This window comes from Topomyia yanbarensis, chromosome 2 (genome assembly GCF_030247195.1).
Source record: "Topomyia yanbarensis strain Yona2022 chromosome 2, ASM3024719v1, whole genome shotgun sequence".
Taxonomy (NCBI): domain Eukaryota; kingdom Metazoa; phylum Arthropoda; class Insecta; order Diptera; family Culicidae; genus Topomyia; species Topomyia yanbarensis.
Window position 1 is genome coordinate 377,544,040 of NC_080671.1, and position 288,358 is coordinate 377,832,397.

The following is a 288,358-nucleotide window of genomic DNA, read 5'->3' on the forward strand; positions in this document are numbered from 1 at the left end:
GCTAAAGTGAACATAATGAAGGCAACTACAAAGGTGGACAGGTCACTTATTGGCTATGCCAGCAAACTACCGATGAAAATTTGCGGAACCTTCAGTGCAGAGATAGAGGCAGGAGAAAATAAAACGGTTGCAAAATTCTATGTAGTCGAAAATGGACAACGTTGTTTACTCGGCGATCATACAGCGAAAAATCTCAAGGTACTAAAAGTTGGGTTTGATGTGGATGCAGTTGAAGTAAAACCAAAGAAACCATTTCCAAAAATTCGAGGCGTGGTGATCGAGATACCAATCGACCACGACGTTCAGCCGGTGCAACAGTCTTACAGAAGGCCTCCGATTGCTTGGGAATCCAAAATAGAAGAAAAATTGAAATCTTTAATGGAAATGGACATCATTGAACCGGTCCCAGGTCCCTCCCCATGGGTATCACCAGTCGTTCCAGTGATGAAAGACTCAGGAGAGATTCGTTTATGCATAGACATGCGTAGGGCCAATCAAGCGGTGCTGCGCGAATCACATCCATTGCCTCTAGTAGACGAGCTGCTTGGATCTGTCTGCGGGGCCGTGAGATTCTCTAAAATCGACATCAAAGACGCGTACCATCAGGTTGAGATATCGGAACGATCGAGACCAATAACCACTTTCATAACCAAACAGGGTCTTTACAGGTAGACATATTAATTAAATAAAAGTGATGCTCATAACTATGGATCTTTGTAAATCAGAAAACTATATTAAATGTTCTTTTTTTTTGCTTTTTAAATATTTATCACTTAGGTACAAACGGCTCATGTTCGGAGTGAGTTGTGCACCCGAACTTTTCCAGAAGGTAATGGAGTCTATTGTTGTGGGGTTGGACGGTGTCATTGTGTATTTGGATGACGTAGTCGTCCACGGTACTACCATTGAAGAACATGATCGTCGACTGGCTGAAACTCTTAAGAGATTTTCCGAATATGATATTTTACTAAATGAAAAGAAGTGTGTGTACAGTACTGATAGTTTAGAATTCCTAGGTCATCAATTATCCACCCACGGTGTTAAACCAACCGAGAGTAGAATTTCGGCTATTCAAAATTTCCGAGAACCACAAAATCTCTCCGAACTCAGGAGTTTTCTTGGTTTGGTTTGCTATGTTGGAAGATTTGTTCCAAACCTAGCATCATTAACAGACCCTCTGAGAGAGTCTCTTCGTGGACAAGGACAGTTTGAATGGACAGCAGAACAAGTATCTGCCTTCCATCGGATTAAAGATGAAATCGGCAAAATTCATCATCTGGGTTTTTTCAACCCAAAAGATCAAACGAAATTAGTGACCGATGCCAGTCCAACTGGACTTGGAGCAGTTCTTTTGCAAGAAGATCCCCAAAAGAAATGCAGGGTAATCGCATATGCTAGTAAAGCGCTGACGGAACTAGAAAAAAAATATTTTCAAACAGAGCGAGAAGCTTTATCGCTGGTGTGGGGAGTGGAGAAATTCCGACTGTACCTCCTTGGCATAAAGTTTACGTTGATAACCGACTGTAAAGCGCTGAAATTTCTTTTCAATCCTAGATCTAAACCCTGTGCTCGGATTGAACGCTGGGTTCTCAGATTTCAAGGATATACATTCAAAGTAGAACACGTTCCGGGATCCGACAACATTGCTGATGCACTATCGAGATTAAGTGTGCCAGACAGTGAAACGTTTGATGAACCGACCGAAAGATACATCCGAAGCGTTATTGCAGATACAGTACCAATTGCGGTTACAGTTGACAAAGTAGCCGAAGACTCTAAGAATGACGAAATAATTCAAAAAGTTTGTAAAGCATTAGAAGAGGGAGCTGGAGCAAATATTCCGAAAGAATTCAAACCCTATATGAATGAACTATGTTCAGTCGATGGGGTACTCTTGAGAGGTAATCGGTTGGTCATCCCTACACAGCTGCAAGAACGTGTAATCACTTTAGCGCATGAAGCTCACCCAGGGATGGCAGCGATGAAACGACGGTTGCGACAGAAAGTTTGGTGGCCGCAAATGGACAAACAGGTAGAGTCTTATGTTAAGCGATGTAAAGAGTGTACATTGGTTTCCTGTCTTGGAGCACCCGAACCTCTGAAGCGAACGAAAATGTCAGAGAAGCCCTGGACGGACATAGCTGTCGACTTCATGGGTCCTCTACCCTCAGGTCATTCACTGTTTGTGATTGTTGACTATTTTAGTAGATTTACCGAAGCAATTGTAATGAGAACAATTACAGCCAGGCGTACCATTCAGGCTTTACATGAGACCTTCAGTAGATTTGGTGTCCCTGAAAGCATCAGATCGGACAACGGGCCACAATTCATCAGCGATGAGTTCAAATCATACTGTGAGGAATATGGAATCACATTGCTAAGGACGACACCGTATTGGCCACAAGCTAATGGTGAAGTGGAACGGGCAAACAAAACAATCTTGAAGCATCTCAAGATAAGCCAAGAATCAGACAGCCGAGACTGGATGTGGGATCTAAGATCATTTTTATTGATGTATAATTCGACACCTCACTCGTCAACTGGGGTTGCACCGTCAACTCTCATGTTTAGGCGCGTATTGCGTGACAAGCTTCCAGCTTTCGGCGAGGTAACTCCACAAACAGAGCAAGAAGCGATACGTGATAGAGACTGGGAGGAAAAGCTAAAGGATGCGGATTACACCAATGCACGGCGTCGAGCAAAGCCATCTGAAATAAGGGAGGGAGATGTAGTAGTATGCAAGCGGATGATTAAGGAAAATAAACTGTCAACCACATTTGCTCCTGAAGAATATAAAATCGTGAATTTAAACGGCTCAGATGCTACATTACGGTCAGTCGAGTCAAACCGTGAAGTCCACCGAAATGTTGCACATTTAAGGCGTTTGCCTAGAAACAAACCGGTGCATCATCAATCATCGAAAGAATTGACACCAGTTAATAAGGAAAATAATTTATTCGCACAAGATGGCATCGTTGATGTTGAACCCAGCAGTAAGATCATAAGACCCTACAGGACACAGCGTAGGCCAACGTATCTTAATGAATATACGAATGCAGTTGCGGCTATAAAGAATAGGAGGGATGTCAGGGCCAACTAGACCCTTTATAAAAGAGCAGTGACAAATAGGTAGGCCTGGCAACACTCGTTGATAGGAGAGTTTAGTTGAGTTTAAGAGTTGGTGATGACGACTTCGTGTACGCGTGTATCGGAATAAAGCGAAGCATTTGAAAACTAATATTTCGGTGTTGTTATTCCGCGATCCGACAGTTGGTTGTACCACAGCTCTGGTAGAAGGTAGCCGCTCGATGCCCGCTTTTCCACACCTTCTGTCCCATCCAGCAGAGTTCCTGCAGCGCCACAATATCGAAGTTGCGGGGGTGTAGCTCGTCGTAGATTATCCTGTCACATCCTGCGAAGCCGAGCGATCTGCAGTTCCATGTTCCGAGTTTCCAATCGTGATCCTTTATGCAGGCTGTTAGGCCCGTTGCCGATTGTTCTGGGTCGTATTCTCTTCTGTATTGTTCGTTATGTGGGTTTTTTAAGGGGTGGCTTATAGGGCCTACGCCAACCACCTGTCTCGCCGGTGGGCCGTCGTGCCAGGACTGCTTAAGGTCCCACCTGGACACCAGGACAGGTTTGCACCTTCCGAAGAAGGGTAACCCCTCTTCCATGCAAGCATACGACCAAAGTTCCCACCGGGGTTGGTTACCCGATCTTCACTAAGGTTACTCGTATCCCAGTCGACGCCACGAGGAGGCCAGGGCTAGGAGTTACTGGGCAGGAAGCTAAGGACCGCAAGTGGGGTCTATTTTATGCCTTCAGGTACAAGAGGCTTACGCACTGCCCAGTCATTGTCGAAGCGAATCGTACTACGATTAAAACGGATTTAGAATCGCCGATTCTATAATTTAACGGGGGAAACCATTAATGGTCCAAAATATCGAAAAGTCACAATTGAAAGACGATGACTAATAATTTTTGACTAATAATTTTTTTCACGGATAGCGAAAATTACTTGCGTCTGCAGTCGACGATTGCTGCGATCCGTCCGCTGCCATAATTGCATTGCTAACGTTTACCGCAAACCTTGCCGCATTATATACAGTACCGATCAAAAGATTTTAGTAATATTTTACAAAAATTTCAAGATTATGCCTTGAAATTTTGTACATTGGAAGGGTCCATTTCTTTACCTTATACCGATTTACCGGTGCGTTAAACTTGGGCCTAAACATTGACGGGGGGTTAAGAAATTGACCCTAAGACCATTTAATTTGAAAGGACATACGAGTGAAATTTTTCAAAGAGTGTAATGGATTTTTTTGTCATCGTAAAAATAAAATATAACTACCGATTTCAGGACAATGTTTTATATTGTTTTACATAATTTGTAAAAAACCATAAACTAATGCAGTACACGGCCAATGAAAAGATATTCAATTGATCTCTTGGATCCATTTTAATGTACTCGTGTTCCACCTTCCTTCATTGCCCATTCATTTTAATTTACTTTGAGTACAACTAATACCTTCTGTGGTATAGCATAAGTATCATAATTTATTATACACATTAACTTAACGGTGAAAAGTATGATCAACGCAACATTTACAAAACAAAGTGTGATAAACACAGCGTAGGCTAAACTTGTAGCATAGCAGAAGCTCGTTCTTATTTTCCCCTTGATTAGTTACACCAATTTATGCGCTATATATACATAAACATGAACGCTTATTAAAAATATAATGATATAATTTTGCCACTGGGTTTCATTTGTCGCTTTTTTATGTTTGACCTTGGTATTCTAATTGCATAGTAACAGTTTGAAGACAGTTGCTTGAATATAGCAGTTCAATTAATGTATTGATTTCTCGTGGTGCACTATTGCTCACTAGACACCCTTCTAAGGGTATTCAGAAGTTTCAATTACTGCAATTTTAATAAATTAGTCCTTCCTATTGTTAGTATACACTGAGTCTAAAATCTAATTCAACGTTTTATGTCATAATTTGAAACAGATTTCATTGTACCAATTAAATGTAAAGAGATCAAGTTGAAAATTTGTTTGCATGTGAAGTGAAAACTTCCAAGAAAAACTACACCAACTGTCTGGCTGGTGTTAAATTTTGTCGTTCACCCCTGCTGTACATTAAAGGAACAATTCGCCCGAATAGATTCTCTGATTAGGAAAAAGGTTTTAAATTTTCGTTTGATTAGTGCGCATCTTGCGCTTAATATCACTCCAAAATATTTTTTTTCTTCTTTTCGTTACAATTTTTGTCCTTTGATCGATTAGAATATAATGTATAGCAGAGGTATTATGAATTTCGTTCCAAAAGCTCTTTGACTGATGTGGTATTTTTGTCTTTTCTTCGTTAGGCGTTAAAATCTCAACAGGTAGAAAAATATATTACCACTATTTATTTGCTTGATATTGTATCATTAGATAACTATAAGTTTTTTTGACATTGATAAGGTTTGCAAATATGTACAACTATTATACACGTTATTGATCATCGTCTACTGCGTATTTTAAATTATTATTTACAGAAGCTGAGGATATCTTATTAGAATAGTAATCTACACTTTCTTAAAGTGCAACCGTATGCTTTAAACGACATGATTTATAAAAACAAACAATTCTTTTCAAGAACTGCTTGGACCTACTTCTACGATAGTGTGAAGTTTTGCTATTGTTTTGAACAACTTATTCCCCCACTATCGACGGATTTTTCTTGCAAACGCTGTTGTTGATGTTAGAATATTGCGGAAATATTCACCAAAAAATTGCACATCCTAAAATTGCATCACAATGAAATCACTAACAGTCTGCTTTACACGTACGCGGCAGGGGCGATTTCCTAGTTGGACTTGACCCACTTCGCATCCCCCGGCAGTATCTCGATGTCCGGTTGCATCTTGATCGTCATCACTGTCGGATCGTAGTAACCGGCCAGGTAGTACGTATCGTTGTTATCATAGATGGCACTGTACTGCTTGGGATCTGCGCCGAACTTGGCGGTATACTCGCTCAGTGAGAGCACCTCACACTTGTGCGAAATGGTTTGAACGTCGTTCTCGTCCTCGTGCGGCGACTGGAAGAGGGCACCCTGGGAGAGAATGGACAGAAAAATGATGTTTATAACACTGTCATTCAAATGCCGGAGTTCTTTCTCTCTAACTTACCGGATACTTGAGGTTAGGACATCCCTCGGTTTCCTCCGGGTGGTAGAACCATTTGACACGTACCACCATGTTGTTGGTGGACGTTTCCCACATGGACTCGATGTGTCCGATGTATGGCCTGTCCGGCCTTCCCGTGGAGAGAAAAACGGCACTGTCACCGACCTAGAACGAAAGGATGTATCAATAAGGGCATGAAGGAAAGTCGCGTTGGCGCAAACTATTGATTTTATTTTGGAGTAACCAGCTCGTGTTGTATGGTTTGAAAAAGATATGATGATTGAGACTTGCTTGTAACGTTCATCTGCGCTTAACTTTTAAACCAGACTTAATGGTGCGTTGAATGTTGGTGCAGAAATCGGTTTGTAGTGGCAATGAGGAAAATTAAAAATGGTTCTCTTATTACACTTGTTTTAATTAACCAGTATATAACATATAACGTACATATAACTGAAAATTAAAACAAATCTTTCACTTTCACATCTTTCGTCACATATTGACGGGTATTACAGATTACTCGTCAGAAATAATTGTGTTCTTAAAGCGACAAAACTTTGAAAAATCCATTTTTTGTGTTTTACATTTTTGAATTGATATAAAAATTAAAACATTTTCAAATTTCATCAAGCGTGAAATATTTCAAAACATCTTTCAAAAACGCCGCAAGCTTTATTTCATTCTATGTTTTTTCGATTTTTTCCCAGTGCACTTAGGTACATTTTAAAAACTTCCTAAAGGCTAGTTCATAGTTTGGAAAATAGGTCAATGCCCGGATAGAATTTTACAATAGCATTTACCCTACAAACAATCATAAAATAATAAATATTATAGTTATTACTGTTTCAACATTGTTCGATACCAAGTTCTCACAGTAGATTTACAATAAAATTTCATGTAACAATAAATTTCACTGTTCAGCAAAAAACTGATACAATGCATTCACATTAAATTTTACTGTTTTCGAGAAAAAAATGTATGGAGAAAAACTGATTTTTTTAATGTTAAGATACATAACCACCCCCCTTTTTCACTGTAAAAGTCTATTTTACATTGAAATTTACTATAAAAACGTTAAAGTTTATTGTTTTTGTATTGTAGCATAACACTAAAACTTACTGTAAATTATTGTAAAAATACTGTACTGTCACAGTGAAAATCAAGGTTTTATTACTGTATATTTCTATTCGGGTGGGATTTCGCACGGGATTTGTGGCGGATTTGGTTTCAGAGAAAATTTTCCGCCGAAATCTCTCCAAACTGTCAAAACAAAAGTTCTGCTGGTTCTAAAAATACCAGTTCCATACTTTTAAAATCCCGTGACTTTTCCCGCGGTTCGGTTTACACTAGCAGGGTGGCCAGATAGAATTCCTTAATATCGGTAGGGTTACTAAAAGTTTATCGGTAGGCCGGGTTCAGTCCCAAAAACGTAGTGTTGACATAGAATTGTAAAATACTGAAAACACAGATCTCAGACCAAATCCAACCCAAAAATGAATGTTGAGTAGGATGTGTCCAAAATCAATAAAAATCGGTAGTAGGGATAACAAAATGTCGGTAGTTTTCTCTTGGTCATCTGGGAATCGGTAGGGAAGACCAAAATCGGTAGGACTACCGATAAATCGGTAGGTCTGGCCACTCTGTACACTAGAAAAACCCTACACGCCACCTACACACAGAAAGAAAAATGTTGGTAAAAATAAGAGTTTTTCACTCTTAGCAAAAAACAACCAACGCATACTCTTAGTTTAAAAATAAAACTTTTGTTTTGAGTACTATTCTTCATTTGCTTAAAAGGAAAACTTTTACTTTGATTATTATTCTTGATTAATTTAAAAGTTTTACCACAGATAACAGACGTTTAGGCTAGAACAAAATTTCTTCAAAAACCTGTGTAAACTTTCAAATTGATAAACGTTGGAAATCCGTGTTTCACTATTGCCATCTGCGCAACTGTTTGCTTCACATGTTTGACAGCTGCACTCTAACTGCATTGTACCGATCACTGCGCCATCTGCAAACGTTTGCCAAACGTGTTTCAGACGTCTGATTTATTCGGAATTTCAGTAGCGGGTATTTATACACGATTCAAATCGAGCCTAAACGTCTGTTATCTGTGGTTTTACTTTCAACCTAATAGTTGGCGTTGGTTGTTTTTTGCTAAGAGCGGAACACTCTTACTTTTACCAATATTTTTTTTCTGTGTGTAAAAACGACCTAAAATCACAAACTAACAGACATAACACTCAAAAACAAAGCTTCGCCCGCTTTAACGGTCATGTTCACGCACTTCACAACTCTTCTTACTTACTGGATCTTTAGAAAGTTTTGCCGTTGTTTTCACCTGCTTGACCAGGACTTTCTTCTGCTTCCACTGCACCTTCCGCTGGAGATCGCGCGCGAGTTAAACGGGTTGGTAAGGAACTTTGGATATCGCGAAATGAATAGAACTCGAAAACTATTTTTCTGCGACCGACACCACTGATTGCTTTTAACTATCTGTTTTATTGTATGCTTTTTGTGTACATTTGTCTATGTGTGTTTTATGCTGCGGCTGTTTGACAGCTATGTTATTGTTTGCAGAATCCATTTCTGCTTAGGGTTTGCACAGTGGGCTGACTGTGCGAATCGTACGGTAAGTATTTTACATTGCATTTTGTTTCTAAAATTCTATGATTAGTTCACTTTTTCTTAGGGCTAGGTGAGTATTTACAGGTATGTACAATGCATAAAATTTCATTTTCTTTCAGGTTCGTATTGAAGAATTAGAGGTGAGTATTGAACATTCCGGCCGCCAATGAAATTTTAAGGAATTCAACGGGCATTAGCGGCGGAAGTTCGAGCTTCTTGCGATGACTGACGTTCAACGGGATATGAAGATCTGGATTCGTCTTGTCGGTACAGGCCTCCTTACAGCTTCCAGGATGATTTTTCGAGGTGCGTCGGGTCCGACTGCAGGATACTGTCCGGGAGTGGTGTGCTGTAAAGGAGGAACATCTGTGCGCGAACTGTTGGTTTGTCAAATTAGGATGGGGTACTTAACTTGAGTCAAGTCCCAGCCGGGGGTTCTAGGAACCCACACGGCGAGGCTTGGTTCTTTACAGGTGAACCACGAACCGCTCGATACCCCCGAGCTTGGGCCAGGATCTCGTCTGGCGACTCATTTCCCCGAGTAGGGGCCGGGAGCTCGTCCGGCGGCTCTGTACCCTGAGCAAGGGCCGGGATCTCGTCCGGCGGCTCTGTTCCCTGAGCAAGGGCCTTCATTTGGCGTTGTTGACGTAGGGCTGCTAGTTGGTGCGGGACTCTGTGCTACGATGGGTGGCGCCACTTCAACTGGAAGTAAGCAGAGCTTTGGGATGGCGCGTTGAACGATGCCGAAGGTCGACTTCACGGTGGCGACACGAACAAGGCCGTCAGGGCCGGGATGAACGCTGAGCACGCGTCCCAGGGGCCATTTCAACGGCGGTGCTCTCTCATCTTTGAGAGCGACGATGGAACCAACGGCTAGATTGTCCATGGCTTCTGTCCAGCGGTAGCGATTTTGCAGGGTGGTGAGATACTCCTTGTGCCAACGACTCCAGAAGTGCTGAGTTAGCTGTTGTACTCGTTCCCATCGAGACAACCTGGATTCAGGAACTTCACGGCAATCTGGATCAGGTACCGCATTCAACGGACGACCAATCAGGAAATGTCCTGGAGTCAGAGCCAGCTCATCGGATGGATTGTCCGGCAACGGCGTGATTGGGCGAGAGTTTAGCATTGACTCGACCTGAATCAATGCGGTTTGCAGCTCGGATTCGGTTAGGTGAGCATTTCCGAGGATTTTGCGAAGCAGGGTCTTCACGGATTTCACGCAGGCTTCCCAGATTCCACCGAATGTGGGAGAGCGAGGTGGGATGAAGTGGAACTGTATTCCGTTGTCTGCGCATTCGTTTGCTACGGCATCTTGGTGAACTTGAGTTCGGAAAAGCTTCCGCAGTTCTTCCAGTTCTCGATGTGCTCCAACAAAGTTCGTGGCGTTATCGCAGTAGATATGCGCAGGCTTTCCTCTACGGCCGACGAATCTTCGCAGGCTCGCAATGAATGTGCCAGTGGTCAGATCCGACACAAGGTCCAAGTGCACGGCTTTGGTAGCCATACATACGTATACGGTGATGTAGGCTTTGAAGAATGGCGATCTCTTATTTCGGAGTGACGTTCTCACGTACATTGGCCCAGCCAAGTCAACACCAACATTCTGAAACGGGTACGCCTGGTTGACCCGAACAGATGGCAGATCCCCCATCAGCTGCTGCAACGGCTTGGGTTTGGCACGTGCACATACCATGCAGCCGTGAACAATGTTGCGAACCAAGTTCCGTCCGCCGAGGGGCCAAAATCTTTGGCGCAACGAGGATAGTAGTAAGCTGGGACCAGCATGGAGCGTCTTATGGTGTTCTCTCGTGGCGATCATGTCGGTGAGACGATGTTTGGGGAGGACGATCGGGTGTCTTCCGTCGACAGGTATTGCAGCATTGTGAAGCCGGCCGCCGACACGAATAATGCCGTCTACGAGTGTCGGGTGCAGATACCGTAGCTTGGATTTACGGTTTACTTTTCCGACGGTTTCAAGTTGGCGTATCTCGTAGGCAAAGTACTGCTGTTGTATGCGACGCACCAGATTGAGCAGAGTGCGATCAATGTCAAGAGCCGTCAACGGGCCGACAAGAATTGGTTGGTGATTCTTCCGGTGAAGGCAGTTAGCGGCGAAACGCCGAAGAAGTGTGCCGATCCGAAGTAGCTGACGAAGATTGGAATAGCGATCGACGATATCTGACGGTTCTACGCTCACGACCGGAAGGGCAATAGTCTGTCGGACCTCCGGTTGGTCTGAGTTTGAGGTCGCTACGACGACGTACTTCGCTGGCCAAGGAGCGAATATTGGTTTTAGCCACTGCGGTCCGTTCCACCACAGTGCACTAGCAAGGAGTTCATCGAGGTCCATTCCTCGAGAAACGAGATCGGCGGGATTGTCTTCGGATGGGACGTGATTCCAAACGGCGTGAGACGTCAGCTCTTGGATTTCAGCCACTCGGTTGGCTACGAACGTCTTCCATGTCGATGGAGTTGCGGATATCCAGTTCAAGACGATGGAAGAATCGGTCCATAGATATGTGGTGGCGGTTATGTCGATGCTGTCCTGAACTTGTTTAAGAAGTCTGGACAGGAGTTGAGCTGCGCATAGCTCGAGGCGTGGAATGGTTTGAGTCCCCATCGGAGCGACCTTGGACTTAGAAATCACCAGGCGAACTGTACAAGGGCCCTCGGCAGGTATTGACCGGAGATAGATGCATGCGCCATATGCAGACTCTGAAGCGTCGCTGAACCCGTGAATCTCCAAGCGGTCGTAACCCGGACGTAACACATGGCGAAAAACTCGAAGGTGGGCAAGTGCTGAAAGCTTCTGGTGAAATTCCTGCCATTCGTGAGCGAATCCGTTAGCCACGGGTGTGTCCCAGTCGAGATGGAGTTTCCAAAGACTCTGCAGCATGATTTTCGCCTTTGCAATGGTCGGTCCAATCAAACCTAAGGGGTCGAAAAGACTGCTGATCTGAGAGAGGATCGTTCGTTTGTTCAGAACCGTACATTCCTTCCAATTCGGCGTCTTGAACGAAAGAAAATCGGTCGACGGTTCCCAGCGGAGGCCAAGTGCAGTCACGGAGGACTCGTGGTCCAAATCGAGTAGTGTTTTCGTCTCTCGGAGCTCCAACGGAATGGTATCAAGAATAGCTTGACAATTCGAAGACCATTGTCGGAGAGGAAGTCCTGCGCCTGCGAGCATTGCAATGAGCTGGTTGCAGGTAACAGCGAGAGATTCAGCATCGTCAGAACCGGACAGCAAATTGTCGACGTAGAAGTCGTGGCGGACAGCGGGTTCCGCCAGCGGAAAATGTTGCCCTTCATCATCGGTGAGCTTCTGCAGCACCCTAGTTGCCAAAAATGGAGCACTGCTTGTGCCGTATGTGACGGTGCGGAGCTGGTAGCTCTTCAGTGGAGCCTCGGGATCGTCGCGCCAGAGAATTCGCTGCAGCGGTTGGTCGGTGGGATGGACCAAAATCTGCCGGTACATTTTTTCAATGTCCGCAGATATCACGAACTGGTGGATTCGAAAACGGAGGACAATCGTCACGAGAGTGTCCTGGATTGTGGGACCAGGAAGCAGGACATCGTTCAGCGAGATACCGGACTTCGAGCGGCATGATGCGTCGAATACGGTACGAAGCTTTGTAGTGGTGCTGTCGAGTTTCATCACAGCGTGGTGTGGAAGGTAGTATTGCGGTTGCGCGTCGATTTCATCGGGGCCAATCTCCCGCATATGTCCCAATCTCACGTACTCGTGGATGAACTGCTGATACATCGCCTTCTTATCGGGTCTCGCACCGAGTGAGCGTTCTAGAGAGAAGAAGCGGCGGGTGGCGTTGTATTTGTTGTCCTTTAACTGCCAAAGCAGCTCGTCACGCTTGGGCAGCTTGACGACGTAGCGGCCTTCGGAGTTGCGGGTGGTGTTCTTCAAGAAATGTTCCTCACAGTATCGTTCCGACGGAGACCATCCCTTTGCATCGTGGACTTCTTCGAGCTGCCAGAATCGGTTGACCAATTCATCGATTGTGCAGGGATTACTGAACTGGCACTTGCGTGGATCGCTGTGATCGTGGTTTTCCAATAAACACTCTCCGGAGACGACCCAACCGAACTCTGTATTCTGCAGAATCGGTAACTCTTCCCCGAGCGATATCCTGCCGTATCGAAAAATTTGGAAGAAATGGGCGGCACCCAGAATCATGTCGATGTCGCCAGTAACAGCGAATGTTGGATCTGCAAGCTCCACGTGCTTTGGAATCGGCCAGTGGCGGGCTTCTACCGTCGACTGGGGCAGCTTGACGGTAATGGAAGGCAGAACGAGCATGGAGCATTGTACGGAGAAGGGAGTGACTCGAGAGGAGATGGTTATCGTGGCCTGGTATTCAACCAGCGTTGTAGTGTTTCCGATTCCGCTTATCGGGATAGCATGCGGCAATCGGATGCGAGGAAGCTGCAGTCGTTCGCAAAGAGCCCCAGAAACAAAGTTGCGTTGGGAAGCACAGTCCAGCAAGCAACGAGCAGTGACGATGCGACCTCTACCGTTACGGATATTCACTAGCGCAGTCGGAAGGAAAACGGTTCCAGGAATCACTTCACCAGTATGTGATACGAGGGCAGTCTGAGAACTCATGGAAGGCGCATGAATGTGGGATAAGTTTGCGATTGAGGTAGAGGTAGACGGTTGCTGGATGGGAGCTTGCGAAACAGACTGGGGTGACAGTGAGTTTGGAGCATGCAGCGCAGATGCTGCGGTGAGAGTCGGCTGGAGGGCAACACAGCAAGTTGATCCGGTGGCTTGACCAGAAGCGGGATTGTCGTCAGAGGGCTCAGTATGAAGAAGCGTGTGGTGCTTCTTGGTACATGTACGGCATCTTGACCCAGAACAGTTCCGGGCATAATGGGAACTCGATCTCAAACAGTTAATGCAAAGGTTTTTCTGTCTTACCAGATCGATCCGTTGGCGAAGGTTGAGTTTCCGAAATTCCGGACAGCTGTACAGGTAGTGACTCTCACCGCACTTGTCGCACGGCTTCGGCTTGCTGGCGCTGGAAGAGGGTGTACTGGATACTGCAGTTTGCTGTGTAGCTGCGACTGGAAAGGCTGCTAGCTTGGATGTCGGATTTGGCTTGCTGCGAGGAGGAGCGGTGTTCGAAGTGGCTGAAGAAACTGCTTGCAAAACTCGAGCGTAGTTCTGGAGGAAGTTTACCATCGTCACGTATGATGGCATTGAAGTTGACGCACCAGTGCTTGTGTCCTCTGATGTGCCGGCGGTTCCTCCCAGAACCGAAGCGATGTTGTCAGCATCGAGTTTGCTACAGTGGTTCTCCCATTCCCGGAGCGTACAAGGATCGAGGCGTATGGATAGCTGGTAAACCAGGATAGAGCTCCATCGGTCTGCTGGTTCACCCAAGCTCTTCAGAACGGAGATCTGCTGCTCGAAGCGATCGATCAGCGCAAGCAGATCTTCAGCTGATTCCTTGCGCATCGCTGGAGTGTCGAAAAGCGTCCGAATGTGACACTTGATTAACTGCCGGTTGTTCTCAAAACGCAGCCGCAACGTTCGCCAAGCGTCCTTGTAGCCCTGCTCGCTTATTTTGATAGGGTCGAGAATGCGAGCTGCCTCTCCTTGAACGAGGCCCTTCAGATAGTGCATCTTCTCGACCGCACTGATGTCGCTCCGGGAACCTACTGCGGATTCAAATGAATCGCGAAAAACACACCAGTCTTCCAACTTACCGCTAAACTTGGGTAGGTTAAGCTCCGGAAGCCTGATGTTCATTGGTCTCGATGGTGCGGGGTTGGCAGAAGGGGGAGAACGTATTTTCTTCGCCAGTTTGGCCAAGTAGAAGGACCGAAGAGCATAATAGCGACCGTCGAACAACTGCCGTTCCTTTTTCAGGTCGATTGGCTCCTTATCGGTGGAAAACATCTCCAATTTCACCACCGTCCGGTGAAACTCGTCGTAAAATTTCTCCAACTTTTCCGCCCACGCTTCTACTTGGCCCGCAAACTTACTGTCCTTGTCGAACTCCTTCGCATAATATTCCAACAAAGCCATTGAATCGACAATATTCTGCTTCGTCAGCTCCAACTCACTGAATTTCCTCTCGTCGGCCATTTTCTTCTTCGGTAGCGCCGTATTCCCGTTCACTCACGCACTTTTCAACCTCCAAGAATCCAAAATGCACCCGAACAGTCAATTTGCAAAATAAAAATTTCACCGCGAAACTTAAAAACTTTTTTGAAAATATTCCTTCAGAAATCTTTATGTTCCAGCACGGCGCGCACCGTTCAGGCAATAGGTAAACAATGCACACTACCTACGCTATCGTCAGCTGGCTGTGTCTCGCACGCACTACTCGTTGTAACGATGTAAATATTCTGCGATGGTGGATTCTTGGAGGGAACACTATGCGGTTTTGTTTGCACTACCGCGTAAAATGGCTAGTTTGCCGCTTGGGGACGCTACCGAAAATCACCTTTCGCGCACTTTTTCTGGCTCTACCCGTCTTCAGCGGGGCCGTTCTTTGCGATTTTTTCGCCTATTCTGGGCAATTTACAATCACTTTTTGCCTCTTCTGGGCACCTTTCGTTCACTTTTTGCCTATTCTGGGCAGTTTTCTGTTCACTCGCGGGCACTTTTTCTTCAAGATCCGGCTCGAAGGACCAAATTTATGTTCACGCACTTCACAACTCTTCTTACTTACTGGATCTTTAGAAAGTTTTGCCGTTGTTTTCACCTGCTTGACCAGGACTTTCTTCTGCTTCCACTGCACCTTCCGCTGGAGATCGCGCGCGAGTTAAACGGGTTGGTAAGGAACTTTGGATATCGCGAAATGAATAGAACTCGAAAACTATTTTTCTGCGACCGACACCACTGATTGCTTTTAACTATCTGTTTTATTGTATGCTTTTTGTGTACATTTGTCTATGTGTGTTTTATGCTGCGGCTGTTTGACAGCTATGTTATTGTTTGCAGAATCCATTTCTGCTTAGGGTTTGCACAGTGGGCTGACTGTGCGAATCGTACGGTAAGTATTTTACATTGCATTTTGTTTCTAAAATTCTATGATTAGTTCACTTTTTCTTAGGGCTAGGTGAGTATTTACAGGTATGTACAATGCATAAAATTTCATTTTCTTTCAGGTTCGTATTGAAGAATTAGAGGTGAGTATTGAACAGGTCATTTTAAATATATTTGTAGTTGGGACTGTGGCCACATTTGAAATTATGGCGCCACTGACATATGAGCAAGTATATGGGGGATAAACCAATAGTGAAAAATTGTTCCCAAACCTGAGGGGTAACCCACCAGTAAATGAGTGATTGGGACTGTGAATAAAAGGTGGAGCTAGTGTTCTGGGAAAATTGTCGGATCGATGTTTTTTGAGGGAATTCCCTCATAGTGTTATGTCTGTTAGTCTGTGCTAAAATTGAGCACTTTCGACTCAATCTTGTGGTATCGTGCAGAAAGGTAAAATTAGGTAAACTGCGATTAAGGTAGTTTCCATTTAACTACGGCAAAAATCATAACTCAACCTTGAGTTTAAATTACTTCAATTTTAGTTGAATTTACCTAATTTTGAGTATACCCCAAATCACTCAAAAGTACCTGCACACACTGCACGGAAGACCTCGACTGAGTCGAATCTCTCATTTTGTTTTTGACAACACTAATAAGTGCGAAAGCGACGCAGAACTCAAAAGTACCTAAATTTAAGTTAAAATAACTTATTATGTAGGTTTTTTATGGTTCCGTGTAGAAAGATAACTGCAGAGACTCCATTTTGGATCGCTTGGATTCGCGTTTAGCTGTCAAAAAACGAATCCAATCAAACATTGCCAATCCTTATTATAGTTATACTATATTCATAGTTAGGCGGAGACACTGAGTGGAGCCAATAGGGATCTTTAATTTGGAAAAATTGTGCCAGTTTTTCATATTTATTGGTAGCGGGTGTCCTTACGAGTACACTCATATCATTCTTAAACCTTAATTATTCTTTTATGATTTTTAAATTTAAAAAAACCAAATTGAATTCAACCAGCAAACTGACAGTTGTCCTACTAAATGACGTATCTGTAAATATCTCGTTCGCCTCATTGTTAACCGGGACAGAACCCCACACAGCATGATCTGGTACTTTGTCAATCCGCTAGCAGTCTGCCATCCCAAGTTTCATCTGCAAACTATGGTAGATCTGATAAGACAACCCAGAGTGTATGTAAGGAGAGTGAAGACAACTGTCATGATTATCCGTCAGTGATATTCCAAACGAACAAACGACCTGTCAAAATACATGAATTTGACTCGTTTGGAATGACACTGACAAATAATAATTGTTCCAATTTTGACAGTGTCGTCACTCTCCTTATATGCACTCAGAGACAACCTATAGAGTCGTGCAAGTCGCATGGGTTTGGATGTGTTATTGTCCTAAAAGGAAACAATCTAAAAAATGTTTTTTTCAATAGTTTCGGGCCAAAAAATTTAAAAAGACCTGAGATATTAACTCACGGTACTAATCTGCATCAGAATATGCATTAACCCGCACACCCCTAAAGATCCCTATTGACCATGTCAAATACCGGAGCCAATCGAGCATGACGTCACACAACATGTTCTCTTTAGATGTATATGGGAAAGCTATTATGATTATGGTCATAACTATTTAACTCTTATCTTGTGTTATCACGTGTAGAAAAGAACAATTTTATTCTGTAACATGAAGAGGTATTCGCACAAGTATGAAATCATATCATCCGATCTTCGAATTGTTTATTCTATTCGTGCATGTAAAGTTCTTACTTACGACGACAATGAAATTATTAAGCTAGAGCTTGAACATTTGCATGGGATGCCAGTGTTTTTTCCTGAAATAAGAGCTGTCAGTTTTCCAGCTTTTGTGTCCGCCTAACCCTTAATATAGTAACTCTAATCCTTATTAGGCACACGGAAACGAAAAACTACCTAAAATTGAGTTCCTTTGACTCAATCTCGTGGTATCGTGGGGGAACTTAAAATTAGGTAAACCGTGTTGAAGGTAGTTTCCATTTAACCACGGCAAAAATTACAACTCATTGATAGGTTTTTTATACTCAAATTTAAGTTGAATTTACCTAATTTTGAGTTCACCCCAAACAACTCAAAAGTACCTTCCTCCACGGAAGACCTCGACTGAGTCGAATCTCTCGTTTTGTTTTTGACAACACTAATAAGTGCGAAAGCGACGCACAACTCAAAAGTAAGTTAAAAGAACTTTTCTGCAGGTTGTTTTATTTAACCGTGCAATCCATGAGACGTTTCTGATCAGCTGATTATTTCTTGTTTACTTACTCTGAAGTTATTCCGAGGGGTGCGACGTCCGACAATATCGTTGATTCGATCCAACATCAAACGAATCGGACTAACAAAGTTGTTTGTCGGACGCAAACAAACGTCTAATGGATTGCCTAATACCATTGGACGTGTTGCCATACAATGCCGGGGCAAACGTTGCCAAAAATGCTGTTTTTCTCCCTGCATTTTTCTAACTATGAGTTTTTCTAGTTTACACTTCCTGAAAACTGTCATTTTTATGTAGACTCCTTTTTTGCCATGATATTTCAATCGGCTTTACAGTTTCGGACAGAATTAGGGCGAATGGCTATCATGTTCAAAATTTTCGGGTAAATGGCGGTTGTATTATATAAATGATAAATAATATCTAAAGAGCTACATGCGTCCTTTCATTTGCAATGGGTATCTTTGCGCCCATTTGCTGAGCCCTATTAAAAATATCATGTAGAGCTCGCCCACTTACCCGGCCCTACTAGTTATCCTCATAGTCAGAGATGCGCGGAGAAAAAAAAACAGACAAATCGGGAACCTTTTCTTCCATTGTTAAAATCCAGCAGTGGCTGGTTTGTATCGGCTGGCTCAGTGTCCTTGACTTTGAATTTTGTTCTATTCGACGGAGTTTTCGTGAAGTGGAATACCTCCGGTATCACAATCTGCGCAACGGAGTACTGATATCATTCAACACGTTAAGCCAAGCAGAAATATTCGTTGTTGTAGAAAATGAAAGCGTGGGAATTAAGGTTCTCGTGTACATGAGATATGACAATAGGCTACATGACCTAGCACCGCGTGTCCCTACTAAGATAATTACAAAATGCATGTCGGAATACGAAGAAAAAGAATCCGTTGCACCTTGTAGAAGACCTATTCTCTCCTACTTGAGTACAATTCAAAACTAACGAAACTATTTTTAAATAAACCACGCTATGCCCCCATGCAGGGCAAACTTCTACGTGAGCTGGACTAGTTCATTCAATGACAGTTACTTTAGTTGAAAAAAAGTATTATTTACCTAGAGAGCATAGTCCTTAGACTATTTTTGCAAAATTGTTTCATCAAAACATATAATTTTTGTTCTTAAATAGGGATTTGTTATTGGTCCATGAAACTTTTGCATTGTTTTTCACAGTTTGAGGTGAATGTCATTTAGTACCTTTTGAATAAGTACTCTTGATATTATTCAAAAAAATTAATTCGATCTAGTGTTCATAGTTGCAACTTTGGTAGATTAATAAAATTTTGTTCGTTAGCAGTCATGTAAGTAAAAGGCTGCGTGTGAAAAAGTGCATGTGATGTGGGTGAAAAAGTGCGGGTGTAAAAGTGCAAATTGAAAGATAAAATTTTTGATTTTCATGTGCACCGAGCAACGTGAGGTGGAAATTCAAAATCTGTACCGCTGATGGTAAGTGTTTTTAATTGTAATAACCTACCGAAATAGTCTCCTTGCCTCGCTGGATTGATTTGTAGAACTGCTTCTTGACCCGTCCGGTCGAGCGACGGTATCCCTTACCACACCATGCCCAGAGCTGCCGCGCTGGGAGAAAGGCTGCAATTTTGCTGTTGTTTTCCGTAGATTGCCTTTTCTCCTGTTTTTCCAGCGATTTTTTCGGTTGCTGCCGAGGAGAAAAAAACGGGTTACTTTGATGAAAACTTGGCCATGGCAATGAAAAAAAAAATGGAAAGCACTTTCATTCCTAAAAGTAACAATAATTATCTTAAAATTCGATCAAATCGTATTTTTAATAACAAGATTGTCAGCAAGTTCGATCATCTAGAGATTGAATTTCATTCTGGACTATTCCAGATAGGGAGGGATAATACAGAACTAATCCAAAACGTATTTTCTCCATTTATCTATAGTAAGTGGTCTGAATTGAGTATTCGGCGAATACGTTTACACAGACTAGCTTTTACCAAAATATTATTTTATTGGGATATGCACGAATCTACGAAGATAAGTCAAACAAAATGCTCCGTCATTGACGGAGCATCAAAACTCCGAATGAAGTCCACCCAAGAGTCTACCAACTCACGGATTCTGTAGCAAGCGAGGTAATGTCATGAAAACTATAAATCTTTTCAAATCGGGCCTGACGCTACGGCAATGAGGGAGGAGCCTATACCACAGACTAACAGACATAACACTCGAAAACAATGCTTCGCCCGCTTTAACGGTCATTTTAAATATATTTGTAGTTGGGACTGTGACCATATTTGAAATTATGGCGCCACTTACATACGAACAAGCATATGGGGGATAGACCACTAGCCAAAATTGTTCCCAAACCTGAGGGGTAAGCCATCAGCAAATGAGTGTTTGGGATTGTCAATAAAAGGTGGAGCTAGTGTTCTGGGAAAATTGCCGGATCGATGTTTTTGTGGGAATTCCCTCATAGTGTTATGTCTGTTAGTCTGTGCCTATACTTTGATCAATAATACTCGATTTTCCAGAATATTGATTATGCTGTCACTTTATTGGCTGGACACTCCAGCGGATCTTGTATTCTCACTTTTACAGCATTAGCATAAACTAACAGTCATAACACTCGAAAATAATGCTTCGCCCACTTTAACGGTCATTTTAAATATATGTGTAGTTGGAACTGTGGCCACATTTGCAATTATGGCGCCACTGACACATAAACAAGCATACGAGGGATAGACCACTAGTGAAAAATTGTTCCCAAGCCTGAGGGGTAACCCACCAGCTAATGAGTGTTTGGGATCGTGAAGAAAAGGTCGAGCTAGTGTTCTGAAAAAATTGCCGGATCGATATTTTTTAAGGAATTCCCTCATAGTGTTATGTCTGTTAGTCTGTGGTATTAGTATCAAATAAACGGGCCCTAATGGCCAGTCTATATTCTCCTAAAGGGTTCAATAGAGGTGCTTCTTCATTGACACAGCATCAAAACTCGGCGTGAAAAATTAGCCAAACTAATAATTATTTTATACAGCGAGCGAAAAGATGTTGAAACAATTTTGAAACTTAAATTTGACCACAAGCTGCGTCATTCACGCAGCATTCTATTTAACTTTTTAAATTAACAGACCATCGATATAGTAACAACTTACGTAGTAAGATCCCGAGCTTTCAGTTATCGAAGAACTCGCCTCCTCTTCCGTCATGGTATCTTCCTTGAGGTTCGGATTAAACACCTCCAGCTCATCAACCTTTTCCTCCGGCTGGGAGGTCTCCACCGAGGCCGGACTAAACGGTTCTGCTACCTGGGACGCACTGTCCCCTTGCGAGATGTCATCATCCATCGATCCAGCTGCGGCGGCATCCGGCGACGACGACATATGGTTCTCTCGATGATGTTTCTTGTGCTTTCTTCGCTTCTTGTGTTTTCGGTGCTTGCAGTACTCATCGTTGCACTTGGACTTTTTCTTGTGCTTGTGGGAGGACATTTCCGCATTATTCGCCGCTAATCTTCGTAGCTTATCCTTGCGAATCTTCTTCAGTCTCCTGCGTTCCTCTCGATAGGCGTCGCTGTGAACGCGTTTATCCGTACGTTCGCTAACTATTGCGAAACAGTTGGCCGTTATCGTTGTACTCGTAGCAGTCATCGGAGCAATTGTTACCCCGATGGTAGTGGTACTGCCAGCAGTACCCACTTCGGACACGCTTGGCTGGCGTTTTCTTTTGCCTAACGATAGAAGAGGATTTGGATCGTATTCTGGTTTAGCGTCGATTCGTGTAAATCAAGTCGGAGCGAGAATAAAAAAGAAGAAAATTTGTTCCACAAATCAACCAAAAAAGGTTTCGAAAAACTTAGGAATAAATCAACTGTTAGGCTTACGAACTAAATTTTGACTTGGCGAATTAGTTAGTGTGTTCTAGTCAGCCGAAAAGTTTTCCAATTCCGGACTTACCGACTATTGGATAGTCACTCAGTAGAAAGCGGATGTCCTCCAAAGCAATCCTTCCATTATCTCCATCGTCAAACTCCACGTTAATATATCGTTTCTCGGGGTCCGGTGAAGTAGGTTCGGCTGCAACTCCCGGATAGAGACAGCGGTACTGTTGACTCCAGTAGGCACATACTCGCGTTCCTGGAATAATCTCATCAACCGATTTTGGGGCTACTTCAAGAATCTGGAATGAAATAGAACGGAATTATGAACGTCGCACTAGAACAAATAAAAATTTCAATTGCTTACCGCATCACGCAGTACCTCCTCTCGGGACATGATATGAGGTCGGTTACCCCGTTCACCATCCAACGTTACCGCATAGATATCCGGTGGCTGAACTGCACTCAAGCATCCAGCGTAGAATAGCCCACCCATGGCGGTCAGTACTCGAGTTTTCTCTTTCCCAAGGTGCTCACTACTCAGCAAACACTTTTGGTCGATTCGCTTCTTTTCGGAGTTGCGACGCTTGCGTTCCTTACTGCGGGACTTCTTATGTTTTGTGTGATGCTTCAGTGGTGCAATCACAGCTTGAACCGGTGACATTTTCAGCGAACTTGAGACCGGTGATGTTTTTATTTTGTCGAAAATGGACGGTTTACCACCGAAAATTGAAAATGCTGCGTCCGATGGTTTGCTGTTTTCATCGTCGAAACTGAAAGCTGGCGATTTTATTTTGATCTGAGGCTTGTTGGAACTGTCTGAAAGGTTACTGGCGTCGTCACTTGTTGTGCTCTCGAACTTGGACGCGTGAATCGGCGATTTCTTCGGTTTCGATTCGTCCGGTTTGGTGGCACTATTTGCACCACCCGCTGCGTGATGATGGTGCCGGTGGTGGTGATGTGAGGATGGTTTGCTATGACCGGTCTCTTTAACGACGGTGTCACCTTGTCGGTTTTTCGATGCTAGGATGTAGCCGACTAAACTTTTAGGCTTCTTTGCCACAATCGTTTCTGTCAGGGCAAGCTCGTCGTGCTTCTTGGGCACTCCACCCTTTCTTTTGGAAGCAGACAAACGTTCAATCGATCCGGAATCTACATCGTCTAACTTACCGGAATCGGTATCGGAACTGAGTTTTGGAAGTTCAACAAATGTTGAATTCGAGGACGACGAGAAACTGGGTGATAACGCCGGTATTGTGCTTAGTTTGGGGGATGACATCGTCGGAGTTTGACCGCCAACACAGCTGCTGTTACTTGCCGCAGTTGTACCATTCAGCAGGCCGCTTGTGCCGCTAAATCCACCGAAGAAAGATTTACCAATGTCCGGTATTCGCACCATCGCCGTGAGTGGTTTGACTTTCGCCACAGAGCTCGTACCCATCTGTTCCAGTTCACGCTTTTTCTCCTCGCATTGTCTCGTAATGTTAACTAGCCTCTCCTTCATGTCGGATTCAATCACACTGAACAACTCGTTCGCCGATGGCCAGCTCGTCCGGCAACAGCGATGATCCTTCTCGTGGGCATCTTTACAGTTGCACGTTTCCAGCTTTGCTCTCACCCGCGAAAAGCTCTCTTTCAACACTCCATCAACGTCATCTTCTTCGCGTGCGTCAGAGCTGTGCTTTCGCTTGCGTTCCCGCCGCAGTTCTCGTTCGTGTTTTGATTTCTTGCTTGACTTTTTGGAGTCTTTGGAATGTTTATGTTTACGTTTGCGCGACGGAGGAGGATCCAGGACGGTCGTTGGCTGAGACGGCGAAGAACTGACAGGATCGACTTTGTCGCACGCGGGGGATATCGATGGGGAGAAGTTTGCGACGGTGGGTGAATCTTTTTTGAACATTCCTTCCTCCTGGAAGCGTTGCTCGGCCAGAGCACAGAGGAGATTTAGTCCCACCATCGGTTCGTCACCGCCAATAAAGGCACTCGCTACCGATTCTGGTGGTTGCACAGTTACACTTTGTGCTGGTGGTGGTTGGGAAGTTGGCTGGTCGTATTCCTGAATGTTTGGTAGTCGATCAGGTTCGCAAGGAACGGGCGATGGAAGCTGCAGAGGCTCTGGCGGATGCTGCGGGGATATGGGTTCTTTTTTAATCATTGAAGCTTTCTTCTGGAAGACTTCTATACTACGGGACAGCAGTTCAAGACCGCTGAGATCTACTGGATGTTCCTGTTGCGGTTGGATAGAGGAGTGCTCCGGTGGATGAGTTTCTTCCTCTTCCTGGGAGACTGGAGTTTCAACTGGTGAGAGCATTTCTTGCTTCGGTATCCGTAAGCCACTGAATGTTGCGTTTACCGTAAGGTTTTGTGGTTGGAGTTCGGCTGGAATGGGAACAGCTGGCGCTGCGTTGGTTGCTCCATTTTCTCCATCCATATCAGCTTGCTCACAATTCGTACTGCTAGTATTGCTGAAGTTTAGACTGGTGACCGATGAGGAATGCGCCGACATGTCCGGTTCGATAGCTGAGTCGCCGCTGCTGTTGATAATACTTTGACACAACAGTTCCGATGTGGATGTTGACAGCGCTGTGCTTACAATGGGCGGAGCGGTTGTTGGTGATAAGAATAGTTCCTGGAAGTGTGGCCCATCTGTAGTGTTTGCTGACATGGTTGACACATCTTCATGATGCGGTACATCGTCATCTCCGACGGTATTGTCATCTTCGCTCATCACAGGAGTATCGGTTTGAATGTTGGCGTCTTGTACCTCGGGAGCGGCGCAGCATGATGAAGCGTCAGGATCTTCGCCGTGAGACATGGACTGATCCGGTGGAGGCGTTAGACAAGTGGTCATCGGAAGTTCCGGCTGGTGGGGGCTTGGTGCTATCGCTGCTGATACCGTTGACGGTGGAGGGGTGATAGGAGTTGCCGTTGTCATGGCCGGCAGCAACGCTGGGTGTTCTATTATTGTCGTACCGGTCTTGGTGGAGGGAGTTATCTGGATGAGATTGCCTTGCTGGAATAGCAGTTGGGGTGCAATATCTGGAGAAGTGGCAATCGTGGCCGTTTGAATTGTTTTTTCCGGTTCGTGGAAAATTTGAGCGGTATTATTGCAATTGGCCGCTGTTGTGTTACCACAGTCTTCGATTTTGATGAAGGTATGCGACGGGATTGGCATCGGGATGGGTGGATGGCATGATGTTTGAAGGTTGCTGATCGAATGCTTGTTATTCCCGGTGGACCTTTTATTGCCATCGGACGTCAGTGCAACGTATCTTGTACTGTGGTGTGTTTGGGTATGCTGTTGCTGAATGATAGGAAAGAAAGGGTTGAGTACGGGATGATTGTTGCAGGTGCCACAGCCACTAACCTGATGCAGCGTTGTGCTACTGGCAGTTGCCAGATAATCGGAGCTAAGCATCTGCAGTGGTGCCAACGGTGGTGGCTGAAGCTGCTGCTGCGTAATCTGCGGCAGCAGCAGATGCGGCGGCTGTATTGCGGCCGTCGTTTGTGGATACGATGGCCACACGACCGTCTGTTGGAATGGTTCTACACAAGAAATATAGATTTTATCTAGAAAGTTGGATGGATTGGCTAAAATAGGGACACACGAGCAATCGCGCGAGTGTGTAGTTTAATTTTGTTTTTGTTTTGTTTTCAGTGGCGTACGGTTAAACCAAACAAATGCATTAGAAAAGGTTGGGAAGAAATAAAGATGAAAGAAAAAAGAGAACAAGAAAACAAATGGTTAAATGTGAAGCCATACAAGCACGCAACTAAAACTAAATTGCTTCAACTAATGGTAAACTGAACCCAAGCACCAAAATCTAAACTAAATTGTGTATGAAATCAAACTACTAACTAAATATAATTTCTGACAGAATTTGAAAAGGTACTAATACTGAAGCTTTTGGTTTTATTTTTATTGTTTAACTACTACTATAGCTGCTAGTCAAAACTGCATTTGGTAATGGTAGTATTTTCACATCTCATAGCAAATAAGTGGTAAATAGGAATCTATAGCGAAACTATAAAAACATTTTCAGCAGATAGTTTAATGAAGTCTCTGCAACTTTACGAGGAAATTTCCTGTATGGACCTAGGAAAAGTCATGTAGTCCTATATTGAGTTCCACAAGATGATGAACACGAATGAACTCATGATGAATGAAGTTCATGTTTACAAATTCTCGGTGGTTTGTTTACTTCGTAAGTAAAGATGCCGAATCTCTCTGGACAAAGACTTGCCATAAGACCTAGCACGAGAACTGTCAAAAGCACTCAATCCGAAAAAATCGCTTCGAATCCTTCTGGAACGAGGATCATTGACAGGTCTCGTGCTTTGTTGGAATGACAGATAGATAAATGGTAAACAAGCGATGTACGTTCGAGTCTTTATCTAGAGGGATTCAACGTCGTTATTCGTCTGTTGCGCGAGTTTGAATGCAACGGATGTTCATCTAATGCATTCGAACTCGCTTAAACAATCTACCGAGAATTGTCAAACGAAGCTCATCCGGCTCATTTAGTGGGATTAGGTCGGTTGGTGTAAAACCTAACTGACCTAGGGAAAGTCATGTGGTCACGGGAGCAGGTGAAGCACCTCTGGGAACAAAAAGTATTGAATTGAAACTTACTGCTATGCAAGAATGACTACGAATGCTGACTGATAACCAGCAATATCTTAACCTAAAAAATACTACGCAATAGACCCAAAAGCTTGCTCGGCTGGTATTCTTTCTACATCTAGCAACTAGCTACGTAGCTCTATTAAGATCACTAAACTTACCGATTGCCGTCGTTGTTGGAAGGAACAAAATTTGCCCGGTGCTGGGATCCCGCACCAGTTGAAATCCTACGGGAGGAATGGGTGGCATGGAAAGCATCGAATCCATCGGCAGCGGAGCTGAAACAAATCCGGAAAAGTAATACATCAGTCATCGTACTCAAGCCATACAACATCGAATCATTGTAAACAATCGGGAGACATGATTTTTCACACTTCCAACTCTTAGAAATGGGAGGGAGCTAACATGCAAGAACGTTCGGCACGAGGAGTTGATGTGAACCATGCGGTTACTCGTTTCAGTGGAAGAGAAGAAGACGCCATTAACAAGAAAAAACGCCATACCCATAGTCATGTGAAATCCATCGGCAAATGAAGTAGTAGTTTCGTATGCAAGGATAGTGGAACGGAGGACGTACGCGGAACATGTATGTACTGCTTGTCAAAAAAAAACTAATGCAAAGGTCCCCTGTGCGACGGAAATTTCCTCCGAGCAACTACGGCACCAAGCAAGTACAAGAGGAGAATCCATTAATGAGAAAACGGCAAGGGCAATAAATTATTTGAAGTCATTTCAAAACAATCTACCACCACCACCACCACCAGCGCGGAAACCAGATGCGAACACCCAGCGAGTACGTGTTGGTGGCAACAAGTGCCCGCACCAAAACCAGTTCAGCGAAAATCGTAAACAAAACAACGTGCTCGACACGAAGTGTGGCTGCGGAGCGCGCGATGGCGTGCGGAGGTAAGTGCCTGCCGAAGCGAGCACGATGAAAGCTCACATTGCGGCACGAAGTGGCGAACCAATGGCGCCCATTGGCTGTCGGGCAGAACGAGGAAAGCTCCCGCTCGCATTGGACGGCGATTGGCTGGAAGGCGTGGCCTGTGGTCGGTATGAACTTCCATTGCGGCCGAAAGATGGCTGCGGGAAAGAGAGAGGGCTAACAGGACGGGAAGGTTAACACCTCCTGCCGTGACTAATACCATTAGAGCCGGTCGTGAGCGGGAAATTAACTAGCGTGTTCCGCTGGCCGGAGGCTATGAATTTTGATAATGCAATTTTTTATTATTGTAATTTGAGCTTACAGTACGGCTGTTAAGTGCTGGTTGCATATTTAGTAATTTTGTTAGCATTAATTTATAGTTGTTTATCGCCGTCAGTTGCTGGCGTTGGTTTTGAAATTGTCGATAGTTTGTTTAAGTCTAGTTTGTTATTCGAAGCGCTCACCTTGAGCTTGTAGGCGAATAGCCTGGGTAGGGCCAGAAAGTGCCTATTTTAAAAAAATGGCACTGTTTACGTATTCATGGCAATAGTGCACGAAGGGGGAAATTGATCAACCGCGAGAACGAGTAAGTCAATTAATTAATTTTATTCCTGTCTCATTTGCCATTAATCAAATGGTTGGCTAATGAACATGCAAGTTTCGACGTGTCAAATAATGATTTGCAAGAATTGTATAATAAATTGTATAAATCGAATAGATTACTTAAAATGTAAATCATGCCGCGATAAAATCCAGTTGCACATCAATTATTAATTGAAATATGAACTACACGTACATGTAGCTACATATGATTTTAATTTTGTGATATATATGTAAATAAATCTATTATGGAGTTTGGTAGCCAATATTAAAGCGATTCAGTCTAGAGTTCAGTGGTACTTTAATCTCTGAACCTGAATTTTGTTGACTTACTGCAACAATTTGGGGACCACTTCCGTGGAATCAATAACCGGGACCAGCCGCTATTAAAATCCATCGATGACCACTCCAATATTTATCGGGTAACTCGATCCGCATTGACCTGCCCTTCCGGTAAGTGCTCGAATGTTGTGCGTCGATATCGGTTCCCATCGATATTGGAAAAATCCATAACTGGTTAATTGGTTGGTCCCGTAGCAGCAGCTGCAATATTGTCAGTATGGCCAGCTTTTGCGCTCGTGAGTGTGTGTGCGCGTCAAGTACAAAGAGGAGCGGCATAATGCCCGTCACGTGTCGCTGATGTCGTTTCGATTTCCGCCTTGACACACAATCGAACCGGAAAGCGGATGGACATTGAAAGGGAATTCGATGAAGCTTTGAATTTAAGCAATCATCTCCTCCGTGTTTTTTGGGTATTCCTTTGATCCCCGCTGTGGCTACATGCTTGCGTGCATGTGTAACTGTATCGGAAACTGCTCTTCATCGAACACTGACTGCTGACAGGAGGTTCCTATCGCCACAATTGCGATTGATTGTGCCGATAGCATAGATTATGCGTCGTGCCGCCAAAAGAAGTGCTAACAATGGCAATTATTTTATGACTGCAAAAACCCCCTAGCTTGATTAGTTAGGTTAGGAGCGGTTGTCTGTTCCCCTATTTGCGTTCAATCAAGGCACAATCCCTACCACTCTGGAGCGGAATTTATTACTGCGATCAAATATTCAATCTACATTTATAATAACCTAAACAAAATGCAATTGCTGCTTCTTTAAACATTGTTGTTGGCGTAGGTTTGACGAGGGCCGGGATTAATCGCGTTTTACAACGCGGCTGCTAGGTTTTAGCAGCCTGGCAAGAGCATACACGTGGCTGTCGTCCAGTTAAAATAGCAATGAAATGTACAGTCAAATTAAATTTTTGATCGACCCGTTCGGTAACAGTTGAGGGGAGATTATTTCCATTTCTATCGAATACAGGATGCTGGCATAAAATAATACTCTATATATTTCTATTGTTTATCTTGTCAGTAGCGTGTGAGAAACATCAGCAGTCTTTGACGTTGTTTGACGAGAATACAAGCCAGTTTTCGTGGAAGCTGATGTACAACGAAAACAATGCCATTGGAATGATTGATACCATTGTATCTACCACATTCGAGTCTGTGACAAGTGAGATATGTTGTATAGAAAAGGACGCCATGGTGGAACGCGGCGTCAGAGATACTCGTCAGCCGTCAATCTAATATTGATAAAACTTGACGTTCGGAAGTTAGGAAAATGAACAAAAGAGGAATACAACGGGAGTTGAGAATAAAAGTTAATACTTATTACCCGGCCATTGTTACTGATTTGTGTCTAGCCAAAAATTGAAGATAAACCAAAAACATGAAATGCATGACTGTTATGTTGGATTTCAACGATCCGTCAGTCTTCTGTCATCGGAAAAGCACGTCAATGGAGCGTCAAAACTAGTTGAAATCTATTCCCATAGAGACGTTCTCACGCAACATCGGGGACACGGACAGTCTTTGCGTGCGAATGTATATCCTGACGGAATGGTAACGTGGCGTTGACGTACATTTCCGGTGATTGTTTTTGCTAAAACTGATAGCTTTTCCGTAATAATGTTGGTTATGCATTATTTGCTAAAACTTATTTTGCTAACGTCAAACAAAAACAACTTCGAAATAACTCACAAATCATTGAAGTCGATCTGAAAAACACTAAGCGCGAACAATAGCTAATGAAATGATGTAGGTATCATCGATCCATGGGTATAACTTTTTTACTTCTATTCAGTCTTCCCGTGAACATCGACAAGTTTGCACCCGTGTACAGAATTTCGTGCACTCGTTCAACCTCACGCATGCTTTGCCTTTGTGTACAGGTTTGCATCGAACACCGAACCCAAGCGAACGATGTGCAAACTCATGTAAGATTCATCTTATGAATACCAAAGTGCCCTCTTCGCCATACCTGTATATAATACATTGGGTTTAAACACCGTGTGCGTACACAAGAAAGGCAAGCACAAAACAGAATGCGTCAACGCTAGTGATGATGAGTGAGAGAAAGAGAAAACTAGTATCAAGATCCTGTGTGTACGAACACCGCGTACGTACATGGGGTTCGGATGTGCAGACGAACACGTGCACGTGTTTTGGTACGCATTAGCGCGTTCGAGTTTGCACACAATATGTGGGTATAAGATGAGCACAGACCTAGAGCGAACATGGTGTTCAAAATTCATTTGGGAAGACCGCTTCTATTGGGAATTTGGTACTTTCGAGCATACACACAAGTGATTATTCAACATGTAAGATTATAAAAACATTCATCCATGGCCATGGAGCTCAGAATGCATAGAAAGCCTTGTAGCCATACATGCCAGTCCAAATTAAATACATTTACGCTCTGATGCATTCAGGAATTGAATGTAAATGTGTACTGGGTACCAGAGCAACTTTAGGGTAAGAGGAAATGATATATAACTAAAATAATGAAACTTGCAAAGAGGATTTTCAAAACACTATGCAGTATTAGTACTACCTCTTGGGTGTTGCTAATTTTATACCTTTCATCTAAGAGTGTAAACTGTTACGGCATTGCGCATCTTATAAAAGAGATTGCAACACCCTGCAAAACAAATAATGCACAATATCGCTCCTCATCGACATGCAGGAAGCCTTCGAATCGATTCGGCATGCTGCTGTATCGAAAGTAATAAAGCATGTTCACTTTCCGAAATATTGTGTTGTAATGTGACTGCGTTATAGGAAATCGAGACCATAACCACGAGAATCACTAGGGGCTGTCTTCAAGGAGGAGTGCTGTCACTACTTATGTGGTCCCTGGTAGTAGACAAACTCTTGAATGGACTGGAAGGTCTGAAATTCGAAGTAACGGATTACGTCATTATTTTTCGATCGCATCAGATTTCGGAGCATTTGAAACTGCTCTAAACGTTCCATGACAATGGTATAACAGGGAGCATCTTAGCACAAATGCCTACGAATAACTATAATTCGATTTACAAGGAAACGGAAAGTCAAACTGAAACCACTTATCATTACTGGAAACACAATTGAATGTACTGCTTATTTTAGAGAGATTTGTTTGAACTTAAAGGGCATATCAAACCGCAGTTGTTAAATGCGCCATTCATTCAAACAGCTTAGCTGCTCGATCATTTTCTAATAATATACAATTTCATTGTATCTGTGAATATCTCTCTACTGGCATACTGACTAGACTTTTCAAGCAAAACTACTATGAACATACTTCATATTGTCCATGCATGCTGAATAATGTCAAACATGTCAACACTTAAGGGGAGGTTCTCATTCAAATGACCAAAAAGTAAGCAAAATTTGGAGCTTATTTTTTCAACTTCATTTAGCATTTTTTTTCAAGACGAAAAAGCAAAATGGCGTCCGTGATGACGTTCTGTCTAATGTTAAGTGCGCGTGGAATTCCAAAACGGCGTACAGTCTGCTGCCTCAAAAAGGTTTTTAGAAAGGTCGAAAGGTAAAGTCTTAAATTGAAAAGTTTTCAAATGAGACGCCGTTTTTAAAATTTATGTTTTGAGATAAATGCGTTAAAAGTTTTGATAACACTTTAGAGAAATTATAAGTGGTAGAATGTCAATATGTTGTAATAATTACATGGAATGGTAGCAAATCAAAATGGCCGATCCAATATGGCGGACCCCACTAAAAATAAGTGCTATTTTAGCTAAAATGGAGAAAAATAGGTTTTGTGATTTATAAACACGAATTTGAGTTGATATGTATCAAAATAACTTATAACTATTAAAAATGTAAAGAAAAAAATAAAACTTGAAAATTTTGAATGAGAATCTCCCCTTAAGCTAAACTGGTCATTAAAGAGCAGATGAATGGTTGGTGAATGAAAAGGCGGTTTTGTCATGAAAATCCTCACAATTTAAAAGTTGCCTCGGCATGATGATGTACCATGATGTGGTCCGGGGGCTTTTCCACCAAAGCAGCATTACAGTGATTATATCACATAAACTTGGGATACGATTATTTTCTTTTTAGTTAAGCTATATTGTGATCAATTTTAGTATTTTACTTGGCGACCTTTATTATCCACTGTAATGGTCAAATAATATACAATGTGGCTTTAGGGTAAAGTCCTCTCTGGAGGCACCCTTCTTTTATTACTATAATTTAAATTAGATCCATGCTAACACTCAGTAACACAAATTACTTATTCTCTCTCATACACTCACAATCTCTCACTCCAAACATACAAACGTGCCCTTCACGATAACACAAGCCTGGCCACAAATGCGAACGCCCGCGATCTCGCCAACATTCAAACACCCCGGTAATTAAGTGAACATTTGCGCCCAAAAATTTACTAACCCGGTCTCAAGCATCAACCCACCGCTCATGCAATCATGAATCGGTCACGTCCGGAAGTCTCTACCCTTAATCATAGCAGCCCAAACTCATGCCTTCAGTTGGACCAATAGAAATAATAACTAGACAAGATGTTCACGCGCGATCATTGAAGAACACGCGAACATGCGAATGGCCACACGCATATAACAATAATGTATCCACGCGAAATTACATACACACTAGCACACGCGACAAAAATGTTAACATACAAACGCTCGAGTCCTTCGCGATCATCCACGCACAACCACGCTCCATCGCGGTGATAATATGAGCGGCTCAGCATTCATATACATTCAAACGCGATCTCAAGCGTGAATACCTACAACCTACACTGCCCATGATCGCAAGTCAGTCCCGTAGAGATAGAAAATCCCATAAAAAATGGGACAAATATGCGATCATGGGCAGTACAGTCCCCCGACCTCGCGCGGTCATGAATCGATCACGTCCGGAAGTATCTATTCTCAATTTCAGAAGTCTAGGTACACGCCTTTAATCGCATCAATTAAAAAGTAAGCTCTCATATCCACTGGACAACACGTTCCATGGCGACATTACCGGGAACCGTGAGGACCGTGATATGGAGTAACTGACTCCCTGTCAGAATGTGATCCGTGCATCGAAAACTAAATATCAGAATAACGGTCCGCGTGGCCATCCAAGAACATATACACGCGACAAACACGTCAACATACGAAGGCTTAAGCTCTTCGTGATCATCTACATACACCTACGTTCGCGATCGCGCAAACTTTATAACACTCCAGTAACAATTTGAACGTTTTAGCACTTTCGATGTTACAAACGCGGTGTCAAAAGCGCGCGATCATGAATCGGTCACGTCCGTAAATCTTTACCCTCCATTCTAGCAACTCAGGTCTATACATTCAGTTATACCAATCAAAAAATAAAGCTCATATCCACTAGACAACACGTTTCATAGCGACACGACTGGAAACTCTAGTGATATGGAAGAACTCACTTTCTTCTAGAATCTGAACCGTATACGAAAAATAAAGTATCAGAGTCACAGTTTGCGCGTGATCATTCTAGAACACACGCGAATATGCGAAAGGCAAACTGTTTTGATATAGAATTTATACACGCGAAGTTACACGTTAGCACACGCGATATACAAACGCATACGCGATCGAACACGTTAACGTACAAATGGTCGAGCCCTTCGCAATGATACACGCGATCGCGAAGTCTCTACGCCCGCACATATCGGAACCGTACAATAAATATCACATTCAGAATCACGGCCCGCTACAATTGGCCTAAAGTAGTGTTTTAGTTGGCGCTATTGCCTGTCTCGCCTGCTATTGTAGTGTGGGATTCTGGCGGGGAGCCCTTCTTAGATCCTAGCTCTACAGCTCCAGTAGGACAACTGTTAAAAAAAAGAAGAAAAAAAGAAAATCCCCTCAATTTGAACGTTAATGATTGAGGGTGGCTTTGAATCTGAGTCTTGGTTGCGGTGGATTGAACTGAAAGTTGGCATTTGGACATGAAAAATCGCTTCACTGTCTTGGAGTAATTACAAATAGTAAGCTGCTTAGAATCAGCCTATCAAAAAACCACGGAAAAGCCTAAAAATGCATGATGGCTTGCTGAAGTCTCTATGGGAAAAATAGGCTTGAAACTAAAAATGACGTATTTACTTTACACTTCTCTTATCAGACCAACGGTAGTATATACCATTAATGCCCATGTTGTTTGTGGACAACAACGTTTTTAAACAGCTATAATTTTTGATTAAGGCAAAATTTGCTCATAAAAACAAGTAAGACTAATAAATGTGACTATTGCCTTTCATTTGAGTATTAATAGTTTCAAGGACCAGCTCTAGAACTGAACTTATTGCAATTAGTCTGATTGGATTCCGATGGAGCAGTGCTGCCAGGAACAGTTTACGTTGACGACGGAAAATGAATTTTTCATATATCTTCATTATGTTGCAATATTATTGAAAATTGATAAAACTTATCAATTTAGACTGTCTTTGGCTACATTCTCCACGCAATTGGACTATTGTAAAAATTCTAGGAGAATTGATTTAGCATTGGAAGATAAAAATTGAGCAGCTTCTAGCACTGCGAGGGAAACACCTATCCTAATGAAAAATGCTTTTCGTGTTCCTTGAACCCACCGTTTTCAAGGAAAAATAGTTTTGAAACCCTGCATGCACTAGAAAAAAGTTGGGCATGAATGGTTGTTGTGGTAGCTCAAAGTGGAAAGCAAAAAGGTATACCTGGAGCTATCGAAGGTTCAAGGAGTGGTTTGTTTGGCAATTACAGGGACAATAAAATCGTTTCCAACTATTACCTTGGGGGCAATGTTAGGCCTAGCTACATCTCGTGTTAATAATAAAAAGAAGGCAGCATGTAGTGATTTACGAATATATAATCGGTATTTGACTGGGGATTTTGCGGGACACAACATGTTCATGTTGTTAATAAACAACAGTACAGTAGTTTTTTGAACAGTTATAAGTTATGTTTTAAGTGAGATTTTCTCACGAAAATAAATAATTCCTTTCATTTGAGCGTTTACAGATATAAGTAATATCCGTAGAACTGAAGTTTTGGCTGTCAGTCTAATTGAAGCAGTGCTGCCAGGAACACTCAGTTAGCGGAGCAAATTGAATTGTTGATATATTTTCGTCGTCTGGCGATATGTTTCAAATCTGATAAAACCTATCAAACTAGACTGTCTTCAACTATCTTTTTTATGCATTCAGTCTATTGAGAATATTCTGACGAATTGTATTATGTGTCGATAGATAAAAATTGAACAACTTCTAGTACTGCGAGGGAAGCATAACAGATTTTTCATTTTCAAAGTCATAAACAAAAATTGTTTTGGAATCTTATATGCACCGCAAAAAAGATGGACAAGATAAGGTTAAAATCCTGAACCTGGAACTGTGTCACGGTGTTTACGCCTACTCACTGATAGAGCGCTGATTAGGGAAGTTTTTTTACATTCTGTTAACATTGTCATACCTGACCGAACTGAATAAAGAAATGGGCGTCATCCGGTTCCGGAATGCGCCATAGTATAATTTATTGATGATTTGCAATCAGATTGTGGTGTGGGAACAGGTGGCTGTGATTCTTACTATAAGTTCTACAAGATTCTATGTTCAGCATCGTCAGTCTTTCAAAGCGGAGGTATACGCAATTAAGACCTGCACCAGAAAGTGTAGGCTTAGAAGATCAAAAGAGACAGGAGTTGGTAATTTTGTTGGGTAGTGAGCCGGTTTAAGAGATTAGGATTCGGGTCAAAACTCGTCTATGCAACTCGACAAATTGTGATGGACCTGGTAAGCAAATGCAAGCTAACTTTGACGAGGGTAATGAGCTAGCTAATAGGGAAGCTGTCTCTTATTTCATAGGTCCTCAGCTATGCTTCAGATTCGGACCTAGTAAACTTAAGGAAAAGCTTGATGACTGGGAGCAAGGGATGAAGGGCAAACATTTCGATGCCCTACTACCTCTACAATCAAGACGGTTTATTCAATACTCAAAGCATATTGTCAGGTCACTACTTTTTTGGTTAAGTTAGGAAAGGCTCAAGATAGTGCCTGCAGGAAATGCCATCAAACGGAGTAAACATCTAGACACATACTATGCGACTCCTCAGTTCTCGCTAGAACCAGAATAAGCTCAATGATCTTTGGCATAGGACTCCCAGCCAAATCCAAAATTTACTCTTTTCAATGCCACCAATTGATGTTTCACAACCATTTGATTCGTCTTCGTAGGCATTCATTAAATTAGAACCGGATCGAGCGTTGATCTACTTCTATTTTAGTGGATGCCTAAGAACACTCAAAAATAATAAATGTCATTAAAAATAGTACATTTTGGATTTTGTAATCGTTTGCCAGGGTGTGGTCGGCTTCCGCAAGTTTATCGCGTTTAATAGTGATTTTTTCCTTTACTTATTTTGTCGATGACTCTGACCGGGTTAGTCTACCTTATCATCTCTAAAAGTTGTCCCTCAATATAGTGCCTGTAGGAAATTTCGTCACTGAATCAAGCCATCAATTATACCTACCGCTTTGCTGTTTATCCACTGCTTAAACAGTACACTATCGTTGCCCCTGACAGTGTAGTGAAATCAGTGAGTCACGGAAGATAAAAGTGCCCTTACTACGGGCTAATACCACTGTAATTGACTTTAAACAAAGACGTATTAGACCAAAAGTACACGAAGTTGAACAGTTCCTAAAATGACCTCACAGAAGTGACCTTTATATAACTACATCTTATACGGATCTCTGGTTGTGTAACATCCACTATTTTTGACAAGTGCGTTTTTTAGCGCTGTGAAACTTTGCATAGCGTCACATCTAAACATAAGCTAGTTTACGAGTGCACTATCTGTACTGAGCAGAGTGTTAAAAAATCAAACGGAAATAGATTTTCCAAATTTTAAAGACTGATATTTTTCCCGTTAAAACATGAAACATGGAATAATGACACTTTGCAAATGACACTTTATACATTTTCTAACCGTGTTTCGGTTAGAAAAATGCATAAAGTGTCATTTGCAAAGTGTCATTATTCCCGATTGTGGGTATTTTTGTACTCTGTTGTGGGCCACATTTAAAAAAAACATTACATATGACGTTTGTATCACTGAATATGGTCATATTTGTTGCATTCGAGAATTTTAAATCGGTTTGAAACTATTTTTTGGTTTTCTCGTTGGTTTCAGACATTTTAATTTTTAACATGTCTAGCAGCGAAAAACGTTCGAAAAATAGGTCAGCCTCAAAGTCTTTATTCAAGCCATCGTGTCTGAGAGAGTCGTGAAAGTATTTTGAATTCAACCTGGAACAATGCGTTTATCTAATAGCGATTTTGTTTTTTTACCTGGTGATGTACGGGTGTAGTGCAAAAAGAGATAGACTTATTAAATCCATGTTTGAATAATGTACCATCGACTACAATGGCATAGTACAACACAAAATATAACTTATCGTAATTTCTTTCAATTCAGCATTAGTGAATACCAGCCTCAAATTTGCTTTGCTGCGTATAATATTCCATCCAATATTTTTATTTATTACCATTTTAAGGATTTATTGGTTCAAGATACGACACGTTACCTTACCAGAATTGGGGCAGCTAGACTCGTAATGAGTCCGCTATCTGACGAGGCACCGCACAGAGGAGCAACCGGGGTCGGCTATTGCTGTTATTTACCTTAATATGAACTAAAATAGACAATAACTAGTTTTTGGGAGAATTTAGCATCTATCCACCTACCAGTGCAGGGGTCAATTTTCTATATCCTTCCGAATACTAGTATTTTTGAGGTGATCCTTGTGAATACATTTGTTTTTCCCGTTGCATGAGCAGTTGGTCAGTGGAAAAGCAAGAAGTAAAGTGATGCCTGTGCACTAGACTGCCCAGAAAAATAATGAATTTTTGAAAACTCAATCGGCCCACCCCTGAGTCAATTCTTAGTCCCACCAGGAGTACTTGCTCCAAATTTGAGGCAAATCGGACAAGTCTAGCTACCGGACCAACGTGCTTGAAGTTTGTATGGGATTTTTCGACAATTTACATGGAGAAAACCCTCTTGCTCACATTTTCGCCGCTAGGTTGCACTGTATGCATCAGATTATCACCAAAAGTGAAACTTAAAAAGATAATTTTATTATCTACAACTTTGTTGAAGACTGCAAAGCGATCCAACTCCAATAGGAAAAGTTATTAAACTTTTAACGAAGTGATGGCTGAGTCAGTTTTGCATGGGGCCTAGCAGTGCATGATAGTGTATCAGTACTAGGTTCCAACAAACTAAACATTTTTGTGGATTAATGGTTAGATTTAGCTGAATAGTATGTTCGGAAGAATTGCAGTACATACTACGAGTTATGTTTTGGTTAGAAAATTTTAGTTCAATCTGTGACCGCATAGATGGCGCCAACACTAACTTTTCAACGGAGAGAGATAGAATATCGAGATGTTTGGAAGAATTACTGCAATATTCTTGTTCTACAACTTTGTAGAAGACACCTAATTTCTATCTCTCTTCGTTGAAAAGTTAGTGTTGGCGCCATCTATGCGGTCAGATCTGGAACTGCAATTTTCTAACCAAAACATAACTCGTATTATATACTACAATTCTTCCGAACATACTATTCAGCTAAATCTAACCATTATTCTACAAAAATGTTTAGTTTGTTAGACCCTAGTACTGATACACTACCATGCACTGCTAGGCCCCATGCAAAACTGACTCAGACATCACTTCGTTAAAAGTTTAATAACTTTTCCTATTGGAGTCGGATCGCTTTGCAGTCTTCAACAAAGTTGTAGATAATAAAATTATCTTCTTAAGTTTCACTTTTGGTGATAATCTGATGTATACAGTGCTACCTAGCGGCGAAAATGTGAGCAAGTAGGATTTCTCCATGTAAATTATCGAAAAATTCCATACAAACTTCAAGCACGTTGGTCCGGTAGCTAGACTTGTTCGATTTGGCTCAAATTTGGAGCAGACACTCCTGGTAGGACTAGGAATCGACTCAAGGGTGGACCGATGGGGGTCATTTTTTTTCTGTCACTCTACTGTGCACATATTCATAGAGATACATTTTGCCAAACATAGTATTTGGCCCTACAGCATTTCGGCGTACCTCAAATTAGTATAAATATCAATATTTTCAAATTGCTTGGAATTTGTAGATCGGACAAGATCGGAAGAGATTTAATGTTTTTTAGATAGCCAGAATCTTGTTTTGTAATGTTTTTTCAGCAGCATTGCCGGATCGTGCCGTATCATGTAACTTTTTTCACATTCAAATTTGGAATAAAATGTCAAAAAAAGGTTTTTTTAAGGCTGGTCCAATATACAGCAACACTGTTTTTTTCAGTTATTTTTAAGCTGAGGTTTTACAAATAGTTATGTTCAACTACGTTTGTTATAATATTGTCTTATTTAACACAGTCATCATCATATGAAAGCGATTTTGCTGGATACATAACAAAAAATGATTAAAAACCCCTTAAAATATCACTATTTTGCATCCATGCAAAAATTCTTTAGCAATTTTTGACATACTCTTTATTTTGCCACATTATGCAGTATGCTTTTAGGTATGTAAAAAAAAATATAACTAATTTAAAAACCAAAAAAAATTTTTTTTGGTTATTGGCCAAGAATTTGTTCTAGTTACTCCTCTGTGCACCGGCTTGATGACTGGGAGGCTCCGGTCGTTCGCCTCGAGACAGACGCTGTTTCAAGTCGCTCCTAATATAGAGGACAGGTACTCTATAGTTTTACCCTTTCCTACCGGTATACGATCAAAGATCGGCGCCCTATGGGGCTAAGGGATAGGTGCTATATACCAGAGATGCATGACCACGTAGTAGGGTCTTTGACAGAATGTCTCAGAAAGGATGTACGCAGTGAGAAACCGATGCAATTTCGCAATAAATGATAAATAAATTTTTATGGCTGCATCCTGTTGTTTACCTTTATCTCTTAGTACTACTGTAGCGGTTTAATCTTTTCCAACAGTTTGTTTTAAAATGCATCTTTCAGCAGATCAACGTCAAAATGATGTGCTCAAATCGTGTACAGAATCTAAAATATAACTGAGAAAGTTGGCAAAAATGGAAGGAGGGATGGAAGCTTCTGTTTACCCTCGTTTGGATCAATATATACTGACGGTGTAAAAGAAGGAGGTTTGAAACTCGTGAAATTCGACTACGAATCCTTGTTGGGGTCACAATGTTATACGATACCAGAAGGGCAAGTATTGAATCAGTCTGAGACATCTTTTTAAGTTGAAACATTTGCTAAGAAATCCATGGTGTAGCAAGCTATTTGTGGCTGCGGTAAGATTTTAGAACTTTTTATTACAACTGCTTCGATGAAGAGCGAAATATGTATACAGGGATGTTTACAAAAACGACTACTACCCATGACTCGAAGCCACAATGAACGACTACTAGCCATGACTCGAAGCCACAATGATCCTAGTCTTCTTGCATCTTCTCATTACGCGAAATCAACGGTAAAATGGTAACTTTCGTTACAAAAGATATACCCTCCAAATTGCAGCAATACTTGCGTGTATTACTTTCACTGAAAACTGGATTCTGAGACAGTCTTTGTGTGGCACATGATACGGCTTTATTTTCTTTGATGTAAGAACCTGGGTACGACAAAAGGAGGCTATTCTATGTATAAGACGATTAGAAATATAAGGATAAAAAGCACCCCAGTGTCATGATCATCGACAGGGACGGAAATTTGTTGACAGATCATACCGATGTAGCTGCCAGGTGGAAGGAAGGGATACTTTGTTTTGCCATTAAACGGATAAATGAGTAAAAAAGGAAAACTGTTGATGCACCAAAGTTAAACGAAGTGTGAAATCCTTTTTGAGAGCAGGAAAAATGTAAGGCGAATGGGAAGGACGGTATTCCGGTTGAACATCTGCAAATCCGGTATGATCGGTTGTACAAAGCAATCCACAGTGTGATCGTGATGATCTGGTTGGATTAGGAAATCTTTCCTTCGGATTGGGAGGATGGCTTCATATGTCCTATCTACAATAATGGTTAGGGTTTAATAACTATAGAGGCAATACCGCCTATCAGGTACGCTCCCATGTTTTGATTAACAAACTGAACTCGTTGGCTGAATTCTTTGTCGACGAATATTAAAGCGGATTTGGAGCAAGACATACAACGATGGACCAGATGCTTACCTGCGACAAATTCTAAAAAAAAATTGAAATACAATTGACGAATTGGATTATAAGATAGCGTACGATTCAGGAAAATGAAACGAATTGAGGCAAAGGATGCTTGAACTTGGCTTTTCGACAAAACTAATTAAGCTGATTCGTATGATGCTAGATGGATCAAACTCAAACGTCAGAATCATCGGAGAGATACCTGCCTTGTTTGTGACGTTCAATGGATTGAAGCAGGGCAATGTACTTCCTAATTTATGATTTAAATATAGCGCTCAAACGTGTGATACAAATATCTAGAGTACAAAGTCTTACATGATTTTTGGCTTCCCGAACGAAATCGACATAATTGAAGTCGATCGCAGAGCAGTGGAAGAGCCATTTTTGACTTTTATTTGAAATTGAGCTTGTGCAATCGTATTCGGTGCATTTTTCTCATTTCATTCACTTTTTGTACATGCCATTTGCATCCTTCTCATTTTTCTTAGTCGTTCTGAGCTCCGGCTTCATCATAATCCAATCGATTGGACGTTGTACTGGGCAGTTTTGTGGATTCATCTCATTAGAATCAAAATGAACCGAATTTGTCTCATTCCATTCTAGTACGGTCTGAGAATTGTGGTATGGGGCTAATTTTATTAGGTTAAAACAAATTAATTAATGAACCTATTTTGGCCCTATTCGGGAGTGTGCAGAACTGTTTCGTTAACTATTTGGGTTTCAATCAATGGAATGCCTATAAATTGGTATCAATATCTTTCGTTCGCTTCCAAGAACTAGTATAGCTACATAAATGGCCTGAAAATTATGCTATTCACGTTTTGGAACGCAATAGAAACTCGAATCGAAACCCCTAATTTTCCCCCTACCATTTGAGTTCATGCACGTCGAACAAAGATGGCAGACACTGCCCCTAACCAACGGGTTTAAATAACAAGGATAATAATATGAATAGGGTTAAAATGGGCTCATTGCCCTAGATTCCGTGTTTAATAGTGCGCTCTAGCGTAAATTGTTGGCACGTTGTAAAATGATTCGGTTACGTAGGGATAATCAGGTAGGGGAAAAGAGATTATAACTACTACAGGGAATTGGGTGCAACGGTCTCCATGCATTCATTGATCGAACCATGCAGTCTCGTTCTAACATACTTGTTTGATATGCATTACCAGGGGTAAATAAACTGTTAAACTAAGGCGCCTATCATATGTAAGAGCGAGATAATATCCCGCTAGTGCTAACAGTTTCAAGCGCTCCCTAGTAATTATAATCACTTTTAGTTGAAGTTCTTCAAATAGCGAAATTACCAGGTTTGGTTTTCGAGACAACCGCATTTTCGATTTAGATTTGGGTTTTTTTTCGAAGCATCAACCGAACGGAACACAAGTTATCTAATTTCATAATTATTTAAAGCGAGTTTCACATCAATCAAATTGAGGTTTAATTAAATTTAAAAACTAAGTGCGAAGCAATACAAGTTACTGCTTAACTGCTTGATGTAGTTAGATAATAATGTATTAATCTTACTTAAAGTTAATTTTGCAGTGAGTTTTCGCTTATATGGGTAACATTAATGAAGGAATAAATATTCTAGCTTCTATAGAGTTATCTTTGGATGTTTTATCTCGTCTCCAATAGTTTTGCTATAAGCAGAAGTAACGCAATAAAAGTTTCAACTTTATACAACACACCCAGAAGTGCCCAAAATTAAAACCAAAAACCCCAAACATGTAGACACGTCAACACATCGCACGAAGTTCATTTCAAGATTGTATTAGATATGCGTTTTATCCCTTCAGCAAAAAACATACAAAACCTAAACATCAAAAAACATCTACAACAACGAATGACGACACACACACACGTGCAGCAGACATCGACACGGCACCAGACGGCTAACCGAAGGAAGGGCCCTCACCACTATGGCCCCGTTATGTTACCTTTCAGCGGTGTGCAAACGTCCTCTTCGGCGGAGGAGGAAACGAACCGATCAAGCACCATATAGCCGAGCAGTTTTTTCTCCGAACCTGTCTGATCCATCAGAGCCAATTGTGGTAGCAGCGGTGGTTGTTCCAGGCGAAGGTGCTGTTGTTGATGGTGCTGCTGCTGCTGTTGCTGTGGCTGGCAGCCGCCTACCCAGCCGAGTAGATCGCGGGACCACCAACGTGCGCGCGAGAGAAGTAGGTACGCGGAAAAAAAAGTGCATGGAAGAAAAGGTACAGAATTTTAAAACCTCGTGGAAGTCATCACAGGCTAGCGGGGGTGATAATTATGCACTTTTCGTCGCTGGCTCGTGTAATTTAGCGTGGATAATTGAGGTGCATGTGGAGAGGGGGGAACCGACCGGCTATAGATATGCTACGGTGTTGCTGTGTCTGTTCCAAGCGAAGAAAGGCTTTGCTATGAACTGGAAAGGTCGACTCAAATCACCGATTGTAATTCCATGAATTTTAGGGTTTGAGCAAAGTATAATGGGAGATGTTTGAACGAAGATTTTTTTATTCAATTGTGGTTGAGCTGGTTTAGTAGGAAATTATCGCTATGCTAGTCATTTTAATTAAAAAATAGTAAGAAAAAAACTTTGCAGAATAATTTATTGCTCTGGGAGCATAGTTTCAGACTTTAGTAACGTAAAATTTCCTATTCTGTTTTTCTTCTGACGTTTCGGTCGAAGACATACAATAAATTAGTTTTGTATTTAGTTAGGTCAACTTTTATGCCATTGTCTTCATACCAATGGATCTGTTCATAATTGTCTACATTACCTTTTTCTTAATTTTAATAATAAGTATATCATTCATGATAAACATAATGATAAGTGGTTCCATGATAAACATAATGATAAGTGGTTCCATATGATATTTGCCACGTCGCTACAACACTACAACCCTGAAGCGGGCGGTAAACATGGAATTCACGTTTGTCTTGGTGCTCACCAGATCTTCGATGATATGAAGTTTTGAGTCAGTGTTATATGCAAGGTTAAGGGAGATAAACGCTTTATCTCACCTCCATTTTATTATATTTGTTCAATGTAAATTTAGTTTCGGAATAAATATTTAAGCTACGTATCTGTGTAAATGGGATGATCTCATTCAAAACATCTCGGAAATGGTTATAGCGGCATTCCAGGAATAATATTTACCTGACCATAAGACCCCCCCACACCCACACCACACTACCACTGGACTTGAACACGTTCTATGTTTAGGAGAACTAACGGTCCTCCCCAACACTAGTCACACATGGATACTTTTGAAAGTTGACAAATAGGGCAACAAAGAAATGTACAACTCTCTGTCTCTTTATGTGTATAAAATTCACTGCGTTAAAAATATTGTTTATATTATTTACAAAATTCAATTCAATTTTAGTCATTTTTTCCCGAACAAAATCACGAGTACCTTTCGACTTCTTCTCATCAGAAACCGACACTAACTTATTGTCGGAATACCTAAAATTTCACCCCTAGGGAGAAATTTTGATATTTACCCTTTTTTCCTCCTTAGGGAGGAATATAGCATAGTGCATTTTTTCCCTTCCAAACCGGGATGGACCGATTCCGTATCGGTAAATCAGCATTCCAATACAAATTGAAATGAGCGAAATAACCTAAATAAGAAATATCCTAAAGATGAAAAGAAAAGATTTTTGTATCACTTAAATGTGAAAATGTGATGCAAATTAAAATTTCGAAAAAGACAAATAAAAATCATTTGAAGAAGAATTGTTTTGGGCATTCAAGCAAGTTGTCTGACTGTTTGGATTTAGTGTCTAACTAGTGCAAATTTTCGTGCTAGCTTGTATGTATCGTCTAACTGGCCCCAAGTTTGTGGTAGTTACTAATGAGATGATTTTGAAACAAAAATTCAACTTTTTCTAATTTTAGGAAATTTTGAAAACATTAATTTGATTGACAGATTATTCATCGATTATAAAAATAAAACTTTTGAAAGAAATAAGGAATGTTGTTTCAAGTAATTTCATTTTAGCGCGTTTTTGGGAGGAGTCCATGACCGGAAATCTATTTCCCGTAATTTTTTACCTAAGGCCAAGAACTAAAGTTTTTCTGATTCCGTGTGACAATAGTCAGAGACGTATGTAGGATTTTTTTTTCGATATTTTCGATTGTTGGCGAGATGGTGCACTTTTGAGTGAAAAACTTTTTAAATGTCATAAAAATCGAAGTAACATTGTTCATTACAAAAAATCAATAAAAAACAAAATCCTACGTACGGTGCAGGAGAAACCTATTTTGAATGTACAGTGAACATTTTGGAATGATCAAAAATCATTTGTTCAAGTTACATTTACGGCTCAAAAAAGAGGTTTCGAGAACAACATTGTTAAAGCTTGCTAGCTGAGACTCAGAGGATCTTTTGCTAAGAATAAAAAAATAAATCTCATTTTGTGAGAAATCAGTTTTTAAATGTGCTGACCACATGCAAGATTTCGTGAACTAAGAAATTACGGAAATCGTGTTTTCATTTTATTTACTTTGTTCATTTAATTAATTTCTTTTTATTCAGTTTCTTCGTTTAATATTTTGTTGATTCTATTTAGATATTTTCATTATCCGATTTGCTAGTTTTAATCAATTTATTGTTTTCTGTTAATTTTGTAACATTTTTACATTTCTTACAAAAGAAATGTATAAGATTCGCTCAAACATTGAAAACTTTTTGAAATTTAAAATGTCTTATTGCACTATCTAGGGCTGCGTGTCATTTTAAAATGTATGATTTATCGTTGTAACGTTTTTGTGTCACTACTTTAAATGAAACAACTTAAATTTGGTTTTATTGCTACGTTGTTTTTATATTTCAATAGTGCACTATTGAAAAACAAGTAAATATGAATAGATCTCGGAAAATGTGGAAACTCCCTTACATGTGTCACTATTGCAGACAGAGCCGTCAAGGAAGCACCGAAAACATTCATTCAAATACAGGTAGGTAATACAGGGTCCGGCGCTCAAAGTGTAACCAATTTAAAAGGTCATACATTTGGTTTGGAATATTATTTAAATTTTCTTCAAGGTACAAAATGAGTAAAAATAATCAAAATCTCGGAATCAATTCACTTTTGCTCGATATGATCATCTTTTATCTTGACTATGGCACTGCGATGGTCAAACACGAATCGCAAGCTGCTCGAATGTGACTTGCTTGTGTTTTGGTCAGTCTCGGATAATGGCTTTCTTCAGCGTCTCGAGGCTGTCGTTTTTTTTTTATTGAGGACCTTGATCACCCAAATGGCCCAGAGAGAATAATTCATTGGATTCGCGTCTGGTGAATATGAGAGCCATTGTGTGGTCGAAATAAGGTTCGAAAGGGATCATCCATAAATGACGTAGCATTATATGGGGGAGGGGGGAGTTTTGTATTTTGTGATGATGTGTGACGACAGGGGGGGTAGGGGGTCATATCATGCTACGTAGCTTTTTTAAAGGGGAATAGAATAGAATTTTTAAAAAAATTTACGGGGAAAAGGGGGGGGGGGCCGAGTTACCGTCAAGCTACGTAATTACCAGGGGGTATTTAGAGGTTTGTGACGAAATTCTACGATGGGGGAGGGGGGGGGGGGTTTAAAAATCACTCAAAAAATGCTACGTCATTTATGGATCATCCCAAACGTTAGTTTTCTGCCATTCTTGATTCATTCGCGCTTTGTGAGATGGTGCCGAGTTATGTTACAACAAGCATGGTCTGCTACCGAAATTTTTTCAGCCCACGGCTTCAAAGCACTGCGGAACACTTTCCCGATAATATGTCGCATTTTCTTTGACAAAATACTCCATGAAAACGATTGGAGAGCGCCCATCTATTACTATTACTTGTGCCAGGTGCTGCCTCCTGGTGGCCAACTGATGACTCAAATTCTCATATGAATAATGTGCCAAGTAAAACCTATCGTTTTGAGAGTTTACGAATTTCAAAAATTATTTCGTCAAACAAGATGTTCGGAATTTGACCGCTTTCGGTCAAACGAGTGACTTCTTCGCTCTCTCAAGTCGAACTTGTTGCTGCTTCGATGTAAGATAACCGATCTTTTGGAACTTGTAAGGCTGGTCCTTGAGCTCTTTTTCCAATATGCATCGGATGCTGCAGTAGGATAGGGGAGCTCGGGGCTAGTTGGCGGTTGGGGTAAGTTGGCGGAATCCCCTTTTCTCCGTTTCTATTAGACATAAAGCGCTCTCTCTCTCTCTCTCTCTCTCTCTCTCTCTCTCTCTCTCTCGTTGTGAACCTCAAGTAATGTGAAACGCATTATCCAATGTGTTTTTGTTGTTAAACATTTTGTTTTGTAGAAGCTGTGGGTGATATTTTGTTTTTGAGCATACTTTGTAAATTTTCTTAATTTTAAACAATTTGTGTTATTTAACGTGGCTTTCGATATATTCCCCGAATGATTATATTTTTCAGTATCCGTATATATATTACACCTACCCATACACAAAAGTAATTTTTTAAATCCTTTTTTATGAAAAGTGCGGTTGGGGTAAGTTGGCGGTGACGCACGCGGGGCAAGTTGGCGGTACTATTTACAGTGCAAAAATAGTCATCAAATATTTTCATTTCTCGAATTCACTCCAAAGTAAGAGAAACTTTTTCTTGTGTCTCTCGTCAATGCAGGGGACAATTATTTCGACCAATCGCCTTAAGAATTTCGAAAATTTGCTTTTGAATATGGAGTACGCGTCGAAGTCAAAATGACGGGGTATTGAGACTGAAATATAACGAAAAGTGTCGAATAATATACAGTTTTATTGAAAATACAATCGGAACATTTCATAAGGACCACTGATGTAATCGAAATTCCATTTGATTGCTTATTTTTTGGCATTCCGCCATCTTACCCCACACATACCGCCATCTTACCCCGGGGCTGGGGTAAGTTGGCGGCTTTTCCGCGTCACATATTTTTGTCTCTAGAAATAAAGACAACGCATGAAAAATTTTCATAAAATTCAGAGATGTTGCCAACAGTCTGCCCTGTCATGTAACATTTTCTATTTTGCAAGATCTACCATATTTTCAGACGATGCAGTCTTTTGATCCCCATTTCCATGGAGTTGCTACCAGTATTATTATAACGAGTTATGGTGCGATAAACAAAAACTTTATTAACATTAAGGTGTTTGAGCTCACGAAGAATCGCCAATTGTGATTTTCCTACTAAATATAAAGCAATCACACTATTTCTTCTAAATTCCATCGTTAATCACTTTTTCACTTTTTACCTTTGGAAAAATGCTTTCGTACTCCAATCTGCCATTCAGCTAATTTATAGACAGCTGTTGCCAGTGCGACAGCTGCGCGAACGGTTTGAAATTGGTTACACTGCGTGTGACGCATCTTGTATATAGAAGTGCCACGTGCCAGTTAGAATCATTCGTTGCTAGCATTCCGAACGAGCAACACCATGACTATGACGTCCGGACGGTACAATAAGCGATAGATGTTATGGATTTTCGGCAGTGATGGTGTTAAACCGAGTTCGAATTTTTCGAGCCGATAATTGCACAAAACATAGCGAGATGCCGAATTGTTCCATTTCTCATTTAAAATGAGCTGCGAAAGGGTCAAGTTCGTCGATGCGGGTTGGAAGCATTTCGCTGTTCTTAGGCCCAAGCGGGAATTGCACAAGAGATAGCGAGATGCTGTATTGCTGGTTCATACGTGCAAATATATAATAGAAAAGAATTAATTTTGAAAAATCCTTCTATTAACTTGATTTTTCTTTGCGTTTGCGATTCTTTTCAAAAATTTCATACAATAAAATATAACCCATTAGTAAGCTTTTAGCATATTTATTTCACTCAACTTCAATACAACAACCGTACGCTCGCACCTTACGCTTAACTCCACTCATTAGGTTCTGTACAACATCTGGCTGCAGCTTATTCTGTACGGAAACCCACTTCGTCTTCCTCAGATTTGGCTTCCTTGGGATGTTTCCGTAGTGCCAGTTTCATAATTGCCCAGTATTTTTCGATGGGCCTTAGTTCCGGTGCGTTAAGGGGGGGTTCATGTCTTTGGGTATGAAAGTGACCCCGTTGGCTTTGTACCGCGCCAGGATAACATTTGAATAGTGGCACAAAGCTAGATTCGACCAGAAGATCGTAGGACCCTCGTGGTGCTTTAACAGAGGTAGCAGACGCTTCTGTAGACACTCCTTGAGGTAGATCTCGCCGTTTACAGTCCTAGTAGTCACGAACGGCGCACTCCGTTTGTCACAGATCGCTTGCCAAATCATGTGGTATTTGGCAAACTTTGAAAGTTTTTGCTTTCTTACTTTCTCCGGAACATCAAAATTGTGGACAGTGGAGAACAGTAGTCCCGGAAGTCCGCCTTGATGCAAGTCTCATCATACATGATGAGACAATGAGACTTCTGGGTGTACAGCTTTTGGGCCCGTGACTTTCTCACCGTATTTTGCCTTTCGTCACGATTTGGAGCCTTCTACAGATTGTACGTATGCAGTCCCTCCCGGTCCTTGGCTCTCTGAACGAAAGACTTGGACAGATTCAACTTTTTGGTCACATCCCTGACCAAAGCATTGGGATTCACTACACGCTTGTGATCCTGATCACTAATAGAATATGCCAGGCATATTTAAACGTAACGCTGCACTGCATGCTACATTTCAACATCACAATAGACAATGTTGGAAACAGCAGTTAGTGTCCGTGCCAGTTCAGAAGCATTCTGAACGATGAATGAAATGTCCGTAGTCGTACTACGCTTCATTTTCGACCTCAGAGTATTCAGACTTCGACAAACACTGGAGTCGACTGTATTCAAATTTGGAAAGCAACGGAACCGAGTGTTTTCAGCTTCGGGGAACACTTTAAAACTCTGCGTCTTTGCACCCGTATCCTAGCGACTGTTCTTACATCCGCTTGCCCATTTCTAAGCGTATGATTTGGACATAAGTTTGCGTTTGGTTTCTACGCAAGTTTGAATGTATTGAAAATGTTGTGCCCAAGTTGGCCCGATTTTTATCGTAACCCATTTAAAGTTGTTAAATCAACTGTGTGTACTATGTCAAACGCATTGACTAAATTGGTAATTGGTATAGCGGAATTGTCGGACTTTCTGTTTCGCCAGTCTTCGCAACCGATTTTTAATATACTGGACAATTCTTGGGCCAGTGCTACGATCCTGCCAACTACTGAGACCATTATATAGGATTGGAACGACGCTTGACTCCTGAAAAACACTTGCTTCAATGGGTAGCATATTAGATATACAGTGCTGATAAGATACCTGTAAGGTACGATGGGTAAGATGGAAAATTGAAATCCCACATTTTTGCGATTAATCCTTTGTGCCCAACACTGTCGAAAGCTTTTTCGATGTCTAGAAGAACAACTCCAGTGGAATTTCTTTTTGACGATCCGCATAGATAAATTTCATAGTAGGATCATGAGAACGTTGATATTGACGTCTTCGAACATTCACCAATCGAATCAGAACTTGAAGATTATTGTCAAAAATATGTGTTGTTGGTACTGATAAATTCCTAGTATCGACTATAGAATCACTTAAGTTTGGTAATGCTGCTTCTTGAGAAAGCGAAAAGTTACTGGTAGGTGATCAGAATCAAAGTCAGTATGTGTAATCAATTCACACAAATGTGACTTTGATCTGTCAAAAACAAATCAATTGTCGATGAATTTTTTACAAACGAATGCACGTAGGTCCATTTAGAAACAAAACTGAATAATAATCACCAGAACAATGATTAAAAAGTAGTTTATCGTAGGAATTGCTTTGAAAATTATCCCGAGATCAGAATTTCGACCGATTTATTGTAAGTTTTTGTAAGTCTCCTTTCATGTCAAAAGTCAAATACGCTGCAGCAATAAAAATAATACCAATATCGGTTTCAACTTCGATACCCAAACTCTCGATCACCTTGGTGTCGAAAGATTATTACGATTCCACCGCCGAATCCAACAATTCGATCAAATCGATGAATAACAAAATTAAAGTTGCTCTTTAATTTAACATTTGGTTTTACAAAAGGTTCGAACGCAACGGTTATATGTACATTATGTACCCTCAATAAATTGAAAAATTCGTCTTCGCATGTTTTTAATGAACGAGTATTTCAATTTAATAAATTTAAATGATTGTTTATAGTCATTATTAAACGCTGAATTCATTACAATTTCGATAGCGAATTTCCACCCAGTTTGAAAAGCTTCTAACATGGAGGTAGAATTTAGCATTGCAGTCATCAATTTAAACATTGATTGCTGCCAAAAACTATTTTTTGTCCGCAATGCTACCTAGATCCATTAGAACATAGGAAGCGTTGTGTGGAGATGAAATTGGAGGCGTGGTAGTCAACGCACGTTTTGCCGTGTGTGGTGTGACGGAGATAGAAGATCCTTGTATAGGTAGAGAATTTGTATTTCTATTTTGAAGCGGATTCACACGTTTAAACATATTTCTTTAAAGGTACCTGAGGGCAATTTTAATATTTGGCACACGGCTTTTCGGGGAGGACTTAGACATGTTGGGGGAATTAAATATTTCTTTAGACTGACTTATTTTAGAAAAACGTTTTGGTTTTGAAAATGACTGATTGAGTAGAAAATGTAGGTAGTCTTGAGAAAGACTGATTGAAAAAAATATTGGTTGTCTTGAAAAAGACAAATCGAGCAAAAAATATAGGCAGATTCTCGTTTAAATGAACAAAAAGTAAACAAAATTTGGATTTTGTATAGGCCATGAAAAAACATAGAAGGAAACAGTTTTGGGATTCAAAAAATATTATATTTTCGTCATCATTTACAAGTTTGTTCAAGACGAAAAAACAAAATGGTGACCATGGTGACGTTCTGCCTAATGTTAGATGAGCGTAGAAGTCTAAAACTGTGCAGCCTGCTGCCTCGGACTGATCCGATACACAAAGCTAATAATAAGGCTCTAAAGTAAACTAAATTTATTGGAGGAATGACATAACCTTGAGATCGACTTTTTAGCCCTTAAGCCTTAAAGCTTTACTAAAAATAGTGAATACAAAGAATTTATAATTTTTCTAGGTCAATAAAAAACAGGTTTTCTTTGAGAGGTCAAAAGATGAACTCTTTAAATTGAACCGTTTCCAGATGAGATTGTACTCAGTTTTGCAAAATGATGTCTTCCCGATCAGAAACACATAACAAGAATATTTCAAAACTATAGCTCCCGTTGTTACTTGTTATAATTTTCTGTTATTTTAACTACTAACGAGACCAAATTTATAACACAATATGTTACGAAAAATGCATTCTGTTATAATCTTGTTATTTCATTCTGATCGGGTTGAGATAAACGCGCTTAAAGTTTTGAGAACACTTTCGATGAATTATTTGTAGTAGAATGTCAATATTTTGTAACAATTAGATTGAAATTATGGGTTTTGGACATCGGTGATTACGAATCTGAAGTCAGTTTTTCGAAATTCAAAATGACCGATCTAATATGGCGGACCCTATAAAAATAAGTAGTATTTCAGCCAAAATCGAGAAAAATGGTTTTGTGATTTTTAAACACGAATTTGAGTTAATATGTATCAAAATCAAAAAAATAAAAATGGCGATTCCAATATTAAATGAGACCTAACAATCGCGATTAATTTTTTTTTTTAAATTGAATCGCGGCATCCTCTACGTTATAATTGGAACTTATTGTTTGCCATAATTCTTGTTCATGGTTACATATTTCAAATCTGTCAAAAGTAGAATGTAGCTGAAGAAATTCTTTATCCAGTGTTGTCATTATCTCATTTTTTATGTGTTGCGACTTAGTCCGGTCTGACTTAAAACCGACCAAATGTACAGTGCAACGCAAAGCATTCTGAGAACTTGCATAATGCAATGAAAAGGTTTCTACCTGACACGTGTATCTCGAGCCGAGAGCGTCCCATGGCGACAGGACGCCACTTCGAACAATGGCCCGTAGAAACTTTTTTGATGCGCGGATCGAAAAACCCGTTTAACGCAATATAGTAGACACTTTTGCAAAGTAAAAAAAAATCAAAATTTTTAAAATTTTGAATGAGAACCTCCTCCTAAGAAAGAATGTTGTTGTTGAAAAACTCTAGGCAAATCAGGAGCTATCAAAATTTGTGACCGAATCGAATGAAGTTTCAAGTCGGACTTATATAATGTACGCTGTTTTCTCCAAATAGTCAATCCCAAGTGTGGTTATGTTAGTGAAACAGTTGAGACTAAATTTTGTGGTGCCTTTTGAACTGAGTTTAATATTGCTGGGCGCACACATTCTAAATTCATCAAGGAAATTCCAAACACAAAAAATCTGCGTTTTTCAATGTCGTAAAATAATTCAATTAATGTTTGACAGCCCTGTTGACAACGTAGTAACAACGACTACTCAACCGAACGAATACTTTGATCGACTGTGTCCGTCAAGAGAGTAAATCAAATATTCTATATCTAGGTAGTGTAGTCCTACGTCAACAGCTCGGATCGTCCCTGTAGTTTTTATCAATGCAATAGGAGATGGAATTTTTTAAATTTTCTGTTGGCTTTTCATGTATCTCTTGCTAGACGATTTATAAATCAATGTTGGGGGTAGTAAAGCAACGCATCGTATTCGATCCAATATTTACTTGCCAACAATTGCTGAATTACGCAACAGTCGTTATCAGCGTTCGATCAAAGCTGTGAAACAGTATAATAGCATGTGTTATCCGTAATTCTCGAATAAACCGTGATTAAGTCCTTAAACACGGATAATGTTTTGTTTTCGTCTATTACTGTGATATATACTCAGCGAAAAATGGTTCTTCTGGAATTTTTCTTCAAAGAGTATTTCGACAGCTGGTTTTAACGCCCTAATCATATGTTACTCGAGAATTCAACCATATAATTTGCGCCAACGCGGTAAACAGAGGCAAAGCAGCCGTTGCCCTAACTTACAGCTTTGAATGGATTGCGTGACAAAGGGACCCGGTCAAAATGGGTTCAAAAGCATAGATACGGAAAATTAGTTTGCATTAATCGCGAAGATTTTGCATTTCGAAAGAATGAAACCTTTGTTGGAACTTTCTAAGATTTTGAAAAATCTTTTAATGTCACGTGCGGATTTTGTTCCTAACTTATCATTTCCCTTGTCAAAAACAAGCAAACGTAAAGTCTGAACTAAAAAGTTTCTGAAAGTTATCAGGAAACAGACAAATGCCGTGCTTTCTTCGAAAGGATTATTTTGTAGAGAAGTTTGTGCGAGATAAAATCTCTCAATAATTAACCCACCAAAGATTCTGAGTTCTGTGGACTTGTTTTGATATTTAAAGTTTCACTGAGCTTGGATCACTGGGTGAGGGGGATGATAGCAATTTTTTGTCGGCTCGGTATGTCATGAGTAAACAAGTAAAATCGTAATCATGACACCGGTCTATTTTTAGTTCAATGTCATGAAGGTTGTCCTTTACAGATGACATGGATTTGAACCGCTTGCTTAGATTTCGATGACAAAGGAAAACTTGATTTGTAATTTTAATTAAGTACAAAATTAGAGCTATCCTGAACTATGGGAGATATAACATTGATTGTTCTCATGAGGATTTCTTAGAAATAAAACCGCTGTTTACAAATAAAAAATCCCTCCTTCGAATATTTTTTCTCCTCGACCATTCGTACGAGTAGACATAATTTAGAATTTAAACAGAATAATAATACCGCCAGGACGGATGATTTTTATTAATTTATGACGCTGAGCGGACCACGATTATACCGGCGTTGATCTTTTCCTAGGCCCAACCGGCAGCTGAAGTCGCGAAGGAAGATACTGCGGGGTGGGCTTTTGCACACGGGACTATTTCGTTCGGGTCCACTCGACTGTACTCGACAGTCGACGTTAGAACGCGTTGTTAGGCGCGCGGGATGACGACGCCGACGATGATGATGATGATGCAATTAATTGCTGCCCTTAAATCAAATGTTGTGTTAAATAATATGTTAATGTCATGTCGGGGAAATATACTCGCGTAAAGCCCCCCGACCTCTACAGTACTGGCGACTGGCAGCACTCTCGTAACGTGACAGGCCTCGTCGATCCAATAACGAACGGTTGCGGAGGAGAAGGCATGACATACTGGTCCCCCAGGAAGTCGACAAGGCTGCTGCACACTGGAGTACTCTCGTTTCAATTGCTATCTCTTGAATTTACATATTCATAAGGTTCTTTGAACGTTTCTTAGCTTTAATTGCCGACTGGTAGCAAGCGTGCAAAGGCGGTTGGTTAACCACGGGTTTTTTTCCCTACTCGCTTTCGGCCATGGCCGCTTTGAGCAGTTGGGAAAATGAGTTCCCCGAACGTGTGGAGAAAATGTGTCCCGGTTTGAGGTTGTCGCTGGTCTGGAAGGGGAGTGGCTTGATCCTCATGAATGGGGCTTTCACAGGTTTACCGCACTACCAACCGTAAGTAGGAGGAGGAGAAACGAGGTTGTACCGGGAAAAGAGTGTACAAAACAAAATTAGGAACTTACCGGGATACTGCCACAGGGCGGGCGGTGTTCTAACGGCATTCTGGACGGCGGCTGCAGCGGCGTTAGTCACGCCCATCGTTACCGCCTCCGACGAGAGGGGTATCATGGTGGAGTTAGTGCCTGTGAAAAACATGTTCTGACTCAGACTCGGCGTGGTGCAGCCTGTTTTCGCGGTGCAGAGGGCGAGAAGCAGAAATGTTGATGGTAACGGTGGCGTTGCGATGGTGACGACCGGTGAGGATGAAGATGAAGAAGTGATGTGCGAGAGAGTGTCGAACAAATGGCAATATGTGGCGACGATGGTGGTGTTGGTGTGTTGTCCCGCGTGCGCGCGGTTGTTTGTAGATGAATCGAGTATGGTATGCACGTGAATGGAGAAGAGAAAAAGAAAGAAAAAAAACATATATGTGATAATTATGCATAAACAAGTTTAATAAATTAACGGAGCCGGCGAACGGGAGGGCTGGTGTGTGTGGTTTTAGCTGACGGGAAAGGGAACGTTTCCAGGGAATGAAATCATATTAAGATAAACGTGGCAATGGTTAAAAGGCGGAAAAGAGACGGCCAACTAACTATAGTGCCCGGTGAAAGGCTGGGGGAGGCACACGAAAAAAGAAAACAGGTCGATTCTTGGTAATCGAAAATAAATAAAAGCGAACATAAAATAAATTAACAAAAATTACCTAAATCAGCGGTGGATCCGGTAGCTGCTGCGGTGGCAGCGATTCCGATTCCAAACCGGTTCAGTTCTTTGGCTTGATGGAGCTGCGAAACTTGAGCAGCTGTGGAGTCTTGTAACCTCTGGCGGGCGACGGCGATGCCGACCGGAATCGTAGCGGAGGCCGCATTGTTCTGCGTGCTAGTGATTCCGATATGGTCCATCGTGTTCCCGCCAATGCCACAACTGGACGAACAGGCAACTGCCTTCGGTGATTGGGCTTCGATCTTCACAACGGCGGTCAGTGCCGTTGCGCTGGCCTCGAAATTGTTCGATGTGGTTACCTCGGACACTTGGCACGGTTCACGTTTAATCTGCGGATGGGAAAAAATATAAAAAATATAAAATCTGATTGCTGATAGGTTTCAGAGGATAATCCTTGAATGGCTCTAATTCATTCCTCCCAAACAACGGCGCAGCAAAGTAATCCCAAGCATCGGGTCATCGTCTTCAGCAGTGGCGTTCGATCCATCTGGGCTGTCCATAAAAGATGGCCATAAAAGTTTTACCCAAACGTTTAGGCTAATGAACTTGCCAGTTTATGGCCAGCTGTATCCCCTTCACTGACGTACCTCGCGAAAGGCATATAGAAATGGGTCTTATAAATAATTAATCAACGTGAATTGTAGATAGCCACGCAGTGACTGAAAAAAACAACGGACCCGCCGGAGCTGTCCAATTTCGTTGAAAAAAGAGTTGAAACTTTTTGCTCGTTAAATGCAATTATCATACGGCAACGACTAAGTACTTGATTCATCCATCCAGCGACTCCCGAGAGGTTCGAAGGATAGGAAGCAAACGACCCACCGAATAGGATCCCGGCTGAAGTGTGACGAGGGGAAATCTGGAACTAGATTCGTCGTCGACTACGGTACAAGAATAGCCCGAAGCACGAAATGACGGCAAAATTGAAAACAATGCACTTTTACGTGAATAGTAATGTTTATCATCATTATTATTATTATCGCGTGTGCAGTTGCCTCCCACCCGTGCACCGGTCCTATCGGGTACTCTCAAGGCACGGATTGCGGAGTTTTGATGACGACGAACTGCAGCGAAGCGCCTCTTCACAGGAAAGGCAACTGGTGGAACGCGCACCGGAAGACAATGGCCGTTGTCGTTGGCGTTTTTTTTACGTGTAACTCTGCGCTCGTCATTCGGGTAGGTAGGTAGCTCTGTTATATTATTATTTTACCGTAGATGAACCTACGCTCAACAGTTGCGCTTTCCAAATGGAAACAAAGAAATTAAAAGGCATGTACAGAGGCGAAATGCAACTAGAAATAAAAAAAAAAGAAGCTGAAGCTGATGCCACTGTGGAATGCAATCCGCGATGCCAATGATGGTAATTAAGGCTAATGATGAGGTGGACAAAGTGCGGAATATGGGTACAATTTGCAACTCAACACGCCAATCCTACACCGCTTATACGGTATGTACTGCAGGGACCGGACAGCGAAATGACCTGTTAGAGTGGACCGGTTGGTAAGGAAGGGCTTCGTGTTCTCAGAATATCACGTTTGAACAATCCTGGCAAAGAATGTCTTTGTGATTGATGTTAAACGCCCACTGGAACGGAGATACTGTGTAAAGTAGAATCTATTTTTCACAGGAACAGTGGAATTGATTTTGCCTGGAATTGTTTTAGAATGCAATTGCGTTTCTTCCAAGCTTCCTTTTTTAAATAATTCTCCTGCAAAGTACTGATGCAACATGATTGTTTCGCTCAACGCTTTTTTGATAGAATGTAATAGCATTTCGGCTACTGATACTACTGAAAATCCATGCGAAATACAGAAGAACAAATACAAATAGATTGAACATTTTTTTCAAATTAGTAAAAGAAATAGATAGCAAATGTAGCTGTCCTTTTAAACGCGGTTCACTAATCGTAATAATTTTAAATAATTATAATATGTATTCTAATCCTTTCCAAAGTAGGACTTCCATTTCTCGACGGTTTTAGCTTCCCCGGATTCGGAAAATAAAATGATTGGAAGAATGATTCAAAACATATAGTGAAATTCCAAATATGCGTATTTTTCTAAATCGATTGACTTTTTTGTAATCAGTATCAGTTAATGTATTTTTGTACACTGCAAATAAGAATACGGCACGTTAATAACTTGTTACTCAGTTCTTACAATCTTTTTTTGGACTATTTGATTAGATCTATCAAAATTGAGATTCGATTGAGATAATGCAAATCAAATCCTCAATGAAATGGTCCAACTGCACCAGAATGTTTGTTTGCACACAGATTCAGACAAATTAGGTCAGTACGAAGCAATTGGAAATGCCCCAGATAAAAGTATTTTTTGCGATTTAAAACACAAGACTATGTTCAATTCTCAAATTAGAAACATTTTCACTGTAATTGTGCAGCTATTGATATCATGCTTCTTTTTTTGAAATTATTTAAAGCATATTTAAAGCAGTTGAAAATATTTACTAATTCATCACAACTTGCGGTGGAATGAATTGTATGGTTTATATTTATATGTTCGAGTAATTTTGATGTTTCTAAAGTACTGACACCTCTCTGATAGAGTTCGAGTGTATTAATGTTTACCTATCTGTCTGAAGTTTAGCATCACAGACATAGAAAAGGTTTGACGTTAGGGACTCCGTTTTGGTATATGAAAACTGCACAGCTTGAAGTATTTACGAACTTATTTAAATAATATAAATCTATTGCAGTAAACGTAAATTCCAGGGATTTGCTAATCCCTGGAAATTGCAAAAATCCCGGGAAATGAGTTCCCGGGATGGAAGTTCTAGTTTCAAAGAAAATACTTTCCAAATAAAATCAAAATAATGACGCCTGCATACCAGAGTGACAGGAAAAAATTACCCCTATCGGCCCATGCCTGAGTCGATTCCTAGTCCCACCAGGAGTACTTGCTCCAAATTTGAAGCAAATCGGACAAGTCTAGCTACCGCACCAACGTGCCTGAAGTTTGTATGGGATTTTTCGACAATTTGCATAGAGAAAACCCACTAATTCGAATTTTCGCCGCTAGGTGGCACTGTATGCATCGTATTATCACTGTAAGTAAAAATGAGAAAGATAATTTTATTGCTTACAACTTTGTCTAAGACGGCTAGTGAATCCGGCTTTGTTAAAAGAAGTTATTAAACTTTTAACGAAGTGATGTCTGAGTCAGTTTTGCATGGAGCGTAGCAGTGCATGGTCGTGTATAAGTACTTGATTCGCACGAACTAAACATTTTTGTGAAATAATGGTTACATTTTACCGCATAGAGGGCGCCAACACTAACTTTTCACGGGAAAGAGATAGAGATTAGGTTTCTTCCACAAAGTTGTAGAACAAGCATTTCTAAATAATTCTTCCGAACATCTCGATATTCTAACTCACTTCTATAAAAAGTTAGTGTTGGCGCCCTCTATGCGGTCACAGGTGGAACTAAAATTTTCTTACCAAAACATAATTCGTATTATGTACTACACTTCTTCTGAACATACTATTCAGCTAAATCTAACCATTATCTCACAAAAATGTATAGTTGGTGGGCATCGACTATCGATACACAACCATGCACTGTTAGGCCCCATGCAAAACTGACTCAGACATCACTTCGTTAAAAGTTTAATAACTTCTTTTAACAAAGCCGAATTCACTAGCCGTCTTCGACAAAGTTGTAGGCAATAAAATTATCTTTCTTATTTTCACTTACCGTGATAATACGATGCATACAGTGCCAACTAGCGGCGAAAATGCGAGTTAGTGGGTTTTCTCCATGTAAATTGTCGAACAATCCCATACAAACTTCAGGCGCGTTGGTCCGTTAGCTAGACTTGTCCGATTTGCTTCAAATTTGGAGCAAGTACTCCTAGTGGGACTAGGAATCGACTCAGGGGTGGGCCTATAGAGTTTTCAAAAATTCATCATTTTTCTGGGCACTCTACTACATACACTCAAAACATTTCCCTAATGCAAATAATGCATAAAATCATTTCTTGAACATTCCGAATTAGAATCATGCCCTATTTGCATTGTAGATCAAATATACGTCGGCATTGCACCAACACAACATAATCCATTATGGAACAAATCGAATGAAAATACATGGTACAGTATAATAAATTCGCTTGTAAAAGTTTTAGTCAATTTTGCTTGCCTTGCTTCTGCCCGACTAGGTGCACTATGCCCTGGTACACATTCAACCTGCTCACGAATATATGTGTGGATAACGCGGCGAGTTTTTCTCACAGCGAGTGGTCTATGCAGCTACATTTTTGCTCTCTCAGTCGTCGATCCAGCAAAGAGTGTAAACAAATGGTTTGTGCTCCGGTGGTTAAACTGGTTTTCGATAGTCAATCACCAGGACGGTTAAGTGCACTCAAATAACAGCATAATGAGGGGGGTGGGCGTAGCGTATTGGTAAATCGATTGCCTTGTACGCAGCGCACCTGGGTTCGAGTCCCGACCCCGCACATAGGGTTAGGGTTTCATAACAGATTTTTCTAACCCGAAGAGGCGAATGACCTTAAGGTTAAAACCTCTATAATCGAAATAAAAAAACAGCATAATGCATAATAATAATCTCGAACCGCTTTATATACATTATAACAGTTATAATGCATATTTCGTATTAGAATCATGCTCATTTGCATGTAAATCATGCGGGTCATCTTTTGGGTGTACAAATGTGATTTTGATCTGTTAAAACGAAATTAATTATTGATGGATTCCTTATAGAAGAATAGCACGTAACTTCATTTGGAAACTAAACTGAGTAATCAGAGCAATCATAAAAAAGTAGTTTACCGTTGGAATTGTTTTGAGCAATATTCCAGGATCGACGTTTGGCGTTAAAATCGCCGATTGCGAGGAATTTCGACCGATTTCTTGTAAGTTTCCGTAAGTCTTCTTCCGAGAAATCGGTCTCCGCGACAATTGGTTTGCTCGCCAGTGCATTGAAAAGGCAAATACACTGCAGTAATAAAAATGATATCAAGATCGGTTTTAACTGCAGAACCCAAACTGTCCATCACCTTAGTGCCAAAAGAGGGTAAAACGCGATGTTTGATTGTGCGTTTAACCGCGGTTTCTCCGCCGAACCCAAGAATTTGACGAAACCGATGAATAACAAAATTAGGGTTACCCTTCAATTTAATATTTGGTTTAAAAAAGTTTCGGCCACAACGGCTATATGCACGTTATGTACCATGAAGAAGTTGAAAAATTCGTCTTGGGACATTTTTAATGAACGAGCATTCCAATTGAATGAAATGAAATGATTATTCAGTCATTATTAAACTTTAAATCTATAACAATTTTATTTGCAAACTGGATGGGAGTTTGAAAACCTGCAAACATGGAGGTAGAGTTTAGCATTGTAGTCACCGATTGAAACATTGATTGCTGCAAAAATTCATTTTCTTCCATTATGCTACTTAGATCCATTGGAGCAAAGGAAGCGTTGTGTGAAAATGAAATTGGAGGCGTGATAGTTATCGTTCTTTTAGCCGCGTTACCTGCCACCGTAGCATAAGATGTAGGATGGTGTGACTGAAATAGAAAACTCTTGAAGTTGTATTTCAATTTTGAAGCGGTTTAACACGTTTAAACGTGTTTTGTTGAAAGGTACCTGAAGAAGCAGGTTGTTTTTAATCTAAAAAGAAGTTTTTACGCCCGGAAGGAACGTCGAAAGCGCAGTTCGGCTCTGATGTCGTTATCGGCTAAGGAGATTGGTATTTCTTCTCATTGCACGGTGGTCCAGGAAAGTTGTACTTTACAAGGCCCTTCTTTTCATTTAAACAGAAGCTACGATGATTCTAATTCTAGCAAGATTTACAACTGAATTTTTCAGAGGTTCGGCATACAGCTTGACTGTCTTCGATGAAGTTGTACAGCAAAATTTTAGATAAATTTGCTGAAGTACGCAAAATCTAGCTTTTATACCTTCCATTGCACGAGAAATTCAAATAGGGTGATGAGCCTATTATCGCCATGTTTCTATTATCACTCTACCCATTTGAAGCCATTGGTTAGAGCAGCGTCTTAATAGCGCAAGAATAGGGGCACTCGATTCGAGTTTTCGTTGCGCTCAAACACGAGAATTTCACGGTTTTCAGCCCATTTTTGTTATTATCTTGGCTCTTAACAACGAAGCAAAGCTATTGATGCCAATTTGTACGCATTCCATTGTTTGTAGGCCGAGCAATTAATGAATCAGTAAGGCACTCTTTTTGGTATGGTGAAAATAGGCACATTACCCTATAAGTTTTAGGCCGTTCCTTGAAAAAAAGCGTTTTATTCTATAACTTTTATAGTTTCTATTTTACACTAAAGTACCCTTTAGACAAGTTGAAAATTATTTTAGGGCGCATAATTTGCTTTAAAGCACCAAATACTAAACTTTTTTGTTTCAAAGTTATGAGAACTTTTATATAAAAAAATATAACCTTTTCGATTAGGGCACTTAACATTAAATACCGTTGCTGTCATATGAAATACCATGCTTTGTAGCACAGATCACTAAAAAATGGCAAATGCAATATTTTTTATATCTTGCAAATATTTGTTTGTTTTTTCGTAAAAAGTACATAGGGTAAAGTGCCTATTTTCACCATACTAAGCAAGGTGCCTCACTAATTCGTTAATTTCTCGCCCTACAATCAATGGAATGCGTAAAAATTGACACCAGCAGCTTTGCTTCGTTGTTAAGAACCAATATAATGACACAAAGGTGCTGTAAACAGTAAAATTCTCATGTTTGAGCGCAACGAAAACTCGAATCGAATGCCCCTATTGTTGCGCTACCATTTGACTCAATGCATTGAACAAAGATGGCGAACACTGCTCTAACCAACGGCTTCAAATGGGTAAAGTGATAATAGAAACATGGCGCAAATGGGCTCATCACCCTATAACTTTACAACGAAAGAAGCTGGAGACAAATTGTTCTCCTTCAAAATATCTAAAAGAATTTCTAAAGTCATCTAAATTAAAGTTAAAACTGCAAAAGTTATATAAAGAAAAAAATGGAAAATTTCTTGTAAAATGGAAAGTACAAGACATAGAGTTCCAGTATCTCCGAGAAAGTTTTTTAATTTTTTATCTTCAATTTTCTGGAAGACCGTGAAACTTGATCTCAAACCATTAAAAGTTAATTTTCTGATTTTAATAAATTTGGAACCATCCTACCCTCTATTTAAAATAATAGAAAAGTCTCGTTAAGTGCAAAATTTTATCATGAAAACGAAACTATATCTTTTATATTGTCCACCAACAGACTACCAAGGGTCAACAAAATATTTTATATAACTTTTTCAGTTTTCATTTTTTCTAACCTATCCTTTAGATGTTTTGCAGAGTTTTTGAAGACGAGATTTTCTTCTAATACATCAAAGCTCTAGTTTCTATTGTTCAAAAGATATAAATAATTAATATATCAAAAATAGGTTTTTTGAAAACAATTTTGCGAAATTTAAAAAATGCCGATTTTGCCATTTTTTGTTCAAATATAACTCTAATCTTGGTCTTATATGTAGTTGAAAAAGAATAAACTTTTTTTCGTTCAAATGAGTGATATTGGTATTCCAAAGAGCCCCATTTTTGTAGGAAAGTGCTCATAATTTTTCAACGATGATAGTTAGATATGTGGTGCCATGAAACAAATTATTTGCCTTAAAACAATCTTAAAGTTGTCTGAAGACTACTTCAGCTTTAAATCAATACTGCAAAAGATATTTGAATAGAACTGTTTTTCCTAATAAAACACTACGAAACACTCTAACGCTTGATTTCAAATTTGTTGTAAAATGAAAAGTATGACAGATAGAGCATACATGTCTTCAACAAACTTTTCTAAAATTTGCCGTTCTGCAAATTTCGCTGAAGGTCGTTTGGCTCTAGCTAGAATGATTAATAAGTTATTTTTTGATCTTGGTAAAAGTAGAACCACCCTAACTGCTGTTTGAACAAAAAGAAGGGGCTCACAATCTACGAAAACTTTTCCAAAGACTTTACAGAGCTAAGTAGTTTAGTTTTTTTACACTCTCAAAATTCCTGCTAAATTTGCATTCTGGACCACCATTGCTGCTAAATTTGCATTGGCAATACGCAGAATGCGAGGAAATTTACAAATTTCTTCAACTTCACATTCGGATAAAACATCGAATGAGTTGATACAATCAAGTGGATCTTTGGGTGGACAAATTACCCTTTTTCGTTTCTTTTTAATATTTTGCGCACGGCTTTTCTGTTAAGACCCAGACATGTTGGTAGAATTAAATATTTCTTTAAGCTGAATTTTTGATGATAATCGTTTTAGTCTTTACAAAGACTGATTGAGTAGAAAATGTAGGTTATCTTGAGAAAGACCGAGTGTCGAAAAAATATAGGAAGTCTTGAAAAAGACTGAGCGTCGAAAAAATATAGGTAGTCATGAGAAAGACTGTTGCTGTTGAAAAATGCTAGGTAAACCAGGACAGAGACACCGATTCAATTTTGCTGCCGTTATTGAAAATGCAGGTCATATTCGTTATTAAAAGCGAACTGTCATAGTGAAAAATACGGTTGATTAACAAAAATTACATGCACAGTAAAATATGGGCGACGAAAACTTTGTGTTCTTATTCCATCGTCTGACGGCGCATCAACATGCTTCTCATTCAACTAGTAAAAGTCGAATGACGCAGAAAAATACGCGCGGATTTTGTATAACTTCCCATTACTTGATTAGGTTGATTTCATAGGTGCTCCATATCGACAGCTCTGCCTGAAATGGACTGGAAAATTTTGGTTTTCCGCGTTAGTGTACTTTCTGAAAACCGGCTTTTGCGTTGTTCGTCGCATCGATATTTAATACAACATTGGTGCACATTTTCTCGACTGATTGGTGTAAACAATGTGTTATTCCAATAACAGTTACTAACGTTAAAAAAACTCTACGATCTGTTTCTTTCGAAATTTTGAAAAGGTGTCTGAAATGTATGTCGCGGTCACGACAGAATAATAAATATCGGAATACGCCCTTTTCACGAATTAGTTTTTCTTTTGCTTCTTCGGTCGGAGTAAGCTGATTATTAGTACGATGGAGCACTATAGAGCCAAACAAAAGGTACATCTTCGAAACCCTGTTAATGATTCCGATTGAACCTCTGTAGTGACCAGGAACATAACCCAAGTAGCAACTAAAGCGCAATCTAAGTTTTAAGGAGCTCTTCAACAGTGCTTTAAAATCGAAATTGTTCCTTGGGAATCCAACTGAAAAAAGTGTCTTTGTTGGACTCCATTATAATGGGTTATTGTGGTAAATAGAACCAAACCGGAAGTTAGTTTTTGTCCCCTTATGCGCAAATTGGTTAATCCAATATTTTTCCTTGGGTAAAAAGACAGGCTGCATACTCGCAGGCGTTTGGCTGTTATACCAAAAGAGAGTTTCGCTCTAGTCGTTAGCGACCCAGAGCTTCTGTGCATATTTAACCGGGACATCACTCGCTACCAGCCAGTTGCTTTAGACGTTCACACATGTTGTGCGAACTGTTTGGATTTAGTGTCTAACTGACGCCAATTTGGTGTTAGTTTTTATACATCGTCTAGCTGACAGCAAGTTGGTGTCAGTTACTGATGAGTGGAACACGAACCATTAAAATTCAGATTCAATATTACTGTTGGAATTTTACTCCACAATTTGCGACTTATCTCGTGCTAGAAAAGCTTCTTTTTGCGTGAGTACTATGATATGCCTTATTACGAAATGTGAAAATATTTATTTTCTGAAAAAATTCATAATTTTGCAAATTAACTTGCCTCTGTTATTAGGGAGATAAAATTATTGCAAATAAAGTCTATACTTTTTAAAAACAACCACAGTTAAGTTAAGCGAAAAGCATTGAACATTTAATCTTCAAAAACTTTTGAATTCGGTGAGGTTCGGGTCGGATCGTTTACCGAATCTGCGCGGAAGTGCTCAGAAGTTTTATCGTAATTATCAGAAAAATTATTTATATTCATATAGAACGCTCTAACTTGGTTTCTCAAACAGTCCATTTCAATCCAAAGTACCAACGAAACAAGAACACCACAAACTTAAGCTAGATACAAAGATAAACATTAACTTAAACATCAAACAGCAAAGGTTAGTAGTGACTAATGAACCTAACCTATCTCCATGTACAATTAAGTCCACCGTATCTTAAAATCCTTAAAAATAACTAAAGCAACACACCACACAAACATGAACCAACCGAACACAATAACGAACAATTAAATCCACAATTTCCGCTGGTCGCGAATTTGACAGCACAGCGCGCAGCGCAACGCGGCCGGGGCTCGCTCGGTGCGACGACGAGTCCAACAATTCAAGTGTCACCGCGTCGTTGAGCCACATGGCGCCACTGCGCCGTGCGCCCAAAGGTGATTCCAGTGAAGCGATAAAGAAGCCCCGGCGCGGTTCGACATTTGCATTGGATCCCAGGTTGGTGCTATCGGTTCGACTTTATTTTTTTTTCTTTTGCTACTGCTACTTTCGATAGGCACCGTGTGGCCTGGGGGACTTTGATGACCAGGGACAATGACATAAGAACAAATATTGAAATATTTACCGCGAGGACGGTTCGCTTTATCTTTGAAGTTGACGGGCGCGCGCGCTTATTTGTGTGAATGTGTATGATACAATTACGGTTTGTTTTAACTCTCAATCGTGCAGCTACTTCAGAACAAAAAGCAAAAACAGAACAGATAGAACGAAGACGTGCATCGGTATCTGTAGTCAGGTACTAGACGCATGTCCTTCGTTCCTGAACGCAACACCGAACGTGTGTGTGATGATCACTTACGTGAATGACAGAGCATGCCGTGTCGGGGGAGTTCCGTGGTTGACTTAAACCGGTGCTGCGGAGCGTCGATGACGTCGATTCTGTCGCTGTAGAGTTGGGTGATCTCCAGCTACCACCGATTGGTAGAGAATGCTGGTGCTGTTGTTGTTGCTGCTGTTGACGTAGTAGTTGGTATTGCCGGTTGCTGCGAGGCGTTACAATAACGCTACAGTCAGATGGGCGCTGGCCAGCGCGTGGATGATCTGTTCGACCGACGAGGGTCTGATTGATGGCGCTCAGTGCAAAGGACGGCGATGACAGACAGGACGGTGCTACCGTTGCCGTGGTAACCGTGTTCGTGGTCGTCGTGGGGGCTAGCACCAGATCAAGCGTCGATGCTGCGTCGTCGGGGTCTGTCAGGCGATGATGGTGTTCCGACAGCCGCAGAAACGTGGTGCGAGCAGAAGTACCAGTTAGATGAGATTGAGGTGGTCTTGGGTGGTTCGGATGTTGTAATTGTTGAACGTGGTGATGTTGATAATGGTGGCGCTGATCTAATCCGTCTGATTTATTGCTACTACTGTTATGATTATTAAGATTATTGCTATGGTAAGTTATCTGACTGCCGGAACTAATATTTTCCGTCTTTATGGTTAAGTTAGTTACGGATGGTACTGGAGGTACCTGAGTGGAAATAACACAATAATGATAAGAAAATTATTGTAGACACATTATTACACGTCGGGGAAATGCAAGAAGAAAGCACAATGGAGTGAAAACTACTTAGGGTGAAAGATGTGCCATATGAAGAAACGTGAAATGAAAAATTCATCGCTCAACGGAGCGTTCCTATTTTTTTTCTCTCCTCGCTCGTAAATGAGTCATTGTGTTCCGAGGCAAAATTGTGATGCGCCTGTCAACGTGTAATCGAATAATTATACCTCACCGTCATCATTAAAACGTACTACATCATAACGGATTAGACCAATCTGGTGGAGTGAATCCAACAGAAGAAGAAATAAAAAGTAATTTTGTTCGATAAAAGAATTTTGACAGCTTGAACTGGCACGTTCCACAGGGAACGTAACCCAGTTCAAGCTACTCGCTCTGTTGGTGGCTTTTGTAAGTGCATCATATTTTCCCCGGATCTACATGCAGCACAGATGCTCGTAACTTGGAATAAATGTGCATGCCTGCGGCGGGTTTATGTGCTATCTTGTGTGTGTGCAAAGAACCGCAATACTTACTTGTATCTGAAGCGGCTCTAGAGTGCCGTGCTCCCACCTGCCGATGCAGGTCTCCGTCTTTTTGGCAACCGACGTGGTTCCATTGATGAAATCGGTCTGCGATTGAACGAATATGCTGCTATTGGCCTGGAAAGAAAGATCGGACAGAAAGAAGTTCATTAAAATCTTCGTTATTGCTTCGTGTTGGGAAATACAACGAGCCTCCCCCCTTAGCCGCCATCAGCATTCTAACCGGCGAGCGTACCACAATCCCGAGTGTTAGTTTGTGGCTTGTGGATCCGGTGGTGCTGGACAATTAACACTATTAGCGGCGGGGAAAGCAATTTACGGGCTTTTTACCGCAGTTGGAAATTACCTTCCATCGCATGCTGGCTCTCTGATAGAGTGTTCTTTATACATTTGTAAAAGGGAAGTAATCTCTAGTTTAGAGAGAGAGAGAAAAAAGACCTGAGTCATGGCCGACTCCACAAGCACAAGCAGTTTCAAGTTAAAATTGGATGCGATCAAAGTAGAGATGGCTTCAGGATTTCATTTCGTATGACTGACGTCTTGATTGCTGTTGTGTAGTTGATAGAGTAGTTTTCGAGAATCCGGAGGAAGATAGTCGTGCCAATTTCAGCAGATTCTTCTCTTTTTAATAAAAAAAAACTAATGATGTGGAAAGTGATCTGCAGCTAAGGATTGCAAAAGTAAATTTCACACTATGATTCACCAGTCTGAGGTTATGCATAATGCTTTTCATATGGATTTAGTAAAAAACACGTTGTTCAGAGTAGTGTTTGTCCTAAATTTAAAAAAAACCGGGGAAAAAATTTCGCTTTATACTTGTGCAGAATCCAGTATTATAAGCTGGCAATGCAAACACCAAATAAGAGTTGCTTCGATCTAGTGTACACTGTCTAAAGAACAAAAGAAGCGTTACTCATATTCCTGCAGTAGTGATCGTTTGTGACATGATGCATGGGTCTTAGAACCAAAAAACAATGTCTTCACTTTGGCCCAATACAGTAACGGTAGACTTTAAATCATACAGTGTTCGATCTTCTGTTAGCAAAATTTTCGTCGTTTTACAGATAATAAGAATCGGTTAGGTTTGAGGATTTCTTTCTGAGGTATTCGACGGTATTCGTGTTACAAAAATATGGCTGACTCGGCTGAGTTCTTCCTACCTGACCATGAAAAGTATATCGTAGGACATTGTTATTACTCAGCCTACGGTATTCACGTATCAAGACGAGATTCTTATGTGTAAATTCTGCAAATAGACGGCAGATCACGAAAATCCTACACAGAAGCTACTAAGAAAAATTTATCTACTGTAATCAAATCCAACATACAGTCATCAATATCTTCAGCTAAATTAGTTATGGAATTTCCGTTTCGACTTCGTCTCATCGGAATTCGATACTAACTAAGCGCCGGATTGACGCTAGCTCCAAAGAACGGAGGCACAATGTGTGTTCCTGAGCAAACCCCCAGTCAAGTTATAGGTTTTGTGCTCTTCACGCGCAAAGATGGTTATAAACAATTTTCTCCTTAATAGAGAAAAAAAAGGTTTTTACCAAAATTGTTCTCCACTAAGAAGAAATGTAGCGTAGTGCATCTTCAGCTAAATCACATCCATTCAGTAGTTGCCGACCAGAATCAAATGTTCAAGCAACAAAGATCACGTCAGCAGCCGGTACTGTCAGTAGCCAATGCCCACATAACCAATATTGGAATTACGTACACAATTTTTGAGCTAAAATACATGATTATGATCCATAAGTCCAATAGGCCAGCTACAGCAGATCAAGAGAAGGCGTATTGAATGACCCCTATGTAGTAGTAGACGACTCATTAAATGAATCCTCAACGAGAAAGAAGGCTACCACGCGCGAAGTAACAGCTCGCCTGCACTCGATTAGATGGACATGAATTAGTTTGAGTGTTGACTTCATCATATAAAGAAAGATTAATTATGTAATTACTCTGTAAATCAACAGCACAATCCAATAAACTTAGCTTAAAATGAATGGTAGACGCTCCCCTAAACCGCTATTGATTTTTTTTTATCGATCGGAGCTTCAGTTCCGGAGTTATGGGTTGACGAATGCGGTTACACAGTAAATTTCCTTTTAAACCACCATGATGCAAAACTTATAACTTTGACCTTCTACAACCCTTATAAGCAGAAACTAAAAAATATTCAAAGGGGGAGTGAAGGGTATTTCAAAATTCGATGTGTAATGCCAGATGTTTTGAAAATAAATGAGGCGTTGAGATTTTATGTCATTTGAAAAAAATTTTGACCGAATTTTTGGGACTGTGAAAATCGACTTTTTTCACCAAGATAGGTTTTCTGGAATTTTGACAGGGGTGTATTTTTTTTATTTCGTTTTTTTGACACGGCTCATAGCGGTAGCTTAACGGAACCGTGGATCTTTTATGTGTTTACAATATTTAAAAAATAAAAACAAATATTATTGATTGTCCGTTGGATCTCGTGCACGCAACTTTTTATTGCGAGCGGAGACCTTCTTTCGCGGCTCGCCTACTGCGTCATGGGGATCATTTAATAACAGGGGTGTAGCTAGAAGGTGCTCATCAAGTTCGTGATGGCCTAGCGCTTGTTTATAGGTGCTGAGTTTAATAACATTGTGTTATACTCATTCACATATCTATTGAGCATAACCGGCCATGGAATCATATTTTTGATAAATAAGAAATGTAGATAACTACACCACTAGGTGGATTGAAACGGGCTCTTTTTATATTGTAAATGCATCAAATAACCATGACTCAGTCAATCTAACATAATAAGTCTCGTCAAATAAACGAGATCGAAAAACTAATGTGCAAGAAGTTTGTATTTTTTGACAATCTGTATTAACTTTTCATGTGTTCACTTTTAAATGGCACTGCTACAGCGACATTAGAACATATCTAAAAAGGAGTAAATAAATAAAGCTATAAATAAAATATGGCTTCAAAACAATCTAAAGTTGTTCGAAATTATTAAACTATTACCAAACTTTTTGGTTATAATTCGTTTATTTGAAACGGCTCAACGCGTCAGTTTAACGGAGCCGTGTGTCTGTTATATGATTGCAACAAATAAATAATAATAAAAAATCATAACCACTGAATCCAGCGCATGCAATTTATCATTGCGTGCGGAGATTCTTTTCCGTGGTGGTGGAGCGTTTTTAGAGTTGCCTGACAACGCTCGAAGATCATTTAGTCTACTTTCTTGAAGCGACAGTTTTCGTCCATACTATCCTAACTACTGCTATCTTGAAGAACGTGGTCGATTGCTTCTTAGAATTGCGAACTAAGGTTGTGAAGTTTAGTCATTAGCATCTTTTTGACGGTGTGTCGTTGTTATCATATGCGTTCATGGTTAAAGCGTTGTCGCTGATTCGAGTAATTTGAAATTAAGCTACTCAAGTAGCATTATTTGTTTCGGCAACCGCTTCATAACCAGTTTACAACAAGAAATGTAGGGAATTTTTGTTGCAAGCTGGTTACGAAGTAGTTGCGGCAAAAAAAAATTTCTACATGGGTAGTTTGAGTCTCAAAGAAAGGAAAAGAGCGGTTTAGCCGCATTCTTATCGCTCGAACACCATTTGTAACGCCGATGATTCCTGAACGCCAGGAGAGACTTTATATCAACGGTGATCTTGGACTTAACGTTATCATGTTCAACAAAGTGTTTCATGTTGTTCTTGTAGATAAATTCATCTAGTGTGAATTGATTTTGTAATTCTACCAGTAACATATTTTGTATATGATGGAATTGAATAACTGTATGTTTGTAATTGGCAATAAACATTTTCTCTTTCAATAAGCCCTTTACTTCTTATACGGTAGGTGGAATCGTGGGAGTTTTAATGTCAATGATTTTTATGAAACGACATTTCAAACCAGATGTTGAACCACTTCGTGCACACATAGAGCTCCGTACCAAAGATTTTTCCAGATGACTTTTTCAGCACAAAATCGTCATCTCACAAGCATTTTGGCAAGTGCAAAAACACTCAACCTCCCACCGTTGGCAATCAGCGACTACGACAAAAACGACACGATTAAATTTCCCTTGAAAAAGGCCGCTAAACACGGTCGAAACGTCGGGCAGTTTTAAAAACATTTCGTTTGCTCAAGCTACATTGACTGAGAAAGCCGTAAACATTCATGGTAATTCCAGTTCCAGTCGATATAATACTCAAAGATAACCTCAATATGGCTCAAATCCACCTATTGTAGTCAGAATTAGACATCTCATTCCCCAAAAGGCACACAATGGTCACTATAGCAATAACGGTTCTTTGTACACGGATATGAAAAACTACCAAAAGTTGAGCTCTTTGGACTCAATCTCGGGGTATCGTGGAATAAGGTAAAATTAGGTAAACCGTGTTGAAGGTAGTTTCCCTTTGACAACGGCAAAAATCACAACTCATTGATAGGTTTTTTATACTCAACCTTGAGTTAAATATACTTAAATTTAAGTTGAAACTACCTAATTTTGAGTAAACTTCAAACAACTCAAAAGTACCTTATTCCATGGAAGACCCGGACTGAGTCGAATCTCTCTCTTTGTTTTTGACAACACTAATAAATGCGAAAGCGACGCAAAACTCAAAACTACCTAAATTTAAGTTAAAAGAACTTATTCTGTGGGTTGTTTTATTTTTCCGTGTATATATAGGATTTCTATAGCGCAGCGCACTCGAACGAAACGCGCCGGGTAACTGTTTATTGCTCACTTTGTTTGACCGCTTGCTTTGATCGCTTGTTGTGACCAGTGTCATTGATGGCTGCAAGCAGACTGAGCGAGGAACTTCTCATTCGCGAAAAAGTGTTGCGTGTATGTGAGTATGTATGTAGTATGTGAGAAGTAAACTACCCTAAAAGCTCATAATATCCCCATGCTCATGGTCCCAATTCACCGCCAATGCACCATGTTTTGATAGTGTTTGGAATTGGATAAATTCATATAAACACCATCCACAAGGTCCGGTAGATCTCATATAAAAACCATATTTTGGCGTATTTATTGTGACCATTATATGCTGTTTTGAGAATTTGCTCGGTTATTCAGAGTAAGTCCCATAATTTAACTTGGACATTCTAAGTACAGAACATATCGGCTTCATCTTTGAACGATTATTCTAGAATTTTTATCTAGTCGGGCTAAGATCACAAACACATACATGAGTAGTTCATAGCAAGATGAATAGATATTTTTCATTAGTTTCCTATCTCACAAATGGATGGACTTTCATTGCAGGTAAATTATTTGCATGAAGACAATGGTGATACTCAAAGCTATAATTCTCTTTAGTGGAGAAAAATTTAGACAAAGACTGTTTTTTCCCCTTAAGGAGAAAATGGTTTAAAACCGTCTTTGCTTTCGCGTGAAGAGCACAAAACCTATAACTAAATTAGTTATGCAATTTGTCTCATCAGAATGCGACACTGACTTAGTGATAGGACTAGGGTTTGCTAAGAAACACGTTTCGTTTTTTGGAGCTAGCGTCAAACCGGCGCTAGCTTAGTCCTATCATGAAGTTAGCGTCGAATGCTGATAAGACAAAGTCGAAACACAAATTACATAACCAATTTTGTTATATGTTTTGGGCTGTTCACGCGCAAAGATAGTTTCAAACAATTTCCCCCTTAATGGAGAAAAATAGTTTTTACCGAATTTTTTCTCCACTAAGGAGAAATATATCATATTGCATTGGCTTGCAAACTCAAACCAAGACTCGATTTCATTAATTCTCACCAGCTTAATCAGAACTCTTTTTCTTGCGGGACATAACGCAGAACTATGGGTTAGCTCCGAAACACAAATAGTGTTTTTGTTTTTTAAAGCTAGCGTTAATCCGGTGCTAGCTTAGTCCTGTCACTAAGTTAGTGTCGGATTCTGATGAGACGAATTCAAAATGTAAATTCCATAACTAATGATGATACCGAAAATATATCAGAATAATGTGTATAGAGCTAAGAAGAGAAAAATCATATGGATATGTAAAAGGCTCATGAAGATGAATTCACAAAAATGCCTGGAATTTGGGATTATCCGGGATCCATAGCTACGAAAAGTGTTATTTTATTGCGGCTATTGTCTATAAAATTTTATTATCCTACCACGGAGTTGAAAATTCGGAGAAAGACTGAACAGAAACAGGATGAAACGAAATCCTCAGAAATGTTTCCTATTATTGCCATTACAAAAAAGTATCAACGGAAAACTAAGCTGATAAAAAATATCAACCGACAATATCCTACAATTAAAAAATGACCTAAATTTCGCTACTACTTTCAAGAACGAGTATTTTACAGCACCATGGCGTCATCCGCTCTGAGACGACCTTGGCATCGACCAACTCTGCCAGAACAGGAGCAGCATCAGCATCAGAGTTGTATAATGCGTAAAAGTAAATAAACGCTTCGGTTCGGTCTGTCCTACAATAACACAAGCGCACAGCTGTACTTACAAACCGAAAACGATCAGATGCCCGTAATTTTTTTATAATTTTTGCTTTTCAGCAAAATCCCTTGTTGTTCAACCGCCGTTCTGGTGTGCTGTATCTTTTCAGAATTGCTACGCTAATTGTAGGGATAACAAACTTTTGATGTGTTTTTTTTCTGCACAAGAGCTCTGAGAAGGATTTACCTGAAACATTCAAACAGCTGCTTAGGTAGAATAACACGGTGCAACAAAATAAAACAAAAATAATGTAGGTCTGTTCAAATACAACACAAAATTACATTTGATCAACTTAATATACCCTTAAAATCTTGATTTATAGCGAAAAAACTACTTCTGTGGACTTTTGGCACAAAAAAATTAGCTGTGCGCCCTTTTTTAACCGATTTCCAATTTTTTTAGTGTTCTGGAAAGAAAGGGAAATTAACTCTTCAACGATATGCCCTGCTATGTTCTTGGGTTAAAACTACTATGCGGTTTTGGGACAACAATATGAAGGTAATCATTATTTACCAATTAAAAAAAAGATATTGAAAATACTATTTTTAACAATTTTTAACAAAATACCATACCTTAGGTCACTTCTTTTTCTTTCCTGACTACTAAAAAATTGAAAATTTGTTAAAAAAGGGCAGCCGAATACCCCGAAAACTATTTTTTAGCATTAAATCAAAATTTTGAAGGTATGCAACATTTTTCATACATTATTTAGTGTTGCATTTGATGGGATCTGCAACATGTACTATATTTGAAAAGTACAAAATCACTGTAACACCGTGTAATTAGTACGCTACATTGTAGCACTATTCATGGCTTGCTTATTGCATCGCTAATTGGCTCATAGTCCATGGCAATTGTTCGTTCGTATTCTATTCGTTATGTGATCTAGTTCACACAACTACGTAGAATGTTGCTAGCACCATGGTGCACCTAATAAATCAAGTAACACATATTTCATGTTTTTATTTTCACACGAACTAGCTTACAATGTTGTGAAACGTGTTTTCCGTTCTAACTTGTGTTACCGTTTATTCATACAAGATTTGAAATTTTGCCCTATGATTTACAAATTTGGGAATATTATTCATGATCATAATAACATATCGAGATTGACCTCATCTAGTGATTCAGAGGGTGAGGCGTTGCTCATTAGAGTGAGACCCGTTTACACGAAAAATAATAAAATTTTGCTCAGGGCAACTTTTTGGGTTCCATTTGAGTCCTAGAATAACTGTGCAAATTCTAAGCTCGATCGGTGAAACTATATTTTTGCGTCCACGACTTACATGAGATTTCGTATGAGGAAATCGACTTAAACAAAATAATTCAACCAAGTGTCGCCCAGTGCTTCCTAAAAATAAATCGATATGTAATTTTTATAGGAAACTAGCTAATACCCATCGCGTGTTGCTGCGACTTTCAACGAAATAGGACGAAAACAATTTGTCCGAAGCGTCATCTGTCGGGCAGATAATCCCCAGCCAACTCCAGGAACAACCAAGACGACACCTAAAGGTTTGATGCAAATTAGTTTAATTTCAGATCATCAAACGTACTGCTAGGTTATCTGATGCCAAAATGAATTGTTTCACCCGCATTAATAAGTTCGAGTGATTCAAATGTTTCGCTCGCAAATAAGTGTTCGAACTATTTTTCGTATGGCTTTAAACTTTGATTGTGGCTTATGCTGCACTCCAGAATTGTTCCGGCTTATAACTGTAGTTATTGCGTTAACTTTAATAGGATACTGCGAATGCAGTGTTGCCAAGAATGATTTCAACCAACGAAACTTTCTTTTACGTTAACATATTGATATTGACACGAATTTTGGTAACCTCACTCACATTTCTAATTTTGAATTTGAATTTATGAAGTATTGTAGTGAAAATTGGATCATATAAAATGGCACAGCTTGTGGCACAACCGGCGAAGCACCGATTTTAAGCAAAACAAGTTTTTGATGTGCCTTGACTCCACAGTACTCAAGACTGGACTGGAGACTGGACATTTAGTCATCGTTTTTTTATTCTGTTAGTCGAGTCTATCTTCGAAGTATATCGGTGCAATACATGAACGTTTAGTTCTCAATATTCTAGATGTTAAAGTGTTTTCAAGTCTTTCCACATTCAATTTAAATTAAATTTATGCTTTATATAAAAACCAAGTATTTATTTCAGAAAAAGACCTACCTATAGAAAAAAAAAAATTAATTAGTTATGGAATTTGAGTTCCGATTTCGTCTCATCAAACTCCGACTCTAACTTAGTGCCAGGACTAAGCTAGCGCTGGATTGACGCTAACTGCAAGAATGGAGACACAGTCTCGTTTAACGAGATGTTAGCTCAGGAACACATTGTATCTCTGTCAAGTGTAAATTCGGCGATAGTGTGGTCTGGCTCTAAGTTTGTGCCAGGTTCTGATGAGATGAAATCTAAACGCAAATTCTATAACTAATGGAAATGGTGCCTAGGATTACGACAGTCAGTAATATTACCTGCGTAATTTAGTTCGTATAGCATTCAGGCATGAAAGTTTCATTATGCGCAACCACCTAACAACCGTGGTTGAAATAAATGTCACTATACGTAGAAGCAGAATTCGTTACACCCGATACTTCGAGGAACTTCTTGCTGGGAATCCTTTTTGTGATGAGTATACGGATCGAAATATCTGCTCCCTCTTACTTCACTATACAGTTCAAACATAATGGAACTAACATTAACTAAATCACGCTATGTACCCAGGAAGGGCTGATTTCTACGTGAAGGCACTGTGATCAGATTGCACACAATGGGGAATATTGAGCGGAAGTTACCGAAGAAGACCCTTTGATCTACGGTAAACCAATCCAAAGCACAGTAGCACAGTTTTCCATACCAAAATCTGAACCATAGGAGGTCACCTAATTTTTAGTAGCTGTTTAGCCCATAATGACAACAGCAACAGCAGCATCCAACACCTCAAAATCAACAGCCAGAACCATCAGTGAGCAAGTTAATATCAATCAAGGTGGGTTTATACAGGTGATCCGTATGTGCAAGATGCAAGAAAGAACATCTGATTGCGAGCACCAAACGGTTTTAACGATGTTGGTATTGACGAGAACGACGAGAAAAAAGTAAGTTTCCCTAACACCTAATAATATTTGTTATTTATTTATTTTTACATATTGTAACTATATAAAAAGACCTACAATTTCGTTGGGCCGTTGAGCGTTGGGCTGAAGATTTTTGTTAAGCCATTGCACTCAAGGTTTCTGCTAAACATAACTTTAGCTGGTTTCTTTTCTAGTATTTGCGCTAGTTTCTTGGTAACGCTAGTGGCTTATTCATCTGCTTTATTCTCCATTTTCTGTTGTGCCGTCGGCTCTTGAGCATAGATTTTTTCTCCCGAACACAGCTAGCACTTGATAGTCTGTCTCCTCCAATGACCGCACCTCATAGACGTACAAAGTAATAAGGAGTGTAGAGCAAGCACGATGTGCAGCAATAATACGCCTTTTCACCACGCCATAAACGTCGTCTTCACATGCCGCTAATGTTCTGAGATATATTAACTCGTTGGGAACTTTTCATCCTACTCCATTGATTTCCACCTTGAAACCAGCACCGTTTTAATTGCTTCGTTCTATACCATCTACTACTTACTTTGGTTTATCAAAGTTTGTAGTCAGATCGATTTTGGCCTCTTCCACTGCTCTGCGATCAACACCAAAATGATATCGATGTTATCCGGGATGCCAAGAAGCATGTGAATTCTCGTGATGATAAATCCTGTCCTATGAACACTAGACCTTCCCATCACACCTTCGAGAGCTATGTAGAGCAACAAGTTGGAATTTAGGCGAGCATTGTGTAGTTGGTGAATCGATTGCCTTGTACGTTCGAGTCCCAGCCCCTGCATATAGGGTACGGGATTTTTCTAACTCAAAAAGAGGCAAATTAGCCTGAGATTAAAACCTCTATAGTCAAACCAAGTTATAAAATAGAACACCGCATTGAGTTTCATCTAACGTTAAAAACAAGTAGATTTTTACCCATCCAGCGTAATACGAATGAGCTCAATCCGTCTTGTCGGAAGGCCGTGATCAAGTATTATCTGCCACGGTTTGTTTCGTTTCACTGAATTATACGCTGTTTTGAAATCAACAAAGAAATGGTGAATCAACTAGCTGTATTGCTGAAATTTATTCAGGATATATCGCTAGGTTAACATCTGGTCCGTCGTTGATCGTTCTTCTCAGAGGTCACCTTGGTATTCGTCAACAAAGGATTCAGTCAACACCACGCCCGTCGACTGAATCCTATGTAAGATTTCCCAAATAGGAAATTTTTTGGACAAGATCAATTTTTTTTGTGTGTGAGACACAATACCTAACATAAATGTTTGTTTTTTTGTGTTTCAGATTCTCCTCGTCAGTAACTAACACCAACTTAATGCTAGATAGATAAGTTTAAACCAGCATGTATATGGCGTTAGTTAGGTGCAAGAATCCAAAAACTCACACGTCTTGCGTGAACGATTTTAGCGTCCAACTGGCGCCAATTTGGTGTTGGTTTAGACTTATCTAACTAGTTTTAGATTGGTGTTAGTAACTAACGAGAAGAATTTTAAACACTACAAAATCAAACTTATATGTTGGGCGTAGTCTGCTAAACAGATCACAGAAGAGTACTTGATAGGCAAGATAGTGGATCGTTGTGCCATCCATAGTTATTACATTCGAGTTTTTGGCTTGTAGGCATCAAGCCGATCTCGGGCACACAAATACCCAAGATTCGGCATTTTATTCAAACCGTCGCCGGGAAAACTTTATACAGACACGTCAGACTACACAAAAAAGTCACCGCGTGATAGAATTGAATAGATTTCGATTTATTAAAATATAAGCAATACTCCTCCTAGTCGGCTATCCGGAGTTTAAGTTGCATAGTTGACCAATCGTATCAATACAACAAATGGTAAATTTCCAAAATTCTCGGCAGCCGGCTGCCCGAAGCAATTTTTGCATGATAACGCTACTGGAACATTAAACTCCTCGGTGTCTAGCAGCGACATATATCGGACTAACATTCCTTGCTTCCCCAGAATATCTGCATTCGAACGTGGTATTGATCAGCTAGCAGGAATCAATATGGATTGTACAATGTGGCTCATCATGTTATTTCCAAGTATGTTGGTCCAATGAACATTGTGCAATCTTAATTAGTTCTGGTCAATAACAAAGTAGCAACCACGGGTCATCTCTTTTACTTATGCTTATGGCTGTAGGTATCAAGATGATTTCGTAGGCATTTTTGAGGTTCATAGAAGATAAGAATTATAGAAAATACTTATATTTAGGTTAAAGACTTGTTGACGGGGTTAGGCCATCTTGAATACCGATAATGCCTTCATTCATATTTTTTGAGCGGATTAAATTAGATTATGTCAATTTTTGTGGCAAAACATGGGTTGTTTTTTATTACAAAACTCTGAAAACACTGTTACTCCTTGATGAAAGAAACTTAGAGGTAATTAAAACAACATAAAAATCAAACGAATTTGAAAAATAAATGCCTTTTAAAAAAATCAGACTGAAGAAGAAATAAAATATAGAATAGGTTTATTTCTATAAAACAGATCATAGATTAAGACACGGAAAGCCAACCAACTGTTAATTCCCCTGCATTCGTGTATCCATCAATGAAAAACGGTGACATTCACGTCGGTGTCGTTCGCACACAGACACCATTTATCACCCACACAAAAGCAAATTCCCTGTATGGATATACATCAGAGGAAGCAAGAATTCGGCACTAATGTATTCAAGTTAAACCGGCTAGAAAATTGCTGTGCATTATTTATGTTACTATAATTTATCAGAGATCTCTTCTATGACTTCTTTGCCTATTTTTTTGTGGGGACCACTGGCAGCAACTTTTCCTAGGAGGTTAGCTTTTTCGAAAATGTACCGTGTGTGTGCAGTCAGTCAGTCAGTGTTTACTGGTCTGCTTCGTAAGTCAGAAAACCGAATCCGAGAATTACGCGCGCAAAAAGTGAAGATTAATGTCCCCGCTCTCCGAGGAGGGATAATCTATTTTTAATCACCTGCGAGGGATCTTTCCGTCTCAACTTCAATTCTCTCTCTCTTTCTGTTTCTCGTTCGGTTTAGTTTGACTACTCTGACCAAAACAGAACAAGTATAACCCCATGCTGTGCCGACTGAGCAAACAACGAGAGACGTTTCTTCGTTGCAAGAATATACGGTACAAAACTTCAATTTGCTTGAAATCCAATACAAGTGTGTGTGTGTCTGTGTGTGCTCGAGCGTTCCTTCTATATAGCCTGGAGCATCGGTTGATTGATCTGACGAGAGGAAAACGGTGCAGAGAAGGCGAGTGATTCGAACTTTTCAACTCATCAATAACTCAAGAAGTTGGCTTTTGTTCTCGGCTACCTTTTTCCCCCAAACAGGTGATTAATGGCAGTGAGAGAAAGAGAGCTTCCGTCTGTGGTTATTGACGAGGAAGAAACAAATTTCGCACTTTACTGTGGTAATGATTGTAGCGCTTCATCACATCGGGACTTCGATTCGTCGAAAAATGGTTTTCAAATTCATAAGTACTGACTAGAAAGACCATGGTTGTCATGTGTCACCTTACAGCTGCTCGTTGCTGCAAGGCCTAGTGTCATGTCGGAGCTTAAACTGTCAATCGTGGCAGTCGATTGTTAAGCACGGAAAGCCGCTTATTGTTGCTTTCGGTTCGGCCGGAGTGACAGATCTGTCCAAGAACCGGGGATACCTTGTGTACTTACTTGACTGAACGTGACGGCTGCGCCGGTGCTGTGGTAGTTTTTCGCGACCAACTCCAGCGGCGAACAGGGAAGAAAGGGCGAGTTAGCCGGGGGAGTATTATACCCGCCTGCTGCGAACAACGATTCTGTCACTGTAAGTAAAAAAGAGAGAGAAAAACAAGAAATTAGATCTTCTCTGTTAACTGATAATACACTTTTTACAGATTTCTGGTTGGATTTTTTTTCTCTCATCAGTAGATTCTTCGGAAGAGAGAGAGAGGTAAGATTACAAATTCACAATAAATAATAATAAAAGTCATCTCCCGGCTAAAAGCGAAGAATCGGCTGAGCGCGCTGTGCGGAGGCAAGAAGAAAGAAACCTATATGGAGAACGTAGCAGAGCAGTATATTTGCGAGCCAGGGCCTCTTGAGAATGCTGAAGTGGGCATAAAAAAGGCTAAACGAGCAACATCAGCCCGAGTGAAGATGAAGATAAGACCTGCCCGGCATGGACATAGACGAAAGGGAGGAGTTGTATTATATAATGCGGCGACACAGCAGAGTTTGCCTCATGCGGCGAGAAGGTTTGCGTATATTGGCTCCAAGTTGAAGGTAGGTTTAGGAACTCGTTTGGAAATGGGTCAAACGAGAGCTGGCAGTTCCAGTTGCTTTGCTTGTGCTCACTTGAGCAAAGCGGTGGAAAAACGAACATTAGCAATCTCGTTTTCGTCGCTTGGTATTTTTGTTTTTGCTTAGCTGGTCAATGCCAATATGTTGTTGTTATGAAGTACCCAATTCTTTGCAAGCAGGCTCAAATTCGTTCCACACGAGCGAATTTCGAAGAATTTGTAATAAATAGCTTTTTTTCGTCTCGTTGGCTCTTTTGTTCTATTTTGTGCCATTCTGGGCAGAATTCCAGAAAGTTTGCAGTAGCGTATTTTTGACCTTTTTTGCAACATACACCATTTCGTTCCGTCACTTTGTCGTGAAGGTAACCTTCAGGCAGAGTCGTTTGGGGACTTGGGTTTCTACGCTTCTTTAATTATGGCAACCAGGCCACGTTTTAATTATTTCATCGGTGTCAAATTTCTCCTCGATACCCGATAATTCTGCTGGCTTATCGCATCGTCCTGTACTTGATAACCTCCTTGGGACAATGTTATTTTTCAATTAAATTTGATCCCTTTCTTCACTCTTCAACTACGACAATGATGACGATCAGAAGTGCATTTTATTCAAAGGTTCCGGATTACTTATGAGGGTGCATTCCTGTATAAATCTTACCCTCATAAGCAACAGGGATTGTTCAATGGCTCGATTCTATTTATCTTGCATCCCTCATCTCACATCAGGGATTCAGCTGTGAATTCCCTTTTTTCTGATGGGAATCCTGGCAGCTAGAGTTTCTTTGTTTACATTCACAACAGTGTAATAAAATTGAAAAACGAAACGAGCCCCGGCCCGTGTGGTTTAAACTCTGGTCCGAATCCGGGATACATTTTATTACTATTTCTCTTCTAGGGCCAACCACTCGCATAGTTTAAAACAGTCACGAACGAGTCAATAGCCATTGGGATTCAAACGATTACGTTACAACCTACCCAGCACAACCTGTAGCCTGCTTCTAAGAAACACCGAATCCAGTTGTTACCTTTCCAGTATTTGCCTTCTGTCTTGCATCTGTGTATTTAACGAGAATGTTCTGTTTATCTTCCTGAAGACGTATCACCATCCCTGTCTGTTTTGCAGTTCGCTCCGATCGCCGTTTGTCTGTGTGCAGGGTCTCGTGTTATTTGACAACAGAACGATATGGGCTATCGCCGGACTATGGACAACGTAGCCAAACGGCAGAGTACCTGGTCGGTCTGCATGGGAAGATTGGGAGGATGGCAACTTGTTTCTTTGCTCCTCGTTGCTATGTTCGCCTATGCCTTGCGGAGAATGTCCGCCAGATTTGACAGGAAACTTCTTCAAGGAGTGTGAGAGGTTCCGCCACACCACACAATTTCTCTGATTATGATGGCTACGGGAATGGGGCAATCTTTTAGAGCTATTGTGGTTTCTGGAGATGAAACAATTGTGGTCGAACGGTTTGAACGTATCTATGGGGGCTTGTGTCAGGGGGTGCGGGGGCTTCTGTTGGCATTTATAGATAGCCATCGTTATCAAGGCTGCAACGGTTCTTTCAGTGCAGGCCTTTTTCGTGTTGTTTTAAGGGGTAGCTTTGCGACGTTGCAATTATGTAAGTAAAGGTTGTAGTTTGTTGGGTAGAGAGAGAGACAGAGGATGACATGGCTTGTGTGGATGTACTTTATGTGATTGAACATCTCAGGAAACCAATCGGCTTACGAAAGTCTTAGACAGGAAAGTGTTTACTAACAAGATGTAATTCAATGCTTCTTCGGATTTCTGCTGTGAAGGCGGTACTCTTCAGAACCATTTCTCACATAATTTATTCTAGCTCGCTGTGGCTAACAGCCTCTGAATTGTGTGGCTCATAAACTTTGACCTCGGTATTACCAATTATCAACTAATTTACGGTCACGAGAAGTGTTGAGCAAACTTGTGCCATGTTAGACTGCTATAAACGACTTGGTGAGTCACGGTTCGCATCTGTTAAGAAGGGTATAGCTTTCATGTAGCTGCTGAAAAAATAAGCTTTCGGTATCACTTGAAACAAGAATTAGCAGCCTTTTTATAGAACTTACAACTCATTTACTTTTAAGAGTAACTGAGAGAAATTCAGTTAATTTGTGTAAACGAGCGAACACTGTTATCGTTATCAGCAATAATTTGTATTAAATTTGACATTTGTTTTAATTCTACTCGTTAGTCAGTGATTACGAGCTACGATAATAATCTTAAAGAGTCAATCAAATGTTAAAAGCATTGTTTATGTAGGAAATTGGAATATGTTATAAATAATTATGTGAAAAATCTTCAGAATTTTTAGGTTCTATTCTAACTGTTGGAATCAATTTGTACTAGTGTCACAGAGAATTATTTGTACTTTTGTCAGTAATATTACCAATTGCAAGAGAGATACAATATACAATATTCGTCCGGCATTTTTTGCGAGAGCCTTCTGAGATATACAAACAGAATCTGGATATTATATCCATCAGCGTTGCTTTAAATTCTATTTTGACAATGGCAAACAGAACACACATTTTGGATGATAGTTCTTCTTAACTCTTTATAAATATTTTTAAACATGCTTTCAGGTCTTTTTTAAACTAAACTAGAGCAAAGCTTTATTACTACTATCATGTTGCCTTACTTACTCTCTTTATTGTAAATATTAATATTTGCGACGACCAAATAAAAGAAAACCATTTCGTACATAACTAATTTACCGAGCAACTATTATTATTTTTTCATTCGTTTCGGCTTTTCTTCGATTAGTTCCACAGCTATCCTTACTGTAAGTTTGGAAGCCGCCCAATCATCGAGTAGCAAATGAATTTTGAATATGCATAGAAAATACGCATTGTTGTGTGGTAGTGAAGGAAATTGTTGATAAACATCAACAATTTCCTTCACTACCACACAACAATGCATATTTTCTACGCATATTCAAAATTCAAATTAAAAATTAAAAATATTGATGATGGTTAAAGTGTTGGAACATGGTTAATGCAACAATAGGAAATGTTTTAATTTTGATATGATCCATCACTTGTTGAGTGAGTGTGCATTGTAAATACGCCGTTTGTCTTTTAGTGATTTAGTTCTGGTAGGAGCACTGTTCCTTTTTTTATGCCAAAGATCTCGAAACTAAATCAAATTCTTCTCTGTTTAGACAAAAACTGGTTCATTTCAATTACTTATTCCTGGACTTATAATGGACATATAACAAAAGTTAATAAAAGTGTACCTATATATTGTCCAAATCGGTATCAAATCGAACACAAAATCTTCAGAATAAGTTCACTACGGCATTTACTTAGTCACCTTGCTTCTCACTCATTCCTGTTCGTACAAAACGATGTTTCCGAAAACACCGCTAGAGTCAGGGGAGTGTTTGATCAGACACCAGCTGGTATTCATCGCAGGAGAGTGCAGTTTGAGTCATTGTATTTTGCTAGGAATTTTACACAAGCTTCGTTAGCGAAGAAGCGAAGCCGGCTGGTTCCTCTTTCAGTTCAGTTTGTGTTGTTGTGGTGGAGAAACACGGTTACATCAGGATCAGTAATGTATTGAGTTTTCGAGCGTTATTTGAAATAGACTTCTTAAATCTAGGATTTTTAATATAAAACTGGATGAGTAAAATTGAATATTTAAAAAATGACGAAGCTTTCTGACTTCTTAATCCCTCTAGATTTTTATTTCTTGATGTCGGAAAATCAGAAAATATTATTATGTCAAATCATGCTAAGATTTAGCTGCAGATGTTGAAGGTTGTAGGTCTGGTTTGATTGTAGTAGATGCGTTTTTCTTAGCAGCTTCGTTACAAAGTTTTCTACGGTGTGCCATTAGATTACAGAACTCTCACGTAAGAAGATCCTCTGTGAGTGCATAACGTTGTTTGTGTAATTCTTTTGAATTATAGTGTCAGGTAGGATGGAATAGATCTCTCGACCCACATCCTAACCACAAGAACTTCGATTGGAATATCTGTGAAGAAGTTTCCCCAATGACAGTCGTTACAAATTCCTGTTTTCCGTATAGTGACATGAATTGGTAATTGGCTTACGGGGAGTACGCGGTGCGAAATCATGTAGTCGTACCTCTATTTTATCATCTTCCATATTCACGAGAAACTTACTTCCAGCGCTCTTAACCACGTTCTTTAGGTTGTTCTGCGAAACGAAACTTTCAGATTGATTTAATACGTTGAACGATATCAGTACTGATTGTCTTAGCCCATGGAAATGGATGAATGTGATTTTCCTTAGCCTAAGACTTATTTTCAGTTTCAGCATCTCGCGAATATTCGGCCGAACAGTAACATACTTAAAATCCACAACCGCTGTATTGGGCCTGAGCAGCGAATTCTCGTGAACTTCGCTCGTGATTTCAAGAATAAGAGCAACAATTCCTTTGTTTTCGAGACAATGCACACGAGATGGAGCGCCTGTTGCTTTTGGTTTACTTAGCTCGCGTGTAGCTCTGACTAGGGCAGAAGTAGAAAGTAAAGATTTTATTTAGGTGCATTTTTCAATATTTGGAATCATTCGATTGTCATTACACTACTTGCAAAAGTTGTCGAATTGTCGCTGTCAGAAGTGTTGTAATCCATTGAGTATGTAATGCATATAATTACAGTAAAGTGTGAACAGGGGAGGTCCACGGTGACTTCCTTGCGGAATATAAATACCAGCATCCATCACTTTTTTCAGATAGGTTTCTACATACGTAGTACGAATCATGATAAATATTTTCAGTCATTTTAATAATATTATGACCATGAGCAGCGCTGCGATTTGCTAATTTTACCAAAAGACATAAAAGTTAAAAAAAATCCTTCAAAATTCTATTCAGAATTTCATATGCGCGTCAATTGATTAATAATATAATTCATGATTTCTTGTATTAACATGTATTTCAAACCATGAAAATAGTTCTTTTTCTAGGGGTAAGCTGACGGATTTTTTTGGAGAAAGAGAGCGATAAGGAATTCCATCACGTACCGTAAACCGGGGTGACATTGATCACTTTTCGAAGTAATCATTAAATATTTTTAGACGCAACACATTTTTTTTTAAGTTTAATCTTTTTAAACCATGTACTGATCTATGGAGAACAAGATTGGATGGTTTTACCTAAAATTGTCCGTTTACAGCTATTTTTTCATAAATGATTTCAAGTTGAAGTCCGTTTTCGTGTTCCGGAGTGATTTTGATAACCTGCATGTTCACCCACATTAAGTTATTGATATCAATGTTTTTCAAATGTTTGTTTAAACTAATTCTGGAAAGATACTCATTGTTAAATAGATGTTAATTAGTATTATACAAAGTATTTCAATATCCTGTAAAATTTGAGTAACCAAAATTCGTATAATTTGTGTCCAACTAGAAACTAGAAAAGATTCTGAAAACCTTTAAAACTACTAAAATTGTTTTGGTTCAGTGTTTTATCACTGTACAAAAAGTTTCATCCATTTTAACTCGTTGGAATATTGAACAATGAAAAAAATGTTGCGAATTTTAGCTTAAAATAATTGCCAACTAGTGTCACAAAAAATGTATTAAAAATAAACAAACTCTTAAAACTAAATTGAGCATATCCCAATCTAAAGGAAAATAAAAACTCGCTTGTAATTTATTACTCTTGCTCAAATCTGAGATTTATTTGTTCTATAAAAACCTATTTTAATCCACCTAGCGGTGCAATTGTGCCTTTCTCAATCATGAATCACGAGAATGTGTGCGTTGTTTATATTCATTAAAAACTTTTAAATGCATATATTACATTTTATTATTATACAACACATGACAACTATATACAAGAAAATAAATCATTATTCGAGTTCTAAAATTTTGAAAAAGAAAAAACAGCCGTGGTAATATTGAACTGAAAAAGGTGCGAAATCGGCAAAGTCCCAAAAAGTCGATTTTTATAAAAAAAATTTTTCGAGATAACATAAAATCTCGACGTTTCATGCATTTTAAAGATGTTTGGCATCAAAAATACGAATTCGATTTCTGAAATTTAATGGGGTCCCCCCTTTGAAAAAAAAATTAGAGTTCCGGCTTATATGGGAATTTCATGTGTGACCGGACCGTTCAGTCTATATTTCCGGAACCATACAAGCGATCCGTGCGAAATTTTACAGACATCTGTGGGGATAATAGAGCTATCATTTGGAACTAAGTTTGTGAAAATCGGCCCAACCATTTCCGAGAAACTGATGTGAGTTCGTAAATTTTGAAAGATGGCCGCTTTTCCCGGGCACTTCTGGAACCGTCTATGGTGGTCAATGTAGTCAACGAAAGTTTGGTTGGCCGTCGGTGACCTAGAACAGCAAATTTAAGTTGTTTGAGAGACATTTTAGCGAAATTTTTACCTTTTTTGCTTTCATCGGAGTATCGGTTTGAATCACAATTTGCTATGTGATCGCACGCCACAACCTGTAACTCCGGAACCGGAAGTCGGATCGGGATGAAATTAAATAGCCATTTGCGGGGACGCAATACCTTTCATTTGAGGCCAAGCTTAGTCGAATCGGTCTAGCCATCTCCGAGAAATCGATGTGACTGTTATTCTGAATTTAGATACTTCCGCCGGGGCTTCCGGAACCGATGATGGTGGCCAATTTGGCCAAATAGACTTTGAATGGATGTTAGTGACCTAATACTACAAATCGAAGCAGTTGTGGTCATATTTTGGAAAAAAATTCACCTTTATACATTCATTGCAGAATTTCTTAAAATCGACATTTTCTGCGTGTTCGTACTCATCACCCTGTAATTCCGGAACCGGAAGTCGGATCCATTAGAAATTCAATAGCAGCCTATGGGAACGTTGCACCTTTCATTTGAGACTAAGTTTGTCAAAATCGGTTCAGCCATCTCTGAGAAAAACGAGTGACATTTTTGGTCACATACACACACACACATACGCACATATACACACAGATACATACATACATACACACATACATACACACACACAGACATTTGCCGAACTCGACGAACTGAATCGAATGGTATATGTCACTCGGCCCTCCGGGCCTCCGTTAAAAAGTCGGTTTTCAGAGCAATTGCAATACCTTTCTATTGAGAAAGGCAAAAAGGTGCAAAATCGGCAAAGTCCCAAAAAGTCGATTTCTAAAAAAATAATTTCGTGATAACATAAAATCTCGACGTTTCATGCATTTTAAAGATGTTTGGCATCAAAAATACGAATTCGATTTCTGAAATTTCATGGGGTCCCCCCTTTGAAAAAAATTTTGAGTTCCGGCTTATATGGGAATTTCATGTGTGACCGGACCGTTCAGTCTATATTTCCGGAACCATACAAGCGGTCCGTGCGAAATGTTACAGACATCTGTGGGGATAATATAGCTATCATTTGGGACTAAATTTGTGAAAATCGGCCCAACCATTTCCGAGAAACTGATATGAGTTTGCTAGTTATGAAAGATGGCCGCTTTTCCCGGGCACTTCCGGAACCGTCTATGGTGGTCAATGTAGTCAACGAAAGTTTGTTTGGCCGTCGGTGACCTAGAACTGCAAAGTTAAGTTGTTTGAGAGACATTTTAGCGAAATTTTTACCTTTTTTGCTTCCATCGGGGTATCGGTTTGAATCACAATTTGCTATGTGATCGCACGCCACAACCCGTAACTCCGGAACCGGAGGTCGGTTGGGGATAAAATTTAATAGCCATTTACGGGGACGCAACATCTTTCATTTGAGACTAAGTTTGGTTGATTCGGTCTAGCCACCTCCGAGAAACCGATGTGACTGTTAGTCTGAATTTGGATACTTCCGCCGGGGCTTCCGGAACCGATGATGGTGGCTAATGTGACCAAAGAGACTTTGAATGGCTGTTAATGACCTAGTACTACAAATCGAAGCAGTTGTAGTCATATTTTGGAAAAATTTTCACCATTATACATTCATTGCAGAATTTCTTAAAATCGACATTTTCTGCGTGATCGTACTCATCACCCTGTAATTCCGGAACCGGAAGTCGGATCCATTAGAAATTCAATAGCAGCCTATGGGAACGTTGCACCTTTCATTTGGGACTAAGTTTGTAAAAATCGGTTCATCCATCTCTGAGAAAAGTGAGTGAGATTGTGTTCGCGTACACACACACAGACGCACATACACACACACATACATACACACACACACAGACATTTGCCGAACTTGACGAACTGAATCAAACGGTATATGTCACTCGGCCCTCCGGGCCTCCGTTAAAAAGTCGGTTTTCAGAGCAATTGCAATACCTTTCTATTGAGAAAGGCAAAAATAGACACTTTACGAAGCTTCGTAAAAATCAGGTAAAGTCAAATTTCGGTTTTTTTGTAGTTTTTGTACCCAAAAACCGAACAATATACTTAAAATGGATAACAAATCAGTATTTTATAAGTTCAGAGTAAACATCATTTCAAATTAAAATGATTCGGTAGACTATTGTGGTTTAATAAGCGATCTACGAAAAAAGTGTCGAGTGATCAAAGTCACCCCGATGATCAAAGACACCCCGGTTTACGGTACTTGAAAATCAACTATTGAAAGAAAAGGCTTATTTGAGAGAGTTATCGTGTGAAAAAAATTCTTATAATTACAGTGAAATTACCAAACAGCAAACTAAGTGAACCGTAAAGTTGAATACAATTGATGATTATATTTTTTGTCATTTCTCTCTCTCTCTCTCTCTCTCTCTCTCTCTCTCTCTCTCTCTTTCTCTCTATCTCTCACTCTCTCTCTCTCTCTCTCTCTCTCTCTCTCTCTCAAATATACACTAGTCACTCAGAAGTATTTGAAAGAAGAGCACTCCGCTACTATGCACTAAATGTATTGAATTTATTATGACAGAAGAGTAAATTTGAAACGATAGCAAACCTACATTTGCCAAAATCAGTGAGTGTTAAACTGAGCAAATTAAAAAGTTTTTTGTTCTATGTTCGATTTTTAGATTGTGTTTTAAAGTAAGTCAATAGTGAAGTAAAAGCCCTTTGTGTTGCATAATCTTCTTTATTTTAGAAGAATTTTTTATTGGACCTTCTTTTAAAAATTAAATCAAAACGAAGCATAATAAAACTTCGCAAAATATCGAAACAAACATAGTAAACATAGTAAACATCACTATGAACATTCAGTTAGAACAGACAAAACCCGCGAACTTGCAGAAGCAGCGTCCTGATGAACGATGATACCTACATCCTGCAGGGAAGTCATCTTGGACATCTCATATTCTTACTTTGCTTTGATCATGTGAATTAGAGGTTCATAGAGTCACCACACTTTTTTCGGATGGTAGCAGGATTTTCAACAGAATCAAGATCGTTGAATGTACATTCTATGCAACGATACTTCGACATATTTAACACGTAGTGTAATACCATTCTGAAAAATGTTTTGAATCAATTTAAAAAATTGTGCCACCAACATAGATATGTCTCAGTGTATGGCTTTAACGCTTCCAAGCAATCCAGTTTTTTATGTAAGTCTTGTATTTCAATTACCCGAGTCATAGATGCTTACTTGACAATGGATTGCATCTATAACAGTTAACCCAACAAAAGTATAGCGGTCAAGCTAGTTGAATGGAAGGTGTGGTCCTTTTAATTCAGTTTTTTTTTAAATATTTTTCATGGAAATGCAAAAAATGGTAGATACCACGAATCGCTCAAAAGAAAGGTGAAGCGAATCCAGATGTTCCTGCAAAGGTTTTGACGAGTTGATGATGGAAATCGTTGTTTGACGCCATTTCAAAATCCAAGATAGCGACTTCCTGTAGAGTAATATTCTCGATACCCCTAACGATATAGACATTTTTGAAACTTGCTTAACCAGTAGATGATAAAAATTTATGTTTGACACCATATTGAAATGCAAGATGATTTCTGGTTGTGCAATATGCTTAACAAACCTAATAATGTGAATAATTAGGGAACAGGCATGCAAAAATCGCAATCTTCTCGGACAGCCAAGGAGCACTGTTTGTGATAAGGTCGTCGAAATGTGAGTCCAAATTGGAATGGGAGCGCATCACAGCTTTACGACAACTGGCAACTCGGAATAAGGTAATGATATTCTGGGTACCAGGCCACCAAGAAATCGGTGGTAACGAAGTGGCCGACGAATTAGCCAGGCGTGGTTCATCAAATATGTTTGTTGGACCAGAACTATTTCAAGGCATATCAACCTGTGCCATCAATCTTCAGCTTTGGCAAGAGACCAACTACTAAACTACTGACGTTATGTAAAAGGCGATCAATAAGCTAAGAAATTCATGCCTCCAGATACTACGAGAACCAAAAAACTAATAGATCTAAAACGAAAAGACTTCTGCCAAATATCATCTAAAAAAATGGCAAAAGCCAAGATGACATTCGTCGATTCTGTAGCTACGAGCCCGAGAGCTCGGAACATATTCTCTGCTATTGTGCGGTATTGTTTCTTCGATATCTTATGACCCCTCGCGGGGTATGGCCAACCTGTCCCAAACGGATCCTCAGCTACACTAATAATGTACTACCCGGTTGGGACGACACATGTGGACAGACAAACAACTCGCCTCTACACCTATCTACATTGGATTCGGGCAATCTGTAACATGTAGAGCAAACAACCACAAAAGATTACTAAGTGGTCGCAGTGGAAAAGTTTCTCCTAACAAAAAAAAAACAAAATTTTGGAACGGGCTTCATAAGTAGATGATGAACATTGATACGTTTCGGTGCCGTTTTGCAATCCAAGATAGCTACTTCCGATTGGGCAACATTCTCGATTACCCTAACAATGTGTATATTAGGGTGTCTCAAAATAACATCATGTTAAAAAAGTCATCGAGCTCACTTCTTAACCCTCCGGAAGTCGCGCAAATGGCCCAGCAGCGTGCGCTCAGTGCACTAGCCGCGACTTCCGGAAGGTTAAATAAAAGCTTAGGGTATTACCTTAACATGATGTTATTTTGAGACACCCTAATATGCACATTGTTGGGGTAATCGAGAATATTGTGGTTCTAATAGAACCACTTTCTTCTTCGGAGTGAATTTGGTAAAACGCTCCCTGCTGGTGACGACTCTTGATTTAAAAAAAAGGCCGAATGGGGGAAAAATTCAAATTAATGCCTGTTGAAGTGTGTTCCTGAATGGTCACACATTTTTTCAGCATTTTGTTTCCTGAAGATCCAAATGGAGCAGTTTGGTGAGTTAGTTTGTACAAATTTTGGATTATAAGAGCGAAAGAGCCATTAAAACTTAGTAAAAAATGAATTTTTTGTGTTTTCCATTAGTTATTTGTTCAAAACTACAAAATTTTGAAAACATTTTTTTTCAAACAGTTAAGCTGAATATTATGGCGTAATTTTTCTGAAGAAAGAGTATAGCTACGGCAAATGGGATATGAGTTCAAAAAACTAATTATAGCGTTTTCCATAGTTTTAAAATTTTGTAGATACCCAAGAAAAACTAATGGAATAATGGAAAACACCAAAAATTGCACTTTTTACTAAGTTTTAATAGCTCTGTCGCTCTTATAATTCAAAATTTTTACAAACTAATTCATCAAGCTTCCCCAGAAAAATAAAAAAAAATTGAAAATAATCTAAGACAGTTCAGGAAACGAATGTGAAATTTTACCAAAAATCGACCCTTTTTCAATAAATCAAAGGTCGCGACCAGCGTTTTAGCAAATTCACTTCGAAGAATACAGTGGTCCTAATACCACCCTTCATTTAGGAAGAGAGCCCGTTAACATTTTAAAACATGATATCCACCGTAACATATATTTTTGGAAACGGACCTAACGAGTAGATGATGCAAATTGATGTTTGACGCCTTTTTGAAATTCAGCATAACGAAATCGGGTTGAGAAATATTCTAGACAAACCGGTCAATATAGTTATTTCAGGAACTGACCCGGCGAGTAGATTATTAAAATCGATATTTGACGCCATTTGAAAATTAGAAATCACGATTTTTGGATGATCAACATTCTCGAAAACTCGATTTCTTTCGATGAATCAGAGGACTCCATTTTGGGTTTTAAAATGGATTCAGATATCGATTTCCGTCGTCTACTCATCAACCCCGTCCCGGATAAAGAGTTTCGAATTTACTTCGTAAAAAAATTACGTAAATTGAATATTACGTAAAGAAAGAGATCGTAATGGTAAGGTTTTAGTGTATCATTTTCATGGTTGTCATGTAACTCTGTTAAAACCTACAAAGTATACGTTTCACAGTTTTCATGAGTGTTCGCTAGGGGCACATGGTTGCTTCGGAGCGTGGTTTTGTAAAATTTATGGACGATGCAGCTAGATTTTTCTTGATGATAAAATTAATTAAATCAAGGGCATTAATGTACTAAAATCAATCCTGTTTGTGCATTATCATGTTACTAGATAATATCTTTCATTTGTTATCTAGTTTTGAATGATTCTATTAATTGTGTTGGCGTAATCGGTATTTGAAATGTGTTGGTCCAATTCAAACCTTTTACCATAGACATCAGTAAAATACAAGTTTTTGCAAATCGGTTGAACGTCATAGCTCCTAATCCTCCCTTTTCAGATTCGAATGGACCAGCTCGTACTTTATATTAGTTATTTACTATAAAGTTTTACATATCAAAGAGAATTTCCAGTCCACAACTGAAAATAAACCCTTAAAGGAGCAAATGGTTTTTTTTTTAATTTTGAGAAAATTGTCTCGTAGCTTTAATATTGTTTTAAAACAACATTGCGCAATTACACTACACCGTTAAGAGTTAAAACATGTTTAAATATTTTGCAACAAGAAACACGTCATCAAGATAGCGTTAAACGTGTTTTAACGCGTAGTGTGAACGCAGTATAAGAGTTAAGTAAATAAATATACAGGATCATTTCGTATTCCCTTCCATTTTAAAAAATCGATAAGAAATAGGAGGTCCGAATTGGACTAGGGCTGAGCTGATTCGGACCTTTGATGTATTGTTGTGCACATTCGTTTATACACAATATGGTAAGAGATCGAAAAAAAAACAATAATGTACTGAATTAACCAAGCTTTCAGGAAAATATAAGTATTTGTTTATCAGTTGACAAGTTTTAGTTCTATAGCTCTCAGACCCTTACTAGACCCGAATTGGACTTTGGTGCCTCAAACTAAAAGTATCAAAAATCGGTTGACATTAGATCACAATGGAGAAATTCCCATCGAAATAATTATTTCGTTTGGCAGGCAATCTGTACCTGTGAAAGGCAAAGTAAAATTTTTGTCACAGAAGACTTCACCAAAGATGAAATTAAGAATACTGAATAGCTGCAAACAATCGTTTGCCATTTTTAGCAGCACAATGAAAAAAAAACTATTTCAGATGAAAATTAGCTTCATGGAATGGTATAAGGTCTAATTCGATGTACTGAAATGATTTGAACCAATCTAGACCTATTCTCAGTCATGATGCAGCGAAGACCTAGAAAGACCAAGAAGTAAGTAAAGGAAATACATGGCATGTGTAGTAATTTGATAATAAAAAGAAGCGTTGAAATGACACTAATTAATAATTAAAATATCGGCAATGTAGACTTGGTTGAAGTTCCATGAGTTTTAAACTATGAAAATAAGACAGGTTGATAAAATACCATTAAAAACCAACCTCTTTGGATGATCTAAATCCTAATTAAATTTAACACTAAACAAGGAGGTCATATCATGGTGTCATGTAAAGCAGAATAGCGAAGGCATATGCATATTAGAAGTTATTCTTCATTAGCCTAAGATTTAATTTGGAAAAATCTGTTGTGGCTATTAATCTGGAGAGACAACCATTCCGACCAAATGGTAATAGGATTATACTATTCCATGCTTTTATGGTTTATTTTAGCATCGAATTTCAATATCTCACCGACAATCCACCGGGAGCTTCAACGACCTCCGAGTTGAGCCTAACCTTTCGTGTAGTTTAAACTCTATCACACTACATATTAGATTTTCCCCCAGCCACATCGTAATCTTTGCGCACAACCGGAATAGCGGACACGTGCTCCGATTTAGCTCCAGTTTCCTGCTCCGGTTCGCCGGCTGTTTAAATCAACATTATCGTTCAAAGCAGTCAAGTTGATGACCTAATTAAGAAGGGCTGCGTTTCGGTTTACCCCGGTGGTAATTAGTGGGAAATGGGATGCCACGTCGGCATTAATCGAAAGTTACTAACGATACGTTTTTAAGACAAGGCAATATCGTAGAGTTGCCCTGCGCTCATTAAGCGACCACATCACGGCGAAATTACCCTCGAATTGCCCCGCAAACCCAGCCGTGATGATACGTGGCCGATGGCATCATCAATAGAACATACTCACACGCCCACTCGGATGAATCCGTGATGAGGAGACAAATTTCCTGAATAACTGCAATTTGATACACAAATTTATTGCCCACCACCATCGACATCGCATTTTAATGACGAACCGTCCCTTGGTTCGGTTTGGTCCGTCGGTTGCACCAGCAGCAACAGCAACATGTTTGCATAGATTAAACATTACATTTGAATGCAGCTGAACTCATAATAAAAAGGCTTATGAGTATAGTTTGAGGCAGACCGCATTGGTGACTTATGGTTCTAGTGTCTGCTCTAGATGGATGTGATGGGAATAGAATATGACTGGATTGTGCGTTGATCGTCCCGGCCCCGCACAGTAAAAGTGTGACTATACCATAACATGCTATGCTCGGTGCACATACATACCTACACACACCGTCACAAAACAATCAAGAGTCAACAAATAATATTTTAAGTAGTTCAACTGTCCGGAGCCCTCCTGGATCGCCACAATGCCTACGATAGAGCGCACGAGAACTTCAATGCAACACTGCAGAATTGCCAACCAACAAACAAACGCTGATGATGGAGGAAATAATATGCGCAATTCCCGGACAAAGGCCCCGTCCGTGGTAAGAGGTCAACAGTAAATATATTCCACCCCTTCCCCACCTTCCGGATAGGACATGAAAATTTCACTCTCATTTCAACCAACAGCGCTACGATTATGACCCGCAGTAGTTTAGCAATTTATTGTCCCTGTTGTGCTGCTGTCTCTTGCAGCAAAATTGATACAGGTCTACCGAAACCAGTGCAGAAGAGAAGCATACACGTGGTACAAAAATTGCATATCAATAGGATGCATCCCATCGTCCAACAACCGTGGGCAGTAGCTACGAAGCAGTGCCAAAGTCTCAAACCTTAAGCACACCGAGTTGTTGAACAGTTTTCGGGGACTCGTCGTTGCGACCCACCGCTTCGGGAGAAATCACCCGATCAAACATCGGCCCCCCAAAGGCACAGCAGGAGGGATTCAGAGACCCGGCATCGAGAACGTGTCATAGAATGCATTCTTCTTCCTCTAATTTACATTTATAATCTACTCCTCTCGTTGTGGGTGAGTGAGTGAGTGTTTGTGTTTGTGCAACGGTATCTCGGTCGTCACTCCCCACTTCCTTCCTCCGGGGTGCGCGCCCACCAGGGAGAGTTTATATTGCACCGCAGCAGTTGGCATTCCGTGTGCAATTGCAGTTGAGTTCTGCTGCTGCAGTAGTAGTAAACGAAAATTGCCAATTGCGGCCGATGGCACACGCTATGGAGGATTGTTGTCGGTTAGAGGCCAACGCTGAACTCGATATGCAAGTTGGTCAGTTTGGTTATGATAAATACTTGAGAGCTGGACGGTTGGTAAAACACCGGGTCCAAAGATGCATCTCTCCGGGCTAGTAAACATTGCGAGCATTGCCTCCGGTTTTCCGGAGCGGGCATACCCAGGCAAACCGTCCGTCTGCGGTTTTGTTTTTCATCTAGATTTCAATTTAAATGGCATTACACACGATGCATTGATGCAACGGGTCCTACCGGAGGATTAGCACAATCCAGCTATACTGCATGCACCGGTAGCCGGGTCAGTTTATCATATATGCAGCAGGAAGTCGGATGGAATGTCAACTTTAAAATTTTCATACTTCCTTCCCTGCGAAGACATGGATTATTCATTTCTGGGGTGCACTGCCGTGTGTGTGTGTGCATTTCTGTAAGCCCGTATGAGTCACAGCATAGCCAGCAAAGCCGGTGGTAATGCAATGCATGGCTTGGGATTATGTGATCGAAGGAGAGATTGGTTCGGGCGTACCATGGGCAGGCACGTGGGATGCATAATAAATTGAATTTACTTCTCTTTGTTCCGAAGATTTGCTGGCCCAAAGGAACACAGTGGCAAACATATATGCACGCATCAAAGAAGAAAGGAAAAAACAGATTAGATTATCGGTTCAGTTCGTCCTGTATGCGGTAATTTTTCCGCATAATTTTTGTTTCCTTTCTTTGCTGGTTGATGGGCATATTCAATGAATTCTAGCAATCAGGCTTGAACTTTGACGAGGTTTTGGGACTTTTTTTATGCATTCAGCGAGGTAGGCTTGTTATGCTGAAATCACAGGCATTGAAAAACTAATTGAATTAAATACAAGGGAAAACGATTGAATTTCGGGCAAAAATATTTATTTTGCTCCTGATAACCAACGTTTCGGGAAAATGTTCCTTATTCTTCCGAATTGAAACGACTACAAACATGTCTTTGTGAAGTAGGATGAAACATTGAAATTGTCTCCACATCTTACTTGACAGTGGTCGAGGACCCGTCTTTTATTTCGCAAAGCAAACTGGCTGTTCCAGTTTTTCTGGTAATCAAAAATAAATACAGCCAAAATCTCTTTTTATAAAAGTCATTATGACAATACGTTAAAGTTTGAGCCCTAATGATTAGAGGAGCCTATTTCCAGATAAAAACTGAATTAAGCGAATCAAAACTGCATTTAAAATAATTGTTTGAACCGTTACGACAAAATAATTGCTTTTGAGCCACCCTAGTGTTTATTTTCGATATATTGTCATATTAGAAATGAACTCAGGTTACCAAAAGTAGTGTCAATACAATTATTTGAACACTTACGCAGAAATACGTAAGTTTGACTCATCTAAACATTAGTAAAGTGTACTTTGAATATATTTTACTATCGAAAATCAACTAGTGTTCAAAAATCTCTTTCAAAAGAATTAAAAGTGTGAAAATCAAATAGCGCTTTTCAGAGCCACCCTATAAAGTAGTAAAATGTGTATCATAAGTTTTTAACATAAAAAATAAATGCTAAGTACCAGAATCAGTTTTAAAATGAACAGAAAAACTAATTTGAAGGTTTTTATTTTGTTGGACTTCAGATTATATCTATGAACTCCAGGGAAAGCTTAAAGCTGAACTTAAACAATGTCTATGAATCGCAGAATATTCACGGAATTCCACGAAGATTTTTGCGAAAATCTTTGAAATCGCAACTTACTATCTTCGATTCCGATGTAATTTCGCATGTTTCACCGAAATGGAACATTAAACATATTCCACAGTCAATCAGATTATTTTGACTCAAGAACAATTCTTTAAAATAGCGTAAGAGCTTTTGCATGCAGCATTTTCAAAAAAAAAAATCAATTACCTCATTTTATATAGCTATAGGGAACAAATATTTCTGCACTTCAAACATCTTCAAACTTCAAACATCTATAATCGCGCGCGCATGTCAGAATATTTTATGGAACCACTATGCTTACTAACAAATATCGTCCATCCGGGATACTTGTGGGATGCGCAGTAATATATACGGCCACTAGCAAAAGCAAGTGTCGGACTAACAGTCCTTCTTTTTCCTTCCGCGATCTATTTTCGGATCTGTCCGGCGCTGGTATTGATCAATAAACACTTTGGGATTACCAAACGTTGCGCATTGAAAGATGCTTTGCTACTCCCAAGCATTATTATCTACTTATTCTCTGTGCAATTTCAGATAGTCCACTTCGATAACGGATTAGCAGCCTGGAGTGGTCGCACAAGCTCAAGCTATATGAGAAAAAGGTTGAAAAATCATCAAAATCAGTATGCAACAATCTGTCTCGGTCGTTTAGCAACGTTTAAACAAAGTCTTCCATAATCAAAATAGAAAATTGCATCAACCAAACTTGGATAGCAGGAAACGGGTTCCACCGCTGAAAACGATCATATGATTTCTAGTTACATTCAGTTCCCACGGGTTGAAAATTTTCCGTCGCTTTAATCAGAATCCGACACAAACTTAGAGCCGAACTATCGTTGGTTGTTTGCCAGCCCCGGTTGTAAGCTTGTCGCCATTTTTGACGTGCTATTCAGGCAGAAACATGAGCTGTTTCAGTCTTTGGAAGTTGGAAACGGAAGTAGAAGAAGCATGATCAGCAGTCAAGTATTGTTCCAACACCCCTTGTGATATGAACATTGTGGGCAACATAATCGTTCCGAGGTCGACGTGAACACCGAACATAACGATTAGTCTTGATATATTCTCTTTTTCAGAAGTTGCGAAGTGTTCCGTCACGGGTTGGCCGAACGTTTTGATCCCATGTATGCTGCAACTCTGACGATCTTTCATGTCGGAGTTGATGAAGACAACGACAGACGTAACAATCCCTGTCGATTGATCGATGCAGCTGACAAAGCTGGTCAACGCAGAACGAGAGCAACAGAAGTTGCATGATCACGTGGAAGCAAGGAATGGTCAATCTGCAGTAGCTATGACAGCAAACAAGTTGATTCATTTGAGGGAATAATAATCTACCACTAGCTTGTGTATTGACTGTTCAGACGAAGGACCGTGAAAAGTGTAACATAGTCGGGAAGAGGAATGCGACTCGGTCGAAAGGGGTTCTGCCCGTCTAAATTTAACTGACTGAATGTCTAATAATCGGGTTGTTTCTTTTTCGACGACACTCAAAAGCACGTGGGACTAGGCAAACGACCACACGACACGTTCTAACACGTTTACATAGAAACGCTTGTGCCCTTCGCGATAATACAAATTTGGTCACGCATGCTAACATGTAGTTGCGATCATCCCCGAACACCTTGCTATAGATCACGGCGATCAAGTTTATGACAGCACGCTCGTTCGCACGCCATCATGAATCAATCGCGTCCAGAAGCCCCAACCATTGATCCTAGCAGGCTAGGTTCATGCCGTCCGTCTTCGTCTTAAAAAAAAATAAAAAACAAACTCATGGGCACTAACAGTCTCGGGGCGCCATAGCCGAATACTTAATTGATAATGGGGAACTTTCTTGTGAACTGCACACTCAACATCGCGATTCGCCCGAACATTCAAAAGCCCATGCGAATATGCAAGCGGTTACACGGTTATACAAACGTATTTAAACACTCGTCGTTTCATACAAGCGACACACACGCCCATGCAATTAAACTAGTTAATATATAAATGCTCAGGTCCTGCGCGATAATACAACCCTGGTCACAAACGCGAATATATAATGGCGATTACCTAAAAATTTAAAAACGCGGTCTGAAATGTCCGTTTCCACGCGATCATGAATCGCCACTTCCGGAAGCCCCTACCCGCAGTCCTGGTTATTTTGGTCGATGCCTTCAATTTGACTAACCTCAAAGAAATGATGACGCTCATATACACTAGAAAACAAGTTTCAAGGCTACATTATCGGCAACTGTAGTGAGATGGGGGCATCCGAACTGTGTACTCAAAATTAAACATCAGACTCGTGGTACACGTAAACATTCAAGAACACACGCGAATAGGTAAATGACTACACGGATATAGAATCAAATCTATACATACGAAGTTACATGCACACTAGCACACGCGACATACAAACGACGCGAAATGATACTCGTTAACATACGAATAGTTCGTGATCATCCACATACACCACGAATTTGCAATCATGAAAACGACCCTGTGATTCAGTGAAAGTTTTGGCACTTATACATTGATAAACGCAATCTCAAGCGCGAACATATAAACGCTCATTCCCACACGACTTAGACATCTTCACGTTCCTATATCTCAACCGTACACTCAATATCACAATCAGAGCTACGGCCTACTGCACGTGGCCTTACGCAGTGTTTTAGTGGGTGACATTTCCCGTCTCGCCGGCAATTGTAATAAGTGATTCAGACAGGAAATTCTTCCGAAAATTCAACTCTTCAACTCCAGTTGGACCACGCTCAAAATAGAAATGTGCAACATTTTTCCCCCTCGACCGAAGGAACCAGATACTAGGTTCTCCGTCGTTTCCAAGAGTCTCGGTAATCTTTTCTGGAACTGAGTTCTATAGAATGAACAAGGTGTACACGGTACAGAAGTTGAAGCTCTAAGGAAAGTCGTTCAGTTATACCGAGCTTCAGAAGCCAGATCCTAGAGAGAACAGCACGAAGCGTCGATAGTGGTTTCAAAACCGGGCTTCTGTGAAATATGACCGACCATCAAATGCAGCAAATAGCTGTTCGCATCACATCTCGCAATGCTGCTGCAGTTTTGCCAGAGACCAGTTGCAATTTACGGAGACATAAAAGCGATTTTCTACCAAATACAGATCATCTCCCAGAATTAACGATCACAGGGGTTTGTCTATCAAAAGTAGCTTGATCAGCCATCTCAGGCCCTCGTAATGGACGTAACTAGCAACGTTTGATGAGAACTGCTTCGTAGAGTATGTGAAAAACACAAACGCACAGATCTTTATATCGCTATTCCAAAGGGCTGTCGGAGCGGTAATAACCACTACGTTGACGACTACTAGCGGAGCGTAGACACAATGGACGAACCAGTTCAAATGGTAGAGGAAGCAAACATATTCATGCACAAGGTGGTTTCGAAATCCGAAGCTTCTCGCTCAATTTGTCTGAGGTACGACGTCTAGACGAGACCAAGATAATGCAGAAGAAATCGATGATTTTGGAGAAGACTGAGGATGCGGATCGAGTTCGATCGGTTTCCACACCATGCCTAGGGAAACCGGCGTTTGACGCCACTTAGAAGGTCGATTTTCTTAATCCGCTGAATGAAGGTGTCAAACCCACGAAACGATAGATTCCCATGGAGACTTGACACGGTTCATGGGTCCGCGCCATTCTTCACTTGCTATTCGATATCTTTTTCAACGATCACACAATAAGGCCGTACAATACAATTGGGAGTCTCAGTGATTTGTATGGAGCTTGTTTTGCACACGTACGAAGGTTATGGGTCTTCGGCGTAGTTAGCCCATTTACAGCCGCAAATGGCCTTTCTATCTCTGTGTTACGATCTGTATCGCGTGTCAGTAGTGTTTCACTAGTGTTCGACGATATATTTACTCAATGACTCGTACCGTATGTTACATATATCCACATGGAAACTACTACCTTTTCAGACTAACTCATTCTTTACAAGTTACCGGTATACTTTGTCGATTCTCGCAGTCTCCTTCGCTCCAATGCCTCTTCCACTACTCTGTGATCGACTCCAATGATGTCCGTATCGCACCGTCGACAGCTATGTTGGGCAACAACATAAAAAAACTCATCGTTCTGCTTCAATCAATCCAACGTCACAATAAAGTGACAGTGATCAAAAGCATTTTTTTTTTGCTTCAATTGTTAGATTTATCATTAGAGAATATTCTTGCAAAAATTTCAGAGTGCAGCTGATTAGCATCATTAACAAGTTTCCTTTAATTTAATTATTTTGTTTCTAAAAACTTCAAAGCCATTTTATGAAAACCATGTTTTTCTCAATTCTGTGTTCGATTACAAACAACTATAAATGCGATATATACAAGTAATACACTGGTTTTGAGACAATTTAATTGTGCACAAACTGAACTAAAAATATGTTTAAAAATGTTATTAACACAGTTAATGCTAAAAAAGGTAGAGAAAACGAGTGCTTTATTAAATAATGACTAAAATATTTTAAATTTCAACTATCAATCACCATAATAGTCTATTTTGTGCAGAAAAGCCTTCCAAATAAAGAAGTGTTTAAAATTACGGTTTAAATCTTGCACGGAGTTTGAGTTGTCAGCGGTGAGTTGCTGCGCGATTGTTTATAAATCCATCATTTTTATTTATTTTGACATTCAAAAAACTTTTTTGTGAGTAAATATATGTTCGAAAATACGGAAGAGATAATTTGTTTCTCTCATGTTCAAAAATCCTTAAAAAACACCTTTTCATGAGCCAGTGATGAGGTGGTCACCTTAAGTGTTTCTCCGATTAGTCAGATGCTTAATTTTGATCTATCCTGTGTCCTATGAATTAGTTTCATGTTCAACCAATATCTGCCCCAGTTCGTTTCGTTTCACTGAATCGTACACTGCCTTGATATGCACTATTCAAACTGCTGGAATTACTTCGAATACTTCGAAGATAATAAGAGAATACATTCTATTAGCGTGACGGAAATAATTATAAAATTCATTCCCAAAGGTAGACACGTAACTTATGAGGACGTAACGAGCTTTTAGACCGATCAGTCTGACATCTTCCCTTCTTAAAACAGTGGAACGTTTAATTGAACACTTCATTCGGGATGTTAGCTTGGGAAAGCTCCCGCTGCATGCATGCATATCAGCGGTGGAAGTCTACACAAAGTTGTCTACAACATTGAAAAAGTTTTTTCGACAAGTATTCAATCTTGATATTGAAGTTTCTTTTGACGACGTGATTTTTGAATTCATTTTGGCAGCTCGAGGCAACGGAGTACCTTCACATATTACGAACTGGATACACGCAATGCTTAGTATCCAACATCTGTGATCAGAGTTAAGACAATTAGAGATAAGGAAACTGAGTGTCTGCGGATGCCCTCAAAGTGCCGATGGCTTCTTGAGGAAACCTAATGAATTTCGGTTTCCGAACTATGGTTTCGCCGATGATAATGATATAATGATCACCGGTATTTGCACCAATACATTTTTTTTGATTTGATGCAGAAAGCATATTGTATTGTTGCCAATGGTGTTTTCATGTTGAACTATCAGTTAATCCAAATAAAACATCGATGGTGATTTTCACACAACAAAGGATTACAAACCGGAGCACGTCCGTTGCAGTTCTTTGACTCTGAAATTATTGTCGCAGATCAAGTTAAGTTGGAATTACCTTTTGACTCAAAACTAAATTGGTCAGATCACATCGATTTTAGAATCAAGAGAGCTTGCGTGGACTTCGGCCAATGTAAACGAACTTTGAGCAAATCTTGGGGGCTCAAACCCAAGTATATTCAGTGGATCACAACAATTGTTAGACTAATGCAGTGCGGTGCGGGTCCCTTGTTTGGTGACAGAAGGGTGCAGTTATGACAATCTAATCAACGTTAAACCATCTTCAAAGGATGGTCTTGATGGCGATGGCTGGTGCGTTCTCGACAACACCTACTACTGCGCTAGTGGCACACTTGAACATAAGACCACTGTATGTGTTTCTGAAACAAGAAGCACTTTCTTGTGCTTTCCGTCTTAAAACTTTGGAACAGTAATCTAATAGATCGTGCAACTAGCCGCACAAAACTGTCGCCCCAAATGATTACTTGGAATGAGTACACACTTGCTCCCAGTGACATTACACTCACACGAAGTTTTCCTTTTAAAACAACTTGCGACCGCTTGAAGAATATGTAGTTTGTTATACTGACGGTTGTTTGTTGGAAGGCCGAGCCGGTGATGGAGTCTATTGTCGTGAAATGAGATTAAACCAGTCTCATTCGCTTGGTAGATGCAGTACCATATTCCAAGCAAAAATCTTCGCTATTCTGTGTTGCGTACAATCAGCACTCCAACAGGGAATTTGCGGTAAATGAATCTTTTTTTTCTCTGACAGTCAGGCTGCCCTGAAAGCACTTAGTTCGACAGATACGAGATCGATATTAGTAATCGCATGTCGAATTCGAGTCGAAGAACTTAACATTTCAAATGCTATCTACCTTCTATGGATACCCGGTCATTCCGGTATTACTGGAAATGAATAGGCGGACGAATTGGCTAGAGCGGACGCTGCGACTGGTTTCGTTGGTCCAGAACCAGTTTTACCACATTCGCTAAGTTGGATAAAGCACAAGATTCGCTCTTGGGCTGCATCCGAACATGTCAAGTATTGGCGTAGCGTTTAAACAAGCACTTTTCTACCGGATATGAGTACAAAAATATCAGAGAATTCGTTACAAAAATATCAAAGAATACGTTACGACTGGACATTGCAAACTGAATTACCACATGGTTACTATTCAGCGTGGTGAGTATGATTCATGTGATCTTTGTGAGTCCGATTACGGAACTTCCTATCATTTGATGTGTCCTGCCCTGCAGGAATGCAATTGCAGATCCACAGTTTTGGTTCTTCATATATAGATAAACCTACGCACAGGGAGCTAAAACTCAAGGATATACTATTTGTCCTAACCCAATGTGGTAAAGTGCTGTGCTATAGGTTTTATCAGTAGAGTTGATTATTCCTTCGGGAGTGAAGAATCCAGGCTGTTTATTGTTTTGTGTTGTGATTGTCTAGGGTTGTCATTTTTCATTTCTCTGCCTGTTTTCTTTCACTTTTCCAGTTCCATTCCCATCAGGAAAGTGATGAGACGACATGGCAAGGAACAAATCTCCGAATAAATTGAGGAACGTGTCAATCGAGCCAATATGGTATGATTTCTGATTCGTTTCACTTAATCGTACGCTGTATTAAAATCCATACGCAGATGGTAAGTTTGCAAGTTGTATTCCCCGTAAAATATTTAATTTTGAAAATATTTGATATGAAAACAAAAAACCTAACGAGTAACTTCAAAAGAATTAAACTAGAATTACACGGGACAAATTGTTCTTCGATTATTACTAAACGTAATTCGTTCAAATACCACTATGAACAAAATATTGTCCATTTAGTAGTGTCGTGTGAAACAGTTCGCTTTTTCAGTTTACTTTTCTAAGAAACTTGTTTGAATAATCCTAAACGTAAATCATCATGATTAGAAAATCTTATCATACTGCCAGATGATAATGACCAATAAATCCTGAGAATACTTCAACTACTGGTTGCATACGGAAGGCTCGTTGATTATATTGTTCTATTCCATATCTTGAACCCAACGAAGGCTCATTGTGTATGGCATGCAAGGCATAAGTGGGAGTAATGGAAAAAAATCATTATCAACCGTCATGCTACTACTTTTTATTACGTTTGCCCTCTGGCCGACTTCCAGGCGTTTCAACTCAAAACGACTGAAAAGACGGAAAGTAATAATCACTTTTTAGATGTATTTTATAACAAACATCCAAAACTAAACTATATCTAAAATATTCCCAAGATACGCTTCTGAACCGAACACAGTCGCCTTCAAAAGCGAATCACGCGCTGAAGCCTTCTCCAATTTTACTATCCCTGCTGTGTTCTTCAGACAAACTGCGATGGTGGCGCCAACTACATTAGCATAGACAAGAGCTTCACTACTCACAGCAAAAGTCGTAGAATAGCATGGTTAGGGGACGGACAGTGGCTGGCGTCGGGACTGGCAAATATTCAATTATATATGAAATTTTTTTTGCCGCCTCAACGGTTTGCGAGATGTTTGCTCTGTGCGGAGTGAAATTGAATGAGGATGATTACATTCATTAGAGTAGTTTAATGACGGGTGTACGCACATTCGACAACGAGAGAAAGAGATAGAAATAGAGAGAGAGAGGGAAAAGTAGAGAGCGTATATTCTGAAGAGCTATGGGCGCCTTCAGCCGAAGATGGTAGGAAATTGGACCTTTTGAAGAACTATTATTTATTTGCTTTAAATACCCACCTATCTGGTGAGTTTCAGAAGTGTAGCGCATCTCCGGGAAGGGTACAGGGAAGGAGCGGTTGTATTAAAATGTTTGCCGTAATAACCGGAAAATGGAAAGATGCTTGAAAATTATATACTCTCGTGCATGGACTGCACGGGAGGCGCACAGATGGAAGGATTGAGTACTTGAAATTTGTTCTATTTCGGGCAGTAAAACGAGAATCGTTTGTCGGAGGAAGCCGCTTTTAATTTCAAGCTCCGCCTAATGGGAACTTTTCCGAACGGAACAGTGCATGCAATTAATGTTGACAAATTTATAACTATGCCGCATATGCTTCTGAAGCTGAATTTTACTACCGTGGATCGCGATGGATGTTAATTATCATGCCACATGTTCGCGGATCTGGTCGAATACATAGTAGCAAGTACCAGCTAAAATGAAGATCGTTATGAGCGTGATTGTGTGCGTGTGACCAAACTACCTCCCAGGCAGTTGCTAGTCGGGACCAAAAACGGCAACACCCAACCGAAGGCTCTAGAAGGAAGGAAAGGAATGTTAGTCCGACGCTTGTTGTTGCTAGAAGCCCATAACTCATTAGCGTTATGATATATTAACTACAAAATGAGCGAAGGTATGAATGGATCAAACTATTCTCGCTGATTGAACACCGCACCCATACCAAAGGCGACATCAGCCTCAATTGAAATGCAGTCCATCAAAACCAGATGTGGCATTCAATTGTTCCGCTGTGCAAAACCGCAATACAAACCTCCCGCCAATTAATCATTGCCAAATGAGCCCACAAAAATGTCCGACTCCACCGACCATCACAAACTGATACCTCGTACTTTGATTAATGAAGCCATCGTCTTATCAGACCGCCATTAATTACTCTGGCGCTATAAATTTTTCGAAAACAGCATTCCATGAGCCACCATACAGCCCAGCGCGTTCGTAGTGTGTGGGAAATTGTACCACATCATCGCATCGGAGTGAATGTGTGTTGGTATACGGTTAATTTAGATAATGGGCCCGGAGTACAGCCAGCAGACTAGCCCCCGATTGCCTGTCATTTATCAGCGGGTTTTCGCAGCATGGGATTTTGTTTAAATTACAATGAAAGCTCGCAAAATGCAAATCATGCGGTAGAGTTTGAAGTCTAGTAATGTTGTAAGGTCCCTACGTTTGCCCCAGCCGCCCAAAAATGACCAGTCCAACTGCAATAAATAACCAAGTAACCGCAGTTCCAGGCCTATTTCGAACATCAATCAACGAAGGAGAAGCTAATGAGTGTATCAGTAAAAGGTTATCGAAAAGGATAATTATGTCCGCACAGGGAAAGCCTGAGTGTGCGCTATCTAAGTGCACGTATCGAAACAAATCAGGGATAATGCATGCATGATCAGCAGCCAATGAAAATGTAAACATAACAGACTCACGAATGAATAAATAATGCTCTTTGGAGAATTGTTCTAGACAAAACAGTAACAACTGATGCTTCGAACAAGGGGTGTCGCAATGGCATTACAAAAATGCTAACAGATGTTTGATTAGCCCCTTGAAATGAGGTGTTATTACGCAAAAGCACGTCAAAAAAGACTTTACCAAATATTCAACCAAGCGTCAATATTTGATGACCCTCCTAGAAAAAAATGGTTACTCTTCAATTGGCATACAATTAATTATCTAAACATGTTAACAATGTTTGATAAACAAAGAGCAAATATGAATCTAATCTCGCGGTGCGGGAGGGCTGTTCATTCCCTGATAATGTGCGACTGTCGGAGTAGCAGCAACGAAAAACCATTTTAGTCCAGCCTTAACAACGTCCCACGATTATACGCGTTCCAGCGGGCACACGTGTACATTTGAACAACCCCGCAAACAACAAAAGCGATATCAAATTTCACATTGTTTCAAAACCCGATGGTGATGGCTTTCCTCCTATGCTTGCTTCTGATCTGGTGTGACGTGTATTAAATGACCACTTCCTGTGCGTTCCCCGTACCCGCACCCGCCACGCCGGTGACCGACTTACCCGAACCAGACACAGCACGTACGAGTTAGTTCGATTTATTTCCGTGACGTAGCAGAACTCTCTAATGTTGCATAGTTTGCCGGCCTCATTATAATTACCCTGTCATAGATTGCCATTATTATTATTATTATTATTGTTGAATTTTGGGTTGTGGAGAAGCCGGTTCCCCATTCCGTGCAAGCCGCCTCGCACCCTCCACGGGGTGGCTCAACAGCACATTTTTCGCTTGCGTTTAAACTTTGACTTACCTTCTGTGCGATATCCGATTTCCGAGCGGATTCGATTCGAGACGGGGCCAGCCAACGATGAAGCAGCAGCACCGACCGCAGGCGTCGATAAGGGGCGATGACCGAGACGATTGATAGGTTGGGCAGATGAGTGTTGTTTTGCATTCAGTCGAGTTGGTTCACCTCTCCCAATGCGGGGAATTGAATGCAAAACTTATCGTTTCGATGTTTCGAAATGGCTATCGTGGGATCTGGTTGGGTAGCTTATTCGGTTTTGCTACTTTATCATGTTGACGGTGCAGAAGAAAGGCGATGCTGGTCCTATAAACCGGTCGTCGTATATTCGAGTCCCAGTCGGTGTCAGTACGATTGTATTGTCTTGTGAGCCAAGAAACGGTTGGAAAGTGTTCCGAAATAGAAGGTCAAGTTTCGTGATGGAAAATATCGAGGCCGGTGTTTGGTTCAAAAAGAATTTTTTTCTTCTAATACCAACAGGTTGTATTTATTGAACTGCACAGATACGTGCTTCGTTGGTGTCTTGTCGACCTATTGAACGTCTGTTCACTTTTACTGTGTAAGTGAACAGGTACTGCGTAAGTCGGCATTCCCTTTTATATTTTCTGTTTATTTTCAGCAATCCACTACAGCGTCTTAGAAAAGGAAAAACTTTGAACGGCTTATTGAGAGTGTAGGATTATCGCATACACTGAGACATCTCCTTCAATTCCCTCTTTCTTCTCACGCCGAAAGCTATTTGGTTTTGTTTTCTCAAGCAGTGTTTGTTTACGTTTGACTCAATCGTCAACATAAACCGGTTGAAGAAGTTTGATGGTGACAACGCACGATGCCGGTTCTGAAATAAAACTTGCCTTATACTGTTCACAAACAAACAATTTCTTTCTAAACTGTATTTTTTATATGTATCAAGCTAATGGACTTACGAAAGGACACAAATTTTGTTTTTTCGTCAGCAGTTACACATTGCTTGCCAAATTAGATTTCTTCTCGGCAAACCTGGATTTTCTCCCGTTGCATATTAGTTGAAAGAGTTAAATATGAAAAGTTTAACTCCGTTATTGATACCCTCAAATCTCAACCATTGTTATTGATTTTTTCTGCAATGGACCATATTGTCTTATAAAAATTCCTTAAAAATATACACGCAAAATCATGGCTTCATGTATTATAAAAATATTCTTTAACTTGTTTCAATTTTGTTACAAACTATAATAATAAAGGTTTTATTACTGATTTAGAAACAGATACATTTAAACCACCTAAATGATAATTATCATCTATGTCACGTTACTGAATGTCAAAATTAGTACAAAATGAGGTTTACAGAATTTTGGAATTCTGCTAGGTTACCCAACTAACCAGAAGTATTAGGCCATTGCACAATATTGGCACTAATGTTGCTTTGATATTTCTAAATTAGCATCATAAATACATACAGACACAGCCGATATATATATATATATATATATATATATATATATATATATATATATATATATATATATATATATATATATATATATATATATATATATATATATATATATATATATATATATCATTATCGCTAGCTTTGTATACGTAAATAAAGCTGATAAACCGCGTACATGCTTCAAAGATCTATAAAGCATGTATGCTTTACATATGTATTTAGTGACATATAGAGAGCAAAAATAAAGCCGATATGTTGCTATGGACAAGCTGCGGAGCTGCCTACACTACACTGATAGAATATATTCGTAAATCGCTACGAATTAGTTTCGTACAGACAACTTTCATAAAATATACGAATTTTTCGTACATATGATGAATCATTCGTAGTTCTATCGAAAAACTTTTATTTTTTATTACGAGTTTTTCGTGAAAACCACGAAACGACTTTCGTTGGCTTATTACGAAACGGCTTCATTAGGCAAACGAATTGTTCACTGCTATATACGAAACTATTTATAATATTTTCGAGCACCATTCGTCAAAACGTCAATGTCAAAAGAGCTTTAATAGAGGTAGAATATGGAGCTCTTATTGCTATACGTCAGATAATTGTTGATCATCACAACGCGAACTGCTCGTTGGTTTTGTATGAATGAGTTTGAGTTTTTCTCTGCCGGAGCAATGTCTAAATAATATGCCATTAAATACGAAAACTTCTCTTAGATGAGTGAAATGAATTCGTTCGACGAACGAAATTGTTCGTAATATACACAAACGTTTATTAAAATGAACGAAACATTTCGTTATCAACTATAACATTCGTGCAATGTACACTAAATAAGTAAAATTTACGAAAACTTTCGTTCATCAAGCGGCAATTCTTGTTCATAAAATGAACGAAACCTACTATTTACAATGCACGAAAATACTTCGTTGCAGGAAACCACGAATGAACTCGTACATTGCACATTCGTACATTGCACGATCAATTTCAATTTATTTGCGAATTTACATTATCAGTGCAGATGAGGAGCTATCAAGGAGCTGAAAAACAACAAAGCTGCGGGGAAGGACCAGCTCCCCGCTGAACTTCTTAACCACAGCGGTGAGCAACTATATGAAGTCCTATACCATATTACGTCGAAAATATGGAAAGAAGAAGCGCCTGTTAGCTGGCAGGACGGCCTTATTTACCCCCTGTTCAAGAATGAGCACAGACTGGAGTGCGCTAATTACCGAGGAATAACTCTTCTTAATTCGGCGTACAAAATCATGTCCAGTATTCTGTTCAACAGATTGAGACCGCTTGAGGAGTCCTTCGTTGACGAATGCTAAGTCGGTTTTCGACGGATCAAATGTCAAACTCTGAGACAAAATCCGGGAGTAAAACTTGCAGACACATCATCTGTTCATAGATTTCAAGGCGGCGTAGGATTCAGTGAAACGAAATGAATTATGGCAAATTATGACAGAACACGACGAAAGTAATACGGCTGATTCGTGTAACGCTGGATGGACCGAAATCAAGTGTAATGGTTGCGGATGAAATATCGACATCCTTCATAATCTTGGATGAGTTGAAGCCGGATGATGCATTGTCGAATCTACTGTTCAAAGTAGCGCTCAAGGGAGCGATTAGGACTGGCTGATGTGCAGTTCGCACGTGCTCCTGGGCCCAGGATCGAGTCCAGTGGAGGAGGATAGGCGCATAGAGGAGCAGCTGTAGCCCATCAAGTATAAAGTAGGTATAATGCTATCGCAATGCTGTGGATTTTTAATCCCCTTGCAAATTTCATTTCATTCGAACATATGCAATATAGCCTAGGCAGCAAAAGCAGCGCAGTTGCCATCAAGGACGATGCAAAGTGCCTCTGTTCGAGACCTACTAAAGGTAATTTTCATAAAACATTCACATCGTGTGAGTACGAAATTCCGTTAACGGCATCCATTACAATGCATTAGAAAGGAGTCAATTAAGAGTTCTAAGGGATATTTTCATATATTTCTAAGGGATATTTTTTATATTCATTTGTTCATCATACCGAAAAGGACACATACGAAAACGTTGCAAAACCATTGCGGAAAATGTCAGCCAATTGAAGTTTTCTACTAGCATGAGTAGTCAAATATTAGGCTTTCAAATTTGACATTCGTACACTGGGGCTCTTTAATAGCATTAGTAAACCCTAAAACGGGCTATCAATCTCTGCACAGAAACAGCACAATCTTTCCCCTTTTCTGACATAATACCTGCATTATTTAAGAATATAGGGCTTAATGGCTCTTTAAGACTGCCCTATATGTCGATCTAAAGCAGATATTAGGCTACTTTATATTGGCTTGTTGCTTATTTGGGTACTGCTAGTTCCGTAATCTCATAATCAAACTTTGATTGAAGCCATAAAATCTACAGATTGAAGCCATAAAACTTGTAGCGTATCAATAATTTTCTCTATTGGTATGAAACATGTCTAGTCAAATCTACCATAATCATGAGATAGGTGTATTATATAGGGAGCACCATAGTTTTTTCTGCTCCTGAGGTTGACTTGTGTTTTTTTTTCAAATGATCGAACGTATTTCCATTTGAGGTTTCCACTACTTTTGGAAAGTATTTCATATTGTAATGATGAATTTACAGGGTTGTTACGGAAGCCGGCAAAATTAAAACGGGACAAATCCGCGTGAGGTCTTGCGTATATCTCAAGTCAATGTAATATTGCCTAATCATCTTCAAATCTTGCTATAATTTTTGTTTGAAAAATCTTTCTGTATGTTTTATTAATAGACTAAGCAAATCGTGTATTTTTACTTGAAAATGTTTTTAACACCACTGTCGAGCACGAAAACATAGGTATGCATATTTCGAAAAATTTTCTTGACGCAATAAAGGTATCAAGATAAAGATCTTTTGCAACGGAATTTATAATACTATTTTTGATGCACAAGAAATAAAGTTTTCAGATATTTTCACCACAAGATGGCGGCTGTGTAGCATTTTCCCGCAAACGAGTTTTTTGCAAATTTTTGACCTATAGTCAAAAACAACTGTTTTTGCGATTCCTTAGGGCTATCGCTAACAACGTACGTAGGATTTTTTCAATATTTAAAATTTTCGCTGAATGACACACTTTTTAATAGAGAAACGCTGAAAATGTCATAAAAATCGACACAAAATAGCTTATTTAAAAAGAATTATACAATAAAAAATGAAATCTTACGTACGTCGCTGGAGAAATCAATTTCTGAATACACTGTAAATATTTCAGAACGATAAAAAAATCTTTTGTTAGAGTTACATTTCCGGCCAGCTAAAGTATATTTTGGGCCGATAAATAAAATTTTGATATTTTTAATCTACTATGATGTAACCCCTTAAGAGTTTTGGGTGTATCCAAAACAGATCGAAATGGTGAGTTAAACGAAAGCAATTATGTGAATCAGGCACAGGCAGGATTCGAACCTGCAACCCTTGGGACTCCGGCTCAATGCACAAACCCTTATGCTATCCCTGGGCTATGATGAAAAACACATAATTATCTCATTGGCGACAGTGATTGTACCACTGCCTCTAAAGTGAGATCACACACGCGCGCATATTTGATCTATTTAATTTCACCGCTAGATACCAAGGCCGGGGTTTTAAGTCTAATTACTACTTTTCTGAGTTATTTAGAAAATTTACAACCCATAATACTTTTGACGAAATGCTATAAAATTATTGTATTAACGAATGTAATTATTATTTCGAGGCATTGATTCAGGCAGAATGGTGAATTAAATGTTAAAAGCACATGTGTTTTTATGGAGTAAGTTAGGAAATTATTTTCTTTTTTGTTAAATGTAATCTTCCTGCAAAACCGCTTCAGTCTTCCACATTGCACATCAATGTGAAATTTAGAAAAAAATCATGAAATCCGATACATGATTAGATAAACACGTTTTGAAACGGAATATTTTCTTAGTTATTCCATAAACCAAACACACTCAGGTCTAAAAGTAATGCCGCTAATTTTGAATTTTGAAATATTTCCGGAGACAATTCTGAGCCTAACAATCAATGATATCTAAAAGCAGGAACACCTCATCAGTGTCGATAATTCAAAAATACCATTTTATTCAGTTTCTTAAAAAAAACTAAATTTAAAAACAACTGACTTCTATAGTAGGTAAAACGGACCCATCCAATCAATTTTGATAAATGAATAGAAAATAGAAAAGAAAAACTTGGACCAGATTCCCCTGAAGTTACTAGAATTGGCTGCATTTATTTGAAGAAATGCGTGGTTCTTGCGAACTTAGTTGACTACTGTAACAGCTGTTATTCAAGTTGTAGTGCTCCAAATCTTGATGAAACTTTGAAATTTTTTAAGGTATGCAATTAGCAAAGCGCAAACCAAGCGTCGGAATGAAAGCATTTATCTGCGGTTGAAGTCATTGTTACAAACTAAGGCTCAACATAATACCTCGCTTTATGATTTGGCGAAAACTGAAAGCTAACCGCTGTACTGAGCATCGAAATTATTTTGAAGAAGCTTACAAATGTTATTGAACAAATAAACAACCCATTTGAAGCATCCAGCAACAAATAGCGGCCAGAATCCAGTCTCGTAAGCTGTTCGACCAGGTGCTGACGAAACTTGATGAATGTGTTTTTATCTACGATTAAACCGATGCGAAGGCCGTTTTCAAACCAATTCCGGTGCTCAAATTCTTCAACTGCTCACGGCAAGGTTCCTGGTTTATTCAATTTTGCGTTCGCGAAAAGGAAAAGATTTGGCAAGAAATCTGTTCCTGTGGCAAGAAAACCACCGTTTTCGTTACAGATAACAATATGAAAAGTGCATCGACAAACGGATTAAGTTCCGTGATTGTGCAGTTACGTTCTGGTCAGATCTAGTTAGATGCCATTACAGGATGCTTCTACTACAATGGTACAACGACAATGCCAACAGAGTTACAACAGAGATGGAGAGAGCAGTCATCAGCAACATTGAAATCAACAGAAAAGTGTGTGAATTTCATCCAAATTACGATGATTTCTTTCTTTCAGTTATTGTTGTAAAATAAAAGAAACTTTTGTCACATCCTTAGAAACAATTCCTTAATTTTTTTCAATTGGAAGAAAGTTTAAGTAAATACACGCCCCGTTTCTAAATTTTGCTATCGGTTTAATGAAAACAGAAGTCTTCCGGCCACAGCTGCAAATTTCCTATCAGATCATTAGCTTACCGACAAATCGTCCGTTAAAACAAAGTTATACTTCTTGGGAAACGCTCAGTGACCTCTGGCATCATAAAATTTCTATCCCGGAAGATGTTAAAAATCTGATTTGACATACAACATGTTTCATCGCCAATAAGAATGCATGTTTTATTTGGTCACCTCCTGTGCATACAGTTTTCGAACCTTGCTTTTTGGCCGTTATGTTTTCCACTACGATCCGGCTCGAACACCGCATATTTCGCACTGTACTCCGTACAGAACAGAGTTTGTTAGTCACAACCGTGTCCAAAAGTCCTGGATCTGTTATAAAAAAAACGAATTTCTGACGGTTTCCGCACCATTGTACCGTTTCAACGTTCGCACGGGGATGTCATTTTTTCTGAGCTCTGCTTCTGATGTATAGAGTTCATATTTTTGGATTTAGTTTTATACCTTTCAAATCATGGATTCCTCAATTTCTTCAACCATTTCTGGATTACGAAAGCTGGATTAAACGTGGGTATTTGTTGATTTTAAGGAATGCTTTGCTGACTTTTAAACTACAGAATGCATGGTTATGACTAAACTGACCAATTCTGACGAAAAAATCCGTACACTATGCAAACCGTTTGCCTGAGTGTGGTGAACGGTTTCGCTTCGTTGCGGTATGGTGTACGGATTTTTTCGTCAGAGTTGGTCAGCTTAGTTATGACAAAACCTTGAATTCTTGAATTGATAAACTTGTCAAATCTAGAATCTTAGAAATCAAAGGCAGACAAAATTTTTAAACCCGTGATTTCGGCGGAACTTTATTGAAAAAAAAAAACTTGAGATTTTTGGATTAAGCAATGTTGGATCAACTGTGTTCCACGATGGCACTCCGTCGTTTTACGCATATTTATCATTTATGGATTTATTATTTCTAGATCATTGGATTTTTGCATTAATCTTACAATGTTTTGAAAATCCTCGATACCTAAATTCTTCGATTGCCCTTTTTTTCATTTTTGTTGTATTGAGTTATTCATTTATTCCCTGAGGCCAGAATTTCCGTGTTCTTGGATCCCCCGAACCGTCGAACCCCAATATTCTACTCAAATTTTAGAAAGCTAGATTAGGTCCTGAAATTTTAGATTTCAGTTATCCACATCTGACTTATTAACTACAGAATTCTTGGTTCTAAAAGTCTTGGGTTCCTGTGTATCGGAACTCATTGCCTCTCGGATTCTTGGATTGATTAATTTGTTAAATCTTGAATCTTAGAAATCCTAGGTTCACAAATCTTTACACCCATGCTTAGGTATTTTAGCTCTGAAATAATCTCTGGAATGCTGAGTTTCATTATTTCTGGTTTTCCAAATTCATTGATAAGAGCATTTAAAAAACGTAAATAATTGCATATTTTCGGAATCTTCTAATTTCAATATTCACGATTTGCTCATTTTCTCTATTATGTATTTCCTAAGCTAAGCAAAGCTAAGTTTTCAAGGTGTGTAAGAAATAGAACTGTCACTTTGAAATGCTATCGGCAAGTAGCAACTTGTCACTAGCCGGCGCTACGATCGGCCAGCAATGAGCTATACGGACCTTGTATGCAAACTTGGATACAAAGGGGATTCACGCATGCGCACCTGTGTGCGATGGTGATTTTCAACGTATTTTTATTGAAAGGATTCCATAGGTTTTTCGTAAAAGTTTTTTCTAGCTTATATGCCTGTTCTCTGTAGTATTTCTGCATTTCATATTTCCAGAGTTTTCGGAGTCTCGTACTCTAGGAGTTGACCATTCTGAAGAGTGGAGAAGCTAGAGGCCGTGAGTTTTGAATTTCTATTGTTTCATTTCATTTTCGATTTCCAGTATCATTTCCATTGGTAAAGTCGGTATAAGAATTTATCACATTCTCTGACTGAGGAATTTTTAGTACTTTAGAACAAATTTAACTCCATTCAATAATCGATTTTGCTGTTGATATTGATTGTTAATGATATTAGGTTCGATAATGCAGGATAAGATAGATTGATTACTTCCATTTAGTCTTATTCTGTATTACAACGAATATTATACAAACGAGTCCCACTCTCGTCTATCCTGCCCTTGGATGCAAAAGTGACGTAAGCGCCACTTTGGTCAAATTTAATTTTTTTTCATATTTCTGAATTCTCCACAAAAATCCACGTCTTTCAGTGTAGTTGTCTTTAAAAAATTTTGCGAAATGCCATTTAAAACGAGAAAAACAAAGTGACGCAGACGCCATTTTTTTACCAAAGTGACGTACCGGTGCAATATAATATTGAAGGTATATTTATCAAGGCAAAACAATTTATTCTTAAGCTGTTGTATTATGCTGGGGTGGTATTCAAATTAGTTCTTTTAACACGATACATTTTTTTAGCTGTTTATATTTTATAAAGAAGTCTCCTGTGCAAGTTCGAATGTTTCTTTAAAGCAGCAAGCTTAGAATTTTTCAACGTGGATTTTTCATACCACAATAATGTACGAATGTATCTTGGTGAAAACTTTTGTTCAAAACCTTGACCGTTGTTGTTCTATATTTCATCATTGTAGTGCGCAATTGGTACCCAACCAATTAATTTAAAAACCAATTCCAACCAAAACACCTGCAAATGAAATGGAATTTATTCAAGTCTCATAAACCGTGAGTTGAACTGTTCACATATCCGGCTCCAAATTTATACGAAAATTTCAGGGGGTCAGTCCGAGGCAATGTTAAGCCAGTTTCATTAATTTTTCAAAGTATAGCATGAAAACTGGTATTAATATAACATGAACATTAATAAATTGTATATATAAAGAGTCTAAACTAATTTTGAAACCATCTGAGAGACTTTGTGGATTCAAAATGAGTAACCCATACCTGTGAAACGTTTGTACCTGAATACACCTGTTATTCGACACGCTTGATCCACTAAAAATGCAATCAACTCCAGAATAACCGTGTACTAGGAAGACTTCAAATGTGCTTGAATAGTTTATAGACAACCTATATGATGTATTTTGATGTGCCGTGTAACAGGAATATTCACTAAAAAATTACCAAAGAAGCGGGAAACCGGAATTACCGGGATCAGTCGTTAAGTGGAACACTGTATCCAAATGTCTTCAAATATGATTGTATTTTTCACAGATCACAGAATTTGATGTGCCGCATGACAGAAATAATTACTAGAATTATTTGGTCGGAACATCCATATTCCAGAATTGTTAATAAAGTGTCCCTATTGGGCATTGAATTTGCATTGTCCATAAATTATAGAGTTGATATTAGTTGATATGTCGCATGACAGAAATGTTTAACAAAAACGTTTCATTCCGGATGACTTTACATGTGATAGCATTGTTCGTAGAAAACCGAGCTGGTGCACCTTGATGTGGCGCGTGACAGGAATATTCACTTAAAAATGTGTCCGTTGAAAAGGAATCCGGAATCACCGAATGGGTTGTAAAGTTTCTCCGTGTTTCCGGATGACTTTACATGTCTGCAGATCATCATTAATGTGCCGCATGGCAGGTATCTTCAAGTATAAATGTTTCACAAACATGGGTAGCGCATTCCATATTCACTAGGACTTCCAGCCCAGAACTGCTTCCACGTTGCCTGAAAGAGGCCAACATGATACCAAAATGAAGTTATAGTGTTCAAATGTAGGATAAATTATACAATACATTTTATAATAATGCCTGACTTGCAGCTAAACTTTGGAAAATTAATAAAAATGTACTGAATGGCCCTCGGACATAACCCACGGAACATCCGTATAGATCCAAAACCGACCATCTGACCAGACCACATATAGCCTAGGAAACTTGAAGGAAGTAATAATCATTTGCAGATAATTCAATTGAAACGGTTGATAATATACGACACGTTTTACCCGGCACTTTTGGTTTGTATACGTACGTCAGAATTGCATAAAAACAGTGAAATGAAATCGCAAATTTTTGCAAAAGTGACGTTATCTAAAATTTACAAGGTTTTTGCCAAAAAAGCTTGGAAATTTATGCAATTTAAGCTATTATCTACGATGGATTGTACACATTTTGTACAGAACAGATAGTTGAAACATTATTCGTCCTTTTGAAAACATCACGAAACACAACAATTGGTTTCCTGAAAAATATTCCTATTGGCGCTATCGTCAGAATTGCATAAAAGGCAGTATCGTTATTGAGAGTGTTAAACACTTTCGTTGGAAACAAACAACTTTAACATAACTAATACGAATTAGCGAATGTTTTTCTTAATTATTACAGTACATTTAGTTTCCAAGCTAAATCCGCTGGGTTATGGAATCACATGTTAGTAAACAAAAATATTTCAAACCAAAATCAGCGTTTCAAGCAACAAATACATACTATACCTACATCTTAAACGTTCCAACTCAACTCTTTACTCTTGCCCTAGAAATACGACATAAGAACCGTTAGTTGCACTTTGCTGAAGTCCCATCGAACCAGAACTGAATAGAAACATATAAACACGAACGAATTGCAAACAACATATAACTTTATCGTTTTCCTGTCAACTCTACTGCTGTTTATGACAGGCTACTGGCAGACGGCCATTTTTTCGGTAGTCAGCATCATATTGTTGCCAAAATCAAAACAAAGAATAATAAGAGCAAAAGTTCGCTGCTTCCAAAGTCCAAACGCGAATCTGTTCGTACTTATTTTGCCTCAAAACGTTTTCTTATGACTCAGAATCATCAACGAACGAAATTGGCAGCAGTGCCGATAATATTTCAGATCGAAAAGGGTTGTCTCGCCGTTGAACCAGAAACGAATGGTGTTTCGGTTTTGTCGATAAAGTACTTGTTGTGTTAGCTAAAGTCAAGTACAATACCCTTGACACCGGGTCGGTTTATGATACTTGTGGAATATAGTAATGCTTACAACGGAAACGATACTATAAATTTATCTTCTTATCGTTAAACTGACAAGTTTTACGCTGAGGCTGGTGTATGCGAAAATGCTACTCAATCATCGCGCCAACCTTTTATTTCAACTTCTATCTAAACAAAGTAGTTTAACAAAACGCTAATCACTTCTACAAAGCCGGCTTCTCGATACCTAAACCCACAAAATTCTTTACGTCAGTCTGCAAAGCAAACCGGTAAGCTGCCATCAATATTTTTTTTTTAATATTTGAACAATCGCACCGCTATAAATCAAAACACTCCCTCGGAATGTACTGCGACAACGCCAACCACTGACTGGACGGGTGGAAGACCGATTACCGTTTACCCCGTCGTCTTCTTCGCACAACTCGGACTCAGTACCTACGCACGTAGGCCAGCAAACAAGTGACATTAAATTGACTTTCATCCCTTCTGTGTCCCGATCGGTAGCCGAGGCAGGTTCAGGCGCGGTCTGGTGCACCTTGTCGCTGTGGTCATCAGTGAGAGAAAAAATCCCATTCAAATTTCCTTCCAGCAGCAGCAGCACCCATCATGATTGCGTACGGTCAGACCCGGGCCCGAACAGGGACGCCAAATTGCCCATGCAGCATAAATTTATGTCACTTCAATATCACCCGCTGTTACCAAAAAGGACAACTTGTTATTTATGTACCATGGCTGTATGGATATTTTTTTTCTCTTCTTCCGGAACGTGCACCTCCTTCCCGAGACCAAAAACTTTGTAAATCGAAATATATTGGGACAGAATCGGCGAAAAAGGTAGAGGCACATTATCATTCTAAATTCCGTCAACGATGCAAATGTGACAGTTAACCGATAAGTTTGCTACCTCGTTAATCCTGCAAAACCGGGTACACCGTTCCGGTGGTGGCATTAATTAGGATTGCCAACTAGTAATTAGGTAACACCCGGGCCGAAAACGCCGAAGCAATGAGAATGTGAAAAACATTAAACTTCCAGACAGATTGAGTACATACGCCCTACTTAGTGCGCACGATATGTGGGAAATGACTCACGTTAAAACACGTCACTTTCTCACCAAGATCGCCTAAGCAGGGAAGCGCGTAACGTATTTTGAAGTTTCGCGCTGCGACTCGGAACGAGGTGAATAGGGCAGCCGCTCGGTGAAGGGTCGAGTGCAGAGCCGAACACATCAGCAAAGGGAACATATGTTTCTTTTGAGTAAACTAGACCGGGATAACGGCGAAATGAGTGGCATGAAGTTCCCTCTCTTTTGCTCGTTTTTTACATTTCTTGTGATGCGGTACGCTGTTGACGGGTGGGACGGGAAGCTATTATTGGAGCGAGAAAATGAATCGAAACAGCGACTACTACAACTTGTAGAAGCTTCTGTTTAATTTCTCGCCGTAATTAAATATTCAATTAATTATAAAGATTAGGGGAATAAAAAAGAAGCAACGAATAAACAGGATTTTAGCTAGCAATATAACCTACGTTGGTCCGTTCGCTGATTGGCAAAAAACGATAAATAATGTAAAACCGTCTGCTTGGTATTGCGAAAAAACGTTCTGTAAAATTGACTTCAAAGAACATTTTTAGCAGCTAATCGAGTCCGATTCCGCCTGTGTCAGTGTAGGTGAAATTAAAAAAAGAGTTCAAGCTTAAACACATTAAATTAATTCATGTTGTTGTTTACTGTCAGTTACTGCTCTCATTCGCGCCTAGCTAGAGCTTCCTGTTTGGATCTATTTTGACGGCTACGGGCGTATAAATTTAGTTGATAGTTTCCCTTCACGTGAGCGTGAAAAATAAGCCCTTCTCACACACCGGTCGGAGTGGGAAGTTCCAGCACTGCAGCGATAGACGCGTCACGATATATGGATGACAAATAAACGATCGCATCTGACAGATGAGAATGATGGCGCGAGTAACGGCTCGCGGTTTATCATTAATCAAACGGTTGAAATCCATACCTGCAGTGTCTTCGTTGGAGGGTAATGTTAATTGTTTCAATTAATTACGATTAACCTCACGCTGACAGCCAACAGCCCACATTTGATGTTTTCGAACAGCTTTTTTTTTCCCGTTTTCCCGTTTCATAACAATGCGGTTGAAGAACTGGCGTTTAATCTGTTGCTCTCGCTTTCTCTCTCTCTCTGCTTCCATCGATACTGGCTCTGAAGCTGCACACGATAAATGGCTAGGACAATGCAATTTGAATAATTCATAGCTTTATTTCTTTGTACAGAATAATAAGGGATCATAATTAATTCGTTCGGAGTTCGGTTCGTTATAAAATAAAATCCAGCATGGCTTTTAATGAGAACGAACTGTTTGGTATGCATTATTGATGTTTGGCCCAGCTACTACACGAAAAAAATGTGAACAACTTTATACGATTTATACCACCATCCCGTTTCTGCCGGAAAGAATAGAAAGAGAAGCGAGAAGAGTGATAATCAAGTCAAACGGTAACACTATCTTTATTACGATTTCAACACTAGATTTTCGACAACCGCTTCCGCAGGTAACACCACAAATAGCAGCTGTTTAGGCTCATATCCAGCCGTTTACGTGCCATAATGGTGGTAAACTTTATCTGGTTCGTAATTTTCGAGCAGTCCCTATTGCGAGAATAGTTGTTCACGCTAGCGTGACAGCAACGCTCAATTAGGTATGTTTGGCGTTTGTTGGGCGAACGTCCAACGCATTAGACGCTTTTCTCTTACTGGGCGTAAACGACTACAGCGAAGATCCGTTTTGATCAGTTTTCATGGTTTTCGTTAGGCTCGCAAAACTGGAACAATGACAGAACTTATTTGTTTATTTCTTTTTAATAAACCGAAGCTGTAAAAATATTCTTCTTTAATTCCTAGACATAGTCTCATAACTCTGGCTGGCCGCTAAAATCGAATAAAAAAAACTGATAAAATCCGTGCCTGAAAAAAATGGATCTTCAATGTAGTTTCAAAATAAGGGTTCTTAACATATTACGATCTCTAACATGGCACGTACAAAGCTGGATTAAAAACCGTGTGTAAGCACCTACAACAATTATTATGTTAATTTATTAGTTGTTGATGTGAGCTCGTGTGTAACCATATATATCTGAATCAATATCCGACTGTTGTATCATAAGCTCGTTCACACATTAAGGATTATCATTCACGGTTCGAGTATTGTATTGTAAACTGGTTGTTGGTATGTGGGCACTGCATGTTGATCTAGGTTATACAGTGAAAGTTTCTGTATCTACGATAGCACAACCCCTGTTGCCAAACTTAATTTTACTCGAACAAAAATCATTTAATTGATTTTTATGTCTGCTTGAAAGTTTCAAAAATATCGGTTTGAATTATTGAATTTGATTATAAGCGGGCTTTTCGCTGGAATCAAACTCATTTGAGCCTCTTCTTCCGTAGGCATAAAATCTTCTCATGTATTGATTGTCAATATGCTAACCCTGATGATTAAATAAATAACTACTTCAGAAAAGTACGTTGATTACAAATGTGTATAGTACCAACTAACTATGTCTAATTGTAAACACAGTAAAAATCTACTTAAATCACTACGTACTAAATAATAAATAAGAACGTAAATAATTAGACAGTGGATATGATTTTAAGAAACCTCTTTTTGATTGTAGTACGCAACTAATAAACGATACAGACTAATATTAGAGAAGTGATTAAAAAGACTCATACTATGTGGTCGGTGTTAAGTCAGACCGGACTAAGTCGCAAAACATCAAAAAATGAGATAATGATAGTACTGGATAAAGAATTTCGTCAGCTACATTCGACTTTTGCCAAATTTGATATATGTAACAATAAACAAGAATGATGGAAAAACTAATTTCCAATCATAATGTAAAGGATGCTGCGATTCAAACTTTAAACTCGTTTTTCTCGAAATCAATATTTTGCCACTTAGTCCGGTCTGACTTAACACCGACCATGTATACATTAAATAAATATTAACCATTTCATGCCCAACTTTTTTCTAGTGCATGTAAGGTTTTAAAAATATTTTTCCTTGAAAACGGTGGGGTCAAGAAACACGAAAAGCCTATTTTCATAAAGATAGGTACTTCTATGGCAGTGCTAGAAACTGGTCAATTTTTACCTTGTAATGCTCAATACAATTCTCCTAGAATAATTATAATAGTCCAATTACGTGGAAAACGTAGCCAACGATGGTCTAAATTAAGAAAATTTTATCAGTTTTCAATAATATTGCACCATAACGAAGATGTATGAAATAATCATTTTCGGTCGTCAACGTAAACTGTCCCTGGCAGCACTGCTCCATCGGAATCCAATCAGACTAATTGCAATAACTTCAGTTCTAGAGCTGATCCTTGTAATTGTTAATACTCAAATTAAAGACAATAATCACATTAATGAGCCTTACTTGTTTTTGTGAGCAAATCTCGCCTCAATCAAAAGTTATAGCTGTTTAAAAACGTTGTGTCCACAAACAACATGGGCACGAATGGATTAATAATATGATGATGTAAACAGAAGCACAAATCTATGAGAGTAAAGCCATGTCAAGTGATCCTCGATTTTTTCGCAAAATCACCGATATTCATGAAATATATTTTATTGTATAGGGATTATGGTGATTAGCTTTTGGTATAAATATTTCGTTAAAATTTCTTTTTTTCTTTAAGATATTAACCCTTAAACTTTAATGCATGATAAAATTATAAATTTTATATCTCAAAAACTACTGAAGATAATTCAATGAATTTTTGCACACTTATGGAATGATATTTGCACTATCTTATAAAAATATTTTTACTTTATAATTGTGTGAATAACGGTACTTTGCATCTATTTAAAATTTTCAATTGTATTTTTTCTTGTGTTCTTCACGCTAAAAATTTTCAAAACGTATATCAAATTATGCGGCAATCTTTCACCTTCAATAATCTGTATTGATATTTTTTCATTTTTGTTCCTATCGAGAGTTATGGAGGTTTTTGTAACAGTGCGCTCTTCCAACGCACGGCCCATTTTGATGCAACACGCGAGAACGTACATATTGGCAACGCCGCACGTCGCAACGTCCTAATGCGCATCGCTTTGAAGGAGCGTATCTCATGTTCAAAATTGACATCTCTGAGATTAAAGCAAAAAGGCAAGCCTTTCTTTATGGACAATTGAAAGTGATGTTTTCTGAGTAATTTGCATGCTCTTTAGCGTTATTGTATTGTTCAGGAGAAATTTAATTTTCTGTCACTCAATACTTCGGACAAGCGCGCTCGGATGTTGCCAGCCGATGAGCAAAGTTGAGCAGTGGGCATGTTTTAACCTACGTTGACATATTTTTCGCAAATTGACATACTTCACCACGTTTTATTTTCAGTTGGTTCTGTCTGAGAGGTAGCACGGTATATTGCGAAACTTTTCTTAAATCCACATAGCGACTTTTCAGCCATGCGCCATCGGGTCGTGCGTTAAATTCCGCGCTCAGTTAATTTGCATCAGTTCGAGTGAGAAAACGTTTTGACGTTTGTTTTTGTTTCGATCGCACTTGGGTGTTTCCCATATAGAGACAACTCGACGAAATGCTATATTGCTCAAAAAAATTCGATTGTTTTATGTTATAAATATGGGTTGATCACACGAATGATGTATTCCGTTAAAAAAATTTCATGAATATGTTCGTCGTATCTTGTTTATATGGCATCCATGTGGAGTGATAAATTTATAAATTATATTGGTCAACACATGTATAGCATATGTCGTAATGGGCGCAAAAAATACAACGAAAATAAATATGGACATGAAAAAAAAATTTTCGTTAAATTTTCAATTTTACATCCTATGTTTATAGTGATGGGATCCTCTATAACGCGTTTAAAATATAGGAAAATTTACACGTTTAATTTTTCTTCTTATAGTGTTTGCCGAAGTAATGGAACTGGAATATTAGATGACTCAACACTGTCAACAGGTACATGCGGAAAACTGTAACGATGATTTTGAAATAAAGATCGTTGATGATAAATTGAAATTTGACAAAAATAAATAATATCTTACCAGAACTTGGAGAACCACTAATTAACAGAATTAACAGAAGCAATAGTAATAAAAAACCCCAACATCGATGCGATTGAACAACGGATTTTATGTAAACTTTTTTCAAAAGACACATCGTTGTTTAAAGGTAATATCACTTGGTGAAAATAAAAACGTGAAATATAATGCTGTTGTCATAAAATTTTCATTTTCATATATTAATGTTGTAGACTAAAAATGAATTAGGATATAACGTAGATGTATTTTGACTAACAAAAGTGTTTTTAAAGATATTAATTGTTAGTAGCGTTAAATTATAATAATAAAAAATATATTAAACAACTATAATTTTTGTTGTGCACTTTGGTCAAAAAAATTTAACGCATCTCAAAATATCCAGAAAAAAATCACCTTCGATAATCCGTATTGAAAAGTTTGCCCTTTTGCGCTAATCGAGAGATGTGGTTTCTGTTAGTCATGCGATGCGCACTTCCCACGCGATGTGCATTCTGACGTAGCGACGTGCGGCGTTGCCAATATGAACGTTCTCGCGGGCTGCATCAAAGTGGGTCGTGCGTTGAAAGAGCGCACTGTTACAAAATCCTCCATAACTCTCGATAGGAACAAAAATGAAAAAATATCAATACAGATTATTGAAGGTGAAAGATTGCCGCATAATTTGACATACGTTTTGAAAATTTTTAGCGTGAAGAACACAAGAAAAAATACAATTGAAAATTTTAAATAGATGCAAAGTACCGTTATTCACACAATTATAAAGTAAAAATATTTTTATAAGATAGTGCAAATATCATTCCATAAGTGTGCAAAAATTCATTGAATTATCTTCAGTAGTTTTTGAGATATAAAATTTACAATTTTATCATGCATTAAAGTTTAAGGGTTAATATCTTAAAGAAAAAAAGGAATTTTAACGAAATATTTATAACAAAAGCTAATCACCATAATCCCTATACAATAAAATATACCTCATGAATATCGGTGATTTTGCGAAAAATTCGAGGATCACTTGACATGGCTTTACTCATGAATAACATGAAGAACGTACCAATCGAGCCAATAACCATTTTCTGCGCACTTGACACTTCGGGAGCTTACTGCTACAATGGCCCTTCCGTTTGTGTTTAGTTCAATGCATGTCGCGTGGTGCACATAGCGGAACAGGTAGAGACGTACCATGTTTGAAGGGAAATTGAATTTTGTTCCGTCCTGTGCGATTTCCATTTGTAATCTTCGCCTCACGGGGGGTCCTTCAAACAGCTAAATCGAATGAATGAACACACCGTTGATCTCAACTGCGTGAGCGGGTATGTAGCCACGGTAGTAATATCGTTTGCTTGCTTAAGACAGAATTTCACGATTCTGAGATTATCAGAGCGAACTTTCAAGATATCTGTCACCGCTGAATATTTCTGTGTCAGTTCTTTTCAAATATTTAGAATACTTAGCGGTTTATCTTTGATCTAGATCCGACCGAGTTCAATGTGTATGATTTCAAATGGGAAGTCGAAGTCTACCGCATCTTGCTCGACATCCATTTTACCACCAGATGGATTTTATCAGAAGAGTTTATTTATGTATGGGCTTCGAGTCCGGCGCAAAATGAAAACGTAAAAAGTACGAAGGAAGAAACAGAAATTATGGGAGATATAATAAATTGAAAGGTAAAGGATACTAAAGCAAAAATGTTAGGCTATCTTCACTGGATATATAGCTGCAAGATACCAATTTTCTTAGCAACTGTCACGAAGATCGTAAAAAAACCTATTTGAGTAACAGATCATAAAGGCATCTTTGTTTCACTCGCATGTGCAAAAAAATTGATAGGTAATGTTTGGTACATAACAAAAATGTCACAACGGCACTTGGATTGGTTATTCAAATCTAATCATAAGCTTCGTAAAGGGTGGTTCGATAATTATTGCGACATTTTCAAACTTGCGTAACTCTTTTCATATTTGACTGAAACGAATCAAAGTTTGCCCAGTTTCACTGTAGAGTGTAAGTTGTCATTGAGAATTCGGTCGAGATGGAAGAAAATCAATAATTTACCAACCATAGATGACTCAAGCGTTTAAGTGGTGAGCGTAACCGCCACTCACCCCAGTGGATCTGGGTTGAATCCCAGCCGAAGTCGTTAAAATTTTCTGAATTGAAAAATATGTAGCCGTTGGTCCCAGTCCGTGTATTGATGGGCCTATAACGGGTGTTCAATAAAAAATGAGAATGATTTCAATACCTTTTCGTTAATTAAAGTAAAGAGCCAATTTTTTTTCTCTCCAAGAGAATTGCTCTCTGGACTCCCTAGAAATGCTTGGCATGTTTTTTTCGCTCGGGTGCTGTCAGTTCAATCGAAGATGGTGTCGAAACAGCAAGCACTTCGCGAGTGTGTTGTACGGTTTTACGAAACGCATGGTTATCGTGGAAAAAAAGTTTTAAAAAACCACTTTCGAGGCGAACAAATGACCGTGAGTACAGTTTACCGAATCCTGGCATCCCTGAGCGTGGAGCGGAAGGCCGGTAGGGGTCGTATGGCGAAGATAATGATAAAGAAGAAGAAGGAAGAGCTGAAAAAGCTGTTCAACAACAAGAACGGAACGAGTTTGCGTGACGCCGGCCGAAAATATCACTGCTCATTGCTTCACAGGGCCCTTAAGATGAAGAACATCATTTGTCGGAAGAAGACTCGGTCCCCGAGTACACGGACGAGCAGATAGCGATCGTGAAATTGCAGTGCCGGTGGATGATGAAGAACTACCGCGGGACGTAGTTCCTGCTGGACGACGAAAGTTACTTTCCGCTCTCGGAGACCCACATTCCAGAAAATGACAGCTACTAGAGGGATTTTTAAGTCGTGGTTCAAGCCGAGTGGTCTGGCAATCAACACAAAAGTGTAAGGATGCTTACAGAGTGGCGGCGAGAAACTGAGCAGGCGCTTGTACTGACATTAGAATGCGAGAAACCTGCTTGGTGCAAATCAAAGGAAGGATGTAAAAGTGAAAGCCGAGCGGATCTGCGCCGACTGCCTGCTTTTACTCTGACAGGCTCCATTTGATATGTTGCGAGCAGGTTTCTCGCATCTCGCATTCTAATGTCAGTACAAGGGCCTGCCCAGCTTCTCGCCGCCACTCTGCAAGCGGCCTAATAAGAGGAGTGTCTTGAGAAAATTCTTCTGCCTTTCTTAAAGGAGCATCATGCGGCTGGGAAATACGTCTTCTGGCCGGACAAGGCGTCTTCCCATTACGCCAAGAAGACGCTTGAGTATCTTGAGCAGAGAAAGATACCTTACGTGCCAATGAAAGGAACCCTACCAACTTGCCAGCCGTCCCATTGAGGCTCCCTCAGTGCCCTAGTATACAAAAATAATTGACTTTTGTTGGCTATTTTCGGCAAATTTAAGACTAAGAGACAACGAAAGCAATGAAATTGAAAGACGGATCAGAGCTGCAAATTTTCAACAGTTTGTTTTGAACTTGAAGGAGGAAAAATTCTCAAATCATGCCCTACTATGTTCAATTCGCAGTTGTTCGTTTCCATTATTCATTCAAACAGCCGACCTGCTCAATCATTTTCCATTCATTTTCAATTTCATTGACCCTGTGAATATCTCTTTACTGGGGTATTGACCAGGTTTTTCAAGCAAAACTACTCTGAACATAGTTCTTACTGTCCATGTAAGCTTGAAAACGCAAAACATGACGACATTTAACCTAAACTGGCCTCTAGAGAGCAGATGACAACTTTGGTAGGTGAATGAAAAAGCATCAATTTGAAATGAAGACGTACGATTCAGTTATGAAAATCCCGCCAACTTGAAAGTGAATGATTGAGGGAGGCTTTGAATTTGAATCATGGTTGGGTTTGATTGAACTGAAAGTTGGCATTTGAAAATGAAAATTTGCAGTCCCCCCATATTACTAGAGTATCCAGTCATGTCGCCCTGGAACGTGTTTTATAGTGCATATGAGCGTCATTTTGTTCTTTTTTATTAGATTGGGACAACAAAAGGCCGCTACCAAGACCGAGGGTAGCGATTTCCAGGCGTGACCGATTCATGACCGAGTGAACACAGGCATTTGCAAGTTTGTAACAGGTTTACCTAATCGCCAGGGTGCTTTCAAGTTTGTTAGATCGTGAACCTAGGTGTGCGAGGTTGATCGCGAAGAATTCGAGCGATTGTATTTTAACAAGTTTGATCGAGTGGGCCTTTGTATGTCGTGTGTGTAAGTAACTTCGCATGTATAAGTTCGATAGTATACCCTTTCTATCATTTGCATATTCGTAGATTCTAGTATATTCGCGCGGAACGTCAGTCTGATGTGTGAGTGTACGATTCAGATGTTCGAACTGAAGGAATGGACCTAGAGTACTAGGACCAACAGTAGAGGCTACCAGATGAGACTGATTTCTGATCGCGTGAGGACGCGCGTTTGTATAATCGCACTTGAGACAGCGTTTTTAAATTGTAGATATTGTAACATTTACTTGATCAAAAGGACGTTTTTATGTTTGTCAGATCGCGAGTGTCGTTTTGTGTGGATACATGTTCGAGGTTGTAACCATTGTTGTATTACTGCGCGAGGCTCAAGCGTTTGTATGTTAACGGGTTTGATCACGTAGGCTTATGTGTCGCATGTGTGTAACTTTGCACGTATGAATTCATTTGTATACCCGTGTCACCGCTTTCAAATTCGCGTTAAATGTTCGCTCGAACCGAGAATTTGAGTTTATGGTTCAGAAATAGGAGGTAGTGAGTTCCCCCATATCACTGGAGTATCCGCCCTTGGCATCCTGGGATCTATAGTGTACATGAGTTGAGACTAAGGTTGATGGCATTGACCTAGTCTGCGCGGACCAAAGTTGGACAATTCTAGACGTGACCGACTCATTCGAGTGGGAGCGAGCGTTGGTACAATCGCGATTGACGGCGTTTATAAATTCGTGCTAACATATTGACTTGATCACCAAGGAGTTTCTATATATGCGAGATCGCAGTGTGCGTAGGTGTGCGCTGATTATCGCGATTACAGGGTCGGATGCTTGACCAGAATTGTATTGTCGTGGAGAGCTCAAGCGTTTTTATGTTAACGTGTTCGGTCACGTGGGCGTTTTTATGTCGTGTATGTTAGCGTGTATCTAACTCGCAGGTTTAAATTCGTTCGTGTTCGCGCGAGCCGTCATTCTTCTGTTTAATTTTGAGTGTATGTTTCAAAAGAAGGAAGAAAGTAAGCCCCCCATCTCACTGGGCACTCTGAGATGTGTTGTTTAGTTAATATAATTTTCGCATTTTAGAGTGGAAGCTCGTGGAGAAGAATGTTTCACGATAGCGCGAGAGTGGGCTCTTTTTGTTGGCTCGTGAGACTGTGTTTGTCAATTCGTAAGGGCAACCACGTAGACTTAGCCGCCAGGAAGTTTATACGAGTGTGGAATCGTGGTCGACGTATGCGGGAATGATCGCGTTTGTGACCAGATTTGTATTATCGCGAAAGAATGGAATGTTTGTATGTTATTGTGCGTGTTCTTTCAATCGCGTGAACATTTTTATTGTATTTCATTTGCATATTCCAGTGTGTTTTCACCGAGAAAGCAACAACAAAAGATGAAACAACATATTAATTCGACATTCATTCTGTAAAGATTAGATGGATTTTTGATTCGTATACTACAATATATCAGAGAAAGACATTAGATATTGTAACAATCATGTCCAGACTGATAAAAACAGTAATTTAAATGAAAGATGAGAAAAGCAAACACATACAGCACATGGAAAAACAATATTAGTAATCCAAACACCACATAAATGGAAGAAACACTAACTAATGACTGAATTTTGGTTTTAGCAAGATAGACTAGGAAAAAGCATGCAACATAAAAAGGTCATATAAACACTCCCGACCGTCACGTAACACGAATATGGAACAACGCCGATACTTGCATTGGATGTAACCGGGGCCACATTCAAATCGTAAATAATGTGAAAGTGAACTCGAACTTCATTGATCGTGATTTTCAGCATGATCCATGATGATCATCATTTGTTGCGATATCATCATATCATGATCATCCTTTGCTGTGATATCGTGATTAGAAACTCATAATCACACGATCGCGTTTTTTGGCCGTAGTGCTTTTTGTATCAGTTCAAAATGAATTTGACTTTTCGAAAGAAATTCAGATGTATCGAATTCTGAGATTTAAAAGCTACGATCATTAAAAATTCCATTCATTATTAAGCTTAGCTTGAAACTGGTAGCATGCTTACATAATCGGAACCCTCATCAACGCACACAGGGAAACATGAAAATATGTTGGAAATGTAATATGAAACCGGAACCACTCTGTAAATTGATTACACCGAGAAGCCCCGGTATGAGCAATCAATAAAAATCGATGACTTGAGGATTTTTTTCCTGACCAATACCAGGTTGTCTTCCAGCGAAGAAAACACCCTGCCCTCTACCTACCGAAACTCTATATCAGTGAACAATCATCGGAAAAAGTGACAGTAGAGTGGGAACAACGATAAAAGAGAACACTCCCCAACCTGTCAAATAATCAATGAAACAATCCGTCGAGGGATTAAAGGTTATTTTCCTTCGACGGCAATGAATTCTTTTCATACGCCGAAGTGCTGGATAATAAATATCCTCGGGTGGAAAAAAAATGCACACACATCAAAATTCCTGCCTCGGGAGGCGCCCCCGGAAAACCACAAAAGAATGAAATATCGCCTCACCATCGATGACCGAATTGCGGTAATGCCGAATTGTCTGTCCAGATCATAAACGCAATAACGCAACGAAGTCCGAATACTTGGAAAAGAAGTCACCCTTTCCCCTTCAAGCGATAAAAATCAGCAAATCTCTGCCCTGCAGTTATCTGTGTGCTGGTTGGTGGTGCAAAATGTTTTTTTTTATGACAGCACCGTCTGCTGGCCATCTTTTGATGTCCACTTGGTCGTTGTGGCCCGAAAGACCGGTAAAAATGTCACGGGGGGGAGAAGGAAATAAATTCATTTTCACCCTCCCGTCCCGATTCAATGGTTGGACTCAACCTGACCTTACGCCTAGAACTCCTGTCTGCACCACTACCACCACCACCACCGTCACTGGCACTGGCGGCTTGCTCCGAGGGGCAGAGAAGTCGTTATCGCGCGCACTACGTGCCGGTGACCATGCCGAAGGTGATTACTCGCTCGAATGATGGGGCATCAATTCGAGCATCTGAGAGCCGTCTCGGTCACCCCGCGCTGCTGTGTTTTACTGTACTACCGGTCTTCACTTGGGCATGACTTGCCGGAAGCAAATGGACCGTTGGGAGAGGTTGCAGCAGCAACAACAACAACAACAACACGACGGAACATAAGTACGTTCTTAAGAAAAATTAAATTTGAATTGCTACGTGATCAATCATAGATTTCATTAATTTTTTTGGGGGGTGTACTCAGAGCAGACTGGGACGTCTGACCACTGTCGGGTGACAAATGATTTGCGAAGGGATGTTCGAAAGTAATGGTAGAGTCGGTTGTGCAGCGCAACACTGTTCAGATAATTCAAACAAACACCAGTAGGTTTTACCGTTTGGCGGTTACAATTAGTATTTCCTTACGCCCCATGAAGCTGCTTGCTGCTGCTGCTGCTGATAGCGAGCTTTCTCCTCTAATATGGGGAATTAATTTCCTACGATTTATGACCCATGTGAATAGGGGCCCGGATCGGCACGCAATATATGTACATGCGACGGTTGTGTATGATTGATGGACCCCTGCAACAAAACAAACACGTCTCGCTCAAAGCACGATTTACACGAGACGTTAGCTTTTGTTAGCATCACGGAATGTAAAACTTTTCTTGGGAAACTATTGTTAGTGTTCCTTTACTGGTAACGGATCCTGTAAATCGAACACAATTATTAGAAGAAAAAAACCGAACACGAGAGTTTATTCCACTCTTCACCAATCGACATTGCGAAACGTGCGAAACATTCGCGTGCTCATCCCGTGTCACATTGTTTCTTACCAGAGCAGACACTTCAGTGGTGGTTCAACACAAAGAACAAAAAAAACCGCCCGTTGTTTCCAACAGCACACACTGATACCATTTAGCGCTTCCATTAGGCGATTCTTGTAAAAATCGATTCAATGCCTCGGCTAATGACTTTCGCAATTACCGATAATGTACAACTCAATTTCTGCGCGTTTGCACAGGCTATTTCTGGCGTTCATCGACGCCGCGGCGAGGAGCAGTATATCCGGCCGCGGCGCGGCGTGGCAGTCGGTGGTCAGGATAACACTGGAAAATCATCCAGTGGCGGAGAGCTCGGAAGCACGGAATTCCGGTCACGACGAGGTAGCGAGTGACGGAGGGTAGGGGGGAGGTAACTGCCTAGTAATTAGGGGTTGTAGCCCGATTCGCGAACAGCTCTAAATAGACTGGACGGGCCCATGTGTATCTACTCGCGCGGATTATTAACTACGCAGCCGATCTGTAACTAGCTGTTGGATGCCGAGTGGAGTGTGTCCAAAAAGTGCGTTTATGATGTTACTTGTCGATGAGTTCAACTTTGTTTTGAACACGGTCGAGGGTGTTTGTGTGTGTATGTGTGTCTACAGCTAGTGAATTGGTGCGGACATCCCACCCGGCGACTAACGGGATAGAGCTCGATAATTCCATGTGCTACTTGTACGCATATCAGGCTCCATACGGCCAACACGCACCGCACCAGTGTTTGCCCAGGATGATAATATGATTAATGTAACTACATTAATTTCATCTTTTTCCATTAATAATTCAAACGATGATTGGCGGTACCCGCTGGCCGTTGCGTTGATAATACACATACACAGTCGATTCGGGTCGAAACAAGTTTGTCGCGTTGTTCCGCACTTCTACTCCGAAACATCAGGTTGTTGCTTCAATTTATATGGGCGAATGTGGCGCACTTTAATTAAAACAGGAAATTACTTCGTTATCAGTCTGCTGCACAGGATTCATGCGGGCTTGTGAATTGTTGGAAAACAACGAAAAGTTGTGTTTTAGCGGCAATGAGCACCCTGCGGAGTCTAACTGGATATACTTTGTCGATGGTGTACAACGCAGCATGTCGGAGTTCATCGATGCAGTCCAATATTGACTGGTGGCACACTGTTCGAACGAGTTTACAGTATGCGCCAGTTAAAATTTGTAGCCAAGAAAACAGGTCTAGCTTGGGATTGGTTTGAAGTAAATATTAAAAACCTGCGGAATGCTAACCATTCATAAATTACGTAACACTTTTAGGAAGGGGGGGGGGGAGTGGTAATGACAAAATGGCACTCGGCTCCTGCAGTTGTTTATTTTGTGCCATGTCTTCTTTATCTTCTTTACATGAAGGGTCTGCACTTTCGAGTGGAGCTAACTTCTACATAGCCGGCAGATGTGCAAAACCTTTTTACTGCAAATCAAAGCGAGAATGTCAGTAAAAGACGACCGAAGTCCTCGCATTTGCGCTCGTTATTATCACTTTTTTGGTATAAATCGGCTCCGGAAGCCTCTGTCCTCGGTATGAGAACCCTAGGGCCATTCCTTCAGTTCTAACGTCGGAGCAGTAGAATCAAACTTAGACTGACGGTCCGCGCGAATATTCCGGAATACACGCGAATAACAACACGGTTATACAATTGAATTTACACACGCAGAGTTACATTCACACACTATATTAAAACGCGCACGCTATCAAACATGTTGCAATACAATGGCTGGAATCCTTCGCAATCATCCTCGCACGCCTAGGCTCGCGATCTCACAAACATGAAAACGCCTCGGTGAACGTTTTAGTACTTATAAACGTGGTCTCAAGTGCGACCCTACAACACCCGTGTTCACGCGACTATTTATCAGTCACATGCGGAAGTCCCAACCGGAACCGGTCTGTTCTAGCAGCCTGTTTACACACGCGAAGTTACATACACGCTAGCAGCCGCGATATACAAAAACTCACGCGATCGCACACGTTAACATACAAACGCTTGAGTCCTTCGCGATGATATACAAAGGCGAACATGTAATCGCGATCATTCACGGGGTAATTCAGAAGCCCCGGGCGTGATTTGGCCAGATTGTTCATTACGGTGCACAGTGAAGTTTAGCAAATCTGTGTGCAAGTATGTTTGGGATCGTGTCACATCATCGAACATCACAACATGACAGTGAAATAAATAATAGGTCCCGAAAACCGTGCAAGGAAACAGTAGATACGAGCATGTTCTGACCAAGTGCAACAGATGAATTTCGATCGTCGATGAAACTTGTGTGCAAGTGAACTTTGGACAGGAATCTATCACTATACCAATGCAGATAATGACCCTGAAACGTATCTTGAAAAATGAAAATTACATGGTTTACATCAACAGTGGCCTGCCAATAAATTTGATTTGGCAAGGCATCTGCAGTTGCGGAAGGAAAACTAACTTAGTTACCATTTTAGCCAGGATGCTACAAAATGGTATAAACCGAATTATTTGAATTTGTCAAGATTTCCGTCTCATCTCATTTGGACAATTATAAAGTGCAAATGGAGATAATGTAGCAAAATCACCAAACATACATTGGATTTACAAAAACGGTGGAAAAGATATCCGTTAAGGTTGACAGTACTACTGTGCACGATAAGACAGCAGATATTTATTTCGAAAATATGACGAATATTGAAGAAATGGCTGATTTAATGCTGCCAAATCTTAAATGAACCAAAAACAAAAACTATATTTGCCACATATGAGTGAACATTTCTTTAACTGAGTCACCAATATGAAGCACCCAAGAGATTCGACCAAAGAGTGTTTTTATGTATGATCAAAAGCCAGCAATTCCCTTTCTGCACCCGTTCTGTGTTATTAACTGTTCGAACGAACTGTAAAAGCAGGCCATAACGTGCCTGCAAGTGAAAGATTTCATTCTAGATAGCTTAATTTTTTCGAATAATTTTTGGATGATTATCAAGTGCTATCTTCATAACAGTTTTTATTATTCCAATTTATAAAATCCACGTTGTTGGGCTCGTACCATTCCAAGATGCTTCGAACCTTGTTGCAGAATGTCAGATTAGGCTAAAACTTCTGAGTACTCTCTTTTGTACCTTTCACAGATTATTGCTACAGAAGTGATTTAAATAGTGTTAGTATCACCACATCTACTAATCACCTGCAAGATCAGCAATTTTTTTCCAGTTTTCAATGACTATACGGTCATAAAATTATTCAAATTTCAAATTTTGCATCAAAATAAACATTTGATACTATGGCAACACTGAGCTTTGTACTCTTCATTCTTTTAATCGAATTTTTCAGTAGCGTGAATATATAAAAAATGCACGGGATGTTCTCGGAAAGACATTTTCGATAAGGTTAGAAAACAACTTCTTTCGAAGAAGACCTATTCTAAATCATACAAAACGTCTCCAATCCATACATCCACAAGTAAACAAATAGTAAAAATGGTGAGACAAGGTGAACCGTTGAAAGTTCATTGTAACTCCAAAATGGAAACTAACCAAGTTAGTTCCGTAGCTTACCACAATAGATCTAAATACCGCTTTCAGTGGCTCCGCAGCTTAACAAACTATTCTATTTTGCACGTGACCTATAGAATAATACAACAAGCACACAACACATTCCGGTTCCCTTTTTTATCGTATGTTTAACCTTACAGAACTCTCTGTATGTATCAACGTAACCGAGCGCTCGATACAATTCAAAGCGCATAGAACTCACATATAAAGCCACATTCCAACTTGCTGAAATTTCAGAACAGTTTAATATTTAACCAATAAAATTTGAGGAAAAGCTCCGTTCCATTCCGCAAAAACAGTGCATGTTCCCACCGGTATATCCTACACCGTTCAATCGTTAGAATCCACAGCAAAATTCCAATCTTCCGTTTAGAAAACCAGACCATTCCCATGAAGCCAAGCAGGGTATAGCTAGGCTACTGCAGTCAGCCAGCTTCGGAGGAACTGTACTCGTTGCACACTCCATCTTTCCCCATTTATGGCGAAGCATGAGATTCCAAAATTTATAACAAAGTCTTGGAATTCGTGCTTTTCGGAGTGCCGGCGAAATCCTGGCGACTACCATGGTGCAGAATGGTACATTCCCGGTTTCGTACCGACATCATCTACAATGGGAAATCTGAGCCCGGGATCGTGCCTCTCTGGCATGCTCATTTTTTATTCCGCTAAATTGGTGTGTAAAGAGCAGCCAGCTAACGAACAGCAGAATGGAATCGAACGAATCGAGTTCGGCCATAGTCACCGAAATAAAAGGAGAAAAAAATCAGTAATAACAATGGAAGCACAAGGAAGAGTGATTGAAGTGTCATCAATATTCATGATATTCAGATTTCGTTTTTACCCCCCCCTCTACTCACCGCTACACAGTTCTTTAGTTGCTGTTGGTACCTTATCTTATCTGAAAACATTTTTTGTTTTATTTTCAGCCTCGGTAAAGCAAATTCACTATGGATTTAAATTTTTACTCTTCTTGGTCCCGGCAACATTCCCTTGCGGCGTCTTACGTACCAACAACCACCATAAATTATTCCAATTTTGTCTAGGAGTATGTCTTCGACACATCCTGGTAATTTAAATTCATTTTGAAGCCATTCTATTCTCAGAAATGAAAAGAAAAAAAACGAACCGGAAAAAGGTGCAAATAAATTTCCGTCCGTCTGCTGGCTGCCATCCCGGTCGATTGCAGTTCATTATGCTCCCATTTATCAGTGATAGGAAAATCGATTCACTTAAAGCGTTGGGTGACTTCCTCCCGGCTTATCAGATTTACAGCAGCGTTTCGCGCAGCACATCTTCTCTTATTTATAGCAACATGAGCGCGAAACGGCGGCGGCACACCATCACATGGGGAAAACAAGTGACACCCAGCCATCATCGCTCGATTGTTTTAAATTGTTAATAAAATTAGAATAATGTTTATTTTATTGTACTTCAACGCGGCTGATGCGCTGCGCGACTACATGTTGCACTTCTCCGATCGCGCATCCAACTTGCTGCCCTGCAGACCAGCCACCCGTCTCCCAACAGCCTATGGGGAGAGGGTGTACTCAATGCAATGTGGTAATTTTTTTTTGATTTTTTTTTCTTTCGCAAATCACCAACGGTCACAATCTGGCGGCTTTCAGTATTTATTTTACGATAATTGCTATCATTATCCAGCGAAGGCCGCCTTGGTCCGATGTGTACCGGTTTTTCGAGTCGTGTGATATATTGACCATGGTCCAACACGGATCACATCCATTGAATCGTGTTCAAAATTGCTATAGAATGCAAGCGTCGATATCTGATGGACTATGGAGCAGGATTTGAGGGGAAAAATGTGTCTTACAATTAATCAAACCAAACTATTGTCATAAATTAGAATTTTGGAATAATACCATTGTCATAAATTTGAATTTTGTAAGAATACTGCCTTTTGTTAAATACATTGAAGTTGTTTGCGTAGAATCATTCCTTTCTATTATATACGATTTGGTCGTTGTTGCTTATTCTGTTGGCAAAAGTGGTGATTTGACGATAAAGTTCAGAGACACGCTGCAATCTGATTTTCATAACTACACAGTGTTGTCTGAGCGAGAACCAAGGGAGCAACTTAACTACAACAGAACGTTGTACAGATCAGAACAAAATTTTCTAGAGGTGTCCAATTGATGTTATATTGTGAAGCTCGATCGTTACGACGTACATTTAATCTGTTACCGTGTATATCACGAGGATCTTAAATTTATTTCTCGATTGGATGTTCGAATGACATAGTTCAGCGCTTAATTGATTTTTCAAGGCAAATAGTTGGTTCTCATAGAAAAGAGGGACAAGTATGTCTTTGCCGTGAGACATGTTGCTAGACTTGAGCGATTCGTAGCAATGCTGCCTAAGCTCAACTCCTGCCAACAGAAGAAAAAAAAAGATTAGTCCGTAAGATTTTAAGCCTGTTACTAACGACCTTGACACTACTGGTTTTCCGATGTGTTTATTTCACATCCTTCCTGTCACTTGAGTACTATGGCTCTAAATTTTCAAAACTTTCCATAGTCAGTAATCTCTAGCTAATGGGATGTCGTTGAAAAATAAAAAAGGAAATCTGAGTACATATTAGTCGAAATAAAAAAGGAAAAAATTGTTAAATTATGCCTTTTTACTGGTAACGAAACGTATTTTTATTCGTAGAACCCTTTCCATTTCGTACAAGTATGGATGAATATTAAGTGCTGACATAATTTCGAAAGTTTTACTAAAAGCTAACTAAAATTGCTGTCGGTCGATGCTTGAACGTTTAATTTCAACGCCCCCCAACTTATACACTTCCAAGCTGACTGACATTTCACGCAAAATCGAATGCTTTCAGTTTAGAGAAAATAAAAATTAATTTTTCAAACAAAGTATTAATTTGTTATATGTGGACAGATTGCAGATTTCAGGCAGCAATTGGCAGCTTTTACATTTTAAAGCCTAGGTAAACTATGTGTGGTGCATTATGATTGAAAATCTTCCTTAGAGTAAGCGTAGAAAGAAAATTCGGTTTGCAATTGAAATTGAGCTTGAACCAAAATCACTATACGTAACCTTCTATCTGCGTAAGATTTGCATAGGGTAACTGTACCCTAATCCTTCTTAGCACCTGTATTCATCCCACCTCACAGGTATTAGGTTGAGCAGTGTCTGCTATCTCTATTCAACGCATTAGTTTAAATTGCAGGATGAATAAGGGTGCCTTGTACTTGGCTTTTCACTTAGGTTAAACGCGAATAATTTATATTTTCCAGGCCAGATTTTTCATTGTATTGCTTCTTAGGAACGAAGCAAAAATGTTGAAACTTAATTAAGAGCAATCCAGTGACAGTTAGCCGAGTTATCAACGAAATAGTGTGTCATCCTGACTAATGAGATGAATAAGATGAATTTCTAAAAGCCCGTAAATTTTTTATGCTGATCTAATGCTTATATAATGCCAAAAAAGGCTGTGTTTTTACAATGCACAGATTGACAGCCCGTGTTCTGCACAGGCGAAGTATGCATACTGTATACTAATAAATATGCATCCTGTATACTAATACTATCATGTAACACCAATGAAGAACTGTAAAATTTGGAAGCCCGCTATTGGCACTATGTATGCTGTTAGATAGCTTTAATTGGCTGACGTTTTTCCGTAATGTTTTCACAACAATTTACTATGTTTCGTTTTTTTGCATGATGAACGAAAAATTAAAATACTATTAGAACTGCAATTGGTCCTGTTCAATCGATGTATATTGGGAGCAATAGGCCACTTGTAAAAGTCGATTTCTCCATGCAAAATCCCATAAAAACTTTAAACCGGGGGCGTTTAAATATAGTTTAACGATCGAGCTTAGAATTTTCGCAATTGTTTTAGGAGCCAAATGGAACCCAGAAAGTTGCTCGGAGTAAATATTTTGTCATGTAACCGTGTCCCACTCTATTGCGCGTATGCCAGTGGTACCATCTTTGCATATGCGACCACAGCCCCGACTGAAAATGTAATTTAAATTACCGTTTAAGCGGCCGAAGAATAGGTTTTGAGTATTATCTCTGTTAGACTGTGTTAAAATGTAGCCATATATTAGCTTTAAATCTGCATATGATTTTTTTTATTTCGATTATAGAGGTTTTTTAAGGTCATTCGCCTCTTCGGGTTAGAAACATCTCTTATGAAAAATTTCTATCCCTATGTGCGGGGTCAGGACTTGAATCTAGGTGCGCTGCGTACAAGGCATTCGACTTACCAACTACGCTACGCCTACCGCCCCTTTTATGAATGTTAAGCCCTTTATGATTTATTGCTGAGAAAATGTCATAAAGGCGAAATATTGTATTATTACAGAGTAGCGATTGGCAGCCAGTTCTCTGCATTCTCTCTATTATAGAGCACCAATGGAGAATTGAAAGTCTGTTATCGACACTATTCATGCTTTTGGAGAGCTTCATTTTCCTCACTGATTTTGTAACGATTTATAATGTTTCCTTCATGTAAGATATACAAAAAGAGAGGAAAATGAAAATAAAGTCAGTCAAGTAAGAGAGTGAGCGATGAAATATAGCGTCGTTGATATTTAATATAAAGTACTTTTATGCAATGTTATTGATCGACACATTTATAAAGCACCTCCATCAGTTATGTAAAAAAATCGCCCAACATCTACACGATCTGGCAGAGAAGAGGTGTTAGATATAACTATCTGCTCTGACGATATTACGCATGAGTTGACAAACTGGGTCGTATTCAACGAGCTCGAACCGTCGTTGTCTGATCATAAGTATATCGTCCTGGATCATCCAAACGTCTCGCTAGATATCGTCACATGTTGTAATCCCAAATCCATGAACTAAGACCTCTATGAAGAGGGCTTCACGACTAGGTTTCATGGGTATCTTCCGACGATTGAATCTTCAAGTGACTTGGGTGAACAGAGGCTTGTCCGCTTCGAGTTTTGGGTGCTTCTGGAGGAACCCCTTGGTGAAATATCGAACTTATTCGACTCATAAAGTTATGTAGCTTGGAATCATTCATTCATAAAGGTGGCCGCGTTACTTATAAGGAGACAGAGTTTTAGACTGATCATTTGGACTTTCTTCCTTCTCAACACAGTGTAACGTTGAATTGAATGAAATATTGGGCGAGCACCAGTTACATGCAATGCAACTACCACCCTGTTACACAATGTTGCCTACAACATTTCGCAAAAGCAACCAAGCTTAGGGCTTTTCTCGATATTGGAGAGCTTTTGATAACGTTTCATTCGAATCCATTTTGGAAGCAGCACGTGGTCATGAGATACCTTTCTATATCACGAACTGGATACACGCTATGCTTAGCAACCGACATCTGTGCTCATTAGACTACCCACGAAAAAAACAAATTTTTGAAAACGCGATCGGCCTACCCTTGAGTCGATTCCTAGTCCCACCAGAAGTGTGTGCTCCAAATTTGAGCCAAATCGAACAACTTTAGCTACCGGACCAACGTGCTTGAAGTTTGTATGGGATTTTTCGACAATTTACGTGGTGATAATCTAGTGTATACAGTGCCACCTAGCGGCGAAAATGTGAGGAAGTGGGTTTTCTCCATGTCAATTCTCGAAAAATCACATACAAATTCTATGCACGTTGGTCCGGTAGCTAGACTTGTTCGATTTGGCTCAAATTTGGAGCGGACACTCCTGGTGGGACTATGAACTGACTCAGGGGTGGGCCGACGGGGGTCATTTCTTTCTGTCACTCTAGGGAGCACGTATCCGCTGGTTAATGCAAATCGAGCTGACATATCTAGCAACTAAGCAAACTAATTTCTTTGTTTGTTCAGTATTTATTTGACCAACTAGGGAACTAATCCGTAGGATATTTAATGTTCGTCGAAAATACGCATGGTTTTGTTTGGGTGGAATCATGGCTGCTGAATCACGTAAGATTCTCCATTCTAATTCAGATCAAAAAGAATATCAAAATAGCAACTGTTGATTGAGATACTACCAGTTGAAGTGAAAATCGCGTAACCTCGAGAAAATCGCGTAAAACAACGATTCAGGATAATCAGATTGAAGGCTAAAGTATTTCTGATATTGTTAGCTATGCTTTAAAAATCTGCTTCCAAGAGAATTTGATTTCTATAATTCTTATTCATTGTGTCGAGCAAACCTACTAAAATTGTGATGTTCTCTGTTGAAATTACTTGTTTTTGAGAAAAAGTTCAGTGATTTTAGATCATGTTTTTAATGCAGAGATCATGAAGATCTAATACTGCATATGTTCACTAATAGTGAGTTACATCTCATTGAAGTTTGTCTATCTTTCCTGTACTGTGATGACCAATTTCTTCGGACCGAAATCGTTATATACACTTTGACCGGAAATAACTACCACCTTGTTCAACCAATTGGATACATTTTCCACTAATAGAGAAGGAAATGTAAACATTATTCGAATCTACAAACAAGAGTACCGATTTCGCTTCAGTCTCATTCGTAGAAAATAGAGAACATATCAGATCATCTTTTCTTCTAATTTGTGCATTCTGCTAGAACCAGCGTCAGCCTTTTGCGTGTCTATAATCTCTCAATGCAATCTGGATGCCTGGAAGAACAGGAAACCCGCTAGAAAAGGACCATATTCGAAGATAAGAAACCGGTTGCAGGTGTATGTGACACGACATTAAATTATGTAGAGCTTCTGTTATTCCGCCAATAAACTATTTGAAGAGCGGCAAGGGACCATTCATAAATAACGTAACGCTTGTAGGGGGGGAATTGGTACGACAAATTGTGACATGTTGTGACATATGGGGGAGCATGAGTAAGCTAGAACGTCACGTAACATTTTCTTTACAGAAGAAAGAATTTTTTTTGAGGAATTTGTTACGTAATAGGGAAGGGGAGGGAATAAATAATTGTGTTACAATTTGTTGTATGGGGGGGGGGTTAATTTTAGCGTAACGTAATTTATGAATTGTCCCCAACCTGCAAGGAAGGTCCCACGTGAAGTGTCCCAGACCAAGCAAAAAAATAGTTTGTGATAATATCGCCATTGATATCCTAAAGTTACGAGTGTTTTCAAGTCACCATCCTTCGTCTGTTATCTATACGACTTAATTTTCCTTCCTACAGCAGCACATTGAGAGATCTTATATTTACCAAATCTAGTTTACGATTCAACAATCAACGCGGCATCGTTTCAACTCACCGCTCTGAGATTGCTCGAATGATGAGTCTATATGTACAGTGAAACGGACAACAGCCCGAAGACCTGTCTGTAAGCAAACCACTTCGGACGTATTTTCGTAGGTCTATATCATTAACCATAGAAGCGTTCAACCAATCAAACAAATTCTCACTCTCTCTCTCTCATTCGTACCTTCCGCTGCAGGAAACAACTTTTTGGCGCGGGCCATTAACCAGCTCCGCTAAGCCATTAGCGATTGGAGTCATTGTCAAACACTTGACCTCGGAGGCATTAGGATGTACCTATCCAAAAAGGACCCCAGGTTAGGCATCATTAGAGCGCGCAACTCATTTCCCAGAGGGAAGCGCGATATATTAGTTAATATTTTTTAGCCTCTGGTCCTACCAATCACTGATATACTAGTGAATGATCGGTGGTGTTGTGTCCTTCTCTAGCCGTTCGAAGACAGGGACAGTAAAATCGGCACACACACAAGCTCATGGGAAAGAGCGGTAATCAATTTTCACAGCAGGAATATAATCAAGAAGAATGGCCTTTTCGTTCGCTCTAATATCTTTTAGCAATTTGATTTATGACCGAGCTCCTTTTGTGACGTTAGTCGAATTGATACCCAAATGGCCAACGCCTTTGCTTCTTCGATTGAGGAATACTTAGTGAAGTGCCGAGCCAGGGCTCAAGGCTCAAGTTTTGCCATAGCCAGCCAGGAAAGAATGGGAAAGTAAGACAAAAATCTAATTTCAACACAAGTCCGTAAGCCTCGATTTTCGGACAACGACTACGGGGTACTAAAGCAATGATAATGACATTGGGCAGATCTTTTTAGGTAGAACTGTGGTGGAAGGAGGAAATGAGTCTTGAGACGTGCCAATTTGCCTTATTGAATGAAAATGTGCCAGTCATTGAGAGAGAAGATTATCATCCTACTCGTTCAGTAATAAGAGAGGGGGAATCCGAATCCATCGGGGCCTGTTGCGGAGGATTGGTCTAGGTCTTCCGGAAAGCTACCAGACGGAATCGGTTGGATAGTTGTTAACGAAATCTGATGGCAGTGGATCCATTATCATCGTATAGGCCCACGGTAGAGCGAAGGGAAAAAAGCAAAAGGTAATAAACGTCATTCAACGTATCAGACCGGTGTGTAATCAGGCGGATGATTTTTTAAAAACGATTTTATTGAATGCCTGAAAATTGAAGAATCGGAAATCCATTTTCAAGATTACACTTTGGCGCTCCTTCCCCGAAATGAAGACCGGCTCTGCCGGAGCCAGTGACGAGCAGATGCGAAAGCTTTTTTTTCGGGAACGAGACGGAGACGAAAAAATGATAAATGCTTTTTTAAAGTACCATAAAAGTCGTTCAAATATACTCTCCAAACTGCGTTGTGTATACACTCGCAGGCTTAGTTAAAGAGGTTTATGTTAAACATTTTTCAAGTGCTTCAAGGTAAGCTCGAACAGCTCGCTTCTTTTCCGATGGAATTTTTTCTCCTCGCCAAGCCAACCGCGCCACTGCCACCTAGCGAGGTGGTGTGAAAATTTACACCTTAACCCAAACGGACATCTGCGCTCGGTCGTTGAAGGAGTGGTGAACGTTACCGAGCATAACGCGGTCGTAACGCTTGTTTAACACTTGACACCTACCTTCGCCATTGGGCTGGAACTCGAACGAACGGCTCGCTGCCGGTGGCCATAGGTTCCGATGATGTGACACTGTTGTCGATGCGGACGAACCGATGCCAGCAGGTCCCATTAAACGACCATTGGCAGTGGGCCCCAACATGCCTTGGCACGGCACACTGCAAGAATAGAAAACAAAGGGAAGAGAAAAAAATTAGTAAATCATACGCCTCCTTGTTACGTCGATGTCACGTTCTTTCCCCGTTGTTAGTTCGGGCTTAAAACATTCTATTCTCTCGGCATTGTCGTCGTCGTCATTGTCAGTGTGAGCAGTACCAGCGCCAGTGGTGCGGTTTTATGGAGATAAGCTACGTGCAGAAGGTTTTGAACTTTCAACTGTTTCTGTTTTTTTTATTATTTTCAACGCTTCGTATCGTCTTGCCAGAGCTCAGAAGGATGTTGCGGGTTGCGGCTTTCTGACTCTTAGAACCATAGCTGTGTCCTATCCATCGTCCAAAGCAACAGTGATAAAAACAAGCCAACCGAGAAAACCGCGAGGGAAAAATGTGATAATTTTTAAATTCGCCCGACCCTCTCTGCCGCCCCCGTTAATGAGTCCTACCAGCCTCCGAAGTTGTGTAAACGAGTTAAATAATAATTCTCGGTGTAAATATTTGAATAAACAGCTGAAATGTTTGTTGAATGTTTGAATGCAGCAGTCGGATCGGACCGGTCGCGGTTTGTCGAATCGGGTTTAAATCATTTGCCGCGTGCAGAAACATGCAATTTGAAAATTACGATTGTTTACGTATAGGTACCTAGTCACAGTCGACTTTTTTTTTCTTCTGCGGGGGGAAGATAGGACAGTCAGCAAGCAGGCGTGCATAGCATCACCACACCACCGCAACCTTGTGTGTAATTACGATGCACGAGAGAGCTCTTTTGCTGGGCGTTGCTCGCGCTTATCCGCGGCTACAGTAATATTTCGTATAATTTATTCATTTCACATGAAGTGATTTTCGTCGAGCTCAGTCAGCACACACACCCTTTTCGATTGTCGGTCTGCTGGATTGGCAGGTGCCGTTATGTTGCTGGCGTTTGTTTCGAAAGTGAGAGGAATTGTTGCCGTCCGAACGAAACGAGCATGCATGAATGGCGTTTCGTAATGATTGGGAGCGAAGATGGTAACTGATATGTGGAATATTTTTTTTACTAAAGTAAAAATATTGGTGTGTCATGATGCTCCCTTCTTACCCGACGAATTGAATTTGTGGGTCATGATACGTTTTCAGGATTGATTTGGCGGAACAAAATCACTATTATGATCTACATTCCAATATCCGACTACAGCTACAAATGCCTTGCCAAATCGGATAAATAAATTGTAATATATTTTTGAGAAACTCACAAAGTTGCCGTGCTTGAGGTGAAAACCGTTAACTTTCAGTTAAAAGTTGGTCAATTAAACAGTTAAAAAGTTGCGCGAGTAAACCCCTCTTCCCGTCCGGGTTACTTTTCGGTCAAACGTGTCTGGCAAAATTCTCTCCAGTTTTTCGGCAGTCATAAAAAATGCTGGTGGTCTGGCAGGTAGAGCTCTTTCCTAATAATGTCTTTCGCGGGAAGTCGATAACAGACCCTTTCTTCGGATCTGCACACGCGCGGTTGTTTCTAAAGAGAGCTGCAATCATAAATTGAGCGGATGAGATGAAATATTTTGTGATCCTTTAGTCTTCAGCACTAACATGTCGTTGAAATAAAGCAAAAACATTAGCATTCCCAAGTAGCTTCCCTGGAGTTTTCCTGACGTAGAAGTAAATGTAGGTGGCTGATAATCTCCAACAATCAATCTGACAACAGATAATTCTCGATCTGTAAGCTAGGATCGCACCTGCAGAAACCGCCGTTGGTACCAAAACTCTCAATTTTTGCGATTGTTAGATCGCGGTTCACTCTATCAAAAGTGACAGATAGGTCGGTGTAAGTAGTATCAGTTTGAGGGCGACATTCCATGATCTCTGCCATGTTGATCATCGATTAGGCACCGTTTGTATTGAATCTGAATTGGTTACATAATCACCAATTTCTACGATATGATTTCTCTCTTATTTTTCTTTTTCAGGACTGGAAACATGTTCGCGGATTCTCAGCAAGGTGAAAAATGCCACTGGTACTGGTAAGAGATCACTCGACGGTAGTTTTTGCTAGCTCACAGATCGAGAATTATCTTTCTCGGTTGTCACGTTAGGAATAGCCCAGGGTAGCTACTTGCGACCGTTGATGTTTTTGCTTTACTTCAATATCGTGTACTTAGCGCAGAAGTGTTCTTAGAGATACCTGAAAATTGCGAAGAAGCAGAGGTACCAAAATGTCGGTGTTCCTTTTCAGAAACACCGAAGGAAGAGGGTTGAAGAATTGAAAGACAAATTAAACCGAAAATCACCGTTTCATCGACAGCGATAGCCCCCAGAGTTTGGAACCGGTTCGATTTATTCTTTCATTTTTTTTTCTGTTTTTAACTGGCAGAATTACAGCAGAATTCTAACAGTGTCGTTTTAAAAATACCTCTTTTTTGTTTGCCATGCCGGGCGTAGGGATTTCACGATCGCGTGTATCATCACGAAGGGCTCGAGCGATTGTACGTTAATGTGTTTGACCGCGTAGGCGTTTCTATGTCACGTGTGCTAATTTGTATGTAACTTCGCGTGTATTAATTCGATTTTATAATCGTGTGTCCATTCGCATATTCGCGTATGTTCTTGATGATTGCGCGGACCGTGAATTTGCTAGAGTAGAATGGGATCAAATAGGTATGGGGGTAGAATAGATATAGGGCATTATCTTTGCTATGTTATTGCAGAGGTCGTTCATGTTGTGTGAATTGGATACACGGTTGAGAACTGTCTTTTCGGCTGTTACTGTGGATCAGCTGTATTAGTTACGGCGCCATTTATGTTTTCGTGTGTTGTTCTGCGAAAACGCATTATCTTTTGTCCTCAGTGCAGTACCTTTAATCAATGTAAAAAATGTCAAGTGAGTTTTTTTTTCTTACGTAAAAATTAATGCTGTACACTAATTTTGTGTTGATTTTTCAATATTTTTGATTTTAAAGAAATACGGACATCAACATGAAACATACGCTTGGGGGAAACGATAGGTAAGCCGTTTGGGGACACTGTAGGTCACTACTATAATGTAAATTAAAATTATTTTGATAGGAACATTGAGCGTAATTTCTAGTGGAAAACACCCAGACGCTGTAAAGAGGACATAAATAACACAATTGCATCTGTTCAAGATGGCTCCAGTATTCGATCAGTCTCTAAAAAATTCATTGCTGCGTTCAAAACATTACGTGCTCGTGTGAAAGGAAAGTGCTTGTCATCAATGAAAGCGCGTTAGATATTTCGCGTGAGTTACCAATATAATAATTTAAGGTGTTGTTGAAGTAGACAATCGAAAAAAAAACATGATCGAAAAATAGAAGGAAAGGGAATCCATAAAAAAGCTCCGAAACGAAAATGTGATCGTCGCACAGCTATTCAGCAACCACTTGAGCCGGAATGCACAACTGCAATTCCACACTTTGGCGACGACGAGGACACCGAAGAAGTCATTCGTAAGTACATGTTTCTCAACATTTTTTTTTAAGATTTTCAGCCGCGGTTTCATGATTTTTCACATCATTTGCCACTTTCTTCAATAAAAGTTGAACCGTTGATTTTCTAGGTGTGTACATTGTTTCATTTAACTTCGAATAACTTCGAAACTTATGGTACCCCCAGATTCTAAAAACATAGAAAAAAGTACCTTCCTCTTATTAAATTTAACTTGAAAAATATTTAGCCATGCATAAAATCATTGCTGCCAAAACGTTGCCAGATTATAACCTTTCCAACGAGTGCTTGTTTGTCAAAATCAGTTCAAAAATACCATCGCATGAGCTCACCCAAAAAAACTGAGCTACTTGACCCCATTCTACTCTACTTAATTTTCAGTGTACGATTCAGGTGCCAGAAGAAAGTGAGCTTCTCCGTATCACTAGAGTTTCCGGTCATGCCGCCATGGAACGTCTAGTGGATATGAGCGTCATTTTTTTGATTGGTCCAAATGAAGGCATGGACCTAGGGTGCTAGGGTTGCAGAGAGAAGAGGCTTCCGGACGTGACCGATTCATGATCACGCGAACACGGGCGTTTGTAGGTTCACTCTTGAGACCGCGTTTGTCCATTTATAGGTGCTGAAACGTTCACTTAGTCACTGGGGGGGGGGGGGGGGGAGATTGTGGGCGTAGGTGTGCGTGGATGATCGTGAAGAGCTCGAGCGTTTGTATATTGACGTGTTTGTCGCTCGCGTTGGAGTGTATGTTGCTTCGCGTTCATGAATTCAATTTTCTAGCCGTGTAGACAAATTCGCGTGTTCTTGAATGATCGCTCGCGGACCCTGAATCTGATGTTTAATTTTTAGTGCATGATACAGATGTTAGAAAAGAATATGTTTCCCGATATCACTACAGTTTCCGATCATGTCGCCATGGAACGTGTTGTCTGGTGAATATGAGCGTTATTTTTTATTGAACCAACTGAAGGCATGGACCTAGGCTGCTAAGACTGAAACAAGAGATTTCCGGACGTGACCGAGGCATTATCGTGCGAACATGAGTGTTTGTAGGTTCCCGCTTCAGACGGCGTTTATGCGGTGTGTGTGGATGTTCACGAAGGTCTTAAACAGTTTTGAAGAGAGTAAGATTCCCCATATCTCTAGAGTCGCCGGTCTTGTCGCCATGGAACGTGTTATCTAGTGGATATTATCGACATTGTTTTTAATTGTTCCAACTGAAGGCATGAGTCTAGACTGTTAGGACAGAGGGTATCGACTTTCGGATGTGGCCGATTCATTATCGCGTTTAATTGCCGGGGGTTTTAATGTCGGCATGATCGCGAGCGTAAGTGTGTGTGTGGAGGATTGCAATTGCATGTTTGCGTTTGTGATCAGGTTTGTATTATCGCAAAGGCCAAGAGCGTTTGTACATTTGGAATGAGAGAGATTGACGTGTATATGAGAGAATATGCAGTTGATTGTGTTAGTATGAATCTAATTTAAGATATAGTAATAAAAGGAAAAATAACATCCCGGATACAGAAAAAAGATGCAAAGAGATTAAATAGAAGCGCATAAATTGACCAATATTTTTGTTATACATGAGTAGTGGAAAAGCAGTTTGTTAGATGTACAACAAAAACAGACTAATAAAGTAGAAGAAAAGAACACATATAATATGCAATCAAACTACTTCCACTCGTCTAAATACTAGCAAATTATATTTATTTACCACCAACTATAATTGCGTTCTGTTAGAATTGTATCATGCTATGCTGACCGGAAATGGATGATTAACGTGTGTTAGTAAATTAATCGTACCCTAATTTATTCAATCCAATCTTTCCGAATGAACTGAATCGAATGCTCGAATTGAGCTCCGGAAAAAAGAGACCAACAAATTCTAGAAAGAGTTACCCACTATTCTATCATATACGCCAGTTCTGCATCATCTACTTGATTCAGTTGTCATAAATACTCAGACGAACACCTGCACAGATAGACATACGACGTGCACATAACAATTGTACACTAATACTAAAACTATAATCATTACTACACTAACACTAATAGCTTTCTATCTGTACATTTCTTTAATTAGCCTGTGCACGATGACAAAGACGACCGATAAATGGACACACAATGACTCCCACTGGTGAGCCGTGTCCACCAACACTGCCATTAAGCTGTGGAACAATGCCTGCAAACACAGCCCACCTCAAAAGTCAATCCACGCCGACCCGCCAGTCGGACTCGCCAGTGTACACAGGCTAATGGTTGATCGTTAGTTTTGGTTGGTGCAGAGTAAGAAAAAACCCAACACATAAAAAGGCCCATTAGCCCTCTCGGTCTCCTCGATGCACCACTATCGAGGCGTAATGCAATCTTAAAGCAATTGTCTATCAGAGGTTCTTTAGCACTGATGCACGAAATATGCTTGATGATGTTTGCAATACCGTCAAACCCATCAAGCTAGGGTAGGGTAAGCTAAGATCAATCATGATTTCGCAAAAAAAACATGTTCGTGGGAATCGACTATTGATTCTCTCCTCATGTTCAGTTAGACGCCATGCAAAACTAACTCAGACTTCATTGAAAGCTTAATAATTTCTTCCAGGGAAGTTTAATCGATTTGCATTTATCGATAAAGTTCCTTATTTTCACTTTCAGTGATAAACTGATACATACAGTGCCACCTAGCGGCAAAAATTCAAGTTATGAGGCTTTCTACCTGGAAATTGTCGAAAAAGTTCACACAAACTTCGAACACGTTGCTTTGGTAGATAGACTTGTCCGATTTAGCTCAAATTTGGTGTGGACACTCTTGGTGGGACTAGGAATCGGTTCAGAGGTGACCCGATAGGGGTCATTTTTCTTGTCACTCTAATACACATGCTATACCACTTCTAAAGCATCTAAGCTCTTAGGATTTTAAGATACTAAGAACGGTTTGAAATTTGTATAAATCATGTCATCTAATTTAAAAAAAAAATTATGCTGATTCAGAAAAGAGAACATTCTTTATTCTAGACTATCTTTGTTAAATATTCCTCCAAAAAGATGAAAATTTTACTCCGTAGCTTCAATATTCTTGCCAACCAAGATATTTTTGAATACTTTTACCCTAGCGAAGTAACGTCTCATTTGGAAATTTCTTTTTTTTCATCGCAAGCGAAAACTCCCACCCTTGCTTCAAACATTGTCAATCGCAGTAACGCAAAGTGACAAACGTTTTGTACCGCTCATGAGGCGCAAAATAATCCAATAAAAACTTATGGAAAACGCTTGAAACCCCCTCCTGTCGGTACCACTACTCTGCGAACCTTTAGCCTGCAATCCAATTAACATTGGAAAGCTTCTGCCGCTATCATATCCCCAGAATCGAAGTTAAGATCCGCCGGATCCCGGTCATTTCCGTATTTCATGTTTTAATCACATTCTCCGTTGCCGGCGGTAGTTGGCAAGCAATCTAGATCTGCTGCCATCACCGAGAGCCAATTTTCAACTTTTAATCGCAGCAAAATAGCGAATTACAAACTCTGCTAAATGGAAAACAAACTTGGGGTTCCTCTTTGCATTGTTTTGCTCGGTATCGCCGCCCCCCTCTCTTTCCTTTCGACCGCCATCAACAGCCTAGCGAAGAGGTCCGATCAGTGTGCGCACTGAATGCAGTCAATTATCTTAATCTAAAATCGCCAGAAGCGCACACCGAACCGAGCATTGGCCCCGGACCGGAACAATGCACTTCTACGAAAAAGGACTGCACACGTTCATTTCGTGACGTCGTTTAACCTCCAACTGGCAAGCAAAACCCCCATCACGCTGGCGGACCGCGGAGCCTCTTGGCGCACAGGATGAAACCATGTGTATAACCTCGAAAAATTCAATTCTAAACCCCCGTATTTTTTCTTCTCAGGCTGCCCCCGGGCTTCGGTATTATCTAGCTTGATCAATCGGCGCCACACACTGGCACACTCCATACAGTGTGTATTTAAAACACAACCCAGAAACTAAAGGTACAGGCGAGAGAGCAGGCGAGCTCTCGTTGTTTGTTCCATTGTTAGCGACTGTGCGCGGCTGTGTTGGTGTGCAGAGTTAAATTTAGCATAATTGTGAATGGTTAGCGCTGAAATTTATGTTTACTTTCTCCTGCTGTGGTCGGAATGGTACTTTTGTGTGGAAAGTGGTGCACATTTTCGTCTGAAGAAAGATTGCGGAATCGTTTGAAAACCACAATGAAACTAGTTAAAGCGAGATCCAATCTTGCTCGAGAAACTCGGGTGTGTGTGTGTGGTTGACAATTAACAAAGGTTGAAAATTTCCTATTCTGCTACACAGGCTGTATCTATAATAGTATCACTGCGGTTTTCTTTAATTTAAATCACGTAAATATTTTGTACTGCAGCTTCAAATTGCTTGCTGAATAATTTTTGCGCCTTATCTTGCCCCACAACTTTGTTCAAATTTGTCGTTGCCATGCGTATCATCATAACACGGCTGGATGAATTGAACATGGTTTCGCATAACCTGCTGCCACAATCAGTAGAGATGTGAGCAGAACGAAAAAAAGCAGCACCCTACTTGAGATTCTCCCCGAATCGGGGACGGAACAAAATCAACAGTCTATTTCTCTAGCTAGTTTTCGGACCAAACAGAACCAAAAAAAATCCACATAATGAGATGCAAATGAAGACAACACACACCGCCATTCCGTTGCGTTCGTTGCTCACCTGCTCGACTCTTCGACTTTGAGCAGTTGAACCAGTGCAAAAAAGCACACGCACGTATGCAAATTAGCCTCCGCCTCGCATACGAATTTACTCTCAGCGCCTAGTTTTACGTGGCAGTCCAACACGGTATAACTCTTGCGTTAATTAGAATTAACACAGAGTATCGTGTACTTGCAATTAAAATTGAAACAAATTCTTCTCCGTCTATTTTGCGCACTCTACCGTACCGCGCCGTGCAGAGCCCGTAGCTGACACCAGCTCAACAACGGGAAGAGCTTAGCAGCGTAGTAGTGATGGGTCTTGGGCTGCATCGTGACGCGTGTAGACGATTGAGCGGTAGATGGCGCTCGGATAAAGAGAGAAAAACATTTAGCGTTTCGTTTTCTTGACAACTTTTCGAGCAAGCCATTCATGAAATTGCGATTAAAAACAATCGTTGGCGGTCATTGGTGCCGCTGCGGTTTAACCCACAAAACGCAATTAAATTAAAGGAAAACAAGCCTCAGAACCGTTATTGCCACTGTCTGTGCAAATAATGATGATATGATTATGGTGCTCCTCGTATGCCGCCTCTCGAGTTCCCACATGTTCCGGAGTGTTCCAAGTTAACCCATTTGGTGTTGGTATCCGTCTGCCTCAACAACCAGGACGGCGCTTTTGGGATAGTAATTATTATTTATTTACGCATTTATGAACGGGGACGAAGGTATGGCCACGAGGTGGCAGGGTACAATGCACTTGGTTCGGCAACAGCAATACAGTAGCACAGCAGATAGTCGATTGGTTTGAGGTGGGATAATTGAGAGCTGGAAAACCGAAAAACGAGGAGCACATTTTTTATCATTACGTGTGGCGAGCATTGCCGGCCGGCCGGCCATCCACCAGACCTCCCCAAGAAGCAAACTCGATCTGGGTGTTTTCTTTTTTTTCTCTCTCTGTTGTGCCTCTTACTCTGGGTTCAATGGTATTTTTGAGCACACGTCATGGATTTCAATATGCTTTACATATGAATGGTGATTCCCCTGGACTCCCGGCCACTCACTCCGCCCCACGGGAGGAAAGACGGCGCGAAGCTGGAAGTGATTTGCAACAGATGGTGCCGGTTGAGTCGTTCGACGAAGTTCCCACTAAAAGAGAGGTGTACATTATGACTTTATCGAGACCGGGTTGTGCGTGTGTGTGTGTGTATATGTACTAGAGCCGTCCCGTGTAGTAGAGTACGCAAAATAAACGTGTCAATTACGAGTTTTGTTTTATTGTGACCAGTGCATGAACAAATCAGGATGTCGGCTATGTCGGGGACGGGAGGGATTCGAAATCGCAATGCTCCCAGTTAGAAGCTAGTAGAGTATTTGATAAATGTTGGTTTTTTGTCTGGTTTTGAATCCAATCGGACACAAAAACTTTCTATGTTTGTGGATTAGGCTATATTTCAAAATACGCAACGGCTATTACTCAATTTTATGATTTTAATCTACGATGAAATGCACTAATTGAAGTTTTTATGGATTTATTTAATTTTCGGTGTACCAAAATCCAGAATTGTTTTCTTGGGGATCTGCTATTTGGATTTGTTCCGCGGCTTTGTTGTAAAAGCTGATAAAAATTTCCTCAGTTTCACATAGTAAAACATCCTCCGAGGACCGAAAAAACAGACCGTTCCAGAAAATGGAAGCGTTTAATATGTTCCAATAAAATTCATATTTAACTTCATTAATCATTGCCGTTCAGAACTTCAATCCAACTTCTGGTCTCGTATAGAGCAGAAGCTAAAAATCGCTCCCAGTAAAGTAATCAACTAATTTTTCCTACCGCATTTTGTTACTTACTCACTGCACAAACAGTACAGCATCGTTACCTAAAACTGTGAAGTAAAGTTAGTCGGTTGCAGAAAATAACGTTTTGCAGCTTTACTATGGGACATAACGTAGATTCACTTTAACAGAACACGCCTTTCAGCTACAGTCTATAAGCTGGAACTGCTAGTAAAGGTGACCTACATAAAACAACACCACGTGAAAACCTGTGTATTGATAACGATTACAAGTTTAAACCAGGAAGAAAACTTCTTTGCTAAGAACAACATGCAACACGACGTCGAATACAATATAAGAACCGTGTACGTGAACGATGTTAAAAATGATGTTCGTATTTACGATGTAGAGCACTTCATTAGAATACACTAAAAAAATTCTGTCGAAATACTCCAGTTAACCCTATCTGGAAATCGGTCCACAAAACTAATCGAGTCTTAATCGGTTGTGTCATTGGAACCGCGATTTCTGAAGAAGCCTGTCGGAATTATGGCTCATTTTCTGGCTGACTTTACTGGGACGGAGAAGGGGAATCAGTTGCGATTGACACTTGGAGAAACTTTTTCCCCGGTATTTCCAACGGCATTTGTCTTGTGAGAATGCGTGCGATCAAACCTATTGCTTCTCATATTGAATACAAATCACCTGGTGAAAGCGTAACGTATAATCACACAACGCTGGCTACATACCTCGGGCAGACGTTTACATGTTAGTTCTGTAATCAGACGACCCACTAAAGAAAAACATGCGCCGAAGCAGTTAACGTAAACTTGTTCATTTTGATCAACCATCGACACCTGTTGTCAAAACATAATCATGTCAACCAGGGGCGGTCATAGCGTAGCTAGTAAATCAAATGACTAAGATGCAGTTCACTTGGATTCGGTTCCCAACCCTGCACATAGGGTTAGAGATTTTAAACCCTAAAGAGAAACGTATGACCCTAAGGTTAAAACCTTAATAATCAAAAATAAAAAAGTTTATTCAAGAGCCGATGCGTTTTGTAATCTAGAAACCAACATCCGGTACTAAAAATACGAAATTATTCTTAATTGTTTGGATTGCGTCTAGTATCTCCAAACTAACATCCACAACAACTAACCAAAGAAGATTTACAACAGCGACCGGTAATATTTCACCGCCCCGAAAAAGGATCCAAACACGCAACTGCGTAAAAAAAAACTCGACAGATAGTTAATGTTTTTTTTTACTTTGGCATACATTAGGGTTTTTTTACACGAAGAAGGAGTACCGTATAAAAAACCTCGTTTATTGTAGAATCCATTTAAAAAATTACGTTAAATTGAATGCAAAAGATTGATTTTAGGAAAATTGATGATATTTTTTTTTTTTTTATTCAATTCGTTTATTTGATAGGCACAAATGCGTTAGCTTGGCGGTGCCAAATTCTTTTGTTTTTACATTTTGGATATCTTAAAACTAGGAGGTTACAATGTTGAAATATTTTTTTTATACAAGAAAAAAAAAATGTTTACAGCTATCTTAAGACTAGAAATAAGATTCAATATACAAGAGAGGGTCAAAAGATTTTTTTATGAAAAATTTTAAAACAAGGGATTCAGTTTGATATACAAGAGGGGGAGTAATAGTATTTTACGAAATATTTTACAGTTATCTTAAAACTAACAAAAGGTGGAACAAATATTTATGAGAAATTTCACAGATATCTTAAAACTAGGGATACAATTCTATTTACAAGATGGAGGACAAGAGTTTCAATAAAGAGTAAAAATTACAGCTATCTTAAAACTAGGAATACAGAAATCAAATTTGATTTTTTAACGAAGACTTATGCTTGGTCAAGATATTTCAGAGGGGGGCCTATTTCCACATCAGTGTAGCAGCAGGTGTATCGAGGACAGGGGAGAGAAGACGTATATGGTGACAGGGAAAGAAGAGCAAAACTTGCAACAATCGCGCAAACGGGAGATCAGCGAAACAAATTTGCGCCTCAGTCTAGTAAGTCGTCGAGTACCGGGTTGGCGGATGGTATTATTCGGACCCGCGGGGAATCCTTAAAAAGTCATCGGACATCAAGTCGCTCTCGCTTCAGTTTCCTTCTATGCAGGCGTAGTGGTAAAGGCGACGGCGGTTACATAGTGGCACTCTGCAGCTGATCGGTTCCACAAGCAAGAGGAAATTTCTAAAAACAAGAAATAAAAGAGAGGGGCTAAATTGGGATATTTATCGTTTTAATGAAATTGTAAATAAGGGACATATAGGGGAGATCGCGATTTGCTAGCATATCCCGGACTGGGACATTGGGTGGTCTACCTCGGGCCCGAAGGGAATCCTTTAACAGAGACCTGGCGTCACAATACTCGGCACAAACCCAGACAACGTGGTCGATGTCGTGATAACCCTCGTCACAAGCGCACAGACTACTCTCCGCAAGCCCAATACGCCGCAAATGTGCATGCAACGTGTAGTGGTTAGACATGAGCCGGGACATTACACGAATAAAATCCCGACCCACATCCATCCCCCTGAACCAAGGCTTCGTTGATACCTTCGGGATAATGGAATGTAGCCATCGTCCAAGTTCACCATTGCTCCATGAGGTTTGCCAACTGTTGAGTGTCCTCTGACGACAAATACTAAAAAATTCGTTGAAGCAGATTGGTCTTTCGTATATGTCACCATTTAATGCGCCCACCTTTGCTAATGAGTCGGCCTTTTCATTGCCCGGGATAGAGCAATGAGAGGGGACCCAAACAAAGGTAATCTGGTAAGATTTTTCAGATAACGTATACAAGGACTCCCGTATCTTCCCCAGAAAATACGGGAATTGTTTTTTGGGCTTCATCGCACGAAGAGCCTCGATAGAGCTGAGGCTGTCCGAGATGATGAAGTAGTGATCTGTGGGCAGAGTGTCGATGATCCCAAGGGTGTACTGAATAGCAGCTAATTCTGCGACGTAAACTGAAGCGGGATCATTGAGCTTGAATGAAGCGGTGATAGTATTATTGAAGATACCGAAGCCAGTGGACCCATCGAGATTCGATCCGTCAGTGTAGAACATTTTGTCACAGTCGACTTCACGGAATTTATTATAAAATATATTGGGGATCACTTGTGGGAGTATATGGTCCGGTATTCCACGAATCTCTTCCTTCATGGATGTGTCGAAGAATACAGTAGAATCAGAAGTATCTAGAAAACGGGCATGGTTGGGATTATACGAAGAAGGATTGATGCTCTGTGCCATGTAGTCGAAGTACAAGGACATAAAACGGGTTTGAGAATTAAGCTCGACGAGTCTTTCGAAGTTTTCAATCACCAACGGGTTCAAGATATCGCATCGAATGAGCAATCGATATGAGAGTTCCCAAAATCGATTTTTCAACGGGAGAACGCCCGACAGCACTTCGAGACTCATCGTATGGGTCGACTGCATGCACCCTAAGGCGATACGTAAACAACGATACTGAATTCTTTCGAGTTTGATGAAATGTATGTTCGCCGCGGAGCGAAAGCAGAAGCATCCGTATTCCATTACCGACAGTATCGTTGTTTGATACAACCTAATTAGGTCTCCTGGGTGGGCACCCCACCATGTTCCAGTTATTGTCCGGAGAAAATTGATCCTTTGTTGGCATTTTTGTTTCAGATACCTAATGTGACATCCCCAGGTACCTTTCGAGTCGAACCAGACCCCGAGATATTTAAATGTGAAGACCTGATTGATCGTTACACCCATGAGTAGAAGCTGGAGTTGCGCCGGCTCACGCTTCCTAGAAAAGACGACCAGCTCAGTTTTCTCCGTGGAGAACTCGATACCCAGCTGAAGAGCCCAAGCAGACAAATTGTCCAAAGTATCTTGTAATGGTTCTTGCAAATCGGCAGCTTTGGGCCCTGTAACAGAGACCACCCCGTCGTCTGCAAGTTGCCTTAGCGTGCATGAATTGGCAAGACAATCGTCAATGTCATTCACGTAAAAATTGTAGAGTAGGGGACTTAGACATGAGCCCTGGGGAAGACCCATGTACCTAAATCGCGATGTTGTTAAGTCGCCATGCGAAAAATGCATATGCTTCTCAGACAACAGGTTTAGCAAAAAGTTATTTAAAATCGGCGAAAGACCATGCTGATGCAGCTTCTCTGAAAGAACATTGATAGAAACTGAGTCAAAAGCCCCCTTAATATCCAAGAAGACTGATGCCATCTGCTCTTTGTTAGCATAGGCCATTTGGATTTCTGTAGAAAGCAACGCAAGACAATCGTTCGTCCCTTTGCCTTTGCGGAAGCCAAATTGTGTATCTGACAGTAAGCCATTTGCTTCGACCCAATTGTCGAGGCGAAACAAGATCATTTTCTCGAACAACTTCCGGATACAGGAAAGCATTGCAATCGGTCGGTACGAGTTGTGGTCGGAGGCTGGTTTTCCCGGTTTTGCGATGGCGATGACCTTCACTTGCCTCCAGTCGTGAGGAACAATGTTACCCTCAAGGAACTTGTTAAATAAATTCAGCAAACGCCTTTTAGCAGAATCAGGCAGATTCTTCAACAAGTTGAATTTGATTCTGTCTAACCCCGGGGCGTTATTGTTGCACGATAAGAGGGCAAGTGAGAACTCCACCATCGAAAACGGTGTTTCGTTCGCGGTATCGTGAGGAGACGCGGCGTGGTATGTTTTCTGTACCGGGACAGAGTCTGGACAGATCTTCTTGGCGAAGGCGAATATCCAGCGGTTTGAATATTCCACGTTCTCGTTAATACTATTTCGGTTACGCATACGTCGAGCCGTACCCCAAAGAGTGCTCATCGCTGTTTCTCTCGTTAACCCGTCGACGAACCGGCGCCAATAACTGCGTTTCTTGGCTTTCATCAAACACTTCATTCGCTTTTCTAGCGACGCGTACTGTCGATAGCTATCGGGTAACCCGTCGTCCCGAAAGGTTTTATACGCAGTAGACTTTTCCGCGTACAGTTCTGAGCACTCTTTGTCCCACCACAGGGTGGGAGATCGTCCGTGGGTGTTCGCGCCCGGTACTGGTTTAGTCTGAGCTTGATTCGCACTGTCGAGAATCAAGCCAGCCAAAAACCTGTACTCTTCCTCCGGAGGAAGTTCTTGAATGGATTCGATTTTAGCGGATATCGCGGTCGCGTAACTCTTCCAATCAATGTTCCGTGTGAGGTCATATGAGACATTGATTGTTTCTGATGGTCTTGAACCGTTGGCAATTGAAATTACGATAGGCAAATGGTCGCTACCGTGGGGATCAGGGATCACCTTCCACGTGCAATCTAACTGTAGCGAAGTCGAGCATAGAGATAAATCCAACGCGCTTGCGCGTGTTGGTGGTGTAGGAATCCGTGTCATTTCTCCCGTGTTTAAGATGGTCATGTTGAAATTGTCGCAAAGATCTTGGATTAATGTTGATCTATTATCATCATGAAGACAGCCCCATACCGTACCGTGCGAGTTAAAGTCTCCCAGAACTAGCCGCGGTGCCGGTAAGGATTCCGTGATATTACAAAGCGTTCGGTTCCCTACCGACGCTCTAGGGGGAATGTAGATGGAAGCAATGCTAAGGTATTTGCTTTTGATCCTTATTTCACAAGCGACAACTTCAATGCCTGGTGTCGAAGGGAGGTTAATTCGGTTGAAAGAATAGCACTTTTTAATCCCCAAAAGTACTCCTCCATAGGGGTCTTCTCGATCCAGACGAATTATATTAAAGTCGTGGAAGTTGAGATTTATATCGGAAGTTAACCAAGTTTCACATAATGCGAAAACATCACATTTTAAACTATTTAGTAAAAATTTAAAGGAATCAATTTTCGGGAGGATACTTCTGCTGTTCCACTGTAGAACAGTGATCGAATCAGTGACCTCGTTCGATGACTTAGCCATCGAAGGATACGATCGCTGCAAGGAGGGGCCATTTAGTAGTCAACTGCTTCAAAAATGTTTGCACTATAGGGAGAAAACGTATCAGAAGGCTTTTAAGAGGATCGGTAACATTGAAAGCTGTGAAAATTAAGTCCACGATGTCAGAAAATTTCATTAGTCCATTACTGGACTGAGTGTCTGTTTGAAAAAGAGGGACACTTGGGGTTTCTGGTGTCCCTGGAAGTGGTGGGTACTCCTTGTTTGAATTAAAATTTCCAAATCCAGGAGCAGATTGCTTTGGCATTAGTGCGGCACTTCCGTTGGATTTATTAGATGTGGTTGGCGCACTCTCAGAGGAGGACACCTTGGGACCCTTACGGGGCAGTCTAGGGGAGGCAGGATTTCTCCGCTTCCTGGACTCCCCCGGGTTAACAAAAGATGTTCCCTCTTGTGGATTATCAGATTCTTGCTCAACAGGAGCCAAAAGAGCAAAGGAGTTTTCGGAAAGGACAGATGGCGAAGCATTCTTTAACATTTCTGCATAAGAGCGCTTCGAGCGTTCCTTGAGGGAGCGCTTAATTTTATCCCCGCGCTGTTTGTACGCAGGGCATGATTTAAGAGCATGCGGAGGGCCCCCGCAGTAAACACACTTTTCAGTGTCTTTGTCACAAGAGTCATCCTCATGCTCTCCACCGCACTTTCCACATCGTTTTTTATTGCCACAAAAGGTGGCTGTGTGGCCCAACTGTTTGCAGTTGCTGCAGTTCATTACCCGCGGTACAAACAGGCGTACAGGCAGGCGAACCCTATCCAGAAGGACATAGTTTGGAAGAGACGATCCGGCGAAAGTCACCCGAAGCGAGGCTGATGGTATATAGGATTCTTTATCTCCAGCGAGCGTGTGCAATTTCTTGCAGTCTAATATTTTCACCGGCTTTAGTAGGGGGTTTTTAAAACAGCCAGCCCCATACTTCAGCACGTCCTCGCATGTCAAACTCGCCTCGGTTATGACCCCGTCGACCTCTACATCTACACACGGTACATACACCCTATAATGCTGCGTAAAGCGGGTACAGGAAGCAATCCCGTTTGCCTGTGCGAGGTCGCTAACAACAATTTTTAACTTATTCGCGCGAACCTTTGTAATCTGGGTCACGGCCGAGTAATGCTCTGTCAGATCACGTGATATTTTCAAAATATCAAATGATTTATTGGTGGTCCGGAAATAAACCACAAATGGCCCAGTCGAGTTCTCTGGGTATGCTTTTAGGCGAGGGGGTTTGGTAGGAGGCTTATCAGGGGATGTTTCATCATCCATATTATCATCGGTGGGCTGACCGTCGAGGGACATTTTAGCGCGAGATCAGCACTTCGCGCAAAGAACGATAAAAGAGCAGTAACGGAATGTATCAAGGGCAAAACAGAAAATAATGGTAGAAGGGAAACAGGTACTTATCTTTTCGATGCCGATGACCTTTGCTGGGACTGGCTGACAATACCAGCACGACACACTTTGTTTTTGAAACAAAGGCCTAGCAATCACAACTGGCTTTGACACTGCACTGAGCACTGGACACAATAAAAACTGAGCCGGGGAAGGCAACTGCAAAAGCACTAGCACACGTCTTATCCGAGCGCAAGTCGAACAACGAATGATGAAATTGATGATATTGGTTTTTGCAATTAACACTGTTTTAGCAACAACAGTCCATTAGAGTACAAAACACTTAAACGATTTTTGAATAAGATTTTTTTTTGTACGGATTTTCAGTATGTGCTTGTCGAGTAGACGCCAAATATCTATATCTGACAACATTTTCAAAGCCATGATAGCGACTTCTGATTTAGGAGAATTCTCTAAAACCTAAATAATATGAGACTTTTTCGAACGGGATTGACGACTACATGATAGAGAACGATATCTGACGCCATTTTGAAATCCAAAATTATGACTGTTATGTTTGCGAACGATTGGCAGTATTCTTGGAGGTTTTGTAATGGATGTCTCGGTCTTGTTCAAGCAAAACGATAATTTGCTTATTTATTTGGCCGACGTTTCGGCCTTTGGTTCAGGTCTTTTTCTAGGGAAATAAGGTGAATTAGGCCTAAATCAAAGGCCGAAAAGTCGGGCAATAAGCAAATTCTCGTTTTGCTTGAACAAGACTGAGACAGCCGTTTAAAAACCTAAAATTACGCCTTTTGACTTAGCAAAGTTATATATAACTCAAACAATACGGAGTGTTTTGGAAATGGCTTGACGACGATGCTGAAGTCAGTGTCGGACGTCATTTTAACATTCGTGATAGCGAATTCCGAATTAAATCTTACCAGAAATACTTATATTAATGGGTTTTAACAAGACTCACTACTACGGATGTTGCTATCTTAGATTATTAACTGACTTCTGACAGTTAATAATCTACAGTTAATATCTATTCAAAATATCTATTCAATATATCTATTCCAAAGATTCACAAAATTATTGTAGATGTAAACAATAGTAAACCGGAAGCCGCCATCTTGGTTTTCAAAGTGACATCGTATATCAATATCGGTGTCTACTCGTCAAGTCCATTCCGAAAATACCCATATTGATTGGGTTGTTCACTAAACCAGCTAAACTAGAAGTCAGCATTTTGGTTTTCAAAATGGCGTCATACCTCGAGTTTGGCGTCTACTAGTCGAGTCCGTATCTGTGGTGTTAAACTGCGTGTCGTAGGGAGTCTTCATGGTCTTTTCTGCTTTTCCAGAAAAATCTACTAATCCTTTTGCATTCAAAAGGACTATAAAACGCGTAAATTGCAAAAATCCGCGCAAAAAACCTTGTTCAAAAATCGTCAAGGACTTAGATTATGTTGCGAAAATCCGTTCAAAAAACATGCTAATTGCGAAAACGATGAAAAAAAAATTTGTATTATAATAATTGTAACAATAATAATAATAATTGTAACAATTGAGAAAGATCCACGGCCCAATCATGCTAACGCAATTAAACCGCGTCATATAAACAAAAATACTGTAAACAAGACAAAGTCATACAAAAGTTTCCAGTGATTAATTTTAACTCGATATTGATGTAGACAAAATATTAAATATGTAAAACATGTCGAAACCTGAATGAATGTCTAAGCAAAAACAATGCTGGGAGGACTGTTGATATACAGGATAAATAGAAGAGGCACTAGTTTGCTTCCTGTAGTATTGCATAGATTAAGAAGTTTCCAGAAAAGCGAAACATTCAACAAATCGATTTTTTCTGACAAATTGAGTTGTTCAAACATGCTCTGAAAAATATACAATATCCCGTCATAAGTTTCAAGTTACAGCTATTCAAAGCATGTTCATAGATTTGAAGAAAAAAATCAAATCTGTTTACCTAGTCTCATGAAATTGTCGATTATAGACATTTCTACCAAAAGAATCTCTTCAATCAGATTACCCTACTATTCGAACTATAGAACCAACAATCGAAGCTATTGAAAATAACAAGATTTGCTCAAAGAGTCAAAATTACTTTTGAACTTCCTCAAGGTAGTCACCTAGAACCAATTTTATTTTGGTATACCTCAAACATATATACGCTGTTACCGGTTGCTTAAAGACACATTTGAGCATCCTTAGTAGGAATTTTTTAACATCAGATGCGTTCTCCTCTTTTTATGTATTAAAAAAAGTTTCTAACCCTATTCGCGGGGTTTGGAATAGAACACAGGTTAGCTGCGTACAAAGACATTGATTTACCAACTACGCTATGCTCACCCCAAGTTTCTGGTTTGGCGCAGGATTTTCCGTAGTGAGCTAATATTAGCTGAATTGACGGGTGGTAGTTAGTTTTTATGTAATCAATAGCCATTTCACGTGGAAGTATTATCCCAAAACCTCAAAGCTCTACTCCAATTATGGTGAACCCCACTAACACCTAAAGCTAATGAAATAAAAATTCTAGGCCGGGGGTGGGTGCAGCGTAGTTGGTAAATCGATTGCCTTGTACGCAGCGCACCTGGGTTCGAGTCCCGACCCCGCACATAGGGTTAGAAATTTTTCATAAGTGATTTTTCTAACCCGAAGAGGCGAATGACCTCATGGTTAAAAAAAGAATTCTAGGCCCATTTGCTGCATGAATTTTGCTTAATTTTGGAACTAACGGCAGTTCGCAATGACAGATCGTGTAGGCGTTCCTCGATTGTGTTATTACACAGTAGGGTGGCAGTTATTTTTGCGTGGTTGGAATTTAGTCCATCGCTGGTTAAAAAATCAATCTAGGTATCTAGGTATCAAAATTTGAGCGAAATTTGATCATTTTAAAACGATTGCGATAGACGTTTTAAATAGGAAATATATGTATTTTTTCATTCGTTTTATATGAAAATTAATAATTTTTTTCAAAGTGATCGACAAATTTTGAAATTTGGTATTTTGAGCATGGTATGAAAAGTTTTCAAATTCATTAAAAATATTTCAAGCTCTCTTAATTTTTTTTATTTTGGCATGTAATTTTTTTTGAACCTTTTATAATGTGCTCTAGCTCTACTAAGTATCAATTTTTTTGTAGAACGTATGGAAAGATACATGTATTTCTCACATAAATATCCAATCAATCTTGGGCACGTGTTAAAATGGTCCAATTGTGCTCAAATTTTACCCATTTTTTTGTTTGATACCTTGATCCACACACTAAGTATCTTCTTGGAATGTTTTAGAAGTTATAGCTAGCTATATTTGGAAGACTCCCAAAAATATTTTTTTTAAATATTCCAACCGTCAAAATACACAATTTTCGTCAATGCATAATTTTCAACGCATTTTTTTATCGACCATTTAAAAAAAAACGATGTGTTTTTCAAATAATCTATAACTCTACTGAAGACAACGAGAGACAAGTGAAATCCATTTGGTTTTATAGGGTTGATGTAGCACTTCTTATTGCAACTGGAACTGGCTGCCAGCTTTAGCCCGTTCAAAAATAATTCACTTTGGAAAATTTAGCTTATGTTATCAAAAATTACCCAATAACTTTTAAGTCGCAAAAAACTTACGAAAGGTACGCATCTTGACAAGACGAATTGCTTTCTAGAACATGCTGAAGCCTTATCTATGATATTAAAAAAAGTTATGTTAAAATAAGTTTCACAAACCACGGTTTATAACTTCGAGTGTACAATACTACAGATGTTTGGTCTTCAGTAAAGATCTGCGCCGTATCGTGTTTTTCATACTTTGAATAAGATTTTAGCAACTATCTCACTTCAAGGGGGATTAATCATTATAACTAATTCATTCAAATGAAGAACATAATTGCTGTACGCGTTACAGTTATCGCCTGCATGATTTTTCGCAGGACTTTGGTGAAAATAAAAACACTGTGCAAAGATTCGAGGAGAAGCTCTGAACTGAGTGAATCGAGCACGTGTCTTTGAGACAACAGACGTTTGTTTTACCTTATTTGGGCGCTAAGTGAGTGTCAGGTACTGATGAAATGACATAGAACAAACGTGTAATCCCTAATTTACTAATATTATTGATATTACCCAATTCACAGGCCAAAATAGTGTCTGTTTCAATCTTCTCCTTAGGGAACAACATAACATATTTCACGTCACATTGACTTGCTAAGCCGAACCAAGTTTTGATTTTCCTCGTCTCGTCAGAAAATCAGAACTTCTGTTCTTGTGGACCTCACTGACCAGTTGTATTGCTTAGAACACAAGTGGTGTATACGTTTGGGATACCTATTTCTAAGTCGGTGTCACGTACTGATGACACGAAGTCGAAACCTACAATAATTAAGTTATTAGTTTTTTTTCATTTTTATCGATAACATTCATCACCAAATGAGGATGAAGATATAGAAAAAAAAGATAAGTCAAGGAATAGCCTTGTGTTTATTTGAGTACTAAATTGAAATATACGGTTAAATTTTATGTACAACGGTGTTTTCCACATTTTTAATTGCATTTATTATACAATTTATTTTTATAAAATAAATATTGTACCGCTAGGAATTTAAATAATACCCCCAATATATTGTTAATTTTGGAGTTTTGTTATTGAGTCCAATATTAAAATTTATCTGCGACATTTTTTCATCAATTTTTTGAAAATTTCATAACGTTTTCACAAGTTTGCTATGAATTGCCTAGATACAGGTTTTATTTTAGGAAGTCATAGTTTTTTTCTTCAATTTGCATACATGTTTGTATCTTACAGTTTTTAATTTATTTATTCATTTCTGAAAATTTTCAGGAGAGCAAGAACACTTATTAAGTTTGCAGTTTTTCTTTAAAAAAGATAAAAGGAAAACCTCAAAACCGTGGTAGCTAGAAACAATCCGATTTATTAATCCCAGGAAAATTCATTCAGCCTAAAAATTGTCCTCTTCCCAAGAGGCTATTCAAGCCCAGAAAGTTCTTTAGGATTCAGCACAATTTATTTTCAGAACGTTTCTCTTTTTACTGATTAAGTCCAAGAACCTTTCTTGCAGCGTCTGCTAAAGTTGACACTTTTTATAACCCTCTTCGCAAGTGCCTTTCCTCGAATAACCATTCTTATCAAACTAATACCATCGTTCCCATACAATCGTTTATGGGTATTTTGAAACTTTGGCATCTGTAAAAACAACTGATTCACCCTTAATCTATCGGCAATATCTTTTAATTGTCAGCCGCTTTGCTCCGTTAGCGGCACTACTACTATAGTCAGATCACGTTGCGGGCAGATCCCTCTTCCACATCTAATCACATTTTCGTTCCACCTACTCCGCCAACCACGTTCTATCCCAGCACCGAGTGCTGTTGTTCAACCACGCTTTCGTGGGAGCGCCGCACTTAAACAGCACAAACTTTCATTAAACACATCCACCAAACGGCTTTTAATGGGCTATTTGTTACATTTATTGTTTTTGGCAGTTCTGCTGTTGTTGTTGTTGTTGTGTTGTCTTCCATTCCGGCGCACACAAAACACACGAAACGACACACATCGTGCACCGACGAAAAAAAGTGACATTCATAAAAGCGCTTCCCGTGTTACCCTCCTCCCGGTGTTACTACGTTGGTTTATGTACACACATCTCCGGAAGCTAGTCTTTCGTTAGCTGGCGGCTATAGGAATATCATATCCACTTACACGTTCGTTTTGCTTTTCGGACGCTTAGTCGTGCAATCCCTTCCATCGCCAGGATCAACGATGCGTGGTCGACATGCACAACCCCTACGTTCAGTACACGGCTCCAGCAGCGTGGGCTATATAACCGATCCTAGGGGCACCGCCTAGGGATAGTTATTATACTGACAGTCACAGTCGGGTCATTAGTTTGTGATATTTCTCAGATCGTTTTGTACCCATAGTCCATAACTATACACAGTCGTTGCCTGATTGGTGTCGTGTATTTTGGTACTCATTTTTCCACAAGAATTTGGAATTGGACGGCACCCCTTGCCGCCCGGCTTCGGTCACAAACCGACGACCCTAACTCGCTATCGATTTAATTCCGAGTTTTCTTTTATTTTTGAGTACCATCAAAATGTCAATTACCGTTTCATGAATACAAAATTGAACACGGTTCGCTAAATTACATCCTTTTTCTTCTTCTTCTTCTGCTCTTCACGAACAAGTTCCGTGCCGAATCAGGCTTAGAGCAATGAGGTTCCTGCTGAAAGAACAAACACGCGAAACATGTAATTTTGTTTGAGTTATAGAGTGTCTATCTTGCGATAGACTGGAGGGGAACAAGGATGACACCAGCCAAACAATTATAGATTTTGATCTATTTTAACGAACAAAAATCGCAAAAGAAACTATTGTTGGATTGATGACACTTTGTAGGGATTCGACTGTCAGTGTAGTATCTAGGCGACGTTCTGTCATATGTTTTACTAATTCCATTCGTTCGACGAACTAAAACCACTTCTCGCCAGTCTATTGCTGAAAAAGTATACCTTTTTGGAGAGCGACCAGTGGTTCGAGAGAAGCTCAGGAACTGATGTCATCGATAGGCAGGTGAACTCCACTGACTCTATCGGTTTGGTTCGTCGATGCGGGAAACAAGCGAATAGTCAAACATGAAACCGGTTTCACGGGATCCCTCGTGGAATGGCAGACTTTGCGTGTAGAGCAAATCTTTTGTCCGTTCACAAGGTGGGGTTGGGTTCGGAATGAGATTGGAAATAAAAGTTTGTGAATTTAGGATATGGGTTAGACCTGTCAAATGCTAATACTGCTTTGTTGAGAAGAAAAAAATGCGAGTGAAGATTCACGCAATTTGGATTACAACATTAATTCTATTTTACAGTAAGAATATCAACGCTGTTTAGCGTATGTACTGACGAATCACAAAATAAATTTTACAAATATTTCTTACTGTATTCAATATTAAATAAAGCTTTACAAAGATTGGTGACGCATTTCATTATTATATTCTGTGGAAAAACTGATTATACAGAAATGTGCGATTTTTCACGTTGCGATAGCTCACCAAATATATCAAACCTTCAAAATGAATGGTTCACAAGTTTTTTAATTTTTATTGTACATTCAAACATTTGACTTAAAAATAATATGTAGACGAGACTGCTATATCGAGTAGTAAATATATGTAAAAATATACAATTGGTGACGTTCGAATTTTCTGAGGAGCGGGTTGGTAAAACTGTGAATCTTCTGTACACTTTCAATAGCTTTGCTGATATGAAGTCGCGCTGAGGCAAACTGTCCGGGTTTGGTGACGCGAATCGCATATATATCAAACTATCACATCATTATCCACCAATTTTTATCCCATTTTTTTCTCTTAGGCTATGTTCTCACGGGGAACTTTTAGTTGCAACCAGTAGCAACATTTTAGTCGCTCGTTGCGAATGTCTCTATTGTTGTCTATGTAGGTGCGTGGGTCTCCTAAGTAAACAGCAGGGAGACATCAATAGGTAATCTTTCTCAGTGAGTCTGCTTCGATTCGCCAACGAAATCGATTAAGAAAAGCGTTCAGAGAAAAACGACTAATTTGTGGAACAATAAACAGTCACTAGGTGCATTTACTTCGTGTGTACTGAACTATATAAAGTACCGTTATACCTAGTTTGAGCATTACGCACATTGTGTGGATCACAATATCATAGCCTGAGTATAATAAGTTAATATTGTTTTGCTTCGCCCATTGAAGTCTAAACCTCTGGCATTTGTTCACAAGTCCGTGAAGTGAAGAATTTTTTGAAGAAAGCATATGTATTGCTAGTTACCAAGCCGACTTTTTCAGTTTCATCATATACAGTATGTGGCACTGGTAACAATCTGACGATTACATACGAGATCAACATAAAAACTTTATTGAACATAATAACGTTAAGGTCAACATTCTCATCTATCTAGAGCAAGGCGCTGTCGAGGTACGACTACACGATCAGTCACCGGGTATACCCGATACTAGTTATGCTTTTGATTAAAAAATTCGACTGTAATGCTATGAAACAGATCTTAGTTTCAGCTAAGCAGTCTTAAACAAATTCAGTTTCAGTTTGGCTGGTTCGGAAAAGAACAGCTTTGTTGAATTAATCCGAGTAATCTATTAACGACTATACAATAGTAGATAATTTCTTAGCAACGCATCATGCTTTTGGTCGGGTTATCTCATAAACCAGCTCTCGATTTAATACAAAGCGAAATTCAATTCGTCTCGTAATCAATGTCAGCCCCTGAGGCCCCTTGGTGTAGTTGATAATGTTGACGGTTGTGTACTGGTAGAGGCATTTTTCATTCCGGCTTCTCTGTATAGTTGTACGTAGTATCTCATCTGATTACATAATTGACACATGGGTATCTGGCCTTGACATGTGCATAATGTGGTCTGAGAACTGATGAAGTCCCGGATAGGTCGAGCAACCTGCATTCTCACGAAACAAACACAGACAGCTTACTAATATAAACCGACTCCATCTCTCCGTATTTTGAAATGATGTGACATTTAACTTATCAAAAGTACACCGTGATAGAACGTGCAAACATACAATATATTGCAAATGAATAAACGTCTGATCATTTTCAGTACAAAATTTCGTATATAATGAAACAGTACTTTGTCTTTCCTAAGTTTCATTTTTTTATCCACCTAATTGCGAAGAGAAGGTCAAGCATGACAACATTTAAAATCAACAACCATGGTGTTGAACCGAAGTGTATTTCCATTTTACTGAAGAGCCTCACTTATTGCGGCAAACCAACAACAAACAAATAATCACCAGAGCAAGAATTAAAGTAACAGTGCATTATCTCTTACATCGGATCGAGACGAGTTATTTGTTGGCTGCTTTGCTTGCATACAACACTGGTTTGCGAAGAGATAGAAAGCAAACTGGTACGTGTTGTTGTTCGCGTGTATTGACAGCTCAAAACTCAATCTCTGAAATGGCGTCATGGTGTGAGAAAATATTTGTAATAAATCGTCCTTATCAGAAACATTTAGTATGAATCTTTTATAGCTGTTTTGCAGACTGGAATCAGTTTTCTTGTGCTTATCCGACCTTCTAGCATGTTTCCGAAATGTGATCTCTGTAATTTTCGTTACCCTTACGGAACTTTAGCAAAAACCATTAACTTGGACTTTTCTTATTGCTTCAAACGGCACCCTATTCCCTCAAACGAGATGTAAAATAAGGACGGAAGTTTTATTTTATTTTGCATAAAAGAAACAAAACACAAAATACCAATTAAAACTTGCAAAGTAAAATTTTACCAAATACCAAATACAGAGCAAATAAAATTACGACTGTATAAAACCAAGCTTGAACCCTCAAAACCACTTACACACATGTACGAAGTTTGAAAGGTACCGAACCGAAGCGCTGAGAGACCAGGTTCACAGATCAACCTGTATTAAACCGATTCTCAATGTGCTGCACAGATTTTTAAAACTGCGCAGAATTCCACAATTTTCTGTTATAATGCAGATACTTGCACAGATTTCTCCCTTTTGTAGCTTAACCCTCCGGAAGTCAACGCAAATGACTCACTGAACGAGCACCCGCTGGTGCCCTAAGACAATTTCGCTAGATTTTCAGAGCAGCGTACACTCAGTGCACTAGCGCGACTGCCGGAAGGTTAAGCACAGATTTTTGAAAATTAGGCGCGCAGATTTAAAAAAGTATTACCTGGAATTCTTGCGAAGCGAGAAGCACACCACGGCTGCAAAACTTGCACAAGCAAGTTGTACAAGCAGTGCATGAAGAAAGCCTGCGAACTCGATAAAAAAAGTCTTATTTGGCAGGCGATTCGCAGATGTGGCAAAATTATTCAGCTCTTTATCACACTGGTAACGCCAATGGACAAACAACCAAGGATTAATGCCTTTAAAAGCGACCTCTGTACTTCTTAAGGGCACACGAAAGCATCGATCCCTTTTTTTGGTCAAATTTGTGATATTTTTACTAAGTTTGGTACAGAGTTGTTTTTTTTTCAACCAAAAATTTTGAGCGATCATGAAGGCAAACCTTCCTAAGATATCAAAAGAATTTATTAGAAGTGCTTCATTCAGGCAAATGTGGTCGAAGTGTCTACACAAGCCGAATCTGCTTTTGCCCAAAACCTGATCGAAGGAGTCAAGATAAAGTTGCAATGATGCCCAAATCTTATAATACCGTCATAATACTGAGTGTCTATTCAATATTGTTTGTTAAATTATTTAGATATCGAATACAGCTGTCTGCACTGGTGACGCCACGAAAAATACATCGACCTCATCCTTTTGTTACGAAAAACAGTTTTCTAAAGATTAATGAATGTTGGATCATTAACAATCAAAATATGCAGAGCAAAATATTCTTTTGACATTGGAATTTTTTTTAAATATTTACCCATCCTAAATTTAAAATCTCGACTGATTCATGACCAAGGCAAAGTGATGACAACGCTTACTCGATGTGTTTTCTATTCCGTCAATTTCACATGGCTGGGGTCGAAATGAATTGTACTGCTCATATTATAAAGTTCGAGTAATTTTGATGATTTACTTTGGAAGCAATATTAAACAAATTTGAGGTAAAAATGAAAATATTAAACACATCCTCTTTGGATTGGTAACAATGCTAATTATAGTTTTAATTCAAATATAGTTCTTATCACCTATACCAGAGAACCGACTCCACCGTCTGAGCCCTAGCTAGCGGTCCATCAACACATAAACTGGGACTTGAATTGAAGTTTTATCATTGTAGAAGCTTCTAACGACCACGGCTGATATTGAATTTAGACCTATTGGGCTGAGAAAAGATCAGGCTCGCCACTCAGCCATCGGCACCATCTTTGAACTGCCAATCAGTTGAGTAGACCGATTTTGATTATTTCTTAAAATTAACCCGTTCGTTTGTTGTATCTTTCCGAGGCAGTCACAACAAACAATCTCTCAAAATGTGTAACAAAAAATCTACCGCAACAACAATTCGTACCAAAAGAGATAATATTACAAAGAACCATTAATTCTATTCCTGCAAAAAGCAAAATGATACAATCTCAAGGCGATTCGCCCACTTGGGATCAATATAACATCGAATGATGAAAACTTTCGGGCACCTGTAAACAAGGTGGAATATTGATTGAAAGAAAAGATGTGTTTTTGAAAGTCGGCTTTATCCAGTTTCATCACATCAGGCATGTTATAAAGCACTAAATAAAACAATGTATCTACGTTCTCCAAAACCTAGTGAATACATATTCTGGATTACATACATTTAAGCACATTATCATGTTTAAATCGTAAACAAAACTATGTTTTTTTTTTTTAAAGATTAAGGGTCAGGAGAGTTAGAATAGTGTAACCAAACAAATCCTCGGCATTGTGACTGCTACGTGTTTGTTTCAAAACGACGAGACAGTTTTAAATGCTATTTTATGAGATTTTTTGTCACATCGTGGTGAATTCAATTATACCTCACCAATCGTAGTAAACCTATTGTTTGTAGTCAAAATTTATCAGTGATCGCTTTACAAGACAAAGGTAGCAGCATAACACAGAATGTAGTGGGGAGAGTCCAGCGGAAACCAAAGCGCAAAACCGAAGGAAATGTGTTGAAATCCTTCCGTGCATTGGACCGAGCGGTGGTGTAACCAGGTAAACCATCAAAAACTATTTCCAGTTCATGGACATCGACATGCGGAAGCGCGGATTCAGAGAAACTTTGCCACTGCGACCACTATTCAGGTATCCTTTGTAGCTGGGGGTGGAAGACAATGTTGAAAGAGATTTTTGTGATGGACGTTGAGTTCTATCTGATCCTAGACGGCAACGACTGACAGGAGATCGGACATTTCTTGTTTCCCACCAAGCAGGTGAGTAGTGATCTCCAGTCTATCTTCCACACGAAGTTCCCGAAGAAGCTTCTCCTCAGGGCTAACCATCAGTAAGAAAGGGATGTCCAAGCCATTGCTTTCTTACTCGGGATTTACTGTGAATTAAGAATATTACAGTACGAAGTGTCCGCTGAAAGTGACCGCCTTCATCCTGGAAGCACCATGTGGATGTGGTGTTTTGGTTGGATCTGGCTTCGGCCCATTACGCTTAAAGGTCGTTTGAAGAGATGAACCATTCAAACACCTCCCTGGTACCAAAGAACCTTAGAACATTGTTTTATATAATTTCGTGGTCAAATCGGGGGTTGATATCACACTTGTCTTGCTCGGGACAAACCCTACCTAGAGACCGTTTGACATCTGGCGGGAGAAGTCAAGAATTGACGCACTGGGTCTCTGCTCCCATGTTGTAAGAACCGACAAAGCAGTACTATCTTCTCTATTTTCTGAATCTCTCTAATTCTAATTATTTGTATTAAATTAGTAAATTCATTCTTATCATTATTATCATCTATTCGTAATAATCCTGTTCGCTAGTAAGAGAGAAATTTGGAAGAGTAACCAAGTACGCTTGCGTGAAATTAGTAGTATGCTCGTCAAATAAAGTAAGGTTTACAGAACAGTTAATGATTATTTTGGGCCGCTCAAAATTATTTCATATCATATTAGTATGATATGCCCTTTTCCACAATGGGTCCGACAATCACTTCAATAAAATATCAATTTTTTTTTAGATCAACTCAGTTCATCTTGCATTCTTCTACGGTTCTTGAACATTTACACCGCCATCTAGTGGTGTAAATTTGAAATGTTGCTTTTTCCTATTCTGATGATTTTGACCGTGCAAATTTTATCCTGTTAATTGTTCACTGATTTGGGTCAAATTCAAAACAGAGGTTCCAGGTGACATGGGGAAGATATGGTTCCGTGTTGCTGAGGATTTTTCTACAGCTGTTTATACTTGTTCAACTTTAGGGGCCCCTTAGATCAACTGTAAGAGTGGTCTAGGGGCGGCACTGACTGTGGTAAGGAGAGAGTTTTTTGTCCATCAGTAATCAATGCATGCAAATCCAAGTAATTTGATTCTAAATTAAATTGGCATGAACATTAAAACCCATTTGACGAAAAAATACTATTATAAGGGGACTTTGAAGGAATTTTTTCGCTCCTGTCACGTTTTTGAGAAAAAAAAAAGTTTTTCGTTCGCTGTTCTTCAACAACGCAGTTGATGAAGAGAACCACTTCGCATTTAGAAGTTCATAACCCAAGCGGACTGAGTTCGAGAAGATACGACTACAGGCATCAACCCATAAGCAGCCCAACCTCTGGAAATCCCCTCAAAACTGGCAATCCCGGAACTGGTTCATTCCGGTGACCTCCTTGTTGCAGGTGTTGTTGAACCCGACGAAGCCATTCACTCCGGAGTGTTCAACATTCAAACACATGTTTGAAGCGATGGCTGGCTCGATAAGGGTTCTCTACCTCGGCAATATTGGCATCTTCATCGTACACCCATTCGTCCACGTGGAACTCATTGATGTCGTCAGGTTGTAATTTAACTAGCTGTTTTGCACGTCGGGTTATCTGGAATCGATTGAATGCAGCATCAACTACGACCAGAATCTAGAAAATCGTGAGTATTCTGTGTGTGAAGGTCGAGGCCGCCATCAAGAGAGATGTAGATGACAACATTCAGGATGATCTTGTTACACGTGAGTCAGATTTACTTGCCATTTTCTAAAATATTGTTTCTGAAATTCGTTTATTCGCATTATTTTTACAGTTGAAAACTGGAAGATCCAACAACCAGCAACAATCATTTTTTTCGCTTGTTTAGTGCTAATCCATCACGTCGGAGGTGGTGCTCATTATAGCGCATCATTGTACGAATAATGCGCACTACCCCCGACGTGATTCCCTTGCTTAGAATAGGAGAGAATGCGATTGTCGCTGGTCGGATTCTCCAGTTTACAACTACAACCAGAATAGTTCGGAAAAGAGCGAGTTAAGGCGCTATAACCTAGGTTCATTAGCCAGGGTAGGACTAAATACCTCTGTCCCATCACAGGAGCATAAAGGTCGGTACGGTTGTTCACGTTTCTTCCTTATTCAAGACTCAGAATGATTCGTTGATTAAATTTTTCATTAAACGATTAGTTTAATTGCCGCATAATTTTGAATCATCTTCATTTTGTACGTTGTACCGTTGGTCTGGCCACTTTAGTGATTGTGTCACATACCATATGTACCACAAACATTAATATTGACAAGAAAAATTGTAGGCGAACGTCTTTAATTTTCCAGGATCCCTACATGTATTGGCTGTGTATGTGTAGACTAGACTAGACCAGACTTTTCAAAAAATCTTTATAAGGAATATAAGTTAATATTTAAAATTCGGTAAATGTAGGTAAATGAAGCAAGCATGTTGCTGATAAGAATTCTGTGCTCTGAAAACCACCAGTTCACTGTTCGAATAACAAGCATTCGTTATGTCAATACGTTTAAGTCTCAATCAGTGCTAGACACACCTCACGATATGAATCACCGCGGATAGAAAGATAATCTCCTCGGGGAGATTACTCACTCACAATTCCAGCTAGTATTTTTCCTTTGCCCCGCGGGAATTTAAATTATCCACCATCAAATCAATCAAAATGCAATTTGACGAGCCGAACGGTAGCATTTTCCACACTGCTGGCTCCCGTTGTAGGATCCGGTCATTAGTAACAGTTGTTAATCAATCAAGTTCGCGACGGTTCGGCGCATATAGTAAAGTATGGAACGAGTCGAGCACATTTGTTCTTCATTACACCAAAAACCATACATACAATTCTCCGAACGGCGATTAATGACTACCAAGAAGCTCACGCTTTCCCAAACCCCGCCCCCCCCCCTCGCTCAAACGAGCCCTCTGTTAGTGGAGCATAACTGCACCGATTGGGGCGATTAACCGTCGACTACCGGGGGGAACTGGGGCGGGATGTGGTAGTAAATCCAGTATGCAAACAAGAATTTTAGGCGAAAAAACATGTTGGAAAAGCTGGGACATGCAGCAGCAGTATTCACCCATTTAGCCGGAAGATACGACCGAGCGAGCTTCGTGAGAGGGGGTTCTCTGAATCGGCGGCGGCGGCAACGGTGCAATGTGCCCTACAAGGAACAGGTCGCGGTGCTGAGAGGGTACACAGGACTGCATAAAAGCGCGAGCGTAGTGAATATAAACAAGTAAATAAATAAATAAAAATTTCAAATTCAGATTCACGCTGGCAGAGCCGAGTTGACTGGCTGGTCCTCTCGTCTGGTCTGGTTTCCCCTGCTGATGGGGAGAAGAATAGGTCGCATCAGCAGAGGATCAGGGAGTGCGCTGCTCCCCGGAGAGTGTGTACTCAGAGGAGAGTAGTACAGGGACGAGCGTTCGTCGTGGACAAAACAACACAGCGGAGAATGGAAATAACTGACTGGATGCGGAGAGATAGAGAGCGAGAGAGAGAGAGAGAGAGTGAGATGCTACTGGGAGAACTGAGGTGAAGAGGTGGCACTGTAGCTCTGAATGGATGGATGGACAGCGATGAAAAAATAGCCTGATGGAGAGAATTCTTTAGGCTGTCGAGGTGCTGGGTGTGTGCATCGGGACCAGGATCAATAATTTATTTTTCAATTCAATATTGTACCGATATGTATCGGTAACGGTCGAAAAAATTTATCTCATTTTGATAGTCGTTTGGAGCGGCGAGCGAAAAAAAGTGCACTGTAACGCAACGCAATGCAAATACAACTGAAGCCTGGATCCAGGTTTAGAGATAAAGGCGGAATGTTTTACCTGAGTGAATTATTAAATTTTCGAATTACGGGATGTTTTATGGGGCATGTTTCTGCTATCCGTTAACCATACAAACGATGATAACATCTATACAGTTTGTATGGTTTATTGCGTTTGATTTGGTCGTATCGAGGTTTTCCAACTTCGCTAGTGGCGGTAAATCGTTTCTTGCGCACTTTTTCCTATGGCCGTTGGAGATTTATGACATCTTCAAAGAGATAACCAAAAGCACCGCAAATGTGTTTTCTAATAAGTTACCTTCGCAGTGCTGGATAAAATCAAAACCAGTTTAATTATTATTTATTATTTTATTACATAACCAAAAAGTTTGTGCGTTGGCAACACTGATAGATGGCCACATATCTTTCGTATAGGTTGTAATAGGATTGCAGTCCTCTCGAATATTACCGATGAATGTATTTTATTGAATGGTACTAATGTTAGCTGTAACCATATTATATAGGCAAAAACATGTTTCCAAACATAGTTGTTAGACGTATGGGGTCAATGTCAACAGTTATGTTTCACGGACGTCAAACAATTTGTACTACTCAATTCCATTCGCTCAATAACCATACAACATCCACGGAACGAGTCCTAATCATATCACCGTCGAAGCCGGTACAACCTCCCCAACATGTTCATCATAGCATTTACAACGCACTTTAATATGCATTGCTAGTGACTCTTTCGCGCACCAAACACACACACCGGACCTGGTGCTCGCGCGTACATGCCGAACATGCATGTATAATTAAATCACAAACTTGGGTGATTAAATTTCTTTGCCGAGTCATTAGTTCGCTCCGTGTATTCGGAGCATTTTTCCATTTCCATCCATATAGATAGGGGTAGTAAACTCATCTGTGGTGTGCGCTGCGTAGGGTAAATTTAGATCGTTAGTCGTAAAACTTCTGCCACTAAAAATTGTAGCCAACGAAATTAGCCCCGCATCTCCTGCACCTCGCGCTAATTGCGCTCTCGGTTGGAAGTTTGCGGAAAAAAATGGCTGCTCCCACACGTAGGATACCACACGACGAGACGCGGCTGTAGTTAATCGGATAAGTGGGCGCCAATATTGGAACAACTCCAGCCGGTAGCCAGCTTTCCAGCCAGCCAACTTCGGTCGGTTGCCAACCCACTTTTATCCAGACAGGCGGCCTGTCAGTGTTGTCACTGGTGGTTAGTGGGTTTCAGTCTGCAGTGGTGGCCACTTCCGAAATAGCCTGGACAGGCCACACCGTTATCTTGTTTCACAGTTGGCGGAGTCGAACGCATCACCAACAACAATGTACAGAAATGTGTACGGTAAAAATGATCCTCGCTCGCTCCCCCGAAGAAACCGGCTGCACTGCTCTTATGTTCAGTTCTATCCACACAAGGGCTTCCTCCGGCCTAGCAACACGTCGATTCCCATTCCCTTATCCCCCGGCAAATTTAATTGATGTAACGAACGAACTCTTCGAAAGCGACTCGGTTGCAGCTACTACTAACCCAGCGCGAGAGCCATATAACTCGGATGGAAAGGCTTCTCTCGCACGATTTCCCCCCCAACTGTGCTGAAAATGTGTCGCGTCTGTTCGGGGGAAAAATAAGAGACTGCACATAGGAAGTCATGTAGTTACGTCTTTTCATTCGCTCGGAAGAAAGGTCATACAATTACTTGCAAGTAATTGTAGGTTTGGGTTTCACAGGATCCATTCTACGCAAATAATGCCTTACAAATGCTAACGAATTTTGCGTCTTTCGGAATACGTTTGAATAGAGATCGCGGCGTTAAGGGAGACCGGCCAGCTGAGAAACGATAAAGAAAATCGATTCATAAATTTGTTTTATTTGATGAGTCTACCTTCAATAAAAATGCGTACTGAATTTTAGTCCGGAATGTCGAATATTATAGGACATGGTAATGGTTTTAATGGGGCGGACGAAATTCGTATAACGAGCCCGGAGTGGCGCCAGAGCAACAATACAATGGAGGCTCATACTGCTGGAAGGGAGAAACAAACAAAGCGAAGTGAGCGTGTTTCTTTCGAAATTTGTGAGCCGTGATAAAAAAACATATTGACGAGTTTCTAGATTTATTTTGTATCGTATTGAAACTATTCAATTGAGGAATTTGTGTTTCGATTTCGTCTCATCAGAATCAAACACTAACTTACAGCAGGACACAGCTAGCGCCGGATTGTGTTAAGACCTAGTAAAGCGTGATGTCCCGCAAGAGAAGGAGTTCTGGTTAAGTTGATGAGAATCAGTTAAACCGAAACTTGGTTCGGCTTAACAAGCCAATATGCGCTACGCAGAATGCCTAATGAGAAGAATTTGAGAACCCTGTGCTAGCTTGGCCTTGCTCTAAGTTAGTGTCGGATTCTGATGCGACAAAGCAGTAACACAAATTCCATAACTAATTTAGTTAGGGGTGTAATCCACCAAGCTGGATGATGGAAGGTGTAAGCTAACTTTTTATTCAGAAGATTTTCCAATCTTTGACAGACGCGCACGTTAATTCTGGACTCTTCCGCTTTCAGATACAAACCATTAGCAATATGGCTCCTGAGTCTGGCTTCTCATCTTGTTCAGTTAATAAACTAAAAATCGTTCCGCTGTTATGCTACCTGCTACCCTATGATTTGGCAGAATCATAATGAATTTTTTTCAAAATCGATGTTTTCCTCGAAGAAACCGATTCTTAATTAAAAAAAAAATGTTTGCTTCCTGCGAGTCACGAAAGTAAAATATCCTATCCCCTATCTACTGTATGAAAGGTGAACAAAAAAGAATGACAACCTAAGATGCAATATAGGCGAACTGTGTGCTGTCAATATTTCGAAATGTCCCGCAAGGCCATCTATTTGTGACGTGGAAATGGTTCTAGAAAAATAGGAGCTTAACATAGCAGAAGTTAGCGCAGTGCAGTTTCATCACCTACGCAATTCGGTACTTACTGCTTACAAATGAAAATTTTTACATGAGCTTCAATATTTGACCTCCGTTTTCAATGTAAAATCCTGAGCTGAATCTGAAAAAAATACAACAGTAGTTACTGTAAAAAAACAATCTCCTTTAAATAATTAGAAAAACGTTTACTAAAATCTGCAGTTAAAGTACATCAGTATGATTTGTTGTAACAGCAAAATTATAAAAAAAAATAATTTTTAGCCTTTCGGATTCTTCTATTCAGTAACTAGCACCAAAATTAACACTAGTTAGACGCTCATAACCTTTAACAGAAAGTTTCTTTAAGATGTTGATTGCAATACGCCTCGATAGTGGTGCATGGAGCAGGCCGGGAGGGCTGATTAAACCTTTTCTGTTTTGATTATAGTTTTTAACTTTAGGTTCATTCGCCTCATTTTCGAGTTAAAAACTGTTTTTTAGCCAAATCTCTAGCCCTTATGTGCGAGGTTGGGAATCGAACCGGGTTGAGCTGAATACACGGCAAACGATACATAGGGTGATGAGCCTATTTTCACCATACTAAGCAAGGTGCCTCACGAATTCGGAAATTTCTTGCCTTACAATCAATGGAACGCGTGAAAATTGACATCAACCGCTTTGCTTCGATGTTAAGAACCAATATAATAACACAAATGCGTTCAAAACAGTAAAATTCTCGTGTTTGAGCACAATGAAAGCTCGAATCGAGTGCCCCTATTGTTGTGGTACCATTTGACTCAATGCGTTGAACAAAGATGGCAGACACTGCTCTAACCAACGTCTTCAAATGGGTAGGGTGATAATAGAAACATGGCGCAAATAGGCTCATCACCCTATATCATCTAGGATATGCCTGCGCCTTGGGTCATTTTATGTTGCATGCCTTTTCTTATTCTCATTAACCTAAAACTATTCTTCAGCCATTAGTTACTGTTTTTAGTATTTGTTTAGTGTTCGGAGTACTAATGTTCTTTTTCCATATGTTGTAAGTTTTTGTCTTTCTCACCTTTCATTTCAATTATTGCTACGCTGTGCTGTGCATTATCATTAACTAATGTCTCTCTAAAATATTGTAGTGTACGAGTGATACATTCATCCAAACTTTACTGAATGAATGTCGAATTGTGTTGTTTCATCTTTAGCTGTTTCTTTCTCAGCGATATTCAAATGCACACGGAAATATGCAAACGATAACACGCACGGTTATAGAAACACATTAGTACATGCAATAATAGCATACAAACGCTCGAGATGTTCGCAATAATGCATACCCGGCTGCAAAAGGGATTATTGATGCATACATTCACCCATGATCTCGTAATCCTACAAACGCCGATTAAGTCAACGTGATAGCATTTACGAATTCACAAACGTAATCTTGAATGCCAACATACAAACGCCCGCTCTCGCGCGATCATGAAACATACCCGCCTGGGAGCCCACATTACAAAATATGGAACTTGTAGACACTAGATAACAAATATTAAGGCACCACAGCTAGAGATTCCAGTGAAATGGAAGAGCCCACTTTCTTCCCTCATCTGAACCGTATACTCAAAATTCGGCATCAGAATGACGACTGTCGCGGGCATTTAAAACCACCGCGCGAATATTCAAACGGCTACAAGGTTATATAAACAAATCCGAACACGTAAAGTCATACACATGTTAGCAAACGCGATATATAAATGCCCACGTGATAAAACACGTTAACGTACAAACACTTGTGCCCTTCGCGATAATACGATTCTAGTCACACATGCGCACATGACACATGTAATCGCGAGCATCCGCGCACACCTACGCCCGCGATCTCGCCTACTTGAAAACGCTCCGTAGATTGAATAAATATGCTCTTAGGAATATATAAAAGCGGTCTCAAGTGCAATTGGTCGGTGAAGTCAGACCGGACTAAGTGACAATATATTGATTTCGAGAAACACGAGTTTAAAGTTTGGATCGCAGCATCCTTTACATTGTAATTGGAAATTTATTTTCGCCATAATTCTTGCATATTTCAAATCTGACAAAAGTCGAAAGTAGCTGAAGAATTTCTTTATCCAGTGCTATCATTATCTAATTTTTGATGTTTTGCGACTTAGTTCGGTCTGACTTAACACCGACCAATTATACTAACCCCGTTTATCCGCGATTATGACCCGTTCACGTGCGGAAGCCCCTACCTTTGGTCCTAGCAACCCAGGTCCATGCCTTCAACTTTCGTAAAAAAACATTATATTCATGAGAAGTTTCAGGCCGTTATTACGCTAGTGATATGGGGAAACTAGCAGATTTGAACCATTCACTCAAAAATGCGGTTCGCATGAAGACTCAAAGGCTCATACAACTATGTTAGTGTTTAAACGGTTATACAAACGAATTGATATACTTGAAGTTATATACACGCGACACACACATGTCCTCGTGATCAAACCCGTTAACATACAACGCTCGAGCTCCGCGCAATAATACAACCCTGGTCACATACACTCCTGTTAGTAAGTGAACGTTTTAACCGCTACGAATTTATAAACGCGGTCTTGAGTGTGGTTATTAAAACATGCGCAAGGGGCGGGCATAGCGTAGATGGTAACTCGATTGCCTTGTACGGAGCTTACCTGGGTTAGATTCCTAAACCCCGCACATAGGGTTAGAAATTTTTCCAAGAAGATTTTCTAACCTGAAAAGAGGCGAATGACCATAATGTTAAAACCTCTATATTCCAAATAAAAAGCAAACAAACATGCGTTCCCATGTGAACCTGAACCGCTCACTTCCTGAAGCTTTTAGGACCTTCGGTCCTAAAAACCTTGATCCTTGTTTTCAGTTGGACCATTTTCATAACAAACTACTCTGTTCTAGCATCGTACACTCAATATTGAACTCCGACTCAGGGTCCGCGCGAACATTCAAGCACTGACGCGAATATGCATATGACCACAAGGTTATATAATCGAATTTATACACGCGAATTTACGTACAAACTAGCACACGTGACATATAAGCCCCTACGCGATCAAACACGTAAACATACAAACGCTTGAACCTTCGCTATCATTCACGCACACCTGCGCCAGTGGTCTCGCGGATATGGAAATGCACCGGTAATTAAGTGAAAGTTTCAGCACTTATTGATTTATAAACGCAGACTCAAGCGCGAACATATCAACGCTCGTTCCCACGCGATCATGAAATCTGCACGTACGCACATCTGAACCATAAACTCAATACCACAATCAGACTCACGACCTGCTGCAATTGGCCTTCAGCAGTGTTTCAGTAGGTGACATTTCTCATCTCGCCTGCAATGTTACAGATTGTTTCTGACGGGAAGCCCTTCCGAGAATCCAGTTCTGCAGTTCGCGGTTTCGGGTGTTTGGACCCGAAAGCCGAATCCGACCGATTTCGAGTTCTTTTAATTTATTATTCTCGGGTTCGGGTCGAGTTCCGGTTTTTCAAATTTGGCATTCTCGGGCTCGGGTCGTGGTCGGGTTTTTGAAATTATTAATTTTCGGGTGCGGGTTGATTCAAGTTTTATAAAATTTAGAACTATCGGGTTTGGGTTTCGAACAAATTGAATCTAACTATTTTTGCCGCTGTTTTACGTCTATATACCGAACCTAGTCGCTTTTTTAAATAAGGTCAATGATTTTTTGTGATACGAATTGATACACATAATCGTACTAAATTTTTCAATTCTCGAATCGCTAAAATTCGTCATATACTGAAATTATTAATTATTTTATTTTTCAGCAATGATTTTTTTAGATCTAAAATCTTTCTACGAGTTTTTTCATGCTAATCATTATTGCACTTTGATTAGATTAACCAAGTCAAAGGAAATTTATCGGAAAATATTGGATCAGCTTTCCGTTATGGAACATTAGTTTCGATATACTTTGAAACCGATGCTTAGGTCGCGTTCGGTGTGAACGTGTCATTTGATGTTCTACATTAAGATTAAACTAAGTATATTGTTAATAGACACAGCTAGCTAGATTCAAATAGGCTTAGTTGCGATCTACGAGATTCAAATATATTTGCCTTTAAACTATTGAATAAAAATACTGTCCAACCCACTAGCGGGTTTGTGGCGGTTTGGTGTCGTTCTGGTAACTTCATTGTAGATATTGACGTATCTCTACTGGCGCGTTAACCATACTATCTGCAGCATAAAAGAAGTTGTCAACCTCGTCACAACCGAACATACTAACGCTAATGATGGGATATCAAAAACGCGCCAGAAAACCTTGATTGACACCCTTCGATACAAGTTTTGGCCGAACCGACCCATAACGCGGGTGGCGTCGTGTGAACTGTCGAATACGAGTTACCGATAGCTTAATAAATGTAGTAAATGTACAAAGCTGCCTTTTGCTTCCCCACGAGTTAGCCTCCGATTTGCTCATCTTTCTCGGATCCGACGTTTAATGAAGGAAATGCGTATTCTGCTCTTCAGTTTTGTCATTGGCTGATATAGCGGGACTCGTATAGTGCTACTTCTGGTTCAAATGATTCTATCATTTTTATACGAGCCTAAGCCCATGAGGTACAAAATTCAAAATCTTGGGAATTTTGGTTGGTAATCGAAATTAAACATTTTCTGGTTCGGATCTGGTTTCTCAAATTTCAGCTTTTCGGATTCGGCTTTTCGTAGTACAAAATTCTCGAACTCAGGCTGGGTTCGGGTTTTCCAAAAAAATTATTCTCGGGTTCGGGTTGAGTTCAGGTTTTTCAATTTTAAAACTCTCGGGTTCGGGTCGAGTTCCAGTTTTCAAAGGACAAGCTCAGAGCTTAACGAATAAGTTTTTTAATAAAAAAAATGTCATCTACATTGCTGTCACTAATACGAAGAAAACTGTGGCATTTATCGTACAAATGCTTGTATATAAAATGGGTAAATAGTCGTTGCTGTTTAGTCAACAGCTTGAGGTAAAATTGAACTGCTTTAGATTTTCCATAGTGTGCTGCTGATTTACAGAACTGGTAAGTGGCAATTTGGTTTTCATATGTACATAGCGTGATTTGAGCATACGATGTAGCTTGATCCATTAACACAAAGTAAGGAATAGTGCAGGCACATAAATAAATGATTTTATAACACTTGGTTTAGAATCGCAAATCATCGCAAATCGACCGTCATGGTTACAACTCGATAATTTAGTTAAAACTCTGCAAAATTTATACTTTCAAATAAAGATGTTATTTGTTGTTACTAGTTTGAGAAATATACCAAAAATATACAAAGGTGAATGAGGGCTGACAATCCATGACGTATAAAGACTGACAATACCGGGACATTGACAAAATTGGGACATTTTTGTTTTCTTTTCTGCTATTAACACATCACGTTAGTTGGATTGAAGCAGAACTGTGCCCTCTCTAATCTAGTCTTTGAAGAAGCGATACGAAGATCTGATGTGCTAAGGAAAGGAACCATCATAACAAGATATCACATGCTTCTTGTTATTGCAGACGACATCACTGGCGTTGATCGCAGAGTAGTCGAAGAGGCCTGTAAATCTGAGCAATTTAGTACCCATTTTACTAAAATTTGCATCATTTAGTTATTGTGGTACCGGTTTATATGGAAATTTGATTTGTGACCGTAGGAACTCATTAACCCTCCGGAAGTCGCGTAAATAGCCCACTGAACGAGCAACCGCTGATGCGCTAAGACGATTTCGCTAGATTTTCAGAGCAGCGTGCACTCAGTGCACTAGCGCGACTTCCGGAGGGTTAACTCGAAACTTCGAAGTCGAATAAAAAATATCAATGACAGCTTATGGTAATGTAATACCTTTTAATCGAGCTGAAATTTGTGCGAATCGATTGAGCGATGAAATGAGTGGCATACATATAAATATATAGACACGTACAGACATCAAGGATCAACCTTCAATAAAGTTGTTCATAATGAGTTGACTTAGTGAGGTTGTACACACTTAAATCGGCTCGGCAATTTCCTAATAGCTGTGTAATCAGAAAATTTAGAAACTGATAACCCAGTAAAGTAAGATTTGTTAGCTGATTTTCGGTGCAATACTTTCCGAGTATCTGCTATGAAACGTCACTTTTACTGAGATCTCAGCTGTTGAGATGTCGGCAAAAGATGCGAAAAAAGCTGAGATACGGCAGAAAAAAATAAGTGTATAGATTTGAGAACTACAGGGTGCACAGTCACTATTGATTGCGGTTATTTTTATTTTGCTTTATATAAATTACACCTAACAATTGAACTAACAATATTCGTAATTCGATGCAACAAAGAAGAATTCTATTTGGAATGTTATCGGTTGTGGGCATTGCATAACAATTGAATCATTGAATCAAGAATCAAATGGTGTTTCAAAAATATGTGCCACTTTTATACCTTACCCTGGCCTGTTGACAGTTTAGCAATCATTCAGCGAGCAGCAACGCCCCGATAAACCTGTCCTATTGAATGGCAATCAGCTTGTCCGCCGTTGCCGCCGCCGCATGGGAACTAGTAATAAAACGGATAGCCCGAGTATCGTAGCCACAATCCCACTTAATACACCAGCCAAGACTCCATTTCAGCCGAAACCCAGCAATTAAAGGCGGATGAAATAATTACTGTAATCCGTCCTGGCCTGGTGCTCGGTACACACAATGCATGTCCCACCTCTCGCCCCCACCAACCAATGCACCAACAACGTCTTGGACAACCGACGCGGGAGTTATTCGCCGTACCCGCTTGCGCGCTTCACCCCATCAGTATTCAGCGGACAGGGTGGGAACGATATGTGACAAGAATTTTCTCCCGATCCCCGGGAACTTCTTACACCGCACATTCTTCGGTTCATTGTTTTACGCATACGGCACTGGAATAAACGGGAGCCGCCTTACTTTTTCCAACCTGGTCTAAAGGGGGAAAGGAGTAGTTGGTCGGTCGGTCGGTCGACCGAAAGCAATATCGACCGCCGTCAGCCAGCTCTGACGATGGGAGAGAGAGAGAGATAGAGAGGATTCCTTTTGTCATCGGTGCGCGACGGAATGCATAAATTTCAGGCGCGAGCAAACGTTGCGGCTCCCGAGAAAACGGCGCTTCCGGATCCGCGGTGGCGATATGAACGCGAAGGGAAAGTAATCAAAACAAAAGAAAATTGATGATACCAGCGTGAACGATTGATGGTGATGAGCTCGGAAGGCTCGGGGAATAAAAGCAGGAAGATTTATATTGTAATAATCGCACGAATACGAGGGAGCATTTTTTTTTGGGACGCTCAGCTGCGTAATAATGTCGATGTAAGATAATGGGTCCAGTTTGGCCCTGTCAGGGAGGGTACCGCACTATTTTGTTAATGACTACGGTTTTCAATCGATGGAAAGCGCAAATATTGGTATCAATATCTTTGCTTTGTTCCTAAGAATCAGTGTGATAACAAAACTAATGCAATGACTCACAATTCGCTTCGAGTTATCACCCTATCATTCGAGGCCTAGGCGTTGAGCAAAGATGGCGGATGCTACTCCAACTATAAGCTTCATATAGATAGAGTGACAGGACGGAAATAAGCGCATGGCCCCTACATATAGTTTGCAACGACAGTATAGAGAGAAATTCAGCTTGCGTAATTGTCCTGAACGGCAGAATTGGGAACAGCGTCCGAACGTGAAAGCTACCCAATTTATATTAATTGATTTATCATTATCATTCGCGTTCGACGCTGCTGATGATGATTACGATGATCCCAACTAATATCCGCCAGTCTTTTGTGAAACTAAATGCATAGAGGGAGAGAGGAAGAGTGAGAGGAACAGATCGCACGGACAACCACCGCGCCACGATGCGGAAAACGATGGCACTGAAAGTGACAGTTCTCTGAATAGATGATTGATTTCGTTTTGCCGCGGCCGCACAACCACGGGCGGGCTCCCCGGTTGACTGCGGGCTAATTCCACACATTGGAATAGTTCAAATGCGGGACTATTATTTTATTTCATAGAGAAATATTAAAATAGATTCGATATTTCCTATCTATGCAGTTACCTTGCCTCGATGTGAGCTCGACTGGATGCACGACTTTGAGCAACTATCGTACTACTATGTTGCTTGGACGCGAGAAGAGTTTGTGTGTGTGATGCCATGGCAAATTCGCAAGTACACGACCAGCCCAGCGTGAATAATCCGAAAATGATGAATTAATTTAGAGATAATTAAGTTTCCGCTTGGTGCGCGCTCTGACGGGGCCACCGTGACGTTCGTTGGCGAAAGGTTTTTGTTTGCTCTCGTGTCACTGTTTGGTTTGGGTTAAACTGCAGTTGTAAGTTGATTGCGTTTGATGGTTCTGTTAATTTTGGGAACATGCGATTCGTTTATGAGTGAAACGAACTGCGCAAAGCGAAAGAGCAGCACAGATAGAGGGCAGGATATTAAAACATCAACATTTGGAGTTTCTTCAGTCGGCAGAGTTATATATAGTAATCTGATGGAGGTCAAATCGTTTTTAAATTGAGTATAGGATTCGGAGCCCTACCTTTGAGTTTTTCAAATGTTTCCGTCTCGACTTTATTACTGGTAGGTTTTTTTAATTTTTTGGTCGACGCTCTGCTCCATGTTATTGTTGGCTAAGTATTTTCCCACCTAAAATCTTCAAAACTTAACAGTCACTTACGAGATGAGTTAGTTGTACTCAACTTAAAATTAGTTTTTTGGAAGAGTGATTCAAACTCAAATTTTTAATTAGTTTTGATTTAAAGGATATGTTGCATCAAAGTTCAAGTTCAGGTTAGATTGCAATTGATGACGCTTCGCCTATTTTTCTTGATGAAGCGAGCAAATCTAGGAATTAGTAAAATGAATTGATCCATTTATTTACTCAATAAACTGACTCGGATCCAAGCAGGCGCCTCAAACACAAACAGTACATTCTAAAGCAGACTCGGTGCACAACCCAAACATCATTCGCCTGGCTTTCACCGATGCGTTAATCTTCATAAATCTTGGAAAGAAAAATAATCGCTTTCATACACGGCAAGGATCGCGGCCCGTTTGTTCTATTTTTACGGGCCAACGCAATCTATCAAATGATGACTGTATTCGACGGCGGCTGTGGCATTCACTAAGTGTCACAGTTGCTTTTCATTGAAAAATAAGCTCCCTTTGTTCCGTATAGTATTTTCATGTGAACTGATATACAAATTTAGGACTATTATCTATGCGTAAAAAAGAATCGTGATTGACCGAATGTCCCAAAAGCACGCTCGGAATGCAAGTTTTTTCTTTTATATAGCATACATTTTCGAGCAAATACCAGTTCACCAATTGTCTTTCTATCAACTGCAATGTGAATCGTGTGTGTGATGGAGCTCAGAAAAATTGACATCCTCGGGTGAGCTCGAAAGAAGAACGAAATTCAATTCATGTTCGCCGCGATAAAGCGGATTTTTCGTTTGTTTACCTATTCATTCTTTTGCTCGGCGCAGCGCCTACATTCAGGCATTTTCGGTTTTAATTCAAATTCAACAGCAAATGAATTTTGTTGTTTCGGTAAATTCAAGCAGAAATAGGCAACTGAGTTTGAAATTTCGCACTACTACACCAGTGGTACTCATACGGGACTACTTTCTTTTTCTTATTCCTGGAACGATGGAAATATTAACGATCCGAGAGTGCTTCTTTGTTTAACTCAAAAACCGTGGTAAACTATTGAATACAAGTACTTTTTGGTTTGACCGCACCTTATTGGCTGCGTAGAATTATTTCATAGGAAAAAAAATCAAGCGAAATGCAAGGCAAACATTGTTTTAAATTAAATTGGTGCCCACGTATGCGAGTCTTTTAAGTGGGTCTCCTCACCAGTCAACTGGAAAAATCGTTTTTTCGCTTCAATCGTTAACATTATTGTCAGAGAATGCTCTTGCAAAGTTTCAGGATATAGCCGATTAACATAGGAGGGTAAGTTTCCTTGTTTTTTTTTCTTCAAAAAATTATAAAGCCCATGTTATGGAAACCATGTTTAAGACCATTTAAAAATTATGTAACGTATTTAGTGGGGGGAGGGGTACGATAAGTTGTGACATATGGTGGAGGGGGAGTAAGCTAGATCGTTACGTAACATGTTTTCACTAAACAAATTTTTTTTTTCGAAGAATTTGTTACGTAATTGGGGAAATTTGTGACAATTTGTTACATGGGGGGAGTCAATTTTTGGCAATTTTCGCGTTACGTAATTTATGAATGGTCCCTTTTTTCAAAATTCCATGCACTGGTACTAAAAAAACTATAAAGGTTTTGTGCACAAGTAAAACACTGTTTTTAGTAAAATTAATTGTAAACAAACTGAACCAAAAATGTATTAAAAACCTCATTTTACAACGTTATTAAGGGAACACGGAATTTGAGTAGTTTGCAATGAACTGTTGCACGAGATTGCTTATAAATCTGCCATTTTTACTTATTTTGACTTTAAAAATATTCCCATATGGTATATGCGATTAAACGCTTAGATACTCCCTTTTGACGGCTCTGCCTGAAATAGGCTTGCAATTTTCCCATTTTTCTCGTCGTTTTCCACAGGTTTTCTGAAAACCCTTTTTTGCTTTATTTATAGTAGTCGTACATTTTGCGAACTTGATTATGAAACACGTGCACAAATATTCGATCAAGCAGTGCAAAAATATCGAGGTTTCGATCAGTACAACGAAAGTTAATCACATTTTAAAAATGGAAAAATATCTCAGCAGAAAATTTTGAAACTGGAGCCTAATATTGAAACGTTGGAAGTATTCGACTTCAAAAAACTTTTTTATGTTGAGTAAATATAATTCGAAAATATGCATTAGATAATTTGTTTCTCTTATTGTGTTCATGTTCTAAAGAAAAAACCTGAAGAACCACCTCGTTATTTTTTGTTTTTATTCAATTTCTTCAGGTCTACTCTACCATAGTTTTGAACTAATTCCGAGATATTTTCCATGCAGGAGGAGAAAAATAAATAATTTTAAACAGTTACCTCTAAAATCAATGTTAACTTGGGAGTCGGTAAAGCAGCTTGACTGCCTTGAAAGTCTTGTCCCGAAAGTTGATGAGAGATTTCAATTAGCTTTCGTGGTCAAATGTACGAAAATAAAATTATGGTTTGGCCAGGGATCTGATGCCGTGGCAACAAAACCCACGCTTAGTGAAGAATAACACTATGAATTACATGCAGGAAAAGGGAGTGCCCCAACAAACGGATTTTGCTCTTCATTAAGGTGTTATACAGGGTGTTTAGTTCATTGTTAAGAATCTCTCAAAGAGTGATATTTGGAAAAAAATCATTCTAAACATATTATCAAATCTGTACCATTACAGAGTAACTGGACTTTTTCTGGAAATAACTTATTTAAATTAAAATACACCTAAATAAAAAAAAATACGATTTGTATTCCCATTTGATTAGATCTATTTGAAAACTACACACCAAAAAATAATGAAATTTAAACGACATGTAAATCAATACGAATGTAAACATACAACGATTGAATCCAAAATTTGATTGAAAATTACGTTAAAATCAATTGGAGCATCAAACAGCATACAATTTTACACTTTCATTCGTGTAATATTACATGTTATTCATTTTACAACAATATTCGGAGAAAAATACATTGAAGTGCATTGGTTTTCCGTTTAAAGAAACTGTAATTTTCAATCCACGTGTAAAATTATAATAAAATTCGTTGAAGAAAGCACGACAAGTCGTGTGTATTTGTGGTGGAACTTAATTTTACATTTATATTCATGCTCCAAATATGTGCATGAAAATAAACGTAAAATTACAAAATATTTTTATCTGTGTAAGGAAATTTCCTACTAAACAAACCCCTCGCATCTTTCAGTTGATGGGATTAAGTAACCATTTAGTAGTGGAGTATTCAGAAGTTAGTGTTGTTGATTAAGTTTTTGTTAGCCCATTCATACCCATGTTGTTTGTGGACAACAACGTTTTTATACAGCTATAACTTTTGATTGAGGCAAGATTTCCTCACAAAAACAAGTAAGGCTTATAAAATTGACATTGCCTTTTATTTGAGTACTAACAGTTACAAGGATCAGCTCTAGAAGTTATTGCAGTTAGTCTGGTTGGATTCCAATGGAGCAGTGCTGCCAGGGACAGTTTACGTTGACGACAAAAAATGAATTTCTCATATATCTTCGTTATGTTTCAATATTATTGAAAACCGATAAAACTTATCAATTTAGAGTGCCTTTGGCTACGTCTTCCACGCAAGTGGACTATTGTAAATATTCTAGGAAAATTGTATTGAGCATTGGAAGGTAAAAATTGAGCAGCTTCCAGCACTGCGAAGGAAGCACCTACCTTATGAAAAATGACTTTTCGTGTTTCTTGACATCACCGTTTTCAAGGAAAAATAGTTTTGAAATCCTACATGCACTAGAAAAAAGTTAGGCATGGAAGGGTTAATTTTCTCAAAATAATGAATTATTAACAGAACAATACCTATTATTCAGAAGTTGCGTTTTAAAACGATTCATAATGGGACAATGGGCAAATCTCCAACATTGAAAAAATAACTGCCATACTACTGTACAATCTGGATGCGAATTCCACTATTCTCGCGATAATTTCGTCAACCAAAACACAGCTTAATAGAAGAAAAGACCGGGTGGATGAAAAGTCTCTATTTATTATTAATTATGATCTAAACCCACTGAAAATCCTAAAAAACTGGAACGAACAAATTCACTTCCAAGCGATTTGGCAGTGCTGCCAATTAAAGAATGATAATTTTGTGTGCTAATTTCTCACCAGCAAAAGCGTTTCTCACTAAAGCGGATAAAAGGCGTGATTAGAAATGTGCGTAAATACCCGCTACTGAAATTCTGAATAAATTAGACGTCTGAAACACGTTTGACAAACGTTTGTATGTGGCGCAGCGTTCGATGCAATGCAGTTGGGGAGTGCAGCTGTCAAACACGTGTAGCTAACAGTTGCGTAGATAGCAATAGTGAAGCACTGTTTCCCAATGTATATCAATTTGAAAGTTTACATGGGTTTTTAAGGAAATTTTATTCTAGCCCAAATGTCTGTTATCTGTGGAGTGAGCTAAAGATGAAAACATCCGGTTTACTGTAGGAGGCGCTCCGTCATCCATACGATTTGGTATGATGGGAACACATCGATTAAGAACAAGAATTGGTGCAGCTGCAAACGTTTTATTCTGAAAACCAGCCTTCCCAAATGAACATCGTACACACTGTTCGCTCTGGTTCTGTGCTCTTATTAAACCCACATTTTGTGTACGAACTAAAAAAACGCTATTTCGTACCAAAACACGTGCACATGTTCGCCTGCACAAACGAACCCCATGTACGTACACGGTGTGCGTACACATAGGTTCGTGGCACCAGTTTTCTCTTTCTCACTCCCATCATCACTAGCGTTTACTCTTTTTGCCCCGTGCGAATCGTTCTCGTGTACGCACCCGGTTTACGTACGTGGATGTTTGAACTAGGGTTTGTACATCGTTCGCTTGGGTTCGACGTTCGAGGCGAACCTGTACATCGACACGAAGCATATTTGAGGTTGAATGCGTGCACGAAATGTTGTACACAGGTACAAACTTGTCGATGTTCGGTGGAAGTCTATTGAAAACCTATACAAAATTTAGCAAATATCTTTCTTATACTAAATTTGTACCAGGAACTAAAAAATTACTTTCCATTTTGAAAGTCTGACTACTACATCGCAAATTTACCATTTATTGCCTGAATGTATTCATGCAGTACTCTTTGTTTTCAGATGACCTCAAAATGTACGTGTATGAGTGCTAGAGCTATCACCTTCCATCGCCTGGCCTAAAAATGGGCTTACATTTTTTAATGAAAAGGCGCATATCAATAAGGTAGGTTCGGACTAATTCGTTACATATACAAGTTGGTTCAAAAATATCATGCTTTTGCGAAAAAAAAATATGGTTTTCGGAAAACAAAATCAATTTCATCAAAAAATACATCAACTCACGAAGCGAGTCCCAATTACGGCCGATCGAATGCTAGTGAGTGATTGTCAAATTTGTTAAATGTAGAAACTTATTTTATCGAGCTATGCAGTTAAATATTAATTTTATTTTTCATTTAACCCATTATAAGGTGGTTTATATTTTGTCCGGCTTAATAAATATAATAGTATCTTACAGTAAAATAATAGTACCTGACACGTATCGCAAAATGACCATTTGAGAGCAGTCTGCTTCCTCATATCGGATCAAAAGTCAAAAAGCGCACCGAGTGCGAAAAAATAAGCGCCGTGCCGCTCTAGTGTGTTCGTGTAACTTATAGACAAATCTAAGTCCCGTTACGCCTGACTGTGAGTGAAATGAGTGAATCACAAAATAAATTGCACCCATTACGGAAGAACACAATCGCGATCGCAGACGCAGCTTGAACCGACAATGCGAAGGCTGGAACAGTTGCTCAAGATTAAAATGGAACTAGTGCTTACAGAAGTGTCACAGATACAGTTACATCATGCGAGATATGCAGTATTAATAACGTTCAACTCCTTAGCCGAGAAAGAATGCTTCGTAGCGAAAAACAATATGCAACACGACGTCGTGTACGAAAATGTCAAAACCAAGATCCCTGTGTAAATGGATAATGATCTTACGAAAATTCGCATCCGCGATTTGGCACCGCGTACTAGTACGGATTATATGAAAAGATTCATATCGAACTATGGATAAGTGGAATCCGTCATGAACGACACTTGAAAAACTTTTTCCCTGGCATTCTCAACAGTGTTCGGGTGGTCCGAATGCGGCTGAACCAACCTTCTTGCATGACTTTCGAAGGCAGATCATCGCCAAGTGTTAACTTCATCTGCACATATCCTGGGCAGACGCCCACGTGGCAGTTCTGTAATCAGACGGCACACTACGACAAGCTATGCGCTGAAACAGCTAAACAATATTCTACAAAATAAAAAAAAAGTGAATGTACTTTAAAAGTGGTCTGTTAAATGTTGTGGATCTCGTCAAATACAACACAAAACCAAGTTTGATCAATTTAATATATCCTCACAATCTTAATTTATAAAAAAAACATTTTTCAGAATTTTCAGCATGAAAATTTTTTTATGCGCGGTCATTTTCATTTCGGTTCATTTTCGGTCAACAGATTTTAAGTTTTCTAAATGTTTTGGGAAAAAGAAATTACTTTTCCAACAGTATGGTATGTTATGTACATTTGTTAAAAGTACTATGCGGTTTTGGGACAACAATATGAAAGTACCGATTATTTAGCAATTTTTTCAACAAAAATATGAAAATTGCTTTGCATTTTTATTATGAAGCTTCTTTGTTTAAACGGAAATTTAGGGAGAACAGAATGGGGCAGGCATGGCGTAGTTGGTAAATCGATTGCCTTGTACACAGCTCACCTGGGTTCGAGTCCCAACCCCCCGTACATAGGGTTAGAGATTTTTCCAAAAGAAATTTCTCTAACCCGAAAAGAAGCGAATGACCCTAAAGTTAAAACCTCTTTAATTAAAATAAATAAAAATTAAATATGGAGAACATTTAATTCCGCATCCAGCGACCTATTTATGATCAAAATCGGTTGGAAAATGGCAGAGTTAATAATTTTTTTTCCAAATTAGAAACTTGTTCGCATGAAATTTTAAGATATGAAATTTTCAAGAAATAGTTTTTTTTTCGCTCGATTACGTATACATTCAAAAGTATGTGTGTGGAGCTTGAAATTGAAAAAAAATAACAGAAAATATAATTATAGCGTTTTATAGTGCGAGACAATACCTCACTAACCCCTTAAGAGTTCATGCGAGCAAGCTTGTAATTTGAAAAAAAAAAATTAACTCTGCCATTTTCAACCGATTTTGATGATAAATAGATAGTTGGATGCGAAATTAAATGCCCTCTCTAAAATTTTTTAAAGAGAGAGATGCTTCTTTAGAAGAATGTTGGGTTATTTTTCATATTTTTTTGGAAAAATCGCTGTTGATTGTTTTCATATTGTTGACCCAAAACCGCAAAGTATCTAGTAGGTCATTTCTTCTTCTTTCCAGAGCACTCAAAAAAGCGGTTGAAAAATGACCACGTAGATTTTTTTAATGCCGTTTTTTAAGTCCCGAAAAACAGTTTTTTTTGCCATAAATTAATATTTTGAGGGTAAACAACATTTTTCAAATATTGTCTTGGGTTGCGTTTGGCGAGATCTACAACCTATACTAGGTCACTTGAAAAATTCAAAACCACTGTAGCACCGTGTAACCTATGACATCTGCTGATATGTCACAGCCAACCAACAAAAAAGAAATGCCGCACAAACAATATTCCACGATATCCCCAAAGCTATAGCTAGGATACCTAGGAAAGTAATAAACAAACAAAAAAGACGGCTATATAAATCACTCGTAAACACAAAAAACACCAAATATCTAACAGCGAAAATCAAAACTTCTCTAGCGACTACAATATGGACGCAAACACAAGCGAAGAAGAATGCAGACGGCAGAGAGCAAACCTGGCCATTGCTCACCACCAAGAAAGAAAATTAACACGAGAGGCGGAAAGCAGTGCTCCCAGGATAGGCAATAGCAATAATATACGATTATTTCTATTTTGGCAACTGTGAATTGTAAATTGATTTACATTTTTGAAATGTATAAGCATTTTAAGCAAGGTAGCAGCATTGAATAGCAACACGTCCAATGCTCTAAAGATATAGCTAAACCCGAATCCAAACGATCCAAAATAAAGCTTCCGTATTTTGCTTTGTATAGTTCTTCTAGTGACAACTATATTACCACCAATATTTCTGGGTCTCCCAGACAGGGATACCAGGTATACTTTTCAACTGTCTTACCATTTAATAGAAAAAATGTTATTTGTCTTTAACGACCAGGATTCGGAGTCGGTCATTGATTTTGAGCAAGAATTCTGCCAGAAACCTACCAGACAACCGCAAAAAATTGCCTTCTAATAGTAAAAAAAAAGTTTTCACATTTCAAATGTTTTAAAAATGAAATCACATCTGGCATCGCTGTTCTCAGACATTCAAGGGCAGTGGCAACTATAATTCCACCAACACCAATGAAAATTATCTAATTATCGAAAAGAAACCTAAAACAATGGAAATTTTGTTCTTCATTTGTCTTCACTGACCAGGATTCTGAATCGGTTTTTGATTTTTAACCAGAGTTCTGCCAGGAATCAGTCAGACATCCGAACAAATTTGTCTTCAAAATGGAAAAAACCGTCTTCACAACCTTTCAAATGTCTCGAAAATGAAGACATGTAATACATGTCTTCATTTTTAAGACATTTGAAAGGTTTTAAGACAGCTGGCATCGCTGCCTTACACCACCAGACCAGAAAAGACATATAACTACCCCCCTATGATTAGGGCGTATCAGGCAACTGTCAAAATTCATTTTGAATGGTAATTTCGGACAAACCGTTATTAGCCAAACATAATTCCCGGTAGAAAACGAAAGAGAGAAGTGGTACGAGCAGCGGTCATTTGCCTTTGAATTTTTACTCAAAAGAGAATTTTGACAGTTTGACGCCCTAATCATATGTTTGACGAGAATTTATTGCGTTCTACTGGTTGTGTGTAATCTAAAACCATCCGGATTATTCGGCCACATTATTTGCTATTAAATCTTACGTGCTACTTCATGTTTTGGCATATTTTAGTCAATATCATAATTTTAGTAGATTGAATATTTAAAATTCAATTACGAAACAAAAAAAATGTTACGGAGTGAATTATGTCATCATTTTCTGCATTAGAATAAAGTTGATATTTGCTGATCCAGTGCAGTTTAGTAGAATATGTAAACAGAAAAAATAATACTCAAATCTTTTAGTAGTTTCTTTAAACTTGAAATTACGTTTTTTTGATTTTTTCTTTTTACTCGTATTTATTATTGTTGTCAGAATAATGTGAGAGATTCAATGATTTATAGTAGAGTTACAGATTTGGGAGAAGTATTCCGCATTAATTTTACTACAATGTGAAAAAACTGACATTAAATCCACAATCTAGCTGCAGTAATACAGTACTTAAACAGATACATTGGAACTTCATACACATACACTGTACTATATCAGCTATGTATTTCGATTACGACTTGTACTGCAGTTATACGCATAATCATTCCATGTACATATATAGTAAATTTCTTAGAACATTGGATGGTTTTCATCGATGTTCGTATCAGTTAGATTTTGGGCTTCATTAGAGTTTTGGTTATAATATAATAAACTTTTTCCCAAAGCCACTCAAGCTAACTTTAAATAAACAAAAGTAAGTGTTGCCGGAGTGGAATTGAAATTACCATCCAGGTGGTTTACCCAACAATACCTTATTGAACAATACCCCGAGATTGAATCAAAATAACCTTAATTTTAAATTTTTTATTTTCTTTTCGTTCTTACCTGCTGCCTTTTTAGAACAACGCTACAAAAACAGAAACCGAAAAACTGCCATCCCTCGAAAAGGGAAAACATTCCCTCCGAATGAATATATCACTTCCATATATTGATTTATATTTATACTGCATTCAGTAGTCTTAACTACACTTATATGTATATAACTGGAAAGTTGAAATCATTAGGCGTTTCATAGTAGGTTTTTTGTGGGTTTTATCGCCGTTATCGAACAGCATTGATTGACTGTTGACCCCCCTCATTGATTAACTTTTGATATTAAGTTTGTGTTGAAGTAACTAAATTATATACTGAACCCCTTTTTGTATAAATTAAAATATTATGTACACTTACATGTAAGGCATTGAATTTTATAGGAATCCCAACCGTTGAAAATTTACTGGTACTGTTGAAAATGTTCCGTAGAATATCAAATCATAACTTTATGATAACCCCAAAGTTAAAGAATAGTATTAAGCAGTCAGAAAAAAAGATAACGAAGTAAATACTGTTATCCACCCCGGATTAACCATGTTGATTACGATCTGAGGCCCTGGTCGAAGAGTACACAATTTTAACGATCAGTCAGAAACCTGTCAAAATAGTAGCCACAAAATAAACTTCAATTCGGTTTGATGGATTGATGTGGCTGAGATTTGTGCCGCCAGGATTTATGTACACACACACTTACATAACTACCTGGAATAGATTCTCGCCAAAACCCACTCGCCCCGCAAGGAACACAATAAAACAGTAACGATAAGAAAAGAGAAAACTGTAAGCCGATTAACTGGGAAACCAATCCGGGAACCGTATACCTGCCCCTGTCTGTCATTTACCTCCTGGAAAGCCAGCTATCATCCCGAGGTTGTCACTAATCAAGAAAGGAAAAACGATCTATCTCCGGTTGCGCTTGTTGATAGTGTGAAGCCGTAGCTCTGTAGCGACTACAAACGCCGCAACCGAAAGCACACCACACACCAAAACAAAGTTGTCAAAATACGACTATGATCCTATTTTACCTTCCAATTCTTCCCTGGCATAAATTTTCAGTCGAATGAAATTTATTATAATTTTTATACCCATAAATTCGCCTCTCCCTCTAGCCCCTCCCGACTATCTCCAGTTTGAGTTATCTGTTGAATAATTCAGGCTATATTTTTTAAATTGATACCGAATGTGTCCCTCAGCCAGCAGACTCGCGCGGTGATAGATAGGCGAAGTGGTTGTAAATCATTACGGTCCAGTCTCTCCTACCGACACTCCCGGTCGAAAGTTTCTGGTCATCGCTCAGGTAACCCTTGGAAATTGCAAAATTCGTTCCAGCCACAACACCAGATCGTGTTCGAAATAATTCCGACCTGGACGCGGGAGAATGTTCCAGCCGGACGACCGACGGATATCCACTTCACTGCGATGAAAAGCGAGTAGCATGAATGCAACGGATTAGGACCTATACCCTCTCTTCTGCATGAGATGAAATAACAACCGGCTGAAAGGAGCGAGCGTATATATGTTTTGCCTGCTGCTACCCTGGTTCTCGAGGAGATTTTTTATGTTTTCTCATCGCCAGTAAATTGGAAATCTGAATAGGGCCGGCTGGCCGATGGAGATTTCATCCGTATAGGTGTACTACTAACTCCAAACGTTTTCTTTCCAGCGGAAGGTTTCGTTCAGTTCAACGAAAGATCGTCTATTCATGGACCTGGCACTTGGTTCTAAGCCAAATCAAGTGGAACTTCTCTGAGCAGACTCCGTTTCCATGTTTTACGATTTTCGATACCGAGAAGGACCAGCCAAACAGGTTTCCAATTTTCCCTTCGCTGTATGCTTCGAGCTTCAGCATGCTCTCATGCCCACTTGTTGTTTGCTGATTATCTCATTTCTTATGATCGGACATACCACGGGGAAAAGCGAGAGAACACCAGCCATAATAAAAACAATTTCGCTCTCGCTCGTTCTCAAAAGTGTGTTAATACACTTCACTACACCGGCAGGGCCCAAGGAAATCATTGGAGGAACGACTTTGCGTCGGCTAAAATTCATCGCGGTTTCGAGTTGGTGGCAAACGACCGGGGAGGATCTAGGGGGATTATTCTTTCTACACGTTTATCGAAGTTCATTAATAGTAAGACGCGGGCAGCAAAGAAGCAGGGAAAGAAATCGTCGGCTAAACGCGTGGTTATTTTTGTTTGTTTATTTTTTTCCATTTCCACCCAGCTGGTACATCGTTTTTTTTCTCCGAAGAACTGCGCGGCCTGGATTGCATATGAGCCGTGCAGTTAGACTAAACAACACCGTCTTCGGTCTTAATTAGGAATCCCCACCAGGGGGCATGAAGTCGTTATGCTCGAGAAAGGGGGAAAAAAGAAAAAAAAACGCGAAATAAGCCGCTGGACGGAAGTCTCCAGGGTGGTGGTGGTGGTGGCGGGGTGGAGGCCAAATTTATTTAGTGTCAAATTTCGGATTAAAGCGTGTTTGATGTTACAAGTTTTTGAAATATGGCCGAAGAGAATGGGATTTTCCTTTGCGTAACGTCGGGGAGCGATCGATGCGAGTCCAACTGGCAAATAGTTTCGGTTGTTTCTCTTCGGCAAGCGTTGCGTGAGAACCAAATGAAGGTACAGCTTGACTGACTATAATAGGTGGACGAAATTGTTTTAGCTAATCGAAGGTCTACTTGGGGGACAAACAGAATGCTACGTTACTGACGGTGCGTCAAAACGTCGATTTGAAAAATCAAGCGCGTCAATTTGAAAAGTCTGTCAAAATATGACTTACTTTCTGTACCGAGTAGAATGAGACAATGTCGCCACGATATCTTTGAAATTCATAAAATTGGGCCTGACGCAGCGTCAGTAGCGAAGCATTCTGTTTCACCCTTACGTGTTGCTACGTTTCAAATCCGTAAACAAACGACGTCTTCAATCCGATTCGTGTATAGCGAAAGCGTTTTTTTTGTATTGATTGTGAGAGTTGTTCAACGATACGAAACATTTTTATTCTTGCTACTGGAATTGGATTGGATTGGATCTCGATCTTTATGGCGGTGGATTTATTAGGCACACAAAACTTGCACGACGTATTTGGTGCATACTTAAAATAAGGCTTGTTTGATTCCGATGTAAACACCCAAGATTTTGATGCCTTTTTTCACATCAGCATCATCGAAATGTTCGCATTAAGAAGCCTTTGTTCGATACAACAATGTGGTATGGTAGGGTAACCGTGCCCTAATTCATCTTAGCATCTCCATTCATCTCACGTTTAGGAACGAAGCAAGGATGTTTAAACCTATTTTAGCGCAATCTAGTGACAGTTATCCACGTCATCAACGAAATTATGTGACATTCTGATTAATGAGATCAATATGAGCTCGTCTACCCTGCATATATTGTACTAAATAATACAAGTATTAGTCTGCCGTTGATTTTATTTAACAATAATACCCGCAATTAAAAAACGGACATGACTTATAAATGTACATTGCGCTATTTAGTACATATAGATATAAAGCCTTTGAGCGGGACGATGACAGGGTTTGCCTGCAAAAAGATTACTATTTAGTGGCAGTCAATTGAAAAGGTCATCAAGCAGGTTTCAATATCCGCACTACTCATGCGCAGTGACGGTTCTCTATCGAAAGCGGCATTGTTTCAAATGGTAAAGTGTTACCACCGGAGTCGCAAAGGATGCTAGGTTAGAATACAAGTCAGTAAAGCGAAAATTTCACGGGTTTAAATCTCCGCTAGTCCAGTTGTTAATTTTTCGATCTGTTTCCTGTTACCATTACCTTAGTAATAATTATATACTTGGAGTGGAATTGGACGTCAGAATGAGGTACAGAAACTAGTAAATATCTATCCGAAAAAGATAAAAATTTTGCCTGCCAATAGTGGGATAAAACATCCACAAAATAACGAGATGGATGTTATTTCCTGATTCATAAGCGTTGATTTAGTCATCGTCAGAAAACACGGAGATCACTAGTTTACAGCCGTTACACTGGTTACGTTTAACAAAATTTTCGGCATTAAACCTACTTTAAAAATTTATTAGTAAAACCTTCTTCCAATGAAACAGGTACAAGAAACTTACATTATTTAAATCTTTATTCGAACCTCCAAAAATGTTCGAATTTGCGTTGATGTGGTGTTTCGAAGTTTACTGCTGAACATTTGCTGCCAGTTCTGGAGTTCCTCAGGGAAGTCATCTTGGTCCCTTCATATTCTTACTCTACCTTAATGACGTAAACCTCATACAATGTATGTAACTATGATTTGCCGATGACTTCAAACTATTTCGCCGTATTAAATGATCCACCGATGCTGAATTCTTACAATCTCATTTGGATATAGGCATAAATTAGTAGCAAGCCAACAGGATGCAACTAAATACTTCAGAATGTCCAGTCATCTCTGTCACCAGCAAACATTCAATAATCAAATTTGACTAAAATATTTCGCACACTGTTCTACAACGAGAATCGTCCGTGAAGGACTTGAGAGTTCTGCAGGATAAAAAAAACTGAATTTTAAGGAACATATAGAATACATTTACAAAGATTTTCTAAAGCCTTACTATTTATATTTCGTGTTACAAGAGAATTCGTTGATGTACACTGCTTAAAGGCACTATATTGTACTGGTTGTGTTTATATTCAACGAATCGAAGCTGTCCCGCGTAATTTTTTTCCGATCCACACTGAAGGGATCCACTAAATCTTCCGGCATACTCAGAGCCTAGATTCATCGATCTCGAATTTATCTCGTCAGTAACTAGCAACAACGTGAGGCCAAACTGGACGATGTATCTACACTAGCACTAAAATTAGCACTAGTTAGACATTATATCCAAACACACGACATACATGAGGTCTAAAGAAACTGGCAAGTTCGGAGCGATGTCTCGGAAAGCAAACCGCTGTAGTTTGCTGATGAGAAAGCAAAAATGAACGCTTGTTTTCGACTGAGGATTCCAAAAAGGGAAAAATTGGATTAAACCATTTTGTGCGCTAAGGGCACAAGACCTAACTTAAAATTAAGTTAGATTTTTGCGGTTCGAATTCTTCTCATCAGTAACCAAGCTAGACGTGGAAAAATAAAGTAGCACTAGTTAGACACTATCCAAACAGTCGCACGAAATACATGACGAATATTGCATAGCGACAAGCATTTCGTACCGTATCCAAAAGACAAGTGTTCACTTTCGCTTTCTCGTCAGCAAACCAAAGCTTCCGGCTTTACTTCCCGGGACATCACTCGTGACTTGCCAGTTCCTCTAGTTGCCATATATGTAGTGTGACTGTTGGGATATAGTGTCTAACCAGTACAAATTTGGGTGCTACTTTAGATACATCGGCAAACTTGGTCCCAAGTTGATGCTAGTTACTGACGAGATGAACTCTAAACACAAAAATTCAACTTAATTTCAACTTTTATCGCCGATTTAATTCAATCACGAATCGAGTGCTTTAATTTTCTACAGTACGACATCATCTTTTTATTGCCAGAACTAATTACGGCTACAATGAACCATTCGTCGGTATGCGTCGACTATTCAACGGATGTTTCGACGTACTTGACTTCAATCTTTCCCATTAACGTTACCAAAAAATTGTTAGTTAATTCCTTACGTAGTTATACGGTAGGAAAATTAAAATGTTATTTAATTGTGGAAATAAGCCATGGAGGTAGGGTCTGAATGAAATCTACTTCCAGGGGTCTTTTCCTGCTGCAAAGTAAAACAAATAAAACATTGTTGATTTCGATCCCCTTTGTTAGTTTTCGAAGAACAACATGCCACACGACGTCGAATATGAAAATGTCAAAACTAAGATCCCAGTGTATATGGACCTTGATCTATCGAAAATTCGCTACACGATTTGACACCTCATACTAGCACGGATTTTATTAAATCTCTAAAGTATCTAAAACCACTAGAACAAGCTTTTCCCCTGGCATTCTCAGTGGTGTGCGGGTAGTGTGAATGCGGTTGAACCAACCTATTCCATCTTACTTGACTTTCGAGGGCAGACCACCTCAAGGTATTAACTGCATACAAAGATTGCTATGCACATACCCTGGGCAGACGCCCACGTGCCAGTTCTGTAATCAGACGAAAAACTACGGTAAGCCGCGCGCCAAAAGCAACTAAAGAAAATTCATCTACTACAACCAACCCCATCAAACAGCCTTCGACATCTGTAGGTACACGACAGACAGCCGATCAAAAAATAAATGCCGAACAAACTATAATCCACGGTATCCCCTAGCTGATAGTTAACATACCTTGGGAAAAAATAAACAAGAAAGAAGGCAGCTATACCAGAGTCACTCTAAAACACAAAAAGCAACAAACATGTAACAGGGAAAATCAAAGCTGTAGCAACGACGACATGGACACAAACACAAGCGAGGGAGAAGGCATACGAAATGATCAGAAAGTGACGAAGGGTAATCCTGACCATTGCTCACCAAGACCAAGAAAGACAATTTACACAAGAAGCGGAAAGCAGTGCTCCCAGGATAGCCGACAAAAATAAAGATTATTTATAAATTTTTTTATCTATATTGAATTGTTGTGATTTTGAAATGCATATTATTTTCAAAAAGGCGAATGACCCTCGAGGTTTAATAAATTTAATAAATAAGTTACAAAATATAATATATCTATGTCTAATGTTACTTAAAGCTGATTGTTTGTTTCGTATTATTGTTTTGAGAGAAGAACCAAAACAAGTTGATGGCAAACAATTGTTCTATCATTCTAAATATTGAAAGTTGAAACTATTGCACTTACAATTTTACGTGTACAATGAAGTTGTATATGTGACATTTCTGTAAGCTCAAGCTCCATTTTCATCTTTATCAACTGTTTCACCTCGCGTACTGTGGGTCTAATACGGGTTTTCGTAAAGTCAATCACGGTTCAATTTTCCCTACGAGGAGACTTTGTTGTGTCTGGCGTGTATGGGTAACGAAGCGACGCGGGTCGCGGGTATGTACCAGATGAGAAGGCAGACCGACGTTAATTATTATTTTTTAAAGTATCGGTTCAGACCCTAACCCTAAAAACCTTTCTTTGCCTATTCCACTAATCTGAATTACAAAACAGCTATCCCCGTCTTTTCGGAATAAATATGGGATTGCCTTCCGAATTGTAGTATCTGACAAATTTACATTCCAAAAATTCCAGATTTGAATGTTTAGTTCAGAGTTATTACATAAGATAAGAATCGTATATTCTTGGGGATTTGGTTGTTTGCCCTGAATTCTTCTACATTCAGATTTTAGTTTCATTCGTTTCGACATTCAGATCTAAATCATGTTATCATTGCCAGATAAATATTTCTGTTCGACTCTAGGGGCAGATCACTCCAAGAATGTGTAACAAATTTGCATCAAATTAGAAAAAAATGCATTTAATTTTCATTTTTGCATCAACTTGGCGTGTGTATGTAATAAAGCTACGCGTGTTAAATTTAGTCTTTGTTGTGGTGTGAACAATGAGTGTGTTTTTTTGTGTCTGATCTGTACGAGATGAGAAGGCAAACTGTCGTTGACTATTATTTTACAGATAATATAATCAAGCGAATTTTTATTGGTTTTCAGCACTCAAGTCCTTCTTTAACTATTCCACTAATCTAAATTACAATGCATCCGTCCCCGACTATTCAGAATGAATTTGGGAATACTTTCCGTATCGGAGTATACTACGGATTTACGTGTCTAAAATTGAAGATTTAGATTTTTAGTTTATAGGTATTACATGAGATGAGAATTGTATATTCTTTGTCATTGTATTGTCAGTCATGAGTCCTGAGACTCTCAGACCTTGCAGTTAATTTCCTTCGTTTCGGCCTAAGAATCTAAATCAAGTTTTGAATTTTTAGATAAATACGCCTCCCATCGAGTATATCGATTAATAGCGACGATATCGAGGTGGTTAATGAGTTCGTTTATTTAGACGCATTGATGATACAAGTAGACAGAACTCAGAGACGCTTTCTACAAAGTAATCCTCATTACTTTGGGCAATGTAAAAACTCTTCGAACGAATGAGGCATGCTACCGCTCGAAGTTACCCATCTACAAAATGCTCATTAGAACGATTGTCCTCTATGGCCCAGAAACCTGAACTATGCTGGCGGAGGAGCAAAGCCTTCTTAGTGTTTTCGAAAGGAAAAATTAAGCTTGCATAAAATTCGGGCCAAAATTTTACCATGTCAAACAAAAACGGAACAGGTTAGTTCAACATTGTCTTCGCAGATAAATTTCTCCCGCAAGTTGATGATTTGGCAAGGTATCTACAGTTGTGGAAATAAAACCAACGTGTTGGATCCTGATGAAATTTTGATCAGTATAGAATACATCCTGCTCAAAACTTTGACATTGTTTTTTCGTTACGCCACCAAGAGATGCCCTACAATAATGAAAAAAAACACGGAAAAAAGGTTAAGTAGAAGAGACTTTAATCTGAATGATGGCGGGATCCAGAACAGTTTTTTAACTCTGTAATGCCGTCTTTGGTCATCTCTGTCAATGTACCCTCTCATGTCTAACTTTTTTCAAGGACCAAAACATTTTTCCCTCAAAACAGTTGCAGTCAATTAAAAAATCGTTTTTTTGTTTAGTCCAACTGGAGCTTCAGCGCTTTGTTCTCGGAAGGATTCCCTGTCAGAATCACTCACTACAATTGCTGATGAGACGGGAAGTGTCACCCACTAAAGCACTGCTTAAGGTCAATTGTAAAGAACATGTACGGTTCCGATATGCGGACGTAGAGACTTCACGATCGCGAGGAAATGAGCGTTTATTTGATCGCGCTTGAGACCGCATTTATGAATTTATGAATGGTAAAACGATCATTTAATCACTGGGACGTTTTCATGTTTGCGAGATCGATGGCGTAGGTGTGCATGGATGATCGCGAAGGGCTCGAGCGTTTATATGTTGCCGTGTTGGAACGCGTGTGCGCTTATATGTCGCGTGTGCTAGTGGGTATGTAACTTCGTGTGTATAATTCGATTATATAATTGTCATATCATTTGCATATTTTCCTGGCTTCTTGAATGTCCGTGGATCGCGATGTTTAATTTTGAGTGTACGGCTCAGATTGTTGTGGAGAGTGAGTTACCTCATGTCACACGAGTTCCTGGCAAAGTCGCCCTGAAACTTATTGTCTAGTGTAAAATGAGGTTCATTTTTTTCTCAGGATGATCCAACTGAAGGAATGGACCTAGGCTGCTAAAATCGGAGATACGGGCTTCCAGGCATTACCGGTGCCTGGTCGCGTGAGAACGCGCAGTTGTATAATTGTATTTGAGCCCGCATGTATCAATTCATAGGGGTTAAAACGTACACTTAATCACAAGAGCGTTTTCATGCTTGTGTGATCGCGGGCGTAAATTTGTATGGATGATCGCAATTGCATGTTGGCGCTTGTGATCATGGTCGAATTATCGAGTAGGGCTCGAACGTTTGTATGTTATAGGTTTATATGCGTCGCGCGTACGCAACTTCGCGTGTATATACAGTGAAGATCCGATTTTATCGGCCTCGATATTCTCTACTCCCGCTTTCATCAGGTTTTTAACTGGATTTAGTCAGCCTTATATGAAAATACGTTTGATTGGCTCTAGCAGACGATTCACGTTAAATTTGAGTAAATCCTTTGTTAAGCATATTTTTTATTCTCTTATACATGTAAAATATGAAAAAATAAAAATATTGGTTTTTCAAATTTTTGTAAGACAGGAGAACTAACAGTGCAAGAGAAATTTATACTGAATATTCAGAAAGAGTTATGAGGCTATGTCTAGGAAATAAAAATATTATTTAGAAAAAATATGTTCCGATTTTGTCAATGACCAGCCTAAAATTCACCAAAGGGCTGATATAAACGGGTCCTCACTGTATTCGTTTGTATAACAGTGTAACTTTGCTTAGATATACGCATGTACCGCGATTCTGAGTGTACGGTTCAGATCAAGGAGGGACTCAGTTCCCCCATATAGACTAGGTGTATATGAGAGTGTTTTTTGGACGAAAACTGAAGGCATGAACCTAGACTGCAATGACCAATGGGAGCGTCTTCGGGGCGTGACCGATTCATGATCGAGTCGGAACGGGTGTTGGTTTATTCATACAAGTTTATATATTTGTATTATAGCGAAAAGCTCGAGCGTTTGTATGTTACTAAGCTCGTTCGCCCAGACGTGCTTTAGAGCGTTGTCGAAAAATAAACAGCAAAAAAAAAGAAAAATACATCAAGGCGTATCACAATCACCAACTTAAAGCAACTTTCTGTTAAAGATGATGAGCACTAATTGGAGATTTCCGTTTACATTAGTATCAATTGTTGATAATGTTGATAATTGATGCACTAAGTTTACTGATACATATAATAGTAAGCAATTAAAATAAAACCATCGAAAATTAATCTGGCCACCACGGTCGCTTGTTGCCATCAAGTTTTCCGCCGGACCTAGTAGAGATAACTAAGAAAAGCACTAAGCTTCATATTGGCGCACGAAAGAAGCCATGATTAATGCGGTTCCAAAAAGGTGTCCTCATTTTTTATATCATTTCGACGTACAGTCTATACAACGCAAGTTCGAATTGCATACGAAGATTGACGACGATGGAAGGAAATTCTTTATTTATATCTATAACTGTACATAATTTGTATTGAGTCTCTTGGATAAACCGTATTGTCCAGCCATTCTAGGCCTCATAAACGGAAATTTTAATTTTTTTCCGTGACATTTCCAATTTAACGGTTTAATCAATAGTATACTATGTATTATAGTGCCAAACCAAGGCCTTATTATCTTTTTGAAGATAATAAAAAATCTTGAGACAGCCAGATGGTGATTACCAAAAGAATAGTAAGGCATAAGCACACAACGGTAAATAGCTCCTCTATCAGTCATATTCCTGTAAAATATGGGATTCTTCACGTTTTATCCATTATTATACAATGCATACAAATGCTTCGGAAGTTTTCAAAGTGTACAACGTTAACCGCATGTTATTTTGTAGCCATACTCGCAGCAGGGCTATTGTGTCATAAATAATTCACTTATATCAAATTTGAGTAACTCAAAACCGCCGGAAAACCATATGTGACTCTAATGAATTTATGAGTGGAGTCTATCTCCTAAGTACGCCCAAAAATCAAACAACCGTCTGTGTACTCCCCAAAGCCGACGGCGTGTCTTATCTGTCCCGAATTCCATTCACCAAGGAAGGGCCACGCGCTAATCCATCTCGCCCCTGCTGGGCTTCGTTCGTTCGGGTCACTGTTTGTGTTTGGTTTAGCATTAGCTTTCACCTCGATGCGCGTACAGTGGTGTGGCCACCGTCCATCGGCGGTGCGTCGTCGCGTCGCATAGTATCTACGAGTGCTAAATAAAGTTGAAGACTATATCCACTACGCAAAATAGCGTCTTTAGTCGCCACCGTCATACTCCCCCCGATATCCGCCAACGAGTTTGAGGGCGCGGTATCAGAAGCTCCACCAAAACACACAAGTATATAGATATATGTGTACATGGTGCGTATGCCGCTGCGAGCCGGAGTTCGTGTACAATTTCCAATGATTTATGACCTACAATTAATCATATTTATTTTATCTTTATCGCCTGAGCTAGATCCTCTTCTAAGGGCGAAAGGCTGAGTGGATATGTTTTCGTAGATTGGACTATGTCAAAGCAGCGGATCAAAGTACGTACGGGAAAAGGAAATTGTCTGTCTAATTAGGGTTCGGGTTAAAATTTGCACACCACGTGAAGTTCATTCTGGTCCTCCGTGTATTACATCTTCGAGAACACCTAGAGAAACGTCAACCAGAGCATTTGCTTACCGTCTTTATTGGGTTGTAGATTGCTATCGATGTCAGCAGTGCTAATGTATCCAAACATAATGGGAGACAGTTCGGCAGCTACACTTGTTCTGTTTCGCGCTCGTTTCTTCAAGCGCACACTAGCCAAAACTCAAACTCCGCAAAATATATTTATTATTCAAACACTTCGTCACTTCACTAAACACCGGCCAGATTAACTTCTCTTTTTCCCGCAGAATATGTCGGTCAATTTGTTTGATTGTAAGTATATATGTGAGTGTACTTTATATATCTCTCTTCTCAAGTACTCTCCAGTTTCTTCCTCTTTCTCAGTATTCCCGTCGTTCTACGGATATGGACACTGGCAATAAATATAAATTTTATATCCTCTTTTTTTCGTTTATTCTGCCTCTTTTACTCTCACGACACTACCTTAAGCACTTATATCTTTCTTTTGCTTGTTATCCTTTTTTTCCGGGGCCCGAGACAATTTGATTTATATCACCACTCTCGGACGCGCTCAGATTTATGCAATTTTTATGACCCTTCGGTTCGAATCTCAGCACGTACAAAACACCTTCGTTTCCCAGCCCCAATTCTTGCGCGTTCAGGACAATCGCTTTCTCTCTTCACAGTGGATCGACCAAATATCTTAAAATCAACTTACATACGCACACACTGACTCAGTATTCTCTCATCACTTCGACGACGGGTACTGATTTTTCTTTTTTCGATACCAACTCTAACCACTAGTTGGCAAACTATACTTTCAGCGCACTCAAATTCACTGATTATTTCGCGGGTCTCACTCCTTCATTATCATTTCGTCTGCCCTGTCTCGCTCCTTCGCGCGGCGCTAATTTGGGATTTCTTGGTTTGGCTTTGGACTGACTTGCTGTTGTTGTTGTTGTTGTAGTTGTCGCGCCGGGGGGTACACCAACGTGTTTCGCCGTTCCTCGATGGTTGATTTTCCAGAACGCTCACTATTTGAATTCGTGCATCAGATATCAATCATTGTCGGTTCTGTACACGTAGGTATAGACGCAAGACCAAGTTCACGGCATGGTCTACCTAGTTTTTTTTTATTTCCTGTGCCGGGTGGTGGGGGGAGAGTTATTTTCACGATGACACACTCCCGCTCCTCCACGCCACCTTGTTCCTTGCGGTTATGCACGATACCGTTCTCTGGCGTCGTTAGTCGGTGCGCCCAAGCTTGTCTGTACACACGATGTCCCCGGCGGCGGCGGCGGCGGCGGGTGAAACAGATTCGTGAATGAGTGGGTGGGATTCGGCGGTGGGTCGGCAACGGAAAAAAATAAAACAGGAAGGAAGAAAATAAATAACATTATATTAAATATTAGCATGAATGACACCATTATTTAGATTGTAGTGATTCGCAAGATTCTCGATTGGTTAGGGCTTGTCACTGTGCTGCATCGGAAGAGGCTTTGTCGTTTCTCACGTTTTTTCACCGTGCAGCATTACTTTTGTTTGATGGTCTGGATCTGGGCAAAATTGATGCCGAATGATGTCGTATGTCAGAAAGCAGCATGCTTCAATTGTTTTGTACAGAAAAAGTTTTTCATTAATCAAAGACATGGATTTTTTTCGTACAGGTATACATAGAGATGTATCGTCATGCTGTTATAGCATAGTCAAAACAATAGAACAAGCTGGTAGAGTATTTGCAGAGGCTTACAAATGTCTATAAAAGGATGTCATGAGAGCCGATTTTGTGAAACTTGTCATCCATGCACATGTATAGCAGTCTGGAATACCAGTCGGTTTGACATAAACGAGAAAAACTTTTAGTATTTCATCCATAGAGGTGCAATCGTTAGTTAGAACAATTTGTCATAGTACTTGTCATATTTTCGTTTCATCTGACATTACCTGTTCATGTTTATTAGGACAAAAATCAGGTGAAGTGAACATACAAAACCTGTTAAACCAACTTATACATACTCAAGCTAACATTTTAAACGAATAATCTTGGCTCGGGCGTTTCAATTTTAAGGAGTGAACTGGATTAAATTGGCCTAACTTCAAAAAGTCGAACGTTGTAGATTACGATCAAGTCGGTCCGCTAAGTACTGATGAATAGGATTCGAACTCATCAGTACTTAGCGGACCGACTTGATCGTAATCTAAAAATGACACACAACCTGTCTATCCGTAATCGCAAGTCAGCCCCATATGTGTGCGGTTAAAAAGACTGCAATTGACGTCCCGGATGGACAAAAGTTCCTATTGGTCGATAAGATCATAGTGAAATCCAAATTTTTCTTGACCAACACGTCAATATGACAATATGCTGTCCTTCCCTATTTGTGTATAAAGGACACAATACCAAATTTTTTGAGGTCGGATTTTGCATTTCGTGCTGCCAAGACTGTCTGTTAGTTCTTGATAAGATGAATTCGAAACACAAAGTCCAACTTATTGAAGATGGGTATTGTGCCCTCTTTATCCACAGATTTGATTTATTTCAAATTGCTCCCTAATATACCACATCCCACAAATACTCAGCCTTGCGGAAGAATTACGGCGGATTAATTTTTTTTAACGATAGTGGTTCCATTGAATCTTAGATTTTTCTGTCGTTGTATAGATTCCTTTATTTTTACCGCACCGTCTGACCACGCTGCAACATGCTTCTCATTCGACTAGCGAACGATGAATAAAGACTAAAAATACATACACATTGAAAAATTAAGTTTCCTTCTTCTTACTGTACTATCTAATCGTGCATCAATATGCTTCTTAAGCCAAATTTTTCACCTATCCAATCCGATATGGTGACGGTTTAGTACCGTGCACGGACACCAATATTCTTTCATACAAAGAAAATGCGAGCATTCACACTTGTCCGGCACAGTGCCGTGCCGGAGAAGTGTGAATGCTCGTATTTAAATGTGTGTAAAAATAGTGATGTTCGTGCATGGTACTGAACTGAATCACTGAATCGCATCGGATAGGCGTTAATAGTGCTTTATTCGACTAGCGAACGATGAAGAGAGTACAAAAATACATGCGTAATTTTATTCGGGCGACGAAGATTTTGATTTCTTTCTTTTTACCGCCCCGTTTGATTGGGCTTCAACATGCTTCTCATTCGACTAGCGAACGATGAATAAAGCACACAAATAAATGAAAATTTCAATCTCCCTGCTCTTACCATCTGACAGCGCTTCAACACTCTTTCCATTCGACTAGCGAACGATAGATTAAACATAAAAATATGGTCTTATACTACTTCTTAATATTCGACTAAGTTTCTCAGGTGAAAGCTTGACCTGAAATAAACTGAGAAATTTCGGTTTTCCGCGTCGCTTCCGAAAGGTTTACTGAATATCAGTGTTTATGTATGTTAGGAATTGTAAAAAAAATTGACAGGTGTGAACAATGTGTAATTCCGTTCAGTATATGTAAGTTACTAAAGTTCAAAACCTCTACCTCCTCTTTCTCTCGAAATTTTGAGTTGGCCCCTATATCGAAAGGTAAGGCCGTGGTCACGAAAAAAAAAATGTCGCAATCTACATAGCCCAACGACTTCGAGAAAATGACACTGTCCAAATTTGAACGAAATTTGAACGTACGGCTTACACTTTGTATGGGATTTTTTGTTGAATGGTATGGAAAAACACTCCTAGTTCACAAAATCACCGCTAGAGCTCGTTGTAAGCGTAGGGACGCGGACCTCGGGAAAAGTTAAGCTTTATAAACTTTGCCGAACAAGTTTTTCGAAGATAATCGGACCGTTCAAAAGTAAACAACTTTGAAATCTACTGCTTCACATTTGTAAAAGGCGTATTCCGCTTATTTCACAATGTTAACCACAAGCAAGAATTTAACTAGATGAGGAAAAACCCGCATATCTCTAAATCGATGAGAGATACAAAGTTTTGAAATTTTGCTATGTTGAAGACGGATGAATGAGCTTTCACACAATGTTTGAAAAATTTCGGTATTTCGCCGCACTGTGGCATTACGGAACAAAAGAAAGTGAAGGGAAGGCTTCCCAAATGAACATCGAACACCATGTTCGCTCTAGTTCTGTGTACACCATCATTTCGTGTGCAAACTCGAACGCGCTAATGTGTACCAAAACACGAGCACATGTTCGTCTGCACAACCGAACCCCATGTACGTACGCGGTGTTCGTACACACAGGTTCTTGATACTAGTTTTCTCTTTCTCTCACCCATCATCACTAGCATTGACTCATTCTATTTTGTGTGTGCCTTTCTTATGTACGCACACGGTGTACGTACACGATGTTTAAACCTAAGTTTGCACATCGTTCGTTTGGGTTCGCTGTCGATGCGAACCTGTACACAATGGCAAAGCATGTTTGAGGTTGAACGGGTGCACGAAATTTTGTACATGGGTGCAAACTTGTCGATATTCATGGGAAGACTGGTGAAGGGAATGTGCCTATCTGTGGAACGGTAGGAGATCGAGCACTTTGATAGATGTAGAGAAGTATAAGAATTTTCGTATCATGTTAGAAAATTTTGTAATTATGCCGCATGGTGTCGCTAGTAGGATAAAATAATTGATACAACACACCTATTTCTGAATCCATGAGAGGTGCAGAGTTGTACTGTTCTACAAAGTTGGGGAATGATGAACCAAACTTCAAATGCAGTTTGAAAGCTTTGGAAGCCCACCACAGGATGGCACTAGTGAGTAAATGAATGCCGAGGTAATACATACATGTGACAAAGCTGCTAATGTCAAAGCTGGTCGCAAGGTCTCAAGCTATTTAGCCAAAGTTTTTTTTTTAATTTCGATTATAGAGGTTTTAACCTTAAGGTCATTCGCCTCTTCGGGTTAGAAAAATCTCTTATGAAAAATTTCTAACCCTATGTGCGGGGTCGGGACTCGAACCCAGGTGCGCTGCGTACAAGGCAATCGATTTACCAATACGCTACGCCCACCCCTTAGCCAAAGTTGAAAACAGTATGAGGATCACACGGTCTAGGCCAGTAGTGTTAATACTCTTGGAGATGAGAAATTTGAGATCAATTTCACAAACATTTTGGAACTCTAAGAAATACCAGGAAAAGTTTTTATAAGAAAAGTTATTTCTTATTATGTTCCCTACAACATTACTGGATAGTTTTTTATCCATAAATGACCAAACAAATTTGTTTCTCACCTTTAGGGGAATTAACCACCAAACCAAATTTTATGTACGAACTGAACGGAAGACACCATAGCTCAAAAATCGACTTTAAAAGATCAAAGCAATTTCGATCACGTTTTTGCCTATTTGGATGCACTGTGCGCACGACAATGCAGTACAATTCTCTTAATTTTTTACAATTGTCCAATTGCTTGGAACCAAACTAACGGAACTTTTGTGCACTTTCAAACCACTAAAGGTACGCACACGGAACTTCGGTTGCACTTTCAAGTTATTAACAGTACTCAAACGAAACTTACCATAAAATGTACAACTCTTTACATTTTGTTACACGCAAAACGAACCATTGAGAGAGTAAATGCAACTGTTTTTTCCACTCTCAAATTATAAACGGAAATCTCACAAATGATTCGTTAGTGTTCAACCAATTTCATACTAGCGTAATACAACATCGAACCCCGAAGCAACACCTCGTGGGCTATACACAGTACAGTGAGATAACTTGTCCCACTTGTGATCGTTGCTGCATTGATTAGAAGTTTGTAATGCTCATTCGCTCATGTGTCGTCATGGCCTAGGGTATAAAGAGACGTTTCTAGCGAGTAGATTTTTGTCGATTCTAATCCTGATTGTAACCGTTAGTATTTTTTTCGGTTTCAGGCTCAGTTCCCAATATATACATACGAACGGGATAATAATAAAAACTGGCAAATGATACATAACAAAATCTCTCCACAGTTTCGTACCTAAACACGTGCACATGTTCGCCTGGACAACTGAACCCCATGTACGAACACGGTGTGCGTACACATCGGTTCGTGGCACCAGTTTTCTTTTTCTCACTCTCATCGTCACTAGCGCTGACTCTTTTTCCCATGTGCGAATCGTTCTCGTGTACGCACCCGGTGTACGTACACGGATGTTTGAACTAGAGTTTGCACATCGTTCGATGTTTGAGGCGAACTTGTACATCGAGACGAAGCATGTATGAAGTTGAACGCGTGCACGAAATTTTGTACATAGGTACAAAATTGCCCATGTTCATGGGAAGTCTGTCTCTCCAAGTCGGTGCTGAAAGGCCGGCGGCGGGAAGCAAACGAAATCATTACACTCATCATGAGCGTGAAGCTTATATATGCCATATTAAGACTCGACGAGTGCGTGTCGTCATAGTGCAGATAGTAAAAAGGCGTTTTTAGCGAATAAATGTTCGCTGGCTCTAGGCTAGGAGTCGGATGGCCGATTTTTTTGTAGAAGTTACAGGGCATGAGTCTTTTTTTAAAGCAGCGAAAAAAAGCAAAGCTGCAATTAATAAAATTCCGTGTAAAGGGTCACGTGAATGTAAGGTGTGGAAGAAAGGGAGTCTCTGTGAGCTTCGTAAGCAGCAAATTAATTCGAAACCCAATACTAATAAAGGCTTTTTGTATGCGAGTGTGTGTCATCGCTTTTTTGCGGTCACCTAAAACTGTGCGCAGATAACTCCATGTTGAAAAAAATGATTTTGGGCATGAGATTGTGGGCGCAAAAACGGAAAATGTGAGCGCGCTATTTCGGGTGTAGGAAATAAGCAGGTTGACGACTATATTCATCCGTACCTGCACCACATTGTGAAATAATTATGTAAATTTAGGTCTCCTGAATCTGACATATACGAGCTGGTAAAATTACACAGTTTTACGTTTGTTTCTAATTTTATACAAAGTAGAATATCATGAACCATTTAATTTTACCACATGGTGACGTCTTTTTTTTACAAATTGGCAATGCAGTTTTACACATATAGATTTTTTTTAATATCGTTCCTGTCAAATTAAATGGGAAGTGGTAATAATATACCATTACGTTTGGTTAAATTGTGTCAACGTTGAGATTATATCACCGATAAAATTCATGTTTTTTTGGAGTGTAGGGTAAAGTGAGTAATGATAACCCATCCATACCTACGTTGAGCTTGAGTTAAAGCTAGTGTGACCATCCCTGTTTGCTACTCCGCTATTGATCGAGACTATCTGATTAAATTGCAAAAAAGAATCAATAGATGATAATGCCTGGGAGAACCAAATCATCCTTCAAAGTACAACTGGTAATCCCAAGCTGTTTAGTGATCCATAAGAGGGCCGACCAGGCCCCTACGTAAATCGTAACAGGAAAGAGTAGGAATGTTAGTCCCTGCCCCGTGCGCAAAAATTGTAGCTCTTCATAACTACCTTCGCATAGTCTCTAATCCTTCTTGGCGTTACCCCGATCAGAAACATATGACAGAAACATTTCAAAACTATATCTCGCCCTGTTACTTGTTATAACTTGCTGTTATGTTAATTACTACCGAGACCAGATTTATAGCGCAGCTTACTGCGAAAATTGCATTCTGTTATAATCTTGTTATTGCATTCTGATCGAGACTCGTTCCCATTTACCTGCTAGCTGGTGCTGAGAGTTCCCCTGCAGCGGAATTTTTCCCGATACCGATGGTCGTTTTCGTGAGATGTTTAGCTCTCTAGGCAACCTTTTGTTCGTTCGTTCATGTTCATTCTTAGCTGCCGTTGCTAATTCGTTGACCGACCTTTGTTGTGTAAGTAGTCTACACATAACTGTTGCTAATATCGGAAACTTGTCGAGACGTCAACAGACTCGGAAATGTTGACCCGCTTGACTTACATCCTTTTTATAACCATTCGGACGGAAAATCCGACTTAAATAACATTTTATGTGTCAAAACGGTCCGCAACATTATTTTTTTGCTCCTGATGAGTAAGTTAAGAAATTTTTAAAAGTAGTTCAAAACCATCATGGGAGCAGTTCGCTTGCTTCGCCATCTGTTGGTTTGCTTCGCCATTTGCTAATGGGTGGAACAGTGGACTTGAACGTACCTCCAAAACTCTGTCCCTCGTAAAAATTTGGCGGTGACTGAAGATAATATTTGCGAGGTAATCAAAGATATAAACAGCTCTAGTCTGAAAGGGTTTTACGGAAATTAACTATGGATAAAAGGAGGAAAAATGTCAGTTGTGATGAGCGTTTAGCGTTTTGTATATGAAACTCATACTATCAATACGTTTCACTAGTAAGGTCTTGGGGCAGCGAAGCAGCGATTGCGCAACTGTTGGAATTTTGTGTTGACGTCTTGTTCCTAGCAAAGGCATCCAGTTAAAGACGGTTTTCATAGAGTTTTCAATGAAAAGTGAATTTATCGCAGCAACCATTTCTCGCTGTTTCGGTTAGACCACAGAGGATACTTATTTCAAGGTTATAGATTTTCTTCGCAATTCGTATCTTCCGAAGGATATTCTATGATTAAAGTTCGATGACAGCATATTCACAGTGCCTTTCTCGAATAAATCCGGTGTTCCACAAAGCAGTAACTTAGGACCCTTGCTGTTCGCATTATGTTTCAACGATATCGCATTGCTTTTGGGAGATTGATGCAAGATGGTTTATGAGCTTCGTAGTTCGTATTGTAGGGGACTGTATGTTGATAAGCGTTTGCAGAAATAAATCATTAACGTGGTAAAATGCCATATAATCACGTGTCATCGAGTGTTATGTCCTGTGAAATTCCTTTATAATATTAGTAGTACGATTCTGACAAGAAACAAACAAACCTAACGTGGCGGGAATCGACACCGAAAAATACAACAAGCGTTGTTAACTACAAAACAGATCAACGAAGAGATGGGTTCTCCAGAAGGTCGGAGGTAAATTTGCGGCTACCAAGTAGAATACTGCGAAATGCAACCATGATTCCATCGACCCTTGCCAATTGGCGTTGATATTCGAACCTTCAGCGCTATGGAAGAATTATCCGAGTTTGATGAGTCGTCCAGACTAACTAACTAACTCCACTAACTGTACATTGATGGTTTTCTGTTTTAACATATATAAGTAACATATCTAAAAATCTTCAAGAATTTTTCGAGAAACTTATTTTCCCAGATTTGTCCCATGAAATCCATAGTTGATAGATTAAATATACCATGAAATATTTGTATTATAGAACTATGAAGTGATTTGCAGATAACCAATACGCATGGGCAATGCGTCTTAATGGCTATCTAAGAAGCATTTAAGTTGCTTTAGATGCTATTTCAAAGCCACTTTTGGCAAAATATAGGCCTGCATTGCAGCTGTTCCACAGAAATAATTTTTGGTTGCTGTTATGTATTCAAAGTGCAAGATCGCGCTTGGTTGACTGAATTATCGTAAAAGTCTCTAGCGTTTGTATGTTAACGTGTTTGTGCGTGGGCGTTTGAGTGTATAAATTCATGCATATGTGACATATTCAGATGAGCTTCAGAATGTTCGCATGGGACGTGATTTTAAAGTTTTATTTTGTGAGAGTGAGTTTCTTATATCACTAGAGTATCCGGGGCTATGTCGTCCTGAAACTTGTTGTCTAGTGTATACATGCGGAACTTATTTTGAGACTGGTTCAACTGAAGGCAGGAACTTAGGCTGTTAGAACAGAAGGTAGGGGCTTCCGAACATGACCGAGTCATGATCACGTGGGAACGGGCGTATATATAACGACACTTGAGGCTTGTTTATAAATTCGTAATTGCTAATTCTTCATAATGCTGCAACTTCATATTCGACCTTAAAAACTTCCAAGTGAAAATTTTCAAGAGAAATTGCGTAGTAAAATATTATCGTCTTCAAGGTTTAATGCAAATGCTAATAATGTCGAAGGGATATATTTCGTAACTTCGAATTGCCATAACTTTGGAAAAAGTCGCAATTGATCTCTTGAAATCTTGAATTAAATGTTAAGAATGGTACTGAATGACGTAACTGGAGATACAGACCACCAAATTTGTTGCACCCTGTATATAGCCTCAAAAGTAAGAAAAAAACGTTATTTTTCGGATAAATAACGTCAAATATCTCAAAACCCAGAAGTTCGAAGTGAACAATCGTTTTAAAACGAAGAAAATGTCGAAAGTCCCATTTGTAATATGAATTTTTTGGCAATCTGCACCTATAGAGCGCGAAATATTTTTTTTTTTCAACAAAACGTACCATCAACAGTTAAATTTACAAAATGGAATGTCTCCAAAAACATTTTTCCATTTTGTAGCAGCACAACAAAAAAAAAACACTATTTTTGACCGGATGTAGCTACTTGTCACTATTCCAGGAGCGTACCGATACGCTGCTAGGTTAATTCAATGCATTCTTGCCCCATGAACATAAATCCGCCGAATTGCCGTGAACCCTCGAATCGAAATCCATTGGGCCATGCGAGAAGCGAGAACTCCGACAGAACCAGGTGAAGGTAAAGAATGCAAATGACATGGTTAGAAAGTGAATAATAATTGAGAGAAAAGGTACCGGATACGACTGTATGAGCTCAAATGGGTGGTGTGAAACGAAAGTGTCAGGAATTGTACTAAACAACCTCCAATAATTGATTTAATTTATGCAAGCTGTGCCTAATACATGTAAAACATTTTCCGACACGTTTAAATATTTTTTCGATAAATACAAGAATTGTCATCGTACATTTACTGTGTTGCCACGATTTCTTGGTCGCCCTCTACATGCATACATAAATAAACAACGGCCAGTAAGGTTTTGATAGTGAGCGTAATTTCACGAAGTTTGTACCAAAATAAATGACAAAAATAGTAGAGCTCTTTTGTATCATAGTTGCGACCAACAAACGATTCGAAATCTGCGTTGTTTGTGAGTATGATAAAGTGAAAAATGCATCAAAATTATGTGTATAAGTATGAGAAGTTCAATAACCACCGTATTTGGCCGGAGCTCCACTTCTTGCTTATGTAACTCACTCATCTTGATACATCACCAGCGTAAGAATAGAAGTAACGGTTCTCGTAAGACAATACACATAAGATTAAAGTAACTGTTTCTTGTCGTTCGCTTCGCACTGGTATAAGTTGAATGAGTATCGTGACAGCTGGTTTCAGGCGTTAGAAATACAAAGACCAAAAAGTGTTAAGTTCAAGGCCAATAACTGCAAATAAAAATTATCTAAATGATTTTTCGTATAATTCACGAAAAGCAATTTAAGGATGAGCTTCGATAATCATGGGTTCATATCTGTAATGATGCAACATGTGGGCAGCGTAGTACTAATATCGCTTGAGCATTTACACAGAGCTGAATGCTTTGCATTCAGTAACAACCTCAAACAAGCTGATTGAGCATACAAATGCACAATCCAAAATCCCCGTGAATATTTATCGGAAATGCATTCCTTTGCGGAACTTTACATTTTAACCGTACAGACTTCGCAACCGATACTTAGCATACACAACAATTGCAAAGTTAGTGCTACGATCGTACGGACACTGAGAATACTTCCCAGTTGGAGTAAAGGACTACCTTCTTATCTCTCTTATCTCCCGTGCAGACGGTTTATAGATTTCCAAACCGTATACAATCGATCAAGATTAGCTATGACATAAACCGCACAAATACGCGTTACCGGGCAAACAGACGCCAGACAGGTCAAAGCGACAATGAAGTCGAGTGATGTGCTACGTTGGAGAATCGGAAACAGACTCGAGACTCTCTGGATCTTTGAGAGGGTTACTACGGGCTATCTTGTCTGTTAAGTATTTGTATTTGGTGGTGTGATAAGATGTGTGAGAATTGGCACCATTGGTACGATTTTCCGCAAGGGTGTGCTTTTGGCTTTGCAGACGTTGAGTTTTTGAGATGATGGTGATTACTTACACCAGAGCTAAGATCGATATCGAAGTGACCGCCTTGATGACACCAGTAGAGATATTCAGAGAAGTATTTTGGCAGGAAATCGTGTCTGCGTTGAACTTTGAGAAACCTTTTGGATCGAACAAAGTGTAAAGCCGCTCCAAATTAACCATTGACAAGACTCTTATTTTACTGATTATTTTTAACGGCCACCTTCCTGGACTTTGCTAGCTTATTTAGTATTTTTTGAATGAAAGGTACTGCAAATTTTCTACGGTAGTGATTTTAGACCTGGGGTCCACGGACCCGAGGAGGCCGTGTAAAGGTTTCTTGGGATCCACGAAGATGGATATCTATTCCAGTTGGAAACTGAAATGTAAAGCATTTTTTTTACAACAAACAGAAAATATTGATAGCAAACAAAATCGATCTCCATGGACAGTATAAATCAGCGCCTCCGGTTGCGCAGTGAGATGAACCAGCAAAAAAGTGCCTGAAAATTTTAATCTCAAGCAAGCGACATACATACAGTTGCACCACGTGAGAAACTGTGTATAGATAACTTTCATTACGAAGAACAACATGCATTACGGCGTCGACTGAGACAACGTTAAAAGTGAGATCCTGAATATATGGATAACGATAAAATTGTGGTTCGCCCACACTACCTAGCGCCGCACTTTAGACCAGAACATATAAAAAACTTTATGTCAAAATACGGAGAAGTGAATTCGTTACAAACGATACTTGAGGAATATGTTTTACAACGGCGGTTATGTTGTTGAAATGCGGTTGGCAAGTAACGCTGTGTACCTACTTTTTACTTTCTGTACCGACAACGATTGGTTAAATGTCTCTAAACCAACAACCAGCAGAATAAATGCCGATAAACATGGATTTACAACAGCGACCCGTGAGAGCAATAGATGTGAACGATAACGCGAGAGAAGGCAAATGGGCTGATTTCCAAGTCGTGGTGGCTAACACAACTAATGCATCCCTGCAAGAAAAAGGTTATCAACTCGCAGTAGCAAGCTGCTTCCTCAATATGCAGTAAGTTTTTTTACATAATGTAAATATAAAAAAGCTCCATGGCTAAGTTAAGCAACATTTAGTCGGGTCAAATATAACAGAAATAAATATATATGAAAATCGATGTTAGGCCATGGGGGTCCGCATGGTTTTGGAAATGAAGCCGATGGGTACAAGGAGAAGAGATGCGCAGCCAAATAGGTATATCCATCAAGAATTACTGATAATCATCATGATCAGATAGGCTGCCCAAGTAACTAATAGGCATTATAACGTAGCATAATATCCACTTTGGATTTGCATATAGGACAGTCTTATAAAGCCGTTAAGCCCTGGATTCTGATAAAATGCTGATATAATGCAAGAAAAAGCAAAATATGATATTACTGTGCAGAGATTGACAACTCGTTTTTTACATTAGTAATGCCATTATATAACACCAATATAAAACCAAATTTGAAAGCCGATTATCAGCACTACTCGTGCTTTAGAAAAGCATGTAGGGTTGTCATTATGTTTTTGCAACGCCTTCTTCATTTTCTGTATAAGTCTATGTGAGTAAATATACCGTAGTTTTATAAATATGTTTTCGAAACACCTACAGTGATTAGAACTGTAATTGACTTTCAACTAATTATACGTGATGAGTATTTTAACCTTCAGCCATTAACCTGTTTTACGCCAATGTCCTGTAGTAAGTCTCGAACAAAGATACCTTACCTTTTTATTCACGACGAGTGCGCTGCTTAGGCTAGATTGCATATGTTTGAATGCTAAGACAAATGCCTAATATAATTAGAGGAGATGCGTAACGAATGAACTCACAGCATGATATAAGTGTTGCATTAGTTCTATAATAGCACTAAATGCATATGTAAAGCATATGTGCTTTAAGCATCCTTGAAGCATGTATGCGTTACATCACCTTTATGCGTATATTGGGCAAGCGAGAATGCTATATTTTGGAAGCCTTCTTTAAGTATTTACAATGCTAATGTAGAGCTAGGTTGCATTGTAATTGTTAAAATAGGGTTGTTATGCAACTTTAGTGCAAATGTATAGCAAATATTGTGCAATGACTTAATGCTTATGATTACTTGGATGGCGCCAGTTGTTTAGGCTTTCTCACAGAACGTGTGACTTAGGGTTCCTAGTACCGACTCTTTTTGGTTAGTACCGGTACCACGGTACTGACATCTTCAGTACCGGTAGTCCCTGTAAAATATCGGTACTCGAATGCTTTCCCACAAAAATTCTGAAGAGTGAAATTAAATGTTAAAAATCTTGATGTTATTGGTCATTTTCCATATTGCCCATAATCGCATATTTGTCTCATTTCCTATGAGATTACTTAACAAGTATTCCGGTCAACAACACATCACTTACTTTGGAACAGTATCTCACCTTTCAGCAAATGATTTTTACTTTTATTCCAAAATTTGACGAGCTACGCGAATTTTATTATATTCAATATCTATTAGAAGCCAAAAAGTATAATTTTCTCTTCTAGTTCATTTTGAGCACAATTCACTGTACAGCGTCCCAATACGTTCGGTTTGTTTGCCTGTCTTATCCGCTCTTGTCTATTCAGCACGCCAGTAAATCAGAAAAGCTGCCTTTCGAAACAATTTATACGCTTGCTAAACCCATACTGACTAGGTATTAAATCGGTATTCATCTTCTATAGATAAAGAAAGGGTCACATGGACCGCAAACTAATTATGTCGGGACACTGCACCTAAGAGGTACACTAATACGAACTTCACTTATGAAATATTCTCAAAAACCATGTCTGTTATTTTCGTCTTTTTGTAATTACTCTAAAAATTTATACAAGACATAATTACAATGTTATGTTCGACCAAATAGTTAACGTTAAACTTTTAACGCTGGTTGATATTTAGAAGCAGACTTTCATATTAAAAGGTTTGATGAGGGATATCAGCAACAAAGTGTAAAACTGTGTAGTAATGATGGTTTCCAGTTTCTAACTTGCGAGTTTGAAACTACACACTACCAAGGGACGTAGATGTTTCCCTGAGGCGACGTAATCATTACATTTGCTGTATGTGCGTTTGTCATCATTTCAAATTGACGTTCCCATCACAAACTTTAATCGAAGACAATACACAATCAATTCTCCAGTATGGTTTAGAGGACCGGAGATAAATAACAACAAATGTACGGTAGTGATTTTTCGTTTATTTATACTTCCGTTAATACGGGATAAATTTCTGGAGACGATGACCTTATGATTATCGTCGGATTTGAGCTCTAAGTCAGTAAAGTCGGCGCTAATATATTCCGACAAAAAATTAGTGTCGGTTTCTGATGAGACGAAGTATAAACGCACCCATGTAACAGATATATTTATTAAAAGTTTTGCATAGTACCGAAAATACCGGTATTTATTTTGGGTTAGTGCAGGTATTTCGATACCAAAAATAGGTCGGAAGGGCCGGAATTTTCGGCACCGATACCACCGGTTCCGCAACCCTATGTGACTTTTTTGGATTTAGTGTCTAGTTGATTGCCAAGTTGGCGTCAGTTACTAATGAGGAGAATCCGAAACGCAAAATCCAACTTTATTTATTTAAGTTAGGTATTGTTTCCTTCATGCACAAAATTCACAAAATTCAGGGCGCCATAACTATAAACTGAATGGTCATGTAAGTAAGCCGTAAAGAGTATGTCGATAATTGTTGTGACACTTTCTAACTTGAGTAACTTTGTTTCGTACTTGACCGAAATTAATCATATTTTGCCCAGTTTCTCTTTAGAGTGTATTGCTTCCATACGTCCGTTGTACAGAAAATCAGCAAACCGCTCGGGCAAAAAATTAGTGGACTCACTTGCAAAATCGTGGATTGTCCGCACCTTGAAAAAACTGGGGGTAACTTACAAGAATCCCTAATTTCAAGTGGAATCCGAACATTTCGACGCGAGATTTGGCCACTTGATAAAATTCGCCTAGGTTCGTCCAGAGGAATCTCTTAAATCGGGAAGAACGGCAGCAAAGTGTTTCCAAAACTGCCCGGTACTGCGTCATTGATAATGGGACCTACATCAAAGCGGATTTTAAGCAGTTACCGGTAGAGAAATATTTCACGGGTAAGGACAACTATGCTGAGGACGACCGTTTCAAATGGATGAAGCTGTCGAAATTCGTTTCAAAGCACCTGATTTGGCAAGCCGTATGCACTTGTGGCAAACGTAGTGACCAATTGGTGACCAAAGGCACCATAAACGGTGAGTTTTACAAAACTGAGAGCCTTCAAAAACGGTTGCTTTTGTCACAGTCGTTTTTGTCCGACTTGGTTTCCTGGCGCTACTTCTAAACCGTACAGGGGTAGTATGCTGCTAATTCTATGGATTTTGTGCCGAAAGACATGATTCCACTAAATTGTCTCGAAGTCCGTCCGATCGAAACCAATTGGGTAATATTGAAACACGAACTTCGAAAGACTCTTTTTTGGTGAAGGACGAAAAGAAAATGTATCTGAGAATAAAGGGCGAACACGAAATTATTGCGACACCGAAAATGTCATGCCAATTTTCTTATAATGTTTAAAATCAAACCAAAATTTTAGGGTAGTTTTATACAAATATTTACTTCAAAAATCAAAAGAAAAGTTAATCGATGGAGCCTTGCGTGTAAAATTGTACGCATTTTCACTTGATGCCCTCCATCAAAGTCTTTACAGTGTCATCCGGTACCAGTTTCTCAGTTTTTTTTCCATTTTCTTAACATGTCCTTCTCGTCTTTGACTGTCTTCTTGCTGTTCCGAAGTTCCCGATTCATCATTGCCCAGTACTGCTTCACTGGACGCAGCTTCCTACCCCGAAATTTGCTTAAAATCGGCTTTTATATACGTTTCGTCGTCCATTACACAGCAGCCATATTTTGTCAGCATCTTCTAGTAGAGCTTCCGTGCCCGAGTTTTAGCCGTCGATTGTTGCCGCTCATCGTGGTTTGGGAAGTTCTGTACCTTGTATGTATGTAGTCCAGCTCTCTTCTTTGCATTCTGGACGTAGTTCTGCGACATGCCGATTTTTTTAGCCAAATCACGCCTTGAGACGTTGGGATTTGCTTTAATCATCCGCTTCACCTTTCCCTTCGTCTTTTTGTTCTCCGGTCCCGGTTTTCTTCCAGCTCCTTTGCCGTGGTCCAACGTCAACCGCTCCTGGAACCGCTTCAACACTCTGGAGACGGTTGAATGGAAAATGTTCAACATTTTTCCCAACTGCCGGTGCGACAGGTCAGGAAATTCCAGGTGTTTGGAAAGAATTTGTTCTCTCGACTCGCGTTGGTTCACCTCCATTTTCGTTGAATCGAAAAACACGACTTCGAGTTTGACAGCATGTAAACAATACACATCAATAAGAAAGTGTGCAAAATTTGGTTGATTTTTACCCAATGGTAAATAAGTTATGCCCTGTTGAATGTGTCGCAATAATTTCGTGTTCGCCCTTTACGTACCCAAAATGATTGTATATACTCGGTTGAAGGGTGTTAATTGCAATTGTCGATCATTTTAGTCTAACTCATCCTAAAATTTAACCGATCCATGCAAGCTGAAATAAATACATATGCTAAACTAGCGTAAAATGTCAGTTTCATTCCGATAATTGTAGTCGATTTGCCAATCAATCTAAAGTATGGCCATAATTATTGACTCATTCTTTATTCTCTGTACTGCCAGACCAGGGAATATTTCTAGTAGCGCTAATGAAACACCATTACACAATATAGTACCGCAAGAGTACTAGTGAAAAGAACATGTCATAATATGATGAACTTCTTGAGAAATGTCGCAATCTAGTTCAATAGTTGAAAATTAGTCCGACTCACTTTACGCCATCGTTCATGTTTCTTGACCAAAACTAGTTACGCTCAGACAACGTTGTCTACCTACAAAAACCAGATACCAGATTCTAAAAAACAGCTGACTTTCCCATCAATTTCAAAACAAATATTTTTCTCTAGCACTCAAGCAGTTAAAGGTTGAATGTGACCGTTTGGGACATGCAGGATTTGTTATATGTATGTTTTTCTTTGTATCTTACATATATAACTTAAAATTCCACTTTATGGTGTTTAATGTTTATAGAAGGCTAAATTTTCCCACCTACATGGATGTACTGTACCGCATCAAATGGATACCCTGGAAGTAAAGGCGGCCGATACTAAAAAAAATAATCAAAAGACGCGAGTAATAACTGATGTCTGAACAAAGCTAGGTTAAAAAGTTTTATGCCACAAGCAGAGCTTAGTCTTAATTAATGGTAACACAGCTAAATTCAAGTCAGTCTAAGATTGGGCAGTTTCTTGAAACGCCCCAACCCACATGAACCATCTATCCGTTCAGTAGATCTTTTTCGTTTTATTTAACAAACGGGTTGTCAAAACAGTCGAATCTAGAGGTTTGTCATGGTGATTGATACCTACAATGTCAAATATCATCAACTGCCAAGAAACGTACGATTTTTTATAAACTCATTCAGTCCACCCCTAAGTCGATTCCTAGTTTGCTCCAAATTGGAATCAAAAGATAGTTAATTTTATTACTTACAACTTTATCGAAGACTGCAAATCAATCCAGCTTTACTAGTTATTAAACGCATAACGAAGTAATGTCTGAGTCAGTTTTGTATGCGGCTTAATAGCGTATGATAGTGAATTAGTAGTTGATTTCCACGATTTCCATTTCCTCCCAAAGAATTGTTAGTATGTTTTTAAGAGTTATAGTACATGATACAAGTCATCCCTGGGCTAGAAAATTTTAATTCCGGATATCACTGAATAGATGAAGCCATCTCTAACTTTCCAAAACATGTGAAGTAGAATATGTATATAATAAATATAATACAATAATAAAAATCAACCTTATTATTATATTATATTTATTATATACTATATGTGTCTACTACAAACATGTTCAGAACAATTACTGAAAAACGCCAGTTCAATAACTTTGCAGAAGACACTCAATTTCTAACCTTTTCCGTTGAAAAGTTAGTGTTGGTGCCACCTATGTATGTTGTACTGGGTAGACAAAGGTGTGAGTTGTTTGTAATGTAATGATAGTAATAATGTTAGTGGCAGTTTTGATTTGCTTGTGTTTTGTCGAATCGATTGGATCCAGAGATAACATTGAGAACGGTTTACGACAATAATGGCAGGAAAATTATTTTCATTCGTTTATAAAAATCGTACATTGTCCTGCGTTAGGGTTAGTTATCGGCTTCAGTTGATCTTCAGTTTATTTTTTATGACAATTAAAACCTACTGTTTTTTTTAACAAAGAACACACGTTATCTTCAATGGATCAGTTTATTTGAACCGTTCTTGAAAGGATCGTACCCCAAATAATTGTGATTCAACAAATAGTTAAAACTGGAAAAAATATCTTTGGTAGGCAATACACAGCTGCGCACTAAAAAGCGAGATTTATGTCATGCAAATGGATCCCTTAAATGAAGATATTTATCTAGAAGTGTTTTGGGAGGATCGCAGGCTTTGGAGAAACAGAATTAGAGTGATTGTCTACTCTGATTTGACCTGGCGATTGTATGATTTGAAAGTTGAACAAAAGAAATCTTAGCTCGCACTCAGCATACTGGGCCGATTTATCCTCTATGTTTACATTGTGTTGTCATACCTATGCCGTTTTTTATATAATACCCCAGGCAGTGAATTGCTCTGGTATTGCATTTTCTAGCAGGAAAGAAGGTCACAGGACGTGTTTCTTTCCCACTTCTGCTAGAAAATGCAACACCAGTGCAATCCGCTACCCGGAATTGTTCAATTAAAAACGGCATTAATTTGTGACATTGAATCCCCTAACATTTTACTTTTTCTTTTCCGCTACTTATAAGCAACATTATGAGAGGTCATGCTCTACGACGCCTTCGACAGACCTCGTAAAGCGTGAGCAAATCAGCGTAGTCATTATGAAGTGCTAGTCTAACAGTAAAAGGACTACTCCTCTGTCTACCTCTAGACAACGCACACAAAAAAGCCCTTGAAAACCGGGTCCAATCCAAACCAATCGACAGACACACGTATAATCCGGAAGAGTTGAACCCATCACCACTCATCCCTTTTACCTTCAAGTCGAGATGGGAACAGCGGGACTGACGAAGCAACAATAGACAGAAAAAAACGCATTTCATCATTCCCATCAACCCTCCAAAAAGTTACTTCGGCTCCACCAGAGAGGAGTCGGACCGGGAAAAATACCCGCCAGTACTCAGCAGGAGCTGCAATAGGAATCAAACCATTTACATCACCCATAGATTACCGATGCAAATTGGTTCCATTATTTCATCAGTCAGAGTCGGGCACAGGAGTGCTCCACCGGATCGGAATGCAGTCGCGCGCGCTGCCCGCTCAAGTATGGATGCGAAATGGTAGTTTGCGGATACTGCAAGTCATAGATTATACTATACTATAACGCCCGCCCTTTGATGCCTAAATTCGTGCCAATCTACGCGGCAAAATGCAACTCATGCTTGTTTCCCATAAGTATCGCGAGCGCGACACCGGCCAAGAATTTGCGTCGGCGGTTGAGGCGCGGATTATTGAATTCTGTTTTCCTTCCCTCGCGGAAACGCGACCGCAATACGAGGGAGGAAATCACGTCATCTGTCAGGGAATTTATGGGAATCGATTCACACAAGTTGCATTCTTGTTGTAGTTGTTGTTGTTTCCGACAGGCAGCAGCCGTTGGATTAGAATAAATTAAGCTCCGAAGCCGAGATGTTCTGCTCCAGTTTAACGAACATTCCCAGAGGAATCCCAGTCTCCCGGAGCAACGCTCGTAAAGGCAGAAGAAAGTATCTTCATAGAGGACCAGACGTTAATATATCGGCTGGTTCTGTATCACAGTCGAAACTCACAGGGGTGAGAATAGATTACCGTCTAATATCCTATCTACTCTGGTGTGCTGTTGTAGTTGTACGTACAGCTCTCAATACACTGACAAAATAGATTAGGCCACGTCCTGGGTTGTTGCGAATAGCGCGACGACCGTCAGGGCCAGGGAGAGGCGACGCAGTTGTAATATTGTGCAATTTCGCCCCCTCGATTGTCGTCTCTCCTCGGTTCGGGCGCCAGGGTACGGCAAAAGCAGTTCATGACTCCCGCTTCGGGAGGGATTTTTCGTCATTAATGACGTTCTCCATTAGTGAGAGATCTTTGGCATTAAATATGCTATGGAAACGATGTCGACCTACGTTGGATCCTGGACAGGGCTTCGTTTTCAAATTTACCCCTCCGTGTCCTATTAGGGAAAGAGCTCATCAACGTCCGCGTACTACGATACGGTTTACGCTGGCAAATATATTTATTGATTCCGTCTGATTCCCGGACACCTGTAGCACCCACGGGCGGCACTTTTGAACGCGTACAACAAAACAGATTGAGTTAAAATACCAGACCGATGTTGTTTCGCACTTTCGGCACTTTTCACTTTGTGTCGGCGTATACTTTGAAACCACCCCGTGACATGCCATGACAAGATAAAGTCCATCGCTTATCATCTAGCCTTTCGACTGCGGCTGTCGTCGGCCCGACAAGCGGCCTCGCTTGTACTAGTCGGTCGGTAGGAGCGCAAAGAAGCGCTGATATCAACAGCAGTACACACTGAAGTCGGCATGAAACCTGTCTTTTCCAAACCAACCAAACAACCGCTCGATTTTGCCGTCGCTGTTTTGCTCTTCCTTCATTTTTGATTGTAATCGAAAACAAGCTCCGACAATGTACATCCGAGCGGCAGTTGTTTCTGAGCCATTCAGGAAAGTGACATTGTATCGAAACAATGATGAAAACTACAAGATACCCTTAATGGTCCACCCAGGCGGAAAGATGAGAAATTTGATAAATTACGGCACATGATGAGTAGTATCCTGTGTGTATTTCTCGTCTGACAGTAACACTAATTAACCAGACTGACTGAACAAAACCAACCAACACGCACATAGTCCTGATTCAAGAACCTTGTATCACATCAATCTTGACTGGGTGCGATAAATGTAACACTTTCATCACCTTTCATTTCTCGCTGTATCCTGCGGACAATTCTCGTCGATTATTTGCGTTCGCCAACCGAGAATTCCAAAACTGTTGATGAAATTTTCCGCCCGTGTCAGCTTCAACCAAATTTAGCGCTTTTGTAAACACTTCGACGAGCGCGCTGCTACACTTTTGCTTCACATTGGCCAAAAAAAAATCCAGCCACTTTCACAGTAATCCGTTGAGTGCGTCCTCGCTGCCACGGCGCACCACTGTTCACTCCCGTTCGGGTTCGCCCGAGATTAATGATTATCGGAATTCACGACTCTGTTCTCAGAGCGAAATTCATTAATCCTTTTGTTATATAGCAGAAAACGGCACCGGAGGAAAGATTGCACAAAACATCACTTTTCCCTCGCCGGTTTGGTCCTGTTCACCTCGTCCTCTTTCAAAAGCACGAACTGATGAATGGTTCTCTTCCACTTTTTTCATGTATTCAACCACTACCGGGAAAAACAAGAAGAACCTCTAATGTTCCCATATACAGATCAGAGAATGGAACAGAAAAACACACGGAGCATCCCGTTAACCGTCTCGACCGAACGAAAGCTGAATAACAACTGCCTGTCGGTGCTCGTTCGACCAGCCGACGAACCCAGGCTTGGCTGGCTGCCTGCTTCATGCCCGCAAGCCGATGGTGACGACACACATTTTGTGGAACGGGCGAAGAATGGATGGAAAGTTGTGGTGGAGCGATATTTTTTGTTCTTCTGGCCTCTCTGCCAACCCTGCACGCAAAAGTAACGATACGTCGAGAGAGAGCAAGAGCGAATGAGAAAGAGAGGCATGCAACTCGAAAAAAGCTGCTCAACATGCACATCAAGAAAACAGACCAAGCAAAATCAACTAGGCAACTGCAACATCACGCACACACGGATACCTATCACACGCACACATCGATCCAACAATCCGCAAACAGCTGATTGTTTCGCGAAATTACAGGCCAACGCTAGCGATGTGTGGGTTTATTTTTATTACAAACACAACCATATCGCTCAGTAGTTCATCGAGGGAAGGTTGTTGGAGGAAAACTGCACTCTAACGACCAAACGCGTTTTTCACCGCCCTTATAACCCATCGGGTTTTGGTTAGACCTCCCACTGCCGCGGTAGCCTTTCCTCCTTTTCCCACGGCATGCTTCGTCCTCTTTGATGCCAAAAACATGAATTTTCTGACAAGCGAACATTGAATGGGCAGGATTTGTTGGTGGGAGGAGCTGTCTCGATCGTCTCGAAACCAAGTTGGGCTGTGCGTTCGGACTCTCCTTCCACACCGCGCGTACCGCCACTGCACTCGAGAGACTCGGCCGTAACCGTAATGGCTCCAGAGAATGGGGCAATCAGCTGCTGGTAGTGACTGGGAGAGAGAGAGAGCGCGCCAGGAAGAGGGCATTGATAAAAAATGCAATCAATGGGCCAACGGTTAGGAGGATGTCGTGAACTTTGAGGAAAAGGCTTTCGATTTCAGACGGTGCCATAGGGAGTTTTCCTTGCTTCGTGGTGGCTTCCCGTGGCTCATGTGGCTGGGAATTGAACTTTTCTGTCGCTAGTCCACTCGGGTAAATGTTCATGGGCGCCCAGTATCGGCGGAGCAATACACACACGACGCGTCCCGAGTCTGGTGATAACGAAGGAGAAGCTGCTGACTCGATGTCGCGGTAGCCTGCAGCAATGCTGGGCTGTGGAATCTTCGGTATTACACGAGGTTCAGTGAACCTCAGGCATATAGTTGTGAGACGAAAAGGAATGTATATGTATGAATTCGGGCAAGCTACCATATGCCGTCGGCTTTTGGGAGTAAAACGAACATTAGACGTTTGCTAGCATTTTATTGATTAACTATTCGGAAGAAAGGGTTTCCCGAAGTTTTGAAGGCAGTTGTTATAGCTCAAAAAAAGTTATCTTGTCCTTCGATTTTAAACCTTACATTCTGAAAAATATTTATGCGAGTATCACAACATATCATGTGCACTTACATATATAGCATAGTAAATGTAGATTATACATCTATCATGTGGTACTTAATTTTAGTTTAGTTTAATAAATTCTGCACCACGATGTTGTGAATTAAATCAGGCAAAAATTGTGGTATTTTGTAATATGATATCTTAAATCTAAGGGGAAGAGCTTCAGTTTCACTACACATAATCTGTAATAATGAATTTATAGAATTGAATGAACATATTTGGCACGAAGGACTGTTCAAAAACTGAACTAAAGGTATTCGAATGACGAGACGTCCGAATGATGAGAAAAATTTGTCAAAGAGTCGCTTGTTTGCAGTGGTTACACATCAGATTAGGTAGCAGTACATATAGAGAACTGAGAGCAGTCGAGACGTCATTGACGTAAGAAGTGTAGCACGATGGTCTGTTTTGACAAAATGGTCAGTTATTTACTCAAAAGTATAGATCGATCTTATCTCCTGAAAAGTTTCTGGACGTTTGGGACCTGTTTTGCTATGCTGTATCTTTGAGGCTTTTAACAAAATCAAGCTTGGGTAAGATGAAGTAAATAATTTTACTGAAGATCTTTTGGTCAATATTGTCTATGTTATACACAGAACAAAAATATACAACTTGTGGGAGATGCTTATCAAAAAATTTCGTGTTTTCAAGATTTTTAGGTATTTTAAGATTTAAATATTCAAAGAATTTAAATAAATATTCAAATAAAAATAATTTATTAACACGTGAAAACAGGTTTAAAATAGATGTGCAATAAAAACACAGCAATACTTTATTTTTTCTTTTATCTTTAGTTATATCATTATTTATCATTTCGTCTTCGGGATATGCCGTGCAGATTACGCTTAATGCTATTGCTAGTGTCAATGTTGAAAATGTCCAATTGCTGAATTATAACTAGATTAAGGGGTATGGAAGTCGTAAACTAAAGCTAAATTCAACTTCGTTGAATTTGCTACAACATCAGTCTACCGGATTATTCTGGTCAGGGATCATCCATAAATGGCGTAGCATTATATGGGGGAGAGGGGGGTTTTGTATTTTGTGATGTTGTGTGACGGGGGGGTAGGGGGTCATGTCATGCTACGTAGCTTTTTTAAAGGGGAATAGGGGTTGACCTGATGTCACGACAATTTTACCCGTTTCATCTAACATCCTTTTTTTTGCGGGGACAAGGGGGGGGGAGTGAGTTACCGTCAAGCTACGTAATTACCAGGGGGTATTTAGAGGTTTGTAACGAAGTGCTATGATGGGGGAGGGGGTTGTTAAAAATCACTCAAAAAATGCTACGTCATTTATGGATGGTCCCTCATATGCTGTATGGTGCCTAGGAATCCATAGAAGCGGACGATTCTTATACAACGAGGAAAAACAAACAAATTATTCATTGAGAGAATGTCGGGACCGTCAATAGTGTTTGATAACATATCGAAAATGAACAATATGCAAGAAAGTACGGTGAGACTCCAGCGTTGGCAAATCTAGCACCATGTTGCTATTACTATACGGCGGAAGACGGATAGGATCGTTCCAAGGCAATTTTCTCAGAGCAAATCGTACAAAGCTTTTCTGAACGCGCTCCAGTCGGTTACTTTGAACTGCGTTGTGTGGTGCTCCGGACCAGCGCGCAGTATAAAAATTTTAGTGCGACGTGCGTAGAAACCCACAAAATCGACTGTATTCCGCTTTGAAAAATCTAATGTTGCAAAAGCCTTTGCCGTTGCTGCAGTGATGTGGTCGGCGAATCCAAGTTTTCTGTCGAATAACACTCCAAAGTCACGGATAGAATCCTCCCGCTGGATGATACAGGTCTGAAGGGTATATTCGCAACGCCTTAGAGTTGCAGATCGTCCCAAACTTATCACTTTGCATTTATCGTCGTGAATCTGCATATCGTTCAGCAAGAACCATTCCTCTATATTGGCTATATCATCTTGGAGATCAGCAGAGTCGAGTACTGAGGCAATTGAACGAAAGATTTTCGCATCATGAGCATAGAGTAGTTTTTCAGACTTTATGCGGTTGCAGAGGTCGTTGATGAATATAAGAAAGATCAGAGGCCCTAGGTGACTTCCTTGTGGCACACCGCTCGGTGTTTCGAATACTCTTGAGCGTGTGGAGCCGATTTTAACGAAGGTGGATCGTTGTGAGAGGTAAGAATGCAGCCATCTGGTTGCCCATCTAGGAAAACCTAGTCGCTCCAGTTTCAAAACAACTGTGTTGTGGGGCACATTGTCATATGCTTTCGCGAAATCAAAATATATGGCGTCCACTTGTTTACGCTTCTCTACATCTGGAACTAGAAAGCTTGTGTACGTCAGCAAGTTCGAAGGCGGAAGGTTTTTTTTCACAAATCCGTGTTGACGTTTGTCAATTATGCCGGGAGAAGCAGCGTACATCGCAATGTAGACAAACTTTTCCCGAACTTAAGCCAAACAGCTCAGCAGCGAGATTCCTTCCGACCAGAATGTCGAGGGATTATTTCGAATGTTGCTTTTAGCTTGGTATTCACCGAATGCACTGTTCCAGGCTGTTTTATATTGCTGTTCAATTTGACGAAGAATAGTTGTGTTGTCGTCGGTCCTGTGATGCAATTATCGCTTTCGTTGTCTTCGGAGAACGTTGCGTAGACGACCAAGCTTGGCGTTCCACCAAGAAAACTTATTATAGATGCCGGATGCTTAGTCAGTTCGAACACGTCCGTGTCGTTAACGAAAACTAGATCGAGGGTCGATTGACGTTGCTAAGAGAGCAGATTTGATACAAGCCATCAGCGGCCAACGTTTTTCTTGTTTCGATGTTGCATTTTCAGGAAGGTAGCACTTATAATCGTCAGCGAAAATCCGCCGGAGATGAGGGAGATTGTAATAACCTGCAAGTACATTGTCGCGCCTATTAGCTTAGGGCAGAATGCTTTAGACAGCAGAGGAGTGAACGTTGTACAAGTTAGGATCCCTCTTCGGCATCAGATGAATTCAGCAAATATATAACGATCTACCTGGAAGTAAAACACGTACGGCAACTGGCTCCAAATGTTTATTTATAGCATTTTTAGTACAGTCCCAGTTAGATGTTTCTTTATCGCTATAAGAACGCCACCTCCGCGCCGTAGATGACTGGTAGAAGAGTTGCGATCGCATCGGCTAATTGCGTAGATCGTCGTTAGCTCGGCCTTTAATATATCATCACGTAGCCAGGTTTCCGTGAAAACAATAATGTCGTAGTCACAGGAAGTGAGGACAAGCAAGAAGGCTTGCGTTTTTGCTCTCATTCCACGAATGTTCTGGTAGTAGATGGCTAGGTTGTAGGTCTTGTACGTGACGGTGTATCGCCTGAGAAGGGAGTTTGGAAGACCCCATCACGACCTTCAAATGCAGGACCGGGACGACTAAACTGGTCGCTGGCTGGTAGCGCGACTGCGTCGGAGTGCTCCGGAGCTTCCGTAGTACTGTATGTACATATAAATATTTATAGACGCCCTATATCTCAAAAAGCATAAAAGCTAGAGAGTTTGCCCATTCATGCCTATGTTGTTTGTGGACAACAACGTTTTCAAACAGCTATAACTTTTGATTAAGGCAAGACTCACAAAAACAAGTAAGGCTAAAAACCGTGACTATTGCCTTTCATTTGAGTACTAACAGTTACAAGGATCAGCTCTAGAACTGAAGTTATTGCAATTAATCTGATTGGATTCCAATGGAGCAGTGCTGCCAGGGACAGTTTACGTTGACGTTGAAAAAAGGTTTTTTCATATATCTTTGTGATTGTTCAATATTATTGAAAACTTATAAAAGTTATCAATTTGGAGTGCCTTTGGCTACGTTTTCCACGTAACTATTGCAAATATTCTAGGAGAATTGTATTGAGCATTGGAAGGTAAAAATTGAGCAGCTTCTTGCACTGCGAGGGAAGCATCTATCTTTATGAAAAATGGCTTTTCGTGTTTCTTGATCTCACCGTTTTCAAGGAAAAATAGTTTTGAATTCCTACGTGCACTAGTAAAAAGTTGGGCATGAAAGGGTAAAAGTCTTCAAATAATGTATTTGTAATGAGTTTGCTTACTCTGCTGAAGTAAGCCTTTTTCTATCTCAATTATTGAAGAAAATAAATTTCGTACCGCACCATTAAGGGGTTTAATCATCAATCTGATAAGACAGACAAAACGAGAGTTCTATTCTAAGAAACTTTTCAAAGACACCACATTGTTAAAGTCAACGGGTTTGACGCAATAAAAAAAACCCTTTTTGCTCTTTGGGATCACTATGGGGCGTCCCGGATCAGCATATCAAGCGGTCTTTCGTGCACCTTCAAATATTTTTCAAGTTTTGCTCTGACTTCATGATGGTCGGAGCCAAGCGATATGATTAATATATTGGTATCCTTTCTCACAATGACAAAAGGGGCTCTCGGCAAGTCTTTCGCGCGCGTGATGAGAATTACTGTTATCAGTGTCATTCTTGACGTACAACGAATAGTCTCTCGGTAAATTGGCCAAGTTGTCCAGGATCATTGAGATATTCGTTATACGTGATAGGCTTTTCGAGTGCCTTTCCTTCAGTGGCACTTTTTTTGCGAGTAGGTCCGCCTTTTCATTACCCTGATTTGAGCAATGGGCTGGGATCGACGCAAATGTCATGTGGAATGTCTGGTTAGCCAGAGCACGAAGAGTCTTTCATATTTCCGACAGGAAATACGACGACTCGCGATAATCTTAAATTCTCTTAACTATATATGAGTCTCGAGCTTTCCTATTGTTAGGTTATGTTACGGGTAGGAGTTAGGGATTGGGAGTGATTCTTTGGTGAACTGGACGTCTTGTAGTAAAGGCAGAAACAGTAATTGGAATAAACGGTTACAACCGTGATAGCTTCCCTTGAATGTTGGATAGGATTATACTATTGACGATGATGCTATTCAAGGGATTCCGAGCAAGCATATTGGTATACGAAACGAGGTATCCTCAAGAAGCTTGCCTGGTGTTGGTAGCCGCGTTATCTTCTGTAACTTCCATATGTCATCTGCTCCAAAGCATCTTCTTGAACTTGTTTGGAAATGCCTAGATTGACGCTCTTAAAGCGAATTGGCCGTATCGTAGATCGTGCTTTGGCAATAGCCCTTCTACGATACACTCATTGCGTACAAAAGTGGTGAGCGTCTTGAAAATATCTCTGTTTTCAACGAAACAAAAATCATTCCATATAGGAGCCTCAAGCTTTCCAAAATACCTGTTATATTTCTCACTTCTATTTGATGTTTTAATCACGGTTTTACCATTATTAAGATTTTTGTTTTGAGGATGGCAAAAATGTAAATCTAAAAGAGCAATGAATTAAATTCTGCTGTCAAAGTTAATGTTTTAGAACAGCCGTTCCACAAATATTTACGACAGTCAGAAAGTCTTACAATTTTCTGAGAAATCGAGGGGGTCCGAATTACCCCCACGGTCTTAATAGCCCCGGTTCTCTCTAATATTTAATTAGCTTAATCAGTATTAGTTCACTGTTGCCAACCTACTAACTTTTTTTCAATGCCTCCAATGAATGAGTATGTCAGCAGGGGGGTGAATAACCCGCAACCGAGATTATTTCGGTATGCCTGGTACCTACCTTGTACCTTGTTGGCTACAGCATCATCTCGCCAATGCCGGGCGTATCATAGAGCTCCATCTTTGTCGGTCTTGGTCCTTCCAGTTCTCCCGCACGTTCAGGGATCTCAGGTCCTCTCCCACTGTATATAGTCAACGTGTTCGTAACCTCCCACGAAGTCGGCGTCCTCTTTCTGACTTCCTGCTGAATATTGTTGTCGCAATTCTTTCTTCCGACATTCGTACCACATGACCAGCCCATTGCAATCTGCCGTATTTTATCTGTTTAACAATATCCGTAGTTTTGCAATTCATGATTCATGCGTCTGCGCCACACTCTGTTTTCGTATATCCGGCCGAGTATTGTCCGCAGCATTTTACGCTCCACGCTTCGTGATCATAAAGAACGCCAGGGTGGATCAATGTTTTGTATAAGGCGAATTTTGTTGACGTTTGCAGGTTGGGGGACCTAAGCTGGGTACGTAGACCGCAAAAAAAACCTGTTGGCAGCTGCAAGACGCCATTTACCTCACGGAAAACATCGTTGTCGCAAGTCACAAGTGTACCAGGATAAATAAATTCTTCGACACTTCAAACACGTCGCCATCAAGCACTACCTCGGCACCAACACCACTAGACTTGTTTCTCTCTTTACCTGTGACCACGTACTTTGTCTTGGCTGAGTTGATGACTACGCCTATCCTCGCTGTCACCTTCTTAAGGGGCACGAAGGCCTCTTCCACTGCTCTACGATCGATTTCAATTACATCAATATCGTCCGCAAAACCAAGGAGCATATGCGACCGTGTGATGATTGTTCCGTTCCTTTGCACGCCAGTTCTCCTCATAGCTCCTTCAAGAGCAATGTGGAACAGCAAATTTGAAAGTGCATCGCCTTACTTCAGGTCACAAATGAAGTTGAGATCTCATCTGCAATCCGAATACTTGATTTTGAATCATCCAAAGTTGCACGTATCAGTCTAATCACTTTGGCCGGAAAACCAGGTGCTGACATAATCTGCCACAGCTCATTTCTTTTGACTGAGTCGGACGCCTTCTTAAAATCAATTAACAGATGGTGTGTCTGCAAGTTGTACTCCCGGAATTTGTCTAGGATCATCCGCAGGTTGGACATCTGATCCGTCGTTGATCGGCCTTTACGAAAACCAGCGCGGTATTCGCCGACGAAGGATTCCTCAAGCGGTCTCAGTCTGCTAAATTGGATACGCGACAGTATTTTGTATGTTGAGTTCAGGAGAGATATCCCCCTGTAATTCGCGCACTCCAGTCTGTGCGCTATCTTGTAGATGGGGCAAAAGAGTCCATCCAGACAACTAGCAGGCAATTCTTCGTCCGCCCATATTCTTAGAATAATACGGTGAATTATTTGGTGCAGCTGCTCACTACCGTGTTTGGGAAGTTCAACCGGGATCTCGTCCTTCCTAGCAGCTTCACCGGTTTTCAGCTCACGTATAGCATTCTTAACCTTGTCTAATGTTGGTGGATCCACAGCTTATTCGTCATTTCCAATGCTTATCCTGTTCCTAGATACACTTTCACTTCCGCCATTCAACAAAACTTCCAAATACTCTTTCTACCTGGTAGCAGCCATTGTTTTGTCTATCAGCAAATTTCCCTTTCGGTCATTGCACATAACGGGTACTGGCGCTGAGTTGTGCCGCGTACCGTTGACAGTTGCATAAAATCCCTGCATATCATTACGGTCCATGCTTTCGTGTGCTTCAGCAATCACAATTTCTTTGTGCTGCGCTTCTCCATACCGCTCTCTGTTGACGCGTGTACCAGCCACTAACATCCGGTTTCTGGCCACATTCTTCTCGTTCGTCATTCTCTGGCATTCTTCATCGAACCAACCGCTTCGTTGGCGCCGCTGAGCTGTACCTATCACTTCTCACGCCGTTATAGTCACAGCTTCGTTGACAGCCTCCCACATGCTGTAGACATTGCCGGTTACGTTGCTCTCAGCCATCCGCTCACCCAGCTTCTGGCAATACTCAGTTGCTACACCTTCAACCGAAAGACGTTGGATATTGAATCGCTTCGTTCTGTTGTTGACTGGACTCGTGACGCTGGATAATCGAGCACAAATCTTTGCTACTACGAGATAATAATCCGAGTCGATGATTGGGCCTCTGAAAGTCCTCACTTCAATGACGTCGGAAAGAGGCCGTCCATCTACCAGTACGTGGTAACAAGTACTGCCACTTGGGTGTCTTCAGGTTTGCTTTCGGATATCCTTACGTGCACAATAGGTACTACTGATTGCCATGCTCCTAGCAGCAGCGAAAGTTACAAGCCACAGGCAATTATCATTGGTAGCAGAATGAAGGCTCTGTGTACCAATAATTGGGCAAAAGAACTGTTCCCTCCCAACCTGTGCGTTAGCATCTCCGATGACTATTTTAACATCTTTTCTTTGGCAATCTCCGTAGGCTTTATCTAAGCTCTCATAGAACGCGTCCTTCATATCATGGGGCTTATCGTTAGTTGGCGCATAAATACTGATCAGATTGTAGTTGTAGAGCTTGCTCTTAACTCTTAACACACAGATTCGGTCGTTTGTCGACTTCCACCGAATAGCTCGCTTCATCCGCTTCCCGATCACTATGAAACCAACACCATGTTCTGCTCTTTCACCACCGCTGTAGTAGAAGTGGTACCTGAAAGAAGTGTTCGCAATAGGGTCCACTGCTCTGTATTCGCGTTCTCCGGTTTTCGGCCATCGTACTTCCTGTATTGCACCCACGTGCACACCAACATTACGCAGTTTGCGAGCCAGGATCCCTACGCGTGTGAGTTCATTCAAAGTTCTTACGTTCGAAGATCCGGGATTCCAATCGTTATCCTTTATTCGTTGCCGGGTCGTTTGCCGTAAATCCCGATTCGTTTTTTGCTCTACTCTTGCTTTGCATGGTGTTTTGGGTGTTTCCGTAGACTACCTAACCGGGGTTGCGCTACCTACATCGCGCTGGTGGGGCTGCCACCATAGATGTAGCTGACGCGATGCTGACGCTGTTTGAGCCGTACCTTCTGGTGACTGTCGTTGGTACAGGGATGGTCGGGTTTCAATTTTTTCGAACCCGACCCGGACCCGAGAGCTTGAAAATTGAAAAACCCGAACCCGACCCGAGCCCAAATTTTTAAAATTTTAAAAACTCGAACCCGACCCGAGCCCGAACATTTTAAAATAGAAAAACCCGAACCCGAGCCCGAGAAAGAAAAGTATGTGAAACCCGAGCCCGACCCGATCACGATAATTTCAAAATTTAAGAACCCGATTCGAAGTAGCGCCATACGCGTCCAGTTATATCTGTCTATGGTCTATGAATTACTGGCGAGAGGAATTAGCATTTATATTTACTATTATTGAACGCCGAATTTGTAATGTTCTGAGAAACTTATAAATCGTCAATATCTTTAGCGGAAAGTAGGATAATTCGGCGGCGGGAAACAAAAGGTGACAAATTCAAACAATATAGCCCGTCGTACTTAAACAGTTTTTATTTTTTTTATCGAAAACTATTTCTGCAGGAGTACTTTCGTATAACTTATCATATGTATTAAATTGAGCTAAGTCAATTGCCAATTCGTATTCGACAGTTTACACGACATCACCCGCGTTACTGGTTGGTATGATCAAACTTGTGTCGAAGGGTCACGATTCTCTGACGCGTTCTTGGTGTCTCATTATTAGCTAGTACGGTATGCGCGTCAGTAGAGAAAGTTCGACATCTTCAATGGAGTTCTCGAAACGACTCCAAACTTCTACAAATCCGCGATTGGCTTGAACGGAACACACGATATTTTTACGATCAATTCCTTAAGTTCGTGGAAGAAATCCGGATCATGCAACGGCCCAGCCTGTGGACAATCTAACAGAAAGTGCTTGTTTCATATTTGTACCACTGATTTGCTAGTGGCACTAGGATACCATTACCCTATGAGTGTCATCGTTGTTCATGATCTTAAGAAATTAATCGTAAAAATACGGTGTGTTCAGTTCAAGGCATTAACAGATTTTGTATTGCCTTTTTCAAATGTTGCTTAATTTGAGCCGCTCTGATCCCATTTAAATATCACCAAATTTGTGAGTTCCATATATGGGAATTGTCAAATTGTCCCCGGGTTGCAATGGCCTTTACATTAAATGGATCGCAACTATGCTAAGAATATACAAATCATGCTGCATTTGAATTTAATTTTTGCCAACAATATACATAGTTAAATCTTAATGTACGATTGTAATTCACTATTTATCAAAAAGTACTGCTATTCGGAGTACTTTTGAAAACTTTTCGAATGCTTGCGGCTGTCAAAATGACCAACCAGGACCGGATCAATAGATAGTTTTGTATTGTCTGTACCTCCCGTAGATTTTTGCTCGCTTGAACCAATATTTTCCGACAAATTTTCTTTGACTTGGTTTATTAATGATTAACATGAAAAATAAATCGCATAGAGCATTCAGATGTGAAACACTTATTGTTGAATGTTCTCTCATGAGTGCTCGTTTAAAAAATAAGATAATTCGGGCTGTTTGCGAAACTAACTTGAAGAAATAAAATAAAAAATACGTTATTTGGCCATCAGAAATAATGACGAGTTCTAGCGATTCAGGGGTGGTTATATTTAGTACGCTTATATGTGATCCATTCCTATCACGAAGTAAAGTTAGTTACTACAAAAAGAGACTTGGTGTTGTGTATAAACGTAAACAGCGTCAAAAAATGGTTTCGTGTGATTTGTTCGAAACCCAAACCCGACCCGAATCCGAGAATTCCAGAGTAGAAAATCTCGGGCCCGACCTGCACCCGAAAGTTTAAAATTTTGAACACGCGAACCCGAGAAATTTAAATTTGAAAACCCGGAACCCAACCCGAACCCAAGAAGATTCAATTTACAGAACCCGAAACCCGTCGAGTTCGGCTTGGGTCCGGGTTTCGGGTCCAAAAATCCAAACCCGACCGTTTCTAGTATATGCGGCTTTTCAGTCAATAATTAATACCGAACCGTACTTTTTATAATGTCCAAACGTTTCGACCGTTGGTTTCGGCCGTTCCACTGAAGAAGGCCGAAACCAACGGTCGAAACGTTTGGAAGGGATGCTAAAATAAAAGTTTTCTATTATTGCAATAGAACGTTTTTGAATGTATAATGTGTGCCTTAAAATGAACGGAATTTTTTAATAGAAAATGCAAAAGTTGATTTTTTTTTTCATAAACATTACATTCTGAGGAGTCTCTTATACTACGTTTACACTACAGAAATGAAACATGTTATAATAATTGGCAACAAGAAAAACGTCATCAAGATAGCGTTAAAACACGTTTTAACTCGTAATGTGAACGTAGTATTAAAGTTAAATTTCGTGTGAATAAGAATAACATTTTATTATATATAGTTACACAAATGAACATTTTTTAACACTATTTTTAAAAATATGGAATTTTTACCGCATTTAACGCATTACCGCGCGGTGCGGTGCGGTGAATAAAATTCGGTTGCGGTAAGCGGTGCGGTTTTATTATTTTTTTGCGGTTACGGTGCGGACAATCCATTTACCGCCCACATCCGCATCCGCGACGAACCCTAGAAATAACTAATAGTTTGTAGGTATATGAAGATTTTTTTTAATTTAATGACTTAATATTGTAGGCTCATACCTACATATATAAAAATTTTTCAACCAAGTACCATTATTTGTTTTAGTTTTGTTTAAACAATTCATATAGATGGATGCACATCAGCACGATGTTAGCAGTTGGCACAGGACAGCATATTTACCGAAAAACGCACTCCAAAGCATTAAATCATGATTCCTATCAACTCGCTGTTCCATTCGAAAAAAAAAATCTAAATTTGCTTAGTTTATTTACTTGTTCAAACTAGCTTTTCCGCTGTAGCTCTCGCGCCTCTACACAAGAGCACTGCAAAGCCCCGAAAATGACACAATTGTTTGATTTCTTCATTTTCATCCATTATTCATCAGCTTTTGCCCCAATGACTATAACTTTTTTTTCGTGAACAAGCGTCCCGCATTTAGCGGAACGAATGAACCAAACCTCGTGGAAAACGAATAGAACGACACTTGGCGCGCTTTTTGTTTTTATTCCGTCAGCAACTCGTTTATTACCGGGCCCATTGTAAGCGAATGTGAATTCAAACTTTGACTCTCGCCGTGCTTCGCTGTGTTATCTCTAAACTCTGTTTTTTTTTTCGTTTCGCCTCATTTCGTTGTGTTCACATTAAATAGCGAAGTAACGACGCATGGACGGAATCGCCGCATGTTTCATCTACCCTTCTGTTTATTCTCGTCAGTGTTCTATTTCTGTGACCGGTATGCTACGAGACGGCTAATGGACGAAAAACGACGCAAAGTGTAAATGCGAAGAAGATCACCATCACCGGCTCTTCCATCCAGTAGCAGCCGGGCAGATGATCGTGCGAAAAGCTGAAGACGGCCGGCTGGTTGCGATTTGTTGAAAGCTGACCCTTCTTCAGCAAGCATCGGTGGTTCAGTGGTAGAATGCTCGCCTGCCACGCGGGCGGCCCGGGTTCGATTCCCGGCCGATGCAATTAATTTTTTTTGTGATGCACGGAATTCTTTTTTCTCACAATGCTTGTGTACATAGCGTCTCAAACTGCCATTTATTTACTAGAATTTTCTAAAATATGATCAGTTCTATAAAGTTTACTATTTCGGTAAATTACAGGAAAGATAAAAATTACGTTTCTTTTTCATACGATCATTTTACAATACGATAAAATCGGTTGTTATAGCACGTATTAACAAGTCCTCGATAGTATAGTGGTAAGTATCCCCGCCTGTCACGCGGGAGACCGGGGTTCGATTCCCCGTCGGGGAGGCTCTTTTTTGATATTTGCATTTTTGAGCTTAGTTATAAAGCTAGGGTAATGTCTCCAAATCGTGATTTTAAACATAGTTCTTCAACATTTTATACAATAACTATGACCCGAATCCACACAAAATACTCGCGCGCTGTTGAATCTACGCTCAGTTTGAAAAAGCTGCCTATCTATATCTATGGGTTGCCTTTTGTTGTGATCGATGGAATTTCAATAGTAATAAAACTTTTTCGATGGAGGGAGCGTCAGTGTTACAGAGTTATCGCTTTGGGACTTAAGTCTGGTACCGGCGCCTGAGGTCTGTTGCTTCAACACGTTTCGAAAGCTCTACAATTTACACAATTTACGATTTATCAAGAGGCCCTACTGAAGGGGCTATCGAAAATTTCAGTTGTCTAAACGTCTCGAGAACCATCTCGAGAAATCCACTTGATTGGTCCAAGCAGTTTGTTCATCGCCCGCAGCCTGGCAAGCTGTAAGATTTTCCCACCCGAACCGAAGCTCGCGGCCATATGATCTCGCACTTTTTATGTTGGTGGTGTTGCCTCTCAAATTATTCCGTAAATTCATCGACCTTCCACTTCCCGGTTGGACTACGCACGGTCGGGACAGGACAGATCCATCACCATGTGTTCGGCGTTGTGCGACCCGATCGGAATGCGGTGACAGTATCATTGAAGTGTAGCAATATCACTTACCGGTAGATTGTTTAAATTAGGCTACATCCCAGAACCGTGATGAAACAGCCTCACGCACAAAAATTTTCTGTTATGTTTGGCTGTGGTATACTATTCTGATCGGGTCTTACTTTTCAACCCGTTGCATGCTCAACAATCTCATTTTATGAAAGAAATTATCATTAACTTTTCTCCTGTAGTGGAGCAACAATGAACCCGTATGGAATGTCTCTGCTCATGTCATTCTTCCGTGGGCCATGAGAGTCGCCGGGATCTGAATTTTTGAGATGTTTTAAAAAGCAAGATAATGAAAAATTGTCGACATGGGACAATAGAACAAACTGCAAGAAGGCTGGATTCGGAGGCATCAGAATGAGCACTTGTGACAGGGATGTCATATGTTTTAATCAAAATCTGGGTACTTTCGAGTAAAAAGTCTGGAAAATCTGGCATACAATATCTATCAAACTACTTGCAATTTTTATGTTGTTGGTGGACAGTTCATCGAGTTTTTTCGAGTATTTCGATGAATCCGTTAATAGTTTAACTCTATCATCCATAACATAATAACGTTAAATGTTCAAAATGTTTCATGTCATTTGTATGTCATTGAAATTTTAAAATTAAAAGGTTTCAATGTCTGGATCCAGTATTAGGAATTGAGAAATCTGTTTGGAGGTTTTATATATCAGACCCGGTTTCATTGTATCAGATTTTAAGATCAAAACTGCACCTAAAAACCGAAACGCATTATTTACATGCAACTAAGCATGATTCTAATGCGAATTTTGTATTATAACTGGTATAATGCATATTAAGCGATATCGTCCTGGGAAACAAATGCATTAAACGGTGGTTACGTAGTAGACACTCACACAACCCTACATTTTTGAATGTAGTGATGATGCCCACATTATCACAGTAATGGTTGAAGAATGACACTACACTAATACACATGTAAAGACCACCTACAGTTGTATACGTGCGCATTGCACGGAACCTATTTCCATTTCTCTTTTCAATCTACGGCATGGTCCACATTACAGAGTAGTGAGATGATTTCTCTGTGATGTTATTGTAAGTTTCCGACGTTCGGTTAAACCAAATGTACCAGCGATTCGTGGACACCAGGTAAATGTAGCAAGTTTACAAATGTAAACAACAACAATTGAATTCACTATCCCATTTTTCTCCTTAGTGGAGAAAATTTAGGTAAAGACAATTTTAAGGAGAAAATTGATTAAAACCACATTTGCGTGTTAAGGGCACAAAACCTATAAATGGAATTAAATTAGTTATGGAATTTGCCTTTCGACTTTGTCTCATCAGAATCCGACACTAACTTAGTGATAGGACTAAGCTAGTGCCGGATTGACGCTAGCTCCATAAAACGAAAACACGATTTGTATTTCTGAGCAAACCACTGGTTCTGTGTGATGTCCCACTCGAAAAGGAGCTCATTTTAAGCTGCTGACAACTAAAAAAATCGAAACAATTGTTATGGCTTAGCAAGCCGATGCAAGATGCACTATGCTATTGTACTCCTCAGTGGAGAAAATTTAGGTAAAAACTATGTATTCTTCACTAAAGAAAACAAATGTTTAAAACCACATTTGCGCGTTAAGATCCCACATTCTAAAACTAAATTAGTTATGACTTTGCGTTTCGATTTCGTCTCATCAGAATCCGCCACTAACTTAGTGACAGGACTAAGCTAGTGCCGGATTGACACTAGCTCCATAAAACGAAAACACGATTTGTATTTCTGAGTAAACCCCTAGTCCTGCGAAACATGCTGCACGCAAAGCTGTCTAAAGTTTTGTGTCTAAGAACCAGTGCACTGAGTTATTAGAAATCTAGTAATCCGATCTGGATGAAATTTCGTACAGATATTTTGGAAAATATGTATGTACCTTCAGAACATGCAATAAAATGTCCGGTCGGTTCTCACGGTAAAGGGAGACAAGTCTGTCTTCACCAGGAGACATGTTGGTAGACTGGAGTGAGTCGTAGTTATGCTGCCTAAGCGCGACTCCTGCCAACAGAAGACAAAAGATTAGCCCGTATGATTTTAAGCCTGTTTCTTATGACCCTGCCACTTCTAGCTTTTCGATCTGTATATTTCACATCTTTGCTCTCGCTTGGCTCTTAATTTCTCTAAATTCATAACTTTCCCTACTCTGTAATCTTTTCCAGTTTGTTTTGTAAGCTTTTCGTGATCGATGTCTTCGGTGGATGGAAGCAGACTATCATTAAATTTTATCTAAGCTGAAAAAACCTTATATCATTTTTCAAGGTCTAATTTCGCACACTTCAGGGACACCATTTACACTTATGCCATGAGTTTATAAATGTTGAAAACTTGTTAATGTTTTGGAGAACTAGATCATCCAATCTTTGCTAAAGAAATTATGTGCCTATATTGCTCTTCAAGCACAGACTAACAGACATAACACTATGAGGGAATTCTCTCAAAAAACATCGATCCGACAATTTTCCCAGAACACTAGCTCCACCTTTTATTCACAGTCCCAAACACTCATTTACTGGTGGGTTACCCCTCAAGTTTGGGAACAATTTTTCACTAGTGGTCTATCCCCCATATGTTTGTTCATATATCAGTGGCGCCATAATTTCAAATGTGGCCACAGTCCCAACTACAAATATATTTAAGATGACCGTTACAGCGGACGAAGCTTTGTTTTTAAGTGTTTTGTCTGATAGTCTGTGCTTCAAGGCAGTATGGGCGCTTTAAAAATGTCTTTTCTGAACTACTTCGTGCCAATTCTAGTGCACACCAGTGTTTCCACTTAGGCTTTCTTTTTTATTTTGTATACGAAAATGATACATTCTCGACAAACTTATGATTAGGGCGTAAAAGCCAATTGTTAAAATTCACTTTGATGAGAAATTCCGAACGAACCGTTATTCGCCAAGCACAGCTTATGGTAGTAAACAAAAGAGAAAAGATTTCTGAATAGTTCACAGTTATGCACTATGTTTCTGTAATAACGGTTTCTTCGGACAGTTGGATTTTACGCCTTAATCATATGTTCAATTGCATTGTACGAGATTTATCTGCAATTTCAGACGCAAATCTTTTGTGTAGTTTGCTGTAATTTATTAAATGTTTCAGCAAAAACTTTGAAGACTCTTCCACCTCTTCCAATTCTTATACCATGTTTACGTCAGACCAGTTCCGAAATAGTTTAGCCTACCATGAAGCTTATGCTGTCCTGTACGAAGAACACATTGTATCCGTCCTAAAATTATTGCTTTTGTATGTCCTTCGTAAACTAAAGCGGTCGACCTTTTCCATCATATGAAGCACGCTGCATGCTCATCAACATATGAGACAAACACTTGAAGGTTAAATCACAAATTCTTGTTGTTAATTTACAATATTGCTCGCAAACTTCATATATGTCCTGTTTTGGGAACATAATCTATTATATTATCATTAATTGATAACAATTAAGATGATTGCCATTTCCAAATTGGAATGGGGAAAATGCACTTCTGGCGTAGGAAAGATAGACATGTGGCATTGGTGAAGATGGACATAAGACAAGGGATGGTTTGACGCATCTGGACCAATCAATTTAACGATTATGAAAAACAAAATGTGAAACAAAATAGTAATACTTATTGCTCTAATAACACTACTCTGAGTCCACTTTGAATATGCTTTTTTTCGATATATTGTTCCTATATTACTACTAGTATTTCATATTGTCGCTAGCTGCTTCAAAATGTTCATTGGCCAGGCATGGGATATGTAAACAGGATTTTCTTTTCCCCCTACATTTTTTTTTTATTTTGCGAGGAAAAATCTACTTAAAATAATTTCAGGTAAGGGTACATCACAGTGCTATGCCAATGAGATGCAGATTCTTGTCGATGAAGGGCTGATTTGTACCCATAATCGTATAGCTCACTAATGGCAAGGGTTATGTTTGGGCGAATGACCCATCGAGGTTAAACGTCCAATAAACAATACAATCCAATACAATACAATCCAATCCAATCCAATCCAATCCAACCCAACCCAATCCAATCCAATCCAATCCAATCCAATCCAATCCAACCCAATCCAATCCAATCCAATCCAATCCAATCCAATCCAATCCAATCCAATCCAATCCAATCCAATCCAATCCAATCCAATCCAATCCAATCCAATCCAATCCAATTCAATCCAATCCAATCCAATCCAACCCAATCCAATCCAATCTAATCTAATCTAATCTGATTTTACCGTTTGTCTTAGGTCCTATAACCTATATTATGAACTCAATTATCTTGACCTCTAAATTCTCACGTTCTTGGAAAGCCTCAAAAGTCATTCCAATTCCAAAAAAAGCCAGGAGCCATGACTTAAATAATTTGCGTCCTATAAGTATACTATGTTCCTTGTCAAAAGTCTTTGAAAAAATAGTTAAGCAACAAATACAAGACCATGTTCATACTTTCAATTTACTAACGCCCCACCATCTGGTTTTAGAGCCGGTCACAGTACAACCACAGCATTACTGAAGATAAATGATGATATCCACCAACACGTGGACAGAAAAGGTGTTGCATTCTTGCTTCTCCTCGACTTTTCAAAAGCTTTCGATAGAGTTTCGCATACAAAATTAATGAAAAAATTATCTGATCAGTTTTGCTTCTCGAGAAATGCAGTTCACTTGATACAGTCGTATCTTAGTCATAGAACTCAAATGGTTGAAATGAATCATTCACTTTCAAGTTCTATCGAAATTGTATCTGGTATACCACAGGGGTCGGTTCTGGGTCCCTTACTGTTTTCCATGTACATCAATGATTTGCCATCTGTACTTCAATATTGTTTGATTCACATTACTAATAAATTCTGATCTCGATAACATATATCGTTGGTCAGTACGTATTTTACTTCCAATAAATACTACTAAATCTAAAGTCATGTTCATAACGAGACGTCAGCATCGATCACCGTTACCGGATATCATTTTCAATAATGAAGTTCTTGTCTACGTTGAAAAGGTTTCAAATTTGGGTGTTATTTTTCAACAAAACATGGAATGGGATGCTCATATTAATGCACAGTGTGCAAAAATCTATGCTGGTTTACGCCATCTTAGACTTACAGCAAGTATGGTGCCTACTGCGGTCAAAATACGGCTGTTCAAATCCCTTCTACTCCCTCATCTAATTAATGGTATTGAGTTAACATCGACCGCCTCCGCGGCCGCTTTGAACAGACTGAAAATTGCGCTCAACGGATGCATTCGTGGGGTATTCCATATACCTAGATTTTCAAGTGTTTCTCATCTCCATGACCAATTGCTCGGATGTCCCTTCCATATTTTCCTCAAGGTACGATACTGTCTTACACTACACAAAATAGTACACCAAGGCCCTGATTATCTTTTAGTTAAATTAAATTCAGTCAGTAGTGCACGGACGAGGAACTTTATCTTGCCTCGACTCAATTCAGCACACTATAGAGACTCGTTCTTTGTACGAGCAATCAATTTATGGAATCAGCTCCCAATTTACATAAAAAATATAGATTCTCGTAAGCGGTTTCAACGGGAGTGTTTGGATTGGCTAAGAGAAAGGAATTAGTTTTAGTTTCAATTTAAATTTGAGTTGCAATAAGTTAAATGAATTAGAATTAGTAATACTTAGTGCATAGTAATGTGGTCAATTGAACTCCGATTGTAGAACCAAATAAGGAGAAGTCCTTACTCTACAAGTATTTTCTTAAATAAATAAATAAATAAATAAATAAATAATCCAAATCCAAAAATCGGAAATAAACTACAAGCGATAAAATCGGACAGAGATCCTTCACCATAAGAATCGCTTAAAAAATGTTCACCTTCAAAACGCAGCAAGGATGAACCTCCAGTATGAAAATCGGTTAAAAATATATAAATCGTTCACAGGAGCATCCGTATACAGGGTGTTTGGTTCATGATTAAGAACCTCTCGAGGGGTGATTGACTGTCATATTTCGAGAAAAAAATCGTTCTACACATACCATCAATTCTCAACCGTTTCAGAGCTTTTTATGTTAAAAACTTATTTATCTTAAAATACGTCTAGCTCAAAAAGTATACTTTGTATTTTAAATCTTTTAGTTCCATTGGAAAGGTGGGAGAATTTCCTATTGAATAGTGTTCTCATGTCTTTCACTTAATTAGTTTTAATTATCTTTTAGCTGTAAAGTAGGTAAAAGTTGGTGTTTTTGATGAGGTTTTTGTTAATTTTCTCAAAATAATGAATTATGATTATAGCAATATCTATTCTCCAAAAGTTGAATTTTAGGACGATTCACAATTTGTTATTCAACATCATATTCCTATCTCTTCTCGTTTCTTTGTAATTTCATTACTAAACTTTTCCTGCAATCGACTTGCAAGTGCTTAAAAGACTCTAATCTAAAAAATATACTTTATATCGTTATTTACAAGGCTTCATTGGAAATAGCTGAGAAAATTTCCTTTCGATGTATGTACAAATATCTTTTAGTTAGGTGTACTAAATGACTTTTATGAGTAAAATAATTCATAATCAGTGTTTTTTTTAAGTTTTATAATTATCCTAATTATTAATCAAATATATTTATCGTTACTATTGATTATTTGGTGCCTCTTAACATTCTCTATAACTTGTTTTTTGACACTTTATCCGTATCGCTTTTCCGTTCGCTGCAATTTAATAGTTAACACAGCATGACCTCACCACAAATGTAGTGGGTTCGAAATCTTTGTTTTTGCATATGAAACGAGGTGATAAAAATGATTTTGCTTCGAAACTAAAAGAGATAATTGAATGGCGTCAAAGAAAAAGTTGCTGAGATACATTTATTCCATGATAGTAATGGAGATGTTTGTTATTTACTATTTTATGAAAATAACGAAAATGCTAATAATAATATTAACTTTAAACTAATTAACTTCTAAAAGAATACTAAATTCACTTATCTGAAATTTATTAATACATTTTTCTCTGCCAAATTTTCTTGGCTTTCGAGTAAAAATAAGAAAAGGTACAATAAGTGCCATACTTTTTCAATAAGAGCTAGTATTAGTGAAAATGAGATAAAAATATCAAAGTTCAATAACCCAACAACATAGAAACAAGAAATGATAAGTCTATCATGTCAAAGAACAAAATCTGCAGCTCTTCAAGCCTAACAATCTGAATTATTAAAATAGTGATGTTAACTATTAAAATTTTCGCGAAATGAACGAAAAATCGATCAAAATTGGTAAATTTTAAATAAATTACTGTTAAAAGGTTACCTTACCTCATTAGCTGAAACATGTGAGGACATCACTCAATGGGAAATTTTCTCACCAATCCAATGGATCTAAAATATTTCAAATACAAAAAATACTTTTTGAGTTAGAGCTATTTTAAGACAACTAAGTTTTTAACATAAAAAGTTCAATAACTTAGTAACGGTTGAGATGGTATGTGTAGAACGATTTTTTCTCCGAATTTGACAGTCAATTATCCCTCGGGAGGTCCTTAACCACCCAAGTAGCAAATCGCAACTAGTTTTAATCCTCTAAGTCCAAACTATGTTGCAACGAGAAAACAATAAAGTTATTTTTGTTGCACTGGTTGAACATAGATAACATCAAGGTTATTTAATAACATCTTTTGTCACCAAATGGTCATTTATGTTGCCAGCTATAACATGTTCTTTAATGTTCTGAACTGATTGCTGATGCTGAAGAGTTTGTTGAAATTTAGTTACGATTTTGATTTTGTGATATATATTTTGACAATTGCACATTTGTCCAACACCAAGATTCTTACTTAAAACGTTTCAGTTTACAAAGTTATATTCGTGTTATACGTATGTATCCGTCACATACCATCATTACGCCTTTCAGACAAACTCACATGTATTAACAAAATGCTTTCGCAACACTGGATCAACAAATTCACAACTAATGTTTAACAAAACGAAAAATAAGTTGTATTTTTGTTGGCATTACATTGCGAAAATTCACCGACGACACTTCATGCGCTCCACTTGACATTATAGAGGCATTGAACTGTACGGTGGCGCCAACTATAAAATGTTCGGTGTTTTGGAAAATATATACAAATAGCAGGTATGTTATTACTGATTTTAAACGAAACGATTAAATCCTTTCCACACAGATCATATAATTAAGATATTAGAAAATAATTTTGGAACTGAGAACAAGATGGGTGGATCGAGTAGTATGAATTTGAAACAAATCATTTACTTAGAGTACCTTCCGAAAACAAAATAACGTTATCTTAGGAGTAATACTATTTAGAAAATTCCTTGTTTAATATGTGAAGCGTCTGAAAATACTAGTCCATATGTTAATTTTCAATTTTCATTTTTTGTAATTGTTTTGCTGAATGACATTTTGTCTATGAATGCAAAACTTTCTTGAGAACTCCACCCGGAAAGGGGGCCGTCAACAAACCGTGTAGACAAAATTCCGGCATTTTTAGATCCACTCCCCATGAAAAAATCTGCGCTTGAACTATGTTCTCGAATTTTGATATTTTACATAAAACAACTACTTTTTTAGACGAGGCTAATTTTTGGTTAAATGTGTATGAAAAACAAACAAAACGATGTTGTCGGTATGATGAGTGGCCTGAAGATATCCTAGAAACTCCATGGCATCCTATAAATTTTGTGTTTTACATTTCTTATAAAAGAAATGTATAGAATTCGCTCAAACTTTCAAGATTTTTTCCGAGGCCCGGAGGGCCGAGTCTTATACACCAATCGACTCAGCTCGACGATTTGGGACAATGTCTGTGTGTGTGTGTCTGTGTGTGTGTGTGTATGTAACGGACAAATTCTCATTCGTGTTTCTCAGCAATGGCTGAACCGATCTTATCCAAACCAATTTTAAATGAAAGAACTAAAAAACAGTATGAACGCTATTAATTTGTTTTTGATTCTGATGTTTAGTTTCCAAGATATGAATGTTTGAATGCGTAAAAATGGCGTTTTTTGCAGTTTTTTTGAATTATCTGCCGAAGTTGACAATATAGATTAACAATTTATATGTTTTTAGACAGCTTTAACGAATACCTTTCGAACAAACTATAGATTGTTGAAATCGGACTATTATCAAAAGAGATATTTAACATTAAATGCGGACGAAAGATTTTTATCATTTCCCATTGCCAGAAATATGACCAAAAACATGTAATCTATTATTAACGCCAAAACGGCTTATTTTAGGTCAATAGTATCTTCGGAGAATTTAATGGAGGTAATATGCCCTTTCTTTTGGTATTGTGCTTTTGCTGATTAATCCCCCTATGAGTGAGATATTTTCACAAATTTTCTTGGAAGTGATTATATCGAAATGATGCCTTCTACAAATTTATAACTTACTTTTGCGAATAACTTTACTGAAGACTTCAAATATCTATTTTGAATACTTTAAAAGTTATGGCTTGTTGTTTGTGGATTACTCTTTGTCGCCTATTTATTGTTCAATATAGAAATAATCCATTGAAATAAGCCAAACATTATTTCGACAAATCGAATTTTGTATTTCATTTTTCTATCTACAACCGCTAGAAATAATCACCGCACCGAACACTTCCAAGTTGTCTGGAAGGTACTTGATAACTTATCAGTGCAAAAATGTTCATTTGTGCGAACCTTCTGACTGCAATTTTTCTAACTAATGACCATCGGATCGATCTGAAACATATCGGAAAATGAAAAGCCAAATAAATAACTCCAAGCAACGGCGTAGCCCAGAGAAGGTTTTGGGGTTTAACACCATACAACCCCCCCCTCCCACCACACCCAAAAAAAATATTGGATTGAAGTTGAAAATTTATTGATGCAGACTGATTTAATTCAATATTACAATAACAATTATCTGATCCGTAGATTGATAACCTGTTGTTGTAAACATCATGAGGACTTTTGATAAATTGTCGGAATGGGGTCCTGATATGTACCTGATCTATTGGTCTTCATTTCACAGTTGTCTAATAGCATCAATATCAAATTCCTGCCTGAAAACATTCCAATAGAAAATTACAGAGTTCTGTAATCAATCATAGTCCTCAGATTTATTTTCAAATTGATCTCGTTTTTGTAGAGATGTACTGTAATAAGGGTCTTTATTTAATAGGAAGAGAAGTTAAAATTGATTTAATGTCTATGAAACATAGAACTGCTCACCAAAAAAATGCATAACTTTCAACATTTGCCAAAAATGTTTTTGCCTTTCTCATTCACTCTAAAATTCGTCAATCTAATCCCGACCCGGAGGACCGAGTGTCATATGCCAATCGACTGAGTTCGTCGAGATCGGAAAATGTCTGTGTGTGTATGTATGTGTGTATGTGGAAAAAAAGTGACCTCTGTTTCTCAGAGATGGTTGGACCGATTTGCACAAAGTTAGTCTCAAATGAAAGGTACAACCCATTGGCTGCTATTGAATTTTTTATTGATTGAACTTCCGGTTCCGGAGTTACGAGTTGAAGAGTGCAACCACACAACAAATTCCCATATAAACTGAAATGAAAAAATTTCAAAATCAAATTTGTATTTTGACTTTTTTTGGACTTTGGTACATTTTTGTCTTTCTCATATAGAAAGGTTATGCAATCACTCTAAAAATTGTCAATCATACCGGCCCGGAGGGAGTATGCAGTGAGGGGTAGCTACTTTAAAATTAAAACTAGTTTAAAATTTCTTAACAAGTTGTAAATTTTCGGCAGGATCTGGAACTCCCGGACCTTTCTCCATGATCCGCCCCTGGTTTCAAGCGACGTTTCAGTATCACATAGTATCTCAAGATCGTGGCTGTCGATCCATTGTATGTATGTGCAAATCGTACTGAACATGTAATATTCATTTCCACCATTGTATTGAACATAACCAGCCATGGAATCGTAGTCTGGACAAATGAGAAAAGCACAATTGCACCACTAGGTGGATTAAAACAGGTTTTCATTTTGGGAATGCGTCGAGTTGAGACGAAAAACGTAATATGATTAATAACGAGTATAACACTTTCCGAATATAAAGAGAAATTTTTGAAAAATGACGATTTCCATTCGACTCTAGCAGATCCTGATCGATTTTGATGAGCATTTGATTTTTGTTGTATGACCAATTATATGTATAGGTCAAATGTTTAAAATCAGTAATTTAAGGTCAAGATAGCATCATTTTGAAACCGCCAACTTCGGAGGTTTAGTATCTTCGATGAGTTTTGCAAACGTTAAACAGCGCATCATTTGATAAAATAATTTTGACGGTATATCGTCCAAGAAGTATTTATGGTGATTTTTCTCAGGTTAATATTCATGACTACAATAAAGTCTCAACAAATTCGCTAGACACGAACTCTGTTACTATTTTCTGAAAAATTAATTCTGCATAATTTTAAAACTTCAAAAATTACGGTTTCGGAATTATGCCGTTTGGACAGTATGATCGATTTTCACCAAACCCCCACCAAACCGAATTTCTGGCTACGCCGCTGACTTCAAGTAAGTAGAAACAAAGTCGTTCTACACTCGTTCACAAGAAACTTCTTCGAATGCTGAATATCTATTATAATACATTGAAACCCTGATTTTATCAGCCAAATATGAACATATGTTTGATGGGCTCTAGCAGACGAACAAGACTGAATTCGAGTAAATCCTTTCTTGAGCATGTTTTCCTTATCATGAAGATGGAAATATGCAAAAATAAAAAGTTCATCATAATCAGAAATAGTTATCAGACTACATCAAGGGACGGGAAGAATATTTTAACAGCTTCAGTTTATTATAAAGAAAAAAAATTGCCCGATTTAGTCAATGTCCCCATTTTGTCAGCCTAAAATACACCATGAGACTGATAAAAATGGGTCTTTATTGTAAGTATTATTCACTGTGTTTCTCATTAATAGGTACATTTCATTTTTGGGGATTTTTTATTGCATCGAACTACAACAATTTTTAGGTAATTTTCAAGGAGTTTTTTATAGACTTCTTCCAAAATTTGGCGAACCTATTCCAATTCGTATACCAATTAATTGGTATACTTAAGGGTTAATATGTTGCAGATAGAGAAAATACTGAAATTTTCAGCTTTTTTCTTACACAATATTACGAAAGATTATTAAACAATTTTTCTTAATAAGTTTGTGAAAATTATAAACTATTTGAAATTTTTTAATAGTATAATTTTTTTTATTTAACCGTGATTTTTTAATAAATAGTGATCATCGCTTCACAACGTAGTCTATTTTTCATGGCTTGCGGTGAGCACGATCTCTCGAATTGCTGAACTCAAAATCATGAAATAGAAATTAATTTTTAGTATTCTTTACTTTACTCGCCGCGCAGATAGCTCTGAATTAGACCCGCTGGTGCCCTAAGACGATTTCGCTAGATTTTCAGTGCACTGTGCACACAGTGCATTAACGCAAGTGACGGAAGGTTATCGAAAAGTTTCGTGAAAATGAAAATTCCAGTAATGATGATGATTTTCCCAAACAGTTCGTTTTCGAGAGGTTTTTATTTGTTCTTTGGCATTAGGATTAGATTGTGAAAATGGCGATACTTACAAATGTAAACATAAGGCTTTTTTCATACATGCGAATGAGGGCTTTGAAACGCAACCAATTAACCTAAAAATTTTGATTCTACGATATTGCTTTCTTAAACTACAGCAAAAAATACAACGGGCGAAACTGTATTTTTGTTTGTTTATTTAAAGTTTCACCCTCCACGCTCCATGCAAACAAACAGGGCGATACTTTTTTTGCTAGCAGTTTAGAAGCGAAACTGTCATTTTCGTATTTTAAAGGGTAAAGTATAAACTTCAAATCGATTAAAAAAAATGTGATTTTTTTGGCTCAGTACAATATATAACCCCTTTAGGAAAATTCAGTTTTCCCACCACAATTTAGATATTTTATTAACAGAGCATTAACAATAATTCGTAGCTATGTCTATTTTATGGGCCATTTTTTCGCTTCCCATTGATTTGATTTGAGATTTCTAGCACTGATGTTGTCCTATGCTGATTTGAGCGATTCTCTGAGTCCTGCCACTTTCCCATGTAGTATGTGTTATCAAAAACATCGCGAAGTATCAAGTTCTAAATGTTCTCAAACGATATAATATCCGAAGAGAGTGATAAGAGTTATAAGAAATGTCTCATCACACTGTTAGGTGGATTAAAAGCGTTTTTCTTCAAAAAAGTTGTAGAGAACTGCTTGTTTCCAAATGTTGCCCTTCAAGGTTTGCAACACCTTTAGTTTCAGTTTTAGTCGTGTAATAAGTCATACGGCTGACCATCGATTAATTGAAACCTAGTTCGAATATTGAAAAAGAGTAATGTGCATTGACCGCCTGCTCTTGCGCTTCGATACCATTCGAATTTATGTTTCTCATAATCTCAATAACTGATGAGCTAGATGCCATAACTGAATACTGTGGAACTGGGTGAACTAGGGAAAGTTCGGTTCAATGGATTGCCATTTGTAATGATTCACAAGATTACGAAAACTGAAATAATGAAAAAAAATTATGATCACATGCTAACTCAGTCGTCAAATAATCCAAAATAAAAATAAAACGTTGAAAGCACCCTTTATCGATAAATGTATTACTAAGGAGAAAAATATTGCAGCAATCAAATACTCTCAGTTCCTATTTTTCGGAAAAATATCAAAGTTGCGACTAAATTTCTTTTTCAATTTATTACTAACGGAAAATATGTGTAACACTGGTTGCATTATTATCAATTTCAGTTCCTATAACCATTGAGTCCTAATTCCTATACATTCATTTTTATAAGATGCGCAAGTATAAATTCATTTGATTTGCCATTGGTTTAAAATAGCTCCTATTTTAATGGAAATAGTTTATTTTTATTGTGTATTGTAATAAGATTTCCCTGTGCTTCGCATAGGAGTATAACCCATTAGTTCAACTATTGGTATTAATACTACTACTGCGGCAACAGAAAGATTTCGTTATAATCATTCATGTCACATGTTTACATTTTTCCGATACACCCAACATATTATAGTTGGCGCCACCGTACAGTTAGACGCCTGTATAATATGAAGTGTAGCGCATGAAGTGTCATCGGTGAATTTTCGCAACGTAATCTAAACAAAAATACAACTTAATTATTATTTTGCTGAACTTTAGTTATGAATTGGTCAATTCAGTGTTGCGAATGCCTTTCATAAATACGTGTAAGTTTGTGATTCAAGGTATAACGATGACATGTGTCTAATACGTGCGTATGACAAGAATACGACTAGAACGTTTTCAACAAGATTAGTAAAGTACAGGGTCATACTAAGGAAAGGCATATTTTGATGTGAACTGAAAATTGTTCGCTGGAGACAAAACGTATGCTGGAATAATAGAAGTTCACAAATAAAAATCTTTGCTCACTGATATAAATTTATTCGAAAAGAGCATTGTTTTGTACTCACCCAAATCACATCCTAAAGTTGGCCCTGGATGGCTTGAAAGCCATGTTGCTTATATGCATCATTTTCTATTGTATTGGAAATAAAACCTCACCCGACTCGCGAACATTTATAAAAGTCTACCGTTAAAGCAATTTATGTTCGTGATTTATGATTATTGTGTGTTTTATTTAATAGAATTGGATTTCTAATATTCGGATTCGTTTTAGCCTTGGAAATTGTTTTTAAATACTATTTATAATTTGGTTTCACCAAGAGCGCGTGAAATAATAAGAAGTGGAATAAAATATCACTCGATAGACTCTGATGCGCAGTAAAATTTAATGCTTCATTCAAATTTTTGATATAAAGAATGACGCTACTGTTCATATTTAAATATTCAACATGTATTTTGGACTTGGTCTTCATTTTCATTTCCACTGGTAACATAATCTTAACTATTTGCATGAAAAGATGTTACTTTTCAGTTGCGATTGACAGTCCAGGTTAACGACAAAAAAGTATCATTTAATAATCTTGTTGCGACCTACATTCAACATATTGACAACAATATGATTTAATTTAGCTATTCTCGAATCGTTATTGCAACGAAACGGGAACTAGTTTTTACAGTTTTGCTCAATCATAATTAAGTTGAAAATCAGCCTAAAACTGCGCTTTTTGGGTCGCGCAGGAAGTTAGATGTCAGTTGCAACAGCACCTATTTTTTGTTACCAACTGGTTATGAAATAGTTACTGAAACAAAAATTGCTACTTGGGCATGAACCAAACACCCTGTATAATAATGTTTAAGGTTAAATGTCGGCTAACAAAAATTACTGTGTAAGAATCCGACATATTATTTTTCGGTTGTTACACTGAAAGTTTTTTTATTCGACTCTTACAAAGGAAAGTCCTCCAAGTCCGATTTTTATGCTTGAAGTTTATATCCGGTTTTTATGCTCTAATATATTTGAAGCGGGTTTTACGAAGTAAGCTCTCTCCTTGCGTCTTTTATTTTCTGTCGCTCAAATGTAGCCCATTACTAAACTCGTGGCATATTTATTTCATTCAACTTCAATTATAGTAAGGGAACACGGGGAGACTTGACCAAGCGCAAGATTCTATTTTTGGCTATGGCGTCTTCTATTCCATTCTTAAAAATGTTTCAAAAATATTTTTATGCTTGTTTCGATCCCTTAAGGTAGTTTTAAAAGTTTGGTATGAAAAATCCTTTCCGTGATTAAATATTACGTGATTAATAAATTTGCATTAAAAGGTGTAATTTTTTATCAAACTTTATATGGACATATCTACTCGACTACTAATTACTATTAATGTACTAATACACCATCTTAATTCTTGTGAATCAGTGAAATGATTTTACATAAATTGGAACATTGGAATAGTTATTACTAGAATTTTCATGACATTGAACGCAATAACTAATGTTGGGGAGACTTGACCAAGTGGCAATTAGCTGAAGAAAGATGCAAAATTCCTGATATTTATTATGGTTTGGTATCTACTATTAATGTTAATCACGCCATAAAAAAATCCCACCTCAAGCATAAGACTTTATATTTTAGTATTAGTAAACAAAGTTGGCAATTTCGTGACATGTGAACATGCAATGCAAACAGTACAGTTAATCCCTTAAAAGAAATGCATTAAAAAATCGAAATTTATCAAATGCAACCCTTTTATATTTTTTACTGTTACCTAAGGATCTCGGCAATATGGAAAAAATAATTACTGTATGTTTTATGTCATTATTTTTTGCTAGGATTTTTCGAAATTCTCTTGGTTCTTTTGGGCCTTACGAAAAACTAATTGTTGTTTATGGAGAAATGCGAATAACTTCTGAAAAGGTCGTAATAAAACAAAATAAAATTTAAAATATCTCGAGAACTACTACATTTCAGAAATTTTTTTGTTATAGGCATTTTGATTTAAAATGGCGTTTAGAATCATATTCAAAAATAAAATTGTACTTTTAACTGCAAATAGTATGAATTATAAAATTTTGTCAAAAGTTGTTGTTAGGAAAACTTTTTTATTAAACTCCATGATCCAAATACACTAAAAAGCTTCTTTTATGCCTTTAAAACGATAAACATTAGACTTTTGACAATTTATGATGGGGTAACGCGAATAACTTTTAAAAAGTACATAATTACATGAATTAATTGTTTTTGTTGGAGCAAAATTCCAAATATCTCGAAAACTGTCGCATTTTGGAAGATATTTGTTAAATGCATTTTGATTTAAAATGATACTTAGAATTATTTTCTGTAATAAAATTACAGCTTTGTATGTCAATTAGTATGAAATTTAAAAACATGTAAGTTATTGTTAGAAAAACTTTTTTGCTGATAATTTCTCCATCATGAAACCACATTCAAAATGTTTCTCTTCTCTTCAGATTTTTGTTGACAAAATATAAAAAATCAGAAAAAATGGTTTTTTTTGTAAGTTGAATTTTTATCATAAATTTTTGTTTTTGTGAAAAATGACACATTTTTTTCAGTGTATATTTTTTTCGTGCAGAAGTATTCATAACCTGTATTTCGTTCTCAGATAGTTTTACTGTATAAAATAGTGTATTTTTTTTTGGAATTATTGCACGTAGAAACGTCTACGCCCATTTGAAAAATTGCACTTGTATCAAAATATTGAAATTGCCAGAAAGAATCATGGAGATTCATAAACCAAACACAAATGTAAAGTTTCGTTCGAATCGACGATGGTCATATTTTGCGGTCGGCCGGTTTCTTATGCAATCCCTCTTTGCACATTATATCTCAATGACTTTTGAGGGATTGAAGGCTTTTTTTGGAGATTTATGCAGTTTTAGCTGAAAACCTGGTCAAGTCTCCCTTTGTTCCCCTATATTATATATCGTACGCTCGCACCTTATGTTTAACTCCACTCATTACGTTCTGTAAAACATCTGGCTGTAGCTTGTTCTGTACGAAAACCAATTTTTTCTTCATGTCTTCCTTAGATTTGACCTCCTTGGGATGCTTCCGTAGTATTTTTCGATGGGCCTTAGTTCCGGTGCTTAGATGTTTAAAGGCATTAGATTAGATGTGTTTGGGTTCGAAAGTGACCCCATTGGTTTCGTACCACTCCAGGACAACATTTGATTGGTGGTACGAAGCCAGAAGATCGTAGGGCCCTCGTGTTGCTTCAACAATGGACGTAGACGCTTCTGTAGAGACTCCTTGAGGTAGATCTCCTCGTTTATAGTCACTGTATCACGAAAAGCGCACTCTGCTTACCACATGAGCAGATAGCTTGCCAAATCATGTATTTATTGACAAACTTTCAATGTTTTTGCTTCCTTGCTTCCTCCGGAACATCAAACTTGTACTGGGCATTGTGAAGAACATTAGCCCCGGAAGCATCTGAATGTACAGTTTTCGGACCCGTGAATTTCCAACCGTATTTAACCGTTCGTCACGATTTGGAGCCTTCTGAACTTTGTACGTATGCAGTCCCTCCCGGTCCTTTACTCTCTGCACGAAAGACTTGTACAGATTCTACATTTTGGTCACATCCCTGACAATTTACACAACGTTTCGAGCGTTATCTCTCATTTCGACACCCATATGTTGCTGATTAAAGTTCCCCGTAAACAAAGATTGAAAATTTACAACAAATTAATTTTATTTTTATAGTAAAACGAAATAAAATACGCAACAATTCCATCAGTTTCAATCTATGGGACTCGGAACTCGCTTTGTAAATGCAAACAATTACATTTACTTGAATTGAAAATCTGTTGAAAAAATTATCAATATTCCCCCATTTTACGGTAGTACAAAACTTATTTAATGGATGAACGTTTCTATCCAGTTTGATATGCCTTTGAATTTGATTGTCTACCACAAACCAAATAACCAGATAGGCAAGATTCAGTATGTTACATACGATGTTGACTATAAATCATTTCGTTTCATCAATATTTTCATCAATAAACATCAATGCTCTTCATCATCGTCATTATTATTTTCTGGATCGCATTTCCATGATTGAAAAGTGCGGGGAATTCACTCCATATTAACGAACAAAACGGAAGTCTATAACGAATATGTGTATACGCGGCTAGAGAGAGAGAGAGGCCACGACTTTGACCAAAAAAAAAATTGTATGATCCCTCAAGTTGAATCTTGTTACGACGATGGCCGCCTGCTAAAGAACCACTCTACTCCACTCAGTTATTCAAAAATCCATCAATCAATGTTATGAGCATCCAGAGTGGGTATGGAAAGTAAAATCTCACATTTTTTCTCGATGATTGCAGCGGGGCCGAACGAAATCGGTTCCGATCGACTTCGGATGTGGTACCGAAAGAGGATAGTGTGATCGATGGATACTTCGGACCGAAAGATAGTCTTCATCAAGTGTTCCTTCCTCTCGAAGGTGTTGGAAATGTTTTGAATAATTTCCTGCGATGAAACTTCTCAACCGGGCTGGTTCGCTAAATCTGCAAACCAAGAAAGATGACTCGTAAAAAATGTTTGCCGTTCGGACAAATTTCTCACCACCACTCCTAATGATTCTTTAATTGTTGTTTTTTACTATAAAAGGGGGCAAAATACAGTGTGCTCTTTACACAAATCGACAGTCTCCGCCTTTCGTTGGTTTAATTTGGGAATGTAATTTATCAACATGAGGGTTGATTTCGTTCACAGTCTTCTATAGTTTTTTTTTCTCAGGCGGAATGCTATTTTCATTTTCAGGGAACATTTTGTATCTGCATTTCTGGCATACTAAACGACCAATCCGCTCGTCCACAAACACACACACACACACACACACACCGCGGTTCAAGTCCATCAAACCGCACCGACAGTCATCGGTCTAATTAGATTTTTGAAACGTTAACCACTGTCACTTTGATTGCGGTAATTGCTGCGCTCACCCGTCTCACCCGTTATCGACGTGTCAAACCAATCTGTCAAATTGCGCGATGTGTATTCCCTTCGCGGGTAGGTGTGGTGATGTTGGTGCGGCGTTGTGAAATTAATAAATACCGACCGACCACTTTTCCTCCCCGGCGGTTCCCCAAACAGAGGACAGCGATCGCGCCTGGGATGGGTAATTACCTCTAGAACACGTTCTTCCGCGGGACGGATTCCGCGGCTCCCATCAGACAATACAGTACAATGGCGTACATGGGATTAGCCGGTGGGAGGGGTCGTAAAAATCACGACTACCGGCTGCTACTGTCGAATCCTAAAATCCGACCGGCACGTGTCCTCGGCGCGCAGAGTCTGTGAACAATTTTTGTTTAAATAATTTAATTAAAAGCGGATACTATATGTACAGTTGAAAAGGTGTGCTGCAGAGTGAATCGGTGCTGAAATGAATTCAATGGAGAGTACAGATCAAACCACGGTGAGAGGAAGGAGAGGGAATCACTTGGGGACGGTTGGGAAGACTACCGCTACTAAATACTGGTGGCTGCAGCAGCAGGTGGCATATTTAGAAGGAAGCACCATCATCCGCTTGCTACTGGGGAACGGCTGGGACTTATCAGTTTTGTTCGGAATTGGTCGATTTTATACGTGTTTAGGTGTGGATGCAAAAAATATTTGTATATTAAACGTCATAAATTGTAGTCAGTGTAAAATTGCCTGTAAGGTGAAAATCTATGAGAGCTTTTAGAAGGAAATTCGGTTCGATTTCCACTAATTTAATTTGTTGTCCAAATTTTGCGGTGAAACCCAGGTTAAGATAATGAAATAGGATGGTATTCAAAACATGCTGTGTGACAGGTTCGGTTAACTTGCAAAATTTTGGGATAACTACTCTATTTTCAACGAACACAAACCTTCAATTAATTCTACCGGCCCAATATCGAAGGAATTCTGAATTGTGAGTTGTTTAAACATTAGTTTGAACACCAAAGCTATCCTATCATTCTATTTATTATAACCAATATCGTCTTTACACATGGCCATATTGGGCTGTGGCCCGAGATTGTGGGAGCCCTGCACCTATAATCTGCTCTTGCGGTGCAAAGACAATTGAAAAACCGATGATCTGATTCTTTTATTCATGAAAAAGGTTAAAAATTTATTTGGTATTTCAACGTGTTTCTGACAGATAGTGTCAAAATTACACTACCAGTCAAAAGTTTAAGTTCACCCTACAATGTTAATGTTATATTCAAAAATCTATGATTTTCTTCATTTATTATTATTAATGATTATTATTCACACCTAGAAAAAATCGTGTAAATTTACGTCTCCTGACCCTGACATATACCAGCATCAAAAATGACTTAGTTTTACGTTTGATTCCAATTTTACATGACATTGAATTTCGTAAAGCACGTAATTTAACTTTACATATGGCGTTGTTCTGAATGGTAGTAAGTGTAATTTTATGTCATTGAGCATGTAAAATATATGTTTCATGTAAAATTAAACGGAACACGGTTATTTTTCGTCAATTAGTGAATTACGGCTTGTTAAATTGTGTCATGTTTGCAATTACGTCAACGATAAAATTCAGAATTTTTTGGTGTGTTTGTAATTATTTTTCGATCCATTTTTCTACGATAGACACATAAAATATATAGTTTTTTCCTCTTTTCAATAGTGCGATGATAATTTTCAATATAAAAATTTTTCAACTTATCTTTTAAGAAAAATATTAAAAACAATTTGGAATATAATTTTTGGAGTGAGCTCTCGTAACACTAAGATGTTATACGTATTATGTACTCGGGGCATCCTGAATACACTTGTCATAACAAGATTGCTTGTGACATACGCGTCACCCAAAGGCGTCAAAATCCCTCCTACACTCTGACCAGCAGTATGTAGCAACATGATATAGTGAAGACGCACGTACTTGACAAAGTCTACTAAGAAACCCACTCAATTATGTAAAATTAAAAAAAGCAAGTGAACTTAAATTTTTGAGTGGTAGTGTATATCTATCTATCTATCTATCTATCTATCTATCTATACATAAATATAAATATATATATATATATATATATATATATATATATATATATATATATATATATATATATATATATATATATATATATATATATATATATATATATATATATATATATATATATATATATATATATATATATATATATATATATATATATATATATATATATATATATATATATATATATATATATATATATATATATATATATATATATATATATATATATATATATATATATATATATATATATATATATATATATATATATATATATATATATATATATATATATATATATATATATATATATATATATATATATATATATATATATATATATATATATATATATATATATATATATATATATATATATATATATAGTCGCAGCAACGCGCGATGGGTATTAGCTAGTCTATCTATCTATCTATCTATCTATATATATAAAAGTCAATGTTTGTATGTATATGATTTATAGACTCCCAAACGGCTTAACCGATTTCCGTAAAAATTTGCACACAGTAGGTATTTGGTATGGGGCGTGTTTGTGTGCTATTAGTTGGAGATTATCTGCCCGCCAGATGGCGCTTTGGAACAAATTGTGTTTTCCTCCTATTTCGCAGAGTGTCGCAGCAACGCGCGACGGGTATTAGCTAGTTTTCGATATTTATGTCTCTAACCATCAGATTTAAAACTAGTTTTCGGAAATGAAAAATGTTCAAACATTATTCTTTCAATTATTGTATATTAGCAATAGAAAAGTGATTTATTGATTCTGCGACAAGACTTGTCATTCAATATACCGTGTACTTTCGACAAGAAACGGAACAGATTAATTCCATATCAACATTTGAATAGGGCTAATAAGATTTGTAAACAAACTTTTGTTTTGCTGATTTCTCTTAATTTGTTATCATTTCAACTCAGAAAACATTTGAAATTGATTCTACCAAGGGTAAAGATGTTGATTCATGTGTATTTTTCATAAAATTCAACTCGGTAGCGGAATAATGAGCGAGATAAGTTTGTTTACAAAAGTCTCATTAGCCCTTTTGAAGAATTACTATTGAATTGAATTCTGATTCTTATGCAGAATTCAATTAAACTTCAGATCTGCTTACGGCATAACGATAAAATTAATTATCGCGGAAGCCACACCCATATGCGTTTCCTTGCCAAAAAGGCGTATATGCTTTTTTTGTAAGCATCACTGGTTGAATCCAAATATTAGTATTCCAAACGTAACACATAAATAGAATTGAATACGCCTTGTTAGCAATGAATAGAGAATGGGTGAGGCTTACACAAGAAAATAATTTAATTTTTTAAACCTAAAGTGCTCTAAAGTGTCAGTATTGTTTGGAAATATGTACCAAAAATCGATGGTTAAAAAATATCCAACCGTTACGGGCTCTACCATACTGGACACTTGGATATTTGGATATGGAACAAACCAAATCACAGTCGTGATATTCGCTGGTATCGAATTCGATTCGATAGGTGGAACAACAGACAGATGTCAAAAACTGGTAAACGGGGATGTTAGTATTTTAAATGAACATCTCTAACTGTTGTCTGTTTGATCTTCAAAGTGAGTTAGACATAAGGTCTTGACATTCAGATGCTTTTGGTTGGACAACCCAGGTAACAATTACGGTTTAGTGACACTCTTGAATTCTCTCTTAAAACCTAGATTGGACTTGTAGTGTGCTATACAACTTGAAATGTTACTTGGGGACGGTCCAGCTAGCGAAGGTCCAATTCAAAAGCAGTCTAGCTAAAACGTGTTCAACAAACGAACCACAACTTTATTTCGCTAACGATAAAACTTGGTTGGACCTCTCGATATTGTCTTCTCAGTCATTACGGTTTTTTACACGACATCGCGATTCCGACTTTTTTGTACGGTTTTCGCTATTCTAACTCCTTTAAAAAGCGAAAGACTTTTCGACAAGTTGCACAGATTTTGTAATTAACACGGTTTCTGCTTTTATTCAATGTCCTTTTGAATGCAAAAAAATTAGAAGATTATTGGATAAGTGGAAAAGGCGGATCTTGAAGATTCCCCTTTTGGTCCACACTTTAACAATATGGTTGTTTTAACGAGTAGACGCCAATGTCTATGCCCGCACCAATTTGAAAACCAAGATAATGACTACCGGTTCAGTGGAATTCTCTAAAACCCTATCAATACCGGTAGTTTTGGAACGGGATTTATGAGTAGACGCCAAATATTGATGTCTGGGGACATTTTAAAAGCCAAGATGTCGACATTCGGTTTAGTGGAATTCTCTAAAACTTAATCTATATAGATATTTTTGAAACGGGTTTGACGAAGAGACGCGATATATAAATGTCTGAGGTAATTTTGTAAACTAAGATGGCGACTTCCGGTTTAGTGGAATTCTATAAAATCCAAATAAATATTTTGGAAACGGGCTTGAAGAATAGCCGCCAAATATCGATGTTTGAGGTCATTTTGCAAACCTAGATGATGACTTCCGGTTTGGTGGAATTCTTTAAAACCCTATCAATATGGTTATTTTTGGAACGACATTTATAAGTAGGCGCAAGATATCGAAATTTGAGGCCATTTTGAAAACCAAGATGACAGGTTAGCAAATAAAGAGATGATATGATTCGTTGTGTTCCTGGTTATTGCACCATCGACGGCTGATCGGCTGCCACTCTGGGGGAGACCTGCCCACCGATGTCTTACCTCACTTGTCCCGGCCGCGGATATCTCGGGCCAGTTGAAGTCAGGGATTACCGAAGCCTACGCATGCCATTGGCGCGGCAGTCCCGGACACTAGGGCATTGCAAAAAAATATTTTTTTTGAATTCTCAAAGGCCCCCCCTCTCATATTGTGACAAATGTCAAAGTAAGCTCAGATGCCAAATTTCACATCATTTGGACAATTCTAGACTCCCGCCCACTTCGTTTAAATTTTTGAAATTGGTACAATGGGAAAATATGGAGGAAAAATATATTAACCCTTTCATGCCCCATTTTTTTATAGTGCATGTATGGTTTCAAAACTATTTTTTCTTGAAAACGGAGGGGTCAAGAAACTCAAAAAACTTTTTTCATAAAGGTAGGTGCTTCTCTTGCAGTGCTAGAAGCTGCGAAATTTTTACCTTCCAATGCTCACTACAATTTTCCTAGAATATTCACAATAGTCCAATGGTTTGGAAATTGTAGCTAAAGTAGTCTAAATTGGTAAGTTTTATCAGTTTTCACTAATATTGCATCATAACGAAGTTATATGAAAAATTTATTTTCCGTCGTCAACGTAAACTGTCCCTGGCAGCACTGCTCCATCGGAATCCAATCAGACTAAGCGCAATAACTTCAGTTCTAGAGCTGATCCTTGTAACTGTTAATACTCAAATGAAAGCCAATAGTCACATTTATTAGCCTTACTTGTTTTTGTGAGCAAATCTTGCCTCAACCAAAAATTATCGCTGTTTAAAAACGTTGTTGTCCACAAACAACATGGGCATGAATGGGTTAAATGCTATAACTTTTGAAGTAGCAATTAGAAAATTACAACTTATATCTCTTTTTAAAGGAAAGGAAATAGTATTTGAATGGAGATATTCCTGTTTCCAAAAAAACGGGAAAGTGGGGTATTGGGTCATTTTGGCCCCAAAATCCCCTATTTTTAATAATTTTTTTGCTCCTTGATGCAAATAATACTTATTTTGCAGTTTTCCTAATGAGAAAAAATCTCGAACGGAGCATTTTTGACTTTTGTCCGAATACGAGAAGTTGGGGTTATAGGGCTTTTTGTCATTCATATTTAATTTTATCATTTTCTCGTGCATATATCTATATTATTCTTAAATCAATTTTCATAAAATGTACCTCGTTGAACGTGGAAAATTCTCAAAAATACAGCAAAAATAGATTCGTTACCGGTAAAATTCAGAAACATAAATTTTTTTGACATTAACTCTACAAATCACTTTTTTTCATTAAATGTCCTAATACCTCTACTTCCCCTATTTTTCCAGGATGGAAACTTTTCTCATGTTTATCATGATCCCCAAGTGTAATTTACACTAAAAGTAGTAAATTTAATAAGAATTTTGTTGTTAAATGGAGTTAATATGTTCGATTTTATCATAAAAATGTGAAATTGAGACTATATGTCAGATAATTTGATGTTTCTGAATTTTACCCGTAACGAATCTATTTTTATTTTGTTACTAAGGATTTTCCACGTTCAACATGATACAATTTATAAAAATTGAGTGAAGAATAATAGAGATATATGCACGAGCAAATGATTAAATTTAATATGAATGATAAAAGGCCCTATAACCTCAACTTCTCGTATTCGGACAAAAGTCAAAAATGTTCCGTTCGATTTCTGAGATAATTTCACCTTAGAAAACTGCAAAATATGTATGATTTGCATCACGGAGCAGAAAAATTATTAAAAATATGGGAATTTGGGGCCAAAATGATCCAGTACCCCACTTTCCTGTATTTTTTTATATATATTTTATATAATATCTCCATTTAAATACTAAGGTTATTTTCTTTCTAAAGAGGTATAAATTGTAATTTTCTGATTGCTACTTCAAAAGTTATGACATTTGATATATTTTCCTTCCATATTTTCCCATAGCGCCAATTTTAAAAATTTCAAGCGAAGTGGGCGGGAGTCTAGAATTGTCCAAATGATGTGAAATTTGGCATCTGAGCTTACTTTGACATTTGTCACAATATGACAAATTCCGCCTTTGAGAATCCAGAATATTTTTTTTGCGATGCCCTACCGGACACTTTCAGCGCGTCAAATGCTTGCATGGCTGCTGGAAACACAAGATCGACAGGAGGGCACAACGAGTACTGTCGCGGCTTCGAGGTGGGCGCACAAAGGTAGGGGTAGGGCAGTATCGTGGGTCCCCCCACCAATATACGTTACGTGCGGAATTCGAACCAAGGTGGAACATATCCTAGTGAACTGTCCGGAGTTTGGTGACCTCCGGTAGCACTAAAAACTACCACTCTCCATCAGAGAGATCCTAACCAACGATCCCATCCGAGAAGAAGTGTTATTGACCTTCCTCGAGGACGCGAGACTTCTCGACCAGTTAAGACGAAGTCGATAACACCCATGATCAACATACCAGAACAATATGCGTATAGCAGAACAACAATATCATTAGAATAACCTTTTGCAAATTTGTACAATTTGTTTTTCTTTTATTCTCCCAGGGAGACCTTCAAATAGATAAATAAATAAATAAATAAATAAATATAAATATAAATATAAATATAAATATAAATATAAATATAAATATAAATATAAATATAAATATAAATATAAATATAAATATAAATATAAATATAAATATTAATTTAAATATAAATATAAATATAAATATAAATATAAATATAAATATAAATATAAATATAAATATAAATATAAATATAAATATAAATATAAATATAAATATAAATATAAATATAAATATAAATATAAATATAAATATAAATATAAATATAAATATAAATATAAATATAAATATAAATATAAATATAAATATAAATATAAATATAAATATATTTTTTTCACTTGAAATTTCAAACATTACTCTACGTCAAATTGCTTTTTTTATGGGAAATCCCACGTAAGGTTCAGCATGAAATTCCACGTTAAATTACACGTGAAATTACATTTTAAATTTCACGTCAAATTTCACTTGAAATTCCAAGCGAATTTCGTGTAAAGTTTCACTTGAAATTTAACGTGACATCCCACTTGAAATTAGATGTCAAATTCCATGTGAAATTTCTTTTGAAAGTTCTTGTAAAATTCACTAGCAGTTTCGCTTGAAGTACCACGTGACATTTCACGTAAAACCCGCTACAAATTCCAAGTGAAATTCCACGTAAAAAATGACAATTGACGTAAAATTTCACTTGTATTTTCCGTGAAATTCTACGTGAACTTTCACTTAAAATTCCAAGGAAAATTCCATTAGAATTTCTACGCAAAATTTCACATGAAATTTGCGTGTAGTTTAGGTTAAAATTTTACGTTCAATTTCGTGTGTAATTAAACATCGAATTAACGTCAAATTTTAAATGGAATTCATCATGAATTTTCAAGCGAAGTTCAACGTAAAATTCCACATGAAATTTCCTGCGAAATTGAACATGAAATTCTGTGTGAAATTTCACGTGAAATGGCATGTGGAAGTTCGCGTGAAATTGTACGTGAAATTTCACGTTAAATTGCAAGTTGGGGTTTCAAGCGAAATTCTAATCGAATTCCACGTGAATTTTTACGTGGAATTTCAGCTGAAATCTTACGTGGGATTTCTCTTAAAATTTCACGAATTTAACTTGAAACTCCCAGTGAAATTCCACGTTAAATTTCCTAGGAAATTTCACATGAGATTGTACGTCACATTTCAAACGAAGTTCCGCGTGAAATACCAAGCCAAATACCAAAAATTTCACGTGATATCTAACGTGAATTCCGCATAAAATTTTAGAGATTCTACGTAAAATCGCATGTGAGATTCCACGTAAAAATCCACGTGAAATTTCATGTAAAAGTTTTCACTTGAATTTTCAACCGGAATTCCACGTGAAGTTCCACATAAGAATTCCACGTGAAATTCCATGCGAGATATCACAAAAATATTTTTTCGAAATTCCACATGAAATTTTGCGTGGAATTTTAGTTGGGATTTTACGTGGTATTTTGCTTCAAATTTCACATGGAATTTAGCTTGAAATTTCACGTAAAATTTCAATCGAAATTTTACGTAAAATTGTCCGCGGAATTTTACGTGCACTTTCATGTGGAACAAGGAATTTACGTAAAATTTTAAATGGGATTCCAAGTGAAATTGCACGCAATATACACGTGATATTCTACATAGAATTTTTCCTGGGAAATTTCACATGAGATTCTACGTCACATTTCAAGCGAAGTTCGGCGTGAAATACCCAGAAAAATTTCGCGTGATATCCCACGTGAATTCTACGTAAAATTCTAAGTGGAATTCCACGCGAAATTCTGCGTAAAATTGCATGTGAAACTTCGCATGAAATTCCATGCTAAATTGCACGTAAAATTCCAAGCAAAATGCTACTTAAAATTAATCGTTAAATTTCATGTAAAATTTTAAGTTTTCACTTGTATTTTCAAGCGAAATTTCAGGTGGGCTCCGCATAAGAAATCCACGTGAAATTTTACGCTAAATTACACAAAAATATTTTTTCGAAATTCCAAGTGAAATTTTACGTGGAATTTCAGTTGGAATCTTACGTGGAATTTCGCTTCGAATTTCACGTGGAATTATTGTTTGATATTTCAATCGAAATTTTACGTGGAATTGTCCGTGGAATTTCCCTTGGAATTTCTTGTGAAACAAGGAATTCACGTACAATTTTAAATGGAATTCCAAGTAAAAATGCACACGATAATAACGTGAGCTTCCAAATTGAATTTCCTAGGAATCTCCACATGATATTCTACGTCTCATTTCAAGCGAAGTTCGGCGTGAAATTCCATGCAAAATTTTGCGTGAAACTTCACCTGAACTCCACGTAAAAATCTATGTGGAATTCTACGTTAAATCCACGTGAAATAGCATGGGAACTTAACAATCCATGTGAAATTTCGCGTCAAATTTCACATTATATTTCACTTGAAATTCCAGGTGATATTTCACGTTAAATTCCATATTTTCATTTAAATTTTCAAGCGAAAATCTACGTAAAGTTTCACATAAGAATTTCACGCTAAATTTCATGCAATTGGAACTGTAATTGGAATTTTGTTAGAAGTTTCGCTTAAAATTTCACGTGGAACTCTGCTTAAAATTTCACATGAAATTCGAAGCGAAATTCTGCGTGAAATTCCACGTGTAATTCCAAGTGTAACCCACGCTTTCTGAGGTTAGGATTGGTTTTTCAGTTTGAGTGAAATGTGAACGTGCGGAGGCAGAAAAAGTAGTACCAATTTCCATTCAAATTTTGGAACGCAATGCACAAATTCGGGGAGCGGAACCACAAAACTAACTCAAAAAATTCTGTCCCATAGAATGACACATGTCGATCCACTCTATTGTAGCATTTGTCGAAAGTTAAATAAATAATAACATGGAAATTTTGAGTATTACTTCTATATTTTCTTTTGGGTTTTATTATTTCGTAAATTCCTACAACCAGAATTGTCCAGAAAATGAAAATCACAAGGACTTTTATGGTTCCATAATTTTGTTATATTAGAATATAGAAGTTGGCTAGTAAATATCAATTCGAAGTTCATAAAGTCGCATTTTATTTATATTCTTCTCTACAGGTCGTACGAGGTTGGCTTGTCGCGTGTCGGTGGTACGGTGAGACTATTTTTATTTTTATTATAACAATGTTCAATTAACAAGCGAAATTGCTAATTCTGTCGCTAGAGACTCTGTGGAAGCGAATTTTCGTAAAATCGGTCTGCCTTTAATAATCGATCGATTAGGACAAAACAGCTGATAGCTCCTGGTTTGCCAAAACTTTTATAAATTCTACAGTGTTTCTCAGTACTACCTGAATATTTCCTTAATCATGTATTTTCAAGACTAACGGAAGATTGTAATTTGTGAAGTAAGTGATCAGTGCTACACTCCCCGGTATCCAAACCGGATAATTTTAGAAATGGTATGTATTTTAATATCCACAATGATTGGATGCGGTTCGCGTTGGATAAATTCTTTAGGGCTTCAGAAACTTTTAGAATCGTTTTTATTGAGTTTCAGAGAATTCTATTACACCAGAAATCGCTTAATAGCCATTGTTTTCAAAATGGCGTTAAACATCGACATTCGACGTCTACCTACTCATCAAGCGTCGATTAGGTTTAAGAGAATTCTGCTAAACCAGAAGATGCCATCTTGGATTTTAATTTAGCGAGTTGTGGCTTTTTCTCGTTAACTCCATTGTTGTAGTGCGGTTCAGTCCGATGTAGCACCTGGTAAAACGAAAACTCTTCTACACTTGTATTGAGGCATGAGATAGGAAACTTGTGAGAACTAGGTTAGTTCACCGTTTGACGATCATGGTGCCACTGCTTCGGTTGTTGAGTAAAAAGTGAATACGACCTTCAATTATTCGAGTAAATCTAATCATCTTATATGTCAATGATTGAGGTAGGCTTTGAGTTTGAATACATACAATGGCAATGGTAGGCTCATTTGTACATTAACATAGGCAATTACGAATCCGAATAACTGCATAGAACAAATGTCACAAAAAAGCGACATTGCATAGGAACGGCATTCAGAAGCCTTCCCTTTTTCCCTTATCGCAGTTTTAGCAGACCTGTGCAACTTTCGCCTTGGGTAAGGTTGATTGGTTCGGGTGGAAGGCCGAGGAGCTTGATTAATTATCCACAATCGGTTACACCAGGTCGAACTCCCAGGAGTACACTTGACTTGACTGGTCACCCACACTCCAACATCTTCGTGCTCCTTCTTCACTTCTTATCGCCACTCACTCGACATGGAGACCCTGATTGAAAAGTTAATGAACCGTTAAATAAACCCCTCATCAGCCCAACTCATTTGTGCTGCTGTTGCTGCTGCTGTGGCTGCTGCATGGCGAGACAGCGAGAAGTTGATCCTGGCCCTGGTGAAGATTCCTGTTTTTCCCAATCGCATTAACCGCTCCCGTAAGCCTTTACGGCATTTGCGACATGGCATACGATCTCCTTTGGCGCTTCTTCCGTTGATTGTCTTAAAAGATGAAAGTCATCAAAGGGCCGGACGATATTGCGGGAATGACTTTAATATTTTTATGTGCCAACTTTTTGCCGTTTTTGTCTCGGAGCCCGAAGAGGAAACCAGCAATTCTCCGAATGATGCTGCAAGTAAAAGGCGCCCTCGTTGACTGACAAGAGCCATTATCGGGAAGGTTTTGTCTCTTCATTGCTCGAATGACTACAGCCGATGCTGTTGATTAAGTTTGTTCTGTGACCATCAGACATCCTTGAGAGGAAAGAATTCAGCGTTCGGGAAAGACAAAAAGTGGGTACAACGAAAGCCAACTTTAATGTCGAGAAGCTTCCCGGTTTTTGTTGTTGTTCCGTTCATTTTAGTTTGTGTACCGAAAAACAGTAAAATTTTCACTTCAAACATAGAGCTAGAGGCGACGACGGAGGGGGTTAAATTTGTATTTGGTGGACACTTTCGTTTGCTCACACAAACTGAATGCGACTGAATTCGAAATAATTTGACTTGTTAAACATGCAAATTTGATCGTTTTTGCTTGAATTGGTTCAGAGCGATAAGGAAGACCGAACGGCGCGAGCCGCACCTCGTCGTGAACATCGATGCGGAGCTCGTGAGAAAGGCGGCGGAGACAACATTTACCATTCGGCATTAAATTTAATCGGTCGTTGTCGAAATAATAAATGACACGGATTGTGAACGGGAAAATTACCCCCGTGTGCGCGGCATGGAATGACGGAGAACATATCCGAGTCGTGACTCTCGAAAAATGATGCTGATTGGAAATCGGTTATCGGCGATGGATTTTTTGGAGGCGTTTGTGAGATTGCCTTTGTTCGAACACACACGCACCTACATAGTAGGAGACGACCGCTTGGTCATACTGACAGATAAATTTGCATTGTTCATTGATATTAGATAAAATATATGAATATCTAACAGATTCGTATAGTTTCAAAGCCGTTGATTTATATATATATATACCACAGTTGGTTTATGAAGGTCACACTCACGTGCTCAGCTCGGGCCATACTAATTCCACCAAAAACACGAGTTACACGATTCCCATGTATTTGCATTTTTCGCATTAAAATTTGCATAATACAGAGTATGCATTGTTCACTCGAATGTGCCATAATTCATCATATTACGAGGCAGCGATATATAAAAAAATTACTGCCAGTGTCGTGCTATAAATAATTCTTGTAGGCAACTCTTGTATAGGTATCGGCTACCTTAGCGTTTCAATGGCCGACTGTTTTTTTTTGTTGTGCGGTATCAATACGAGTTCTGTAGACTTGTCAAAAACGCATCAAGGGAAAAATAAATAACGGTTGTTTACAATACAGTTTTTATTGATTTCATTTTTGTGGCATAAGTCGAGTTTTCGCCGTTTTTCAAGAAGCTCATCAATGTGTTCGTAATTTCATTTCTAATGGACAGAGATAAAAACGCTATTACTTTGGAGCCTTCGATTCGCGATCGGGGTCGATACACCGCCTGTGTTATTTCTTGGTTATAATAATGTTTTACAGGGTTCATTGCACCATTTAAATTGTTGTTAACTTAAAAAACAAATAGGTAGATGTATAAATCATTAACACTTACAGTAGGTGGATGGTAATGATATAAACATTTTGCTTCTTTTCTAATAGCTTACTTGACACAGCTCAATCCGTTAGTTTAACTGAGCTGTGGATCTTTTATGTTTTTACAATAAATAAAAATTTAAAAAATACTGAAAATTCCTGTCTGTCGGATCTTGTTGACACAAGTTTGATGCTGCTTCTTGAGCAGCATTATCCGCCGCAACTTGGGGGTCATTCGGTTTGCCTTTTCTTGCGTTATCGTTGACGTCCATGTCGACATCGGTACTGCTTCTTACTGTACACGGTCAGATGTTCTTATTTTTGATGTTCTTAGGGATCGCTGTTGTAAATCAATCATCGCAATTTGCTTCTTTGTTCATGATGGCGATTGTTAATTTGGAAGCGCTTGGCATAGTCGTTGGCCCTGCGTAATTGGTTGATTGGCCAGAAATTTGTGGTTTATCTGTATGTGCCGGTGGCTGCTTGTCAGAGTTGTTTATAGTAGATGAGTAATGACTAATTGCTTGAGCGCATATTTTTCTATAGTGGCCGTCTGGTTATTTAACTGGCATGTAGGGGTCTACCCGGGATATGTGAACAACTATATTTGCTTATAGGGTACGCCTCCTCCGGTGATTTGCATTCTATAGACCAATAAGAAGGGTTATATTTATTCTCTCGCCTTCTCATAAGGGATCATCCATAAATGACGAAGCATTATATGGGGGAGGGGGGAGTTTTGCGTTTTGTGACGATGTGAGACGACGGGGGGGGGGGGGGTAGGGGGTCCTGTCAAGCTACGTAGCTTTGTTAACGAGAAATAACTAACATGTTTTTTTTATTTTTCCAAAAAAAATTTACTGGGAAAGGGGGGGGGGGAGAGTTACCGTTAAGCTACGTAATTACCAGGGGGGGTATTTAGAGGTTTGTGACGAAATGCTACGATGGGGGAGGGGGGTGTTAAAAATTACTCAAAAAATGCTACGTCATTTATGGATGGTCCCTAACACAAACGCCGTTGGGAATACCGGTGAAAACATTTCTTCAAGTGTCATTCGTGAAAGAATCTTCGTATAGAAACATAATTCGTTTGATGTAATCTGTTTTAGTATGCGGTGCTAGGTCGTGTATACGAACATCGCTCTTACTATCCTCCATATACACTGGAATCTTGGTTCTAATTCCATTGTATTCTACGTCGGGTTGCATTTTGTGCTTCGGAATGAAGTTTTCTACCATGAGTTTACCTCTAAAGATAATCAAAAAACAAATTTTCACGTGGTGTAGGTGTATAACTTTACTAGTTGTTACCAGTGCTGAGCTCCATCTTGGTACTGCCCATGATCGCATATTTGTCCCATTTTCTATGGGATTTCCTATCTTTATGGGACTGATTTGCGATCATGGGCAGGGTACTGATGGCAAATCTTCTAGACAAAAAAGAATGAAACGGTTAGAACTAAACTGTAAGCGATGCTTATGGAGTTACGGTTCACACACCAATTAATTGACAAGAGTAAGACGGTTCTCTTCTGAAGCTGTCACTCACTGGAGTCATTATTGAGAGGAATTGAAACTGACCCTCATTTTATTTATAATATAAATACGGTTATGACGGTCACTATTTTAAACAACTTTTTTAGTAAACTTGCAGAGTATTTCAGGAGGAAAATGGAAGTGAAATAACGGTAATTTTTGTGGTGATACAGTCACTTCATATTTACCGTGACAATTCAAAGACCATCGTGAGATTGCACACCACTGGTTGTTACACCTTCTGCACTGTAAGTCATACACAAGTTTTCTGTAAGTCGATTGACATCGGGTTCGCCAGAAATCTTCGACTTATCGGTACATAGGATTGCAAGGAGTGGCTAGGTTTCATTTCTTGTTATGGGTTCTTTGACCGCTTTCGTAGAACGTGTTTTAGCGGATTGTGAGCTCGTTGTACTGGTATAGCTGAACTTTGCTTCTTGGATAATGACATTTCGAGCCTATATACTAATCGTAAAAATTCCAATATCCCGAACCTGTTCAGGCTTCTCATGCTGTTTGTTGCTTCCAAAATCTGCTATTCATAGTCCTGCTGCGCCAAATTATGAGCCTGCCGAACCGATCCCTAACCATTGAGCTAGATGGGTCTGCTCCTCCTATCTCAGGTACGTACTCAGGGCCGTGTTAAGAGTACTCGGGACCTCTGGGCACTATTGTATTGAGGGGCCCCCATCATTGCACATGTGTAAACATGCCCCATGCCACTCTAAAGATTTTTCAAATTTGAACCAAATAAACCAACAATTAAGTTTGTATGGGACTCATCCAAATATATGGAGAAAAACATGGTTATATATTCCGTCACCAGGTGGCATTATGCCTGCAGGGTGATCTGAGTTAATCCAAAAATTTCATAGCAAGTGACACTGCCATGCGCAGGATTCCCAAAAATATAAAACTCCCGTCGGCGGAACACTTTTTTCCCGAGTAGGTAGTAATATTTGGAATGATTTCTATCCGTACTGACGAAAGTTCAGATATGGCGTGTGTAAGTGAAAATGATAGTTATGTATGACCGACGGCTCAGCAAAAATGTGTTTGATGATCACTGATATTACAAATACTCAACAGCTAAGTACCAATCACTCCATTTTTTTAAACTTCGCTGCATCAACTTTTCGTTCCCTACGATAAAACCTTCTTTTCGAAGCGCGCATGATAGTGTTGACTAATGGGAAGGTACGACGACCGTAATCCTTGCAGGATTAATGAAGATCGATTTGAATATTTCTCCGATTTCAAAAATAATGCCGATAAGTCTTCTTTTCAACACAAATTATATCCATCAATACGATCGGCATCTGGCTGGTTGATATGCCATTAAACATCATCGATATATCGCGTATTTTGTCTACATACCCGCCCGGGAAGTAGAAATTGATGGTGTAGTCTCCGACAGGGGCCATAATTGCGAAATAGAACCAGAACCCTTTGCTTCAACCAGTAAAAATTCTGGTATGCAAGCAATTGCGTTCAACAAAAATCGAGGAGTATAAGAAAACAACTTATTTTCCACGAGCCTCATTTCGAGCCTTTCGTCGGATGTGTTCTTCCAAACTTTGTTCTTTAGAACGGAGCTCGTCCATCTGTTCGCTTTTTTGCCGCGGGACATGAGATACCGTTGTTGCAAACAATGGGATCGCAGAATTACCCTTTGTAGACACATGGTACAGTGTGAAAAATGAGGAGAGAATCAAGAAAAGTTTTCCTTCTGCGGAGAGACTCCGACTCTGTGGTTGAGTGTTGACATATTCCGCATATGAATTATACGGGGAAAACTGAATCATTATTTTTGGAAAAGGGCTATACCACCGGCCACGACTAATTTCTACGCTCCGTTGTGCACTATATAGCGAGTTTCTGACAATGCCATTTTCAAAAGAGGAGAATCATTTCCTCTTCGCAGATTCCTCGTAAAGGCCTGAGATTGTGCTGTTATAAAACGGAAGTAAGTGGCTTCTGGTCTCGGTAATTC

At 39.3% G+C, this 288,358-nt stretch overlaps 2 protein-coding genes and 2 non-coding genes across 12 annotated transcripts in view; 3 read left to right on the top strand and 1 right to left on the bottom strand.

Annotated features, from left to right (window-relative positions):
* The window catches only part of LOC131680782 (uncharacterized), a 1,698-nt gene extending 1,026 nt beyond the window's left edge, over positions 1 to 672 (top strand). Inside the window, exon 1 of the mRNA XM_058961493.1 lies at positions 1 to 672. This exon is cut by the window's left edge and continues 1,026 nt beyond it. Within this exon, the coding sequence (XP_058817476.1) occupies positions 1 to 672 (672 nt within the window).
* A 3,685-nt stretch (positions 673 to 4,357) lies between these two features.
* On the bottom strand, positions 4,358 to 237,492 carry LOC131684642 (protein winged eye). Of its 9 annotated transcripts, none has more exons than XM_058967681.1 (17): positions 236,900 to 237,492; positions 215,010 to 216,205; positions 148,657 to 148,811; positions 82,120 to 82,250; positions 68,844 to 68,969; positions 67,618 to 68,280; positions 56,771 to 57,119; positions 56,088 to 56,207; positions 43,523 to 43,714; positions 26,722 to 26,838; positions 25,304 to 25,527; positions 22,304 to 25,240; positions 22,016 to 22,238; positions 21,215 to 21,819; positions 19,573 to 19,755; positions 6,187 to 6,348; positions 4,358 to 6,110 (listed from the first exon to the last, which is right to left on the bottom strand). In XM_058967681.1, exons 3-17 carry the CDS (start codon positions 148,793 to 148,795, stop codon positions 5,862 to 5,864), a joined length of 6,420 nt encoding a protein of 2,139 aa, XP_058823664.1. In that variant the 5' UTR covers positions 148,796 to 148,811; positions 215,010 to 216,205; positions 236,900 to 237,492; the 3' UTR covers positions 4,358 to 5,861. The 9 variants fall into 9 exon arrangements, with proteins under 9 accessions (XP_058823664.1, XP_058823665.1, XP_058823663.1 ...); XM_058967682.1 differs by having other exon boundaries at positions 25,304 to 25,482; positions 56,088 to 56,249; XM_058967680.1 differs by having other exon boundaries at positions 21,215 to 21,789; positions 56,088 to 56,249.
* A 13,509-nt stretch (positions 237,493 to 251,001) lies between these two features.
* Positions 251,002 to 251,072, top strand: Trnag-gcc (transfer RNA glycine (anticodon GCC)). Its single transcript has one exon. It is a non-coding gene; the product is annotated as a tRNA-Gly (tRNA).
* A 219-nt stretch (positions 251,073 to 251,291) lies between these two features.
* Positions 251,292 to 251,363, top strand: Trnad-guc (transfer RNA aspartic acid (anticodon GUC)). The gene has a single exon. It is a non-coding gene; the product is annotated as a tRNA-Asp (tRNA).
* The last annotated feature ends 36,995 nt before the right edge of the window (positions 251,364 to 288,358 follow it).

Bases quoted from the DNA above. Each gene is read 5' to 3' on its own strand.
- LOC131684642 (XM_058967679.1), bottom strand. From the start codon at position 148,795: ATGTTGGGGCCCACTGCCAATGGTCGTTTAATGGGACCTGCTGGCATC. The intron at 25,528-26,721 runs GTAAGTTTAGTG...TCCCTATTTTAG, and splicing joins TCCAACAACGACGGCAATCG to CCAATCCATCCAACTTTCTA. The intron at 21,820-22,015 runs GTAAGTCCGGAA...ACGCTAAACCAG, and splicing joins GAGTGACTATCCAATAGTCG to AATACGATCCAAATCCTCTT.